At 40.8% G+C, this 288,358-nt stretch overlaps 2 protein-coding genes and 1 pseudogene across 3 annotated transcripts; 1 reads left to right on the forward strand and 2 right to left on the reverse strand.

Annotated features, from left to right (window-relative positions):
* Positions 1-20,715: 20,715 nt before the first annotated feature.
* On the forward strand, positions 20,716-169,485 carry LOC148028414 (magnesium transporter, putative (DUF803)). Its single transcript, XM_087690219.1, has 9 exons — positions 20,716-21,146; positions 21,322-21,420; positions 39,859-39,988; positions 40,416-40,504; positions 63,274-63,357; positions 63,439-63,497; positions 63,692-63,812; positions 165,535-165,683; positions 168,796-169,485. The coding sequence occupies exons 1-9, from the start codon at positions 21,036-21,038 to the stop codon at positions 169,007-169,009; spliced, it is 1,056 nt and encodes a 351-aa protein (XP_087546345.1). The 5' UTR covers positions 20,716-21,035; the 3' UTR covers positions 169,010-169,485.
* Positions 169,486-245,012: 75,527 nt separating this feature from the next.
* LOC148028415 (pyrophosphate-energized vacuolar membrane proton pump 1 pseudogene) lies at positions 245,013-248,289 on the reverse strand (annotated as a pseudogene). The gene is made up of 3 exons (XR_015692725.1): positions 246,065-248,289; positions 245,870-245,962; positions 245,013-245,452 (listed from the first exon to the last, which is right to left on the reverse strand). The product of XR_015692725.1 is annotated as a pyrophosphate-energized vacuolar membrane proton pump 1 pseudogene (transcript).
* Positions 248,290-254,476: 6,187 nt separating this feature from the next.
* Positions 254,477-255,691, reverse strand: LOC148028416 (uncharacterized). The gene is made up of 3 exons (XM_087689956.1): positions 255,403-255,691; positions 254,935-255,209; positions 254,477-254,687 (listed from the first exon to the last, which is right to left on the reverse strand). The coding sequence occupies exons 1-3, from the start codon at positions 255,565-255,567 to the stop codon at positions 254,477-254,479; spliced, it is 651 nt and encodes a 216-aa protein (XP_087546082.1). The 5' UTR covers positions 255,568-255,691.
* Between the last annotated feature and the right edge of the window lie 32,667 nt (positions 255,692-288,358).

Raw genomic sequence — 288,358 nt, forward strand, 5'->3', positions numbered from 1 at the left:
ATGTTCTGTGATAATCTCCAAACTCTAACTCCATCCTATCCAAGGAAACACCAATCTTGACCGAGACTATGAAGTTCGCACACTCAAAAATCCAAAATAGTGCGACAAAAAAAATCCTAATCTAAACTAACACAAAAAATCCAACTCCAAAACAACAAAGCAAACAATCACATAAACAACTAGACTAACAAAAATCCTACCAAACTGATGTTTTTCTAGGGGTTTTTAGTTTATGGAAAAATGCTTGACACCGGTTAATATCAATGCATCATGCTCAGTTATGCACCATTACAAGACCACTCTCCAAGGTCTCAGTAAACTAGGAGTAGATTGATGAATGCCATCAAGCTTATGAAGCATCAAGAAGGGCTAATTAGCATACCTATTTTATGAGCCCCTACCTAAAAAGTTATATTTCATGAAGCATTAAAAAAGACTCTAATTAGCATACCTATTTTACAAATCCATATCTAGAAAGATATATTTCTTGTGCATATGGATGCATCTGAGATCGCAATTGGAGTAGTGCTTTACCAAGTAGGGGAATATAATATGGATTTTCTTATGAGCTTTACAAGTCAAAACCTTACAAAAATAGGGAGGAACTACTCAACTATAGAATGTAGGAGACTTGGTATGGTGTATGCTATTGAGGCATAGCCATCTAGAAAAACCGAGGAATAATGTTGGGTAGTTACCCATCGCTTAGCCTAAGCATCATTGCTCCCATCGAATACATGGGCTTAGATAGTTAGGCTACTATTGAGTCTATCTCACAAGGAAAGCACCCAACTTAATCCAAGAGGATTGATCTAGGCTCCTATTAACTCAACTTTGGTCTCATATATAGTATTTTAGTATCAAGATAAGAAAATCACTTTTGTAAATCAATCAAAACTTGAAGAAAACTAACACCACACTTGGATGAATGAGAATGAGGGATGAGGGGGAGTAGAACTTCAACATCTTTGCCTGTAAGACATAATCTCACCTTGGCCCCCTAAAATGATGGTAAGCTAGATTCTATGATATAAACCCTAAATAAGTCACGCTTCAACTCTAATATTAATCCTATCTTTCAAAAGCATTTAATTGATTGAGTCCACTAAGCTATAGGACAACTCCCATAAGGGAAGTCATCCATTCACTTTCCACTTGTTAACACACTTAAGGCATTCTTTACTTTTCTAATTATCCTAACACATTTAGTGTAGATATATATGACTAGCTTCCTTCATTATCCTAAGAAGCACTAGTTTTTATTGAGTTCCCATTTGTGTCTCTCTTGCTCTTGCTCTCTACCATAGCTCACTTCCAAGCAAGCTTTGATCCTTCTCACCTTTCAACTAGTATCAGAGCGTGGTTGCTTAAGCATTTGAGCTTGGTCCGTGACTCCTTCAGCTTCCTATCGATTACCTACACTCATTGGGTCTCCTTCCCGGTAGCCATACCCGACTCTCTCGAGTTCCTATCACTCCTCGACTTCCCCAGCACCTACCAGGCCCATTTGGGCACCCTCAAGGCAGTCCTTCAGAGCTATTGAAGCATTCTTTTGAGTGTTTATTTTTGTTTTTAGGGTGCAACAGGAAGGGTGCAGCAGGAATGGACTGCAAAAAAATTTCTTTTTTACTTTAGCCCTCCCTTGGCACTCATTGGCAACCTCATTTCGGCACTATATACTTGGTTTATGCTTGGCATTTGATCCCGAGCCTTGGCATTGAGCATTGATGTGATTTACTTCAAGTTTGGGACTATTATACACAGTTTATAGGTAGCCCACAGTAGTGCTACATTAGCATTTTACATCTGGATCACTTTGGCATTGACATTTGATGCACGATTGGGTCCCGAATGCTCCCCGAATGCTAGGGGAATGTATGCCTATGATGTGAGATGCTTTTGGGGCTGAAATTGCTCAGTCATTGACTATTTAACACAATCCACAAGCAGCCCCAAAACAGGATAGCTCCATGTCATTACACTTTATACTTATGCTACATGGTCATTTGATGTTCGATTATGCCCGGTTGGTCCCGAGTGGTCCCCGAATGTTTGGGGAATGTATGCCTATTGATTTGCCATCATTTTGGACTGATTTTCTTGCTGAAAATACTCAATTTTAATAGTAAATCTTTGATGTAATAGAATGGGTTGAAGCTATCTTACATGCCTTTGGTTATGCCTCTTGGTTTCGGGCTATGTCTTTGGGATAAGCAATGAAGTATTGACCTTCGGGGTACGACATTGAGCTTGTCTTTGGTTCCAGATCTTTGTTTGAGCTTGAGCTTAGCTTTGGAATGCATTTGATGCACCGTCTTGGATATACATATGGCATATATGTTACCTATGTCTGATTGGTCTTGACATGCTTGGCCTATGCCACTACCACATGCTAGTTACATTGTTTGGAGCCGATTGCTACTAGAGCCTTATCTTGGCTTGCGTTTGGATTCCCAAAACTTAATTGGGATATTTCTTGGCTTGCCAGAGTTGTATCTGGGATACAGTTGATGTCTATGGATGCTATAATTGGAGGCTACAGAGCCTATATGCTCATGATGTCTTATTGATGCTTGATCTTGGATCTTTCATCACTAGTGCTATCATATGCCATTGAAAAACTCTTGGCTTGATCCATATGGCTTTTATGCCAGTGGGAGCATCATTGGATGCTTGACAGACATTGAGCAGGTGGTTTATGCTATTGAGCTTTGTGTCTTTTGAGACTGGGATCTTTTTCACCTGGATGTTGCATGGTTGATATGTTCTGGTTCGCATACATGTACTTGGGCTAATTTGGGCTTTGCACTCCCTAAGCATACACCTCCTTGTGTTAGGTCTCGCCAGTGTTGTGTACACTTTGCCCTATTGCTACACAAGGGGTATGCTGACTTACTAACGGATTTGTTTGACATGCTTGGGTGTTTACTCGATGTCCATATGACTGTCACATGCTGATTTATGCCCGCTTGATGCTGATTATGCTTTGACAATCAGTGGTTGCCTTGGTGCATTTATTTTGCCTACAATTTGCTCTCATTATACTTGGCTGTAATTTATTACAGCAAGCAGTTATGCATGGACTGACATGAAATTTTCATGCTGAATCATCCTAATTTTATGTACTTTTGATGGTACTTGGTGGGCAGCGTCATTAGCTATCAGTTTGTGGTCATTTTGCCTTAGTTTTGGTGGTATTTTGGCCATTTACAAAATAACAAGTAGTTTTGAGCTATCTGCACCATTTTGGACTGCAATATGGCATCTTCTTCCACTGACAATGCTATCTTCAACATCATTAAGCTTGATGGTACGAATTATGCCTATTGGAAGAGCCAAGTTTGGCAGGTATTGGTGCAAAAATCACAGATAAATCCACTAAGGATGCATGGCGAGCAACCTGAAACTATGACTAATTACGAATGGGATGAGCTTGATGAGTTATGCAAGTCCACCCTCATCTTGTCTCTCACTGAACAAGTGCATTACAATGTGGTTGAGGAAGCACAGAGTGCTTGGCAGCTTTGGGATAAAATTAAGAACCTCTATGACAAGAAAAGTCCAGCAAGTCAGATGTATTGGCTGAAACAACTTATTGACCTGCGCATGAAGGAGAATATGGCAATGTCTACTCATTTGAGCCAGTTCCATGCTATTCTCAAGAACTTGACTTCACAGGGTATTACCTTTAATGATGAGATTACTCCATTATTTTTGCTTGGACTCTAAGTGAGTCATGGGATGTATTCCACACTGCCTTATGTGCTCCTGCTACTATTTTGAACTTGCCTCATGTAGAGAGTGCTCTTCTGCAGAAAGAGATCAACCGTAAGAACTTGGATGCCTCTCGTGTGTTGCATGCTTTGACTATTAGAGGTAGAGATGGTAATGGTAAGAATGACCGTGGGAATGGCCGTGGCAGAGACTCACAGAAGTCTAGGTCTAAGTCATGTGGTAAGTCACCCAGCAAGTCTCTGGGAGAAATGCTAATGTGACATGTCATCATTGTGGCAAGAAGGAACATATATGCCCACAGTGTCATGAGTTGCATAATGAGAAGCACAAAGAAAAGGGGAAAGACAAAATACAAGAAAATTCCTCTGATCGCAGCATTATGCCTGCGAAATCCAATGTGAAAGCCGAGGAGATAAATGCCATGCAGACTGATGACTCCGATGGGGAGTACAAACTTGCAACTAGTTCTTATGATGCTACATCGTTGACCGATGTTCACTCTATGTATGCACAGTGCCGGCTTTTGGATTCTGGTGCTTCATTTCATGTTATACCATGCTGTGAGTGGTTCCACTCCTACCGCACCTGTCTCTGGTTCAGTTCACTTGGGTGATGACATGTCACTTGCTATTGTTGGCATTGGGGATGTACGACTGCAGTTCTCTACTGGCAATACTTTTCTGTTATAGGATGTACGTCATATACATGTGCTTACACACAGTCTTATATCTGTAGGCAATAGCTTGATGATGCTGGGTTTCATGTTTCATGTTTCATTTGGGGATTCTGCCTAGAAGATCACCCGTGGCAGACTTGTGCTTGCTAGAGGTGCCAAAGCTAGTAGCCTCTATCCTCTTGTAGAGCTGATGGGTCCTTTGTTGGCCATGTTTTGTCAGTGGGTTCCATCCCACATGTATCTCTTTGGCAATGCCCGTTTGGGCCATATATCCTTGAAGGGAATGAAATTGCTTTCTGGTTTGCAATACTTACCGCCCCTTGACTACACCTGTTTTGATTCATGTGAGCATTGTCTTTATGGTAGACAGACTAGGAATACGCATAAGAAGTTTGATAGGACATGCATGAGTGAGCCCTTGGCATTGGTACATTCGGATATCTGTGGGCCCATGCCCTGTCAGTCTATGGGTGGTGCAAAGTATTTTGTGACATTCATTGATGATTTTTCACGTAAAGTCTGGGCTTACCCCATTAAGCTTAAGTTGGAGCCTTAAGTCAGATATCTTGGCTGTATTTCAGAGATGGCTTACATTGGTTGAGAACCAAATTGGGCATAGGCTGAAATGCCTTAAGACTGACAATGGGGGAGAATATGTGTCACGTGCTTTTGAGTAGCTATGTGACAAGAGGGATATTAAGCATCAGTTGACTGCCCCCTATACCCTACCCTAGAATGGTTTGGTTGAGCGGATGAATAGAACCATCCAAGAACATGTACGCAGTATGCTTAGCCGTGCAGGCTTACCACATAGCTTTTGGGCTAAGGCAGTCAATACAACTGTGCATGTCATAAATAGATCACCTTCTAGTGGTTTGGATTTCCAGGTTGCACAGGAAATACGGAGGACTGGGAAACCTCCATCTTATGCGCATCTATGTGTCTTTGGATGTGAGGCATTTTTTCATGTGCCCAAAGACAAGAGTACTAAGCTGGATCCTAAGAGTGTCAAATGCATTTTCCTTGGCTATGGAGATGCAGGCGAGATGGGTTATCGCCTCTGGGATCCGCAAGCGTGGAAAGTCATCCGCAGCCACGATGCAGTCTTCCATGAAGACAATATGCATAGGCAGCCTGAGAAGGTGGTAGAAATACGCAAGGTTATATTCCAGGAGGAGCCACACAATTGGTACACATGGTAAGGGTATTGGACAGACAGTAGAGCCGGCAGTGAGACGGTCTACTAAAGATAGATGTTTGCCTGATAGATTTGAGTCCTCGATGCATTATTTCTTGGTTACAGATGCAGGAGAGCCTCTCACCTATGATAAGGGTATGCACATGGGTGATAACCACTCTTGGGAGAGGGCTATGCAGTCTGAGATGGACTCCTTGCATAAGAATATGACTTAGGATTTGGTTGCATTGCCTCAGGGCAAGAAGGTTTTGCCATGCAAATGGTTGTACAAGCTGAAAAGTACCCCTAGAAAACCCAAGCCAACTTATAAGGCAAGACTTATCACTAAGGGTTTAAAACAGGAGCATGGAGTTGAGTTTGATGAAGTCTTTTCTACTGTGGTCAAGTTGACCACCCTACGCTTGGTTTTGGCCTTAGTCGTGCAGCTTGACTTGGACATGTATCAGATGGATGTCAAGACTGCATTCTTGCATGGGATTTGCATGATGAGATATACATGGAGTAGCCTAAGGGCTTTGTAGAACCTTGCAGGGAGCACCTAGTGTGTAAGTTGAAGAAAAGTCTTTATGGCTTGAAGCAAGCACCTAGGGAGTGGTATCATAAGTTTGATGCCTTTATGTAGTCACAGGGCTACATCAGGAGTCCTATGGATGCATGTCTTTACATGAAGAAAGCTCATGATGGCTCATTGCTTGTTTTAGTACTTTATGTGGATGATATGCTGATAACAGGGTAAGCTCATGATGAGCTGGATGCTCTTAAATCTTCGTTGAATAAGAGCTTTGAGATGAAGGATTTGGGACAGGCCTCTCACATTCTTGGTATGTGCATTAAGCACGATAGGCATCAGGCACTACTCTACCTCTCATAGAGGGAGTACATCCATAAAGTCCTTGAGAGTTTTCGCATGCAGGACGTGAAGCCTATTAGCTGTCCATTACCTTCTTATGTGAAGGTTTCAAAGGCTGATTGTATGTAGACAGATGATAGCCATGATAGCCACTCGCCCAGATATTACATTTGCATCAATTGTGGGTAGTTTGATGTATGCCATGATATCCACTCATCCAGATATTGTCTTATGCATCAGTTGTGGGCATTTTGATGTATGCCATGATAGCCACTCGTCCAAATATTGCCTTTGTAGTTGGTGTTGTGGCATGTTATATGGCTACACCTCGCAAGAAGCATTGGGATGCCATGAAGGGTATCATGAGATACCTGAAGGGCACAACAAATATGTGTATTTGCTATGGCAACCACCAAGATACAGGAGTTGTGGGCTACACTGACTCTAATTATGCAGGACGTGCAGATAGTAGGAAGTCCACTTCTGGCTATGCCTTCACCTATGCTAGAGGTGCTTTTTCTTGGATGTTCAAGGTTCAGAAGTGTACGGCTCTCTCTACCACTAAGACCGAGTATGTTGCGGCCATTAAGGCTTGCAAGGAGGCCATATGGTTGGGCCATTTGGTTCATGACCTTGGGATTGATGCTACACCTACGCTGCATTTAGATTCTATGAGTGCTATTTAGCTAGCCAAGAATCCAGTGAAGACAAAACACATTGAGGTGAGGTATCACTTCATACATGGGGTCGTGGAGGACAAGTCTATTGACCTTGTCAAGATCTCCACTAACAAAAATCCTACAGATCTGCTCACGAAAAGCCTCACTATTGAGCGCTTTGCCTTCCTCAGGAGATTGATGGGCATTGGATGAGATGACGTTTTTCCTCATCCTATTGTACATGTGTACATTGTATTGTCTTTTCTTTTTTCTTTTCACTCCTCACTGGGCAGATTCGCCTTTAAGTGGGAGGTTGTTGGGGGTAAAGGAGCCTTTGCCTAGCCGCCCGTGTATTACTACACTGATAGTACCCGCCACTGCACACTGCAGGTGGTGGGCGCCTGTCCTATCACTTTATTCTTTATTCTTTTAGTGACAGTTTGAATAAAGGAAGGCCCAGTCACACATTGTGATTGTTGGAGTTCCCATTTGTGTCTCTCTCTCTTCTTGCTCTTGCTCTCCGCCATAGCTCACTTCCAAGCAAGCTTTGATCCTTCTCACCTTTCACCAAGACCACCCATCCATAGGATGAATCTATCAAGGGTTTCCCCCTCCTACTTTCCTCTTTGGATCAGCTTTAGTTATCTAATTACCTACCACACTTATGTTTTAACATCTAGTGGAAGCTTTCTTAATTAACATTTTATGGCACGAGGTTCCTTTATGAAAATTAATCCATAATACAAATACAATATTGAAAATTCTTTTGAAAATACTTGCAAAACAATAATATTTATCCATACCTTCTCCAAGGTACAATGCCAACTCAGCATCACATCCCTTAATCTAGGACCGATGTCCAAATCTCATGGCACACAATCCACCAATCGGCCCTTATCTAGTAAAAGGGCCTTCGAGGAAATCCATCCTAGGCTCATAGTAGGAATTAGGCCGCAATCCTAGACAAACCCAAGGGATTTATGGCTAAATCCCCCTTAGCACCCTTGTCGCCTCTTAGCCTAATGTCCCCTACAAAGAGATCTCTCGCATTTGGAGCCAATCATGGCCTCAAGTGTGGTCAAACCAGCCCCTTGGTGAATACTACTAACCTCAAGGGAGATTTAGTGTGCAATCATAAATCCACCCATAAGGACATAAGAAATTCTATACAAATACACAACCAAGGCAATCAACCTTTCCTCAACAATTAGACAAAACATTCTTTTTTCAAATTATCAACCAATAATCACATTGAATATTCTACCAACTTATCCTTGACTAAGAAAACCATTTATTTCCCAAAGCAATAAGCCCTATCTTAAGCCCAATTCAACACATCCAAAACAACGTCATTTGAATACTTCATAAAGAAGATACAATCTACAACAAGTTATTATTCTTTAGAGTGAAATCATATAAAGTGGCACATGCCACTCTCCTTAGGTCAACACTCAAAGCAATACATCACTAGCCTTTCTTTTACATCACAAGCTTTTCCCGAATTGACTCAATGCTTTATCGTGCACAATCTATGCATAATTTTCTTATGGCATGGCATGGTATCTAGCCTTATATCTAATTTAATCTTACTGAGCAATCCAACTATGCTTCTCTTCACAAGCGTGCAACATTTTCATGCGGCTTCATACCTAGGGCCTTTAAGGTCTTATCCTTGCAAGCATACTTATGAGTGATGGTTCTAAATATCAATTCATGCTTTACACAAGTTAATCCTAACAGTAAAAGAAACCCTTTTTTTCCTTTACATACCTAAACCTAAGAAACAACCTACACCATCATTGATCAACCCTCCCTATCATTCCTTTTGTCTTAATTAATAATGAGTTTAAACTAAGTTTTATAACTCACCTTAATGGACCCAAACCCATTGTGACCGATCAAAAGAATTAATGATCAATAGTAGGAAAAAGAATTAGCGAAGCACTTGAGGATCCTTTGCAACTCATGGGTTGGATGTGTTTCCCTTAAGGAAGTAGCAAGATTGAAGTATTATCAAGGAGACACCCTTGAATTTGGATTCTCTCTAATGCTTCCTTATGCTTTCAAGCTCCCAAGTATTTAACTCCTTAGTAGAATTTGAGATTTATGGATACCCCATGGTCTTTTGACTCATAAGTATCCTGGAGGAGTTAGATGAATAGATTAATGAAGGCCTCATACTCGTGTAGCTTTCCTTTCTCTTTTACTTAATCTCTATCTCTTCTCAATCCCTTTCTATTTTCTACTTGTCTCTCTCTCTACCTATTGAAAGGACAAGCCTCAAGTGGAAGAACAAGCAAGCAGAAGCAAGAGAGATGTGAGTGGAGGATGGAGCAAGAGAGGAAGAAAGGGAGACACAAGATGTGGGAACTCCAACAATTATAATGTGTGTGGCCTTCTTTTATTCAATAGTCACTAAAAGAATAAAGAATAAAGGAATAGTGATGGGCATCCACCACCTACAGTGTACAGGTGTATAGTCATGGTGTGTGGAGTAAATACACGATGGCATAGACACAGGGGCCTTTACCCCCAACAACCTTCCACGTAAAGGTGAATGTGCCTCTAATGAGGAGAGGACAAGAAAAAAGTAACAAAGTACAAATGCATACAAAGTACAATAGGATGAGGAAAGATGTCATCTCATTATATTCTCATTATCTTTCTAAGGAAGGCAAAATGTTTCATTGAGAGACTTTTAGTGAGCTGAGATATAGGATTCTCATCAGTAAAATAGACTTGTCCTCTAGCACTTCCTAATGAAGTGATAGTGCTCCTCAATGTGCTTTGTCTTCACATGGAAGACCTAATTCTTGGCCAACTGAATAGCACTCATAAAATCCAAATTTAGTGTTCGGACCACATCATGAGTAGTACCAAGGTCTACCACCAGATGGCCTAAATAGAGAGCCTCCTTGCAAGCCTCTATGGCTATAACATACTCTACCTCTGTAATAGATAAAGTCGTGCATTTTTGCACCTTGGACATCTAAGAAATAGTGCTTCCAACAAAGGTGAAGACATAGCTAGAGGTGGACTTACTACTATCTGCATGTCTATATAATTAGAGTTAGTGTACCCTGCAACTCTTGTATCCTAGCCACCATAATATATGCACATATATGTAATTTCCTTAAGGTAACTCATGATACCCTTCATAGTAGCCCAATGTCACTTGCCATGTGTAGCCATATAACGTACCACAACTCCCATTGCAAATGCTTTGTTAGAACGAGTGGCTATCATCATGGCATACATCAAACTACTCACTACGGATGCATAAGGGATCTTGGCCATCTTAGCCTTTTGCTCATCTGGTTGACTGTGGACAATCAGCCTGACTAACCTTCACATGAGAAGGCAAAGCACAACTAACAGGCTTAACATCCTGAATATGAAACTCTCAAGGACCCTCTAGATGTACTGCTTTTATGGCAAGTAAAGGAGCCCCTTAGAGCAATCACATGTGATGCAGAGCCCAAGAATATGCGAGGTAGCCCATGTCTTGCATCTCAAAGATCTTCTTGAGCTGAATTTTCAAGGCATCCAACTCATCATGAGCTCTCTTCACAATGAACATATCATCCACATAGAGTACCAAAACCATAAAGTTACCATCCACAAGCCTTCTTCATGTATATAAATACGGATATATATCACTATGGGTATATCCCTATGAATGCATGAAAGTATCAAACTAGTGCTTGCTTAAGGCCATAGAGACTCTTTCTCAACTTGCATACTAGGTGTTCTCCTACCTTTTTCCTCAAAGCCCTTAGGTTACCATATATAAATCTCATTATACAAGTCCTCATGCAAGAAAGCCATCTTGACATCCATTTGATAAAGATCCAGATCTAGCTAAGGGAATCGAAGCCAATACCAAGGGTAGGATAGTTATCTTGACTACAAGAGAGAGGATTTCATAAATCAAAGTCAACACCATGCTCCTACTTAAAATCCTTAACAACAAGTTTTGCCTTATATGCTAGCTTGGGTTATCTAGGGGTACTCTTCAACTTGTATATTGACTAGCATGGCAATACACACTTTGCACTAGGGAAAAGAACCAAATCTCACATATGGTTTTTCTGTAATGAGTCATACTATGACTGCATGGCCCTTGCATAAGAGTGACTATCACCTCTGTGCATGACCTAATTCTCATCATAGGTAGGAGTCTCACCAAAATCTCTCACCATAACATAGTCCATGGAGGGCGCAAATCGATTAGCCTAACATCTATCTCTAGTAAACCATTGCAAAGCAAGCTCTAGAGCATGTACATCCTATCTAACATCATGGTCATGGGCCACTGGAGCATCAACGATGATAGGTTGCCTAGCTGGCAATACAGTATAGGAGGCTCCTCTTGAAAGATCACCCTGCAAATCTCAAGTATGTGCTCTAGCTACTTATGCATCTTCTCCTCATGAGAATCAACATCATGGTGGATACAAATGACCTTCTGAGCCTGCGGATCCTATAGGTGATAACCATCTCATATGCATCAATATAACTAAGAAATATGCATTTCATGGACTTAGGATCTAGTTTATTGTGTTTGTCCTTGGGAACATGGCAAAAAGCCTCATATCCAAAGACACACAAATGAGCATATAATGAAGGTTTTCTAGACCGTACCTCCTCTACAACTCGACAACCAGTAGCAGTGCATGGAAATCTATTTATCAAGTGTACAGTAGTAATAACCGCCTCAGCTAAAAAATGCTATGATAAGCATACCTGGCTAAGCATACTATGGACTCTCTCCTGAATCCTCCTATTTATGTGCTTAACACCATTTTGAGGTGGGGTGTAGGCAGTGGTCAACTGATGCTTAATACCCCTCTCATTGCAAAGCTGCCCAAATGCTTTAGAGACATATTCACCCCCATTGTTAAACCTTAGGCATTTTAGTATATACCCAAACTAGTCCTCCTCAACAAGAGCACGTCAATGTTAAAAGGTAGATAAAACTTTCAACTTTTGCCAACTTTTGCTTAATTAGATATGCATAGGACCTTATGCATATAATCATAAATGAAAGTCATAAAATACTTTGCACCACCTAGTGATTGATAGGGCATGGGACCACATACATCAGAATGAACAAGAGCCAAAGGTTCATCCATGCACGAAATGCCAAAATTCTTGTGAGAATTACATGTCTACCTACCATAAAGATAATGGTCACAAGAATTAAAACATGTGTAATTAAGAGGTGAAAGATACAAAAAATGAGTAAGAATTTGTATTCCCTTTAAGGACGTATGCCCAAGGTGATGATGCCATAAATATATATGTGGTATATTAGCCAAAGCCAAAACATAATATATATATCCATATACAAACAAGGGATAGAGACTACCATCATTGGTACCTCGAGCAAATATAAAATTTACACAACACAATCTTCTAGGAAGAATCACCAAAAGATACATGATAGCTTGTATCATCTAACTATCTAGTAGAGAGTAGAATTTTGGTCAAAGTTGGTGGTGAACATCATGCAAAACAAAAGTGTTTCCTGAAGCAAATTATAGTTGTACATCCCCAATACCAATAATATCTAATGCCAAGTTATTTCCTAGTCTAACAAACTTGTCATGCTACGATAAGAAAGACATCCAATTTGTATGTGAGGTAAAATAAAAAGAAGCCCCCTAATCAAGTAGCCAACACTAAGAAAAAGTGACCGAGGCATCAACTAACTGACTAGCATCAAGAGAAGAGGCTACCAAGATGTACTCATCATTGGACTCGAGCTACACTATATTTATCTCCTCAATCTTTACATTGGACTTACTAGGGATAATATTGCTATCGTCATACTTTTCTTGCACTTTGCCCTTACCTTTCTCTTTGCACTTATCATCACTCATCTTGTGGCAATGTGGTCGAATATGACCATGCTTCCCACAATAGTGACATGTAAGGAGGCCTTACAACCATGGGACTTATTGTGAGATTGCCTACAAGACTGAGATCCTTATGAGTCTCTACCATGGTAGTTATTACCACTCTTACCATCATGTTTGCCCCTAATAACAATCAATACATGAGAAGTACAGGTTGCATCCATATTCTTTCTATTTATCTCTTCCGCAAGTAAGGCACCCTCAACATCTTGGAGTTTCAAACCATCTCTAGGCATATTAGCATGCATGGTAGTATAGAAAGTGTCCCACGACTCATGAAGTATCACATGCAGTAACAAGGAAGGGAGATTATTCTTAAGGCCAATGCTCTATGAAGTCAACAGGTTGAAAATTGAACGAAACTTATTCAAATGTATAAGACAATAGTCCCTTCGTTCATGCGAAGGTCCATGAGTTATTTTAGCCAATACATCTATAAAGCAAGAGTTTGCTTATCATAAAGATTGCATATCTTCTCCCATAACTACCAAGCATTGTCCTCAAGTGCCACAACATTGAAAGAAACATGCTTTAATAATGGCAAATAAGAGTGGATTTACATAGCTCATCCAACTCATCCCAAGTATCCTAATCAACACCTTTGGGATTTACACTCTTGGTTTTCAAGGGCCAAACCTACTTCTTTTGAACTAGTACCTACCATATCTACATCTTCCAATAGATGAAATTAATGCCATCATCAAGGTTTTCAATATTGAAAATAGCACTATTTTTCAAAGAACTAGTCATAATGACAAGATACCAATGCACAAATCAAGAGTATAGGCTATTATAAACGACTATAGAACAACCCCAAAACTCAACCAAACCAAGGGTAAAACAAAAGGAATAAGCAAAGTAGAGAGTTGTCCATTAGCTGCAAGTAACAAGTTGTCAAATCCAAGTATCTACTTGAGATCTACTCTCATGAAGAATGCTAAAAACAATAATTACAACATTGTTGTAGTAAATACAATAGTATGGTAAGAACCGTCTATGGGCAATCGATTAAGGAAGGCCAAGCTTCTCTTGCCAAGATTATCCAGGAACAACTAGGATATGTAAAAGCAACTAGCAAAGTACATAGGTATACAACAGTACCAAGATCTGTCACAACCTCAATGTGTCAATAAACCATACATCTAATAGGCCTAGACATTATGCATGTAGTAGGTCTCAAAAGTAAATTCAAGATACATCAAGCGCATAGCTAAGAGCATAAACCACAAGAAGTCTGCAAACCCATAATGTCAATGACTAAAGTAACTAAATCTTAAAGTCTAGGTGCCAAAGCATCCAATGTAGCTCAAAGTGGAGCCTCAAAGTCACTATAGATATATCTAAGCCCATCCTCAATTCCAAGCATTCATATAAGCATGTGTCATACCCAAGAAGCATGTAAGCTTTCACTACATAAGTCTTTTCAAGTTAAATGTTTGATATCCACGGTGTATACTACAAAGAACCCTACTTAAAATTGAGCTAAGCAAGCTCAAACCAATCCAATAAGCACCTCAAGACATGTATCAAGCATTCAAGCATCAATATAGAGATGTGTAAGCATAAATGGAGCTCAAACAATGAAGTACCTTAAGACATGTATCAAGCATCCAAGCATCAATACTACAAAGATGTGTAAGCATCAATGGAGCTTAAACAATGTAGTAATGATTGTCCTTTTGTATATTACAACAAAATTTATTGATTATTGATATGCCTCTCTCTCTCTCTCTCTCTCTCTCTCTCTCTCTCTCTCTCTCTCTCTCTCTCTCTCTCTCTCTCTCTCTCTCTCTCTCTCTCTCCATGAAATAGGTGTGTGCCAAGGGGGCAATATGCTTTAGTTTTGGTAGTGATGAAAACAATGATCATGAGGTGGCCTGTGACGAACTGACGAGGAGCTCAAGAGAATGGTGGCAATGATGGAACAACAGAGATAAGTCTTTTTTTTTAAATTAAAAGGCTTATGATATTTAAAGTAGCTCCCCTCCCAAAAGCCCAAATTCACACACAGTGGGGGGGGGGGGGGGAGATAATATAAGATGTTATATCCTCCTTCCCTTTGAGAAATCAATGTGTCCTCATTTGGAACTTAGGGAGTGAGTTGGATTGTAAGACTTGTGGGTTAGGACCCACCACACTTTTTCTACACTACTCTAATTGTGCACAAACATTTAACTTCAAGATAACTTAATAAAACCAAGGATAATTTTATTGCACATATTATAACTCAAGCATTATTGCAATAGTAGGGAATCATTACAAGTATGAAGTTTAATCATCTCATGAAGTTCTTTCTAATACTTCTAATCATCTTCAAAGATTTTAGGTCCTCATCATTATTCATTTCTTGAAGGAAGCCAATTGCTAAGCTTGTGCAACTTCACTTTATTTTGTCGATTTCTCCTCTTCTTGATTTGATTCAGGGTAGTTAGCTTGGATGTGCCCTATCTCACCACTCATGTCACCTCTTTCCTTGGTCCTTTGAGTTATCATACTCTTCTTTGATGTCCACTAGGAAATCTTCAAGAATATTATCTCCATTAGGCCCAACCAAAGCTTTGGCTTGTGTAAGAGCCTCTTATAGGCTAGTTAGCTTTAGGAATTCTAGATGAGTATCTAGAAGTTATTTCAATCCATGGTAGAATTTGGCCACATGTTGGGTAAGATCCATAAGTAGTACATATTTTTGTAATGTCAGAAACTAGCAATAATAGTCTCTAAGGTTTGATCCTAGCTAGTGTAAGGAAAAAAACTCATTCATGTTGATGGTACAATAGGAAGGCGACAAGTGTCTATGGCTTATTGCCTTCTTGCTATCTTCCTAGCTTCTTACAAAGGTTTCAATGGCATCATTGTCTTGGCACCATTGCTTCCACCATAAGTGTGCCTCACCTATCAGCTTCAACTTGGCAATCATAGCCTTACTAGATGCACTTATTCCTACCGCATCAAAACAATCTTCAAGGGTTTCGAGCCAAACTTCATCATCAATCTCAATATTGGATCCTTTTCTTGTGAATTCCAGCAACCTAGTTTGCTTCATTAGGATTTCTTCTCACGAAGATGAGCATCCATACTTGAAGAAGGTGCCTAGCAATCAAGATTATATATTTCAAGTTGTTGCCTTAGGATAGCTTCAACTATTTTTCTCTTGAACTTTTAGGTCAAAATGTTGAGGAAACACAAGCATAAGATATTGCTAACTTATTCATTTTATTTTGCTATGATACTACATGTAACATGCCCAACTAAGAAGCCCTCAGTGACATGATTTAATGGTCCATTAAGAGATATTCCTAAGTGATCCCACCCAATACTCCTTAGAATAATATGGGGTTTTTCACCTAGGTTCACTTGAGTCCACTTCACAATTGAATGTTCTAGCCATGATCCATAAGGATCGACCTGAATCCAAATTCCTAATTTGATACTAAGGTCACCTAACAACTCATCTAATGGCATTGATGGTGCTATTTTTTTAGATGTTTGGTGGTAATGGTGCTTTTCAATATGTTCAGATTTGTTTTGTGAGAGGTTAATTACAATTTGTATGTGTGAGGAAATGACTATGACATGAGGAAAATGTTCAAAGGGAAGGAGAAGAGAATCAAAGCATTGCTGAAATATCAACTGCATGGAGGCGAGTCAAGAGCTTTGACTACTCGATTAACATGAGCAAAAAATTAAATTAATATGGCGGTAAGGATGCATCTTAGCTTGGAAATTAAAGGTGGAGACAAGGACATGAGAAGCATGTCATCCTTGCCATTCAAAGAGTAGAAGTGTATTATCATTATAACAAAAGGTCACCCTACGTAGAAATAGTCAAATGGATCTCCAATTGAAGATTAAATAATAAAGAGTAGAGCATTTGTTTACTAGAAAACCATTTGTGGATGCATATAAAGGAGGTGAAAGGCAACAAGATTGGGCAATTGACATGTAGCTCTTGAGTGCGTATAGTTGTAACCCTCTAACTCAAAAGTGAATCAATTGTAGTGAGGAAGGAGAATAAGAAAAGAGTGCTAATATTTGTGTTCATACATGTCAATTGATAAAAAATAATGTTGATATTTGTGTAGAATGTCAGCAAGGATGGTGCTCGAGTGCTACATCATCTTCATCACTAACCATCCAGTTTTCATGGTTGCATGTTGATCTAGTGGGAGGAGGTGGGAGAGGAGAGGAGCAAGCTAGTGAGTGAGGTTTTTGTAGTTATGGTAGGTTGGTGAGATTTAATGGTGATATCAATGGAGTAGGGGGTTCAACACAGATTATTTTATATTAGAGTTTGATTTCATTGCATCCACATGAAATTTTATTAAGTTTTTTGAGCCTTGTGTGTTAAACACAGATGAACATCTAAGCAAAACATTTGACAATCCTAATTCTAATTGGGAATAATGTTATTCTCAAACAACCTTGATTACAATGATAGTGTTGTATATTTTTTCAAACTATAAGTAATTAAAAAGGCAGGTTTGTATTGTCTCCAAATTAATTATGAAAAGGTAGGTTTGCCTCATCTCCCACCCTTTATCGCATTGATGGAGAAGGTAGAAAGTAGCAAAGCATGGATATAATTAGGATACCAAAGGGCTTCAACACAATAACACTCAAGCGTCACTCTTATCTAAGATGTTGCCTTTCATGTACACATGTACCCCCAACAAAGACGCCACATCATGATGCTCAATGTGTGCGATGATTTCCATCTCGACATAAACTTGTTGTCATCTTAACCTCTAGTGAGGTTGTTGTAGGAAAGGGATAACACAGTCATCTAGGTCATGATGCTAAGCTCCTCTAGGATGGGACTACATGTCATTGGCAAGATCACAACATGTGAGACTTCCTAAACCAGATTGACAACTACAGAAATCTTGTGGCACAACTATCAAGATACAAATGATATTTAAAAGGAAAAGCAAATAAAGAACAAATAAGTTGGGGGGGGGGGGGGGGGGGACTTAGTGAATCTTTTTATAACCTCTAGTCGTCCTCTTGCCATGGCTAGCATTATCCTTGAACCATATTGTGTACATATCATTTAAAAAAAATGAAATTTTGGTGTTATTTAGTGTCCCAGCTTTTCTATCAATTAGCTAGCTTTGACAAAGTGCTATCCTTTAGGTAATTGCTACTAGCATCTAAGATGAGAATCTTGTAATCGCCTAATCCGGGCAAGGGATAAGGGCCCAAATGCAAGTAATTGATTCTAGGCATGAGACCATAAAGGAATGCTACCTATGAAGAGGTTTCTTGTGAGAAGAGCAAGCCACTCTAAGTTGTAGTTTACCAAGATGCCCATAATTGTGTTATTGAATAAGTGAGAATCATCAACCACACTTAGCTTGATGTTGAACAAATGCTAGGTCATTCCCCCTCAATGAGATTGGTCCACTCTTATAGGTAAGGCAAAAGGGGCAATGACCTTTGTGCTCACAAAATTCCAACATGTAACATGACAAGGTTAAATCCAAGGGCCCCAGACAACTCATTGTCTACAAAGCAATGACTTTGTAAGAGAAGGACCATAGAGGGAGTATGCAATACCTCCTATGATATGGGATAAAGAGCAATGTTCATTCGGTCCAAAAAAGGCATCTCTTAATTCCAAAATAATGTGATAAGACATCAATGAGCTAGCTCCTTGCACTCCAAAGTAACATGATAAGACATCGATGAACAAGCTCCCTTTAGTCCAAAGTAACATGATTTATCAATAAAGTAACTCCCTTTAGCCCAAAGAAAAGGAGCTTCCGTCAATCCAAAGTAACATGATAATACATTAGTGAAGGAGCTCCTTTTAGTCCAAGGAAAAGTTGCTTTCTTCAATTTAATGAGAGCTTCCCTTGGTGTAAAGAAGACTGAGTAGCCCCTTTCAATCCAAGGTAAGGCTAGGTAGTTTCCTTCCATCAAAATAACTGAGCTCCCTTTAATCCAAAAACACTTATTAATAAAGTTTCAAATTTGGCTCTTCTAACAATGGTTAAACCTCCATTTGATTTCCGATGTCCACTCCACTGCTATAGATTATTGAAATAGTTGCCTTTAGTCTACACCAAATGAACCCTTCACTCCAACGATTGGCATAGACATACCTTAATACAACAAATAAGTACAACCCTTGTTTATTGATCAAGTCATTTGCAAATGTTATTATGGTGGACTATATAAAATAGGAAGTGGATTGATACCAGAGATCAAAAGGTGTGAGTAACCTATGTAGAATAAGTAGGCTATAGTAGTGAATTGATGAAGGTGCTATGAAAAACCTATGCATGCAAAGGCAATCATGGAATCAAGCCACTACCTTAATCAAATGGTTTGTTGGGTTACCGCATAGTGAGGTATTGATTTAACAACCAAATAGCCATACATGCTAATTGGTAAAGGAACACTTGTAAGGATTACTTGACTTGCAAGCCTATTTCTTGTCTTTAGAATAGGGACTTTTCCTTTACCTTGTGACAAGTTGGTGAACATTTCAAACCATTATCGGTCAACTTTGAATTTGTGGCTTTCTTTTGTAGAGAAATAAAAAAATGGCTAACACATTTGCTTATTCAAGAAAGGTTACAAATCAAATATGTGAAGAAAGGGTAGATAAAGCACAATAGAATTCTGACTCAAGAAGGTGAGTGAGCAAAGGCCATCCTAGGTACAATCCATTTATAGCATGATGGAGCATTGCAATGGTTCACTAAAGGAAACACTAACACAATGATGACTGTGAATATTGGCCAATAAGAAAGAGCACTTAGCATTCCGTGCCTATGATTGGGTGTAAAGCATTTATAGGTTGTGGCCTAGTACTTGAAGTGGCCTTTTTGAAGATTGAGTTAAAAAAGATGGCAAGGTTTGTTTACTAAACAACAATTGTGGATGAAATAAAGGATGCATTTCTAAAGGCTGAATAAAAAAAGATGGTAGTGTTTGTTTATCACATGACAACAATGGAGGAAACAAAGGAGGCGAAAGGCAACAAGATTGGGCAACTAACGGGTAGCTATGGTTTGGGAATAAGAGTCAACCATTTGGTTTAGCAATGAATTAGTTGTGGTGAGAAGAAGAAGAAGAATACTTGAGTGCTGACATGTGTTTATGTTTGTCAACATATTAGTGGTAATGTTGGTTGCCATGTGGAGCATGATGGATTCATTACTCTATAGAACATCAATTGTGGTGCTGCTCAAGTGTTATAGCATCTTTATTGTTGCCCTTCTAGTTGTCATTGCTATATGTTGCAACATCTATGGGGAAGAGGCAAGGTAGAAGAGGAGCTAGCTATTGAGTGTGTCGCCTATAGTTGCAATTGATTGGTGAGATTTACTAGTAAGATTGATGGCATAGAGTAATTGATCTACCCTAGTGATGTTACTACTAGGATTGCCAATGCAAAGTTTTTGCTTCCATCTTGACTTGATAGTGGATGGTAGTGGGTGGGTGATACCCCAATCTTGACATCCATGGATGAAAATGAAGACCCTTGATACCTCAATTGAGAGAGAGAGAGAGAGAGAGAGAGAGAGAGAGAGAGAGAGAGAGAGAGATGCATCTTTCGTGTAAAACTATCATTAAATTGGAGTAGGGTGCATATTGCTTTTGGGGACGTCACCTTAGACCCTTGCTAAAAGCCAACCATGAAAGGCTAGTTGAAAAGCTGAAAGGCTTGTGAAAGTCGTTTCCTGTTTTTCAGGGAATGCATTTACACTTGGCATCAAAGAATAGACAGACGCACACATTTTCTTTGGAAAGCGATCTTATGATTGATCTTCGGTGGCCTATTCAGAAACGCAAGATTTTGATCGCCCACTTAGGATTTTTCCATCGATCGATCGATCGATCCGGTCGTGGCGAAAGGCAACTTCTGCTGCTGAAAAGGAGAAAGAAAGGCCAAAAACAACACTGGAAGTGCAGATCTCACTTCAGAGGTTAGATGAGCTAAAGAAGAAGAAGAAGAAGAAGAAGCAGAAGCAGCAGCAGCAACACCATGTGGGTCGCCGTTTTCTTCACTGTCCTCGCCTCTGCTGGCAATAGCATTGGCAAAATCATGCAGAAACAGGGCACCAAAGGCCTCCCTCAGCTTGCCCTGAACATCACCGTATGGGCTCTATTCTGTAATTTGTTGTCTTTGACATTTGTCTCTGATACTGTTGAAAGACAGGCTTATGGGGCAGATTTAGCATGATTATAGCCATTAAGGAACCACAGAATTTAGCCAAATTATGATCACTAAGGAACTGCAAAATTTAGCTGTGTGTTTCTTGTGCAAGCAGGTGATGCGTGCGTACCTCACAACCCCTACTTGGACTTTGGGATTTGGCCTCGATGTCTTTGGAGCATTGGCAATGCTCAAGGCGGTTTCAGAAGCTCCGGTACGTGTATCCAACCACCTTGCCCAATGTCTCTTGCTGTTCTTTAAGCTTATGTATCAGTGAGAGATCCTTCACTAGGCATCCATACGCAATTTACATAAGACCAAACTCTAAGTTGCTGCTTTAAAAAAAAAAAAAAGTCCGTCTAAAGTTCAAGCTATAGAGTACATACCAGGGTGTTGATGAGCAGCAATGCACACTCCTTTCTAGCTTACACCTACTCTTCTTACAAGTTTTATCTTCCTTGACCACACAGTTTAGCTCCCTTTCTGCCGATCATGTGCCATTTGCATAACTTGATCTGATTTCTCTATCATCCCTCACCCATCACAAACATTTTTAGAATTGGCTGTATTTAAATTCGGAAGAAATTTATTGCTTCATCTCTTTCTTTCTCATTGCATCTCTATCTTAACATCTTAATAGCTTATTGCTGTTATTCTGATGGGGTCATATCTGAAATCAAAAACATACAAGAAATACCAAACTCTTGGGAATAGCTAGGAGGAAAATTGGGTAAACTTTTTTATGAACATGAAGTGTAAATGTGAAAGAACTATTTCTTTGCCCAAATAATCCACAATGCAATGGTGTATATGCCAAACTAAAAGGGAGATATTTACACCAGATCTTGTAGGGAAGTTGAGGGTGTTGGATCAATTGTGGACTTGAAACTAATGTTACAGTGGTGTTTAGGCCAAACTAAGAGGGAGATATTTACATCGGATGTTGTAGGGAAGTTGAGGGTGTTGGCTCAATTGTGAACTTGAAACTAATGGTGCAATGGCATATATGCCAAACTAAGAGAAGGAAAATATTTACGCCAGATGTTATAGGGAAGATGAGGGTGTTGGCTCAATTGTGGACTTGAAACTAATGGTACAATGGTGTTTATGCCAAACTAAGAGGGAGATATTTACATCGGATGTTGTAGGGAAGTTGAGGGTGTTGGCTCAATTGTGAACTTAAAACTAATGGTGCAATGGCGTATATGCCAAACTAAGAGGGAGATATTTACATAAGATGTTATAGGAAAGTTGAGAGTGTCAGCTCAATTATAAGGTTGAGATTAATGGTGCGGTTGGTTATCAAGTTTGTGTAGATCTAAATGGCCATTGATGATCTTCCGTATTCTCAACAAAAAGAGCTTTTTGTAAACTATCTCAAAGGAGCTTTACAAGTGGATGCTTGAATAAAGCTCCACTAATAACATGATTTGTGCACTTTGTCTTTTTGTCTATATTTTGGAAAATAAGAATAGAGTCAACTTGACTCTATATTTTATTACTCAATGAAACAAATTGATTCTTTTAAGATATATGTCACCCACAACATATATCTTGTATGGTTTGGCACTTGAAAATAGGATCCATTGAATACACACCATTTTGTTTTGGAGTCCTAGAAGTTCCACTATGACATTCATAGCAAAGTTTTTTAATGTTTGAACGTGAGTGCACGGAGATTGTGGAAGTGCTCTATGTTGTTTGTTTGACAATTGTACATTTAGACAAATAACAAGTTTTCTTACTAGTTTTTCCATGTCCTTCATTTTCAAAGTAGAGGAGAATTTCTAATTATTTAATTAGTGGCAATAAGGCATTGAGTCTTTGGTTGTTTCTGAACTAATAGAATAAACTTGTGGCTTTCTTGACAAGGTATCACAAACACCCTCATAGATTTCAAAGTTGCTTCAATTAGTTGATGATACATTGTTCAATATCATTGCAGGATCTTTTGGGTCAAATCAATTGTCCACTCTCTTGAGTTTTTTTTTTGGGTGGGTTTTTTGTTTTTAGTCCTCTTGAATGTGTTCTTCTTCATAGTAAGAGCAAAGAGTGAAGGGGCAAATTGTAATTTTGGCAAACATATTGACATGTCTTCTTTATTATGAATTGGCCCAAAGAAACGTCTAACAAAGTGTATAGATTTGAGGATAGGCCATATAAATGATAATTGGTTGAAAGAAATTCAATGGTTCGATTGATGAATCTTTCTAAAGAGATTAGACTTGTGTTCCGATAGATGTATAATTTTTGTAATCTTTATCTTCAAGTCTTGATGTGCCCTTCATCCTTGTGTGTTCTAACATATTGTCAAAAAGTGTGTCAAAATGACCAAGTGACCAGAGAGACAGTAAGGTTTGCAGGGAAAACACGGAGTGTCTACGGCAAACAACGAGAGAGAAAAGAAACAAAGAAGATGATGAAAGATGAATCATGCTGATGAAGTGAATCTGATACAAGGATGCCGTAGCATAAAGGAAGCCGTGGAGTGCAGGAAGATTGCTGAAGAAGCCTTTGAGTCTGTAAACGTAGGATGAGGAGTTGTCGCCTAGAGCAGGGAGATTGCCGTCGAAGGGTGAGGAGCCTTTGAATTTGCAAACGCAGGGATGAAGAGTGATACCTACGAGTAGGGAGACAACCGATGAAGCCTCCGTCTGCAAATGCAAGCATGATGAGGTGATGCTAGGTATTGGGATGACGCCAGGTGGTGAGGATGAGCTAGATGCTGAAAACACAGATGAAGACAGCCTCTGGGAGTGAAATGTTGGGGTAAAAGGCCCTTGGGCCTGCTCGTGTACAGTGACTGCCCATATTCTTTATTCATATATATGAGATAATGCAATAAGACTGTCATATCATTTTTGACAGCACTTACATTGTGTGTGCTCTTCTTTCTTGCATCTTTCTCTTCTCCTTCTCCATTGCCATTGCATCTCCTTCAACTAGTATCAGAGCTTTGGATCAGAGCTTGATTGTGGAGCTTGGCCCGGCATTACTTCAGCCCGGATTGAAGATCTAGAGCTTGGAGCTTCAATGCTAGCCATGGCTTCTTCCCCTCGAGGTAAGATTTCATCTCCCGCCTCTCCCCGGCCCTCATAGGCTCTTTGCAGGTGTTCCTTAGCTTCATCAGGCACCTTATATGCCCCCATTTTTCCCCTTACCCTCAAGATAACTAGCAAGTCCCACAGTAGCAGCTCACGTTTTTTTGCACCTGTTTTAAAATCTAGCTCAAAAATCCAAATTTTTCTCATATCTCAGGCATTCGAAATCCGATTTAGGGAAGTTAAGAGTCTAATTGGAGTTTTGGCACGCTCCGGACGCAAGATCTGCCAAATTCTGATCACAAAATTTTCTGCAATAGATCTGAGTTGATTTACAGCAAGAAAATGTCATGCTCTTAGCTTATGTGATGCTCTCGAGGCATGGTATTTGATACCCAGATGCTTTGGAGATGTTGGCCCAATGTTTTGAGATGCTTTGCGACTTGGTTTGAGCTTCCATAGCTCGATTTATGCAGGGATTTATTGCTGTACATTGTTTGGGCAGCAAGATTTTATCAGGGGCGGCTTATGCATAATGCTCTTTGTTGACATTTGGGTGTCCTGTTGGATGTATTGATGCTTGGTTATCATGGTTTATGCCTAGATATACTATTTGAGAGCTATCGAGCCTTGATTTGGATGCGGACACTTTGTTGTTGGTTGGGATTTATGCTACCTTGGTTGACAGGTTATTTTACCTCCAGTTTGGTTATGCCTATGGTCTACGGGTGCTCCCGACTACTCGGGATGATATGCTGATGTATTTGAATGATGCCACTTTGATGTTTATGCTCTTAGATGCTTCTTGAGCAAAGAGTAGAGCTCAATTTTTGGTTCATTGTCATTTTCTTTACAGCTGGTATTTCACTTGACAAGGTTTATGTCTCGTGCTACCCACTATGGGACTGATGTCTGATGTGGATGCTTCTGGGTTCGGCTGCAATATGGCAGATGTTTGGGCTTGAATTGACTTGCATTTGAGAATTTTGTGGAGCAGTTTGCATTTGGTCGGCTTATCACTTATGCAGCTTGGATGCTATTTGGCCCTTAATGCCCCGATTATGGATCTTGGATATACTTGGATACAGATACATGTTTGAGGAGTGCTTGCTCCATTGTCTTGGGAGCTGGTTATTGAGCTTTCATTGCTCATTGATGCTTGGTTCTTTGCGGGTTACTCCTTGATCAGTGGACTTCTTGATAGTGCTTGGGTTTAGCAGTTATGGCTTTGCTGCTTCTGTGTTGCCTAGCTTCTATGCTAGTTGGGTTGCTTTTGCTTATACAGGTTAGAGAACAGTTGCTCTTGATGCTTATTGATTATGCACTTTGTCTACTGTCATGTACTTTACAGAGCCACTTATTTGGATGTTGTTGTACAGATACTTGGGCTTCTCCTGGAGCTTGACCATTGCAGGATCTTATGCCACTTATCGGTCTTGCATTGACTTGGATGCTACTATGTGGTCCGATGTACTGCAAAGTCATGTTTGCCATTATGGTTATGGGCTGATTTCATGGCTGAATACCGTATGCTCTTTTGATGGATGTATTGGCTTTTATACTATTGTGGTTGGTTATGTCATGTACTTAGCTATGAGTCTTTTTCAAGTGGAAGCTTCTATATCCCTGGTTGATGCTTCTATGCTTCCCTCTCTAGTGAGGATGGAAGAGTACTTGCAGCAGCATGCTTTTACCACTTGTGCTTCTACTGATAGTTGTCTTGATGAGCAGGTTCCCTATGTTGGGAGAGTCCTAGACTCTGAGTTCCTTGGATGTGGATAGCCCTATTCATGATGACTTGGATTCCTTGTCGTCTTCTACAGGTTCTTCTACTTCAGATGTTGTTTGCTTCCATTGTGGGAAGCTTGGGCATGTTCAATGAAAATACTTTAGATGGATTAGAGAGCAACAGAGACAAAGATGGACTCGACAAGAGCAGAGAGTCAGAGATATAGGAGATGTAACAAGTGTTACTACTGTTACTAGTGGTGAGGTACATGTTACCCATGATGATGCTGTTGAGCATGTACTCTTGTCATCTGGTTTTCCTACATCTTTCTTGCTCAGTGATATGGCCTATGCCTCAGATTGGCTATTGGATTCTATGGCATCTTGTCATGTTACTCTACATTGAGTATGGTTCTCTACTTACAGGGAGTTTGATGGATGCATTTCTTTGGGCCTTGAGCAGCCTTATGCTATTCTTGGTATAGAGGATATACACCTAGCTTTGCCTGATGGGACTTCTCTTATGCTTCATGATTTCTTACATGTTTCTATGCTCAGTAAGAGCTTAATGTCTATCCGTTAGTTGCATGATTTAGTGTCTCTCTTGCAAATCGATCTTGGAAGATCAGTCGTGGTTGCTTGGTTTTGGCCAGAGGTTCTAGAGTTGGTTTTCATTACCCAGTGCATATCTCTCATGTGGGAGATTCTATGGTTGCAGTTATTCGGATACCACATGCCTTGTTATGGCATTATCGCCTAGGCCATATGCACCACATAGAGATGGAGATCTTGTCTCGTTCAGACTCTATGCTGCCTCCTATGTCACATACAGATCTTGATGCTTGCCCCGATTGTTCTTATGATCCTTGTAGAGCCCCTTTGGCTCATGGTAATCGTGAGAGGCATGATCCTGTAGATCTTGTCCATTGTGCAGTCTATGGACCTATGTCTACCCAGTCACTTGGTGGAGCTTCACATTTTGTGACCTTCGTGGATCATGCTACCCATCGTGTTTGGGCTTTTCCCTTGGTATGGATTGAGGATACCGCAGTTATGCTTGACAGATTTATGGATTCTGTTGGTTGTAGGCCTAGTGCTTGCAAATGGATTATGAGAGTCATGCTATCTCTCCTAGCTTTTAGTCCTATTGTCAACAGTCTGGCATTGATTTTCTATGCCCATGGTATTACGGGATTGCTCATGGCATGTGCCTGACTCTACATGCAAAGGTTGCTTCTATGCTTACCACAGTTGGGTTATCTTATGGCTTTTGGGCTGAGGCCCTTATGATGGCAGTCTACTTGCTTAATAGGACGCTGTGTCTGACTTTGGATGGTATTACACCACATGAGGCATGGAGTGGCATGAGACCCTCCTATGATTACTTGAGGATGTTTGGTTGCCAGACATTTGTATGTATGCCAGATATGCCTATGTCACGTAGATGTATCCTCCTTGGTTATGGAGATGGTGACTTTTAGGCTTACAGGTTATGGGATTTGGATGCCTAGCAGGTTATATGGAGCCGTCATGCTGTCTTTTATGTGACGCAGACATCTCTCAAGCCTCTTGATGGACGTTCAGTGCGCTTTATGGTTGATGCTACAGCCGTATGTCAATCTTCCGCTTCTCTGCACACTCTCTTAAGACCCCATCTGACATGTGTCCGAGATACTGGCCCTTCTTCTATGATTGACTTTGGAGAGTCTATGTGCTCTTAGCTGTCTCCTATGCGCCACACTGATGCTATGCGCTACTCTGATGCTTATGCATTACAACCTTGCACTCATGAGTTGTGCTTGCTTCATGAGAAGCATTCTTGGATTGCTCCGCTATATATGGAGCTGCGGGATCGCTTGTCTCTTGGATGTCATGGACTCAGGGATGCTTGACTCTTCTTTCGCAAAGGTTCCTGCTTATTACATAGCTCGCTTTCCAATTGGGCGTTAGGTGAGATGTCATAATTCCTCACCTTGTCTCTTTTTCTTTTTCTTTGTTTTTTCACCTAGTGGCCCATTGGTCTTTTAGTGGGAGGTTGTTGGGGTAAAAGGCCCTTGGGCCTGCCCATGTACAGTGACTGTCCATATTCTTTATTCATATATATGAGATAGTGCAATAATGCTGTCATATCATTCTTGACAACACCTACATTGTGTGTGCTCTTCTCTCCCGCATCTTCCTCTTCTCCTCCACTGCCATTGCATCCCCTTCATGAAATGCCAGTTGCAGAGTGACGTCAGAAGGGTGGGAAGTAGCTAGGAATCAAACGCAAGGTGCAACTGCCTTTGATGAAGGTGATGCCTACTGGAGAGAGACGCCAAATGGTGAGGAACCTTCTTGGCAGCCAAACACAAGAAGGTGGAGCTGCTAAAAGGATGGAGGATGACGCCAAATAGGATGGATGCTGATGCCAAGAGAGTGTGGACTCCAAATGCAAGGTGTAGGAGCACAGAAGATGTTGTTGCCAACGATGGAGGATGGACACTAGCTGAAGAGGAGCACACCGCCGCCATAAACGCAGCCAACTGGATATGAAGGCTAGTGCTAGGAGAGTGTGGAGATGGTGGTAGGAGAGGAGAGAGAGATGATGGACGAGAGAGTGTCAAAAGACTGACGAAGAGAGAGTGGGAGTGACGGATGGAAGGATCAGCCGTAAGGAATGAATGAGAGGGTGGCCTATAAATAGGCACGGTCAGTCTAGGGTGGCGCCCGTTTTTGGGGCCACATACCCTAAACGCAAAATGTAGAAACGCAAAAACACAAATTGCGGGTGAACCATAATGAAATCATGCAATGCATATGAGGAATGTCGGACTTTGTGTGGTGCCGAGAACCATAAGGATATGCCCGTACTCAATCTCGGGAGGTGACCCCATGCTGACCAAGGGACAAAGAAGATCCACCTTGTAATCTGAGAATACCACCTGAAAGAAGACTTTTAAAGATAGTCAAGAGATTGGATGAGTTGTAGAACCTGAAACGCAACCTTGGGAGAGAAGCCACTAGCTCCGTGACTTGATGCTGAAAGTAATACGAAGGCCTAGCCACCAAGTCGTTGCTGAAGAATCAAGGGCTCCGATCTAATTAGATCATCTAGATCTTGGTTATGAGTGAAGAAATGACTGCTCAAAGGAGAGCCACTCCTCGAAAGTGAAATGTGGTGGTGTGTGAAGAACTTCATGGCACATAGGGTCCCTGTCTGAATCGGAAGGAGTAGAAGTAGGAGCCCCCTCTGAAGCAGAAGAAGAACTGGAAGCCCCCTTTGAGGGTGAAGTAAGAAAATCCCCCTTTGAATCCCAATCCAAGAGAGAAAGGGAATCCAACCACTCATGGTTCACGGACTGCGAAGCATCTGATGACGAAGGAAGTGCAATTGGTTATGCCGAAGAAGGAATCTGGGGCTCGAAAGAAGAAGCCGGAAAGCACCCAAAAGTGGCCTCTCGAACTTGAGTGGAAGAGAAACAATCACGGGCTCTTAGGAGAGTGGGTTGTGGAGGAGATGTAGGCTGTGGAAGCCACTGTACTTGGAAGTGGGTGGGGGAAACCTTTGCGCAGTGGGGTGGTCTCTAGGAGGGCTTATCACCTCGTAAGGTCTTAGAGCCTTCGTGTGCTCGAAAAGACTTAGTGTGTCAGTTGCGGCTTATTGCCTTGAGCATAATACTATGATAGCCAATGCAAAACGATCTTTGTGGCCCAGAAAGGAGAGGTGGCACAAGGAGTGCCTGGTGGAAAACGCATATACTCCGGGAGGTGGGGAGCAAAGGTCGAAGTTGACAATCTTCGGTGGGATGACCGTTCATGCTGCAGTAGTAGCACCCAGTAGAAGGGCAATCTGTCGGTGGAGACGCCATGGTACCAGGGTGGCAAACTGGAGAAGGGAGGGTGGGAGGGAGAAAAAGGATATCTCCCAATGCGTAGCGAAAATGATAGAGAAATCAAATGTTGATGATGAACTCGCTACCGGTCTTTGTCTTCTCTTATGAGGAGGATCTTTGTGGCTCTTTGAGTACCTCTGGCTCCTATACCATGTCAAAATGACTAAGTGACCAGAGAGACAACAGGGCTTGCGGGGGAAAACACGGAGTGTGTACGGCAAACACTGAGAGAGAAAAGAAACACAGAAGATGATGAAAGATGAATCATGTTGATGAATTGAATTTGATACAAGGGTGCCGTAACACAAAGGAAGCCGTGGAGTGTAGGGAGATTGCTAAAGAAGCCTCTGAGTTTGCAAACATAGGATGAGGAGTTGTCGCCTAGAGCAGGGAGACTGCCACCGAAGGGTGAGGAGCCTTTGAATTTGCAAACGCAGGGATGAAAAGTGGTACCTACGAGCAGAGAGACAGCCGATGAAGCCTCCGTCAACAAACGCAAGCCTGATGAGGTGACGCCAGCCGGGAGTGAGGCCAAATGGTGAGGATGAGCCAGATGCTGGAAACGCATATGAAGACGGCCTTTGGGAGTGAAACGCCAGCTGTGGAGTGACACTAGAAGGGTGGGAAGCAGCTAGGAACCAAACGCAAGGTGCAACTGCCTCTGATGAAGGTGACGCCTGCTGGAGAGAGATGCTAGATGGTGAGGAACCTTCTTGGTAGCCAAATGCAAGAAGGTGGAGCCGCCAGAAGGGTGGAGGATGATGCGAGATAGGGTGGATGTTGATGCCAAGAGAGTGTGGACTTGAAACGCAAGGTGTAGGAGCACAGAAGATGTTGTCGCCAACAATGGAGGATGGTCGCCGGAGCTGAGGAGGAGCACACTGCCACCATAAATGCAGCCAACTGGAGATAAAGGCTAGCGCTATGAGAGTGTGGAGATGGTGGTAGGAGAGGAGAGAGAGAGATGATGGAGGAGAGTGTTAGAAGATTGATGAAGAGAGAGTGGGAGTGACAGACTGAAGGATCAAGCATAAGGAATGAATGAAAGAGTGACCTATAAATAGAGAGAGTCTGTCTAGGTGGCGCCCCTTTTTGGGGCTGCAAACCCTAGACACAAACCCTAAATGCAAAACGCAGAAACGCAAAAACGCAAACTGTGGGTGAAGGGTTTCTCAACAAAGTGTACCATTGACATTTAGGTAGAGCTCTATTTAGTAATCTATTGAAGCTATTGAAGCATTTGTCACTTCAAAAGGCACGACTGGCCATCAAATTGTAAACTTCCCATTGTTGATCATACTAGTATGATCTCTCTCTCTCTCTCTCTCATCAACGTAAAATACAAGATTCACAAGCAAACTATATGTACTGCCAAGAATTTGAAGAGACCGTAGCATGCCAAGAAACCAAATTATGCATATTGTATAATGCTAAACTACCAATCAAGAAGATCTCTCAATTGGCCAATATGACTAGGCACTCTGGAAAGAGAATAAAAAGTGAATGCATTGTGGATAGTCTAATTATGTGAGTAGCCCAAGGAACACAAAAAGGGAAAAATAGTTATCACATGTGGTTGCATAGTGTCAGTTAGCTTGGGTTTTCCAAAAACCCAATTTTGATGGATGCGTGGTTGCTCTGACTACGTGATACCAAACCTTAGACAGAAGAGACCATATCTTTCTTGTGACCGTGCAAGAGAGAAACTGATGATGATAGGTCTCCTCATTTGTAGTACAAAAGAAGTAAGAACCATTGGAAATATTGTGTCTTGAGAGAGCACAAGCAAGAAGGAGATCAGCCACTAGTATACTCCAAATAAATACTTTGGATTTGAAGGGGATCTTATTAAGCAAGCCGACCATCATCGTGGATTTCCACCAAGCTCCATCTTTGTGGAGGGCCCAAAGGGAATTGCCCTTATATGTTGACCAATCTTGATTCTCAATAAGCAAATGACATATCTGATTGATTGATCCATGCTCCAAGAAGAACCAACCTTTAATTCTCCAATCTTACCAGGGGTTATTTGGGCCTAAGCTGGAAAAGGGTTGCTAAACATGCAAGGATGCTGAAATGTTTTCTCGTAAGTTATGGTATCCCTCTTGGGATATGAAAAGCCCTTTGTATTGACCAAAATGACATAAGGGTTTTTTGTGTCGTTAAAAGTGCATGAGCAATAGAAATCAATCTGAACCTTGCCATTTTGTTTAAATGGGCCGAGTTGGCTATTTTCCTTCCCATGAAACAATCATAGAAGTAGCCAACAATTTAGCATATAGAGAATTGGCTTGCAATGATCAATGCTTGGAAGTAGGAAGACTTTTGAAGCACCAAGATCAAGAAATGCATAAATGATAAAATGATTAGTCACCTATAAAATAGGTCAAAGTAACTGGTGTTCACTGATCCACTCTAGAAAAAAAACACATAGCCTATTAAAACACAACTAGTCTCACACATGGATTGACTAGTTTGCCAACATCTTCTCTTAGATCATGGGTAATCTAATACAAAACAAGATACAATGAAAATGTCTCATCGTAGTACATACAACAATGACCATTAGAATGAGCATCAGTTGATCAAGCCACCACCAAGGTGCCTTCGAGGGAACTTGATGTCAATGCTGATCATACTAGTTCCAACAATTAGAGAAGAATCGTGGTAGTTCTCTATGTTTATCAAACAATGCATCTCTAGTAGCATATGTGACTATCCTATCAATGATGCATTTGAGCACATGTGACCATGGATTCCTCGCCTTATGCTAGAGCGTCAAAGTGTCCCCTTATATGAGTTTGGACTAGGAGCCAATCACACTCTTTGTCCAAAAACAACCCATCATGAACTTGGATATTAATCCAAGCCCAAGGATTTTAAAACTTGCTAGACTTAGGTCAATGTGTTAGGGAATACCCTCATTGGATCTTGTGCACCTAGATACTTGTGGTGGTCCTGTAAAGATGAGACTCACCTACCTCATCTCACCACCTTGACACTCCCTCTTTGGCACTAGAGAGTCGTGAGGGATAATTGCATCACCATTGACCAACATTAAAAAGTAGTAGGAGAGGCAATCGTGTCCTTCCCCTTTCGGTAGAAGATGACCCCTTTCGGGCCTTGGGCGGAGAATTTGAATTGAAGTCATAGTTTGAGGAGGATGGCAACTCATTGGACAGTCCATATCATGTTTCTTTTGCTTCTCCTTCTTCTTCATGATATTGTGCACTTCTTGCAATCCTTGCATATGTGTCCCTTCTTTCCACAGTGATAGCACTAGGCCTTTGCCTTCTTCTTCCTACCACCCCTCTCTGAAGTTGCAAATGCCTCATCATGGCCACCATGTCAAGATGGAAACCTCCCTTGTAACCTCAAGGACAATTGTAGCCAAGGCGTTTATCCTTGGGAAAATGTACCTAAACAATAATCACCTCATCCTCATGTGTTTGGAACTTGCAACTATATCAGGTGAGACTCAATCCTCTTGCTTTCTCTTTCTCTCTCTCGTCACCTTGTTGACTTGTGCTCTTTCAAAGTAGCACATTTGTGGTTCTCAAAGAGTTCTTATCTTGTCTCCCTCTTTTTGGGCTCCTAACAAAAACTTTGGGCATTTTTGGCATGATGACATTTCAAAGGGTTGCCAAATTTCCTATTCAAGCTTTAATAACATTTGCATTGTTCGATTGATCAGCCTTGGATGAATCAGTATGAAATGAGAGGTGAATTGATACGAACTAGTATGAAATGTTTTTGTTACACATCAAAAGTGCTCGTAAAAAATACCACTCAATGATAATCCACTAAGGTGAAAACTAAGTGAAATACATGAATTAAATACAATTGCATTTTAATACATTTGGGCCCGTAAACCCGCATTTAGTGTTTGGGGACACCTGCTCCTATACTCCATTGTATAATGCAAGTTCAATTTGGTGTGTCTTTGTGCTTTTATTTTTCATATATTAGGACTTGAGGGGGAATAAATGGGCATCAAGTAGGTTTAAACTGCAATGGGCTATAGCAGGTACCCTCTCAATAAAAGCTTGACCCCACTCAATCACATCCATGCATTGGAAGGGAAACAAGATGGAGCAGTGGGTTGATGATGAAGCAGTGGAGGCCACAAGAAGCAAAGCACTAGGCTAGATTTTGAGTGACAGGGCTTCATCAGAAATGGATAAAGGGACACTGGGCTTGATCAAAAGCAATAGGGATTCACCAAGGACGGCTTCAAAGGAGGGCATTGAGCCTCTCTCTTGAGTGTTGATGTTTTGGTCTTTAGTGTAGAGTGTTTGGTGTCACGAGATTGTCATGCATGGTGGCACTAGAGTTATTGAGAGCCTAGTGCTGTATGCTACAGTGCTGGTGTTGCCTATCAAAGAGCCATACTACTTGGGACGAGTTGCCTACTGTAAGGATGTGTTGATGGGGTATGCTTCCTTTCCGTTTGTGCATGAGCATGTTGTGCGTTGCATACTCTCTCTTTGTGCACCCCCAATGTTAAATTAACACAACTTGCAACACATATACTTCCTTTCCATTTGTACATGAGTATGATGTGTGTCCATAAACCACTATGGTGACATCAAAGTAGAGCTGTCCACAAAAAACTCTAGAGAATGAGGATCATGCTCCAAGCAACATTGTGAACCATGTGTGGAGCTTATTGAACAATTTGTGCATGGAAATCTTGCAAGTTTCATTTTAAATTCAAAGTTAATCTAAAATGTGGTTTGGGGCTGTATAGGAGCCATATAAATTAGTCAAAAACATGAAATTGAAGTAAGGGCTAATTTACAGTTGTGTAACATGTTTTGGAGCCTTGGATACTTTCATTTGGATTAGATTAAGCCTTGCCCACGCATCATGATCAATTGTTATGTGAAATACTTTCCCAAAAGCATGTTATTTGCCATTTGGGACTTTAATTTGGTGGATTGTGTTGTTGAAAAGGGTAATCCATTGGAAGACTTCTTCCTATGGCATTTGTATTACCTTGTATTGGGAATGTATCTTTTGGGCAAGAATTAAAGAAAAACCTATCAGAGCCTTATCTTTCTTGCAGATGCATGATTGGAAATAAGCATGTTTTTTGGTTGGATACCAGGTAGGCCAAGTGAGGTGGCTATTTGAAGAGATTACAAAACATATATTGGTATGCTCTACTCGAGAAAGCCTTGGCAATTGGGCTTATTTTTGTTTACATCAGGGATTAGGTTTAGCTGGAATGTGGTTGATCTCAGGATATGCTGGTCCTTTCATTCCTCTTGGTGTGCAAAAGGTATGGTACATATTGCAGCCATAATCCTTCTTTTGGCTAGCCAACCATAGCTTATTCTCAACTTCTTCAAGGCTTATATGGAAAAGCCTTCAGAGCTTTAAAGAAGTCAAATGAAATCTGCTTGCGTAACTCATGCAACGAACACTAACAAAATCTCCTAGTTGAGTAAATTTATGCACAATCCTTCTGTTCATCATTAAGGAGCAATAAAAGTGTGTCTTTAGATACCTTAGAGGCACCCAAGATTTAGGCCCTTTCTACAAGGTTGATTCTTTACTTACTGTGCATGGATTCACAAATATTGATTGGACAAGCTGCTCAAACACTCATGTCTATTTCAACAAGAAGCAAGCCCGCCCTAGTTGCTACTTCTAGTTGTGAAGCTGAGTACAAAGTGATGCTTAAAAGAAAGGAAGTTATATCAACGTCCAGGAAAAGCCGAATCGGCTTATGAGACAACACCACGATGAGAGGGGAACTGGCCCCTCCCCTTTGTAGGATTTTATTGAAACAGACCATGGGCATAAAGTGTGTGAACCATATACAATGGGGTTGATTTGCTGCAAATCTGAAAATTAGGGTTTCAGGGTTTTGAAACCCTAATTTTTGCATATGTCTGAGCAGCAAGCTGATTTTCTTCTTTCAGGCTTTGATTTGACGAAGTTGTGTAGAGTGCTTTTTGAATGACTAATAGATAGTGTGTACATAGCATGTGGCTAAAATTTCAGTGCTAGAGCTTGTGGAATTGAAGAAAGAGACCTTTAATATTTAGTGTGAATCTTGGGTGCTCAAAAGTGTAAAGAGGAGGCTGCAAAGGCAAATGTCTATTGAAAATGACAAGTCTTGAGCAAAATGACACGTTAGGGGCACTTCTCGCTTTCAAAATGACACATGACGTATTCTAGATGCCACATGTAAATTTTCTAGAGAAAGAAGTTTCTAAACATTCAACTCTAAAAATTTCTCAACTACTTGAGAATTTGATATAGTTATTGCTCCTTGTAAAATTTTGGAGCTTTTAATGTGAGTAGAATTTTCGTTGGAGTAACCTCCAAAAATGGTAACCTCCTAAAATTTAGGAGTCGACAAATTTGGATTTAGGAGAGTTCCATTGTAAAAGTTCACCGATTCATGGTTTGATTCTTTGATAATGAGTATCCGGTTTCAACTCTTGAAACCACTCATTATGTGGGCTTCTAGTCAATTTGACCACTTGAGTGGAAAAATCGTAGTCATTTGGACTTTCTGGTCAATTTGATCATTGGATTGAACTTTAGTTCCTCTTGGGCATGTCATTTGTGAGATGAACCAATCGTAATTATAGGGCGTTCTTGTTGGAAATCAGAGTTTGTAGCATGACAAGAAATGTGCATAAGAGAGAGAAGAGAGCTCAAGAGGTACAAGAAGAAAATCTTGCTTATTCAATTACTTATGGAGTGCAACTACTGGTACACTCTCTCACATCACTGAGAGTGACCTCTTGGTTGTTTAAATGGTCTCTGGATTGCTAGAGTTAGGGTTTTCCCCTGTCCTCTAGTCCATTCACACCCATCTATCCTTATTCACCCTTGCATACATAGGGTTTATATGCCTATCTCTCAACAGCCCTCCTTAATGCCAAAGTGGCATTGGAATACGAGACATGTTAATGTTTTCCTCCTCAAACAAATGGGATGTCTTTATAAATTAGGCTACAAGAGTGCTTATAAGTAGAGGATTTATACATTTAGAAAAGTCGGTCATAAGGTGTTTTTGTTTAGCCTCCAATTCTTTTGGTACTTTAGGGATGGTAGGACATTTAATGGTAATATGCCATGTCTTCTTACATTTGTTGCACTTCATTTTTTCAGGATATTTTTTTCAACAATTGCTTACAAGATGTCCCTTCTTATTGCAAAAGGAGCATTTGGTGGAGACAATATGAATTAAGAGTTACTCACGGGTTGTCAAAGTAGATGCTTGATTGGTGCTGCTTTCTTTCTGATTTCTTTTCTCCTTATCTAAACAAGATTGGATGGTGCTTTCCAAGGTTGGATTAGGGATATCTAAAAGAGTAGTTAGAAGGGTTGGGATTACCTTCTTTACAGCTTTCAAGAGAATTGCAATAGCATCTTCATCATGAATTGGAGCTTGAATAGAGGATAGCTGTGCTATGAGTCCCTTTATGTGTGAGATGAACTTACTTAGGTCCTCTCCTTGCTTATACTCCAAGCTAAAAAGTTCAATCTTCCTTTAGCCCCATAAAGCTTTTCAAGCTCATCCCGTTTCTCCTTGGCAGTGGAGAGTTGGTTAATGTGATGAATAAAAGATTCATCTAGATGAAGCATGATTAAAGCCTGGGCTCTTTCATAATCTTCTACATCAAGTGGGTTTGATGGATCAATAACCTTGGTCCCTTTGATAAAGGGCTAGTACTTCTATTCCATCATTTTATACTTCACTAATACCTGACATGGATGAAAGTCTTTTCCATTGAACTAATGGATTTGAGGTCTAACATCGACATAGGCCATGGCCATGATAGGAAGGTCTTACCGATTGCTCTAGGAAATGGTAGTGTCTGGTCCTTTATACAACGACCAATAAGTGTGGAAGTAAATGAAATGATTAATAAGTGGCAAACTCAAATGTAATGTCTTACAAGATGAGATGAGGGATAGGACAATGGTTAATGTGTTTATACCAAATTTAACAAATATCGAGCAAGCAAGTGATTAGAAGATTAATCAATAGTGTTTAGAAACACTAATGTCAAGCTTAGTGAGATCCTTGAGTGAAGACCGGTTGAAAGTTGGCTTCCTGGTAAGCTCACTGACGTCCCATGAGATTTGGAGCCGTTCCCAGATTTGGAACAAGCTTCAAAGAATATGCTTTAGTGATTCTATCACAGTTAATGATTCCTAGAGTGAAAAAAATGAAAATAGGAGAGCTTGAATCTTCTTGGCTATGGCTGCCAGGAATCACAGCTAGGGTTTGATAGAGATCTCTTTTTGTGGTCAGAGATTTGAGGAGCCCTCTTGTGGGAGGATAGCCCACTAGGGGGGCTATCAAAGCCCTATGGTGGCTCAAGGGATTGGGCCTTGTGCTGCCTATGCTGTAGCTCAAAAGTTCACGCTGTCTGAAAGTGCGCCAATTTTGCGTTTTCTGCAATGCCGTGTTGTTGCTCCAACAATGTCAAGGTCTTTTGTGCCAGGATGCTGCGGCACGAGTTGAGGAAGAGATCTTTAGAAGGAGGCAAGGCAAGATATGCCCTCCTTTGCTCACACGAGCTCCTCCAATGGAGGTAGGTGCTGGCTGGCTATGGGGATTGAAAGTTCAAGATGGGAAAATGAAGCTTTTCTTGTGTACTTAGGTTGAGTTGAGGTTTAGGGAAGTTGAAGGGATCAGAGATGGCTCTGATACCATGTTGGGAATCAGAGTTTGCAACATGACAAGAAATGTGCACAAGAGGGAGAAGAGAGCTTAAGAAGTACAAGAAGAAAATCTTGCTTATTCAATTGCTTATGGAGTACAATTGGTACACTCTCACACATCACTGAGAGTGACCTCTTGGCTGTTTAAATAGCCTCTAGATGGCTAGGGTCAGGGTTTTCCCCTACCCTCTAGTCCATTCACACCCATCTACCCTTATCCACCCTTGCATACATAGGGTTTATATGCCTCTCTCTCAACATTTCTGGCCATTGGCCACCCTTGAATGAAAAGATGAGCATTTCAATGTATTTTTAAATACCCAAGGAGTATACTATTCACATATCAAGGTGTGTGAGCATTAAGTTAATGTGAATCATTGAACCAATACATCTTGAGATTGTCGATGTATAAAAGGTTGGTTACACAACATGCCCCAATTGTTTGCTATATTGAGAGACTGATCCTTAGAGTATTTGGTCTCTTGACCTACTTGGTTATTCAAGGCAAAATTTTCAGCAGAAGTTTTCCAAACGTTTTTGCATGGGTATACTTTCCCTTGTGCTGCCTGATTTTGCCCAGTATATGTAGTGATGTAAAATATCTAAAGATTGTGTGTATCATTTGACATACAGTCTTTAAAATTTTTACCTTCTTTCAACATTTGTAGAACTCATCTAGTGATTGGTTTTAGCTGTTGGTCTTACCTGTAGAACATTGGTCGTCAACAATGCATGTCTCTTCCCATCGTTTCCAATAATCTTTATTATCATCTGATGAGTATTACACTAGTTTTATACAGGAGTGGTTAAAGCATAAAAAGGATTGTGCACACCTTTCTCTTTCAGTTCTTATGCTTTCATCTATTGCGTGTTCTTTTATTCTTGAAACTCTTTCAATGAGATCATCTGATGAGGATCACACTGGTTTTATGCAGGTGTGGTTAAAGCATAAAAAGGATTGTGCACACCTTTCTCTTTCAGTTCTTATGCTTTCATCTATTGCATGTTCTTTTATTCTGGAAACTTTGCCATTGCAAGAGTTTGTGCATGCGTTGTCTTTTGCTTGATGCTGTGTGGACTTCCAACAATAAATTGTAGTCTAGATGTTACTGTTGAAGCTAGAAGGTATGCATGGTACATGAATTTCATGCAAAATAATATATTGCTTTGGCTGTTCAAGAGAGGGTCTGAGGATAGGGTTAGCAGTATTGTTGTGGCAATGTGTTTGTCACATGATTCTTTTCCCCATGAAATTCATTTGAGAAACACGGGTTCCTTTCAGTGACATGTTTTGCTTTAAAAAATGGGCAGGTTTCAGTTGTACAGCCAGTATCAGGATGTGGTTTGGCGATACTGGCAATATTTTCCCATTTCTATCTGCACGAGACAATGAACTCCCTTGACTGGCTGGGTGTAGCTTTAGCTGGTGTTGGAACAATTGGTAAGTAAAATTATTGACTAACTATGATTTGAGAATATGAATATGTTTTGGTAGAGTTATCTTGTTTGAACAGAAATATTGTTGTACTTCTACTGACACTTTCAGCTGCTGATTATTCAGCCTCTTGGGAGCTTTCATAGATGGTTGCCAAAATAAGTGTTATAGCCAGTAGAGCTGCAGCTCAATTATTATTGTGACAATGGATTCTATGTTGCATAATATTCTACAAATGTCACACAGTCCCCCCGTATCTTTTTTGTAACTTGTTTTTGGGCCTGCCTGCAGAGGAGGCATAATCATGCTTGTAGTGGTTTCTCGCGTCATACAATTTCAAGAAAGTTGTTTCTGCAAAAGTTTATTACCATGGGTGCAGCTTATTTTGGTAAACTTTATCATCTCTGTGGCACAATTGATTTTGGTGTTACAGGTGTTGGTATGGCTGGGGAGGAGCAAGCGACTTCAGATCTGCATATTTTCCGATTAATGTGGTTCATCCTTTGGGCAGTTCTTCTTTTTGTAGGTACCAATTTAGGAATCTTTTGCTGAAGACTCAATATTGAATGTTGTATTAAGGAGTTGACTCTATGTTTATAGAATCTCTGAAGTTGTCATTGACTTGTTTCAGCATTGCCTTCATCTTTATCTGTTTGGTACAAGAACAAAAAGTTTCATATGCATTTGTCTGGCATTTGGCTGACTGAAAGGTCTCTTTAGGGACGTAGTAATAATGTTTTACGTGACCCACCATAATGCCAACCACATAGCTTATAACTGATGGCAACTTGGGGTTGTTAAATGCCTTCCTTAAATCCAGATAACAGGAAATCTGTTGCTACTTGTCTGCCCTGCCTCGTTGATTTATGACTGTAACACAGTAAATGTTGTCCAGTGTGGAATGTCCTTCACAAACCCTGCTTGTCCAACAATTTTCATTCCCACATTACTGCAGATCACAGCATCATGTATATTGAGCATCATGTCTCTCAGAGTCGTTATTTGGGCCTGTGGGGTCTGTGTCAAAATATGACACTTTTTTCCAGCTCCGTGAATGCATTTTGGATTGCTTCCCTTGCCATGTTATGGCTAGATATCAACAGACTCAGAGTTTGCCATGCTGTCACACCAGGCTTAGATTTGCAGACACTCCCACATGACCTAGGTATCAATGTCAACACCAATTGCGTAACTTGCCTCACTAATGTTAACATTGTCAGTTGTCAACCTTCAGTTGCCATCATCTTCAGTGCAGTGTTAATATCTTGATTAATTGTGCCAGCCATTGTCGATTGAATCTTTGATGACACTAGTACCAATTACTTGTCTGCTGCTCTGCATCATCTACTCAAAACTTTGAGCTCTCCTAAATGATGTCAAATTGTTTCACTACTATTGGACAGCCTACCCAGAGCTGAGCACTGCAGCTTTGTGAACACATTTTAAATTATGCCTTTTTCTTAGTAGTTGCTATTGTTGTATACATTATGAATAAGATACCCATTGTTGATCTTATACATGGTGTGATATCTGAAGAGAAGTTTATGGGTAAAAAGCCAAATATGCCCCATCTAAAAGTATTTTGATATATTGCTTATGTGCATATTATTGATGAATTGCACAGTAAATTAGATTTTAAAGTAGAAAAATGTGTATTTGTTGGATATTCTCTTCAGCAGAGGGAATATAGATATTATAACCCTATTATACATGAGCTAGGAGTTAGTAGAGATATTGTTTTTTATGAAATACTGTGCAGAATACAGTTGGGTTTTATGAGCATGAGAGTGTGGCTTTGTATATAAAACAAGTCAACAGTCACAAACACTAAGTGAACCACAAGATTTTAGTCATGAGGTCCCCCCACTGTACCCGCCCTGCCCGCCCTGCCCGCCCCCCCCCCCCCCCCCCCCCCCCCCCCAACCAAACCACCACCAACAAAAAAGAAAAAGTCAACTGTAGTGCAGCCTGGACTGTAGGTCCATGTGCACATAGCACATGCCTGGCTGTATAAGACATACACAGCTGCCCCCTAGTGCTTGACTATGAAGATGGGGACCAAATAATGAAAAAATTTAAATGTACAGCAGAAGAAACTCTCTTTTTTTCTTAATGAGGGTTTGAATTAGAGAATATTTAATGTGCAAGTGGCCTTTGGCAGAATGCAAAAGGCACACTGCTACTATCAGAAAAAGGTAGCTTGCTTTAGGCTGAGAAGTTCTGTGAATAAACCTTAAGCTATGAAGCAACCACATCATGTATAACAACACTGTTTGATAGCATAGAAGCCACTTGCCACAATAATAATCCTATAATGCAACCAATATGACCATGAACTCAAAAAGTCCAATTAAAAAAAATGCATTTTTTAGTATGCTAGTTACATTGTATTCCAAGATAGGAGGGATGTTGTGAAAGGTGGCAATTTGTTTGTTGTTAGGGTCTCACTTGCCTTTGCTCTGAAGGAGGGTTGGTTGGATATTTTGTAGCTCTAGTATGTGAACACACGATAGGGTGTGTACAGGTGTGAATACCACCTTACACCTACCTACATTTAATAAGGGTGGTCAAGGGAGTGGGGTGTGTACTTTGGCTTATATAAGGTCCGAACTTGTACTCTCAATATCAATGAGAGTGTTATTATCTTTTGCCACTATCTTTTGAAATCTCTCTCTCTCTCTCTCTCTCTCTCTCTCTCTGTGACATGTCTGACCAAGCGATACAAGCTCATCACGCATATCCTCGATGTTATTGATGTGATCCTTCATGGAAGGGGAATCATGAATAGAGATCATTTGGAGTTTCTTCTCTGGGGTGATGTGGTGGGCAAAGGTCTCTAGATGGTAGAGAGAAGAGAGCTTTGTCCACACCTCCGCAGTGGTCCGAAGTTTGTGCACATGTGTCATGTACAAGAACAGAATCTTGCAAACTCTTGAAAGGAGAGAATCGAGCTAAGAGTTGAGTTGAATCCCGCAAGGTAGCATGGTCCATTGTACCACCAGTGTTAGGATCCTCCACTTGATGAGGAATAGGGGTGGTAACAAATTCCAAGAATGCTCTCCACTTTGCAAGACGAGAGGGAGTAGTTTGACCCATCAAGTCTATTTTCTTTTGGCAATGATGGAAGGACCAACACTTGTACCGAGGGTGCCATAATGGCTATGTGAGGGTCAGAAGTATAGGACCTGTGAGAAGCACGTAAAGCAGCAGATGGGGGAGAAGGCTGCCCTGACCTTTGTGACGTGTCAAAGTGGTGTTCCTTTTTGGAATGTGGCCCGGATCTTCTTTCTTTGTGTCACTCTTTGTGATGTTGGACTGGTGAGAACTCTTGTCTTTGAAGACTAGATGGACTGCTCGTCTGAATCATCCAATGCATTGAACTGGTGGTACTCCATAACTCTTGTAGACCTGCAAGCACATTAAAACATTTGCATTTGGTGCCATGCTATGTGAATGGAGGATAAATCAGGTACATCCTACAAGGAGTTGTAGATGGTCTACAACTTCGTAAAAGGCCTGAAGAAAGTAACAACTTTGCATTGTTAGTGACAAATCTGCTCCAATCAGCTAACAGAGCGTGGTCTCCTCTTCTTAGAGTCTCCAAGTCCTCTTGTTTGGCTATGATATCATCTGAGAGTGTGCGACTGAACATGAATGAGGAGAGAGAAGGGAAGAGAAAGACTGCAATGAAAGAAGATAATGGAGTGATGAATTTGCACCGAATCTAAATGAAATTTGAATACAAAGAGTGGACTGATCAGGCCTGCATGCAGTCCAAAGTGTCAATGAGGACACCAGATCAGGCTGAAGACAAATATTAGCACTAGAGGACGGAGGCGTCTTGAATGTTGGAGTGTGCTTGAAACCTGTAGAAGATAATCCTGTGATGATGTTAGCAGCCAATCATCTTGCTATACATATTAGAAAGCGCCAAAGACTGGCCACTCTGGTCAAATAGGAGGTGAAAATGCTGGCCAACTTGAATAAAATAATGCTGGTGGCTAATAAATGCTGATTGCAGCCTGCTAACCTGATCACCACCTGACAGGTGTGAACAGGTCCTCCAGCCACTGAAGAAGAAATGCTGCTGCGTTTTGTTTCTGCAGGGCTTCTATGACCCGTTTCTTATTGTCCTGCATTTATTACAGTCTGCATTTTATGTTCAGCACGTGTGTTTTCTGCATTCGTTGTGTTTGCAGGCTGGGCTACAGTTATTCTAGGCCTTTGGCAGTATTTTTGGCTGTAAACTTCCCTTTTGACCCTCTGTGGCTGTGTTTGATCAGATTTTCCTTGTTTTTGTGATCAGCTCTCATTCGAACCTGTGTGTGAAACCCTTGATCAGGGCAATTTGTGTTGTGTTTTGGATGTATTCTCTTTGTACCTATCTTCTTTCCTTCACTTCTTATCCTCTCCAATGGCACCTCCTTCCTGTTATACTAATGATAATTTTTGATCTCGATTAGTTAACTTTGAGTGCCGTATGAAAGCATGGTTTGTGATTAAGTGCCTATGGCCTATGGTACATGGTTTCAGGAGCTATTGTGCATCTCTGGATTCCAACTCCTTTGCCAAATGATTGGGACCGCGACAAATACGAGGAAGCGATCTTTATGTGGGATATGGCTTATACCTGTGCTTACTCTACTCTTCTCAAGTGCATTTCTAAAGAGGTCCTTCTAGCGGTTACCTCCTGTAGGACAGTGAAACCAGCCTTCCTTCTGTGGATGGGTGGTAAATCACTGATTACAACTTAATTACAGCAGCAAACAATAAATGCAAATCTGAAAATACAAATTTACCTACTGATCTTGGACAATGCATACCCGATTGGCCCCAAAATTGGCGCTCCTTTTGGTATTTCTTCAGCTTTATTGAAGAAAAAGTTGACTTACAATGGGATTCTCCCAATCCCTTTCAGTATTTCAACTCCCCTTGTTGTCCAAAGTGACCAGCAAGTCTTCAATCTATTTTGCCCCTTGATTGGGGCACTCAATTGGCCTTCACCTACTTTATAGACGATGAAAATGCCCCAAATTCAATGGCTGGCTAGTCCTCCTCTTGAATTCAGTTGAAATTTACCTTCAGCCTTGTTGAATCCAAGTCTTGGAGCTTCCAAATTCTGGCACGCTTCCCAAAGCTGCTGCTAAACTCTAATTTCTGCTGTAAATTAGAGTTTACAGTAGAGAAATTTGCGATTTCTCAGCCTTCAAGGGTCCAAATGGCTAGGAGATGAGAGGGAAAGTTATAGAGAGAAAAATTCAGAGTTTTGTCGCGAAGAATGACTGAAAATTAGTCAAGTGCAGTGGCTGCCCTGCCACAACAGCATGTAGATGCAAAGAACTGAAGAAAATCAGTCATTTACTGCTGCTGCCTTGCCTCAACAGCCTGTAGATGTTGTCTCCTGCTGTTGATTGGTCTTCTTTTGCCCCTGGCTGCCTCAGAAGGTTCTCCAATGGCTGCAAATCAGATCAGCAGCCTCCCCTCCCTCTCTCTTGCAAGCTGAATTTATAGAAATGCCTCTCTCCAGCCTCTAAAGACGTTTTTCAGTCTTGGATGGGCATTTTTCACAAGTGGCAGCCTTTCCAAATGGTTTTTCCAGCATTTTTCACAATTAAATATTAATTTTCAGCCTTAAAATATTAAAAATTAATCTAATGATTAATTTGGTGCCTTGAAAAATAATATGACTGGCCAATAATTAAATTGGCTAGGCAACTTCCATTCCCGAGTGTCTTTGCACCATGTTTGACCATCAGATTGGCGTTAGGTACCATTAAATGCCACTTCTCTAGTGTCACTAACTGACACTTATGGCCAAACGGATGATCTAGGCCAACAACTGACATCAGATACCACCAAGTACCTGTGTGATATAACTTATAGCAACTTTTGCCTTTGACATTCCGTGATTTCTTTAGGTCCAGAGCTCGTAAATTTACTTTAACCCTAGTTGCACCTCACATGTGCAACATTAACTTAATCATGTGATTAAGAATTAATGCATATGTTAAGTGAGGTTTCAAAAATACATGTTCTCATGACAGACAACTTCAGAGGTGGGGGAGAAATTACAGATGTTGGATGAGGCTCAATTGACCATGTGAAGTGTGACCCTCTATGGTTTGCTCTAGCAGATGAAGTTTGAGCTAAAGAACACCATTGAGTCATTTCTACTTCGTGTTACACAGGTGCAAGATCGACTTTGGCACATGCAATTCACTCTTCTAGAAGCTCATCTAGTGGGGGTTGTATTCTATAAGCTCCCTTTGGAGTTTGATGGAGTTGTCAATGCTCTACGAGCCTATACATCATTAACACCAGTGAGCTTAACAGATGTTCTCCATGCTGCTTAAGTATGAAGTATCCTTGAGGTTAGAGGGGAGGCTTCCATCTTGGTATGGTGCCTACGAGAGTGTGTAGCAGAAAGGAAACATGAACGCAGAGACAAAGGAAGAGAGAGAGACTGCAAGAAAAGAAGAAAGAAATGTACATTGAACAAGAAATAAATGCTGAATATAGAAAGAGGATCGATCAGTCCATGCACATGGCCCACAACATTAGTGAGGGCACTAGATGAGGCTGTTGATAACGGCAACACCGGAGATGGAGGAAGATGATGGAATTGGAGTGTACACCTACAAAACTTGCAAGGAAATAATGGGAGATGATTTACCGATTGAGTGGGGAAGGCTATAAATAGCCAAATAACCCCAAAATTTATTGACTAGCAACGTGGGCCAAAAAAGTGGCCGACTAGCATTAACATTGGTAGAAATACTAGATGTGTTTAAAAAAATCTCAGAAATAGTGGACAATGTCCGCTAGGTGAGACAGACTGATGTATGGAGAAATTACTTGGAAAATGCACACAAAATCCTGACCGGAGGAGAAAATGCATTGAAAGGCAATAAATTGATTGCTCTAGAATGAGCTACCTCCTCCATCAAAACAAGTGATAGACATGCCAAAGCTCCTAAAGTCCTTGCTTGACTCACTTTGAGACTCACAAGCAGGAGATGACAAGGCATGACAATCATGATTGCTAACACTCCCTTTTAAATGTTGGATGTGCAAGGCCAAGGGAAAAACAGATCCTGGGGTGGCAAGAGGAATGCCAATGTCAATGAAGTTCGTTGATGAAGGCTGCCGATGAAGAAGCTCCTCACGATCTTGGGAAAACCCCTTTGAAATACTAGGGGCTAGGGAATTCACAGCCACATCACTAAGATCGTTCCCCTTTGAAAGGGATAGGGAGCATGAGGGAACCACCGGAGGAGAGGGTGGGAAGTGGAAAGCCCAAATCCGGAACATAAAGGGCTTGTAAAAGGGAACTCGATATGCGGTCGTGAAATAAAGGCAAAATGCCAACACTATGAATAAGCATCGATACAATGTCACCAACGGTGATGGAACCCTCAGAAGGATATAGATCTTCCAACAAATCACATCGTGGTGTCGTATGACTAGAAGCTCCACTACCAAGCAGCCAAGGCCTTTTTGGCCCATGGGTAACCGCTGGAGTAGACGTAGAAGGCTCGGATGTTTTAGCTCCATCGTGCACTCTCGGATGAAGGTGAGGGAACTTCTTCCAACATTTCTCCTCAGGATGTATCCCCTTTCCACAATATGGGCATTTAGGCTTCTCGGAGTCGGAGTCAGTACTTGAAGAACTCTCTTGTCGTTTAGCCTTCGACTTCCCTTTCTTTTGCTTTCCCCCTCTTAAACCTGCAACAAAGGCCATTCCCTTTGAGGTGAGGCAGTGGCGGCTATTGTTCCCATTTGCAACCGTTCTCCTACCTCCGCTTTGTAGGACATGACTCCATATGAGGCTTTCTTTGGATGAAAGCCTTCTCTGTCTCACTTTTGCATCTTTGGATGCAATGCATTTATCCATGTGGACGAGAAGAAGAGGAAGGCGAAGCTCGACCCTAAGTCGAGAAAGCTCATCTTTGTGGGGTATAACACTACCATGAAGGGCTATCCGCTCTATGATCCTACGACACGGAAGATTGGGGTGAGTAGGGATGTGATCTTCGACGAGGGTGCGGCCTTGGAGGATCCGATCGATGGTTCTAGTGCAAGTGATTCTTCGTCGTCGATTGCCCCTCCCCTGCCCTCTATACCTCTCCTCCCCCCTAGGTTACCTCTCCACACCCCTCCATTATTCTTCTCTCCCTCCATCACCACCTCCTTCTCCTTCTCCTCCTACTCCAGCTTCCCTACCACCACCGACGGGTTCCTCTACTCCTTTAGAGAGTCCCTTCCCCTTTTGCATCCCCCCAGCCTTTTGGGAATGCACAACTGTTAGCTGGGGATCTTCCTTTGGACGAGGATGTACCTTCACTTAGTGAGGGGGAGTCCCTTTCCGAGACAAGTGCTTTGCAGGTACCGAAGGCTCTACAGCCTCTCTCGCCACATGATGAGCCTCTCAACATTCCTCAGTGGTATCGGTGGCCGCGGATCATGGAGGATGTAGGTGTTACCCATTTTCTTGCTACTCCTACTACAGGTCCATGTAGATCAGCTCGTTTACAGGCCCAGTGGGATATTTCACTTTGTGTGAACTATGCTCTTATGACCTCGATTCTTCATGACAGTGAGCCCACTTCAGTCGATGAGGCTCTTTCACAGGATGTTTGGAGACATGCTATGTAGGATGAGCTTGATCTATCGAGCGAAATTAGACTTGGGAGTTGGTTCCACGTCCTCGGCAGCGGAAGGTGATTGGTGTCAAGTGGGTCTATAAGACCAAGTATCTTGCAGATGGCTCCTCGGGACAAGCATAAGGCTTGGCATGTTGCCAAGGGTTTTGCCCAGAGAGCAGGATTGGATTATTTTGAGACCTTCACACCTATGGCTTGTATGTCTACCATTCGAGCTATTTTGGCTCTTGCAGCCCATCACATTGGCTTGTCTATCAGATGGACGTCAAGTTTGCGTTCTTGAATGGCATCCTTGAAGAGGAGATTTATGTCTCTTAGCCTCTAGGTTTTCTTGTGCAGGGAAAGGAGGACTATGTTTATCAATTGCAAAAGGTTCTCTATGGCCTGAAGCAAGCGTCAAGAGCTTGGTACAAGAGGATTGATCGCTTCTTTTATGACAGTGGCTTCTAGAGATTAGTTCATGACCTCAACCTTTACTATCAGGACATGCGTGTTTTGATTATCTTATGTGTGAATGATCTTATCATCACAGTGAGTACTTCTATGTAGGTTGATTGAACTCGAGATATTCTGAGACAGGAATTTGAGATGATGGATCTTGGGATCCTATACTTCTTCCTTGGTTTTGTTGGGTAGGTTCGACTCACACCTGCGCTCACACAGGAGTGATGGTGATCTTCAGTAGGACACTTGGGCGCTTTTTACTTTCCATACGAGAGGTTTTTCCCCCCCAGGCAGCTTGCTGTCTACTACAGACCTTGCTCTAGTAAAATTGAGATATCTTTTGATAGGCACATTTAAATCAAGTGTGCTACGAGTCAAAAGAAAGCTCATTGGATATACTTTCAGCCTACATAGGTATTGCTCGTGTGTAATCAAATCAGAATTGAAACTGAGCCAAAACAGTAAGCTGTCCATAAACTGTCTGCAGTAGAATAAGAGATAAAATGACTAGTTTTCAGCCAAATAAACCTCTGAAAGATAAAGATTTGGACCCCATTATGGATGTTGGCCTAATGAAGGTGCAAAATCCTACCCATAGCCTCCTGGATTAAAATGTATACTATCATAATAATGATCAAGAGGAGAAAAATTGTTATCAAACTTATAATCTTGACCACCCGGGTCAAATGCGTAGGAAGAAAGATCCCCATAATCATCACCATAAGCATATCCATCATCCATCATATTATAGCCATCATGAATCTGATGTACATCCTCATTATTAGCTTACCATTCATCAAAATCATTATTCAAGTTTTCATAACCATGATCATATGCATCCAACTCCTCTTCTAGTTGATGTAGTTTCTGATTGAGTGTGAGCTGATGCATATCCTCAACTAATCCATCATAAACATGATCAAGAACTTCAGAGTTTGCATTTTCAGCATGCTCATAATCTTCCTCAAATGGTCCATAAGACTGCAAATGATCTTCATATACATTGTCTTTTATTAGAGGATCATCTTGCTGATTAGCTTGGTCTTCTTTATATGGTTGGTCTTCATGATCGTCATTTGGGTCATTAGCCTCTTCATGCTCTTCCTCTTGCCCATCATAGAACCCATTGTCCACTTCAGCATCGTCATTACCTTGAAGAAACAAAGAATTCAGCATTGCATTTGGTTGATTCCCATTTTATAGCCATCTCTACGTAATGGCGAATATCCTCATGGTAGATACAAAGACGAATCAAGATGAAGGTAACATATTCCTCTATCTTGGTGGAATATTTCCCAAGAAGTTTGACCATCGAGGATTTCCCATGCTAGTTGTTCTTCTAATGAAGTCCATGATCGCCTACTAACCAATGGAGGTGTATGAAACATTGTAGCCCACTGATTAGCATCAATCTCAAAAGAGAGTGGAAAGCAATACCAATGCATATTCTAACTGTGGGTAAGATGACTGCTTAAGCAATGATACCAACCAATGTAATACATTCCCGCCTTGAAAAGACTGTAAAAGAGTAGTATCACTGCTGCAAAAATACTTCATTGATGCCCACAAATCAGATTGAAGCCCCACTTTTTCCATAGTTAGTAATCCCAACAACATGCGTTTAGCTTCAACATTACATATACATCCTTGTAAGATACTGTTATCATAGAGATTGATAAGAGCCTGCATTACACCTTGCTGAACCAACTGAGAGGTATGTGGTTGCAACTGATGGATAAGTACTTGCTCAACCAAACTCACATCTATTACTTCCAATGCCATTTGAGAGTCATCATAAGCCATAAAAGCACATGCCAAAGTACCCATAATGTCTACCAAAGGAATATCCAACCTATTAGAACCACCATCTCCAATTAGACCCATAATACTCTGTTTCCTTGCTTGTGGAAAGTGCAGTCCTATAGTATCTTCAATCTTCAATGTATGAGCTTCAATGTTGGCCATGAAGAAGCAAACCTTGTAGAATCCTTGTAATCGGAAGACTTCAGCTCTGTTTATACTTCAAAAACAAAGAATGTTAAGCTTGAAGAAAAATCCCCAAATTTATCCTCCATGGCAGCTTGAAGAGTTGAAGAAAGCTTCAATGTCTCTAATCTTGTTCAAATCTTGAGAGAATCTTGCTGTAGGTGAACTCCAGAGATGAAGTGAAGCAAAAGCCCTTCGAAATTGAAAAGCTTTGTTCAAGCTTTAATGGCTGCCCATGGACTGCACACTTTGGGTTTGGAGAAGAAGAAGAAGTCCATATTTGAAGCAATAGGAAGCTCCAAAGCTTGTTAAGGATGCTGATCTTGATTTGGATGAAGAGTTGAAGTGATCTAATCCACCTTTGAAGGAGAGTTTGCTGCCACGTTTGTTGCTGTCCAGGACAGCAAATCAACACAAATTTCGGGCTGTTCTTCTGCCGACATGGCACCACCAAGACAGGGTAAAATGGTATGCAGCTTGTTGTACTTGATGTACTTGATGCCTAGAGGCCTTCTACAAAGTCCATTGTTGGAGAGAGGCAAGATTCATGGAGAAAGATGAAGTTGAAGGCTGATGGTTCCATGGAAGTCACATATGTAAAGAAAGAGAAGCTCTTTTCCAAAAGGTAACCACAGTTTATTCTTCTCTTAAGTCGGTTAACCCCTATTTTACCAAGTTATCTTCAAAGTAGCATGTAATGGATGCATGACCTGCCATTTTAGCCACCGTTTGGCCAAATCTCTTCAAGATCTTTGTCAAAGCCCCAAGTTTAGTCTCTGCTCCAAGAACACCTCTAAGTATCTGCCATGTGGCTCCTGTACCTGCTGTCCAAGATTAAATGGCGAAAAATTGGAGAAAATATGATTGAAATGAGAAAATCAAATGGACCAAAAGCCTAAGCTTTGATACCACTTGTCATGAAGAGAATCTAAGAACGAAGAGAAAGAGGAGAGAGAAGATTGTAGGAACGAGAGAAGAGTGCAGAGGAGAGAGAGAGAGAGTATAATTAAGGAGAGAGATTAGAAATGGAGAGAGAAAGACTAGAAATGGAGAGAGAAAGTCAAGAAAATAGGAAAGAGATGGCTGACAGCCATGAAAGGACAGAAAGAGAAAGATGAAACAAGAGAAGACACTTGTACTAATGTCAAAACTAGATACAAAATTGGTTACAAAATGATTGGTACCTTTACCTTTTATACGTGCCCCTATGTACCCTACTTTCCATCTCTTACAGGCTGTCCATTGATTGCAAAAGAATGACGGTTAAGTCAAAGTATTTGTCCTCATAAACGATGAATAAACTTGCAATTACAGCAAGTTGAAAATAATGAGAGCAATAAATTCAAAGCCAAGTGTGAGCAACTGATTGATAGAATCCAATTATGTGACTTCTAGGTATATCTTGCAAGAAGTGGGTTATGTACAAACCACTAGCAGTCACCGAGTATGCAACTGGTACTAAGAACTGTCAAACTCAATGTGTTAGAGTGGGATACATCCAATAGGCATAATTGTCATGTATATAGGTCTCAAAGATAACGGAGGAGAATGCCAGATACACAATTGGCCCATCAAGTGTAGAGAGGCTCAATGCATAGTCAAGCAGGATGATATACCACTGATGACAACTTGACAAAGATAGACGCCAGCTCAAAGCATGAATCAAATTAGCCCACTTCGCAACAACTGCATACAAATAGCATCTAGAGAGCATAGACATAGCTCAACGGAGTCCCATGGTCTCACTAAAGTAACCTCAACTGCATAAACCCAAAGCTTTGCTCAAATGCAAAATATCCAAGTAGCTCAAGTGACTCCCATTGGAACAAAATTGAATGCCCAATGAGCAATGTAAGCTCAAAACATCAAGTACATGGCCATTTGAAATCCCAGATACATCAAGCATAGAGCCGAGAGCATAAAACCCAAAAGAATCTTGAGGTTTATAATGTCAATGATCACTGTAGCAACTTGACCAGAGCTCCAATACATGTAAGTGAGCTCAAATGTGAAGCTCAAGACATGTCATAAGCATATCTGGGTGCATAACATCAATGGCATACATCAATACATCCACGGTAGTAACCGAATAGCATCAAATGGTAAGAGGCATAATCTTCCCTTTGTAAATGCTTGCTGCCCTGTTATTATAGCACTCAAATGACAATGAGAATTGAGCTATTTCAAGTTCAAATCAATCCCAAAAGCATTTCAAGGCATCAACATAATATCCCCCAATGATCCTGCATCAATATGTGGACATACAATCATTAGTAGAGCATATGGGAGCCACAATCTTTGAGAACACACTCTTTCAGGTCTGTTATAGCAGGTTAATTACAGCAATTATAGGGGTTGGGAGCTCCAAATGGTTTCCAAGATTCACAATGCCAATATTGGGGTGCTGGAAGAAGGGTTTCAAAGTGGCATGGAGCTCATAGGAGCTGTAGGAGGGAGCAAATCTGACCAGAGAGTGGGCAGTAGCAGGAGGCTCAATTCATGCTGCTGCTTCTGGTCTTGTTGCTGAGTGCTTGGTTCAATCTGGAGTCTCCTCATTGCTGGGCAGGGTCGAATGTAGTGGTGGAATAAGTCTCAAGTGGAGAGAACAAGCTGGGAAGCGGGATAGATTGAAGCTAGGGTTGCCATGAATGAAGAGTTGAAGCTTTTGAAATCTGAGCTAAGGTAAATTGAAGGGAAGCTCCCTGAACCAATGCTTTGATACCCATTGAAGGGAGAAGCTCGAGTGAGAGCACTAGCAATCGAAAGCAATGAAGAAGTGAGCTGTAGTGGATGGAGCAAGAGAGAGAGACTCAAGATGTGGGAACTCCAATAGTTACAATGTGTGACCGACCTTCCTTTATTGAAATCTCACTAAAAGAATAAAAAATGAAGTGATAGTGATGGGCCCCCGCCACTTAAAGTGTATAGGTTTGCGGGATCAGTGTAGTAATACAGGGGCGGCCTAGGCACATGTGCCTATATCCCCTCCAAGTTTCGGGACCTTGTATTGCACACCATTTTAAAACTCTCTTGAACTGTGTACTATTTTAGGTTTTTCGTTAATTAAGCATTTTTGGGGTTGTTTAAGTGGCTAATTTAGTATGTAATGCTAGTGTTAACTCAACACCCCCTGTCAGGCGGCCCAAAAATTGAGCTAGAAAGGAAGGCTAACCCAAAGTTTTGAGTGTTTTGGTTTTTATGTGTTTTTACACCAAGGCATTCCACTTTGAAGCAGTCAAGGCATTGGACAAAGGGTACAAAGTGGCTACCCATTGACCTACCAAGACTACGGAGGCAATGGTTATCTTACCAAGGGAGTCCAAGTGGTCACCCTAGAGAGGCTAGGGCATTTGACAAAGGGTGCATGTTAGCCACCCGTTGGTCTATTGAGTCTTGTAAAGGCGGATGGAACCATAATAAACTTTTTTTTTTCTTTTGGTATTCATAATGATTGTCTCAAAAAGTAGAGGTGGCGGTTGATGGACATGACACTAGTAGCCAGACCCAAAGGCTTTCACAAAATAAGTAAGCTATGCGTACCACTACTGGGTGTCGATGACAAAGGGATAAGCTAAGGATGAGTGAAGCATATATGGTGAGTATGTGGAGAGGCTAAAAGGACGTGCGGAAAGCAAGCTAGTGAGGCTAAGAAAGCAAAGGAGATTGCTATGTGCAATGCTACAAATATGCCTTTTACAATCATGTTATCTCGATGATGTGGATGAAGATACAAAGTACAATATACAAAATGTCTGAAAAGAAACTATAAACAACATCTTGTCACCACTAAGAGAAAAAAGCTATCCCCTCTTAAACTTGAAGGGAAAGTGAGAGAGAGTCACCCTCTCCCCATCAATATGAAGAAGTAGAGAAGAGTATCCAAGCCGATCATGGGTAGAATATACTGCGATGCTGTCCGATTGACCACCTTGGTTAATATGTCTGCAAAATTGTTAGAGGAAGGCACAAACTCTAGGCGTATTATGCCTAGCTCAATCCGCTCTTTGGTGAAGTGGAAGTGGTCCCCCTCATTTGTTGCGTTTGTGGTGTAATGATTGGATTGTCCACAAGGGCAATGGCACTTTGGTTATTGTAGTAGATTATTGTAGGAGAGTCGCATGACTAAAGTGCCGTTAGTAAGCTTCTCAAGTAGATGGCCTCTGTGGTATCATCAAAAAGAGCTCGATACTCCGCCTCGGCCATGGAAGCCACCACCATCTCATGCTTACAGTTTGCCCAAGAGATGGATGCTATACCCAAGGTAAAGAGGTAGCCACTATGGAAATACCGCATGCCAGGATCTCCTGCCGAGTTAGAGTCAGTGTACCCTTGCAGACATAAACTAGAACCGTAAGTTGAGCCATAAGAATAGGTATATGGAAAATATCTCAAAACATGAAGATATGCTATCCAATGTGACATCCTAGGTGCATTGAAATACTGACTAAGCAAACTAACTGAGTAAGCTAAATCTGGTCTAGTGTGAATTAACCAAAGAAGCTTCCCTACCATAGATCTATAGGTGTACTCGTTGCCTTGGAAAAATGGACAGTGAGATCAAGAGGTGTGGTCATAAGTCGTGTCTAATCCGTGCAATATTAATCCACTAATTGAAGAGCGTATTTCTGTTGTGGCACAAAAATACTACCCCGAGATTAAAGTGCCTTCATCCCCAAAAAGTAAGATAGCAAACCAAGGTCTGTCAACTCAAAAGTAGAACAAAGTTGGCCCTTAATTTCTGCTATGGTAGCAAAATCTAAGCTAGTGGTAAGTAAATCATCTACGTATAGTAGGATATAGCTGACCCCCTTTGAAGTAGTACGGACATATAAGTTCGGGCATTAGGGGTAGAATAGTATCTGTGACTTTTAAGAAACTCCTCCATCCTCTGTAACCAAGACTGTGGTGCTTGCTTCAGCCCATAAAGAGCTTTCCACACAAGTGAAAGATCTTATCTTTCCTTTTAGCAAAAGACACTTCGAGAGGCTACTTACATAGATTTCCTACTCTAGAATCTAGATAATGGTAAGAAAGGCACTTTTGACGTCGATCTAATAGATTGGCCAACCGTAGTGAGCGGTTGGCGCAACCAATAAACAAAAGGATGTTAACAATGCAATAGACACAAAAGTCTCTTCATAATGAATACCTTGTTTCTGTTGAAACCCTTGCACCACAAGGCGAGTCTTGTATTTGTTGAAAGTCCAATTAGCCTTTAGCTTAGTCCTAAAAATCCATTTTGTCCTAATGACTTTCTTGTGGCTCGGATGATTCACCAAGGTCCAAGTCTCATTTCAGTCAATACACTTTGGCTCATTTTCCATGGTCTCTCACCATTCGGGGTATTGAAGAACTTCTAGGGCCCTATGGAGTGGAATTCGGTGGCAGGACCCCAAATCTTGAATGGTTTGCTGGTACCAGTGAGATAATGACTCTCGTGGAGGGCCTGGTATAGAAGATTGTACAAAGTGTTTCTCATCAAATACTACATCTCTCCTAACAATCACCTTGTTTGTACGAGGATTGAATAGACGACAAGCTTTTGCTTTGGAGGGGTATCTAACAAAAATCAGGAGATCATCTCGGGGAGTGAGCTTACCTATCTTATCATCAAGGGTGTGCATGTAGGTATGATTCCCAAAGATTCTAAAGTGGGAAACTACAGGCCAAGAGCCAAAGAATGACTAGTACAGAGTCTTGTGAGGGACCGCCACAATCGGGTACTGGTTGAGGATGTATATTGAAGTGTTAACAGCCTTGACCCAAAGGTGCTCTAAGAGCTCTGTTGTGAACAACATAGAGCATACCATGATTATGATGGTCCGGTTCCTACTCTCTTTGACTCCATTCTATGAAGGGGAGTTGGTAGAGGTAAGCATGGTGTGAAATACCATGCTTTTATAGAAACCTTGAAAAATCATGGGAGGTGAAGTTGCTCTCACTGTTACTCCTCAGATGATCAGTTGGTTCTGGACCAACAACATCTAAGCAGAAAAATATATGAAGGCATCGGACTTATACTTGAGAAAGTACATCCACATGTAATGAGAATGATCATTGACAATCAAAAAGAAGTACAGTTTGCCGTTTAAGGCGGCGGCAGATGTTGGCTCACAAAGACCAATGTGAATCAATCTAAAAAGCGTCTCAGCTCAATGTGTAGATTGTTGAGGGAATGGGGTATGATTATGCTGCCCGAGTTGACAACCTTTACAGATATCGTGCGATAGCTTCAACTGTGGAAGGTCATGAACTATTTGTTGATGCGATAACTCATAAGGAGAGTTGTATCCGAGATGTCCTAAGTGAAAATGCCAAAGATAAGGCGCGCTTGTAGGCTCTTGTACAGTGGCTAAAGTCTAGAAGCAATGGAACTCAGAATCCTTGGTCATTTGCTAGCTCTGAAAGAAACTGTCTCATGTGGTACAAGTCACTAGGTGGTGCCTCATCACGAGTAATCACTAAACCAATCTAAGAGTTAAGGACCTTGACTGTGTTTGCTCTGAAGAAGATTGCTCAACCCAATTAGCAAAGTTGCTGAACAGAAAACAAATTTATCCCAAGCTAGGAGACATAGTATATAGCATCCAACGTAGCGTGGTCCAGGCCTTGGTTAGTGGCAAAATTGACGCGATCATGAACCTGAATTGTGACTGAGAAGTTGTTCCCAACTCGGATGTGCTTAGCTGCAGGGGACTTGGAAAATGAAAATGTTCTCGATGGGGATCATATGATGGGTAGCACCATTGTCCACAATTTAAGGAGTAGCTGAAGTACTCGGATGTGATGAGTGGGCCTTTGCAGTCACCTTGTCAAGAGGTAACTTGTAGATGTGGACGAGACTCGTACTCTCAAATGTCTCTACGGTGACGATATGGGCCTCTGCTTACAGTCAAACAAGCCCTTTAGCATTGAAAACATTGTCGATTGTGATCGCTGACCGGTGTCAGTGTGTGTATGGTCTCCCCACTACCCTTGGTCCCTTGCTGAGGGTTGCCATTACCTTGCCTCCCTTGTTGGGGATTGCCCTACTCAGGGGCCGGGACTTGAGTCTTAGCTTTTGGGGCTATGCCTCTTGCCTTTGATTGACATTCATTGTCAAAGTGGCGAGTCTTTTGACAATATTGATTTCTCTTTGGTACATTTTGCTACTTCTAATAGGAAATAGGGATAATTTTTTTAAATTAATAAGGATAAAAAATTTTCCCCTCTCCTCCAACCGACTGTTGAGCTGGAGGAAGAGGGGAATAGAATGTAGAGCAAGCTCCTTGCTGGAGCTTGCTTACAATCTAAGCATGCAGGTCAACGCGTGGGGGAGGGAGAATCTTATCCCCTCCCTTATAGATTTGAGGGGGCGCAGGCTCAAAGGGACGGCTAGAGATCGGGAAGAAGACGGAGTATTGCCGCCTATCATAAGAGAGGGAGAGAGAGGATTTGTGCCGTCTAGGTTTTAGAGATGACTAGGAGTTTCCTTGGGTCTTACTAGATTGATTTTGATTTTGAGTTTGTTTTTGATTTTGATTGGAATTTTGAGTTTGTTTACCCTCTCCTTATTGCCCCTTCAGAGAAGCAGCAATGAGAGCCCCCTTTGTAGAGGTCAAACTATGAAACTGATTGATTACTGAGCTAAACGCAGTAGTTGACACTCAAACTCATACAAGGTGGGTATAGTGAGATGCGAGATCCCTTGCTATACAAAAATAAAGTATTTTCGCGACAACTAGTTTAGAAACAATGTGACGTGATCGTCTGAGGATTTAGGAGCCCCTATGGTAGAGAACTTGGCGAGAAGACGCCGATACTCAGTCAACTTGACTTTCAAGTCATCTTGGTCAGCGATTTTAAAGTTTTGGAGCCACATAGTTGTCAGTCAAGTGTGTCCAATGGTCGGATGCATCAGTTGAAGTTGTGAATAAAATTTAGGTAATAGTCTATAGACCTTGCATTAGCTCGACAATAGCGGGGCATTCGTAGCCTTCCATGAGCAGACAACCTTATATATGGAGCAAGTGTAGGATCAGGTTGGGGTTCCAACCTCTAGAGAAGATCCCTTAAGTTTTGTGAGTCAAGGACATGTCTCATTAGGTTTGGCCAAGTAGTGAAGTTTCAACCCGTTATAACAAGTCTTATCACTAAAGATGTTTGGCTGATGAGGAGGAAGAACCATGAGGTGTCAGATAAGTGGAATAAGGTGGAGGTGGTGGAGGGGGATAAGTAGGAGGGGGAGGTGGGTAGGTAGAAAAAGATTGATAATGTCCAATGGGTGTTGATTGATGCGTAGTATTGGAACATGAATGTTTCCATAAAGTGTCAGTGGAGATGGAGGCAACATGATACGTAAGCCTTGTCCAATGGTCGTTGGAGGCACCATGACATGTAAGCCTTGTCCAATGGTTAGTTGAGGCACAATAAAATGACTAGAAGGTCCAAAGTGCGGGGATGGGAGGATAAACCTCCATCATGGAGAGACCACTCGGTAGAAGGACCCCCCCACACACCACATCCTTGCCATGTGTGAAGATATTTAAGGTGTGCTTGATGGAGGCTAAAAGGATGGTATTGCGGAACTAGTGGATGGGATGGGTGGGGGATTAAATGGATTTATCATTTGTATAGTTGTGGGAAAGGTGTTAGGTTTCTTTTGTCCATTAAATGCAAATGATGAAAAAGATAAATCACCAAAATCAAATCAACCATGAGATGTAAAAGCTGAAGGAAAAGATGAAGAAGGAGCACTCACCATAGATTCTTGCAATTTTGGTTTACCTTTTCATGAGTGTGATTGGAAAAACCTATCCTCTTTGGGGCTCATGAACTAATATTTAGTTTGAAGAGTTCCTTCATCATGGGTGCGTATCTGACATAGGAGTGAATGAAGGTGGAGAAGTGTATAGAAAAGACAAAAGAGGTAAGGAAGTAGATGATGGTGGTAGAGAGGAACATATTTGTACTCCATGCTAGTTTTCATGTTAGGATGGCCAATCCATTGTGGAGCTTTCGTCCTTTTTGCAAAATCATTACACTTGGTGCACCAAATCTAAAGTGAAAAATTTAAATTTATCTTCCATTTGCTGTTGAGCTCCTCTACATGAGGATGAGATCATATTTGACTTATGAGATCTCTTATGGTCTGTGGACTCCATAGTAGTCTGAAGACTATCTGGCCATGTCGGATGGAGCAAGCTATGAAGCCCACTGTGTCGTGTGGCTCAAGAGCATGATGATGATGTGGTGAGGTGTGTTCGAAGTTATCTTGCCCTCTTGTTGCTCTTGCTTCTTGCAGAGGGATTTGATCTCAAAGCCTAAGGTTTCATGGAAGAGAATCTTGCTATGATACCATGTGAAGAAACACCCTAATGCAGAAACACAAATGAAAGTGTATGATAAAGCATAAACTCAAAAGAACACAATCAGGGCTAGGGTAGCTCTCAGAGACAATGAATACAATGGAGATCTGAATAATTGATGTTTGAATACTAAATACAATGCTTATGCAGCAAACAAACCGTGTAGGAATGAAAAATGTACCCTGAACCCTCGTGTCTCGAGGACTGAGGCAGAGGTATTGAGTGGAGAGTATGTCATACTCCTGATGGATCTCAAAACGTAGCAAGACAACCTCTGAGTGTTAGACATCAGTAAATGCAACATAGGAAGTCCGATTCGATGGTAGACATGCAGTGAAGAGAGAGAAACTGCAAATGCAGCCTCTAGGAGCAAGGTGATAGGTAGGAGAACACCAAGGAGTGATAAATGCAAAGATCAATGACAAACGCATCCTATTGGAGCAAAACATAGCCTTTAGGGAAGTTACTTGTAGCTGGCAATGGAGTTGGAGCAGCAAACACAAAGTATGATGCCGCCATGCTGAAAACATAGACTTCTGGGAGGTGTGTGATAGCCGGCGATAGCTTTTGGGGTTGAACAGCGCGAAGACAAGTCTGGAAATAGACGCATGATGGATGTAGACAGCAATTGGCAGCTTCAACTTAGATGTCCTCCACGAATGAGGTGTGGGCAACGAAGCTAGAGGGCTTGAAACCTACAAAAATGAGTTTGGGATGAATGGAGGGCAGCCTAGCTATTTATAGAAAGTTTCGAGACCTCATACCACATATTGTTTTAAAACTCTCTCAAACCGTGCACCATTTTAGGGTTTTCATTAATTAAGCGTTTTGCAGCTGTTTAAGTGGTTGATTCAGCATGTAATGTTGATGTTAGCTCAACATCGGCAGCATTCTCTGGCCTCTTTGATAGTAGGTGATAGCTTTTGGGCTGATTTGAATATGGAAGCAGCCATTACTAAGGGTTTCTTGCAAAGAAACTGTGAAATTTCTCTCTCTATAGCATTCTCTCATCTTCTCCAACCTATGCTTTGACATTCTCAGCAAAACTCAGCCATTTGGAATAGATCTCAGCTAGATTTGGTTGGCAACAAAGGAATATTTGTTGTAAACCCTAATTCACAACAGAAATTAGGGTTTAGTAGCCACTTTGGGACATGTGCCAACAATTAGAGGCATTGAAGATTGAAATCAGCAGCTGGAAATCGAGCATTTGCTAGAGATTTTAGATGCCAGCCCCTCCCAATTGATTTGGGGCAGCATTTGGCCAGCCAAGGGTCAATTTTGGACAAGTCCTGGGTGAAGATCAAGGGGAAAATTGATCAAAAGTTTTGCTAATCATTTATGACAGCCAGGGGCATTTGGATCAACGCAGGAGATTGAAGAATCTTGGTTGTACTCCATCCAATTGCAATATAAGATAAAGAAATACGGCAAAGGGCGCTAGTTTTGGGGCTTAATCAGGTTTTTACCACCCTTTTCAATAAGGAAGGCTGGTTTCATGCTTCCATTGCTGGGGTACCATCAAATTCCTTGGCTTGGTGGACCCAAGGCACTTGATTGCGAACTTGAAGCTTTGTGCTAGTGTTGAATTTGTTCTCAGTTGAGTGATTACAGCAAGATGCCTTCATGCAATGACATGTAATCAAGTAGTGATGATTTCTCACAGCTAGAACATTCACATGGGGAAGAAGGAAATGCAATGCCCAATCTTGGACAAGGCTCGGAGCATGGACATCAAACTGAAAATTTGTTGTTGGTCAGGATGCAGGGCCTTCAAGGCAAAGTGATGCTGATGAAATGCAAGGGGAATAGGAATTCGATGACCAATTTAAAATTGAATGAAGATAGCAGGAAATCTCTTTGTTGAATTGGTAAAGGATCCTCAATTCACTTGATTTTTGAATTCTCCAATGAAGGACAATAAGGGTAAGAAGAAGAAATCATCTATTAACCTTCCGGACAACAAGATGCACCGAAGAGAATGCCAAAGCCTTCTCATGAAGCTACCAATGATGCTAATAAAGAAAAGTAGTTGGTGCCAATAGGGTGTCCAATGTCTAAGATTGTACGGTAAAGTGTGCATTTCAATTTTGTGAATTTGTTAATTGCTGTAATTAAGTGCTTAATCAGGTTTTTAACACTGTTTCCAAGAAGGAAGGCTCGTTCATGGTCCCATTGTTGAGATATATGATTAGCAACCTCTTATCTCTCTCTCTCCCTCAGCTTGAATGCATTGAATCTATCTCCACCAGCCCCCAAACAGCCTTCTCCCCCATTGCATGGGAATTTTCGCCAAGTAGCAGCATTCTTATTCCAATTTCTAGCAATTTTTAGCCATTTAATAAAATTTTAAAATTTATTCAGCCCTTTTTTACCTTGCCCAAATTTAGATGTGTCCTACAAATGAATTGGCTAGGCCATTTGCAACCCCAAGTGGTCCCAAGCCATTTGCACTCTCTTTGATTGTCACCTGGCTCTCTTTGTCAAGAAGCTCCAACGTCCATCCCATTTTCTGGGTGTGGGTGACATTTCCACAAGCAACATATTCTTTATTATCTGTTTACATAGCAACATGGAATAGCCAGTTTTGAGTCCCCCGTCCCCATTCCCCGTCCCTATTCCCCGTTTCATACCTATTCCATGTACTATATAGCCACATGGAATGGCAAATCATGGCGTTCCCCCTTACATTTCCTATTCCATCTTGCTTTGTCTGTTTAGAACCTTCTCATGGTCAAACAGTTCATGTTTTATAATCTATATATTTTTATGCATGCTTCAGACACCAATTTTAATTTGGGGGGATCAAGAGAGGGGTGGATTAACAAACATGATCAACAATTTTCTCCAGGGAGCTCTTGATTGGTGGACACAGGTGCAAAAAGCTCATCATCGGCGGTCTCATGAGCATGCTGGTCAAGTAATGAGCCCTCCTGTAAGTATCTGTTTTTCCCTCAAGGCAGAAAAGCTGAATAGCCATCACAATGCTGCTTATAAAATGAGCCTTTGCTGGCAGGGTAGAGGAAGTGTCCTGGAGGAAGTGGTTGCTGGTATGGAAGCAGGCACATGCTTTGGGTATGCAACTTTTACTCTCCAATTTTCCATCTGTTTCTTCTTCACGAAGTACTGTCCACATTGCCACCTATTTCTGTCTTTCCTCCATTACAGTTTGTGAGGTGATGCTAAAGCTTTGGTGATAACTCCTATCCTTTCTGAAAAATGATGACGGATTATATCTTGACATGTAATTGTTGTTTTTTTCTCTATAGAATGGCTGCAGTTGTGGCCAGATTGGGGTTTATGCTTGCAGACAAGCTCCACTCAAGCATGTACGTGCCTGTTGGAATTGTAGTTGGTGTATGCTGTAGTGCTGGTGGATTCTTCTGTCAGGTGAAAGTTCCTACATCTTATTAATGTCTCGCAGAATGTATTGCTGATGTACATAGTAAGTTTTATATAGCTGTCACTTCTATCTCTCAAATAGAGGATAGAGTTAATGACCATTCAAAGACAATTAGAACTGATACGTAAGCTTACATACAATTGAGCTAGAGGAATGCTTAGGCTTAGGAATGAAGTGAGCTCGCTCTGGTCTCTAATTGAGCTAGACCTTAGTATGCCACTGGTTTGGAAGACAGGCCAGGCTTAATTCAACTACAGTCCTTGAGTCAACTGAGCCAGCTCATTATTGTATTGGACTGGGTGGAATTTTAGATACAAGATTACTTAGGTAGATCCATTTTATGTATTAAATTGAATTGGAGTGCAATCCCAGGTTCACCACAGTGTGATAAGAACAAACTCTTTGTAGAGTGATGTAGTAGGGCTGGATGATATAAGATGCTGAGAGGGTTGATAACTGACAACATAAAGATCCATAAATGTTGTTTGATTTGTTTTCAGTATTTTTTTAAAAGATTTGAATGTGACAAACTTGGATCATAGTCAAAAGATTTTCTAGGTTTTGTGGATGGATGATGTTAGTAATGTGGTTTATCCACGGGCAAAAAACTACTTTTTCGTTTTTAAGCACCTAGGAAGGCAAAATACGAGTTGAAAAACAAAAGAATCACGGATGTTCAAAGAACTTGCAATTGAACATTTGAGGTTGGCTTGCCAATTATGTGGGAATTTCAGCTTCCTAGCAGAACTTTTTCAATCATAATTCCCTCCTTCCTAAGGAAGAGATTCTACCAGCCCCTTCTCTACAGAAAATATTTGATCTATGCATTTAGAATCATTGTAATGGAGTTGATACTCAAGCTGAAATGTACATTTTGGTACTGAAATTAAAACTTATGCTCGAGCACAAATGAGCTAGAAAATGTTTCTACCCAAGCAAAACTTGAGCTAGAGCAATGCTTAGGAACATGGATGAAGTATAATAGAGAAAAGTGGTTAAATAGAATCTATCTATAAGAGAACAAGCTCCATGTTACACTCATCGTGTTCCTCCTAAGCTTTGGTGTGAACATTCCCTTATCCATGGGCATTTTTTACCTTCTAGCTTGAGAAGAGTTTTTTCCCTGTGTGAACATCCGTTAGTGGGTGTGGTACTTTCATATCGTTCTCACATAGTGGATGTTACATTCGAGAACTCTTTTCTCTTGCTATTCACTTGTTCATTGTGAGTGAGTGAGCGTGTACGTGCGTGCGTGCTGATGAATCCTAACCTAAAAGTGGTATTAGAGCATACCTTTCAGTTGTCGCCGTCATTGCTTGAGCCATCATTGAGCCTCGCACTTGGTTGCTTTTCTCCTTCCCGAAAGTCCTTTGAAATTGCATGCATTGATCATCTTGTCCTCACATTTGTTGCGCCAACTGTCTCAGACTCTCGTCCTTCATGACAACAACTTGCATAAGCTGTGCTAGGTACGACTTGCTTGCACTGCCTCACAGTCGAAACATGCCTTTAACAATGTTCCGCGATGACTGGTGTTTTTTGTTGTAGCTTGCTCATTATCATCGGGCAAGGCAATGGGCTGTGCGTTGACAAAGTCACCATCATTGCGTGAGCTATCACCATCACTGCTTGAGCGGCCGTTAAGCCTTGCACTTGGCTGCTCTTCTCCTTGTTGAAAGTATTTGAAATTGCATGCGTTGATCAGCATGTCCTCACATTTGCTGCGCCAATTGTCTTGGACTCTTGTCCTTCACGCCGACAACTTGCAGAAGTTGTGCGAGGTCCGACTTGCTTGCACTGCCTCATAGTCTAAATATGCCTTTAACAGTGTTCTGTGATGGCTGGCGTTTTTTGTCACAGCTTACGTGTTATCATCGCCATCTCTCCTCCTTGACACCATTGCTCATTTGCCTTGTTCAAGCTGGACAGCCTCACGCTTTGTTAGTGCATAGCTTGTTGCCTTTGCCCCATAGTCACACACCCCATTTTGCGTGCCAATAGCCACCGTGTCTCATGTGGCATCGCTCGATAGCATGTGCAAGACGCCCAATACCACTTAACAATAAAATATTATGCCCCTCAAGTGTTGAGAAATACAGATCTTGAGCAAGGTTAGCTATGGAGGTCGGAAGTCAAAGACAAGAAGCATGTTGATATGGACTAGACACACGGACTATTACTCAAGTGAATTAGGTTCCAAGATTAATTGACTTGGACTCATAAACACAATCTTGAGTACGCATGACAAGAACTGAATGTACAAAGTACAATGACATTCATTCAAATGATTATCAAGTACACTCTTTTATAGTTGCAGGATGGTTCCACTTTTCCTCATTGTGCCTATGGGATACATAGCATCTATAAGCTGCATGTTCCTTGCCTTGTTCCATATAAAGAGGCACATATGGGTGTGATTGCATATTTCTCAACACCCCTTCTCAATCGCAACCGTGAAAGCACTGAGTATATAGAGGCTGTTGTGAGTAGAACCTTGCTAAGTGTGGGCATACCACAAACACAGTGAAACATCCACAGGGGCTGTTGTAGGGAAACAAAACATGTTGCTAAGTGTGATTACATCAAAGACATGGTAAACATCCAAGGACTGTTACAAGGCCTCACTAAGTGTGTAGAGGCTGTGGTGCATAGGTTACATGAGGAATACAAGGCTTATTGAAAGATGGCTTCGGAAAAGACAGAAAAATGATGAAGCCTGTCTGAGCACGAGTCCGTTTCTCCTCCCAACCTTGCCTAGATAAGTACTGGCTCCTCTCTCCCCGTTTCCTCTGCCAGCCGTCCACTTTTGGTGAGTCCTACTATTCTTGGACTCTCTTACTCTCTAGGCTCCCCTTAAACCCGTTCGGGCGCCCAAGAGCCCGGACGGTCATTCTCGTGTATGTTCCCTTAGATTTACCTTAATGTCACATTAAATGTCAATTTAATGTCACATTCAATATTTGTGACCTTAACGTTACATTAAATGTCACTTTTAATGTCACATTTCCTTCCCCTTAAGAATCGGTTTCGTCCTCGAAAACGATACTTGGAAATTCTAACTGTAAATCGGGAAACCTTTTCTTTAAAGTACTTACTCGCTCCCATGTTGAGCTTTCTTCTGAACAATCTTTCCACTTAACCAAACATTCTTGATAAATAGTATTCCTTGTTCGTCTATTACGAACATTTAATATTTTTTCTGGTTCATGTGGATTAGATTGGTCATTGAATAGCTCCTCAATATCATCATTTAAGATTAGATTATCCAAATCACCCAGCTTCTTCCTTAATTTACTTACATGAAAAACTGGATATATTTTACTACCAGCAGGTAGTTGGAGCTTGTAAGCCAATTCTCGCACCTTTTTAAGTATTATGAAAGGACCACAATACCTTGGTGAAAGCTTTGGACATTGTTCCTTTTTCATAATTTTAGTTTGTTCAGGCACCTTAAGATAGACCAATTCTCCTTCTTCAAAGGAGATGTCTCTTCGGTGAGGATCTGCATATGCTCTAGCTCGATTTTGAGCCTTTTTAATATTTTCTTGAGCAAATTTTAACATACTATTCATATCCTCCAAAAAGTCTTTAGCTGCCTGAACCTTTTCCTTATGCAGTCCTATTGCAAAAGGAGCTCTGGGCTGAAACCCATACATTAACATAAATGGACTATATCCAGTGGAAGAGTGCTTGGCACTGTTATATGCAAACTCTGCTATCGGTAAATACTCTTCCCAATTAGTTTGCCTTTTACTTACATATGCCCTAAGCATATCTTCAAGAATTTGGTTAACCCTTTCAGTTTGCCCATCTGTTTGCGGATGATCCGCCGTACTCATGCTAAGTTTAATATCCAATTTCCTAAATACCGCACGCCAAAAATGGCTATCAAATTTTCTATCCCGATCAGAAACTATATTTGCCAGAAGGCCATATAATCGGTATATGTTCTCTACGAACAATCTAGCCAATTCTGGTGTTTTAACATCAGTTGAAGTTGGAATGAACCTAGCCATTTTGGTTGACCTATCGACAATCACCCACACAGAGTCGTGCCCCCTTTGTGTTCTGGGTAAAGCAACAATAAAGTCCATGGAGATACTCTCCCATTTTCCCGAAGGAATTTCTAGTGGATGGAGAAGTCCTCCCATTTTCAGTCTTTCAGCTTTATTAACCTGGCATTTATTACATTTGACCACATAGTCAAGGACGTCCTTATTCATTCCAGGCCAATAGAATTGCCTTTTAATAAGACTATAAGTCTTATTAACTCCTGGATGTCCCGCGCTAGGGGTATCATGACACTCAAAGAGTATCTGGCGCCTTATTTCTATATCTTTCGGGACACATACCCTACCCTTGTAGAGTAAATAACCATTATCAATGGTAAAATTCTTCCACTTGAATCCAGTTTGAGCAACCCCTGATGCTCCATTTCCTTGTTGAACATCGTCAGATATTCCTTCCTCAGTAGAAGCACTTTCATTTGGATCCCCATTTTTTATTGCTTCCCATATGTTGGAATATGCCAGATCAACCTTGCATTTCCCTTTTAAAGATTCAAGCAAGTTGGAAGTGAACTGAGTAAAACTCAATTCATTAATGATGGGCATTCTGCTGAGTGCATCAGCTACTATATTATACTTTCCTTTTCTATATCTTATCTCATAGTCGAACTCTTGGAGGAGTTCGGCCCATCCGGCTTTACGCCCGTATAAATCTGGTTGATCATTAAGCCACTTAATGCTTTCATGATCCGATAAAATCAAAAGTTTGGCACCATACAAATAGTGCCTCCATTTCTTCATTGCATGTACTATTGCATACAGCTCCCTCTCATAAACAGAATAATTCTGTTTTGCACGGTCTAATTTCTTGCTTTCAAAAGCAATTGGTTGACCTTCTTGTAATAAGACCACGCCTATTGCCTTATCACTGGCATCAGCTTCAACCACAAATGGTTTATTGGGATCCATTATTAATAGTACTAGAGCTGTAGCAATAGCTACCTTAAGTTTTTGAAAACTTTCATTTTGGTCTGTTCCCCAATAAAAACTTTTTCCTTTCCCTTTAAGTTGGTCTGTCATTGGAATAGCTATTTTGACATAATCTCGAATGAATCTACGATAAAATCCAGATAAACCTAGGAAGATCTGCAGCTCTTCCAGGTTTCTTGGAGGTGGCCATTCAATAATTGCCCTTACTTTTTCTGGATCCATGTTGATTCCCTCTTTCGAGATAATATGCCCCAAATATTTGACCTCTTGTGCAAAGAATTCACATTTAGTTTTCTTCGCATAAAGGGAATGTGTTCTTAACAGTTGGAATACTAATTGTAAGTGTTCCAAATGTTCTTCTCTTGATTTACTAAAGATCAAGATATCATCCAAGAAGACTACTACAAAATGTCCTAGATAGGGCCGTAAAACACTATTCATCAGCTTCATAAAGGTAGCTGGTGCATTGGTGAGGCCAAAAGGCATCACCAAAAAATCATAATGTCCGTATCTAGTACGAAATGCTGTCTTGGAAACATCTTGTGCTTTAATTCTTACTTGGTGATAACCTGATCTTAAATCTATCTTTGTGAGGAATTTTGCCCCTTGTAATTGATCAAAAAGATCTTCCATTCTGGGCATAGGAAATTTATTCTTCACCGTTATTTTATTAAGTGCTCTATAGTCAACACAAAGTCGCATAGAACCATCTTTTTTCTTTACCAATAAAATTGGTGAAGCCCAAGGTGAATTACTGGGTTGAATAAACCCTTTATCCAGGTAATCCTTAATTTGTCTTTCAACTTCTTGATGCTGTGTTTCGCTTAACCTATACGGTGGTTTAGAAATAGGGTGTATATCCTTATTTATATCAATTGGGTGATTTATATCACCCCTATCTGGTGGAAGGCCACTTGGTAAATCAGAAGGAAACACATCTTTAAAATTATCTAACAAACTACTTAATTCATTATTAACATTCAACTCACAAACATAAGAAAATTGTTGCTTTATATTACAGAAAGTAAAAGTGTTCTGTACAGGAAGAGACCATAACATATATACCTCACAAACTTCCTTCTTTATCAGCTTCTGAACTTCAGTAGAACACAGCAAAGGATTATCAGATACTTCATGTTCACATTGAATGACAAAAGTCTTACCATCCCTTTCAAATTCCAGTGTATTATGGTGATAACTACGTTTTAAGGATGGTTCCAATCCCCATAGCCACTCCCTCCCTAGAGCAATATCAGCTCTTTCCATGTTCATTATTTGGAAATCAAGTTTATCTTTATATTCTTGAATCTCAATTTCCAAATTGGATACCATTGTATCCCATATTTTATTGTCTTGGCCTTGTATCATACGAACAACATATTGATGCCCACTCTTTTGTTGGGGAAGTTTCAATTTTTTGACAAGTGCATAATTTATAAAATTATGTGTGGCAGAGTCATCAATCATGACTCTAACCCTCTTTCCAGCTATCAATCCATGTACTCTAAGTAAATCATGTGGCCCAAAAGTAGGCTGCCACATAGAAGTTGACATACAACACTTATGTTGTACATCCATGTGCAAGACCTCTAAAGATTTGTACTTTTCATGCCTCTTTAATTCTAAGGTCTGCACTACATGGATTTGTTTTTCTTTTCCCTTGCCCTTGTCCTTATCCTTTCCTTTGTCTTCCTCCTTTTTCTTTTGAGGGCAATTCCAAGCAGCATGGTTAGGGGATAGGCAATTGAAACACAACTTTTCTTTTTTGGCCTTATCAAAGTCATCAGGACTTAACTTTGGCCTCACATATGGTTTCTTTTCAAAAGGTTGTTTTTTACCCTTAAAAAATGGCATTTTCCTTTTAAATTTGCCCACAAATTTTGAGGTTTCCAATTCCTTAGACTTGGGCTCCGTATCGGTGAGACTAGTGAGTGTACCTGGACGCATACTATCTTTATGAATTAATGCAAATTTAATTGCCTCTTCCAGCGTCTTAGGTAAACTCCGTTTTACTTCCTTTTTACAGGCTTTATCTAGTCCCCTAATGAATCCTCTTGTTTTTTGGAATTCATCTATTCCTTCCAATTTGAGGATTATCTCACGATATTCCTCCAGATATGTCAGTAGGGGTCGTCCCTTTTGTCTGACATAATCCCAATCTTCCCAATTTCTTTCCATTTCATTTTCAGGAAGGAATTCTTTCAAAAAGACGGATTCAAGTTGAGCCCAAGTTTCAGGTATTTTATTCGCCTCCTTTAAAGTTCGCCACCACTTATATGCTTTGGGCTCCAAAGTTAAACTAGCCTCCAGTGCTTGGAGATGTGGTGGGGTATTTTTTAGTTTATGTAAATCTTTCCATTTTTGGAGGAAATTAAAGATTGTGTCTTTATTCCTATCTTTTTTCTCCCCGTAAAATTGAGGTGGTTTCATATCCTTTAGAACTGGATTATCCCTCAATTTATGGTAAGGTTGGGGTTCCTTAGGATCTCGCATAGTCACATCTAAATCTTTCGATGAAGATGGGACATCCGAGGTTTCTATCTTATTTTTATCTCTTTCCAACAATAAAGTTAATTGAGATTTTATTTTAGTGAGTGTTTGGGTTAAAAATTCCATTTGAACCCCCTGAGCTTGCACACGAGCAGTAAGATCATCGAATTGCTCTCGTGTAGCAAAAAATTCTTCCCATTGTTCTTCTTGTATTTCTGTTTCCTGGGGATCTACCATAGGGTGGTCCCCAAAACTAGAACCTTCCATTACTTTCTCTTTCCCTTTTTCTGCCATTAATATACTGGAATTGGAAAGCAAAGATAAGAAATTTGCATACAAAGTAAAGTACTTCCCTGATTTTAATGGCAGGCGTGGTTGCTGGTTTGGAAAGAAACCCGAAGAGTAAGGAACAAATTTTATCTTCCCGGACTAGAGTAGTGAAGCAGTCATGCTGGAAATTCAATTTCCTGACTTCAGTCGTGTATGACATTTTTCGGTCCGTTCCATGACGTTTTTCTGTCTGTCTCACAGCAGTCGCCTCACGCACAGCAGTGGTGACAACAGTCGTGTCACGTTTCACGTTTTGCCTCCGTTGATCACAATCGGATCACGTTTCGCCTCACGACCACACGCCTGGTCGTTTCGCCTCAACCTGTCTTCTACCCATAACGTGTCACATTTACGTGACGTGGCACGTCTCACCTTTTTCTTTCCTTCACGGCCCGTCACGCTTTCACGGCGTCTCTTTTCGGCCAGTACTCATCTATGACGGGTGACGCGCGACCTTGCGAATAACTGACGACTTGGCAGATGACTGACGACCTGGCGGATGACGGATCATGTCCGTTGAACCATAGGCTCTGATACCAATGAAAGATGGCTTCGGAAAAGACAGAAAAACGATGAAGCCTGTCTGAGCACGAGTCCGTTTCTCCTCCCAACCTTGCCTAGATAAGTGCTGGCTCCTCTCTCCCCGTTTCCTCTGCCAGTCGTCCACTTTTGGTGAGTCCTACTATTCTTGGACTCTCTTACTCTCTAGGCTCCCCTTAACCCCGTTCGGGCGCCCAAGAGCCCGGATGGTCATTCTCGTGCATGTTCCCCTAGATTTACCTTAATGTCACATTAAATGTCAATTTAATGTCACATTCAATATTTGTGACCTTAACGTTACATTAAATGTCACTTTTAATGTCACACTTATGATTGGAGTATTAGTGCAAGTGCATACAAGGCTTAAAAAAGGTCTAGTAAAATTTGGAGACAAGGATTGATAGGCCCTTGTGTTCTTCATCTTCAAATATGACATTGTAAGCTTCTTGTGGTTTTCTTTCAGCATAGCAAATCTTCTTTTCCTTGTCCTTCTTCACTTTGATACTCTCCACTTTGCTTGCTTCTTCTTTGTCTTTTATCTTTTGGTCGCCCTTAGGCAAAGAGGTCATAAGATTCGGATTTTGCATGATGGCCACGGTGGCTAAAACATCTTCAAAATCTTTAGATAAAATCATCGATTGTGCTTGGATGTAGGCAACTCCATTTCTTTCTGCAAGTAGAGCATAAAAAGCTTCTATATAGTACAAATGAGCAAGAGGAGTTGTGTCACTCTTCATGGAAGGCATCCATGTGAAAATCTTCATGTTGATCATTCCCGTGACTTAGAATCAGCACCAAGCAATCAAGATGAAACCAACAAATAAGTTGTACTTGAGTGTGTTAAGAAATTAGTGTCAAATGAGTTCAATGGATACTATGCTTTTAAGAACTTGATGTTGAGCTTTGAAGATTGATGTTGAATCTTCCCTTCCTTGCTGATTTGTTGTGACAATCTTGTTGAAGCCTCAATGTAGTATCATATCAGAGTGGCAGTGACTTGTTTGAGTTGAGAGGAATGAGTAAAGAAGTGAAAAATGAGCTTGAAGTTGAGTGGCTATGGCTGCCATAGTTTGGGTTTTTGAACCTGACTGATCTTTCAGTCTTTGTGGCTAGAGGAAGCGATTATTTCACAAAAGATTTCGTGAGGAAGAAGCTTAGAGGGTAGACTTCAAAAGCCCTAAGGTGCAGCTCAGCATTGCGTAGCGTGCAAATGACGGGAGCCATACGACCAGACAGGGGCGCACTTTGTATAGCTACAACGAAAACTCGTAATACTAGAGAGAAGGGACACCAATGATAGAGATTGAGGTACCAGGGAGAAGCTCCAGGAGCAAAGTGACATGTCTCTAGAAAAAAGATGCTAAGGATATTGCGTGGATGAAGAGACCTAGCTGCTCCAAGTGAGTAGGGTGCTGTTGGCTATGGAGGTCAAGAAGAGTAGAGTGAAGATGGAGTGAAGAGATGAAGACTTCTACTGAAACTCAACTGAGCTGAGGTTAGGGAGAGTTGAAAGAGCATTGTGTTGAGCTAAACCAAGCTCACCATGGCTTTGATATTATGTTGAGAAACATAGATCTTGAGCAAGGTTAGCTATGGAGGTTGGAAGTCAAAGACAAGAAGCATGTTGATATGGACTAGACACATTGACTATTACTCAAGTGAATTAGGTTGGAAGTCAAAGATAAGAAGCATGTTGAGAAATACGGATCTTGGGCAAGATTAGCTGTGGAGGTTGGAAGTCAAAGACAGTGAAGCATGTTGATATGTAAGACACACTGACTATTACTCAAGTGAATTAGGTTTCAAGATGAATTGACTTAGACTCATAATGTAACCAGCCTTCCTTTCGTGGATGGGTGGTAAATCCCGGATTACAACTTAATTACAACAGCAAACAATAAATGCAAATCTGAAAATACAAAATTTACCTACTGATCTTGGAGAATGCACACCCGATTGGCTCTAAAATTGGCACCTCTTTCGATATTTCTTTAGCTTTATCGAAGAAGAAGTTGATTTACAATGTGATTCTCCCGATCCCTTTCACAATCCAAACTCCCCTTGTTGTCCAAAGTGATCGGCAAGCCTTCAATCTATTTTGCCCCTTGATTCGAGTACTTGATTGGTCGTCACCTACTTCATAGACAATGGAAATGCCCCAAATTCAATGGTTGGCTAGTCCTCCACTTGAATTTAGCTGAAATTCACCTTTAGCCCTGAAAAATCCAAGTCTTGGAGCTTCCAATTTCTGGCACACTTCTTGAGGTTAAACCCCGATTTTTGCTGTAAATTAGGGTTTACAACAAAGAAATTTGCAATTTCTCAGCCTCCAAGGGTCCAAATGCTGATGCAAAGAATTGAAGAAAATCAGTCATTTACTGCTGCTGCCCTATCTTAACAGCTTGTAGATGCTGTCACTTACTGTTGATTGGTCTTCTCCTGCCCCTAGCTGCCTCAGAAGGTCCTCCAATGGCTGCAAATCAAGCCAACATCATCTTCTTTCTCTCTCTCTCTTGTAGGCTGAATACACTAAAAATGCCTCTCTCCAACCTCTAAAGACATTTTTCAGTCTTGCATGGGCATTTTTGACAAGTGGCAGCCTTCCCAAATGGTTTTTCGAGCCTTATCCATAATAAATATTAATTTTCAATCTTTAAATACTGAACATTAATCTAACAATTATTTCGACGCCGTGAAATAATATGACTTGCCAATAATTAAATTGGCTAGGCAACTTCCATTCCCGAGTGTCTTTGCGCCATCTTTGATAATTAGATTGGCATTAGGTACCATTAAACGCCACTTCTCTAATGTCACCAACTAACACTTATGGCCAAATGAATGACCTAGGCGAACAATTGACACCAGATACCTCCAAGTACTTGTGCAACATAACTTATAGCAACTTTTCCTTTGACATCCCGTGATTTTCTCGGGTCCCGAGCTCGTAAATTTACTTAAATCTGAGTTGCATCTCACATGTGCAACATTTACTTAATCAGGTGATTAAAAATTAATCCACATATTAAGTGAGGTTTCAAAAATACATGTCCTCATGACACATAAATACAATCTTGAGTAGACATGACAGGAACTAAATGTACAAAGTACAATCACATTCATTCAAATGATTATCAAGTACACTCTTTTATAGTTGCAAGATGATTCGAGTTTTCCTCATTGTGCATGTGGGATATAGAGCATCTATAAGCTGCATGTTCCTTTCCTTGTTGTTCCATACAAAGAGGCACATATGAGTGTGATTGCATATTTCTCAATATTAAGCCATAATCAACATTAGACACATAAAAAAAAATCTTGTTCACATGCAGTCCTCTTAATAGGCACAAATTTTGGGGACTTTGTAACAAGCATCAATTTTTGCTAAATATCTTAAGAAAATTTGGGCTTTTGCCTAGAAGCCCTAAAATTTACCAAAATTTTGGGGATTTTGTATTGGGTTTCCAAACATTGTCAAATTATGTGCCAAACATTTGGGCCTTTTCACATTTGAGCTCAAATTTCACAAAATTTTAGCTACTAAATTTGAGGATTTTGTGAATTTCCCCCAAATTCATTGACATTGAGGCCAATTAGACTTTCTACATTGATATTCACGGACATTGGAGCCTTTTCAGCTACAAATTCTTCACTATCATCATCATTTTGATGAAAAATTGTAAGTTTTTGGGTCTATTTTTAATGTTATTTTTATGCTGCCACTGCATTTGCACTTTGGACAGCAGCTGGTCACAGATACCAAGAATTTGTAGGAAGCAATGGGGCAGAGAAAAATTGTTAGCTCCATATGTTTGGGGACTTTGATATAATTATCTCATGTGGGAATACATGATGAAGCATGTCCTAGTTGCCAAGGAGCTTTGAGGTCATGTATGTGATTTAGAGGTTAGGCCTTCAGGCCCAGCTACACAAATTGCTATAGGTTCATCTAGGCCCTCCAATGTCACCGTATAGCCCTTGCTGCACCTCCCACCGCAGATCTGTTGAAATGGGATGGGCTCGATGTCCATGCTCATGCTTTGATTGCATTGTCATGCAAGAGATAGGTTATCCCACATATTTGGTTGTGTACAACAGCCGAGGATGCTTGGGATAAGCTTTGCTTCGTTATATTAAGTGCGCAATGAGGCTCGTGTAGCCTATTTGTGCAAACAACTTGAGATGGAGCACATGACAGAAGGTAATTTGGTGGATGCATACATTACACGTGTCAAGGACATCACGAGCAGCTTGCAAATATTAATGAAATAATTCTTGATGCCTCTCTTGTATCTATAGTCTTGGCTGGCCTACATGATACTTATCAAAGTCTTGCCACTATACTTTGCTTACTTGCAAAAGGAAATGCCAAGGTCGAAGACACATACATTTGATGCGTTGGTGTCATTGTTATTGCAAGAAGAGCAATCAAGGGTGAATCACTCTAACATAAGTATGGGCAATCAAGCATTTGCAGCCAGCCATACAAAGGGAAGTCATTGCAGCTCTCTAACTCAAAGGTTAAAGGCAAAACAAATTATTTCATGGAATCTGTGAGTACCAAGGATGATGGTGCTAAGATAAAGAGATGCAATTGTTGTAGAAAAAAGGATCATGCTATTGAAGAATGTAGAAAGATGATGGCAAGTGAAAAGAGGAAACAAGCGGCCATGAGTGTTAAGTGCAAAGGATGCAACCACACATTTAGCAAGCATGGACGTTAGTTAGTATTATACTTTTGTTATGCGTTGTTCATATGATCCTTCTTTGCATGAACATGGTCTATCAGTGGTTGAAAATTGCAGCACATGGCATTTTGACAACAGAGCTTTCAAGCACATAAGGTTCTTTTGTGACTTGTTTGTATCATATACAAATGTACAAAAGGGGGGATTTGTTGTATATGCAAATAATGCTTCGTATGCAATCCAAGGCATTGGATAGATTCCCATTATTACAACAGATGGGAAAACTATCATGCTTCAAAAGGTCTTATATATGCCAAGCATAAATAAAAATTTACTTTTAGTTTCAGCTATTGCATGTGTTGGTTTTGTGGTTAAATTCCACACGGATCGATGTAGTATCTATGATTGTATATGCCAAGCATAAATAAAAATTTACTTTCAGTTTCAGCTATTGCATGTGTTGGTTTTGTGGTTAAATTCCACATGGATTGATGTAGTGTCAATGACTGTAGTGATGGGTGAGAGAAGGAGAGGATCGAGACTCAGTTGAGAGTGTAGTAGATAGTGTGAAGAGTGAAGCACAACACCCAATGCAATAGACTAAAAGTACAAAGTACAATCCTTAAACCTTAGGGTTATAAGGGGTGTTCACACTCGAACATGATAAGTGCTCGTAAATGTGTAACATAGGCACACATGAAAAAAAAGAATAAGTATGGGGGAAAAAACCTCTCGTACCAAGAGTAAAAAGTGCCCCAATGTCCTACTGATCATCGACCCTTGTCTGTGAGCGTAGACGTGAGTGAAACCCAAAAAACCCCCTTGGAGTGAAGAGTAATCGAAAGTATAAGGATTTCGGCATCAAAGGAGATCAAATTTAAAGCATTGCAAAATGCTTCAAATTTGTCACAAGAAAGAGCTTTGGTGAAGATGTCTGCCACATTATTGGTGGTAGGACAATAGACAAGGCTGATATCGCTTGCATCTAGCCTCTCTGTGACAAAGTGATAATGTATCTCAATATATTTCGTGCGTGCATGAAACACTGGGTTCGGTGCCATTGCACTTTGACTGTTAGTGAACAAAGGAGTAGGCTTCGTAACAGATACATCCAGATCAACTAGCAAGCGTCTAATCCATACACATTCAACTGTGATAGTGAAAACTTTGTATTCAACTTCACATGACAATGTGGCAACAGTGGATTGTTTCTTGCTAAGCCAAGATATGCAAGATGAGCCAAGAAAGAAACAATTGCCACTAGTGGAGTGATGTGAATCATAATCACCAGCCTAATCAGAATCGCTGTAAGCATGTAAATGCAGTGGTCCCCCCTTGGCATAAAGCAATCCAAGAGATCTAGTACCCTGCAAGTAACAAAAGACATGCTTAACAGCTTGCCAATGTGACATGCGTGGCTGATGTATATATCCATTCAGGGCTGAAACTGCAAATTGTATGTCCGGTTTTTTTTTTTGGCAAGTAAAATGTGGCTAAATATATTACTGAGAAGGGTGATTATAACGCAGTGCTCATGCTCAACAGACTAGCTGGAGCTGATGCAAATCGCAAATACATCATGTATACAAGCCTCTCAAGGTGGTCTAGGGGGGATGGGGGCAAGAAGCCATGGAGAGGGGGTGTATCGCCATCTAGGGCTGCTTGCCTGCATCATGAAGAACAGGTCCTGGCCGGCCCAAGTGCACAGAAAGTGAAAACGGAGCTCTTGACGAGCTCGAGATTCGCCTTGCACGTGGTTCCACGAGTCGCGGAGGGAGTGGATGATGGAGGTCCAAAGCTCTGCTAAAGTCGCGTGTACTAAAGGCACTTCCCGCCAAAAACCTCTTGACAATGTGCCTTGCAGATGTGCCATCGTGTAAGACTCCCTACGATCTCCCATACCTCTAAGCGGTTTGCTGTGGGCTCCAGTACTTGGTGGCTGGATAAAGCCTCTAAGCCGACACTGCGCAAGATCCAACCTCAATGATGAAAATCGTGTCCTGCATCCCGGCCTCATACAAAAGGTGACAGCTTTAGTCCAGGTAAATAAGGCATCCAATTGCTAGAGCATATGTGTGTATATCAAACAAATCATTGTCATCATGTAATGACAGCTTTAGTCCAGGTTCCATTGATGTACAGATTGGCTTGCAATCCTGTAAGCCAAACCTCTTAAGGAGTTTACCAATGTATCTTGATTGTGATAACCAAATACCTCTAGCATCATGTATGAACTGAATGCCCAAGTAATAATGCAAAGATCTGAAGTCTGACATCTCAAAAGTTTGCTGCAAATTTTGTTTAAATGCTGAAATCTGATCAGCATGTGTTCTTGTAAGCAAAGGGTCATCAACATATAGACAGATGATCAGCATGGATCCCCCCTTTTTACATATGTAAAGGGTAGATTTAGATGAGCTGTTTATAAACCCTTGGTTGAGTAAAAAGGCATCAATTTTTGCATACCAAGCTCTAGGAGCTTGTTTCAAGCCATATAAAGCCTTTTTTAGCTTGCAAACCAAGTGTTCGGATCCCTCAACTGCAAAACCAATGGGCTGCTGTATATATACTTCTTTATGAAGTTCCCCATGTAAAAATGCAGTTTTAATATCTAACTGATGGAGAGTCCATCCATAATAGGCAGCCAAAGCAACCATAGACCTGATGGTAGTCATGCGGGAGGTCTCCTCATAGTCAATGCCTTTCTTCTGTGTATAGCCCTTAGCTACAAGCATTGCCTTATATTTGTCAATGGATCCATCTGCTTTCCTTTTCAGCTTGTAGACCCACTTTGTTCCAATGGCTTTCTTCCCAATAGGCAAAGACACTAAATCCCATGTTTGATTCTTAATGATAGAATTAAATTCAGCTTGCATTGCTACCATTCAATGCACTCTATGTTGTGCATCCTCAAAACATTCAGGCTCCTCATCATCAACTGTACTTGCTGCCATAACAAACTCCATGGTATGTGCAATATCATGCATACGAGCTTGCCTTCTAGTACGACCAGCCATAGGAGCATCCAAATAACTATCTTTCATAGTCTGTAAATACCATCTAGGCATTTGTCTTGCCTCTTGACTATGCACAAGCTCTTGTTGAATATCTATGATAGAGATTGGGAAGTTTTGTATTCACACATGTAGCCTTCTCTAATTTTAACTCTCCTATTTCTTTATAATCAATCCTCTCTTTTTCAATCAGGAGTTTTAGTCTTTAATTGAAGGGCAAAAGGCCCTTAAGCTAGCCCCTTGCTCTCCAAAGGGAAAAAAAGAGACTATATAGATCTATATTAAATGCACTTTTGTTTGCAGTCATATTCCTTTTAGCGCCCTATTCTCTCTCAATTCTGATTATATTCTCTTGTGCTCTTTCAATCTTTTTGTTTTCTCTTGACTTATACATTCTCTCTTATCATCATGGCTTTCTACGGTGTATCTCCTTTTGAAGCAACCGTTTCTATCGAACCTCAATACATGGAGGACGTCCGTTTGTCTTATCTTGCCAAACCCGAACACACGCATGGGCAGCATTGTGAAGCATATTCTTTCTTCAAATCTAATGGAGATTCGTCGTTTGTGGTGATTCTCCAAGCTCAAGAAAAGGATATGTAGCAACAATTGTCTGAGTTGTACCCTCCTCATTTTCCATTTGTGCATGTAACCATGAGGAGGTTTCCTCTTCAATTTCAACATAATCTCTTTAAAGGGGAGAATGAATGTGATGAGACAAACATCAATTCATGGCTAGCCAAATGGACACTATATTTCAATTTGTATTAGTTTGATGATGCTCAGTGTATTGGACAGATGCAAATCATGTTACAAGGAAAGGCGTCTGCTTGGTTGGTGGGGCTGCGTCCCAAGCTAGAGACATGGACTAATTTTCAATTCATTTTTCGGAAATATTTCATGATTGATAATCATATTAGAATTTTTTGAAAATAATTTGAGATAAATATGGGAAATAAGAGCTTGGATGGATATTCACAAGAGTTTAAAGATTTGTTGCACAAAGCAAATGCCTTGGATGATCCTCAAGTGTTATTCTACATGCGATACCTTTTCAGATTGCCATTGGACTACCAAAACGAGGTGCTCCGCAATCCGCTATGCTCGCTCGAGGATGTCTATAGGTATGCAAAGATTTTTGATAATAGGTTGGCTGCGAGTAGCGATAGCTAGTGAATGGGGGATTTCCTGGACATGGTAACTGCGAAATGCATTTTGCTGGCATTGAAACGCGAAATGGCTGAAATGGTTGAAATGTTTCATTGAAACATGAAATGCCTTAAGTTTAAAGATATGTTGCACAAAACAAATGCCTCGGATGATCCTCAAGTGTCGTTTTACATGGGATATCTTTTTAGATTGCTGTTGGACTACCAAAACGAGGTGCTCCACAATCCGCTATGTGCACTCAAGGATGTCTATAGGTATGCAAATATTTTTGATAATAGGTTGGTTGTAAGTAGCGGTAGGTAGTGAATGGGGGGTTTCTTGGATATGATAACCACGAAACACATTTCTCTTTGAAATGCGAAATGGCTGAAATGTTTCATTGAAACACGAAATTTTTTAAGTGAAACGATTGATTAAAAAATAATTTTTAAATTGGAAAACAAAATCAAAATTTCTTGTTTTTAAAAAGGTTTTTGGAGACTCTACATTTAGGATATATATCATTTGTTGATATAAAAGGATTCGCATGGTATAATATGTAACTTATAACTTCTTGTTTGTAAAGAAAACCATCTTATATGTATTATTTAACCTTTTTACTTGGCAAACGTTTCACGGTTGCCTTGGGTTTCCATCGAGCTTTTCTATCTTTAAGTCAAATAAGTCATTTACTTAGTAACAACTTGTTAGCTGTCTTTAGAGTTGTATTAAAAAAAGAATGATAAACACAAGGTCACTCGTAGCGAGGATTGCTTGAGGGCCATTGCTTCATTTGCCATAAGGTAGGTCACTTTTGCAGTGATTGTAAGTGTTCCTAGAATAAGAATGCGAAGTCTACTTCTAAGACTTAGATAAATACTCTTGAAGCTCGAGATATATCTTTTAAAGTTTTATTAGAAGATTATTTTGTTAATGTCAATACTTGCAATAGTAGCTTCATTAATAAAATTATATTTGGCTTGCATGACCTTTTAAAGGTCACTTGGTGTATAAATGGCCAAGAAGTTATAGTTTGATTTTATAATGGCTCTACTCATAATTTTATTTCTCCTCGGTTGATTTGATAATCGTATTCGATATAGGAAGGGCTCTACTATAGATTGGTGGAATCAGATGGTATTGCGTTTGGATCTTTCGATCTAGCACTATCATTAGCTCCGACTCATAAGCTTGGACCGCGTTGATGTCATTTTGGATATACCATGGTTTTTTGATAAATATTTCTCTTTGTATATTGACTAGAAAAATCATGTTCTTTCTTTTGAGTTTGATGGTTATTTTTATGTGATGAAGAGCTATTTACTCTTTGAAATCACAGTATATATGTGATTTCAGTATTGGAATATAGTAAATGTTTTTTCAATCCAAGTGTTACTACTTGTATTTGTTTTATTGAAAAATTACAATTATCTGATACGCTATATAATTCAATTTTTTGTAACAATAATCTTAATATCAATTTATATATAAGTAAGTATTTGGATCCAATATTGTACGAGTATGTTGACGTTTTTTCGTTCTAACTACCCAAAAGTCTTTTGTTGTCTCGTGGAATCTTAGACTATATGATTAAGACGTTGCGCAATAGCCACCTTGTCTCTCGGCAACCTTATAGGTTTAGCCCGAAAAGGAGGATGAGATGGTTAGACAAGCTCAAGACTACTGAGCTAAGGGTTTTATTGAGCCAAGTAAATTTCTATTGGACGTGTCTGCTATTTTTACTAAAAAGAAGAATGATATGATTTACTTTTGTATTGATTACAAAGGTCTCAATAAGATGACCGTCAGGAATAAGTATATGTTATTTAGAATGGATGATCTTATAGGTTGACTTTGTGGTGCACCATATTTCACCAAAATTTATCTTATTTCTGGTTATCATTAGATACAGATGGCTTCAGAGGATGATCTGAAAATTGCGTTTCAAATGCAATATGGTCATTATCAATTTTTGGTCCTACCTTTTGGATTGACGAGTACTCTTGTAACTTTTCAGTTGAAGATGAATGACTTATTTCGTCTGTATCTTCTGCTTGTAAATGATTGGTATCCTCAGTAATATCCTTAGGAATGAAGTGAGGAAAATGACGCGTTTGACTTCTAAGTATCCTTCGTATGTGGGCAATTTTTCCACCTAACTAAATGGTCGGAATAAACATGCCGACAATATTGTTTAGTCCTAAGTGTTAGAATTAGTCATTTATAGGTAGTGTCCAATGTAATTTGTGTGGTGTGGACACTTACTAAATTATCAAAGTATAGTGTGTCTAGGACTTTAAAAGTAGTGACATTAGACTCTAGAGTTAAATAAACTTTAGCTAAGTTAGGGATAGGTGTTACTTAAGGTCTATTATACATTCATTCTATCATTTAAGTACTTGTATCTTTTGAGTGTGAAACGGTTGCCCACTCTTGCTCACTGTCTTGTGCTCACACACACACACACACACACACACATTTCCTCCATTTCCAACACTAAGGTCAAGAACTAATTCGGGTTTGAGTAGAACATAACAAGCAGCATTCTAAAGCCACACAACTTGCTCAATCAAAACAATGAGTTCACCTTGTTCTAATTATTCTTTCAAACGGCACATGTGGAGTATAGAGTGAACTCAGATTTTTAAAGGTAAATCTAGCTCATAATGTCACTTATCTTCTTGGTAATTTGAAAAGGACCACGATACCTTGAAGACAGTTGATAGTACTTGTTAGTAGTCATTGAATCGGAGTCCTTTGGGACTTGGGTAAACCCACATGGCCTTTTAAAGCTCTCGAAGAGTATGGTGTTTGTTAGCATAAAAAATGGCACGATCTTAGCAGTTGTCAACATCTCCTATATGTCGTGCATAAAGTCAACTATGGATTATATTTTCATCCCCTTGAGCTTTATGGCAATTGGTGGTTTCGGCTCATAATCGTACATAAATATGAACAAGCTATAACCAATAGTTGAATGGTTGGCATTGTTTTTAAGCAAACTCAATTTGAGGAATAGAACGCTCCCAATCAGATTGCCTATAGGAAACATGCATATGCAACATATCCTCCATGGTTTGCTTTATTCTTTCAGTTCCGTGTCAGCATGCTCTGAGGATGACATGCATAATTGAGTTTTCAGTTTTTGAAAAAAAAGATGTTCAACAAAGAGACCAACTAATTTGTGGCTTTTGACGATTGTCTTTGTGTGAATGAATTAAGCCATTTTATCAATCGGTCAATGACAACCCAGATTGCATTATGACCTTGATTTCTATGGGCCATTCCTACTACAAAATCCATAGAAATGCTACTTTACCTTTATCAGGAATTTGTAAAAGATACAACATTTCTGCTTGTCTGTGCCATTCAGCTTTATTAAGTTAACATTGTGGACACTTACACATATAAGACTCAACGATAGTCTTAATATGCGGCAAATAAAAGTAGCGAGTAACCAAGGCCAAAGGCCGGTGTATGCCAGGGTGTCCAACACTTGGCATATCGTGTTACTCATATAATGTTTTATTGTGGATATCTAGATCATTGAGTACATACACTTTGCCTTGTTTAAAAAGTAATCCATTACGGATTGAATACTTTTTTATAATCTTTTTCTTAGTAGCCAACTTTTGGGTGTTCAAAGTGCCAAAGCTTCTTGAGCTACTAGATCTCTCTTGAACTTGTTGCTAGATCTTACCAAAGTGAAGATAATTTTAGTGACACCCTTTGAGAGAGATACAAATTAGTTGAGATTTTAGAGAACTTAGAAGGATTACGCATTAACTTTAAGAATTCAACTAAGAGCATCAACAGTCATATTAGTCATACTCTTTCTATAGGGAATCTCGAAGTCAAACTCTTGCATAAACTCCACCCATCTTGCCTTGTAGTCATGAAGATCGAGTTGATCATAAATGTACTTTAATGAATGGTGGATTGTCCAAATAATAAAGTAGGTGTTATACAAATAATGACTCCGTACTTTAAGTTCATAGATGATTCCAATAATTTCTTCTCTTAGGTGGTATAACATGTTTGGGCGTCAGTCAGCTGATGACTCTTAAATGCGATAGGTCGGCCACTTTGATAAAGAAAAATACTTAAAGCATAATTACTTGCATCCATATGAACCTCCAAAGGTTTATTCGGATTGATAATCTGCAACATTGGCGCAGTTGTAATTAGCGGTTTCAATGTTGAAAAACATAGATTGACCTAAGTAGTCTAAGCAATGGGAAAACTAACGTGATTTTTCTTGCTTCGGGTACCCTTAAGCAAACATGTAGAGGGTTTATTAATATGAGTATAGTTGTTTATGAACTTTTGAAAAAATTAACTAAAATATAAAAAGTATTTTACTTGCCTTATGGTCTTGGGAAAATGCCAATTAAGCACTACTCAAATCTTTTCGGGATTAATTTGAATGCCATCAATTCAAATGATATGATCAATATATAACAACTCTGTGTGAAAAAATTTACACTTGGATAGTTGTACAAACAATTGCTTTGATCTTAAAAGATGTAAGACGATGCATGCATGCTTTGCATGTTTCTTCAACAACTTACTATAAATAAGTATATTGTCGAGAAAAATGACTATTCACTTTCTGAGATAGATACAAAATAGGTCATTTATCATTTGATAGAAAGTTGTAGGAGGAGTGATCAATCCAAAAGATAGGACAAAAAATTAATCATGTCCATATTGTGCTCGAAGCATAGTTTTTGGGGCATCCTCCGAAGCTATCTATACTTGATGGTAACCGAACCTAAGATCAATTTTAGTAAAATATCAAGTACCACAAAGTTTGTATACAAGGTCATCCATTCTAGGTAATGAATACTTATTCTTGATGATAATCTTATTGATATCTTTGTAATTGATATAGAAGCGCATCGTGCTATCCTTCTTTTTAGTGAGAAGAATAAGCGTGTTCCATGGGTATCTACTTAGCTTAATAAAACCCTTAGTTGGATAGTCTTGATATTGCTTAGCTATCTCGTTCTCCTCTTTTAGGCTAAATCTATAAGGTTATGAAGACAAGGATAGTTACTGGGCAATGTCTCAATCTTATAGTCTAAGATTTTGTGAGACAATAAACGTTTGTTAGGTAGTTTGGATGTTAGCATACTCGTATAATATTAGATTTAAAAACTCACTTATGCATGAATTCGTATTAATATTATTGTTAAAAGAAATTGGATTACATTGCAAATGAGATAATTAAAAATTTTCAATAAAAAAATGTAAGTATGCAGTAATGCTTGGATTAGAGAAATTTGTACTAAATTGCAATGATGAAATCATATGTACATTATTTGTTGTGATTCTAGAGATAAATAACTCTTAATCACATGGAAATGACTATCAAGCTTAAAAGAAAGTACATGATTTTTGTATTCAATGTACAAAGAGAAGTATTTATCAAAGAACCATGGTATACCAAGAATGACATTGATATGGTCAAGGCTTATAAGTTAGAAGTTCATAAGGTGGTGATATTGTTGGATTGAAAGATTTGAATATGGTACCACTTGGTCCTAGCAATCCATAGTAGGGTTCTCTACGTATCGAACATGATAAATTTAGTCAATGGTGGATACCGTGTGGAGTTGTAGTTTCTGTACCAACCGAGAAAAAATAAAATTATGAGTAGAGCCGTTATTGAGCAAAAGTGTAACTTTTTGGCAATTTATATGTCCATTGACATTTAAAAGGTCATGGGAACAAAATGTAATTTTATTAATTGAACTACTATTGCAAGTATTAGCATTAACAAAATAATCTTCCAATTGAACTTTAGAAGATATACTTCAAGATTCAAGAAGTATTAATTAAAGTCTTAGAAGTAGACTTCACCTTCTTATTTTAGGGACACTCTTGATTGCCGCAAAAGTGACCTGTCTGATGGTAAGTGGAGCAACGGTCCTAGAACGATCCTCGCTACGAGTGACCTTGTTTTTACCATTCTTCATTTTGTGCAACTACGAAGATGGTTGATGAGTTATTGCTGGGATAGATGACTTCTTTGACTTAAAGATATAGGCATCTCGATGGGAAAACCCCCCGCCGCTCCCCCCCCCGCGGGTCGATTGACTGCCCCTACTTGTAGCCAAAGTCTTATCAAAATTCTTTGTATATCTATAGATATTCCCAAGCGAGTGTTACTGATTGCGGAGTATCTCGTTTTAGTAGTCTAGTGGTAATTCAAAAAGATATCGCATGTAGAGCAATACTTGAGAATCGTCCAAGGCCTTTGTTTTTTACAATAGATCTTTAAACTCCTGTGAATATGCATCCAAGCTTTTCTTTCCCATTTCTAGCTCGAATTTTTTTCAGAAAATTTCAATTAGATCATCGATCACGAAATGTTTCTGAAAAATGTATTGAAAATCAGTCCATGTCTTTGGCTCTGGGCGTAGTCCCACCCACCAAGATTGGCTTTCCCCTAAAACATGATTCGTATCTGCCTGATACACCGTTCATTTGGCCAGCCATGAATTGATGTTCACTTTTTTCCCTTTAAAGCGATCATATTGGAATTACAAAGGCATTGTTCCCATGACTGGAGGCACAAATAGAAAATGGGAAGTGCACAGCTTAGACCATTGCTGTCCTTGAATTGAGCTTGGAGAATCGTCACAAGGGATAAATCTCCATCAGATTTGAGAAAGAAGATGCTTTGGGATGCTATCCATGCTTATGTTTGGGCTTTGGGAAAAGCTGAACGGGCATTCTCCATGTGTTGAGGTTGGATAGAAACAGGTGTATCGAAAGGAGATACATGGTGGGAGCCATGATGGTAAGAAAGAATGTATAAAGCCAAGAGAAAATAAAAAGATTAAAAGAGTATATGAGAATGTGTGTTGATTAGAATTGAGAGAGAAATAGGGCACTGAGAGAAAGAAGACTGTAAACAGAGCACATTTAAATCAGATTTGTATGATCTTTTAAAAAATTTGGTGGGCTTTTTGAGAGTAGGGGGGTAGCTTAAGGGGCTTGCTTTTCCCTTTGAATTAAAGACTAAAATTGTTGGTCAAAAACGAGATGAGTGATTATAAAGAAATATGAGAGTTAAAATTAGACAAGCCTATGTGTGTGAACACGTAATTCCCTAGTCTAGATAATCACATGGATTATAATTATTATTTCGCTCTTTCACATTTTAACACATGGAAAACAAAAATTTGGAGAGATCGCGGCCCTCTAGTTGATCCACATGGCTTGACTCACAACTGCTAGAGTTGTCATGAGGATGTGAGACTTTGCTTGCTTTACTTATAATTTGGATTAATTGTTAATCAAATGTTTAAGTATGTGTTGCACATGTAAAACCAGTCTTCCTTCTCGAAAAGGGCGGTAATTCCATAATTAAGCACTTAACTACAACAATCAGCAAATGAAATAACTTGAAATGTATAAATTACCTTAATAATCTCGGACATTGGATACCTTGTTGGCCCCAAAATTGGCTCTTCTTTCAGTATTTCTTTAAGTTGATTGCTAATGGAATGAGTATAAGTGGAGATTTCAAAATTTTCTTTGCTGTTTCAAAAAAATTATTTGTTACAACAACAATTAGCAATCAATTCGGGCCAATTGCCCCTTGATTTTTCACCCAAGACTTACACAAATGGAACCACCAATTGGCTAAATGCTGCATCTATCGCACATTCGTTGGGACACTCTGATCACTCATAAGCATATGGTCTTTTAGAATAACAACTTAAGAGAATTTTATCATAGGTTATAACTATCATTCCTTGCTAAAGTATCTCTGATCACTTGTAAGTTTTAAACTCAGAATTGATGCAACTCATATTACTCAGGTTAACTGTAGTTACAAGAGTAAGGCTTATTCCAATACAGGTTGTATTACATGTCGATAAAATTTCTAGGATTTCTAGTCATCCTGGAGAGGTGTAGTAGGCTCTAGGTCTTCTTCTTCATCTGATTCCTCTATATATCCATAGACTGCGCCTATGTAGATTTATTTCCTTGGAGGCTCAATGTCTTCCGGACTTAAGTTTGCAGGGCAGTTTGCTTGGATGTGTTCTAGCTCATTGGAGTGGAAGCATTGACGGTAGGGACATCTCCTATGGATGTGCCCTATCTCTCTGCACGTGTGGCATCTCTTGTCCTGATCTCGGGAATCATCTTTGTCACAATTGTCTGATCCAAGTTCTTGGACGATTGGCTTTGCTCGAAGTAATGCATCTTGCAAGTCTGTTGGATTCATTGCTTCAAGACGGTGGTTCAGAGGAGTGTTTAGGCCATAGAAAAACTTGGATACTTGCTGTGCAATGTCCATAGGTGGTGGGTATTTTAGTAGGGTTACAAACTTTGAGTAGTAGGCTTCCAAGGTTAATTCCAGCTACTCAAGCTTGAATAATTCATTCATTCCCAAAGTTTGGTGATAGGTTGGCGGAAGGTATCGTCCGCGTACAACATCTTTCGGCTGAGCCCAAGTGACAGTAGTGGCTTCAGAAACACCTCGGCCTTTGCACCATTGCTTTCACCATATCTGAACCTGGCCAATTAACTTGAGTTTGGCTATCTTTGCTTGATTGGTAGAAGCAGTTCCCGCAGCAGAAAAATAATCATTCATCGACTCAATCTATGTTTTCACCTCCGTTGTGACATCTATCCCTTCTCTACCAAACTCAGGTGTCTTAATTTGCTTGAGAAGAAATTTCTTCTCTTACATATCAGTTTTCGTGGGTGCAGAAGGTGCTTGATAATCAAGCCATACCACTTAGGTTATTTTGTTTAGGATATGTCTACGAACCAATTAATCAATCACACCTCATTACGAAGTTTCGCTCTGATACCAACTGTAACGTGTCCGCCTATCGGGTGTCCAGTCACGTTTTTAGTGGTCCATCAAGAGAAGGATCTAAGCGATGCCGCTCGTCACTCCCATGGAATGTTTCGGGGTTTGTCGCGTAAGGTTTCTCAAGTCCGTCTGGCAACAGAACGTTTGCGGCTGAACCCACTAGGATTGACCTAAAATCCGGGTTCCTAGTGGTGAAGGTCTCCTGACAACATTCTAGTGTCGGGTCTTGGACATCCTACTTTACGCAGAGATACCCAGGCCAAAGCAGATCCATGCCGCACTTGGTTCAAAGAGAATGGGGAACGAGAGGGATAGGTCGCTCAACCTCTCTACTTGTAGGGTATAGTCCCATTCCGGTCCCCTAAAACGGTATGAATTGGGATTCTAACTTAACAATCCCCAAGGATCGGATGTCGGTAAAACTTGGTGAGAAGCCTCCCAGTTCTCTGGGACCACCCTACCATAGGATGGACCCGTCGGGGGTTCCGCCCACCCGCTTTCCTAAGTAGGTGTTCTTTAGTTATCTAATTAGGTCCTATCACATTTATGTGTGACATTTAAAAGCAGCTTTCTTAATTAAGCCTTTTAGGGAAGAGGGTTCATTCGCATAACTTATAGCACTGATACGAAAACAGAGCAAGCAGTCCTTTTGACAAAACAAGTTTCTTAACTTATTTTCAAGTTAATCTTTGCCTCCTGCCCATACAGGAGAAATTATATATCCCTTCTGCCCTACAGAAGTAATTGGTCCAAATCACATGGCACCATAATTTTTATCCTTTATCTAGAATAGGATCTTTCAATATCATAGACGTTGGGGCCATGGCAGTCTCCAACTCCGTTCCGGAAGGGCAAGAGGCGTCGAGAGCTCCATATGAACCACAAGCGGCCTAGGTGTGAAACACAATTTCCGTGGTTGGCTTTTTCACCACTCGACCTTCCGTGCGTGAATTGAGCAGTGCTCTTCTCGGGTTGAAGCGCAGTGTGACCTTGGAGATGATCCACCTGCGCAAAATATCCTTTCCTTAATTAATCTAGTTAAGAATCAAGCACAATCAAGGCAATCAGTCTAATATCATCTTCCAAGAAAACATTCCTTTATCCCCATGGCAACTTGTTATCACAGACCCCTGCCATGCATTTACCATCAATCACAAGTACTTGGACTAATCATCCAAACCACAATCCAACAATCAGTTGAATGTAAAAGCATTAAGGGTGTTGTTCGATCAACCAACGAAAACAATGATATTCTTTCCCAAACATTGCAAGAATAGTCGCGATAACCTTTCTAATGCATATTTGCTCTCCCCCTTTGGGATCAAAGAGAGATACTAGGCAGAATTTTAACTTGACTTTATCTTCCTTTCTCCTAAGGCAAAGAATGCGAGACAAATTTGCAATGATGGAAGACTATATTCCAATGTAAAATAATCCCTGAATTATTGTGGGAGTTGTAATCAACTCATGGTTTGGCAGCACAAGGTAAGCTCCTTGACCATTATTTTATGCGAAACCTTCATAGGATGGATGAAGACTTTAATGCAAGATCGATTCGTGTACCATTAATGTATATTTCGAATAATCTTTTCCATGTATGTACCTTCTATGTGCATAACCCTCAAGGTAACCTGATATGCTTTTCATACTATGTATGACTTTGTCGCGTAGCCCTGGATGCAATGATTGTATTTGGGTACAAGGGTATGTGCAAAGCTCAATGCGCCATATGCATAAATCTATGCAAGGTCATCTATGGTTGCGGAATTATCCTATAATCCCCTATGAGTTCATTAACTATAGCGGGAATGGCAATTAGTACCTGGATATTCGGATATGAACTATCCATACACGACGTTGTACTCGTATTAGCAGTAACGCCCTTGCTAGTGGCGTCATTGTTGGGTGCAGGATTACCGTTGGTGGTCTCCCTCCGTTTGGGGGCCACACTTTCGGCTTATAAATCTCTCTCTCTCTCTCACATAGGAGAGATAGCATGTGTCACTAGGTGGTGATACTTTTTGCAGTTGCTTTTCTTATTTACTTATATAAATATTTTGTTTTTCTTTTCTTTAGTTAATGTTGCTTTTTATCCCCAAAGTTCTCTTGGATAAAACTGGGATCTTTGCATGGCCAAAAGAGGCAGCCATTTGGACAAATTGGACTAATTGTTTGTCTAAGCCTTAGGACCGGTTCCATATTGAATGGGCACTGAAGAATACAATGCTAGTGGTTTGGGACTATGTGCTTAGCCACTGGAGATGGTGCAGGACAATGAGCCTGGCCAAGATAGAAGATGCACATGTGAGAATGCTCACGGAATAAAAGTCACCGTAACCGAGCCACGTTACACTTTTTGATGTGGTTGCAATGATAAAGGTTGCTCAGAACAACTTGAGGAATGCAAGTGTCACCATCCCTAAAATTTAGGGAGTTACTATTTTTGGATCCTAGAATCTGTTCCCGTCATTATCTTCATTTTTAGACGGGGATTAATTTTGTGGTCTGTGCCGAGGTCAAGTTTTGCAGCGATCATGGAGAATTTTAGACCGGAAGGTTTAAACGGGAAAATTGTTACATGTATGCCATGTGGCACAAATTCCCAAAATAGAGAGAGAGCATTACAAAAAAAAAACGTAATAGGCATGAGGGGCAGATTTGAGAATGAAGTTTTAAGAAGCTGAGGGCAGATTGATGCAAGTTCATCAGCTATGGAGAGTACTTCTTCGTCTCTGACTCATGCACGGAGGTAGAGCTTGCTCCCTTTGGTAAACTGTCTCTCTATTCTCAGAGGAAATGCTCTGCATGGTGGGTTGATTCCATCGAAGGTACAGTTTTGTGTTTTCTTTGCACTTATGTTGAGGCAAGAGCCTCACTGCCCGGGTTCAGGAACAGTTGTTGGCTTCTCCAATGCACGAACTAAAGAAAGTGATGATCATGCCACACAGGAATAGGGATTTCAGCTCTGATTTAGTGCTGTTTGTGGGACTGTTTTACTACTGGAATGATGCCAAGGAAAATTGGATGGTGTTTTGGATATGCTGGATAGTAAGAACAGTAAATACAGAGTTCTGCAGACTGCAATTATGCACATGAATCATTGAGTTATGGTCACAGTAAGAATAGTAAATACAGAGTTCTGTAGAGTGCGATTCTGCACATGAATCATTAAGTTATGGTCACAGAAAATGCTTTCTTAAAAGGGATGTTGTTCTGGATATGCTAGACAGTAAGAAAAGTAAATACAAAGTTTTGCAAACTGCGATTCTGCACATGAATTATTGAGTTATGGACATAGAAAATGCTTTCCTAAAAGGGATGTTGTTTTGGTCATGCTATACTGTCCTTATGCAGCTGGGATTTACTCAGATAAGATGAAAACCAATTGTTCACAGGTTATGTATTTTGGAACATTTCATTTTTGTAACTTTCCATCCTTTAATTGATAAAGAAATACTGAGAGGGGCACCGGTCTTGAGGGCCAATCTGGTGTTGAGCAAGGGAGTGAGGTCTTTGTGTGTGTGTGTGTGTGTGTTAAAAGACCAGGTGTTAATTGAAGGAACTACCGCTTTATGTGAGTCATACACTGGTGTCAGCGTGCTGGGGTGACTCTTCTCTATTGCGAAGGGGGGGGTTAAACTTGTGGGAAAAGGGGAGAAGATCAAGTGTGTGTGGTCACCCTCTAAGGAGGGGAAGAGAAGATGAATCTTCTTGGAAGGTTCTCTCCCTCTCTCTCTGTCACTGTCACTCTCTCTCTCTCATCCTCTCTCTCCCTCTTTCTCTTTGTCACTCTCACTCACTCACTCACTCACTCACTCTCTCTCTCTCTCTCTCCCCCTCTTTCTCTTTGTCACTCTCACTCACTCACTCACTCACTCACTCACTCACACACACACACACTCTCTCTCTCTCTCTCTCAGCGTGCCGCTCAACGTCCAGGCCTCTTTTGATTCCAAGGGGGGGGGGGGGGGGAGTGGAGTGGTGGTGGCGTTTCCACCACCTATTTGTTCTGCATGGCGGCGAGGAAGTTTATAGGCATGTGGCCTCCCTCCTTGACTACACATTCATCATCGACCTCTCCTTTATCATCATCGCGATCTTCGTCACCGGCCATTTCTTTTTTTTCCTCGTCAACGTTGTCATCTTCCTTCCCCCCCGCCACCTGTTCGGTGACGACCGGGGGGGGGGGGGGGGGGGAAGAGAGTAATAAAAAAAAATTCAATTAAATCTATTAAAGTGGGGGGGGGGGGGTTTGTTCCCATGTAGAAGCGGGGTGAAATATTACAGAAACCCATTGGATGCATCCATAACTCATGTTTCTCAATTGTTCCGGCTAAACAACCATAGAAAAGCATAAAGTCGGCATAAATGACGTATGGAACTGTCAATTGCATTCAATAACATGTTGCTCTCCATGGAACCAGCTATAAATCCTTGAAATTTGAGCATAAACTGATCTTATGCTGATCTGAAAACTGATCACAAACTACTACAAATGTTACCCCAAACAGACTGCAAAAACTAATTAGAAACTCATCATAAACTGTTTTCAAATTGATCAAGAGCCGAGCTGAAACTGATGAGAAATCGATCCTCAAGCTGATGCAAAAGTACAGTTTCTGAGACGTGGTAACAACCATACTCATCTGCATACATCTCATAGTGGTTAGCACACTAAATAGTGACCTCATGGTATACATACTGTCAACACAACACCTTGGATGCATGCTAAATACATCCGAGATCCATTATATACGAGACTTGTCCAAAACTAGAGGAGTGGAAGTGCTACCTTCCCCTTGAGCATCAAGCACTACTCTGGACCTCTGCTTTGCTAAAATTGACTAAGCCCGATATAAGTTGGCGGCTTTAACTGAAAGGCATCTAGGTAAAACTTCAATAACCGAGAATGGTCTACCAAGTCATCCTCTTCCATCCATTTTGCATCTGTTGATGAATAGTTTTGAAACTTTCTCGAATATCTCCTAGAAACTTTACCTCTGATTTTTCTTTCCTATGTGCCAAAATTTGCTCGGGTACCAAGATTTCATCCAACTCCTCAACCTTAGGCTGAATCTCAGCAGATACATCCTTTGGCACATCACCGAGAAGGCCTCAACAAACTGACATGAAAGACAATGTGTATCCGCCAATGTGGAGGTAATTTCAGCCGATATGCCACATTGCTGATCTTCTCTAACACTTGGAATGGCTCATAGTATTTCATACTTAACTTCGGATACAACCTCTCTTCCTTTCATCTTTTTCAGCCTTGCCTTTTCAAAATGTAGCAATACATAATCACCCTTTGTAAACTACAAAACACGTCTATGGCGATTGGCAGCCTTCTTTTGCTTTTCCTATGATCTTTGAAGTGCATATATTATCTTTGCATAGATTGTATCCAAATTTTCCAGCGATCAACCTCAAAGATCTTATCTTTAGTTTGCAAAATAGGTGATATCTTCTTGCCATCCTCAACCACCTCAAATGGAGCTTTGCTAGTGGAACTATGCACCGTGCTATTGTAAGCAAACTCAACCAATGGCAAATACTGCTCCCACCGCGTCTTATGGTTTGAAACATAACACCTGAAAAGATCCAACATTGTGGAATTAGCCTATATAGGCTGACTATCTGTTTGTGGATGGAAGGATGATGAGAATTTCAGTGTGGTGCCCATTTTCTCAAACAACCCCTGTTGAGCTAAAATACGCTTTTCAGTTGATTATCATTCTTAAAACAACCCCAAAACACACTTAATTAATGAAAAACCCTAAAAAGGGGAGCGGTCCGAGAGAGTTTCAGTGGTCCCCCAAAAAACCTAATTCATTGGGCCACCCTTCAACATCTATAAATAGACATACTGCCCCCATTCAGCCTTATTCCGTCTGTGCATGTTTCACACCCTTGAGTGCAGATTTCAGCCATCAGTCCACACTCACATGGCTGTCCCTAGAGACTGTTGCCACACCTTCTGCTGTTGCGTTTGCTCCTCTAGTGTATAGGTGATCGCTGGCAACCCATCTCCATCATCAGGCGACAGCTTTCTCTATTAGGCAACAACTTCTCCACACTAGGTGACAGCTGCCAGCCCTCTTCGTCATCTATCCAGCTTGCGTTTGGTGCTCCATGTCCTCCTGAGACCTGCATTTGCTGCATCCTCTCCATCCTACACTGCGACTGGTGGTCACAGACTTGGGATCTTTCAAGTTTAAGGCTTCTACACTCTACATGGAAGACCAAGGCATACTTACAGTAGGAGATACTCTAGCAAAAGATCAACATGTGAATTTACTTTCTTTAGTTTTGCCAAAATCCAGAAAAGACTAAAAAAAGGACTATCCATATTTGTAGTTAGGCTATATAGCAATTGGGATTATTTCACTCTTTTGTAGAGGATTAAATGAACTTGTATGGCTGCTATTTTAGACTCTAGGCATATAGAACTAATGGATATGATAGTTGGAGCTGCCGTCTCTCCATTATCTAATGGACCCATTTTCTTGAAACTTAGACCTGACTATGTTATAGCTATGGATGGTCCATATCTACTTGAACTCCTCATGCTTCATATTAGAACAATAGGATTTCAAATGAAGGCCTCCTTTGCTCATTAAGCAATCCAATATAGATTGATTTTTAGATGCATGTCATTAGCAATTCCTAGAGTTGTAGAGGGTGTAAAATTCTCCACTGATAGAGGACAGACCATTTTCATTAAGTCTGACGAGAGCACTCAGCATTTCTCGCTAGAATGTGTTAATTGGTCTGATATAGAATTACCCCATGAATGACACTTGGACACTGCCTCACTACAAAAGAAAGAATTATTGCCTCCAAAGATTATCTCTGTCAAAAATATCAAGAACAAAACAATCGAATTGCCTTAGAGATCCTTAAAAGAAAAGTCTTCTGAATTTATCAAGCTAGCTGCACAATCACAACTCAGTTGAAGATTTCTTCATCGCAAATAATTATTGCCTCCAAAGAAAACAATCGAGTTTCCTCAGAGATCCTTAAAAGAAAAGTCTTTTGAATTTATCAAGCTAGTCGCACAATCACAACTATAGTTGAGTATTTCTTTTTTGCAAAGAGCTAGTATGTTGAAATTTCAAGCATAACCATGTCCTTATCCTACTATAATTCAACATATCTGCCAATAGCGTAAAAGGTTGATCGAACAAGCTTCTTTTTCTTCTTTCCCTATTGTCAATGTAATATAGTAGTTTGAGCATGAAGCTCATACTTACAAAGCCGCTCCGTCTCTTAGACCCTAAGATTCTTCTTCTTTGACTACTGAATTACAAGCTACAAATTGGACATATTTAGATTTGAGTGGACTCATTGACAAAGTAGATCATCTAGTTTCTGTATGCGATTCTGTATTACAACTATGTCAAGTCTTGTACAAGTGAAACACCCACCATCTCATGTTTCCACTACTAGTTCTACAACTCTTGTTATTATCACCTCTTCTTCCTCTCACATAATAGCCTCTACTCTTGATTGGAATGTCTTTTCTACAAAGCGTCTACAGAAGGGTTGGGGATCTTATTTTCCTTCACCTTCTCCTGGTTTTTTGAATGTGCATACTCTTGGTGATCCACAAGACAAAGGAAAAGAGATGCTTGAAGAGGAGGATGAAAATGAAGACTCTTATGATCCTGATTTCATTTTCTATCAAATCCAACGGATATATTGTCCTTTATCCTTTGTTAAGAAGACACCTTCTAGTGATGCTAGCCCAAGTAATAAGAATATGTGGCATCCTCCATCACTATACCAAGCTCCTCTTCAACTAGCACAATTGGCTCCTGATCTTGCAGAATATTTAGATCTTTTTTTTTTGGATTGGTCAGACAAATACTATCAAGTTGCTTTTGATCAGGTAGATGAGTATGTTTTTGATAAAATCCGAAGACAAAGGGAAGCTAATAAGGTTTTGGATCAAATGCCATTGTGTATTGATGCTAATGAAAGGCATAATGATGATAAATTGACTAGACATATTCATAATTGTGTCAACTCCAGAGCTATGGGAGAAACCATTGAACAAGCTTTGCCCAATAAACCTGCTGACTCTTTGCCTGCATGGTATTATATGGACCAAACAGCTTTTCAGCATTAGGTTGCTTATACTCTCTCTTCTTCAGATAAGGATGGTGACAATATAGTAGATGGCAATTTTGTACCTATAAATCCACACCGCTCTTCATCATCAATAGATATTCCACATGAAAATCTCAATGCGCATACCATCTCCTATTGAGACTACTCTCAATGTTGTTTCAAATCCAGAATTGAATGTCATGAATGCTACTTCTGCATCTAGGACAGCTTATTCTCATTGCACTTTCTATAAGAAAATTGGAGTTCCAAAGAAAGTTGGCACTTTTCTTATCTAGTACATTGATGGGAAATCACCAAAAGAAATCATGCTACTTATTTACATGATGTATGCATATGGTGGCTAGAAGATTCTGAACAAACCTCAAACTAGCAGAATTGATATTTTAAATGTCATGACACATGGGTTTGTTGGAGGACTCAAGCAATGGTGGATATCTATACATCCACAGGTGAAACTTGCTATTGTACAACATCAAGATCTTGTACAGCTTTTCTTTGAACTTCTTCTTGGAGAATTAGTTGGGAACAAGTTGGATGATGTATTAGAAGCTAGGGAAGCTTTCTTCAAATCCAAAATTTGTGATCCACGTAAATATAAGAAATATTTGATATATATGAGAGATTTTCTCTACTAAGATTTAGGTACACATGACAATAGCATGAAGGAACATTTGATTGTTCTTTTCCTGAACCAATCCCTTTATATTGTAAGCAAAAAATGAAATAGGAAAATAGGGACTTTGATAATAGTATTGGGCAAATTGTACATACAATTGAACAGACTATTAAAGAAGTTTGCCAGCAATAAAAGACGATAAATCTACATAAATTTTTTCCACAGGTAGTTTGCAAAATTGCTTCTTCCAAATTCAATGCTGATTTTGGTTGTACTCAGTGTTCTTGTTATCCATATAACACTTCCAAGTTATACTCCAAATATGCTAAAAGATTTGCCTCTAGACATTCACATTCATATTCTAGACACCACAATGGTTCTAATGATAGCAAGTGTTTTCATCGCCATAAACACCACCGAAGACACTCTCACAAAAATAGGTGATCAGAGAACTTATCAAAGCAAAACAATCTCAAATGTTACATTTGTGGAAGCTCCTCTCACTTGGCCAATAAATGTCCTTGAATTATAGTAGGATAAGGACATGGTTGTGCTTGAAATTTCAATATACTAGCTCTTTGTGATGAAGAAATCTTCGACTGTAGTTGTGATTGTGCGGCTAGCTTGATAAACTGAGAAGACTTTTCTTTTAAGGATCTCCGAGGCAATTTGATTGTTTTGTTCTTGATATTTCTGACAGAGATAATCTTTGGAGACAATAATCATGGGAGAAAGTATAGAGCAGAATCCACCCAATCTGCCTTCCTCAAAACTACCTGCATGGTACTACCATGATCAAGCATATTTCCGGGATCAAACAACATTCACCTTATTTTCATCTGACGAGGATGGAGACAGTGTGATTGAGAAAACTTTTGTCCCAATCAATCCATACTAGCAACAGTCGTCTCCCACTTCAGTTTTTTGTGCTCAAATGAATGCGCATTCCTCTCTTGTAATAAGTAAGCACTGTCTGTAAATGCTACAGTCTCTATTTCTACATCAAAATCATCCTATAACAACTCCTGCAAAAAAATAGGAGTTCCAAAGAAGGTTGGATCCTTTCCTATTTGGTCTATTGATGGAAAATCATCCGAAGAAATTAAACTTCTCATCTACATGATGTATGCTTATGTCGGCCAAAAGATGGTTGACAAGCCACAGACTAATAGGATAGAAATTCTTAATGCAATGACACATGGGTTTGTCGGTGGCTTAAAACAATGGTGGGTATCCATACACCCACAAGTCAAATTGGCCATAGTATAACATGCAGACCCAATACAGATATTTTTTGAACTACTACTAGGGGAGCTAGTGGGTAACAAGTTAGATGATGTTTTGGAAGCTAGACAAGCATTCTTCAAATCAAAACTATGTGACCCTAGATTATATAAAGAATATTTAGTATATATAAGAGACCTAATGTATGAAGGTCTTGGTGCCCATGATAATTCAATGAAGGAACATTTGGTTTGTTCTTTTCCAGAGCCTATACCCTTTTACTGCAAACAAAATGAAAACTGTGATTTCACTGACAGTGTTGGTCAAATCATCCAGCCAATTGAACAGACCATAAAGGAGGTGTGTCATCATCAGAAAATGACAAAGCTGAATCATAAATTTTCACAGTTTGTTTGTAAGCGTGCCTCTAAATTTGATGTAGACTTTGAATGTGAAAAGTGCAGTTGTGAAAATTCTTATACTAGCAGATATAATAACCATCGGAGACACCATCGACCACATTTTTACCACAGGGGTTACTTCAACAATTAGCAAGATTATCATCATAGATCTTCTCGACATTCCAGAAGATATAAAAGAGATAAGTCTCATCATAAATCTTATCCTAGAAATGAGAAAAATAAAGAATATGAAAAAGGTTCTAAAAAGAAAGGCTTAACATGCTTTATTTGTGGAAGCTCTTCACATTTGGCCAACAAATGTCCCAAAAAAGGCAAAGACCAATTAAACTCTGCCAAGGTCAACATGCATTATCAACATCACTATGACTATGATAGTTGTTATTCTTATGATAGCTATTGAGAAGATTCTTATTCCTATGATAGTGAGTATGATAGTGACAACAATTGTCATGATACAAAAGACACTGGCATTGAATCTGACACATCTTCTATCTTTGAAGTATCTTCTACCAGCCAAACTGCTTGGCATACAGTAGAACACTTAACGGATGTAACAGATGAAATACCTTCAAATGTGACAGAAGAATCAAATGATGATGTCATCCATCCTAGCAACTTTCAAGCAATTAATGCTCATGAAGCTCACTTCCCATCAAAAAGAGATAAGTTCATGAGTAATGCTTTTCCTTCTACTTCTCATTCCTCACGGAAAGCAAAAGGAAAACGGATAAAGGACAGCTCATCATAATCTTGAGAATTTGATAGCTCAAATATATCCTATTCCAAACACAAAACATAAAAACAAAATTAGATAGGAGTTTTTCTCCAATCCTTATGACTTGCCTAAACCAGGTACTCTTAGTCTAGAGACAAAAGGACAAGCAAATATGTTCATTCCACACAAATTGGAAAACCTCCATCCGCCAAGAACAGCAGCCGAGCTTCTTCAAACAGTTTCTTCAGGAACTCAGCAAGGTGGCCATGAAATGACTACTGCATTTTTACAAATGCAGCAGGAACTTCACTCTTTGTGAAAATGTATAAAATCATCTTAATCAGCTAGAAAGAAATAGCCCAAGGCACTTCATCCATACTACATGAATTGCAATTTTCAGCAGTAGCAAATGACTAAGTAACAACAGTAAACCAGGTACAGTTAGCAGAACCTAGAGTACATAAGATTAATGCCCTAGACACATGTAGCTCTCTCTGTGTGAATGTATGTTATAAACGAGACATTGAGGGGTATTTATAGAGTTTAGTTGTGTTGAAGGGCTTTGCTGCGTAAAGAGATAAGAAACCATCTCTAAGTGCGGTATGGGATAAAGAGGCGAGAATAAATTTTATAAAGGAAGAAAAGAATATTGTACATGGTCTTTTTCTTTTGAGAAGTCACGGTGGCTTTTGGGATAGGAGATCTGCTATAGTATTCTGGATGCCAGCCACATGTTCAAAAGTCACCTCAAGCGCATCAAAGAATAGTTACCATCCAAGTAATCTTTTCTTTCTGATCTCATTGGGCGCCTTTTTGGTGAGGTAACCCGGCACATGCTTGAGGTTAGTACGGATGGTAAAGGGAATAAATTCTATGAAAAATCCAAAAGCTTTTATGGCCTTCATCATGGCCAAGATTTCCCTTTGGTATGATGGGTAATTTCTGTGTAGTGGAGAATATGCCTGAGGCATATTGGCATGGATGTAGTGGGAAGATTCTTTTTCGCATAGGCATGCACCCTATCCGTTGTTAGAAGCATCTGTGTACAAAATGAGTGGAAGGCTGGTTGGCAAGCGTAAAGGAGGAAGATTTTTATTTACATGTTTGATATTCTAGGTTGCTAATGTGTGAAGAGATTGCCATCTAAAATTATCTTTACGGAGTAAGGGGTAAAGATCTTTTGCATAATGGGCTATATTTGATGTGGAGGAATTAACCCAATTTAAACAGGTGAGAAATTGTTGTAGTTGTTTAATAGACGTCATTGTGTCCAGCATCTCAAGAATTTTGATCAGCACATGGTCTTGGAGTTTGATGCGTCCTTGGTTGATTTCAATGCCGAGAAACTCCATTTGTCTGGAATAGTAGTGATTTAGTTGGTGACAATACTATGCCTGCATCTTCTATGGCTTGGGCAAATTTGGAGAGATGCTCCAAGTGTTCATGTACACTCTCTCAGAATACAAGGATGTCGTCTATCTAATTTGCCGAAGATAAGAGTCTGTCCATTCTTGGAATTTAGTAGGGGCAATTTTAATTCTAAAGGATAGAACAATTCATTGATAGTGTTCTTTTGGGACACAAAAGGTTGTCTTATATCTATCTTCTTGTTTGATGAGGAGTTATCAGAATCCCGATTTTAGATCAAACTTGGTAAATATATTAGCATTTTTCAATCTTTTCAAGAGAAGATTCTTTAGTGGAATTGGGTGGCCATGCCCAATTAAATATTTATCCAAGGGTTTATAATTGATGACCATCCTCTTTTTACCTCTTTTCTGTTTTGAATGTTTGTTTACATAAAAAGCTTGGCATGCTCATGGTGAGTTTGTGGGCTCTATCAATCCTTTCTCAAGGAGAGATTGGATCTCTTCTTGACAGAGTGTCAAGTTTTTGTCCTTCATTCCTGGGTGAACGGCTTTTGTTGGGATTACATTTGGTTGAATGGGTAGGGAGATGGCAAATCTTTCCCTTTTCTCTTTGAACATCATTGGGTCTTCATTCATGAATGTCTTTATCTGATCTTAAATTTGCTGAATTGCTCTTTCATGTTTCTTCATTTCTGTTTTTATCCAATGATTCTTGGATACATCCTTTGCTTGTGTATCAGTTTCAGAGATAGAGTAGATAGTTCTACCTATCTTAGAGAGTTGTGACAGATCTGCTTGTTTGCCCTTATAAGAAAATGTGAGATGTTTGGACCATAAAGTGTAGGGTACCAAATGTTGTAAGATATCTGTTCCCAGTACCAAATTATACCTCATTTGTTTCATGAGTTGGATTTCTATAGGCACCTTGATTCATCCAAGATGCAAGTATGCTTGTCTCATGTGGATGAATGTGATTTTTTAATTATTTGACAATTTTACAATGATGGGAGTAGTAACCTTTATACATTTTTTAGGAAAAAGCTCATATGGAGCTATGGTTAAACTAGAGCCAGTATCTATTAATGCATCTACATAGAGTGAAAATTGTGGCATATTCTTAAGTTGTACACAAACCATTGGAATAGGTCCACTTGTGTCTAGGGCATTAATCTTATGTACTTTAGGTTGCGCTAACCGTTTGGTTATGTGCCCATGATAATTCAATGAAGGAACATTTGCTTTGTTCTTTTCCAGAGCCTATACCCTTTTACTGCAAACAATAAATGAAGAATGAAAACCGTGATTTCATTGACAGTGTCGGTCAAATCATCCAGACAATTAAACAGACCATAAAGGAGGTGTGCCATCATCAGAAAATGACACAGTTGAATCACGAATTTCCACAGTTTGTTTGTAAGTGTACCTCTAAATTTGATGCAGACTTTGAATTTGAAAAGTGCAGCTGTGAAAATTCTTATAGCAGTAGATATAATAACCATTGGAGATACCATTGACCACATTTTTACCACAGGGGTTACTTTAACAATGAGCAAGATTATCGTCATAGATCTTCTCGACATTCCAGAAGATTTAAAAGAGATAAGTCTCATCATAAATCTTATCCTAGAAATGAGAAAAATAAAGAATATGAAAAAGGTTCTAAAAAGAAAGGCTTAACATGCTTTATTTGTGGAAGCTCTTCACATTTGGCCAACAAATGTCCCAAAAAAGGCAAAGACCAATTAAACTCTGCCAAGGTCAACATGCATTATCAACATCACTATGACTATGATAGCTCTTATTCTTATGATAGCTATTCAAAAGATTCTTATTCCTATAACAATGAGTATGATAATGACAACAATGATAGTGACAATAATGGTCATGATACAAAAGACATTGGCACTAAATCAGATACATCTTCTATCTCTGAATCTTCTACCAGCCAAACTTCTTGGCATACAGTAGAACATTTCACGGATGCAATAGATGAAACACCTTCAGATGTGATAGAAGAATCAGATGATGATGTCATCCATCCTAGCAACTTTCAAGCAATTAACGCTCATGAAGCTCACTTCCCATAAAAAAGAGATAAGTTTATGAGTAATGCTTTTCCCTCTACTTCTCATTCCTCACAAAACGCAAAAGGAAAATAGATAAAGGACAGCTCATCAAAATCTTCTGGATGTAGAATTGTCAAATAATAAAAAAATCACATTCATCTACGTGAGACAAGCATACTTGCATCTTGGATGAATCAAGGTGCCCATAGAAATCCAACTCATGAAACAAATGAGGTATGATTTGCTATTGGGAATAGATATCTTACAACATTTGTGTTATATTTATAAGGTAAATTAAGGGAAACATGCACGAGGCATGACCGTCCGGGGTCTTGGGCGCCTGAACGGGATTTAGGGGAGCCTAGAATTAAAGAGTGTCCAAGAATAGTAGGACTCACCAAGGTTTGACGGCTGGCAATCGGATCACGATGAGGGTGGCCAGCAATTAACTAAGCAAGGCTGGGAGGTGAAACGCATCTCGTGCTCATTTTGTATCGGACTGCTTTCCTATTGTTATCTTCATCTTCTGAGCCGCCTGACATTGGTATCAGAGCCACCATCGCATCTTGTTGGAGCTGTTGGATTCTCATCTTGCTAGTTATTTGTGAAGTTTTTCTTTCTGGCGATTACAGGCGCAAGGGCTACACGATTCGATTGACATGACACATCATCTGTCAGTCGTTTAAGGTTGTCGCCCGTCGTCCGTCAATCGTTGAAGATCACCACACGAAGTTGTAACTCGTGGTTGTGCCACGTCACGTAAGTGTGACACGTAGCAGGCAGATCAAAGGCGTGAGGCGAAGCATGAGACGACTGCTGTAGCCGTGACGAAAAGCGTCAGAGGCGTGAGGCGAAGCATGAAATGACTGGTGTAGTCGTGAGGAAAGGTGCCAGATAGTATTCAGGTCATATACGTCACAACTGTCTTCAAGGAGTAGTTTTGTAGTAGCATCGTCTCCTTCCGACTGAAGCCAGCACTTAAATCGCCACCAGTTGACTGAAATATTCGTGGTTCATGTGATAGTCCCGTTTTCTGCCAAAGAACTTCATTTCCAGCGTGACTGGTCTAGTCCGGGAAGACAAAAATTGTTCCTTACTCTTCGGACTTATTAATAAAACCAGCAACAGTAGCCCTGCCATTAAAACTAGGGAAGTACTTTACTTTGTATGCAAATTTCTTATCTTTACTTTCCAATTTCAGTGTATTAATGGCAGGAAAAGGGAAAGAGGGAGTAATGGAAGGTTCTAGTTCTGGGGACCACCCTATGGTAGATCCCCATGAATCGGAGATGCAAGAAGAACAGTGGGAAGAATTCTTTGCTACACGAGAACAATTTGATGATCTTACTGCTCGTGTGCAGGCTCAGGGGGTTCAAATGGAATTTTTAACTCCAACACTCACTGAAATAAAATCTCAATTAACTTTATTGTTAGAAAGAGATAAAAATAAGATAGAAACCTCGGATGTCCCATCTTCATCGAAAGATTTAGATGTGACTATGCGAGATCCTAAGGAACCCCACCACAAGTTGAGGGATAATCCAGTTCTAAAAGATATGAAACCCCCTCAGTTTCACGGGGAGGAAAAAGATAGAAATAAAGATACAATCTTTAATTTTCTCCAAAAATGGGAAGATTTACATAAACTTAAAAATACTCCACCACATCTCCAAGCACTGGAGGCTAGTTTAACTTTGGGGCCCAAAGCGTATAAATGGTGGCGAACTTTAAAGGAGACAAATAAAATACCTGAAACTTGGGCTCAATTTAAATCCGTCTTTTTGAAAGAATTCCTTCCTGAAAATGAAATGGAAAGAAATTGGGAAGATTGGGATTATGTCAGACAAAAGGGAAGACCCTCTGCTGACATATCTGGAGGAATATCGTGAGATAATCCTCAAATTGGAAGGAATAGATGAATTTCAAAAGACAAGAGGATTCATTAGGAGACTAGATAAAGCCTGTAAAAAGGAAGTAAAAAGGAGTTCACCTAAGATGCTGGAAGAGGCAATTAAATTTGCATTAATCAATGAAGATAGTATGCGTCCAGGTACACTCACTAGTCTCACTGATACGGAGCCCAAGTCTAAGGAATTGGAAACCTCAAAATTTGTGGGCAAATTTAAAAGGAGAATGCCATTTTTTAAGGGTAAAAAACAACCTTTTGAAAAGAAACCATATGTGAGGCCAAAGTTAAGTCCTGATGACTTTGATAAGGCCAAAAAAGAAAAGCTGTGTTTCAATTGCCTATCCCCTAACCATACTACTTGGAATTGCCCTCAAAAGAAAGAAAAAGGGGGAAGACAAAGGAAAGGATAAGGATAAGGGCAAGGGAAAAGAAAAACAAATCCATGTAGTGCAGACCTTAGAATTAAAGGGGCATGCAAAGTACAAATCTTTAGAGGTCTTGCACATGGATGTACAACATAAGTGTTGTATGTCAACTTCTATGTGGCAGCCTACTTTTGGGCCACATGATTTACTTAGAGTACATGGATTGATAGCTGGAAAGAGGGTTAGAGTCATGATTGATGACTCTGCCACACATAATTTTATAAATTATGCACTTGTCAAAAAATTGAAACTTTCCCAACAAAAGAGTGGGCATCAATATGTTGTTCGTATGATGCAAGGCCAAGACAATAAAATATGGGATACAATGGTATCCAATTTGGAAATTGAGATTCAAGAATATAAAGATAAACTTGATTTCCAAATAATGAACATGGAAAGAGCTGATATTGCTCTAGGGAGGGAGTGGCTATGGGGATTGGAACCATCCTTAAAACGTAGTTATCACCATAATACACTGGAATTTGAAAGGGATGGTAAGACTTTTGTCATTCAATGTGAACATGAAGTATCTGATAATCCTTTGCTGTGTTCTACTGAAGTTCAGAAGCTGATAAAGAAGGAAGTTTGTGAGGTATATATGTTATGGTCTCTTCCTGTACAGAACACTTTTACTTTCTGTAATATAAAGCAACAATTTTCTTATGTTTGTGAGTTGAATGTTAATAATGAATTAAGTAGTTTGTTAGATAATTTTAAAGATGTGTTTCCTTCTGATTTACCAAGTGACCTTCCACCAGATAGGGGTGATATAAATCACCCAATTGATATAAATAAGGATATACACCCTATTTCTAAACCACCGTATAGGTTAAGCGAAACACAGCATCAAGAAGTTGAAAGACAAATTAAGGATTACCTGGATAAAGGGTTTATTCAACCCAGTAATTCACCTTGGGCTTCACCAATTTTATTGGTAAAGAAAAAAGATGGTTCTATGCGACTTTGTGTTGACTATAGAGCACTTAATAAAATAACGGTGAAGAATAAATTTCCTATGCCCAGAATGGAAGATCTTTTTGATGAATTACAAGAGGCAAAATTCTTCACAAAGATAGATTTAAGATCAGGTTATCACCAAGTAAGAATTAAAGCACAAGATGTTTCCAAGACAGCATTTCGTACTAGATACGGACATTATGATTTTTTGGTGATGCCTTTTGGCCTAACCAATGCACCAGCTACCTTTCTGAAGCTGATGAATAGTGTTTTACGGCCCTATCTAGGACATTTTGTAGTAGTCTTCTTGGATGATATCTTGATCTTTAGTAAATCAAGAGAAGAACATTTGGAACACTTACAATTAGTATTCCAACTGTTAAGAACACATTCCCTTTATGCGAAGAAAACTAAATGTGAATTCTTTGCACAAGAGGTCAAATATTTGGGGCATATTATCTCGAAAGAGGGAATCAACATGGATCCAGAAAAAGTAAGGGCAATTATTGAATGGCCACCTCCAAGAAACCTGGAAGAGCTGCAGATCTTTCTAGGTTTATCTGGATTTTATCGTAGATTCATTCGAGATTATGCCAAAATAGCTGTTCCAATGACAGACCAACTTAAAGGGAAAGAAAAGAGCTTTAATTGGGGCACAGACCAAAATGAAAGTTTTCAAAAAATTAAAGTAGCTATTGCTAGAGCTTCAGTATTATTAATAGTGGATCCCAATAAACCATTTGTGGTTGAAACTGATGCCAGTGGTAAGGCGATAGGCGCGGTCTTATTACAAGAAGGTCTACCAATTGCTTTTGAAAGCAAGAAATTAGACCGTGCAAAACAGAATTATTCTGTTTATGAGAGGGAGTTGTATGCAATAGTACATGCAATGAAGAAATGGAGGCATTATTTGTACGGTTCCAAACTTTTGATTTTATTGGATCATGAAAGCATTAAGTGGCTTAATGATCAATCGGATCTACACGGGCGTAAAGCCAGATGGGCCGAACTCCTCCAAGAGTTCGACTATGAGATAAGATATAGAAAATGAAAGTATAATATAGTAGCTGATGCACTCAGCAGAATGCCCATCATTAATGAATTGAGTTTTACTCAGTTCACTTCCAACTTGCTTGAATCTTTAAAAGGGAAATGCCAGGTTGATCCGGCATATTTCAACATATGGGAAGCAATAAAAAATGGGGATCCAAATGAAAGTGCTTTTTCTGAGGAAGGAATATCTGAGGATGTTCAACAAGGAAATGGAACATTAGGGGTTGCTCAAACTAGATTCAAGTGGAAGAATTTTACCATTGATAATGGTTATTTACTCTACAAGGGTAGGGTATGTGTCCCGAAAGATACAAAAATAAGGCGCCAGATACTCTTTGAGTGTCATGATACCCCTAGCGCGGGACATCCAGGAGTTAATAAGACTTATAGTCTTATTAAAAGGCAATTCTATTGGCCTGGAATGAACAAGGACGTCCTTGACTATGTGGTCAAATGTAATAAATGCCAGGTTAATAAAGCTGAAAGATTGAAAATGGGAGGGTCTCCATCCACTAGAGATTCCTTCGGGAAAATGGGAAAGTATCTCCATGGATTTTATTGTTGCTTTACCCAAAACACAGAGGGGGCACGACTCTGTGTGGGTGATTGTGGATAGGTTAACCAAAATGGCTAGATTCATTCCAACTTCAACTGATGTTAAAACACCAGAATTTGCTAGATTGTTCGTAGAAAACATATACCGATTCTATGGCCTTCCGGCAAATATAGCTTCTGATCGGGATAGAAAATTTGATAGTCAATTTTGGTGTGCGGTATTTAGAAAGTTGGATACTAATCTTAGCATGAGTACGGCGGATCACCCGCAAACTGATGGGCAAACTGAAAGGGTTAACCAAATCCTTGAAGATATGCTTAGGACATATGTAAGTAAAAGGCAAACTAATTGGAAAGAGTATCTACCGATAGTGTTGAGCTTACCTCTCTTGGATGGAAGATCTCTTCTAAGAATATGGCTATGATCCTTTTGACTCAGCTGACATGTCCTCAGTTTGATGTCTTCTACAACAGCCTTATCACCTCAAGGACCCGCGAGAAACTCTTATGGGAGGAGCTTTCACTGCTTGTCTTAGAGCATGACAAGCAACTCAAAGAGGTGGGGGCCAATGGCTTTAGCTCCACCAAGGCATTTACTACAGGTACAGGTGGAGGGAAGAAGAAGTAGTAGAAGGAGAAGGTGAAAGACAAGAAGGATTCTAAGGAGAAGAAGCCCAAGTGCCCACATTGTGGGAAGCGCACTTACCTTGAGGAGAATTGTTGGCAGAAGTACCCCTATTTGAAGCCAAAGGAGAAGGATTCAAAGGATTCGAAGGTGTCCCCAACTACAATAAAGTTTGTCTTTGTGCATGTCTTTGCCGAGGAGGATACAACTCTTACTTCTTCCGCATATAGGAGAAGCCTTGGCTCGTGGATAGTGGGGCTTCTTCTCACCTGACCTATAGACATGATTGGCTTTAGGACATTTGTTCCAAATGGGGCACCGTCACTGTTAGCGACAACTCTATTGTTCTCATTCACGGAGTAGGGACTATTCCTTTATTTCTTGACCGACAACCTTCTTCTGCAGTTTGCATATAATAGTGCCAAGCACTCTTCCACTGAATATAGTCCATTTATGGTAATGTATGGGTTTCAGCCCAGAGCTCCTTTTGCAGTAGGACTGCATAAGGAAAAGGTTCAGGCAGCTAAGGATTTTTTGGAGGATATGAATAGTATATTAAAATTGGCTCAAGAAAATATTAAAAAAGCTCAAAATCGAGCTAGAGCATATGTAGATCCTCACCGAAGAGACATCTCCTTTAAAGAAGGAGAATTGGTTTATCATAAGGTGCCTGAACAAACTAAAACCATGATAACGGAACAATGTCCAAAGCTTTCACCCAGGTATTGTGGTCCTTTCACAATACTTAAAAAGGTGGGAGAACTGGCTTACAAGCTCCAACTACTTGCTGGTAGTAAAGTACATCCAGTTTTTCATTCATGTAACTTAAGGAAGAAGCTGGGTGATTTGGATAATTTAGTTTTAAATGATAATATTGAGGAGCTATTAAATGACCAATCTAATCCACATGAACCGGAAAGAATATTAAATGTTCGTAATAGATGAACAAGGAATACTATTTATCAAGAATGTTTGGTTAAGTGGAAAGATTGTTCAGAAGAAAGCTCAACATGGGAGCAAGTAAGTACTTTAAAGAAAAGGTTTCCCAATTTACAGTTAGACCTTCCAAGTATCGTTTTCGAGGACGAAACCGATTCCTAAGGGGAAGGAAATGTTATATTTATAAGGTAAATTAAGGGAAAAATGCACGAGGCATGACCGTCCGGGGTCTTGGGTCCCCGAACGGGGTTTAGGGGAGCCTAGAATTAAAGAGAGTCGAAGAATAGTAGGACTCACCAAGGTTTGACGGCTGGCAATCGGATCACGATGAGGGTGGCTAGCAATTAACTAGGCAAGGCTGGGAGGTGAAACGCATCTCGTGCTCATTTTGTATCGGATTGCTTTCCTCTTGTTATCTTCATCTTCTGAGCCGCCTGACAATTTGGTACCCTACACTTTTTGATCCAAACATCTCACATTTTCTTATAAGGGCAAACAAGCAGATCTATCACTACTTCCTAAGATAGGTAGAACTATCTACTCTATCTCCGAAGCTGATATACAAGCAAAGGATGTATCTAGGAATCATTGGATAAAAATAGAAATGAAGAAACATGAAAGAGCAATTCAGCAAATTAGGATCAGATAAAGACATTCATGAATGAAGACCCAATGATATTTAAAGAGAAAAGGGAAAGATTTGCCATCTCCCTGCCCATTCAAGCAAATGCAATTCCAACAAAAGCCATTCACCCAAGAATGAAGGACGAAGACTTGACACTCTGTCAAGAAGAGATCTAATCTCTCCTTGAGAAAGGATTGATAGAGCCCACAAACTCACCATGGCCATGCCAGACTTTCTATGTGAACAAACATTCAGAACAGAAAAGAGGTAAAAAGAGAATGGTCATCAATTATAAACCCTTGGATAAATATTTAATTGGGTATGGCCACCCAATTCCACTAAAGGATCTTCTTTGAAAAAGGCTAATATATTTAGAAGTTTAATCTGAAATCGGGATTCTGGCAACGTTCCATCAAACAAGAAGATAGATATAAGACAACCTTTTGTGTCCCGAAAGGACACTATCAGTGGATTGTTCTATCCTTTGGAATTAAAATTGCCCCTACTAAATTCCAAGAATGGACAGACTCTTATCTTCGGAAAATTCCATTGCTGTCTTACTTACATAGACGACATCCTTGTATTCTGAGAGAGTGTACAGGAACACTTGGAGCATCTCTCCAAATTTTCGCAAGCCATAGAAGATGTAGGTATAGTATTGTCACCAACTAAATCACTACTATTCTAGTCATCAATGGAGTTTCTCGGCATTGAAATCAACCAAGGACACATCAAACTCCAAGACCATGTGATGACTAAAATTCTTGACATGCCGGACACAATGACGTCTGTTAAACAACTACAACAATTTCTCGGCTGTTTAAATTGAGTTAATTCCTCCACATCAAATATAGCCCATTATGCAAAAGATCTTTACCCCTTACTCCGTAAAGATAATTTTAGATGGCAATCTCTTCACACATTAGCAATCTAGAATATCAAATATGTAAATAAAAATCTTCCTCCTTTACGCCTGCCAACCAGCCTTCCACTCATTTTGTACACAGATGTTTCTGACAACGGATGGGGTGCATGCCTATGCGAAGAAGAATCTTCCCAACTACATCCATGCCGATATGCCTCAGGCATATTCTCCACTACAGACAAATTACCCATCATACCAAAGGGAAATCTTGGCCATGATGAAGGCCATAAAATCCTAAAATATATCCAACATAATTGCTATTTTGTATAATCTTGTAAATAATGACAAAATAAGAAGTAATGCACTTAGAGAGCCTTACCTTCCAATAAGAAGTGCTAATAAAATGCACACATTTTTGTACCAAGGGAAATTCACATATTGTTGCCTTCTTTCAATTCCTTATGCTTGTCAACTTTTATAAATTGCCATCTGACTCTTACATGCCTTTGAATGTCATCAGTATACACTACATCAGCAAAAGAAATAAGTGTCCAATAACATGATAATTTCAATAAAAATGTATGGATTGATTGATATGAGAGTTCTCATTTTGTGGTTTATACCCTTCATTTAGGGACATTAATCTTTCTAGTCACTTTACATTTTGTGCAAGAAGTGTCATTTAAAAAAAAAAACTAATTGTGGACTGTTGTGTGGTGACATGAACCCAAATGGCAAGTCAACAGAATAAAGCCAATAGGTTCCCCTTCTCGGAGGAGGAGGAGGAACACAGAAGATATGGCTTAGCCATGGAGATACACACATTCAACCAATTAAAATACCGCAACATCCACAATTTAGAGGGATTGCTGACATTTGAAGAGACCATTAGGCAGACGATAGAATGATGCAATCTTGCAAAGTACTTGGAGAAGGTGGGATAGGACATGAACCACAACAAATATAGAGAGTTTGTGAGGACCTTTGATGCCTAGAGGAACAATGGCATAGTAACTATCAGGCAAGGAGAGACCTCCAGAAGGGTGGATGTTGCACTTAGTCTGGAAATTGTGGAGAAGGCCTTGGGACTAGTGGACAAGTTGGAAAAGAGGCCAAAGAGGGACGTCTACGGGATGCTAGGGATGGACAAAAAGAAAGTCTACACAAATTTTCATAGAATTTGTTCCCTTTACCATCCGTACTAACCTCAAGCATGTGCCGGGTTACCTCACCAAAAAGATGCCCAATGAGATCGGAAAGAAAAGATTACTCAGATGGTAACTATTCTTTGATGCGCTTGAGGTGACTTTTGAACATGTGGTTGGTATCGAGAATACTATAGCAGATCTTCTATCCCGAAAGCCACTGTGACTTCTCAAAAGAAAAAGACCATGTACAATATTCTTTTCTTCCTTTGTAAAAGTTATTCCCACCTAAAAGTATCAAAGCATTTGCCTCTTTATCCCATACCGCACTCAGAGATGCTTTCTTATCTCTTTACGCGGCAAAGCTTGGGCTTTCACTCATGATACACGTCCTGACGAACTGCTCTACATGATGCCTTAAAGTTGGCCAAGAAAAGAAATGCTTTATTGCCTTGACTGTGGCATCCATAGCTTTATGTCCTGCTTATGAAGGAGCATGACTTTTAGTGATTACTGTAGGTTTCAACTATTGTGTGTCACACAATTGTCTATGCATTATGAGAAATTGCTCTTTTAGCACAAAGTGCTTATGTCTCTAGCCATTGCATAGTTGATCATAAACATTAGCAAAATCCGAATTAGTAGGATACTACTCTTTCATGGCATTCAATTCAATGTGATAAACCATGCTGACAGCTGAAATTTGTGGCTTACATGACAATGTAACAGCCACAACATTCTTTTTACTATCAATATGTACAATATGAAAATGAAACATGGCTAGAAAATTTGCCTATATCATATGCTTCTTCAAGAACTTTCCTTGCGTCAAAAAGTGCCTCAAAGTTTGATGGTTTGTGTGTACTGTAAAATCGGCCCCTAGTAAGTAATGTTTCCACTTAGATAGTGCATGAATTACAACCAAGAACTCTTTCTCATTGACCTGCAAATTTCTCTTTGCATTGTGGAGAAGTGGGCTCTTATAAGCCACAACTTGGCCATTCTGCATGAAAATAGCCCTAGTGCTATTTCTACATAGATCACACTGTATTACAAATAACTTCGTTAGATTGGGCAATACAAGTGGAGGATTTGAAGTCATCTTTTTCTTTAACTTGACAAATGCTGAAATTTCTAGATTTGTCCATCTAAATGGCACATTTATTTTGCAAAGCATGCAATGGAGGTGCAATTTCAGCAAACTTGTGTTGGTGAATCAGTTAAGCCTTGATACATCTTTGTATACTTTATGCAGTAAGAACATAAAGCCAGGAAGTTGCAGATCTCATGTTCATTTCTTAATGATTGTATTGCTTAAACCTTTGCAAGGTCCATACGAATACCATCAGCTGATAGAATATTCCCAAGAAAGTGGATTTTATGCAAAAGTAATTCACTTTTCTTGTCATTAATGACCAGCCTATGCTTACATAGTTCATTAAACATAATATCCAAGTGCTTTCTATGCATTGCCTCATTGTTTAAATCAACAATCATGTCATCAAAGAAAGTGCCCACAAATTCTCTATGTGGCCCGAAGACGTTTTTGCAAATAAAAAGTGGCTAATTATATAACTTTAGAAAAACCTTGAATACAAGGAAGTGCTCATGCTCAATAGACTAGCTGGAATTGATGTAGAGTAAAAAATATATCAGATGTACAAGCCTCTCAGGGCGGTCTAGGGGGGATGGGGGCAAGAAGCCATGGAGGGGGGGGGGGGGGGGGGAGGGGGTGTAACGCCATTTGGGGCTGCTTGCCTGCATCTCAAAAAACAGGTCATGGCTGCCCCAGGTGTGCATGAAATGACAACAGAGCTCCTGATGAGCCCTAGACTCACCATGTACCTGATCCCATCGGCCGTGGAGGGAGTGGATGATGGAGGTCCAGAGCTCTCCTAAGGTCGCCTATATTAAAAGTCTCTCTCCGCCAAAAACCTCCTGACACGGCGCCTTCCAGATATGCTATCCAGTAAGACTCCCTATGATCTCCCATACTTCAGAGCGGTCTGTTGTGGGCTCCAATACCTGGCGGATGGATAGCGCCTCCAAACCGACCATTGTGCACGACCCTACCTCGATAATAAATATTGTGTTCTGCATCCCGGACTCATAGAGAAGGTGATGGCCCTGGCTGATTGCCTGCTAGCAGAAAGCTCCCCAAGAGATACATCCAAGGCTGGGAGCTATATGACAAAGGATGCAGCATGCTCCTCTCCACACTAGCTGTGCCGCCTTGTACGACCAAAGGTAGTGCTTGGGGTTTTCCGGAGGTTGCTGTGTGCAATGCTTACAACCTCCCTCTTTTTGCATTTGGGTGAGCCAATTTCCCACCGCCAAGCTTCCATGTGCCACTAGCCATAAGAAATACGATACACTCCTCGGTCTCTAGCTATCCCATAGGCAGCGCCAGAAGGTCCATCAGAAAGGCTCCGTGATGCTTGCTGTGCTCCGCCTAGTGCCTGCTACGCGACGACACCCAATCCATATCCTCCTACATCAGTACGTGTCTGCCAATCGCGACAGTGTACTCCAGGAGCCTCTGTGGCTTCTTGGCAACCGTAGTGGCCGGCCATAGCTACTCCCTTGGATCCCACTCCAGCTCATCAAGTGGCCTGCCCTCCCAGATCCAAAGGCGCCACTCCGTGAACTCCTCCCAGAAGACAAAAGGGTCCAATTGCCATGTCTTCCCTTGAAGGCCGATCACTCGGATCCTTCTCCATGATAGGACATCAATCCCCTCATCTTGTTGCCCTCTGTCAAGAGCTACACCTCCCCCCTCCCCCTGCTCAGGATAGAAGGTCCCAGGTGAAGTGCCGCCCATTCTACCTGCCACCTGGAGGGGGATGCCTGCTGGTGAAAACCTAGCGGCCTATAACTCCCCGGGCTCTATTAGCTCTCATATTGGGGAAGCAAGCCACTCTTGAGATATTCCTGCATCTATCTTTCTTCTCCGAAGCTCCACTCCTCTGTGGCAGCAGTCTGATACTTGCTACAACACCTTGTCCACCATCCTATACACCTCCTGCCATGTCCTGATGGTACGAGTTAGGCTGGCCTCTCAACCAGCCCACTAGATATGGGGCGCTTGCTAATTTGTGCCCCATCCCGATCTTTGACTTGGGGGTTCCAGATCACCAGCTGACAGTCTATATCCTCCTAGCAGCCTGGGGGGCTCTGGATTAGGGCCTTACGGAGGCCCTGCCACACATGGAGCAAGTTGCGTAGGAAAGGTGATATGGGGGGGAGGGGGTGATCTAGGCTGATGTGAAGATCCATCTTAGGGACGGCCTCCACTCACCGTCAAGTCTCGGTCTACACTTCTAAAGACCCTCCTGCACTTCTAAAGACCCTCCTGCAATAGAACCTTCCAGGTTTGCCCTCCTAAAGTGAGGCCGCGGACAACTAGCTTGCCCAAGAGGGCCATACTTTGATACTCCGGGTCTCTGATCCTGAGCCCTCCCTCTGATAGATGCCATATGATGGTCGCCCATGTCACCATGGCCCTGGAATCCCTGGAGCTGTTTGACCCGAATCAAAGGAAGTTCTGCACTAGGAGGCGAAGTTGCACTGCACAGGATGAGAAGCACCAACATGAGGTGATGTACTAGGCCGTCACTAGGAGGACCTGGTTAACCACCAAGGCTTGGCCTGCTAGTGGGAGGCGATCCATGCTTCAGTAGGTCAGCTTTCTTTGAATAGAATCAAGTACAGGAAGAAATTGTTGGGCAGGAGTGATATTGAGTTCTACTTGGAACCCTAGGTAACGGACAGTCTGTCCTCTGCTCATGGCCTTTGCTCATCCATCTAAATCCTAGGTGGATGTCCCACTCCGTGCTAGAGTTCGGGTCTGTGAGGAAACCAACCAACTTTCGCCAGTTGATTTTCGCTCCCGTTGCAGAACAGAACACCTCAAGAGCTAGCCTCCCTCTCTCCAGCATCAACTCATCGTCCTCTATGTAGATCATGTATCATCTACATACTTATGAGTCTAACAACTCGGTCTCCTCTCTCACGGGAAGTCGGAGGCCGTGTGATCCGCTCACTCGTGACGTGAGGAAATGAGACATCCCCTCTGCAAAGAGTAGAAACAAGTACGAGGCCAGGGGGTAGCCTTGCCGGATCGATCTCTCTAGCCGAAACTCCTCCCCTCGCCTACCACCTATGAGAACCCTATTGGTGGCCGATCTGTAAAGTGCAGAGACCTCGTGAATCCAAGCGTGGGAGAAACCCAACCTCACAATGGTGCCCTCTAGGAAATCCCAGTCCACCCTGTCATAAGGTTTCTTGAAATCCAAGAGTAGTACGACCAGGCTTTGCCCACTATGCCGAGCCCACTCTGTCGCCTCAAAGAAGGTGAATACATTGTCTAGGATTCTCCTATCCTGGACAAAGCCTGTCTGTGTGTCATGGATAATGTTTGGAAGCACGGGGTGTAGTCGCCTACCAATCGTCTTTGCTAGTGCCTTATAGGTCATTGACAATAAGGTGATCGGTCTCCACTGGGAAAGCTCCAACCGATCTCCCCCTTTGGGGAGAAGACTGATAAGGCCTGCTAAGAGGCACTCCCTAGCATTTGTCCTAAAGTGAAAATCTCGTGGAATACCATTAGTATGGGGTCCTTCACCAATCCTAGTAGGTAGTGACGAACGCCTTAGAGAGGCCATCCTCTCCCAGGCATTTCTGCCCGTCCTATATATGGAAAGTCTCCTCTAGTTCCTTCTTTGTGAAGGGAGTTAGAAGGGAGCATCTCATCTCCTTTGTGACGAGGGACGGGATGTGAACCCAGACTTGCTGTCTACATCGCTGTCCTCTAGCTAAGGCTGTCTCCTGTTGGAAAAGGCGTTTGTAGTAGTTGGTGGCAATCTCCATCACCTCGTTTGGGCTATAGAACGAATCATCCCATATTGATCTCGAAGGCTGCATATTTGCTGTCCTGAGATGTGAGGCTGGTGCACTTGGAAAAACTCCTTGCACATCGTGTCTCCCTTCCGCACCTAGAAAGCTGCTAAGGTGCGGAAAGAGAACTCCGAGCGCCTGTCCTCTAGGCCAGCAATGGCTGCCCACACGTGCACCTCTTGTGCGTGGAGGGTGGGATCCGTGGTGCCTCCCGTAATAATCTTTGCATAGCTGCAAGGTCTCGCCGGAGTGCTCTCTCCTCCTCCCAGCTTTGCTGCGTGGCCTGTGTGGTTGCCTCTTGGCAAATACTGCTTGACTCGGCTAGGACCTTTGCAACCTCCTCTGCGATCCGGTCCCTCTTGCCCCACTCCCTAGTCCAAATTTGTTCAATCTGTCTCGTCACCTCCCCCCTCCTATAGATCGAGTCTAGGATTTGATAGGATTGTGGGTTTAGGGTAGAAGCTAGGGGATCAAGTGTCAGGAGAACCGAGCAATGATCAGACAACGTGGTGCCCACCAACTGCCCAATCTCCGCAACTCTCAAATACGACCACAACCCACTGCGAAAAAACTCCTGTGGTAGCAGCTGCGCTTGTCTCGGGTAAGTGTGGCGGGTGGCATGGATGGATGAACTAGTGGCTGTGTGAGGGAGGGAGGGGGACTAGACAGCCAATGGGTGGAGGATGCCGACGTCTGGGACTCCTCACCTCCTGTGGGAGGGGTGGGGATGGGCGGGGGAGGGGTCACCTGTGCTGGGTGGGGATCGGGGGGGCGGCGCCGCGGGGGTGATGGTTGGGGGGGGGGTTTTGTAGGCCCTCGGTTGAAGCGGCCTGTGACGCCTCTGTGGAGGGTGGATGTGTAGACTTGTGGACCTGTCAGGCAGGGCGAGGAGGAGGGGTCACGTGGTGTTCTGCCGGGGGGGGGGGGGGGATGCTCGGTCTCCAGCTCCCTGCTATGGCTGTGTATGGGCTCCTTGCGGCCCCCCTGCCGTCTCCCTCTCTGTTGTCGTTTGTACTTGTATGAAGTCCTCCGCATCCACTTGAGGGCCTGCCAGCGGAGCCGCCCACACTCTGCTGCTCGGTGCCCAAAGTCATGGCAGCGCAAGCACTACCTTGGCTACCTAGTCACAATGACCTGCTGCCTAAAGAAGTGTTTGCCTGCCTCAATCTCTAGGAATTGTGGGACATTCTTGACCTCTTTCACTGCCACCCGTACCTTTGGGACTCTTGCGATTGCCATTGCATTTGCACAAGACACGGAAAGAACAGTGTCGAAGAGCCGTCCAAAGTCTTCCACCAATTGGCGATACTCTATCGCCAGACCGGGAAAGAGAAGGGTGACTGAGTGCTGAAGAAACCTGTTGTGGAGTGCAAATGCCTCCATTGTGAAGCCACTATACCAAGGGACTATGTATATGATTCCCTTCGTGGACGCATAGGGTGAATTGGCTAGTAACTCACGGGCTGCGTTTGCTGCGAGCTGAGCCGAACCATGAAGATCCCTTGGCCCATTAGAATCGCCTCCACGATCTGCGTTGTGCCAATGCGCAGCGTGGAGTGAAGCCAGTCCCAAAGCTGGGCCTTGGATGGGGAATGCCCTACTACCTGACCATAGATCACTGTTTCCTTTAGCTCCAGCTCTGTAGCCTGGACGGCTAAGAGCTGCTCCTCAGAGAGAACGATGTGCAAGGTGTTTGACTGGGGGGCACTTGCTACATGTGCCGGCGTCTGGCTGGAGGTTTCCATTGCGTGTCCCTTCTGAAAAACTACCAATCACGTTGCAGTGCTACTTGAGGGAGGAAAGTTGCTGTAGATGGAGGGGGCAACTGAAGGGCCGGGTGGGGAGGGACCGATAGCGAGGAGGGGGGACTGCTGTTTTTGGTGGTGGGGGAGGTGTTGGACGCCACAGATGGTCGGCTTACGACGGGCACCGTGTGGGGAATGGTAGGTCTGCCGGATGGGGCTGGGACCACGGAGGCGGAGACATCGCAGGGGGGGAGGGAACATCAGGGCGTGGGGTAGGTATGGCGGGGGGCAGCGCGGGGGAGGGAGATGGCGGGGGCAGCTTGCCACAAGACTACGGGCAGGGGAGGGGTGCGATGGTGGCGGGCAGGTGAGGCAGGGCGGGCTCGAGGCAGAGGTAGGGGGATTGGCGCGCTGGAGCAGTTGAGGGCCCGGGGGGGGGGGGGGGGAGCTCGCTACAGGATGACGGCTGGGGGAGGGGCGCGATGGCGATGGCCAGTGGAATGGGGGCGGGCGTGAGGGAGAGGTGGGGGGGGGGCTGGCGCGATGGAGCTGTCGGGGGCGAGGGGCAGCAACACGACATGACGGGCAGAACTGGGGTGTCTCGTGGCCCGAAGATGTGATCCATCATCCGAATGAAAGTGGTGGTAGTATTCGTAAGTCCAAAAGGCATGACAAGAAACTCATACAACTTGAAAGATGTCCAGAAAGTTGTCTTAGGCACATCCTCCTGTCTAATGCGAATTTGATGATATCCACTTTTCAAATCTATACGGCCGAATATGGCTGTCCCGTCCAATCTTTTCATAACATCATTGATTTGAGGGATGGGAAACCAATTCTTTATCGTGATTTTGTTAGCTTGTCACTTTTAGTATTGCCAGTTTGCCATCTCTCGATTGTGAGCTCTTGTGAGAGTTTGATAGGGACATGGGAGCTCTGACATTTTAGTGTGATTTTTTTGAGTTCTGTGAGCATTTGCAGGATTTCCCAACTTGGGCCATTCTGTCAGACATTGTCTTGTCCCCTTGATTTTATTGCCACATACTTTTTTCTGCATTTTTTATGTTGTCGATTTTAGGTGACCAATTGGCAGTTGGTTGGCCAGTATCAAGTCAGCTAGTTTTGGCCCATTTTTGCTATATATAGCAGGCTGGTTGGCTAAGGTAGTTCACTTCTTCTGCAGGTTGCTCCTCCGATTGCAGGCACACTCCTCTTTGTCTTCGATGCTGTTGCTCTATCGTCATCATTTCAGGCCACATCTGGTGCCCTCATTGACGCCTTGGGCTGCATGTAGGGATTGATTAGTCCATTTATTTTAGTCAATGTGGATTTCTTTCTAATACATCACAACCCTCAAGTGGAGCAATAAAGAACTCCTCGCTATTCACATATCCTTGTATGTGCAAATGAAGCTTTTTGGTGAGCGATGTGACAAGCTCTGCATGGCCCTTACATGCCATTCCAACCTCCCCCATGGTTCCCATTTCATCCTCTCTGATGCCTAGACGGGCTGCCATGTCTATAGAGATGAAGTTGGTTCATGCACTATTATTAAAGAATATCAATGCATGCTGATCCTTGATTTTTCCCCATGCTTTGCACAACCGGTGGCATCATGATTGGGATGATCATTAACAATATTGGGTATCAATCCCATTGATGTTTTGGGCTCCTTTCCCTTAGGATCTCCCTAATTTTCTAATTTTCCACCTTATTGTCTATAGGGACAATCCTTTCCAATGCGACCCTCCTATTAACAAATGAATCATTTATTTGCAGCCATATATTCCCTACGTTGTGCCAATGATTTCCAACCGTTTCTTTGTTGTTTTGGCCTCTTTTCATACTAATTTTCAGATCTGCCCCTTTTACTAGCCTTAAACAACTTTTTATTTGGCTTCTCCCCACTCTTGGAAGCTCGAATACTTTCTAGGCAGCAAAGCATTGGATGTTGTAGTAGTCTCTATAAGCTGAGATATGCTTGGCACTGTGGACTTAGTGTGAAAATCCATGATTCCTTTGGGTAGCCCACAAACATATTTTTCCACTTGCTCATGAAGGGGTATTGTTTCATAAGGTACCAGATGATAAGAAGTGATGGGCAGCAATGCATATGAAAACTTCTTTGGTATCTAGCTTATTTCAAGTTGTCATGATGTCCACCTCGAAGGTTTAGGGTTTAGGGTTTAGGGTGCCCATGTTGATAGTGCTCCACCTAGCATCAAGAGTGTGGACTACTGTTGCAATGCATTTCCCTTCAAGAAAGTGGTTGCCTTTTGAATCTTAGAGGATTTAGTGAAGTTTCCCCGTGAATAGGCTACATCAAACTACTGAATGAAAGTCAAAAGTTTTTAGCCTATCTTTTGTACTACTGAAGGACTCAAACTATCATGGGGACATGAGATTTTGAGATGCTTTAATCTTGCTGATAACATTTGATAAAATTATTAATAAAATGTGCAAGGTTGTTTAATATATGTGATGCACATGATAGTTATTTCATGATAAGAGGTCGAGAATCTCGAGGATGGAGTGAATGTCAAAGACAGAGGTTATAATAAGTTATGCCTGACAAGTACTAGGTGGTATCCAATGTTAGATTTTGGCCTAGGCCAATTTATGAGCCACTAATGTTAGTGGTGACATTAGAGATTAGGCATTAATTAATTAATTAATACTGGTCTAAGGGCTAATAAGTGCTCAAGGATACTTAGAAGACATATTGTCCTAGCCAATTTAATTATTGGATTTGGTGAAATTAAATTTTTGAGTACTAGAATAATTATTAAATTAATATTTTAAAAATTAATTTAATAAGCTGGATAATGTTGGAAAATGGGATTAGAAGGTTGCCACTTGGTAAAACTTGTCCGTGCAAGTGGAAAAAACGTTGTTAGGGGCCACTGGAAGTCTATTCTAGTCATTGTAAGAGAGGAGGTTGTTAGAGAGCAAGGGGAGGCTGTTGACGTGATTAGCAGCCACTAGGTATCAGTCGTGCAATATGTGATAGCAGTTTAGAGCCCTCTAGTAGAAGGTGACAATAGCTCAAAGTCCTGGTGCAGATGACAACGTGTAGGATGGGGCAACAGTCTTTCTGGCGGTCCTAATAAGCTGTAGGTGATAGCTTCCATGGCTGTTTGAGCATGACAGTAGCAGTTTTTTAGTATTTCTCGCAATGAAACTCTGAAATTTCTCTCTCTACAGCACTTTCTCTCATTACCCTTTCATCTTTGAAGTTATCTCAGCATTTTCCGACAGTTTGAGCCATCAAAGGAAGATATTTTAGTCAATCTCTGCTGTAAACTCTAATTTATAGAGTAGAAATTAGGGTTTGATAGCCACCTTGGGATGCGTGCTTAGAATTGAGGTGTTAGGACTTGAATTCCATCAACCCAAATTGAGGAATCTCAAAGGAGATTTAAGAGGCCAGCTAGCCAATATCAGATTGGGATTGAATTTGTCTTTCAAGGAGAAGGGTGAACGCGAATTCCCAAGAAAACCAAGGGGCAAATTGGTTTGGAGGCTTGTTGGTCAGTTTTGACAATAAGAGGCACTTGGATTACCAGAGGAGATTAGAGGATTTCCAGTGTATTGCTTCCAATTTGCAATATAAGATAAATAAATTCCTCAAGGGACGCCAATTTTGGGGCCAGTAGGGTGTCCAATATCCAAGATTAAAGTGGTAAAGTGTGCATTTTTAGTTTACGTGAATTTTGTGCTTGTTGTAGTAAGTGCTTAATCAAGTTATTTACCACCTTATCCGAGGAGGAAGGCTGGTTTTACAACTTTATTGCTTTTCCACCTTGTATTTACATCATGATAAAACCCAAACGAAGCATTTGCATGAATGACACTCATTCCTTGAGCCCCATAAGCATTCGGGGGTGCATATGCATTAGCCAACATACCACTTCGTGCCTGAAGACATCAAACCAATGCTGCCATATATTAGATTATTCACATTACTAGCCATACTCAAATACATTGGGCCTTGTACACCATGCATTGGTTGCTGCATACCATAGGGAGTTGTGCCATACATTCCAGTATGGGGTCCTTGTCCAACCATTGCATGGAAAATCATTCTACGACCAAAGTATTTTGGCTGCCCCATCTTTGTATGCATGCTCGGTTGTCCAAAATCCATTGGATTGGCACTTCCATGATGGCCTTGCATTTGCACATCTTGCCTCGTAGTTATCAACTATTTTGCTTCTTTGGTCTCTTTGGGAGCTTCAAGTAAAGGCCTTGGCACTACCTTTGGTGCACCTTGTTATTCCAAAGGTATAAAAGATGATTTCTTCTTCTTGCCCTTGCTGTACTTTTTCAGAGCATTTAAGAATCGAACAAAATGAGGATCCTTTGCCAATTCAACAAAGAGATTTGCTGCTGTCCTCATTTGATTCTTGAACTAGCCATCAAATTCCTCTTCTTATTACTGGTCATCGGCCTTCTTTGGCCTTGAAGGCCATGCATCTTGCCCAGCAACACCACTTTCAGCTTCCTGTCCATCACACGAGCCTTGTCCAAGATCAGACATTGCATGTCCTTCTTTCCCATGTAAATGTCCATATTGAGAGGCATCATCATTGCTTGATTCCATTTCACTATATGAAGACATTTTGCTATAATTTCTTAGTTGAGCACAAAAATCAACACTAGCACAAAGCGTGGGTTGGAAACAGGTACCTTGGGCTCACCAAATCAAGGAATTGATTGGTATCCCAGCAATGGAACCATGAAACCAGCCTTGCTTCTTAGATAGGGTGGCAATATCTGATTTAAGCACTTAATTACAGCAATCAATACATAAGCATAAACTGAAATACACACTTTACCATAATAATCTTGGATGGTAGACACCCTATTGACCCCAAAATTGGTGCCCTTTTCAATATTTCTTCAACTTTATTTGCTAATTGATTGAGTACAATCTGAGATTCAACAATCTCCTTGGCTGATCCAAAAGCCCCATGCTGTACCAACAATTAGCAAGCAAATTGGGCAAATTGCCCCTTGATTACCACCCAAGACTTGCTGTAATGGAACTCCAACTGCCAAATGTTGCCCCATATTCACAATGGATGGGTTGGTAGCTAAAACCCTTAACAATAACAATAATTGTAGGTGCTGATTTTAGTGTACAATACCTTCTACTGATGGCACAAGTTTCGAGGTGGCTGCTAGACCCTAATTATTGTTGTAAATCAGGGTTTACAACAGAATTCCACTTGCTGTCCACCAAATTTGGCTGAGATCTGGTCCTAATGGTTGGGAAATGCTGAGATCTTTTAATAATTGACTGGAGAAGGTGAGCGAATGTTAGAGGAGAGAGAAGTTCCCGATTTTCATGCAGGAAATGGCTGAATTCTGCCTGCTGCCTATACCAGACTGCATAAAATGCAGTAGCTAGTTGCTTGAAGGCCCATAAATGCTGTCACCAGCGTGCTGATACTGTCGCGAGCTCGAGATGGTGATCCTCCTGTCGTCGATGCTTGCTGAGGCCCTCAAATGGCTGTTGCTTGTAGCAATTTTGTACTCTGTGCTTAGAAAATGAACCAACAACTCCTCCTCTGTCTCCCTTAAGTTGAAAATTGGCTAAATGGATGAAACCAAGCTCAAAAAACTTTTTTCTCAATTGCATGGGTATTTGTGCCAATCGGCAGCCTTCTAAATTCATTTACTTGGCCCAAAATTAAATGTGCCCATCCATAATTAAATTGGCTTGGCCATTTGCAACCTTGAGTGGTCCCAACCTCTATTGACCCTTATATTAGCATTAATTACTTAATTAATGCCTAGTCCCTAGTGTCACCACTAATACTTAATGACCAAAAAGGACTAGTGTCACCAATGATACTTAATGACAAAAAAACTATCTTAGGGTTAAGACTAAAACCAACTGATAACCAAAGCCCAGCTGACATAACTTGTTACAACTTTTGCCTTTGATACCCACACTGCATCCTCCAAGTCCTTGGCTTGTTATCATGAAATAACTGCCATCTACAACATGTGCTAAATAGCCTTGCGCATTTGATTAGTAATTTAATCAAATGTTACTAGCAAGATTAAAGCATCTCAAAATTTCATGTTCTTGTGACAGCCAAACAAACATCATATTCGGCGTGTTTCATTAACGGAGACAACTTTAAGTGATGCCTAGATAGGGCAACAAGTGATTTCTTCTATTATCTCGCGATGGAAGTTTGAATTTTCTCTCTATTCAGCATTCTCTCACACTTTCCAGCCATTTTTCAGCCTTGCTCCAAAGGTCTTAACATTCTAATCCTTGGTGTTTGAGAAATAGCATTTTTCTCTGTTGTAAACCCTAATTTATAGTAGAAATTAGGATTTGACAATAACCTCGGGAAGCGTGCTAGGAGATTGAAACCTTAAGAATTGAATTTCTAGGTTTGAGAATTAATTCTTAGCAAGATTTAAGTGAGGGACCAGCCAACATTTGAATTTGGGGCATGTTTCATTGCCCAAGGAGTTGATGAAGGCCAATTGCCTGAGCAAATGAAGGAGCAAATCAATTTGAGGACTTACTAGTTATTATTGGCAGCAAGGGGCTTTTGGATTGTGAAGGGGATTGAAGAAATTATATTGTATTCAAATTCACTTGCAATTAAAGATAAAGAAATACTAAAAGTAGTGCCAGTTTTGGGGCCAATAGGGTGTCCATTATCCAAGATTGATTGGTAAATGTTCGTGTTCTAGCATTTCATTAATGATTGCTTTCTGTAATTAAGTAATAATTAAGTTATTACAACCCCTCCATATAAGGAGGGTTGGTTTCAAGCCAACCCCATAGGAATAGACTTGTTTGCTCTGACAACTACGTCTCTCTCCTCCGTCTCTATCTACTTAAGCCACCTTAGTGTGCTCGCCAAGACACATCACACACACACACACACACACACTCTCTCTCTCTCTCTCTCTCTCTCTCCATCGAGTTTGCCTGCCAAGACACATCTCTCTCTCTCTCTCTCTCTCTCTCTCTCTCTCTCTCTCTCTCTCTCCTCCCCTCCCTCCCCCCCTTCTCCCCTTCAATTGTGAAGTGTAATTTTTTTTAATTTTGCACCTCTAGACGGAAGAGTTTTCTCTCCATGATCTCTGTCACTCATTTTAAACACACACACACACACACACACACGCACACACACACACACACACACACACGTTTGCCCAGACAATTGCACCATCATACACATGATTGTAACTCATGGTCTCATTGGTCATTTTGGCCTTTTGTAGACGTTAATATATCATTTCATTTCATTTCATTTCTCTACTCTACTCTCTCTCTCTCTCAACACTTAAGCCAAACATTGACAAAAACGTTGGTGTTAACATTAATCATAATGTCAACATTGAAAATTAATGGTAGCATTAATGTGAACATTAAATGTTAAAAGCACAATAATATTTAGTATTATATTAATATTGAAATGAATGATAACATTAATATTCAATATTATTCAATATTAAATCGACAAAAGTTATAGTCAATCAAAATTCTGATGATTATCCAAGTTACAAAATTTTAGCTTTCAATGATGGTTTGCCATGGCCTTAGAGTGGCAGTTCCTTGGACTCCACTCGTCAAAACCATTGGAAATCTTGATGCACAAGTATGGCCCCAACATAAAACTCGAGCACAAGTACCGGACAAGAAATATACCTTGTCATTATGTCTGCCACTTCTATGAGCAAAAGTATTTTTGTGCATGCCATCTGATCTTGTGTCCAATTGCAGGTTGACACTTTGATACCAATGAGACATCCCCCAAGGATCCAATCTGCACATGAGACATGACACAAGCCATATCCACAAATAAAAGGGATTGGAAATCAAACTCATCTCCTAGCCATAGAGCCAAATGGACTCACTCTTGAGCTTGGGAGATAGTTGCACTTTGGGCCACGACCACATCCCAAGGGTTCGCTTCCCGTACCACCAACCCACACCATCCTGGTATACGAATGTGTTGGCCAATGGGCCAAGAGTCCAAGAGTAGTAATCACACAATGAATTTGTAGAATAGGGCCTTGAGTCCTATAAATAGAACTCGACTGCCCTAATCTTGAAGTGCCCTTAGTGCATTCGTACTAAGGCACTCCATGACCATTGTGAACATTGCTACTAGCGTCCATCAGGATGTCCAAGGACGTAACACATGTCCCCTTATGAATTATTGCTGTCCTTATAATTCAAGGTCCTATTATGCGAATTTTGGTTACCACTCTTGGACCCTTGACCTATTGGCCGAGGCATTTGTACATTAGGATGGTGTGGGAGCTTTTGTGGGTATTTGTTGATGAGGGCGGGGGTGATGGAAGGATGGTCATGTGAGTCGATGATGGGGCTTTTGTGGGGATTGGACATGTGAGAGAAGCATGTCAAAGTGGTTGAGGTTGTGGAGACCGAGTGTATATTGAGTGGATGACGTGGGCCTCCGAAGTTAGTGGTTAGGTGCAGGTTGTCGGATCCACCTGAAAAAGAAAAGAGAGTGTACTACCTAGGGGGTGTGCTTACCTCATCGTGCAGTGCATTGTGTCCGTGTTAGTGGAATTGGGAGCTGGGTCGACAAGCTGCTCGGGGTGTTGTTCCACACTTGAGGACCCAGTTTGTGCATAGGGAAAGTGCGGTGGGTGTAGCTTAGGGAGTCATGTCTAACCATAGACGAGTGTGACCTCCCTAGGTGTGCCTTGCCCTTGATGTACCCTAAGGGTGAAGTGGGGAGCAAAAGGGGGTAGGGGATCAGGGAGGGAGCTGGCCGATGGAGGCCACCGGACGTGCCTAACTTGAGGATCCGTAGGTGCAGTGAGGTGTGCTTTCTTGCTTTCTACTTGATTATCTTTTCTTTCCTTGCTCGTCTTTAAAAAAAAAAAACTATTTTCTTTTTCTTTTTCTTTTTCTTGCTTCCTTTTTTTTTTTCTTTTTCACTTTTTGTTTTTGTTTTTTTGAATATACATGAGGAGCTAGTCCTCGTGTTCTTGGTTGTGAGAGAAAGAGGCTGGGGGCTTAAAGGACTTACTAAGGAAGTTCCTACTCTGTATGTAGTCCTTTAGATTCATATGTACATTCAAAGGGGTTGTTGATAGAAATGGATGACTACACCTGGTAAATCAGCTGTTCATGTCCTCTAGTAGGGCCATGCAAAAGGATGGGAGGAGGATGGCCCTCATCATGGGCCTGGCCATTGTGCAGTTATCTATGCCGGCTTTCAAGCCAGAAAACAGGGGTAGTAGGTGGTATTCATGAGAGGTAGGTTCTTGCTTAAGTAAAACTCTAAGTAGCCTAAGGTAATTACAGGTTGTAATGAAAGAAAGACCAAGGCAAGAAAAGAATTCACTAAGGAAATAGGAGATGGAGGGCTTTAGGTTGTTTTCGGAGAATGTAAGGGCTTTCTCTGGCTTAGTAGCATTTACATTGTAGATTTTAGGGAAATAGTAACGACCATGGATGCTAGAGTTAAAGTCCACCCCTACCCTTCCTGGATACGACATGTATTTTGGGTTGTTTCTCTCGTAGGGTAGGGTACTACAAAATGACATCCATGCATCCATGTTCCCGTCCCAAATTCTCCGCCTCCACTTTGGGTGTGACTCCTATCCCTTCACAGTCTTAGGCACCTCCATAACTTTGTCTTCCCAATAGTCTTGTGCCTCCGTTCCTCATAGTATCTTTCCAAACATAATCCATTTGATGCTACCTTCTTTGATGCCTATCATAGACGATCTCTTTTAGGACCTTCTGTTCCTATCCTCCTTTGTTACCAACAAATGGCTCACCGCTATGCTATATATTTTTCCCTTTGTCAGTCTAATTCCACAATTATTTTACCACTTCTTTTCCAACCTTCAAATTTCCCTCAAATTCCTATTTTCACTTACTGTTCCTTTATTGAGGATAGGGTATTTTCCCCTTCTCCACCCTGTTCTTCACCCCTCATTAATGTACCTTTGTGCTAAGGCCACCATCCTCGGTTCTAGCTCTTTCCACCTTTGGATTGCTTATTCTTTCTCCTTTTCCAAGTGCTCAATTTCCCTTTTTAACCTTTCTTGATCTTCCAGCTCCATTAGCAGCCTATGCTCCATTAATCTCTCCTTGGTTTCTTGCCATTGCTTTTGAGGAGTCGTCTTCTTTGGTCTCCTAGATCCTCCTTTGCCAGGTGGTATCTCCGGTTCTCTACCCTCACTCACTGTCCTTTCACTCGATTGCTCTTGCTCTTGGGGTGGTGATCTTTCATGTGTCTCCCCCACTTTCTCTTCACCTTCCGCCTCTCCCACAACCTCTTGGATTATGGCGGTTAGCACTGTGCCAAACCCTATAATTGATACTTTTGATGACAATTTCTTCCTTGCCGTCCCCATTGTGGAAGTTGGGGATTCCCCGCCCATTGGTCTTGTCCCTGTGGTAGCTAGTACCTTTACCGAAGCTTCAATGGTTTTTCGCACATAGCCATTCCAATTCACTTCATCCTGGGACTTGGCTTGCAAGGCTCTCTAGCAAGGGCACTCTAATTCTGGTCATTAGGGCATTGCATCTTTGACTAGAGAGCAGTGCGTGGATTGTCTTTGCTTGTAACCTGACTTCAGGATCTAGAATATTAGCTAGGCTGATGCCGTCATTGGTGTGGGCCAGGGCTTTGTCTATCGAGCATGCCATAGATGTCCCTCTTAGGTCGCCTCTCAACCTTGTTGACAAGGCCCAACACTCTTTCCACCATTTTTGGGCTCAATTCCACCTCAACCCTGCGGGGTTCTTCTCCTTGTCGCATTGTTACAATGTCGTGGTTCCTATTAGCGTTGAAGGTCCATAGGAACTCCGCACACTTGCTGTAGTCAATAGCTCGTCTGACCTTCTCCACATACTTTCATAGGTTGCATTGGTCGACAAGAGGCTTCACGGCTAGTTCTTCCATGACAACGTAGTCCAAGTTCATGATGTTCTTGAACTTGAACCGGTTGAAGGCCCTTATCTCAACTGTTAGGCCGTATTTCGCCTGTTCTTCTGATACGGAAGCTTGCCTTTGTCCTAGCCTGCCATCGTAGGTTTCTGTCACAATACCACAACTTACCATTATTTTTCTTGAGATAACTCTTGCAAGACGACAAGCAAATAATGAATGTAAGCTATGGAAAGGCGAAGTGCTTAAAATAAAGACTTTTGCTTCAAGTAGTCCACACAATCCAAAAAATTTATAACAATTTTCCTCAACTATAAGTTGATTTTTATCCGTTCTTTAGACATTGGTTGAGGTTTGAGACATGACTTCTTTCCCATCTTATCCCCCCCTTCCCCTCGCCCTCGGGGAATGGTATGAATCCTTCCTAGGATTGGAGAATAAAGGGCTAAGGGCATTAAGCGCAAGCTTGCACGATGCTTTACTTTTGCATTAGCCAAGCGTAGAAGTGTGGGTTATACTCCAAGTGAGCATAATGGTCCATGTCGTGAGGTCTAATATCTACATGCGTAATGTAGGTCAGAACATTAGTTAGGAAGTCACCGGAGTTGATCTTGTTGGCAATGTGTAACTCTTCCTCATCAGTAAGGACTTGATCTAAATAGGGGTGGGCCATGTTATGGTCTTCTAAGGGTTGATCGCGAGTGATGGTCAACACTTGAAGGAGGTAGAAGCTACATAAGTAGGGTCATAATCAGAGGTTTTGATGGCATGTCTTTGCTTGGCAATGGTCACGATGGGGCAGTGTGACATTAATGTGAAATTAAAAGTGATATTTAATGTCACATTAGGGTCATAAATATGGAATGTGACATTAAAAGTGACATTTAATGTCACATTAAGGTAAATCTAGGGGAACATGCACGAGTATCCTTCTCCTCCCAACCACGCCTAGATAAGTATTGGCCCTCCACCCGAATTCCTTTGCCAGTCGTCAACTTCCTGAAGTCCTACTATTCCTGGACTCCCTTACTCTCTAGGCTCCCCTTAACCCCGTTCGGGCGCCCAAGAGCCCAAATGCCAGGTTGATCCGGCATATTCCAACATATGGGAAGCAATAAAAAATGGGGATCCACCTGAAAGTGCTTCTACTGAGGGAGGAATATCTGAGGATGTTCAACAAGGAAATGGAGCATCAGGGGTTGCTCAAACTGGATTCAAGTGGAAGAATTTTACCATTGATAATGGTTATTTACTCTACAAGGGTAGGGTAGTGTCCCGAAAGATATAGAAATAAGGCGCCAGATACTCTTTGAGTGTCATGATACCCCTAGTGTGGGACATCCAGGAGTTAATAAGACTTATAGTCTTATTAAAAGGCAGTTCTATTGGCCTGGAATGAATAAGGACGTCCTTGACTATGTGGTCAAATGTAATAAATGCCAGGTTAATAAAGCTGAAAAATTAAAAATGGGAGGACTTCTCCATCCATTAGAAATTCCTTCGGGAAAATGGGAGAGTATCTCCATAGACTTTATTGTTGCTCTACCTAGAACACAGAGGGGGCACGACTCTGTGTGGGTGATTGTGGATAGGTTAACCAAAATGGCTAGGTTTATTCCAACTTCAACTGATGTTAAAACACCAGAATTGGCTAGATTGTTCGTAGAGAACATATACTGATTGTATGGCCTTCCGGCAAATATAGTTTCTGATCGGGATAGAAAATTTGATAGCCATTTTTGGCGTGCGGTATTTAGGAAATTAGATACTAAACTTAGCATGAGTATGGCGGATCACCCGCAAACAGATGGGCAAACTGAAAGGGTTAACCAAATTCTTGAAGATATGCTTAGGGCATATGTAAGTAAAAGGCAAACTAATTGGGAAGAGTATTTACCGTTAGCAGAGTTTGCATATAACAGTGCCAAGCACTCTTCCACTACATATAGTCCATTTATGTTAATGTATGGGTTTCAGCCCAGAGCTCCTTTTGCAGTAGGACTGCATAAGGAAAAGGTTCAGGCAGCTAAAGACTTTTTGGAGGATATGAATAGTATGTTAAAATTTGCTCAAGAAAATATTAAAAAAGCTCAAAATCGAGCTAGAGCATATGCAGATCCTCACCGAAGAGACATCTCCTTTAAAGAAGGAGAATTGGTCTATCTTAAGGTGCCTGAACAAACTAAAACTATGAAAAAGGGACATTGTCCAAAGCTTTCACCAAGGTATTGTGGTCCTTTCATAATACTTAAAAGGGTGGGAGAATTGGCTTACAAGCTCCAACTACCTGCTGGTAGTAAAATACATCCAGTTTTTCATGTAAGCAAATTAAGGAAGAAGCTGGGTGATTTGGATAATCTAATCTTAAATGATGATATTGAGGAGTTATTCTATGACCAATCTAATCCACATGAACCAGAAAAAATATTAAATGTTCGTAATAGGCGAACGAGGAATACTATTTCTCAAGAATGTTTGGTTAAGTGGAAAGATTGTTCAGAAGAAAGCTCAACATGGGAGCGAGTAAGTACTTTAAAGAAAAGGTTTCCCGATTTACAGTTAGACCTTCCAAATATCGTTTTCGAGGACGAAACCGATTCTTAAGGGGAAGGAAATGTGACATTAATGTGACATTAAAAGTGATATTTAATATCACATTAAGGTCATAAATATGGAATGTGACATTAAAAGTGACATTTAATGTCACATTAAGGTAAATCTAGGGGAACATGCACGAGAATGACCGTCCGGGCTCTTGGGCGCCCGAACGGGGTTAAGGGGAGCCTAGAGAGTAAGGGAGTCCAGGAATAGTAGGACTTCAGGAAGTTGACGGCTGGCAAAGGAATCCGGGTGGAGGGCCAGCACTTATCTAGGCGTGGTTGGGAGGAGAAGGATACTCGTGCTTTTCATCGTTTTTGTGGATCTGTCTCTCGACCATCTATCAGGCAGCCCTCTCGTTCCCATTGAAGATGGAGAGTGTACTATCTAGGTAGAAAGGAGGAGTTAGTGACGGCCAGTATTTTAAGTTCTTCTAGCTCTTGTTGGTGGCATAGACTTTGCTCTTGCTATAGGAGGTGATTAGCCTTCGTTTGGCGAGCTTGCTCATGAGATATTTTGTGGTGATCAATTCCTCAGCTACCATGGGGACTTTGATGAACATGAACTCGGATTCTTCCCAAGTGCATGGCATTGTGCGTACATCAGTTGGCTACGGACTTGTTTAGGAGACCTAGGTTCAATTGTTCATAGCTTTTAGCTAGCATTGTGAAGGTAGCATCCAAGCGTCTAATGCATGTGACCAAGTTGTCCCCCATGTTCTCAGTCAGATCAGAGGTCCACGTAAGAATATATCTCCGCTCATAAGAGGGTTTAAGGCCTGCAAGAGGTTGGAGTTTGACCGGTTGGATAGCTCAACGAGTGATATCTGCCGCTTCGGCTGATCCTTAGGATGTGGGCTAGCAACTTGTGTGAGAGGCGTGGTTTGGGGCTCAGATCTTGTACTACTGCTGGTCATGAAGCGGTTGGAGCACTAGTAGCGTTAGGTTGGGTCAGTTTAGGGGCAACCGGTTGTTTGCAGTTTTGGTTGGTAGACTTGTTGAGGTTCGACGGGTTTGGTTTGTGACTCAAGCGGTTTAGCAGTTTTAGGTGGCTCACCAGTCTTTGGAGATGGGCTAGTAGCCGATGGTTGAAGGGCATGTGTGCTACTCTTGGTCTTAGGCACCCAAATCCAGTTGTTGCCCTCATAGTAGCCTTGTGCACGCAATAGGACTGTAGGTACCCATCATGGCTTGATTGTTTGTCGGGTTTTAGAACACCGACTGTGTCTCCTATGCTTAGGGCGTGATGGTTGGGAGTTATGGGTCCATGCGATTTGGCTCTTAGGTGGCGGTTGTTGGCGTTAAGATACCCATTTCAACTGTCATTCAATGGTCTTGGTTGTGTTTCCCTTGGGTTGGGATTGGTTGGACTTGGTAGGGTAGGACAAGTCACGACCCCCCTCTTCAGACTTTGTGTTTGGTACTACTATCGGTGGTGTTGCGGGCTTGGGTGGAGCCATGTTGCCCTTGCTGAAAGCTGTTTACTATCCTCACAGTGCCAATAGCAAGGTGAATGGGTTGCGAGTTGTAGTCGACATTGCAATGTGCCTGGTTCTTGACAGCGCGTCCTAGCAGTGATTCCTTACCTATGGCCTTGGTGTTAGGTAGCACATAGAAAATCATGGGTAGGCTTTCAGTCTCGATAGAGACCGCTACTTTGTATTTCCCTAGTAGAGGGTAGGATTGTTCCCCAAATGGGTTGAGCTTAACATTCGTGGGTTGCAGTTGGGGCTGACCAATGAGAGTCCAATGGTCATGAGTAAGGATATTGAAGTTAGCTCCCTCATCAATGAGTGCATCAAAAGTATCTGTCTCCTGAACAGTGGCTGTGATTCATAGATAAGCAAGTTCTACTGCCTCCTCGTCCGTTTCCTCGATTTCCATGATGGTGGCTACTCTCACGTTGATAGGCGCCTGTAGCATAGGCAACTCGTGTAATGGATGGGTTGGGGGGTAGTACTTCTTGAGGTGACTACCGCTAAAGAAGCCTATCTCCTCTCCCTAAGGTTTCAACTTTCACATTGCCTGTTCGACTAATATTGCACTTGCAGCATGGACGACTCATGCAATGGATGGGATGGGGGGTAGTACTTCTTGAGGTGACTACCGTTAAAGAAGCCTATACCCTCTCCCTCTAAGATTTCAAGTTCCACATTGCTTGTTCGACTAATATTGCAGACTTTGAAAGGCCCTAATTCTCTAAATTTCATCTTCTGCTTATGGCCCTTCATTGAGTATAGCAATACTAGGTTGCCTTGCTTGAAGTCATGCCATTTGACGTGCTTGCCAAACCAACTCTTGCGTCTTGCCTTCTCACAGATTAGCGCATGAGTAGCTAGGAGTCATGTCTCAAAGAGACGTTTCCATCCCATCGCTCGTGCTCTGCTGCTCAAGATAGGGGCGAAGAACTCTACTGGCAGAATCGCTTTTGTTTCATAGGTTAGCTTGAAGGGTGTTTGCCCAATTGCCGCCCAATGAAGTCAATGCCTCATTTTTGAATGGCTGGCGTGCTATGATTGGGGTTAACTCAATCCTGTCCTTACGAATAGGAACTTTAGTCCTTTGACATTGGTCACAATGCTTTACGAATTTAGCAGCATCGCAGAATAGGGTGTGCCACCACAATTGAGATTGTAGCGCTTTGCGAGCCATAGTATCTCTTCTGAAGTGTCCTCCAGCAATTCCACCATGTGCTTCAGTCAGCATGTCATGCATTTCATGCTCACATACACATTTCCACAATAGGTCATCTTGCCCTAATCTATAGAGTTGGTTGGCAATCAATTGATAGGGTTGAACCTTAAGGATAAGGCACCTTAGCCTAGCCTTCTCAATGGGTCTCTCTGGTGGTCCGTGCTCTAGGATCTGGACTATGTCATCAACCCAATAAGGTGTCAAGTCGGCTTTGAATAAATCCTTTTCACTAGACATGCTAAAAAGGTGTGCATCGGGTAGGTCATCTATGATGCCCTGTCCAGTGGCCTCCCTGTGGGTATGCGGAACATGTGATCTGCCATGTAATGTTGCTTCTGCCATGTAATGTTGCTTGCCTTTGTGTACAACCACAGAAAAGTCAAACTCTAACAACAAAAGTAACCATCGAGCTATGTGTCTAGTAGCGCAAGGTTTGTTGACAAGATTAAGCAAGGCTTAACGGTCAACAAAGAAGGTACGGGCATAGCCAAAAGACAATGCTGAAATTTCTTTACAACAAATACCATGGCCAAACCTTTCCTCTCCGTTGTGGAGTAGTTGATCTCTATATCCGTGAGTTGTCTGCTAGTAGAGCTCATTGGATAATCAAGGTTATGTTCGCCCGGCTGGCACAAAATGGCTCCAATGGCAAACTTTGATGCATCAATATGCACATGGAATGTTATGTTCCAATCTGGGGCTCCTAAAATTGGTGCGGTAGTGAGAGCCTTTTTCAACTTCTCATAAGCGTGTTGACACTCCTCGGTCCCACTTGAATACAATTAACACCTTGTAGAGTGGTCTAGCAATCAATGCCTAGTTTAGAACGAAGCACTGATAGTACCTTGTGTGTTCTAGGAAGCATTGAACTCCCTTATAATTGGTTGGTGGTGGTAAGCCGACAATAACCTTGATCTTAGAGAAGTCAGTGGAGATGCCATTCTTGGACACCACGTGTCCTAAGATACATCCGTGTTTCACCCAGAATTGACACTTTAGAGGGTTCAAAGAGAGAGTATAGAGCCTACATCATTCAAGGAGTGTGCGAAGCTCATCCAAGTGTTCCTTCTAGTTAGAGTGCATGCATAGATCGTCAACAAATACTTCTAGCTCTTGCCTGAGTATGTCCTTGAAGATAGCGCACAACAAATGTTGAAAAGTGGCAGGCACATTCGTTAGCCGAAATGGCATGACTATATACGTGAATATATCTTACTCCATGGCGAACGTTGTGCCTGCCACTTTTCATTTAAGGACCAGGCGAACACATCTATGTACTCTTGCAAGAGAGCAATAAGATCGGCCTCTTTCTGCTCAGTCAGGTCGTCAGCTATAGACACGGGCAAACACATATATGTACTCTTGTAAGAGAGCAATAAGATCTGCCTCTTTTTGCTCAGTTAGGTCGTCACCTATAGACACGGGTCGAGGCCTCTTCTCTTCCCTTGCTAAGTCGACTTCCTTGACTTTGGTAGGTCCTTCTTTCGGTTTACTTGTCTGTCCTTGTCTCTTTGCACCTAACAAGATCACTACCCTATCCCCTTTCTTTAATTTAGTGAAGCGCTTTGGTAGGTCTTGGGTTTTCTTTTGTTGTTCGATTTCCAACCTTTTTGGTTATCCTCTCTTTTTCTCATTCAACTGTATGTGCCTTAGGTGGATTGGCATGTCCCCTTTGGTGCATGTTGATGGTCGGGGTATCTCTAGATTGCTCTTAGAGCTTACTTCCGATTCCGAGTTGAACTCACAACCCTCGCTAGAGGATGAAGTTTTCCTTGGTGGTTGCACCTGTAAGGTTGACTCCATCCTAAGAAGAGGCGCTACACTTGGCTGGACTAGCCCTGCTTAATCATAGTCCATCACATCTAAGTGATCTAGCCAAGTGCGATCACATTTGGTTTTGAAGATTTCTCTTTCAATTCTGAATGCGTTGGCTCTCCGTGGCTTGGAGTCTAGTCTTATTTGTTTGATCACTTGGCCGTCAGTGTTATACTTTATTGTTTTATTGCTTTTGTTTGAGGAATACCAGTCCTTGTACTCGTCGTCTGAGTTGCTACCATTTGATTGATTGCCTTTATCTAGGTCTCTATTCTCGATTCTCTTTCCATCCATGAACAATGTCCAATTGTACATAAGGTTTAGGTCGTGCACTTTGGTCCATCGCTATCTCGGTTCATCCATGAGATCTTGGAACGGCTTGAAGTTAGCAGCTGGGTGACCAGCTAGCTCCCTTGTTAGATATTGAAGAATCCCCTGGAGTTCAAGTCTGTTAAAGGGGACATGAAAAGGAGTGGGCATTTGTTGCCTGCTAGGGTTTTTGGCCATCATACAAAGTGACACGGATGGTAGGGTCTTACCCCTTGGAATCTGAGGTGCATTGGCTTTATGGGAGTCACTGGTTGTCCTTGCAGCCTGCTTGGGTGTCTCCTTTTAAGATAGAGATGGCATCTAAGTTGATCGGTGTGGTCTTTTAAGTGTCCATCTCAACTCTTACTACCTCGGATTTATTATCTAGGAATATGAGGTCGTTACCCCAATCTTCGATTACCTGTGCGTTCCTCATCCGTGGTTTGCCTAACAAGATATCATAATCTACTCCGTTCATAAGGATGAAGTTCACCGAGAACTGGACACCTACTATCTTCAAGGGCCAATTCTTCAATACTCTGAATGGTTTAACTTTTATGCCATTAGCCAGCATGACATTAAACCTTGCGGTTTCCATCGGCAGGTTACCCCAAACTTGTAGAACTACATGGCTAAGTACATTGACTCCCGCTCCCGTGTCTACAATCCTCTTCCTCGTGACATCTTCTAGTACTGCCATTGGTAGAACCGCATGCATCTTTGTGCCTTCCGAGAAAGCATTCACATGTAAGGACTTACGCACTGAGTTCAATGTGAGGTTGGGTATTTGTGCGTGGCTGTGTCATTCTCATGCAAGTTGGCTACTCCTGGCTACCCATTGCTTTAATTCTCGCCATAATGAAGGGCTTTGCCTAAGCAGATTCCCCATTGGCAATGTTACAGGAGCCGATAGCAATGTCGTAAGTAGGCCATTAGCCACTTGCCTTTCGTCTTGCCCTATATTCTTTTGCCACTAGTCTTGAGCAGCTTGTCTACCGATGGCGTCTAAGCCTTGTCTTTGTGGTTCTGCGTGAGGTGCGGATGTATCTCTTGAGTTTATGTGTGTTAGTGAGACCGGCGTGCTTACATTGGAGAACTCGTTGATCTTTTCTTCTAGGATGAGCTCGGCATCCTTTATATGTTCTTGGGCTTCTCTCACCCACTCCTTGATCTTGTCAACTATTTCCAATTGGCGCTTTGGATCAGGATATTCCCCAACCTTGGGACTCCCCTTCTTCGCGGTTTTAGGTGTTGAAGTCTCAGCCTTTGCATCCGCCACTTGCATCCCTCTCATTGTTGTGGTCGCATTGTTTGTTTTTAGTGTCACTTTGGTGTCCGTCCACTTTTTCCTCCTTCAACAAGTCTTCTTTCCTATTGAGGCCACATCTAGGTTGCTAGGTCTTGGCAATGAAATACTGGCTTGCTTCGTTTGTGTCCTAGTCATGACGTTCAACGAGATGGGAGTGGCCTCACCATCAAGTGTTTGGACTCCAAATAGCCTCAAGGGCATAGAGGGTACGATGGCTAAGCGAGAAGACGGTTTTCGCTTGGGACATTCGGCGTATAAGTGAGTGATTCCACACTTGGGGCATCTATAATCGGCCTTGTCTCGCTTAACTTGTTCTCCTTTGGGGCAACGAGATAAGATATGCCTTGGGTGGCCCCAAGCATGAGATTGGGTCTTGGCTTTGCTCTCCTAGGCCTCTACCCCTTCTCGAGCCTAACGCCATCAGCAGTACTGGTCTAAAGTCCATTAAGATGGGATTGCCCCCATTGTGGTATGAGACGTAAGGGTTTACGTATGTCTCGTCCTCATTTGGCTCCTCTATATAATGTATTGGAGTGTAACTCGGTGGATGGGCCACGAAGGGTCCAGGTGGTCTAGGGATGCTTGCAGGGTTGATGTCCATTTTGGGGATAGCGGGCTTGGCATCATTAGGTGCTGGGAGAGCTAATGGAGCTCCCCTTCTGAATTGCTATGGTCTGTTCCCTAAGTAGTAAGGTTGGTTGTAAAGTTGCGGATATGGTAATCGCCTCGGCAGTCGGCAAGGCACAGTATCGTGACTGAATCTACTGCAATTGGCACAAGGTTTGGATCTAGGATCCATTCACTTAGCTGGGAGGTGGTTCCCTTCACAATGGACACATTGCACGTGAGGTCGCGTAGGTCTTCTAGTCATGTCCTAGAGCTTGGCCAGCTCTAGCTTTACGTCCGCCGGCTCGGGTCAACACTCTTCCCTTTCTCTTGGTTGCTCTGACAAGATCTCTCCCTAGTTGCGGTAACTCTCTCTGAGGCTCTAGAGACTGCATTATCTCGGCTTGTGGCTCTGGCGCTTTTCTCCTTGAGCAGGTCGTCTACACGTATGGCTTCTTCAAAGACCCTAGCTAGCACGTCCCTTTGCAGGTTCGAGTTGCCTATTAAGGGTTTATAGGGCTCTTCACTTTTGATTCCGCTTATGAATACGGTGGAGACCGCTTATGAATACGGTGGAGACCGCTTACTCACTAGGTCGCTCTGCAGCGGCTGGGATTCTCTTAAAGAGGCTCTGCACATAGATGATGTAATCTGTAATGTCCTCCTTATCCTTCTGACTGACATTCATTAGTTGAACCATGAGGTTATCCAAGTACCCCGCCTCAGAGAACCTCTTGATGAAGAGGCTCTTGAGAGTATTGAAGGTGTTGCGTTCGATGTTCTCTAGACTGGTGTACCATGTCCGTCCTTTATCTCCAAGACAAAGACTGAAAGCTTGTGGATGTTGAGGAAGGTCTGTTAGGTTGTTCGCCTCGCACACCTGCTCGAATTGCTCTACTAAGCTATATGGGTCGTTGTTGGGGGACTGATACTTGTCGAGTTGCTTGGCAACTATGTTGAGCAAGGTCTATTAGGCCGTTCGCCTCGCACACCTGCTCAAACTGCTCTACAAGGCTATATGGATCGTTGTCTGGTTGGTACTTGTTGAGTTGCTTGGCAACTATGGGTATCTTCGGTTGGCCCCTTGAACTTGAAGTGATTCCTAGTTCTGCTAGTAATGAAGTTGCTAGGGTCACTCTACTGTGCTCTGTAGCCGTGTTGTCTATAAGTCTCTTTGTGAGAAGCTCACTCAATGTGAGATTGGCTTCTAGCGCTCGTTCCCTCTCCGCATTGGGTCTTGTCCTATTCCGATTGGCAAGTGCTAATACTTGCTAGACCTCTCGCATTTCTATTTTCTGTCTCAGTCTTTGAGCTGGTTGTTTCTGGTTGTAGGCAGCTATGCCTTGGGTAGTTGTCTAGCCAATACATTATATAGACAAAATGGAAAACTAATATACCATGCATATTACTACTATAAGTTTGGTAGCATATATGATTGCATCAATCAGGGATAAATAAAGCTTTGTATGAAAATAGTGTGGGAGCTTTTGCTCAACCGCCAAGACCCACGGACCGCTTATTGTTTCAAGCGTTCCAAGCCGAGTACTAATGGCTATCTCTCACATAGCCGATGCGCCATCCATATCTATGGGTGTAGTGAGCTTATCTCCATGCCGATCGAGTTACCTCCTCTCCCGCACACTCCGGTAGCTCCACGATCCAAGTGCAAGCTTCAAGCAAGCTCCATCCTCAAGCTCCACACTCCAAGCTCCATAGCTGCGAGCAAGAGAAGAGAAGAGAAGAGAAGAGAAGAGAAGAAGAGAGGAGAAGATGGAGAGTTTCTCCTCTCCGGTCCCTTACCCTCACACACTCACTCCCTCACACTCTCACACTCCCTCTCTCAAGCACAAGCTCAAGCAAGCAAGAAGAAGAAGAAGAGGAGAGCCACTTTTGGCCACACACAAGAATGAGCTTCTCATTCACTTTTCAACTTTATATACAAAACCCTAAATCCCTTTTGGGCAGTCATCCCCTTATCCCTTTTTTTATATAGCCGGCCGTGGCCTAGGCCCTTTTTCCCATTGTTCTTCTATCTTCCTAGCTTCCTTTCCACCGCCCGTCTACATTTACAAATTGCACGGGTGAGAGCCCGGCGCTCCTTGAATTCGACCATGATGCGCTTGCGCTCTTTTACAAAAGTATTGACTTGCGCTTTTCCTTGTGCGCCTTTCTCCCTTATTTAGGACTTTTCTCCTTGTGCGTCTTGGTCTTCCGTTTCACTTTGCCTTGGCCTTTGTCTTCTGCTTAGCTTTTCCGGATTTTCCATCTTTGTTCGTTTGAGGGTTAACATTACCTCCCTCCTAGACGAGTGTCAGTCCCATGGCACACCGTCGTAGGTAGCAGGCTTTGGCTTGCACAGAAGACGTGGATGGAAGGGACATCGGTGGTTGCTGTGGCGGAGTGTTGGTGGTGAGGTGGAGGAAGGTCGTTGGGGGCACGTTGGTGGCCTAGGTGGCTGGTGGTAGGGTTGTTCCTGATGGCCAGCACAAGTGTTGGTTTGCTGGGGATTCTGCACATGACGAGTCCTGGCGGGCTTGTAGGATAATAAAAGATAAGAATTCAGAGTTGGGTGTCGATGAAGAGCGAATGACACTTTCGTTGGAGTCTTCAATACCTGCAATTGAAAACCTCTCATAGGTGGTCTCTCCCTAGGGGTAGTGCTAGTCTTCTCTATCGTGCACAAGACATAGATTAATTAGTTTGGGAGACAGGTGGAACTCTAAGCAAGCTGAGAGTATTGCCCTGTACTTGAGGACCCAAACTGTGTATATATTTTGATGCAGATATTATGTGAGTGCTTATGCATACTTAGATATTACGTAGTTAGAAGACCGCGGGTTGGTTTCTCATAACGATGTGTGAATGAAGTAAAGTTGTCCACGTTGAGAAGAAGTACACATGAAGGTGTATGCGACATCCTTTGCATTGTGACGGCACGGCATATCATAATTGAACACAGGGACACTGCACTATTGGTATAGCTGGTAGCTATTGGACCTGCGTGATGAGGACAGTGTATTTTCATGGCCATTCGTGCGGTGCTTACCACAATTGATTGCAATGGTATTAAGGTAGAGTGCAAGAGGGAATTGTGTGAATGGGTCAGGCTGACAGGTCTAACCATAGGCGAGACAAGCTCCCTAGGTATGTTCTGCCCTTGATGTGCCCTGAACAATTGTGGGTGATGTTAAGGGGCTAGGGGATTAGGGGCGGAGTCAACCGACCAAGGTCATTGGATGCACCTAATTTGAGGATCCCTAGGTGCTGTGCTGTGATCGTGGGTGCTTCTTATCTTTTCGTTATTTTCTTTTCTTTTTTCCTTTTTTTTTTGCCTGAGTACAACCAATTGCAATATGTTGAGGCTATCAGCCTTTCAATGGGTTGGGAAATGTCAAGCTTTGAAGGCTCAGGAAATGGATATTACAGTGATGATTGTGCCCTAGCCTCGTTGTTAGAGAAGCAGTTGTTGAGATCGGGAGACATACTTGAGATATTGCAAAGCTCTTTGCGACACGCGATGTCGGTACAATTGAGGTAACACTGTCATGAGCCAACTGTAGAGCTTGACCCAGAAAGAGAGCGTAGTCCATGACTATGCTTTGGGTCATGCAATGTGGACACTCGCAAGGGTGATTTTTCGCGTCCGGCAGCGTGGCTTTGCCGCAGTTCTTTGTGAGGTTGGTGGTCTTGCGATGACTTGGGTATTGAATACGTTCGCACGAAGACCTGTGTCATCCTGCATCCACTGGTCACTTCATGAGAGTATATGCAAGTCACATGCGTCAAGTACAACGAACAAATGTAATCATGTCAAGATATTACTTTTTCAAAATTCTACGATGCTGATTGTGATGCCTATTTCGGTGCTTGTTAAAGACGTGGCATATATTAGCGATAGGTAAGGGAAGTGTGTACAAGTGGGGAGCTTGCCCCTTTAACCATTTAAAAACAAAAAGTTATGGTAGGATGGCCTTTGTTAAGTTGCTTATATATCATAGGGGCTACTCGATTTGCACGAGGCGGGGTGAGTCCGGGTGGTCAGGCGATTGAGGCTCTGCTAGTGAGGGGCTCCTGTGAGGTTGGGCAGGGAAGATGTCGGCCGGGACCTGAATGGTGTAGTCTCTGGCCGCAACCGTTTCCAAAATGCTTTTGAACAATGCATCGAATTCTTCTTTGTCTCGAGCTGCCCTCTCCGCTTTCGAGCACCTGGTGCCCGAGCGTCTGTTGGGGGCCCGCACATCTGGTGTTGCCACACCTTGTGTGCTCCCTTGAGCTTCTATTCCCCTGGCCCGGGGATTTTTCGGCCTATGTCCGGGGCAGTGTCGCTTGGGACCTTGTTTCTTTGCATACCTTTTGAGACTAGGCACGTAGCGCACCGGCGGAGGAGCTTGTGCTGCATGTTCCCTTCGACGGCAGAGAGCGTCTTTGCAAGCCAGTTGCCCTGGGTGCTCCATGTCTTCCATGTAGGGGGATCTGCAAAATGCGAACCAAGGATTAGGCCTTGATACAGGATAAAACCATTCGCATGGAAGGGATTATAGTGTGGGTTATCAAGCACATATGACGAGGAGGGAAGAGGTAAGGCATGCAGTGGTTGTAGTAGAGGGATGGCCCCTGTGATGATGTTCGTTTGGCCTCCAGGCATTAGCAGATCTTGGCTTATGCTAAGTTGCGTGGACTGGTTGTCACGGAGCGGGGCAAGGCTCATCCTCGGAAGGATAGACCATAAAGGGGAAAGGTGTATGGGAAGGGACAATACCATGTCCACACCCTCAGAGATGTTGGTCAGAACTTCTTATGGTGGTGATGAGGGTTACATGCCCTCCACCTGGAGGCGTTAATGATCACACAACTTCTAATGTTTGGTGAGAGGAGGACCTGAGGAGCTTAGCCTGTTGAACCCAACCCTTCTCTCTACGCTTGACTATCATTGCTTGTGTGTGTTGACATTGTCTATACAGGGTCACATGCGTTCATACAGGAGCCTGTTATAGTGCTCGGCAAGATGTTCTTGCTCTTCCCAGGATAAGGGAAATGGTAAGTATTCTTCAAGCTGCTCTTTAGGGAATGTGCCCATGTCTGCCAAGACATAGATACTTGCAAACACTTTGAGCTTAGCATCCAACTCGGTTAAGTATTCTGTGACACTTCTATGTTTAACGAGGGCTTGCTCTGTTGCTATCTCATGCAAGGTTCTAGGAGTTTACTTGGGCTTTAGCATAGCTGGGTGCTCAGGCCTAGACGAGTAGGTTTGGCCAACACTAGGATTTCTTATGCTCTCGGGATTTCCATGTTTGTCCTGAGGCTTCGTTATTGCGTCATGGTTCTCCTCGGACGTGACTGGTATAGATTTGTCACCCTGTTGTGACAGCGTTATATCCACTCTTGATTGGTCAATGCGAGTTCTGTTGTCGGTGGATTGAGTGTTGTAAGCAACCGTTGATGGTAACGACTGCTTTGATTTTTCAGAGCACACGGATGTGTCTGAGGTTTCACCGCTATTAGGAGAGGCATCAATGGGGTCATTGGTGGATGGACTCGATGCTTTATTTCTCAGCTCTCTAGCGCTCTTGGTGTCAATGTTCTTGGGTTCCACCACCACCTGTAACTGCTGTTGTTTTCGCTGTTTTCTCCTCTTTTTCTTGGTCCGCGAAGGTACATCTCTTAGCGACTCAGGACCCTGGACTAGGTCAACCGTTGTGTGCTTGGTTGGGCCTCAGCATTCTCTTTCTCTAGTGCGTCCTCATGGGACATAGCCGCGGCCTGCTGAATAGCCTTGCTAGGTTGTGAGGGTATAACTGCCTCTCTTTTTGGAGAGTCTAGCTCTTCAGTCAATTCCCTTTTGTTTAACTCCTCTAGCCTAGGCTTTAAGCACTTTGGAAGTGTTGGAGTTGTCAAGGATGCTGGTTGCAGCACCTCCTCCACAGGTGAACTGCTAAGGACACGTTCTGCAAGGGGCATCGTCACAGCCAAGGGTTGTGACTGCTGTGATCCCTGATTGGAAGTAATAGCAGCTATTTTAATGGGCTGGCTATTACTAGTAGATTGCAGTGTCAAGTCCCTAGGGCGATCGGAAGTGGTCGTGTCTTTTGTTGCCCTTTGAGCATTCACTTGTGTAGATTGAGCGTGTGTTGATCTAGTCACATTAGGTTGCACAAATATATCCTTCGGCCGAGAGCTACGGCTAGTGTCATGTCCCACCTCTTGGACATTTGGAAGCTTAGATGGAGATAGTGATTGGGAGTGAGCAGCCGCCCTTGACGACCACTGTTGTGCTTCCTGTGTCCGTTTGGAGAAAGAGGGTGTAGGAGACTTGGGACTCCTAAGTGGCTTTGACACTGGTTGGGAGATTTGCTCGTGGCTGTTAGATGATTTTGCTATTTGCTTTGTTGAGCATTTAACCTTGCCATGAGCAATGTTGTGTTTATGATGCCTGCTATCCTCTTGGGGAATCAAAGGCTCCTTCGGCACTAGCGGCTTTTGCATATATCTTCAACGATTACGTCTGATATCTGCTTGTCAAGCACGCTAGGCTGAGGATTTATTCTTTGACTAGTCCTGTTTGGTCTCTTGATTTCGACCATGAGGGGCTCGGTCACTCCTCTGTTGTTGACTCGAGACTTGGTTTTTCGTTTAGATCTCCTCCTACGCTTCTTTGCTCTTAACACGATCTGGCCTTCAGTCGACGAGGGAGGGTTAGCAAGGGGTTTTGGCACCCAAATCCATCGGTTACCTGCGTAATAACCTTGAGCACGTAGCAGTGCTTTGGATATCCATCGTGGCGTTGTGCTGACCCTCCATCGATGCCTTCGTCTATAAGGCTTGGGCTTCTTTTGGGGTCTTCTACGATATTTGTAAGTCCAAAGCCCGTCCTTGGCATTGTCTCTTGACCTTCTTGTTTCAGGCATGGCCTCACTTACTGGTTCTCGTTGTTCGACCTGTACTTGTATCAACTCTTTCAACAAGTCCTTGCTCTCGTTAGCAGGCTTGACTGTTGTGTCAGCACCCTCCTTGCCCTTTCCCTCGAGGTTCGATGAGGTCACCCTTGCTAAAGGTTGTGACTATCCTCACACCCGGTAGTGTTAAGTGTATCCTCTGTGCTACATAGTCGGCCTCACACTTGGTCACCCTTTTGAAGGGTCTTCCTAGGAGGGTTTCCTTTCCGCAGCTAGCACTATTTGGAGGAACATGAAATAGGATAGGCAAGCTTTCAGTTTCAATTGTCACAAGGATTCTGCACTTCCCTATGAGTGCTTGTGGGTGTCCCTCGTAAGGGCTAAAAGTTGCATTAGTCGGTGTGAGCTCTGGTTGGCCTAGTAGAGTCCATGATTCATAGGTCAAGATATTAAAATCTGCTCCTTCATCAATCAAAGCATTGATAGTGTGCTCTCTTTTCGCGGTGAGTTTGACCCTAAGATAAACAGGTGGTACTATGTCTTGGTCTTCCGGGTCTTGGCTTGTAAATTTAAGCCTTTTGACAAATGCCCTTGAGTCCCCAACTGCACGACCAGATGTGGATTCTCCACTGATGTCTTGGATCGTCAGTGCAGTGCTATGGTCAGGATTGTCATATCTAGTCATTATCGTTGTTGTAGCTTGATGTTGTTACTTTCCGCTTTGACTAGATGCAGTCCGAATGCAACACGTATGTGTTTTTGCAGTGTGGCCTTTTTGCCCTTGTTGGCTAGATTGGCCCATTGATGTTCTAGGGTCTTTGTTTCTCTCTGTTCGGGTATGGGCTTTTGGTTACTCTTTTGCAAGTGAGAATCCATGCTCGTGTAGAGCCATTACTACACTAGGGTCCAATTTGGAGGACCTGTCACGACGTGCATTTTCTCTCCAACCTACTTGGGGGAGGTGCGGAGGGGGCAGAGCCTCCTCTGCGGGGGTCCGGGGGGGGGGGGGGGGGGTGGGGCAGTCCCCCCCGGCCCGCAAGGCCGTTACGGAAAACTCCATGCATAATTTGAAGGACCGTTTATAGCCAAATTTTGAACTACTTGCTCTAAGTTTCAGCCCGGTGATGGATCTGTGATGTGCCTTTAGCTCTACGTAGCCTTTGGGGTCAATTTCGGGGCTTAGATGCATCAAAATTTGTGTTCTAGATACCTGTTCGATTTTGACAGTTTTCTGTCCGATTCTCAGATGTCCGATTTTCAGGAGTGCGATTATCAGAATCGGATGTCCAATTTTGGGTTGGTCCGATCAGCCCAGTGGTCCGATTTTGGTCACGTCCGATTTCTGGAATCGGACGTCTGATTTTGACAGGCGTCCGATTTTGAGTGGTCCAATTCCTTGTGTCCGATTTCCAAGGTCCAAGTGTTCGATTTTCAAAATCGGACGGGCGAGTGTCCGATCAGTCAGACAAGGGTGATCCGATTCTGGGCTGGTCCGATTCCGGGAATCGGATCGGAAAAGTGGTCCGATTTTCGGAGTTGGACGGTTTTCGGAGAGGTCCGATTTTCGGAGTCGGATGGTCCGACTCCAGAGATAGGGCGATTCTATTCTGGGACTCGGACGAACTGGTCCGATTGCGCGGCCGACGGCCCGCGAGTTGCACGCGATACCTCTAGGCTGACATCTACTTCACCGAATTGTGCCGTGCCGTCTAATTAGATGCAAAGCAACAGAGGGAAATGCCTGGCGTACTTGGAAACGGTATGGTGCTCGAATCGATCAGCACATCAACGATCTCCCCGCAGCTCTCTCTCTCTCGCTCTCTCCCTGGCTCTCAAGCTCACTCTCTTCTAAGAAGGCAGGGTGTCAAATGTGGTATTTCCTGATTTCCTGGGTCTCTTATTGCCCCATCCTAGCCTGCTGTGACCTCAGAAGTTAGTCCCTTATACTCTTCCAGCTAGAAATCTAAATCTGTGCCCCTATTCCCCTGTTTCAGCCTGCTATACAGCAACAGAAAACCCTACTGTTTGCTCCAATTTTTTGCTCCTATCTTTCCTAAATGCAAGAAAAAATTATAAGAAAAATACCTACACTACTCCATCATGCTTTCCCAAGTCCAAAACAACAAAAACCTACTTGCTAAGGAGATCAAATACCTCTTCAAACTTCCTCGCTTCCTACCTATCTACCTCAAGCACCGGTTCGGGAAAAACCCTACTTCAATGCTCGATTCGAAGTGTGCAAGCGCTCAAGGCTTGAATCCGTTGGTCCCGGCAACGGAACCAAAATGTGGGAGCTTTCGCTCAACCGCCAAGACCCACAGACCGCTTATTGTTTCAAGCGTTCCAAGCCGAGCACGAATGGCTACCTCTCACATAGCCGACGTGCCATCCATATCTACAGGTGTAGTGAGCTTATCTCCATGCCGATTGAGTTACCTCCTCTCCCGCGCATTCCGGTAGCTCCATGATCTAAGTGCAAGCTTCAAGCAAGCTCCATCCTCAAGCTCCACGCTTCAAGCTCCATAGCCGCGAGCAAGAGAAGAGAAGAGAAGAGAAGAGAAAAAGAGAGGAGAAGATGGACAGCTTCTCCTCCCCTGTCCCTCACCCTCACACACTTACTCCCTTACACTCTCACTCTCCCTCTCTCAAGCACAAGCTCAAGCAAGCAAGCAAGAAGAAGAAGAAGAAGAAGAAGAAGAAGAAGAAGAGGAGAGCCACTTTTGGCCACACACAAGAATGAGCTTCTCATTCACTTTTCAACTTTATATACAAAACCCTAAATCCCTTTTGGGCGGTCATCCCCTTATCCCCTTTTTTACATAGCCGGCCGCGGCCTAGGCCCTTTTTCCCATTGTCCTTCTATCTTCCTAGCTTCCTTTTCACCGCCTGTCTATATTTACAAATTGCACGGGTGAGAGCCCGGCGCTCCTTGAATTCGACCATGATGTGCTTGCGCTCTTTTACAAAAGTATTGACTTGCGCTTTTCCTTGTGCGCCTTTCTCCCTTATTTAGGACTTTTCTCCCTCTGCGTCTTTGTCTTCCGTTTCACTTTGCCTTGGCCTTTGTCTTCTGCTTAGCTTTTCCGGATTTTCCACCTTTGTTCGTTTGAGGGTTAACAAATAGTGCCCAAGAAGCCTCAAACATCTAAAAATCAACAGTGCTAGTCATTAGTACTTTCTATTTTCTTGAATTTTTCACTTCTTGATTTTCTAAAACTTATAATTCCCAACTCTTAGCTGCCTTTTGATTATCCAGTACTTTTCTCACTCCATCAACATCATGAGAAAATTGAGTTGTACGTATATCCACTCCTTTATTTATCACTTCTCAACCAACGACCATTTGTCACATAATCATTAGCCACTCTTTTTTTCTTCTTAGCCAAACACAATTGAATTGTGAAAGCTGCCTTTTGCAGTGCTTTCTTGCCCAATCTCTACTCTTTCTGAAGGTCAGCTATAATGTCCTCAACTGACCTACCATGATGCTCCATCTTGGTTTGTAAATCATATCGATTGATCATCAGTTGGATATCAACTCGAAACTCTTTTAAGTCGAGCTGGTCATTTTCATGATCAGATCTTGGTCTTGACATCTGATTGTCCTTGGTCCACTAGGTTATCGATCAAACTAATCAATTGAAGGTTGAGTCCCTAATCGTGTCGGTCTCCTTGCCCTCCAAGAGGCTTGTTTTTGATACTCGGTAGCCTTGGCTATTCATTTGAAATTTGAGGGTCTTTTCTTATTAGTGGGTTCATTCAGGTCGCTTATCTTGTATGTGAGTTCCTTGTTAGTTCAGCGAGTCCTCAAATTTAAGTGCGCTCAAGGGTTTGTGGGGTATTTCTTTTCGTGCGTAGTGCAAAATTAGACTTTCTGCTTTCTTAGTGCACTTTAAGTGATTGTTCAGGCAGTGTGTGTCCGTGATGAAAACAATGTGATGCAACATACTTTTCTAGTCTACTCCCTCAGGTGGTGGTCACTCTAACAGGTTCGGTTGGAGTCTCTAAGACGTTTCAGATGGGTGGTTTGAGAGGCTTGTTCGAGGTTGCTTCCTAGGTGGTGGAGTCGCGATCTTAAAGTTTAGAGGCTCTATGAGCGGTCCGATGTGTCTCGATGCCTAGAGGGGCCTTGCCTTGCTCCGAGTTGAGCTCTACCAGGCTTGGTTTGTGCTGGATTGGTGAGTTTTCAAGTTCTGGTTAGTGTGTCCAATTACCGATCTCTGGCGACCTTTGATCTCTGGTGATGGCCAGAGATCAAAGGTGGAGGGTTATAGATGTGGAGAAAAGGGTCATATCTCACCTTGAACTGTCCAAAACCTAGAAGGTCCATGGACTATAAGCCCATATGCAGTCGATGCAAAGGAGAAGGCCACAGTGCAAAAGATTGGTCCAAGTCCAGCTCCTATGAAAGCTATCCCTGATATCCAATAGAATCGGACTCTTCGATTTTGAGCCTGTCCGAGTGAGGAAATCAGACGTCCGACGAGTCCAAGTTTGGTGTTCGAGTCAATTGTTCGAATCGGACAGTCCGAGTCCAACCGTCTGAGCCTGGCTGTCCGAGCCAAGTTTGTCTGACTGAGACTGGCTAACAACGTTGGATCAGACGGTGAACTATAGGCATTTGAGTGGCCAAATCGGACGGTCGGAGTCCGAGTGGTCCGATTTTGGGAATCGGACTCCATGACGTGCGTCCGATTCCGGCGGTGCAAACACACAGTGAGGCAAAATTTCAATTTGTTCGATCTTTGTAGGTAACGCTAAGCCTTAGGTACTTTCAGAATCACTGATTAAGTGCTAAGGAAGGTTTATGTGTATCTGGAGTGGTTGAAAATCTCCGAATTGGTGCGCTCTTGCCCTGGAGTCCTAACTCTCTCTCTCTCTCTCTCTCTCTCTCTCTATTTCAAAGCCCTAAAATTGAAAATGAGCTCTCTTTCCCTTTTCTCGGGGTTTTAGATCCCCTCTCCAATAATCCTTGGATGCCTTTCCCTCTTCTTTGCCGGATTTCAACCCTGTTTTCCTTCAATTTAGGCTTATTGTTGCACAAAACTCTACTATGGTTTTCTTTCTCTTCCCCTATTTTTTCCTATCTAAATGCCTACAAATGCCTACAACTCACAAGCAAACACTAATGCTAATCCAACTAACTAATCTAAACTTTAAAAATCCAAAATACTTGCAACGAAGATCATACGCCCTTTCTTCCTACCTATTCACCTCAAGCACCGGCTTGGGGAAAACCCTCCAATGTTTGATTTGGAGTGTGTAAGCACTTAAGGATTGAATCTGTTAGTCCCAGCAATCGAACCAAAATGTGGGAGCTTTTGCTCAACCGCCAAGACCCATGGACTTTTTATTGCCCAAGTGTTTCAAGTTGAATGCTAATGGCTACCTCTCACATAGCCGTATGCGCTCTCAAGTCTACAAGTATAGTGAGCTTACTTCAATGCCCGATCGAGTATCCTCCTCTTTCAAGCACACCGGTAGCTCCACTATTCGAGATGCAAGCTCAAGAAAACTCAATCCTCCACCTTCAAGCTCCATGCTCCATAGTTGCGCACGCGAGATAAGAGTAGAGAATAAGAGAGGAGATGGAGAGCTTCTCCACCACGGTCTCTCACCCTCACACACTCATTCTCTCGCACTCACTCCCTCTCTCAAGCACAAGTACAAGTAAGCAAGAAGAAGTTGAAGAAGAAAAGAAAGAATGCAAGATAGTGCGTGTCAGACTCATAAGTTCTTTCGAGCTCTCCATGCCTCTCCTGCTCGAGAGAATATGACCAGACTCGAGGATGCAGAAGGCCACCTGGTTCTTGATCCGTAGACTATTGTGCATATGTGTAGGAATTATTTCCGTGACCTTCTTGGTTCCACTTCTCCACCTTCAGCCCAAACTACTCAGGCTCGTTCGGTTTTTTATGGCCTGGTCCGCAATCAGGTTCCGCAGGACATGCAAACTACTATGGAGTCAGATATTTGTGAGGCAGAGGTTATGGACGTTTTGTTACACTTGCCCAAGGATAAAAGTCCGGGTTGGGATGGTCTCACCAATGAGTTCTTTGAGGCTTTTGCTTTCCAACTGGCGAAACCATTGAAGGCTTTGTTTCAGTAGGTGTGGGAAACGGGGATCATGCCCGCCTCATGGAAATGACTTATTAAACTGCTTCCTAAGGTTCCTTCGCCGTCCACGTTGAATCATTGGCGCCCAATTTCTTTGATGGGTTTTATGTATAAAATCTTTTCCAAAGTAATGGCGAATCGGGTCCATAAGCATCTCCCTGCCATTGTGCACCCTCTCCAATATGGTTTCATTAAGGGCGGAAACATTCTGCACAATGTATTAAATGCGCAACTGGCGATTGATTATGCAAGGCATCCTAATCAGGAGGTTGTACTGATTCAATTGGACCTGGAAAAGGCTTTTGACTATCTGGACTGGTCTTTCGTTGCTGAACTTATGTCTGCTATGGGCTTTGGTGCTCGGATGTCTCGTCTAATCTACACCATCAGTGTTGCGGCGTCTTCGCGAGTTATGCTGAATGGAGGCATTACTGAGCCATTTGTCCTTGCCCGCTCTGTCAGATAGGGGTGCCCTTTGAGCCCTCTCTTCTTTGCCCTTGCGACTCATCCAGTTCTTTCGATGTTATCTCATATGGCAGCTTCTACTCAGTTGGTTGGATTGTCGCTCCCTTCTGGTCAGCACTTCATTAGTCAATCCTTGGTGGATGACAGTTTTATGATTTTGCGTGTGGACAAGGATAACCTTCAAAAAGCATTGGATGTTTGGGCTCTCTTTGGTCAGGCGTCCGGCCTTCGCATCAATGCGCTCAAATCAGCCATTCTCAGCTGCACCGAGTCGGATTTGCAGTCCTTGGACTGGCAGGGTATGGTTGTTCCTCGTGGCTCCATTGTCAGGCATCGTGGGTACCCTTTGGGTGTTAATGTTCCCCCAAAGCAGCTTCTGCAGTGGATTTCTCAGAAAATGGCGGCTAAGTTTCTGTATTGGAAGTCTCAGGCCTGGCCCTTCCATGTTCGCCTCAAAGTAGCCCAGACAATTATGTTGCCAATGCTCACATATTTCTTGCCATTGCTGCCCTGGACTACTACGACTCTGAATGCTCTTACTCAGTCTATTCGTTTCATGCTATGGAAGAAGCATTCCTTGCATGCAAGTATTTCCTGGATTTCTTGGTCGCACGCATGCACCCCCAAACGCATGGATGGAGGGGCTATTTTAGATGCCCAAACTCATATGCTGGCACTCCGTTGGTCTCTTTTCCGCGCCATGTGCTCGGATCATCATCCGTGGGTCATTATAGCCCGTTATTTCCTTGAGGACCATGGGCTTCTGCATGGCAATACCCAAATCCAGGGTTCTTGGTGGCATGTTCTTAATACTGATTCGCGGTTTTCCAGTTCTTCTTTATCCCTGCTTACTCATTTGGTATGTTCATGAAAACTGGTCCTCCAGAAGGCTCAGTGGCATCCAGCGGAGGATAGCTTAGCTACTAATTCTTTTCAATTGGAATTGCCGGCAGTCTCGTGGTTACTTTTATGGGAAGGTAAACAAGAGCTTAGACCACAATTCAACTGGATGGCACGTTTGGGCTTATCTTCAGTCGCAGATGCCACCCTTGCCAGTCACAATGTGCTAATATCGTTTCGTATAGCTAGGAGGCTTTTCCGGATCCCTCGTGGATATAGGCATTTATGGGAACAGCTTTTGATGGTGCTCCAGAGCAGACAACCCTTTCCTGCCCTTGCTTCGGATCATCCCTGGCAGGATTGGGACTTCAAAGGCCGGCTGAATTTAAGCAAAGCTTCTGCTAACCAGGTGTATCATCTTCTGATTAAAGATCATCAATGGCTGGTTACTAAAGCCAATACTCTATGGGGATTACGTAAATCCCGGTCATGGTGGAGGGCAACTGTGATGGAGGGCTGGTTGAACAAGACACCCTTCAAATATAAGGTCTTTCTTTGGAAAGTGATGATTGGTGGTCTTCCGCTTGCTTCAGCTCTTTCCAAGCGACGAATCTCCAACGGCAATTGTTTCTTTTGCACCACTACAGTGGAATCCGCCCAGCACCGATTTATTTCTTGCCCCATCGCTAAGAAAGTTTGGTTATTCTTGTCAGCCGTTTGGCGAGCGGTGGTTGGTTTCTCACTATGCCCCTTTGATTGGGTTTTTGGGCAGCCCAAATACCCCACTCCGGCACAGCCACATATGAAGCTCGTGTATCACTTTTTTCGATATTGGGGCTGTTGGCATAACTGGACCATTCGGAATGCTTTTCTTTTTGATTCCGCCTATAATGTTCAGCGGCATATTGCTAGGCTTAAGGGCCTCTTGTATTGGCAGCTAGATCTTCTCCAGCATTCTGACATGCTCTCTAGGGAGGACTTACGTCCCTGGCATATGGCAATTTCCTCCGCGTCTTTGCCATGACTTTGTATCTAGTAATACTGGAACCTCTTCACATGATGGCTTAGTGTCATCATGTATCTTGTAATCAAGTAATCTTGTATTTTTTTCGTAATTAATACAATTACCTTTTACGAAAAAAGAAGAAGAAGAAGAGAGCCACTTTTGCCACACACCAAGAATTAGCTTCTCTATTCACTTTTTTTGCTTTTATACATGCTCTTATCCCTTTGGGCACCCATCCCCTTATTTTTTATCATGATCGGCCATCTTGCCAAGGTCCTCTTTTCCTATTCCCTTCTATTTATATTATGCCTTCACCTGTGCTCGTCTACTCTTTACAACTTGCACATGAGAGAGCCTGGTGCTCTTTTACAAAAGTTTGGGGGCGCCTCCTTTGCCTCGACTTTTAGGGTTGCTGTTGCTCTTTTGTCTCGTATGTGGGTTGGATTCTTGGATATGTCTCATTTGATATTCACCTTGCATAGTGTGTTTTCTGCATTGAGCATTGTATTTATTCATTCATTTTGAACGTTTATTGTCTTTGAGTTGCCCTAATCCTATTCAATTCTTTTATTAGTATGTGCTTTGTTGTACGATTGTGTTTGGATTTTGTGTTCGAGTATTTCCTTATACATAATTTAAGCAATCTATAGTGTATCCATGGTGGATGCAAGGTAAGGATAAAAAACGCACTAATGGTGGTGTCCTATTTGGGCAATGGAAGTAGATTGTGATCAAGCAGAACACACATAACATGTATAGCTCCCAATAATGGTGGTCAATAGACAAGAGTCTCAATCACTCATGGTAAATGGTGTACATGTGCCACTCTTCAGATGCCTCAAGACACTCAGGTTCCATATAGTCATCTCGTGATTTGTGTTTTGGGTGTTGTGGATTCAATCAGCCATGGTAAAAAAGGACAGCGTCGAGCACTCATGGTGATTGGTCTATGTGTATGCCAAGGAGTAATGATGGTGTCAACTCTAGCTATTCATGGTCGTTGAGGTGGGATATGTATGGATGAACAAAGAAAGCAACCAATTATGGTGATCTCTCACTAGTCATGGTGATGAAAACAAGCAAATCTAGACCATTGAAATAGTTGTGTTAGTAGAGAGCAAGAAGAAGCATAGATAATCACAATTTCACAATCCTAGCACACTCGCAATCAATAGATGCATAATATATATAATTTTCATTCACAAATCAGCAAATTGTGATCTTAAATTTAAAAAGCAAGATGTGTGAGTTTGTGTACTTAGAACAGATGAGTATAGCTATGAAGGTATTGATGCTACAGTTGCAGAGATAGATGTCCCAATGACTCCTAGCTTTGGATTCGGTGTAGACTATCACGAGGATGTAAACTTTTAACTTAATGCTCTTTGGACACTCAAGTCATACATATGTGAGATGTGCATGTGAAATTAAGTAAGATGGGTGCCATGGTGATATACAATCCTAGCTTTGGGAATGGGGGACATTGGTAGAATTTGTGATGGACATATGCTAGTGGGGTGCCTAAGTTAGATTTTGGTCAAAGACATTGAATTTCCCATTTGAAATGACTTTTGGTGTCATGGGGTTTAGAGATTTAAATGATTTACTATCCTAGACTAAGGTTTGTGGAAAGTTTCAACACTTTCGAGTTCAAAGAGGTTAGAAATTTAAAATTGAGGTCGGGGAACCTTCAATGTTATTTTAACGAGGGCTGGGCCATAGGGCTAGGTGTTGGGATAAATGCCCGGTTTAACCTTTGTGTAAAGTACATGCACATTATTTAGCTATACATGTGAATGCACCCTTACGTGCCCTAAGTATAAATACATTTTATTCTGTGTACCAACACATTGTTGGTAAACTCATATCTAATCGTACTTTCACTCTGCTCTCTCTCTATCCAGCTGTCACACTCTCACGCTCACTGCTCCTTGAACTTCTGTCACTCTCAGCTGAGCTCCACAACAACTGGTATCATAACTGTAGGTTCTACACGTTTCCCGAGACCAAGGGTAGCTGACATTGCAGGCAGCTCGCGAATAGGTTGTCGTGGTCTATGCAGCACAGGTCGTGCTGAAAACAACTAGCGGGGAGTGGGCGCCACTGACAGGTGACCAGGCGGTAGGCCACTAGGTAGTGGGCGTGGACCAAGACCAGGCGGCAAGTGCTATGTGCGTGGCGAACCGTGCAACTGGGACCAGGTGACGACTGCGCGTGGGACAGCGACTAGCGTGATGGGTCACGGGCAGGGAACGCCAGCTGGCAGGCGATGCGACGAGGTCAACGGACCCCCCCTCCATCAATTTTTTTTCAAAAAGGAATCAAAATTTCTTTAATTTTTCAATTATCCCCTTGCCTTAACGGGGGTTCACATGTGGTGGTAGAGATTATAGATCTGTGCAAATCTGGCCCAAAAATTTGGGGCTTTTCCGAGATTTGACATCGTTTATGCTTATCAGTGATTTTCGAGTCAGAAATTGCAGATATTGCGTGTGGTGACCTCAATTAATTTGGGGATTTTGCCAAATAATCAGAATTTTGCTCTTTGAGTAAAATTTCTTGACAATTGGATTCCTGAATAGTGGGGCTTTTCATGTATTGATAAAATTCTGCTCAGCCGGGTCAGATTGATTGACATTTATGCAATTTTGGACTTGAAATTTTGGGGGTTTGTGCAGAATTTGATAAATTTCCTCAGTATTTCCTCGTGTGGTGGCTGGTTTATGTATAAACAACAGAGACTTATTACCGTTTGAGAAAGAACAGTAGTGTATTTTGCTGGTTCAGCTTGTGCTTCTGCAATTAGTGCATTTACTCTTGTGTTCGTGATAAAATGGCTGCAACTTCTTCTAGTTCAGACATCAAGAGTTGGATGGAAATCAAATGGTTTGATGGTCATGGCTTTGATCTTTGGAAAGACCGTATGCAAGGCATTTTGTTCTTAAAGGATTGTGACGGTAATTTGCAAGAAGATAAACCTGCACTAATGTCTGATGCAGATTGGGCTAGAGTAAATAAAAAGGCTGTGGCTTACATAATGATGGGTGTCACTGATGACATCTTGACAAACATTAAGGGTTTAGATATAGGTTATGCAAAAGGGAGAAGTTGAAAACTACCTATGACATCACCACACCTATTAATCAAGTGCATTTAGTACGCAAGTTGGTGAATATGCGACTGGATGAGTCAAAGCTTGCAGCTGAGCACTTGAGTGCATTTAAAGGGATTTTAAGTCGACTAAAAGATGCAAATTTGAACTTTGATGATAAGTTGAGGGTGATCTTTTTTATCATGACACTACCTGACTCTTAGGAGACCTTGGTGGTTTCACTCAGCAATAATCCCAATCTCTCATATGATGGGGTGAGGGGTTCTATCTTGAATGAAGAAAGTAGACGTATGTCTAGTGGGGAAGACAACAACTCAACTTATAATGTAAGAGGCAGGGCTGAAAAGAAAAATGTAAATGTAGGACAGAGAAACAGGAGCAAGAGCAAAGGAAAAGAAAAGAGTGACATTACTTGCTATCACTGTGGTTGGAAGGGCTACAAGAAACTTGATTGTAGGTATTACAAGAAGGAACAAGAGAGAAGGAAGAATGCAGGAGATAAGAAAAAGGAGGAGGATAAGACAGATGCATTTGAGGCAATCAAAGGCAAAGAAAAGGCCAATGTGGCCTCTAGTGTGGTCATAGAGGAGCTTTCAGATACAGAGGTTGATGTATTACGTGCAGTTGATTATGATGCCCTTGTATGTCACACGCAGGATATGCAGATTACCAAGGCTGATGTGATTGATGCACTTTTGTTAGTTGATGATGGTGTCACTCAGACTTGGATTGTAGGCTCTGGTGCCTCTTTTCATGTAAGTTCTTGCTTGGAGTGTTTTGCTATGTTCAGTTATGGAAAGGTGTATCTTGGAAATAACCATGCTTGCAGCATTGATGGGATTGGCACTGTGCACTTGTCTTTAGACAATGGGCAAGAGATTGTGTTGAAAGATGTCAGATATGTGCCTAGCATTAAAAAGAGTTTACTATATGTTGATTAGCATGACTTGCATGGTTACACTACACTGTTTGGTGGTGGTTTGTGGAAAGTGAAAAAGGGTTCCATGCTGATTGCAAAAGGAACCAAGAATGGCACTTTGTATTGTTTGCACTGTAAAGCCTTGAATGACAAGTTTCTTGCAGTTGCTGAAATTTGCAGCCACTTGGAGTTATGGCGTAAGAGATTAGGCCATATGAGCCAAAAAGGACTTGATGTCCTTACCTCTTTGAAGAGGGTTGATGGAAAGGGCTCTAAACTTGACTTTTGTAATGAGTATCAATTTGAAAAGCAAATAAGAAATTCCTTTTACTCTGGTGTCTCTCGTAAGTCCAATGTCTTGGACTTAGTGCATTCTGATGTATGTAGTATGCCCCTGAAATTGTTGGGTGGTGCTGCATATTTTGTCTCCTTTATTGATGATTGTTCCAAGAAGATTGGGGTATACCTGTTGAAAAAGAAAAGTGAAGTGTTTGCTGTTTTTAAAACTTTTCATGCATTTGTGACTACTCAGCATAGTTATTAGGTACGAAAAGTACGGTACAATGAAATATGGTACTAAATGGTACCTTAAGTTTTTATAAGGTACGGTACGATATTAGTACGAAAAAAAAACAACTTCATTATTTTGAACTATAGATGTTTAAAGTCTAAATAGCAATGCTATTGGAGTATATAAGATGAATACTTGAGGGTAACACGCCAAAACCTCTATGGTATATGCCGCATGCGCAACATGCGCTACAACTTACAAGTACATACATAGGAGTGGATACATCATACATGAATGATCATACAAATAAGAGCCATGTATGCTTGAGAGAGAGAAGGTTGAGAGAGAGAGAGAGAGAGAGAGAGAGAGAGAGATGAAATAACATGAGATGCTTTATTAACGTCTACAAGAGGCCAAAATGACCTGTGAGACCAACAGTTACCAAACAAACCACCAAAGATTTTGGTAAAAGATTTATGAATTTTGATATGGTTTTGTTTGGCATTGCTAAGGCTAAAGTAGCTACGGATGGTACATTCACTAATTCGTGTACTCTCAGAAGGTACATTAGGCCAAGCTATTCTCTGGTCTAGTTTTATTAGCAATGTGTACTAATGCTTTGGGTTGGGTGGTGCAAAATGAGCTGTGAACAAAGGTAAAATCAATAGGATTAAGCTACTTGATGATTCTCAAATGGTGCTGAATTTATTAATTGATGACACTAACATATTGTGAAAAATGATGGGACATTAATTAGAAACGTTTGAAATTGCTTGAATACCTTATGTATGGCCTTTGGCTCTAGGATAAATCATAATAAAACATGCATGAGGAGTCTAATCAAGCTTCCACCCCCTTTCTTGGTTGATCAATTAAGGCTACAAAATCAGCACCACCACCACAACAACAACAGTCAACAACCCAAACCACCACCACCAACAACAACCACACTTAAAAAAAAGGAAAAAAAGAAAAGAAAAGAAAAAAAGTGCTTGTTTTTTGGTACGAATTCGTACGGTACGGTATGGTACAAACCGTATAGTACGAACCAGTTCGTACTACGTATGAGTGCAACTATGCCAGACAGGTAGAAAGCTGAAATGCTTGAGAACTGATAATGGGGGTGAGTTCACATCAACTGAATTCAAGTCCTTTTGAGACTTGCATGGAATTAAGAGGGAGCTTACAACTCCTTACAGCCCTTCTTCAAATGGGGTGGCTGAAAGATATAATGGGACTTTATGTGAAAGAGTGTGGTGCATGTTGTCCACTGCTAATCTCCCTTATGAATTTTGGGGAGAGGCACTCAAAACCGCGGTTTACATTTGCAACTGCTCTCCAAACATGTCCTTAAATAATGGCATCCTTGAGGAGGTTTGGTTATATGACCATTTACGCATATTTGGCTGTGATGCTTTTGTGCATTTTCGAGATGAGCTGAGAAACAACTTGACCCAAAATCCACCAAAGGCATCTTCATGGGCTATGGTGATGAGGGTGAATTTGGTTACATACCTCAGTCCAAGAAAATTATTCGCAGCCGTAATGTTGTGTTTAATGAGGCAAAATTGCTGAAAGGTACTTTAGCCTCTAATGAAGATATGAAAAAGGTCAAATTTCAGAGTTTGCAGCCACCTATTACTTCAGAAAATGAGCCTCATGGTGTTGTACCATAGGCTGAAAATGATGATCAGCCGGTTATTTTTGAGCCAGATAATGATGGACAGCAAATAAGAGCAGAAGGAGGTCATGGAAAACAAGTTAGACTTGCTGATTATGAAAATGCAGGTGTTGGTAATGAAAATGAAGGTGCTGTACAGCTTGAACAGCATGCTGAAAATGGCTGCTGAGCAGCCAGTAAATGTTGAAAATAATATACCTCCAGATGTAGATCCAATTCCTGAAAATGTTGATCATTGAGTACGTAGGTCTACACGTGTAAGAAAAAAACCACATAGGTTTTGACCCCTCCTTGCATAATGTGATGCTTACAGATGAGGGTGAGTCTCTTACATACAAAGAGGCGAAGTCATGTGAGTTCAGCAGTAAGTGGAAGCAAGCTATGCAGAAAGAGATAAATCTCTATATGCAAATGATATTTGGGATCTTGTGTCATTGCCCAAGGAAAGGAAGCCACTTCCAAACAAATGGGTGTACAAAGTAAAGATAGTTGATGGGAAACCCAAGTACAAGGCAAGACTTGTTACCAAAGGATATGCACAAAAGGAAGGGATTGACTTCCAAGAGGTCTCCTCACCTGTTGTGAAGATGACCACTCTACGTATGCTTTTTGCTCTCACTACTGTATTGGACTTAGAGCTATATCAAATGGATATAAAAATAGCTTTCTTGCATGGTGACATTGATGACGAAATCTACATGAAATAGCCCAAGGGCTTTGTAGTTCCTGGAAAAAAGCAGACGGTGTGTAAACTAAAATGCAGCTTGTATGGGTTGAAGCAAGCACCACGGCAGTGGTACAAAAAGTTTGACACATTTATGCTATCTCATGAATTTACACGCAGCCATGCAGATAATTGCTTGTACATGAAAAAGGATACAGATGGCAGCCCCATCATACTTGTTTTATATGTGGATGATATGTTGCTAGCTGGGAAAAGAAAGACTAGCTTGGATGCTCTCAAAAATTAGCTGTAATCAGCCTTCTCCATGAAAGATTTGGGGAATGTAGAGCATAATTTGGGCATGAGGATTCGTAGAGATAGAATGTAGAAATTGCTGTTTTTATCTCAAGAAAAGTACATTGAAAAAGTACTGGACAAATTTAGCATGATTGAAGCTAAGCCTTTTGGGTACCCTTACCACCTTATCTTAAGCTTAGCAAAGCCAACAGCCCAAAAGATGACGTGGAAGCAAATGCTATGAAGGGAGTCCCTTACGCATCAACTTGTGGCTCTCTTTTGTATGCTATGGTTGCTACTCGTCCAGACATTGCTCATGCAGTGGGAGTTGTTAGCAGGTTTATGTTAAATCCTGGCAAAATATATTGGGAGGCTGTCAATTGTATTCTTTGATACCTCAAGGGTACACAAAGAAAGTGCGTTTGCTATGGGAAGGGTATACTTAGTTTGTAGGGTTATTGTGATGCAGACATGGCAGGTGACTTGGACACTCGTAGGTTTACCAGCGGGTATGCCTTTACAGTTGCTGGTGGGGTTGTTTCTTGGTGTTCCAGGTTGTAGAACATCGTTGCACTGAGTACCGGTGAAGCTGAATACATATCAGCTTACTGAAGCTTCTAAGGAAGCTATATGGTTGAGCAGACTTGTAGAGGATCTCGGTATGCCTATGGGTACAGTAGTTTTGGGATGTGATAGCCAGAGTGTTGTGTATCTGGCTAAGAATGCTATGTATCATTCACGCACAAAGCATATAGATATGCGATATCACTTCATCAGACAGATTTTGGAAGATGGTCAAGTCATATTGACCAAGATCAAAACACATGAAAACCCTGCAGATGTTCTCACTAAAAGTCTAAGCAAAGCTCAGCATGAGCATTTGCGTCCGACTAGTGGGAGTTGGTTAGAGGTTCACTTCAGACCTTTAAGTGGAAGGTTGTTGGGATAAAGGCCCGATTTAGCCTCCATGTATAGTACACGCACATTATTTAGCTGTACATGTGAATGCACCCTTATGTGCCCTAAGTATAAATACATTTTATTCTTTGTGTACCAACACATTGTTGGTACACTCATATCGAATCGTACTTTCACTCTGCTCTCTCTCTATCCAACCGTCACACTCTCACACTCACTCCTCGAACTTTTGTCACTCTCAGCTGAGCTCCACAACACTAGGCAGCTCGTTTTGGCTCGTACTTGTACAAGGGGTGTCTGCCCAGCCTTTGACCATTGGCTCACACCCCAACAAATGGTGATGTCATTGCCATGGAACCGTAGAACCAGCCTTCAATTGTATTAAAGGGTAGTGGCAACATTAACTAGCAAGCACAACAAACTGAAATATAAATAAACAAACAAATACCTTGAATGGAGCTAGAATGCTCCCACACTGAAAAGATGATAGATGTTGGTCCCCAAACCCTGTGCATCTGGCGGGATTTCCTTTAATTACTGAAGAGCTTAATTTGCAGTACAAAGCTGATGCTCAGCTTGCATTGTGTTCAAAAGGTTGTATTTACTGATGCCCATGTGCTGGAACAAGCATTTCTAATCAATGCATCTGACCAGTTACCAATCACCCTGTAAACCCTAATACACAGCAGTAAATCAGTTCCTGTTTTGTCTCTTCTATGTCTCCAAATCATCAATGCATGCTCTTTCAAATCACTCCAGTTTTGTCCCATTGGCTTTGCCAACTGTTTGTCTCACAAATGAAGCCAATAAAACCGATCTGGTGGCTCTCTATTAAGCATCAACATGCTTCACCATATAGTACACAGCCTTGTCAGTGCTTGCATGGCCTGAAAACATTGTATGCATGTCCAAATTCCAACTCTGAAGGAAATACACAGTAGCAAACTGCTCTATTATCTTCCCAAAACTAATATCTAGGATCATTTATGGCAGCATGCAGATCAGCAAACCGTTGCTAGAAGAGGATAAAGAAGATGGTACGAAGCACTGATCTGATAAAAAAACAACAAATTGATCCTAGAGAAGGAGAGAGAATGTTTAGATGCAGTTAAAATTCAAATGCTGATCAGAATCAACACAAAGCTGTCCTAGGCACCATGATGCTATCAAGCTGATGACGAGATGTTTGCTTTGATGCTTAAGATGACGATTTGGAGGGCGCAACGCTGTCCATGAGATCTGCATATGGAGGAATCACATTCCTTACTCCGAACTGGTCTCTCCCAACTTGCATGTGGGAAGTAACGATTGAAAAATGGTAATTTTTACTTCAGATAGCATGTGAAAATTCCGTGCTGGTTTTCTGATATTTTAATGATCAGCCAACATTAAATAATCTAATTGGTCTGCCCAACCTTTTGATGACCTGCCCAAATATTAAGTATTAGTAGGGTTGCCCAAACGTTCGAATGGCTTTTGCCCAAACTTTAAAATGTAAAATCCCGCCCAAAATTTCAATTGAATTTTCTAAGCACTGTTTTTGCCATTAAAGTGAAAATTTCTATTTTAAACTTCAGCAATTAGTAATTCCAAGGTCCTGCCCATGTCCTGCAGAGCTAGGAAGTGTGTCTTTGTAATGGTGTGTACAAGTGCACAATGTGTATACATTTACTAAATACATTTCGTCGAACGTCTGCAGACCAAAGGTTTAAAGGAGGGGAGAGCCGTTGTGGTATCGACATGTGCAGCAGTTGCGTCAATCATCACAGGAGTGCTGGTGGGAATGCTAACACTTGGTGAGACACTACCGGTCTCGACAATACGCCGATCTTTTCTTCTCATAGGATGGTAAAATATTACATTTCCATGCTCAAATTGATAGCCAGTTTTCTTCTGTGGTCTCTCTTTCTCCCAGACATGCACGTGCACACTTTTGTTAAAAGTGAAGGTTGAAACCAAGTTTTTGATTCATTTGCAAGGGGGGTGCTGCTACCAGAGAGGTCAGCACCACAAACAAATGTAAGCATGCAGTGCATGGAACCATCAACATAGCAACTGATGCACAATCATATGGTACCCATGATTGGCATGGTTGTGTGCTGTCCATATCGTGCACAGGGCTCAAAATCAGGTCCATGCAGATAAGAAGTCCTTGATGCAAGGATTATCTAGAAAACGTTAGAAACAGTGGTAAAACACGTGTGTGAGAAAAATATGCGCATCGCCAATGTGGGGGACTATTAAATAAAAATAAGTGGTGTCTAAAAAATACTAAGGCAAAAAAAGAATGGCCTTCAAGGAATGCACGATTCCTTTGTTTCCATATTTGCAAAATTGCTCAATATCTAATCCAAATGAAGAACTTGGGGTAACCCAATAATAGGGAAGAAGAAACAAATGTCCAAACAGGTAAATGAGTGGTCCCTGGTTCATACAAGTCAATCAGGAAGAGTTTGGGCCACCAACTTGGCCTGTCAAAGATATCAGCAGTATGTTTGAGTGAAAGACAGTTGCCTAGTCTCACACTGTTGAGTCTTTAGATAAGATTTAAAGGATGATAGACTATCAGGGTGCCCAAAGATCCATGCTAGCAGAGGGCATGACTAGGACCAATATTTATCATGAAAACCTACATCAGAGGCCACAGCATCTAGAGTTCATGCAGCACGGGGAAGCATTGCCTGCTTTCTGGCATGTTATCCAGAACCAACTTCATAGTCAAAAGATGGGACATTTTCAGGAATCAAGTATTGGCCATGTCAGATAGAATAAAGATGCAGGATTGCTGCACAGCAAGCCCCTCTTTCCCGCATATGTTATCCAACACAAACAAGAAGCCCTGCACAACAGTTCATATATCTCTTTTCTCTTTCTCACAAGCATTGCTAAGTTTGTCATTCGGTCATTAAGCCCCTGATGCACCTTTCAGGCTCGGAGTTACATCATGTATCTATGCATTGGGTTAACGGCAACTCCCTAGGTTGGCATCAGAGGCATCGTCTCTGACACAGCTATAGTGGCAGTAAATTTGATTATCATGTCAAGTTTACATGTTTAGGTCTTGAAATTTCCTGGGCCAAGTTGCTGATCCTACAAGTCATAAAGCTAAGCAGGAGGGGGAAATGCCATCTATTGGCATGAATAGTAGAGGCATGCAGCCCCAGTCAAGGACAATACATCTTCAGTTTCAGGATCCTCTGCAGTTATTGCAGGGCTGTTAGCTCTTAGTTTTCAATGTAAGTGCCCATAAAGTCGGTTTCTGACCTCTTTCCATGTTAACTGTGGTGCTGGCAAGATGTCAGTAACAGTTTATGGGTTGACTGCTTTGATATGATCAAGGACAATCAACTTTCAATTGTTTTGCTCCCTGCTAATGTCTTTTAATTTTAAGGGAGATAATTTCTTCATTGGGGCTATCTCCACTTGTCAATGTTTTTATAGTGATGTTTCAGTTCTTGTCTCATTTCTCATGGAATAGGTACGATTTTCAGCTGCTCACAGAGACAAGTTTCCCTGCTTGAGAAGGTTCCTGCCCTTCTGCTCGAGGAGCAGAGGACAAAGTATGGTGGTACCATTAGTAGTAGTGGTCAAGAGCAGGGCTTGGTGGCTACCTCAAATAGAGGCCGGACCACACGGTGTTGGGATGTGAGCAGTAAAAGGAGAAGGCACTCAAATCCAAGCAAGAAGACTCCAGTTCTTTATGTGATGATAATTCCTGCCGTTTTGAGTCACTGGCTGTAGGTGAGGTGGCAGTGGGTATTTCACTATTCAACATCTAAACCACCTGTCTTGATTTTAATATTTAAATATCCAACATCCACTAAACTCATCTTTCCTGACTCTGAGTGGGGATAAGGGATGAAGAGGGGTTTGTCACACATCTATGGATGGGATCTTTATTGGTGAGTTTGATTTTAGAGTAGAGCTCAAGGCTTGTAAACCCAAACAAGCAGCACCTGGTTTTTGATGTGAGGATGATTTCTGACATTGGAGTCAGTGGCTGTAGCTAAGGAATGAGCAGGTATCTCTCCTGCCCTTATTTCCATTGGGGTCCTAGGGGTGGTGTACCTCTTTGAATGAGGTCTCCATTGGCAAGTCAGATTATAGAAATGGAGCTTAAGAGGTCTAGCATTATGTACCTTGATTGATGGTGGATAGGACTGCATACTTGCTAGGTGTATTGCAGAGGCAAATACTTCTTGAGCAAGTGGATTGATTTTTGATGTTCTTTTGTGGACATTTAGAGTTTTAGAGTTCGTAGTGCATCTCCACTAGTGACCCCACTCAGATTGCCTGCACTGCTATACACTCTTTAAAGTTACAGTTCAGGTAGGGAAAACTTTCTTACTGCTTACTTTCTGTAAGGGTTTTGAGTATGCCAGTTCCTGACCAATTAAGTTCTTGTGCCTTCTATCCCTATGTAGGTTCTTAAAACAGTACATGTTTTGATGGATGGCTGGCTGGTGCTTGTGCTTCATCAAATAACAAAGAATACCCTCATGTAGGCAGACTAATGTACTCAAAATCAATCCCTACTAGGATGCATTGTTTGCAGTGTGCACAATCCTAGCCAATTATTGGAAAAACTCAAAATCAGAAACCTAAAGGCCAAGCAAACCAAGAACCTGAGCCCTGCTTGAAGGGTACCCAGTTATTACATCTTTACTAATCAGACTTCAACAAACTGTAATTTAAGGACGTGTAAAAGCAGTTCCATTCAAGAGTCTGGTTGTAATGGATTTCAAGGAGGCTGGGGGTTTTCAGGCGATAGATTCACATACATGTAACAAAGACCACTATGGATTTCGGAGACCCTTAAAATAAATTATTGGGATTAAATGTAGACCCTCAATAATATTCAAATTTGGCATTCAAATTCAAATTTATGCTGTCAGTGTAGAACTTCTCGGAAGTTCTGTTATGTATCTAACTCCTTGCATGGATTTTGTCCTATGGACAGGCTTTTCATTATTCTTGGGGTGGTTCTCCTAATGGGCTCAAGTAGAATAGGCCCTATGCTCCCCAGGTCACTACGACCCATTTTGCGGCCAAGGACACAATCACACAAAAGTAACCCTCGCTTGGTACAGTTCTCTCGTCGAGAACCTAGTGCCAGTACTGTTGTACAACTTTTTACACCACCTAAATCTTCACCAGCAAAAGTTAGTCCATAGACCATGAATTATGATGAGCTCTTTTTCGTTACAAAAGTTCAATTTCTTTGTATAATAGTTGTACATATGCATTGAAAAGCTTTGCAAAACTTAAATTTGAATGCGTTTGGAAATTGCCCCATGTGGTGGTGGTACATGCACCAACAGCATGATTTTTTTGTCATCTCTTTCTTTCGCCCATGTGGAATTGCATCAAGTATAATAGGCAATAGGTGGCAACAATCTGATAATATTGTAAGAACTGAAGCAAGATGTGAAGTATGTTCCACTCCAAATAGCACCTCAAATAGCAATATGCTTATGTTGTAAGAATAGTTCACAATAATGTGTAAGCGATCTGATTATGTTGTAAGAAACTGAAGCAAGATATGCAGTCAAGTACGTTCCACTCCAAATAGCAGGTGGAATATTTGTAAGGACTGAGTATTGCTCGTTTGATCAAAATTAGTCATTGGAGAAAAAATCTTTGGATGTAAGATGTTGTGCATTAGCTATTACTGGTAATTGCAATAATATGGTCTGCCTTCGATCTGTACATGAGTGCATGTGTGTGCAGGTGCGGGTGGGTTGTGTATGTGTGTATGTGCATGTGGCATGAAGCAATGTGATAATCTCTTTGAAGTTCATGTGGTGCTGAAAATGTTTAAAAAGACATCAACTAGCTTGGACAATGCAATGTGATGATGAAATGTGTCATTTAGGAGAGAGGTTCAGCTGAGATGATCTAGTTTCCCATTTTGCTTTCTTTGACGTGTGTTGGATAATTGCCTTTATCAATGAAACGGTGAAAGGTCATTTATTGGGATGGAGGTTGAGGTCAAGGTCAAATGATCTATTTAATGTAATTTGTAATTGTGTATCAAGGTTGCTTTAGCTTTAGTGTCCTTGAGCTTGTCATAGGACATATTCGTAATTATTGATTTTTAAGAAAGGATTCTATTATATTTCGATTTTGCGGATGTTTCTAGTTGGTGAGGTTTTGGGCAAAGTATTATTTGAGGTGCCAACTTGGAGTTCTTTGTAGGGGAGGATGTATTTGGAAATTTGATATTTTCAAGGGGTGCTTTGTGATAGCACGAAAGGGCCAGGGATGTGACACCAACCCATGTAAGCACTTGATAGCCCTTGTGCATGCACGATGAGGTGCCATGGTAGCCTCTCCAATGAGGTATTATTGTGCTCACCCTAATTTGTAGCGATGATCATTTTAAGGGCCCTTTCATGTAATTTAAGGGAGATGGTTTTTTTCGCTAAACTTCAAAGTGAAATCCATGTAATGTAAAAGAATGGGGATTGTATATGACCGTTTGCAATATCTAAGAGTGAGGATTGTTTGCATGATCTCTAAGTAGTAGTGCTTGCAATATTGTTGAGTTTGTGCTTGTTCTACAGTAACCTTGATTTGTGTATATTTCCTTTCATCATTAGTACTTTTGGAGAGGTGGTCACACTGATGATTCCACTTGCTCATTACTAATTCTATTATTTGACACGTATATTTCTCTCTTTTAAAAAGCTATTTGGAGTTTGATTGTTTCTTATTCCTTTGACTTGCGTCTTCACTTTAGAACTAGTTCTAATGTGTATAGCCTCTTGTGAGGACCTATTTTCATAACTGTTGCGGTAGTTAATCTTATCTTGGTGATAAGAGGTTAAAAACATGCTAGTCTCGCTAGCCTTAGAAATTGAACTTTGGGCCATGCTAAATATATGCCACACCATTAATATGGAACACATGACCCAATTGTTTAGCACTTGATTTTTAGCACAATTAGGGAAGGATGGCTACAATTGTCTTGCAATTGTGACATGCAATGTTGACATTGACACATACCAAATTTGTATACACATGCATCCACACCCACATGTGCAGAGAGATCGCAAAGTTGATGTTTTGATAAGATAATTTGCGTGGGCTTGGTAAATTATTACCATATAAAATGTGATGGTGTCACAAGATGTATTAAAAACATTTGGAAGATGAAAGTATGGAGCTATTACATCATGGATCAAGGCCATTCTTAATAGTAGTTATATAGAACTATATATGTGAGGAGGGGAGGGGATGAAGAGTGTTCAAAACTAGCATGGTTGCTTCTTGTACAATTTGTCCAAAGGGCTTGAAATTTGATCAATGCCAAAAAGTAATAGAGCTTAGAGTGATACGGGAATTGCCACGATTAGGGAATTCTTTTGGTGATCATGGATTGTGATGCTTCAGAGGAGGTTCACATGATGTTGCACCTCTACTAGAAGCTATTGTCAACACCTTCGTCACTGACAAGGCTCCCATCAAACATCCCTATAGAAGGAACATTTTTTTCCAATTAAGAATACGAGAAAACTGGGTATTCGATAACAAAATGGTGACAAAGGCCTATCCACTTGTAGCACTTGGTCTAATTAGTCTAAAACCATCGTTTTCAAAGAGTTACATTGCCTACAACAAGTGATTAATGCATTAAATAAATGGTGAACTAAGGATTCAACACTTCACCACTTTGGGCCAGATTGTCCTCTAGAAAATGGAGATGATATCAAAGTCCGGAAGAAGAGGTTAAAAGTCTGATGCTTTGAGATATAAGGCCAATCAGGGCCAGAATTTCAAGGGCCATTGACATCTTCAAATTGAAGGGCTTTACTAAAACCTACACCTCTGTGTAGACAGATGGAAAGGGTACACATTACTCTGCTTATCTTACCAAAATTGATAATAACAAAACCCTCATAACATTCTTATGATTATGAAGGATAAATGTTGCTTCCAAGGAATACCCCAACCTTTAATTGTGTCCCTAATTTGAAAGGAAAGCTCTTACTACCAACTGGTCCCGACCTTGTGTGAAAATCCCACTATCTGTGAGCTCAGATCAGAGGTAGCCTAGGAGAGCGGGAAGAGAGGCGAGCTTCAGAGATTGATTCCATGGAGTGGTGCAATTTCGCAGGTGGGTGTGGTTGCTGCTGCTACCTGTTGGCGTTACATGGTGTTACTCTTGCAAGGACCACTCTTCCGCCATGCCTAAGCAACTGCAAGAAAGAAGCTTCAAATCCCAACCAGGCGGGCAAGGCGTCGTCCCTCGATCAGCAAGGGAGCTCTCAGCACTTGTATTCCCAGTGGACCACAACCAGGATGGAGTGAGTTCGTGGTGGGAGAGAGGTCGAGGGAGATGGAATTCGCCCCCGCTTCGGTCGAGCCCCTTGGATGTTTGTACCCCCTTCTCAGATCTGTATTCTCCTGGGAGCTCCCGTGCTGACCGAGGGACGACGCCTTGCACGCCTGGATGGGACCAGGCATGATTAGGGTTTCGAACTCTGAAGCTTCTAAATTGCAGTCGCCTGGGGATGGCGATGGCGAAAGAGTGGCCCTTCCAAGTGATACGCTGGATAGCCACTGAGGATTGTAGCTTCCTTACCATTGTAAGACGGCATATCCGCAGGGATTGAAGGCTTGCTGCAGACCTCGACATGTCCGCACGGGCTTCAAACCTATGTACAATTGTGTGAGCTCACGAATCCTTTTGTATTTCCCCCTTTAGTCTGTCATGCAAACAAGTGTATCTCCCTTAGTGTGCGCATGTCTCACAAATTAACAAGACTCATTGGAGACTTGGCTCGGACTCTATGAAACCTACAAGGCACAAGAGAACATGTTTAAAGGAGTCTTGCAAAGTTCAGCAAGTTTTCTATGGTGTCGCCTCCCCACTATCGGTCACAAATGTGGACTTCAACGGAACCTCTTTCCAAAATAGTTTCTTCACCTGGAGGACCATAATACTATACTATGTTAAAGAAGATAAGACTTGCAGTCATCTTTGTTGTCATGGTTGCATTGGAAACCCTTGGGAGCCAATATACACCAAAAAAGAAAAAATGTGCATTTTTCGGTATCAAAAGTTTACAACACCAGGGTTTGGTTTGCAATTGGGATTGGGATGGGAATTGGTTACTAAGCTCTTAGGTTTTCGTGGCCTTTGGGTTCTCAACCAGCTTCAAACTCACAAATACAATGGGCTATGGTTGAGAGTATGTGTGTCACATGAATCTCATGTGTGTGTTACATGAAATCTCTATGACACCAATCTTAATAGGAAGTTAACATGAGTAAATATGAAAAGAAAGAGTTAATGTTGTAGCATGTAGCTCTTTGATACATGTCTTTACAACAAAAACTTACTGTGAATACCATGTATAGAAATATTAAATGAATTAGTGTAGGAAAGTATGTTATTACATCTAATTATTTTTGTTATTAATCTATTTTTCTTTAATGATTTTCGGTGACATGGTCAAAATCAACATGTGTGTCTCTTTGTGCTTCCTCTCGTACATATTGAGACGATGAAACAACAGTTTCAAACAAGGTAATAAAATCACAAGGGCTCACCTTGAAAGCTATGAAGAGATGAAACAAACTTATTTGATTTGAATAAGTTAATAATCTATGTATTCTATGAAGATGCCAAATGAAGTGATTCTAGAAAAATGCTCGACACAATAATAAGTCTTAAAGAGGTCTCAAGAAGCCACCAAAAAAGAAAAAGTGATAGTTGCCATAATGAAAGAAGCTATTTTTGCAAGCATCAACCATTTAAAAATGGTACAAAGATATGAGGTGAAAGTAAGGGATGTGCCACACTCATGACTTGCCATATTTAGTCTACTAGATCTTGGTTGTAGTACAACCCTAAACTAACATCTAAACTAACATTTAGGGGTCAATCCACAAATGTGTGTAATATGTATACATACATATGTATATGTACATATATACATATATATTTATGTGTGTGTGTGTGTAGTAAATTTATCATTGAATTATACCACTTGAGAGAGAGAGAGAGAGAGAGAGAGAGAGAGAGAGAGAGAGAGAGAGAGAGAGAGAGAGAGAGAGAGAGAGGGAGGGAGGGAGGGAGGGAGGGAGAGAGAGAGAGGATATTAAATGAATATGTATTTACAACAAAAACTTACGGTGAATAGTATGTATAGAAATATTAAATGAATTAGTGCAAGAAAGTATATTAATACATTTGATTATTTTTGTTATTAATCTATTTTTCCTTGAAAGTAACATAGTCAAAATCAGGTACGTGTGTGTCTTTTATGCCTTTTGCCGTACATAATTTGATAATGAAGCAATGGCTTCAAACATGGTGATAAAATCACAAGCACTCACCTTGAAAGTGCACCCTTGTTCATCACTTTAGAAACTGGGCAAGGGAAACTTCCCAGTCAAAACAGGGTATGGAGTTCACCTATTTAGTTGGTGAACAATAGGTCATCTCCTCTCCAATTTGTAAAGAACTATGAACGCCCAACCCCTAAATAAAAACATTGATTGTGTAACACTTATAAACTAGGCGTTCGCCATTTGGTGTACACCAACCTTAGTCTACTAGCTTCTTGCGTGTCACACAACCCTAAACTAACATTTAAGAGTCAATCCACAAATGTATATATATAGTGAACTTTTCATTGTATTGCACCACTTGAGAGAGAGAGAGAGAGAGAGAGAGAGAGAGAGAGAGAGAGAGAGAGAGAGAGAGAGAGAGAGAGAGAGAGAGAGAGAGAGAGAGAGAGAGAGAGAGAGAGAGAGAGAGAGAGAGAGAGAGAGAGAGAGAGAGAGAGAGAGAGAGAGAGAGAGAGAACATTGAAAAAAGATAATATACAATCAAAGTGATCCAATCCACTGTAAGTTTGTCCACAATTTGAGTGTGTCTCCTCTTAATTCATTCCCCCTCACTTCATTGATTCATATATGACCACCATTCCAACTCCAAGAGGAGTGGAAAGAGAAGTTGTTAACCCCTGTTTTTTCGAAACCATCACATGGGATGAAGTTCATCATGCAACACAGAGAAATTGCCATATTCACCCAAGTTGCCCAAGGTAATCTGTCTCCTCAATTGCCCAAGAGATAGCCATAGCTTGCATTAGTGATGTATTGGGAGATGATGTCTAGGCTCCTAAATTATTCGTGGCATCATCCTCAACATGGAGCAAGTCAAAAGCCTAGTGCCTATCCTATGTGATGACATCTATGCAGAATGTGAGAAATAAATTTCCCAATGGAAAGACATGGTGATGAATTAAACATGGTTATTGAAAGTTTTTGTGTACTAGAGAACCAAGTCATGGATTTCCAGTCCCAACTTCATCTTATTCAATAGGATTGGGATGCCTACGTTAATAAGCATAAAGCCCTCAACTAAGATTGATGCTATAATAGAAGCCTCATATAGTATAATTGCAATATCTTCTTTTGACTCAGGATATTTGCACACACCTTGGGTCTTTACAAATCTTTGTTGGGGGTAAAGAAGCTTGTGCACCTATGCCACCATGTATTTACTCCACACACCGTGATCACACACATGTACACTATAGGTGGCGGGCGCCCATCATTGTTACTTTATCATTTATTCTTTTAGTGACTATTGAGTAAGGGAAGGCTAGTAACACATTGTGACTATTGGAGTTCCCACATATGATGTCTCTCTCCCTTACTCTCTTGATCCATCTGCCATAGCTCTTGCTTCTGCTTGTGTACTTCAACTCGGGCTCTACCTTTCAATTGGTATTAGAGCTAATCATTCGAGGAGTTTCTTCATCCATTGCTTTAGCTTGAATTCAAAGCTTCATCTCAAGGTTTCATGGTAGCCATCATTTCTTCCTCCTGAGGTATCAATTGAGTCTTCCATTCTCCTGGCTTGTTCGAACTTGCTTTTGGCTTGTCAAGGAGATTTTTAGGGCTTAGTTGAGTCTTATTGAGTGCTTATTAAGATAAGGGGCAATCATTCTATCCATTTTGAGTGGATATAGAGCATGTTGCAAAAGTCGTAAACAACTATGGTAGCTTAACAACACTTTCATATTTTGGCCATAACTTTTGTGACATCAGATTTAGGTGCTCTATAGATAGAAACAAAGAGTGGAATAAAGAGCTACAGATTTGAGCACTTAGAGAGTTTATTCTATGTAGTTTTCAATTATTTGTTTTACACACTGCAGAACAATTTTGGTTTGAACAACAAATAGTAAATTCCATAAAGCATGTTTGATCCTTTGGGATACTATATTGGTGCCCATATGGTATGGCTATGCTTTGGGATGCTATTTGGATTTTTTAGAGCTTAATTAGCTTAGTTTTGAAGATGTTTATTGTTTTCATAATAGTTTGGGTAACAAGCATACAATAGTAAACTTTGTGCTTTCAATGTCCATTGTACCTATATGATATTTTGGGTATGCTACATGTCTATGGTGATGCCTAGCATTAATATATGAGCTTGGATATGGTTATGAAATGCTTTGGCACTTGGATTTGAGCTACATTTGATGTGCTTGAGATTTAGTCAATTTCTTTGAGCTTTTATGCTTACTCACTTATGGATATTGAAGCTTCATTAGACACATGCTACTGGATGTATTTGTGATGCGCTTGGGATTCTCGGATGCTTTGATATATATATATCTTGAGCTTTGGTTTTTCACTTTGCATGCTGGATTCACTTCGAGTGAGAGATGCTTGTACTTGGCAGAGCTTGGTTCTTTGGGATAGTGGGACTCTTGGTTCATGTATATGCTCTCTTGTATGCTTTTGGATGTAGTTATCTCTACTTGTGCATTGATTTGATTCTATATGCTTTAGGCACCAACACTTACCTCTATCACTAGTTTGTCAGTGATGTATATGCTTATGGGATGTATGGCTTATTGACAACTTGAGTTTGTGCTAGACTTTGGTATTGGTGGTCTATGCTTCGTCATTGCTAGTTGCATTCTTTGTATCTCGGCTGCTACTCAGATATCCTTGGTAGTGGGAGCTTGCTTTCTTGGCTATTTTTCCACAATTGGATTGATGTATATTTTTATCTTTATTTTAGCATTGCTGTAGTTATATTTTTCATCATTGGTCTTGGAGAGCAGATGTTGTACTTTGGTAGTCTATTGCTTGTAGTTGCTAGATAGCTTTATACTTTGGTATTCCCTCATGTTTTACCCTTGTTTTGGCTAAGTTTTGGGGGATGATTTGGAATCATTTACAGAATCCTATTCTCTTGGATTTTGCATTGGTATATTGTCATTATGGCTAGTTTTTTGAATGATAGTGGTATTTTCAATATTGAAAAGGCACAAATTTCACCTATTGAAAGATGTAGATATCAGGATATTTGGGATGAGTTGGATAAGCTATGTAAATCCACTTTTATATTATCATTATCTAAACATGTTTATTTCAATGTTATGGCACTTGAGGATAATACTTGGCAGTTATGGAGAAAGACATGCAATCCTTATGACAAGCAAAGTCTTGCTTTACAAATGTGTCGATTAAAATAACTCATGTATCTTCATATGAAGGGACTAATGTGTTTGAATGAGTTTCACTCTATTTTCAGCCAATTGACTTCACAAGGCATTGAGTTTAAGATAATCTTTCTCCCTTGTTCTTGCTTGTAACACTTCTTGAGTCATGGGACACTTTTACTACTACGTATGCTAATATGCCTAATAGGATGTTGAGGGTGCCTTACTCATAGAGGAGATAAATAGCAAGAATGTGGATGCAACCCATACTTCTCATGCATTGACTATTAGGGGCAGACATGATGGTAAGAGTGCTAATGACTGCCTTGGTAAATACTCACGGAGATCTCAATCTTGCGGGTAGTCTGGCAGTAAGCCTCGTGGTCATAAGCCTCTCTTACATGTCATTATTGTAAGAAGTTGTTCATATTCGGTCGCAGTGCCATAAAATGTGTGATGATAATCGCAAAGAGAAAGGCAAATGGTAGCATGCTTCCTAGTAAGTCCAACATGTAAATTGAGGATATAAGTATCTGGGATCTTGAATATGATGATGATTACTTCTTGATGCTTCTTCTATTGATGCTAGTCAATTGGCCAATGCCTTGTTGTCCACTTTTTCTCAGCGTTAACTACTTGATTCAATGGATTTTTTTCATGATATCCCATATTATATGGATTGGGTTCATTTCTATCACAATAGGATAGGTTTTGTGAGACTCAAAAATGACTTTGGCATTAGACATTATTAGCATTGGTGATATTAGATTGTAGTTTGCTTGAGGCAATACTTTTGTTTTGTATGATATAGATTATGCTTCAATTTTGACCAAAATCCTACTCTCTATGGGACAATTGGATGATGCATGATATCATGTATCTTTTAGTGATTTTGCATGGAAGATAACTTGTAGGAATCATGTCCTTGCTCAAGGTGCCAAGGTTGTTAATCTCTATTCCTTGCTTATATTTGGGTTTATTGACCATATTTTAGTTGTGGATGATATACCACATGTATCTTTATGGTATCATTGCCTTGGGCATATGTTCTTAAAATGAATGAAAATGCTTTCTTATTTGCAATATCTTATGTCCCTTGACTTGAGTCTCTAGCTCTTGTTCATTTTGATGTATGTGATTCCATGCCCTGTCAATCACTAGGTGGTGCAAAGCACTTTGTGAGTTTCATTGATGATTATTTGCATTAGACGTGGGCATATCCCACGAAGTAAAAATCAGATGTATTGACTACCTTTTAGTGTGTTGGGTTGTTGTTATTGAGAACTAGCTTGCATATAGGCTGAAATACCTAAGGTCAAATAATGGGAGTGAGTATGTCTTTAAAGAATTTGAGCAGTTTTGCCATGAGTGGGGTATTCAGCGCCAGTTGACTACTGCCCCTTACACCCCACCCGAGAATGGTATTGTAGAGCGCACAAATAGGATAATTCAGGAGAGAGTTAGCCAAACATGCCTATTGTAGCATTTTTGAAATGAGGCAATTACTATTGCTATACACTTGATAAATAGATCCCCATGCACTACTATTGGTTGCTAGGTTACAACTGAGATATGGTCTAGAAAACCTCCATCATATGCTCATTTGTATATCTTTGGATGTGAGGCTTTTTCCTATGTTCCCAAGAACAAATGTAATAAGGTGGATCCTAAATTAGTGAAATTCATCTTTCTTGGTTATGGGGATGTAGGTGAGATGGGATATCGCCTATGGGATCCATAGGCTGGGAAGGCTATTTGTAGCCATGATGTTATTATTTTCCATGAGGAGAAGACACATAAGCAACCCACGCATGTAGTTGAGGTATGCAATGTGATATTTAAGGAGAAACCTCCTATTACCATACAACTAGCTAGACAACCTACAACTAATGTTCTAGTGGCATATGATCATGATGTTGAATATGATGTATAGGCTCCATAGCCGGTCTATTACAGATAGACATAAGCTTGATTAGTTTGAACCACGTAGCCTTATTATCTTGGTACATTATGTGGATGATATGTTAATTACTAGGAGAGATCATGATGAGTTGGATGCTTTGAAACTCACTTAAGAAGAGCTTTGAGATAAAGGACATGGGACATGCTTCATATATTCTTGGGATGTGCATCATGTGCGATCACTCTAAGGGCTCCTTTAGTTGTCACAGAAGGAGTACATACAGAAGGTCCTTGAGCGCCTCTATATGTAGGATATTAAGCCTATTGGTATCCTTTATCTTTTTGTGTGGAGGTCAGTCAAGCAAATTGTCCCCAATCAAATGAGTAGAAGGTTGAGATAGTATTTATTCCTTATGCATCCGCAGTGGGCAGTTTGATGGATGCTATGATAGCCACTCTCCTTGATATAGCATTTGCAGTGGGAGTTGTGGCACGCTATGTGGCTACACTTGGCCAGTGACATTGGAACACTGTGAAGGGTATCATGATATACCTAAAAGGCACTAGAGACATGAGCATTTGATATGGTGGTCAAGACACTAGAGTCACGGGTTACACTGACTTTGACTATGTAGGACATGTAGATAATAGAAAGTCCACCTATGGGTATATATTCACTTTTACTAGATGTGCTATTTCTTGAATATCTAATGTTGAGAAATATACGTCTTTATCTACTACTGAGGTAGAGTATATTGGAACCACCAAGTCTTGCAAGGAGGCCCTATGGTCACATCGAAAGTTTGCTATTACTATTACTTCTACACTATATTTGGATTCTGTGAGTGCTATTTAGTTGACAAAGAATCCATCTTTCATGTGAAGACAAAACACATTGAAGTGCACTATCACTTCATTAAGAAGGTGGCAGAGGACAAGTTTATTGAGCTTTTCAAGATCTCAACTGACGAGAATCCTATAAATCTTCTCACTAAGAGTCTCTTAGCCAAAATTTTTGCTTTCATGAGTAAGATGATGGGCATAGGATGAGATGACATCTATTTCTCAACCTATTGTACGTATATACATTTGTACTTTGTCCCTTTTTTCTTGTTCTCTCCTCTCTAGAGGCACATTCACCTTTAAGTGGAAGGTTGTTGGGGGTAAAGGCGCATGTGCCTATGTTGCCCTATATTTACTTTACACATTGTGACCACATACTTGTACATTGCAGGTGGTTGGTGTATATCACTTTCACTTTATTCTTTATTCTTTTAGTGACCATTGAATAAGGAAAGCCAGTCACACATTGTGACTATGGGAGTTCCCACATACGATGTCTCTCTCCCTTAATCTCTTGCTCTATCCACCATAGCTCTTGTTTTGCTCTTGCTTCTGCTTATGTGCTTCCACTCAAGCTCTACCTTTCACTCTCATCATCCACCCTAGTGGAAAGAAGCCTACCTCCACTCCCACTAACAAGTTTGACATACATAGCTCCTTGAGTTTTTAAGTTTTATCCCCCCTAAAATCCCTTGGTCATTGACAAAAATGCTTTGCACCCACTCCAATGGCTCCAAAACCTCAAAGATGAAAAAAACCTAACGATCCCCTTGCTTGTTGTAACATGGGCCCTCTACTTAGCACACACGTTGAGTTGTCCAGTAGATGGAAATGCATGGTTTACCTATTCCAACTAAAGCAAGACTATCCAACTCAACCATTTTGATCACCCCATTGACACCCTCCCTTTCCTCCAACAACTCTAGCCTCACTTCTTCTATTATTGCTTGAGTACCCTTCATTTCACATTCAACACATTTTTACCCATTTTGATCACCCCATTGACATCCTCCCTTTCCTTCAACAACTCTAACCTCACTTCTTCTATTATTGCTTAAGCAACCTTCATTTCACATTCAACACATATTTACCCAAACCCTCATTTTCATCAAACCCCACTATCAAAATTGCCTATTTCTCTACCTCCTACTTCTATTCCACCCCAACCCCACACTATATTTCTTCACCCAATCTAAAATCTCCCCCATATATGCTGCCCTACCCTCATGCTTTGAGTTCATCAACTCTAGCTTCACTTTATCCTTTGCCTTCTTTAGAGACTCCTCTTGCCCCACTATCCTTAGGTGAAAAATGTATTGCACCATCACCAACCATGCACCTTGAGAATAAACTAAAGTGAAAGAAGTGCAAATCAGTCCAAGATTGTTAATCAAGAGGAGTTGCACTCCTAAGGGAAACAACATCTATTGAGGCAAGCAATGTCTTAATAGATGCAAATAGTTCATCTACCATTATCACAATCAACATCTTTGTGGATTTAGGTCCTTAGTGTGTGACAAGTGTTACATCGCTAGTGGGACCATTGACCAATCATAAACACCCTTCAAAGATAAAGCATGTGTCAAGAAAAATACCATATGTGGATAAGTACTCATGGTGTGCCTAATGACCAAGGACATCAAACAACCCCTTGGAAGTGACTTTGAGTATCATGGAGGCTAGGGAATCGAATGATTTAATGTCTCTAACTAAGGTTTGAGAAAAGTTTCAACACCTTCAAGCTCAAAGAAATTAGGAATTGAAAATTGAGGTTAGGAAGCATTTAATGTTAGTTCAAATGTAATAGCCAAGTGACTAGGGAGGGGATAGAAGGAGAGAAGAAATTGCAAAGAAGATAGGAATACATGTGTAAAAATGTACCTCGAAGCAAAAGAGTCAAATGCTCTCTCTTAACACCTCATAGCATTGAATTAGAGACCCACCAATGATAAGAAGCTTTGGAAAGTCGATATTTTTGTTAAAGGCTTTATAGAATTGAATGATAAAAGGAAAAATAATGACCTTCAACCTAGTACTTTTGGAGAATGGAATTAAATTGAGTGCCTTTGAATTCCCACTTGCTAATCGAATTTTATGCTTTGAAGTCCTAGCCACTCAATTATGAGGCTGATTAAATGCCTTGAAATCAAGGCTAAAGCTTGAGTTGGAACTCAATGACAATCTTGGCATTCGATTGCAAGGCCAAGTTAGATCTCATATATGTTAGTTTTATGCAATTGAATCTTGCACTTGGAACCTTGTGTGAACCTGAACGGAAGTCTTGGATTCAACCCAAAAGCTCGAATCAAAAGTATCTACTTGGGATTGGATGCTTATCTAAGAGTTGAAATTGAAATCTTTAAGATTTGTTGGAAATAAACAACATCACATACATCAACATCATCGCTTTCTGATCAAGCACCATTAAAATTGAATACTCATGCCTTAGGAATAGTCTATGCCTTGGAGACTTGCAATTAAATTCTTAGCTAGCATTGGGGAATCAACTTGAGCCAAATGTTGTGGAAGAAATCAAATTGGATGCCTATTGCAAAGTCGATGGACCAATAGGGTTGAATTCTATGTCATGGTCATCAAATCGAATGAAATTCAATGTTGACAACGAATGCTTCAGAGATACAACCAACCACCAAAAAGTAAGGATGCATTGCCAAACAAGACCAAATTACAGAAAGAAGATGCTTCCAAGCCTCATTGCTATATTGGGAGGCAATCAAACTAAATTAGATGATACATAATGGAATTGAATCGCCTATGCCTAGAATTGCCTATGCTTGAAGGCACCATCATCCAAGTGGAATTGAACGAAAGAATTGAAGACACTATCATCCAAGTGGAATCGAATGAAAGAATTGAAGGCACTATAATCCAAGCAAAATCACATCAAGGGCTCATCAATTTGGCTAAATTGAAGAAATGGTAATAGAATCAAATGACTTATTGAGAATTGATTGACTTATTTAATACATACTTATTGAAATAAACATACACTTGCTATCAGACACCTTGGCACTATATCACATGCATTGTGCTTTGATTTAACACTTTAGTAATGAATCAAATGCCTTCTACTTTGATCGAATGATTTGTGCTTTACATCGATTGCTTTATGCTTAAATAAAAATTCCTTAGACCTTGGTATATAATGAGGAATTAGACAACAAGAAGGATCAAACTGACAACTGTTTCTCAACCATCATGTTAAAGGTGGCATCAATTATCATGAATAAGCTGGCCAAATCACTGTATTGAAAGAGGCATAAATCCTGATTATCACAATAAAAGTTCACATTGGGACAAATTTAATGAGAATACCCAACCTTCCAAGCATGAATGCGACAAAGTTCCTATAATTGAATCGAATTCTTGAGTAGGAAAGTGACAACACTACTAGAACATTAGAAGAAAATGCTTTTTGTTGAAGTGTCATGATTAAGCAATCAAATCCAAAGTAGGAAAATCGAATACACACCTTGGAGTGATGACTCCTAGATGTATGTTAGGTTAACAATGATACACCTTAGGCTTGATTTAAGATCATTTGGTTGGTGGGGAATCATGGTATTATCCACTTGGTTGGCTACCATCTTAGGTAAGTGCTTGGCTCTCATCTTATTGAGTGTAGGATGGAATACTTATTTTTTTGTAATTTTTTTCTTTTCATGGTGCTTTCACTCCTTGTTTATGTATGGCAGAAATTATCCATGGATTCAATGGGCTAGGTCATCGTATCCAATGGTTCCCAATGAGAGTAAATTTTAGAGGCATCATTCAAAAATTTTTATGGGTTTTTCAATGACTTTTGAAGGATATGCAACATGCTTGGTAAGAGAGAGTGAGATATCAAATCCAAAATAACTCATTCGGTGACTAAATGTAGCAAATAAATAATGTGATCCTCAACTCTTGATATCTATGAATGTGAATAGAAAGAGATAGGAACATACCCAACACATTGCAAACTAATTATGCTTTCATCTTAAGGTGTTGTTCTCACTATATAGTTTTTCATCATCTTTAACAAATAAATATACGAATAGAACTAGGGAGCCCAAAACTTTTATGTAAATGATTGGATTACTATGTTGTTGTCATTCAAGGGCTACAATAAGGTAAAAAAAAGGCAAATAATATTTGCTACTTTCAAAGTTACACATCAATGATAGTTTACTAGAGTTCAACATGTTTACATGACTAGGGATATGTACTTGTCACCAATTGAACTACAAATGCACTATAAGTTTAGAGTCGAATAATGTATCTAAATATATTTTCTATGCATTAATGCAAGTAAAAACAATGGATTATTGCCTACATATGGCTTTTCATTAATAAATTGATGCCCAAAAGAGGGTGCAAACCCTAATTCATAGTGTGCAACCCCTAAAATGCAAATGAAGTGCTAGCCTAGAGAAGTGACCTAACCCTAACCTTGGTGTCTATATAAGGGTGGGAGGTCTCAATTGTATTTACCCTTTTGGCACATCCGTGTTGTAGAAGCTCTATTGATGGAGACCCTCTTGGTGCATCCATGCTGCGGAAACTTTGTCAGTGTAACTATTGAAGCTTTTTATTCTCTTTTTCTATTCTATCATCTCACCTCCATTGTTGAGAGTGATTGAGAGAGGGAGTGAGCAGGAGGTGTGTTGAGAAAGGGATTGAGGGAAGGTGAAGCTCTTCATCTTCTTCTCTACTAGCTTCTCGGCTCGTTGGTGTGCTTGGTGATGGACGCAAAGGAGTGATGGCATCGGATTATGTTGTTTGGGTCATGCAACCATCTTGAGGCTTCAAGCTTTCAAACAATAATATGGGAAGTTAAGATAGGTGAGTTCACTACAACTCGAAGCTAGTCTTGTGTTCTTGCTTTCCTGGTTCAGAGAGAAGGGTGCATGGTTAGTTAGAGTTGATTATCAAGAGACAAGGTGAGAATTGTCACCGAAGTGAGTTGTAACTTTTGAAAGAATGGAAGTCCATCCAATGGCCCGATTCTTATGCGTTTGGCCCAACATTTTTGTTCCATTTTCAAGACTAAGGACAATGCAACCATTGAGGTTCTCACACTCCTACCATGTGGTAGAATAGGAGGTTTATCCATTTGAGTCGATGGTATTGATGGGGTATCGATCATCCACACTTGCGGCTTATATACTTTGAAACAAATGTAGCTAGTTTAGGAAGACCGAATGAGGAGGAACAAGTTTATTGGATTGAGATTGGAAAGATTGAAATTGTTAGACCAAATGAAAATACAAAACTCAAACTCTAAAACATAAGAAACTCAAAAATGCAAAAACTCAAATCTCAAACTCTTTTTGCTTAAACAAATTGTGTGACATTGTTGTGGATTGAAAATTAATGATCCTTGTCATGCTTGTTTGGTTGTTCATGTATTGAAGTGGAAACAATACACAAACACAAAGTGGAAAATGCAAAATTCAAAACTTAAAACTCAAAAATAAAAAATTCTTGCTTAAACAATCCATGTGTGAATATTGTACATGCATCTTTTTCATATGGGTGATTAATTATGGATGCATTAAAGGAAAAAAGTTGAAAAATTTTAAAAACAGAACACAAAACTCACAATGCAAGTATAAAATACATGGCCTTTCATTTCATTATTTGGATGGTGTTTCTTGTTGGCAAATATTGTATTGGTCGATTGCTTTTGGCCGTTGTAATTTGGTTTGATCACAAACTCCTCTTGTCACACTATACCCTTATTCCTACACTAGAAGATTACTTCCACCATGCAATTCACTTCCAACAAGATCACTTCCACCAAGGAATTTACTTTCACCATGAGATCACTTTTATACTAAACGTAAGATCCCTTCCTATTAGGACCCTAGAAGTTCACTTCCATCATGATCCCTTTTTGGTTCTAATTTTGGGCATGAGAGGGGGTGTTGAGCTAAATTACCTTTATTATTCATTAAACATATCCAAAACTACACTTAATTAATAAATTTTAACAATTCTTTTGAATTGGGAGTAGTTCCAAGGAATTCATTTCCACCACAAGTTCACTTCCACCAAGTTCATTCATGCCCAACAAGATCACATCCACTAAGGAATTCACTTCCACCATGAGATCATTTTCACCACGATCACTTCCATCACAAGTTCACTTCCACCAAGTTCAATCATGCCTAACAAGATCATTTCCTTGAGATCACTTCCACAAGATCATTTTCACCACAAGTTTACTTCCACTAAGGAAAATGAATTCACTTTCACACTTGCACTTCACCTCCATAGTACTCACTCTCCACATATTTGTCTCCCACACCAACACTTAACCCATATACATTCACAAACACACCCACCTCTACACACACATCCATTATAATCAATTGCTACAAGAAGCATTAAAGTGGCTTGATAATTCACTAAGAAGATTACACAAACCAAGGTCAAGAGGCCTAGTAAATACTTTGTCACATCATAAGGACTTGCAACACATAGCACCTAGGAGAAATGCATTAGGCCAAAATCACCTAGGGACATTTAGGGTCCTAATGCACAACCACAACAATCATTTTCATATCTAGTCAAAGGACACACTACAAGTCAAGGGGGGAAAATCATACAACTAAGATGCCATCAAGTGCTCACTTCTTACTGTTGTATGACCCTAACACACGTAAGAGGCCATTGACCAAGCTTCCATCAAGTGCTCACTTCCAACTATTGTATGTGCCTGACAAGTAAGAGGCTATTGACCAAGCTACTAAGAGTCCTGAGACATATTCAAATCAGTTCAAGCCTTAGAGTGCACCAAGACTAAAGTGGTTGAGAGAAGACCATTGAGCCCACACTTTCAACACTTGCACTTAATGCATTATCATAAGAAAGATTTATCAAAATTAGAAAAATTTCAAGGATAGGAACTCAAAGAAACAAAGTTGAGAAATCCTCCAGAAATTTGAGAAGAGTTGATAATTTTAGAGACTCAAATAGTAGAAACACACACAACGTCACACAAGACCTTGACTTAGCAAGAACAGTCAAAGAGTTTGTGTTTTGGCTATTAAGAGCCTTACACTTAGTTGATGTGCTTAATAACTGACTAAACCATGGAGTGTATGAGTCATGAACCCTTAGGAGACAACTATAAGCATACAATTCCCATCCAACTATGCGTTGATAAGATGATTGAGCTAGAACTCAAGAACCTAGGCCACAACTAGCAAAATGGATGGGGATAGACACATTTCCAAGGGCTAAACTAAGATGCATTGAGTGTGGCATCACTCATATGTATCATAATTGTTTGATGCACAAAGGCATTTATTAGCATTCTAAACACTAAACCCAAAGATGAAGAGCTAATATCTCCAACATATCTTAGGATTAAGCTATCTACCAAGTAAGAGCTAATCATTGATGCCCTCATTGACAAAGGTTCAAATCACAATATTTTGACTTACAATATATGGATTAAGATTAGACAATTTGAACTCAACCAATGCAAGGTTAATGGTAGTCACTTAATGGCTACTATTGAGCAATAAAAGGCACTTTTGACTTTCCTGCATGATCTGACATATGGAGCCCCTACATCTTTGAGAGTTCTTATGACCATTTGTAGTATCAACATTTTTAAACTTGCTGAAAAAGATCCCTTATGTGACAAACTTCTTTCAAGGGAAAGCTATACATTGTAAGTTGATTGAAACAAAGCAACATGATAATTGATGTCATTAGATATATTTTTCTACTTTACACATAATCCACAACTTCTAGATGGTCATGCTCCATTGCAATATAATCTTGATTTCTATGAATGATTCATTCCATAGCTAAGTGGCACAGAACCTCATCTATCCTCTTCTTCTACGACCATCTAGAATGCATCTTCATTACTTGATATGCAACAAAGTGATGTACATAAACCTTCTACTAACTCTAACATAGTGGCAAAAATACTGATGTACCTATTAAGTCAACTCAACAGTTAGTCCAAGTTAAGCCAGTTGGGCCTAGAGATACCCCAAACGAGGCTCCTCAGACTCACCTCCAAATCAGTCCTACTAAACCCGACTCTCCTTTTGGCCTTTAGCCTTTGCTCGTATGTCTGCCAACAAGTAGCATGCCTAGTCATCTGGCAAGGTCATTTGGCAAACAAACTCAATTCCTCTAAAATAGAATTCCTACTTTAATTTAATGCCATATTATTCGAAACAATGATTGATTTAGGCATTGTTGAAGATGTGGTGATACAAGCTACTTCCAAAAGGCATCCCACAGGAAGAGAGTGAACACCTCTACTACAAAAGCCTCTTGGTTTAAGATGAATATGGTAAGACCCTTCCTTAAAAGAAATTGTAGTCATACAAACTTATTATGAGGCCACTTCACTATGGTCTATCATCCTATCTTGGAATCTCAACTTACCATGAGAGTTGACATATCACCCATTGATTGACAAAATTTTGATTGAAGAGGAATTACATATAGCTAGTCACTTTGTAGGACCTTCCTTACTTGAAGGTTAGATTACTTACTCTTGTGGATTGGTTATCAAACCAACACACTTCGATGCTTTTGCAAAATACTAACACTTGTATACTACTAACCCTAGTTACTTTGTATAAGTTATTTCTTTCGCTTAATCTATTGCACTGACAAGAACCAAAGACCTTTGACCTTTGGAACAATGCTACATCTTATACAAGGGCAAGATTTAAGGTGTGTGTGCTAACCCTTATGATGAGGAAGGTAATTTAGTGTTCATGGAGTACCAATACTGGCCATGATGTTAGGAAAAGGTAGAGGGTGAGGCATGATGCAGCCTCCTCAAGAGACTCTTGTATGTTGGACTTATGGCCAAACAAGTCACATCTCCAATTGGTGCCCTCAGAAACAAGAATGATAAAAGGAGAATGAATTTAACCAAAGGTGTCTTGAATGTGGAATCACCCACGTATACCCAAATTTCCCAACAGGGTGTGGACCCTAATTCACAATTGTGGAAACTCTAAAATATGGGGTACCATCCTAAAATGCAAATGGGGTACCATCCCTAAAATGCAAATGGGGTACCATCCTAGAGAATTGAAAGACTCTAGCCCTAATCTTAATCTATATAAGGATGGGAGGTCTCAATTCTATTTATAGTATAGTGGCATAGAGCAGCAAAGTTATTGTTAAATTTTTCTATCTTTTGCCAAATTTGCACACACTGCATGGTTCTCTCAAAGTTTCACCAAGTGAATGTATGCAAATAATAAGTGACATATCAACATCACGAAAACAATATCATTTTAGAGGCTTTAACAAAAGACAAAGACATTATAGAGCCATTGATATCAAGATCCCAATTTTTTTGTATATCACAACCTTCACTACGAACATCAACTAGTCATCTACTTGTACAGGAGGAGTTGCAAATCGCTTCATCAATGGGCTCTCAAATATTAAAAAAAAATTAAAAAAATTCTTCTTTAATACAATAGCTTCATCAACAACATGGCATTGTGCTTCCAATGTCCATCTCAATCTCTCATCTTCATTGTATACACCTTGGTGTACTAGCCCTCTTGTGAGCCAAGTTTACTCTTCTCAATCAACCTTTTGATTTCTTCTCCTTCCATTTCTACTCTAAAAGGTTACTTGCCAAGTTGTAAAAGACTAATACTATGCCAGAAAAGAAGAAAGAAAAAAGAGATAGAAAAATAAACGCCATATTAGAGAATTTGAGAGTTTTCCAAGTCCCATTTTCAAATAAGTGATAAATATTTGACCACGTGGCTAAATCTTGATCCATATTTGAAAGTGAGATTTGGAAAGGTAGCTTATATAGTATTTAGGATAGACTCCACCTTTAAGTAAGACAACAAGATTTGACCATGTGGTCAAATAATAATAGTATTGGGGGTTCCCAAAGTGCATGGAAATTTTCAAATTTCCTAATATAGTGTTGATATAGAAACCAAAGAAAAATGAGTAAGAAAATAAGTGAGAAAAAAAGGAAGAGAAAAGATTAAAAAAAGAGATATGTACACACATGCACTACATCGCATCGAGGGGTCAAGTTGGAGGCGTTCGGTGACCATGGTCGGCTAGCTCCATCTCTAAACCCTTAGTCCTTTTCCTATTTTTCCCCCACATTTACCCATGATACATCAAGGTTAGGAGATACCTAGGGAGTCTTGGCTCGCCTTGTGGATCTCTCTCCTTGAGCCACTTGCACTTTTTTCCTTCCACTTCATTCATCCCAATGCTAGCACACAATCTTAAAGCGAGTTGGAAAAGATATGTCAATCAAAGGATGGCAATTCCATCAACTACCACACCTCTTTGATCTTATGGAGAACCATGTGCTTTAAGAGTTTATTGGATTGGACTCCACCATCTCCTCAGTGTCATCTCTCCCACATCTTCATCAACAATCTCATTTTCCCTCAACCATGCTACTTTTTTCCATCTTCACTAAGTTCAAGATTCCTTGCATCATTGGCCATCCTCAATAGAAAAACCCATGGAGGAGTCTTTTAATTATGTATTAGCCTATATATGCACATGCACTCACATAGTATTTGACCCATAGGCTATTCATGGTTTTGGGTCCTCAAGTGTGGGACAACACTTTGGGCTTGCCTATACCCGTCTCCAAAACCAACAATATTTTATGTCCTCTACATGAATAGAAGACTAGAACTCTCCTCTAGAAAGTGATTGCATGTGAGGTTTTACTTTGTGGGTACAAATATTCATGTGTAGCATCTTGAGCTATCATCTCTAGCTTCAATATTGACTCTTCCAAATTTTGCAACCTCCAATTCATTTCCATGGCCATTCAAGCTTTATCCTTTAGGATGTATCACCAGTTTAATGTATTCTCAAGCAACAACACCAACTTTGCCATTTAACACTATCCTCTATACTCTCCACCAAAACACGTCTTCATCATTTAGTACTAGTTCTTCATCCACATAATTCATTTCTTTGCATCAAGACCGTTACTTTTTCAATACTATTTCTTCATCAAGATTGTTATTGCATTTGTGTCTACCTTTGATGTGAGTATTGTAGGACTAGCACTCATCTCAGAGGGGGATAATGTTAACAATATTTTGTGAAGAGGCTAAAGTCAAAGAAGATCAAAGCAAAGTGAGAGCCAAAGTTTCACATTGATTTGATGGTGGATTATATTTTGGAGTGCTTCAATGTATAAAATTGGGTATTTGTGCACTATTATTATGCTTCATGGACATTGGATTAACATGGCTAAATTATTTTTGTGATAGATAGGATTACTCTTGTGCATATTGTATTTATCTCCTGCATTGTGTTGGTTTATCATGGTTGTATTATTTTGTGATAGATAGGTTTCATCTCGTGCATATTGTATTTATCTCCCACATTGTATTTCTCATACTCATAACTATTGGCTGGTTATGCACATGGATTTGTGACCAAAATAGTATAGGCTAGACTATTTAAGTTAATGATGAAACATGCTTGAAGGAATGACTAGCCTAGATCCCACAAAGTAGGTAGGATGCCCAAAAGAGGGTACACCTAATTCATAGTTGTAGAACTTGTAAAATGCAAAGTGGGGTGCAAACCCTAAAGTGAAAATGGGACACAACCCTAGAGAAGTGACCTAACCCTAACCGTAATTTGTGTCTATATAAGGATGGAACCTCTCAGTTGTATTTATCCTTTTGGTACATCCATGCTATAGAAGCTATGCTAAAAGGGAGACCCATTTGGTACATCCATGTTGTGGAAGCTCTATTAGTGCAACCATTGAAGCTTTCTATTCTCTTCTTCTATTCTATCATCTTGCCTCCATTGTTAAGAGGGAGTGAGAGAGAGATGTATTGAGGGAGGGACCAAGGAAAGGTAAAGCTCTTCATTGTCTTCTACTTTTCTTCTTCTTCCCTACTAGGTTCTTGACTTGTTGGTGAGCTTGATTGCTAGTGGATGCGAAGCAGTGGTGAAATTGGATCATGTTATTTAGATCATGGAACCATCTTCTAGCCTTCAATCTCTCGGACTACAACATGGAAAGGTAAGATAGGTGGGCTCAATACAACATGAAGCTAGTATTGTGTTATTGTTTTCTTGGTTTGGAAAATGCATGGTTAGTTATAGAGTAGAGTCTTGAGAGACAAGGTGAGTTCACTACAACTCAAGATGAGTTCACTACAACTTGAAGCTAATCTTGTGTTCTTGCTTCCTTAGGTTAAAGAGAAGGATGTGACGTTAGTAAGAGGCGTTTCGAGAGACAAGGTGAGAGATTACCGCCGTTAAAGTGAGTTACATCTTTCTAAAAGAATAGAAGTCCATCCAATGTCCCAATTATTATGTGTTTAGCCCAACACTCTTCTTCTTTCTCATGTTTACAGTGAGTAGTATCTCTTATTCATAGGTAAATTGTGAACAAGTAGATTTCATGTTTGCATTGATGAGTGGTATATTTTATTCATAGGTAATTTGTGGACAAGAAGATTTGAATATGTGTACCAAACAATAGAATATTATTACTATCTCCACTTTCTTTTATTCATAGGTTATTTGTGGAAAACAAGATTCAGATATAATTGCATTATGTGGTATATTTTCTTTGATTTGTGCAAAGGGTATGGAGTTTGATTGAAGTGAAGAGGCTACGGTCGCTTTCATTATGTGGTTATGTATTTATTTCATGTATCAGTGTTATGTTTTAAGTACACTTTACCTTTATTTACACGAGCATTGTACACATTACTGAAACTATTTTGTATGGCCCAATTAAAGCACATAGTGCTATAGCCACAATTTTTTTTTTCCATGTTATCATCGCTGTTCGCGTCGCAAATTTACTACACACGTTGCTATTAGCGTCGCAAAGGGTTGTTATCAACGTCGTTATTTGTGTCGTTATCAGCGTTGCAAATATGGGTAAATTTCTTTATGAACAATTTTGTCGCTTTTAACATCGGTATAAGGCCTATATCTTATAGTGTTTCTTATTGAAAATGATATTTACAAGCTTATTTCAAGTAAAGAAAGGAGCCAAAGCTGAGTAATCTTGCGAGATCGCAAAATAAAAGTGTTGGAAGAATGGAATGTAAAAGACAAAATGGTAATGTATTGGCTATTTGCAATCATTGATAATACTATGTTGAAACATATTAGAAATGTAGAAACTTCACATATAGCTTCAATAAAGTTTTAGAACATATTATAAATATGAATACATAAAAAATTCAACTCAAGCAAGCATTGAATATCTCAAAGAAAGGAAAGATGTCTATAATAAGTATGTTTTGAAGGTGAGAAGTATTATAGATTCATTAGCAACTATTGATACAGTGCCTGATGATGATGATGATTTGATTTTATCTATGTTGGATAGCCTTAATAATAAGAAGACCTGAAAATCATTTCACTTTTTTATATGTATGAAAGTTATTTACAGTTTTTGATGAGTTGATTTCATGATCAGTGAAGAGATCAATGCGACCATCCATGCAAAGCGCATCACAATCACAGATAAAGACATGAACTTTATCATTCAGCTTGGACACGGTAAGGGGACTCCTTCATAGGTTATGAGATTAATGATGCAAGGTTTTGTAATGAGTGTTATAGCACCATAGCATCTTGGAAGGCTAAATTTTTTTGTATACTTTGCCACATTGGAACCAACAACAGACATAATTAAAGTAATGGGGCAAAACAAACATCATGGCTATCAAAAATGGGGATTTCTTGAACTTCCCATGACTTACGCTTCTTGATAATCCATTCCCCCAATCCATATTATTATTCTATCCCTGTAGGGTAGCTGAATCTAATAGGGAATTATTAACCTGGCATTGATGTATCTCTTGAAAAGAAAATCATCCCAGCCAATCTCTATCTATTCCCAAATAATTGTACTCAAGGCCTACGCTTCTTTATCGATAAATAAGAATTTTATGTTTATTTGATTTTTCACATAGTATTGATGGAAAAATAATCTGCGCATTGAAATAAGTTCCATATGAACTAAAATATATCGCATATCTCAAGTTATTAAAAAATTTATGCATGCCTATGCTTGCATATTCAATCTTATTAAGTTTCACTTTAAAATTTATAAAAATGGCAAGGGATGAGTCTAGCATTTCCATGATGGAGAGAAGATCATTAGTGAAGCTATTTGTCAATGGCTTTACAATTCAAATGAGAATTAGCTTTGCACTATGTTTTATAGTGATGAAAATGACCTGTACGAGCAGTGAACTCTTGACTTGGCATGCTATGTGCATGGGTGTCTTCAAAATAGTTTTTTGGACAAGAAATTTGATATAGCTTTTTGTAGAACTAGGAATATAGAATTTGAATGGCTTTCCACACATCAAGGGTGTTGCTATTGGAGATTAGATGCATTATGGGTTAGATAAAAGTGGTGGAGAAAACACTACCCCAAGCCTTGTCATAGAAACCACACTATGAAACTTAAATCCATTTTGGAGGCTATCTTTGTGAAATAAGAAGAAGGCTTGTCGTCATTGAGGGCTAGTTTCAACTACTAAGCAAGGGGGCTCTTTAAATATTTTGCTTAAGGGGGTAGCTTAAGGGGCCATATTTTAGGCAAGTTGAGGACCTACTTACCAAAGAAGCTAGGGGATAACTTGTCCCACAAGCTCAAAGCCTTGTATCTATCATAGACAGAGAAGGATTCTAGTTGCCTTCCTAAATGATTAGAGCTCTACTGTATAAGGACATGTTCTCTAGTATTGAACTCATTGTCATGCATTTTTGTGTAAACTAAAAGACCCCCAGTAAAGCATCTCATAGGTAGGATTTTTTGTGTTTTATTGTTTGGGTGATTGTTTGAGTTGTTACTGTCTAGATTTTTTTTTTTTTGGTTTACCTAGGTTAGATTTTTTTTAAATCATCATTTTGGATTTGTTATGCTTGAGAAATTTCTTGTCTTGGTCAAGATTGGCATTTTCTTGGACAAATTGGAGCTAGATTTTGATTGTAGCTATTGGACATTCTAAATCATGTATATTTTCTTATTGATATCTTGATATGTCACATGAAATAAGGGTCCATAAGCACTTCATCTTGCACTTATTGATGAATACACTACAATTGAGAGTAATCTTTTGATTTTTTCAATTACTTCCATGTCATGGGCTGGGTAAATGCACTTATTGCACCATTGTTGAGCACTAGTATGGCATGGTACCTACTATAGCTATATGTAGTAAATCTTAGATGCATGGGTACTTGAGAGAGCACCTTTTATTATGTACACACTGTACCTTGTGCGCAAAAGAATCAAGATATTCATCATCAAATTAGGAACCTCAAGTTGAGAGGAAAAAGTAGTTGGGTGAGTTTGAGGATTGTGTAGGATTCCTTTAGCTATGAGATGATGGGTTATCTACTTGGTCAATATCACGAGGACCATTGTTTTTCTAAGAGTTGTGAGATTTGGATGGGTGGAGAGGAGTACAATTATTTTTCTTCATTGAGTGATGAGGGGTGGGGCTAGGGATTTTAAATTAATAAAGTAACTATGTTTACATTATGCATGACACACCAAGATAGGCATAAATCTTTTCAGTGCATCCATTCCTTTGTGTACTACATTGCTTATGTAATTGCATGTCATTAATTTTGGCTTTGTACTTCTTCAAGATCATGTGTTACTAAGCACTAGGTACATCTTCAAAGCACGTTTTCTGGATAGAACACTTTGTGTTATATTAAAAGCAAGTATGTATGAAAAATCAACACTCTTAGAAAGAGAGGAGGGATGCTTGAGCTTTTTATGGAGAAGGTTTATTGTGTTTTGAGTTCTAGGATTTATGCTTGGATTTTATTCAAGTGTCATTAAACTTCTTTAAGCTTAGGTTTCCTTGACACATAGCCTCTATTTTATTTGGAGTTGCCTTGCCCTTGAGGATTGAAGGGAATGAAATGGCAATGGAGATAAGGAAGATGCGGGAGAGAAGAGCACACACAATGTAGGTGCTGTTAAGAATGATATGAAAACCTTATTGAACTATCTCATATATATATGGATAAAGAATATGGGCAGTCACTATACAGAGGTAGGCCCAAGGGCCTTTTACCCCAACAACCTCCCACTAAAAGGCCAATGGGCTAGCGAGTGAAAAAACAAAGAAAAAGGAAAAGATACAAGGTGAGGAATCATGACATCTCAGCCAATGCCCAATCGGAAAGCGAGCTATGCAATAAGCATCAGGAACCTCTTTAGAAGAGTGAAGTATCCCCTAGTCCATGACATCCAGGAGACAAGTGATCCCACATCTCCATATAGCAGAGTAGTCCAAGAATGCTTCTCATGAAGCAAGCACAACTCATGAGTGCAAGGTCGTAATGCATAAGCATCAGAGTAGCACATAGCATCAGCGTGGCGCATAGGAGGCAACTGAGAGCACATAGACTCTCCAAAGTCAATCATAGAAGAAGGGCCAACATCCCAAACACATGTCAGACGGGGTCTCAAGATAGTATGCGACCTCAACGAAGTGGAAGACTGACGTACGGTTGTAGCATCAACCATAAAGCACACTAAACGTGCATCAAGAGGCTTGAGAGATGTTTGCATCTCATAAAAGGCATCATGCCAGCTGTGTATAACCTGTTAAGGATCCAAATCATATAACATGTAAACTTAAAAGTCACCATCTCCATAACCAAGGAGGATACATTTGCGTGACATAGGCATATCTAGCATAAATACAAATGTGTGGCAGCCATACATCCTCAAGTAATCATAGGAGGATCTCATGCCACTCTATGCCTTGTGTGGTGTAATACCATCCAAAGTCAGACACGACATCCTATTAAGCAAGTAGGCTACTGTCATAAGGGCCTTAGCCCAAAAGCCATAAGCTAACCCAACTGTGGTAAGCATAGAAGCAACCTTTTCCTATAGAGTTAGGCACATGACATGAGCAATACCATAATACCGTGGGCAATAGGAAATCAATGCAAGACTGCTGACAATAGGATTGAAAGTTGGGAGTGATAGCATGACTCTCATAATCCATCTGCAAGCACCTAGGCATGCAACCAACAGAATCCATAAACCTGTCAAGCATAACTACAACATCCTCAATTTGTACCAAGGGAAAATCCCAAACACGGTGGGTAGCATGATCCATAAAGGTCATAAAGTACAACGCTCCACCAAGTGACTGGGATGGCATAGGTCCATATACTGCATAATGGAATGATTTAGAGGATCATGCCTCTCACGATTTCCATGAGCCAAAGGGGCTCTGTAAGGACCATAAGAACAATTAGGGCAAGCATCAAGATCTGCATGTAACTTAGGAGGCAACAATGTTTCTAAATAAGACAAGATCTCCATCTCTCTGTGGTGCATAGGGCCTGGGCGATAATGCCATAACAATGCATGTGGTATTTGGATAATTGCAACCATAGAATCTCCCACATGAGAGATATGCACTGGGTAATGTGAATCAAATCTAGAACCTCTAGCCAAAACCAAGCAACCATGAAAGATCTTCCATGACCTATCCTAAAGAGAAATAGAGTAATCTGCATTATGCAACTGACTGATAGAAATCAAGCTTTTACTGAGCATGGGAACATGTAAAACATCCCTGAGCATAAGAGAAGTCCCATCATGCAAAGCTAGGTGTATATCCCCTGTACCAACAATAGCATAATACTGCTCAAGGCCCAAATCAATACATCCTTCGACCTCCCTGTAAGAAGAGAACCATGCTCTATGAGGGGTAACATGACAAGAGGCTGAAGAATCCAACATCCAATCAAAGGCATAGGCCTGATCACACTGAGCAAGTAAGCTCTAGGGAAATAAGATGACAAGAGTACATGCTCTACTACATCATCATGGGTAACCACATGTACCTCACCACTAGTAAGAGTAGTAACACCTGCTACATCTGTTGTATCTATGACTCTCTGCTCATGTCGAGTCCATCTTTGTCTCTGTTGCTCTCTAATCTGTCTAAAGAGTTTTCTTTTAACATGCCCAAGCTTTCCACAATGGAAGAATATAACATCTGTGATAACTGAAGAACCTATAGAAGATGACAAGGAATCTAAGTCATCATGAATAGGGCTATCCATAGCATCCACGGAGCTCAAGGAGTCAAGGATTGTCCCAACAAAGGGAACATGTTCATAAATACAATCATATGTAAGTATATAAGTGGTAGAAGCATGTTGCAAAGGCTCATGAAACCTCAATGGATGCGAGGACATAAATGTTAGATATGATCAATGCCCCACCCTCATTAGGTACTACCAATGATCCATGGTGCTCAAAGTTGTAAGGCCCCCATTATGAGGAGAAGCCAAGTGTGAGCCCGGACATTGGTGGAGTCCTGACTTGTATATCAGATGAGGTCTATGTGACCGGATGGCAAAAAGGTGACCATTGTGGGTCTAATCTTTGGGTTAGACGGAGTGGTTAAGCTGGTAGCAACTCGAGGCACATTGCATTGAGTTGCGTGGTAAGGGAGTTAAAAGGGGCCCCTATTGTGGGGTCCGGGGGCCGCGGAAGCGGCCCCTGGCTGGGGGGTCCCAGGGGGGCCAGCGGCCCCCCTGGCGGGGGTCCGGGGGCAGCGCCCCCGGCCCGATGGTAAAGGGAATATTCCCTGGAATATTCCCTGGCCGACTAGTGGAGGCTCATATGGTAGGTCGGTCAGCAGGCCGACCTAACGACCTTCGCGAGCTATAAAAGCTAAACCCCTTCGCAGCCATCTTACACTCATCTTTCACCCAGTCAGAGTTGTTGTTCCAGCTAGCCTTAAGCTCTTCACCTATCTTCTGTCTAGATCGCCATCTAAGCTTCACACAGTGGAAGCGCACGGGTGGACAGAGCCATCTTTGTATCAGTTGTTTGGAGTTAAAGAATTTTACTGATTCTCCTCTTATCTGTTGTGTACTCTCTATCTCTTTCTCAGATTCTGTTCGCTGCGCCGTGTAATATTTTACATGGTATCAGAGCCCAGGGGGCTCTAGAGATCGGAGAGAGTGCAAGAGGCAAAGGCTTCAATAGCAAAGAGAAACGATGTCGACTCCGGGAAGCAGTTCTGGCGCATCAGGAAGCGGTGCAGGAGGTGGTGCTGCTGTACCGGCTATTCAAACACTGAGGATTCGTCCACCAACCTTCAGCGAAGGCAAGTTAGATGGTACAAACTACACCTTGTGGAAGTTCAAAATTACTACTATCCTTGATTCTTATGAGCTTCTGGAGACTGTGCTGGGGACTGACGCAGAACCACAGCCTACCCCTGACCCATCAAATCCTAGTGTGATGATTCCTCCGAATGCAGATCTTCTACGAGCTTGGAAACGAAGGAATGCAGATGCATTGTGTGCCTTAGTTACAAGCTGTTCTGACAGTGTTTTGACTCTGATTCAGCATACAACCAAAGCGTCAGAGGCTTGGAATGTACTAAGGAGTCAGTATGAAACACGAAACCAAACAAGGATTCAAAACTTGGAGAATCAACTAGCAGCGGAGAAGTTTGCTGAAGGAGAGACGGTTGAAGCATTCATCACTCGGATTAAGAATCTGCGCGACCAGATGGCTGGCGCTGGGATACAAAAGACTAGCGAAGAGCTAGCTCGGAGGTGTCTTCGGATTTGTCCACAAAAGTTTGATGGACTAGTAACTGCCCTTAATACTCAGGTGAGACCTCAAGCTTTGACTTTTGAGGAGTTTTGTGCATTATTAATGGAGGAGGAGTTGAGGCTGAAAGCCCGAGAAGGAAGCAACAATGGAGATGCTGCATTCTCTGCCAATGCAAAAGGCAAAGGTGTTTCCTCCACCAAAAATGATGGTGACAAAAAGAAAAAGGGCGGCAAGAAGAAGTTTCAAGGAGAGTGCTTCTACTGTAAGAAGAAAGGACATGCAATTGCAGATTGTCGTGTCAAGAAGGCAGATGAAAAGAATGGTACCCTTAAAACTAAAGGGAAAGAGACAGCCAATACGGCTGAAGCAGAGTTGGAATTATTCATGGCGACCATTGAGGAAGTGTGCTCCTCGGCGCAAGAAGAGTCTACCACTGACTCTTGGGTGTTGGATAGTGGGGCCTCCCGTCACATGACCAACAAGAAAGGTCTATACAGTTCTATGCAGCCTCTACAAGAATCCATCACTGTGACGGTTGGAAATGATGCTAAATGCCCTGCTGCGGGCACAGGTACTATTTCTTTTGTTGCTGCAAATGGTGAAGTCAAAAAGCTTTCAAATGTGTTGTATGTTCCCGAAATCAGAAGAAATCTCTTATCAGTTGCTGCCATAACTGATCTTGGTCATGAAGTAAGGTTCAAGAAGACAGGTGCAGAAATTATTGATAGTGCTGGCACAATTGTTGGCAAAGGAGAAAGGAGGAACAACCTGTATGAGCTAAGTGCTCTTACAGCCACCGCTGGAGTGGGCACAAGTAAGCTTTGGCATGAAAGGTTTGGACACATCGGATTTGCAGTATTGAAGGAGATGCAAAAGAAAGGTATGGTTGCTCACCTACCTACAATAACTGAATTGAAGGAACCATGTGAAGCTTGTATGATGGGCAAGCAACAGAGAAAGGCATTTCCACAAGAAAGCAAGAATAGAGCACATGCTCCTCTAGAGTTGGTGCATGCTGACTTGTGTGGTAAGATGCCTACACAGGCCTTGGGGGGATCTTCTTATTTTATGTTGATTGTCGACGACTACAGTAGGAAGATGTGGGTGTACTTCCTTCGTGATAAGGCTCAAGCTTTTGGTAAGTTTAAAGAATGGCTAATACTTGTTGAGAATGAAACAGGGAAAAGTGTGAAGAAATTTAGAACAGATGGTGGTGGTGAGTTCAACTCAAAGGAGTTTGAAGGCTTTTGCAAGAGCAAAGGGATCAAGCGTCAATTGACGACGCCTCACACACCTCAGCAGAATGGTGTTGTGGAACGCAGGAATCGTACCATTGTGGAGATGGCAAGATGCATGCTAAAGGGCAAGGGATTGCCTAACCATTTTTGGGCTGAAGCTGTTAATACTGCAGTCTACATTCTAAATCGGAGCTACACAAAGGCTCTCAAGGGAAAAACACCTCATGAGGCTTACACTGGTAAGAAACCATCTGTTTCACATTTCAGAATTTTTGGATGTGAATGTTATGCACATGTTCCAGATGAGAAGAGAAACAAGTTACAACCAAAAAGCAGAAAATGTATCTTCTTGGGTTATAGTGATGAGCAGAAGGCTTACAAGTTATATGACCAAGAGGCAAAGAAGATCATCGCGAGCCGTGATGTGGTGTTCAAGGAGGAGCCGCATACAGTGGAGGAGGAGAAGGCAAGGTCTTCCACTTTATCATCAAGCGAAGAAGTAGTCCACTATGAACCTGTCCCGAGAGCTATCCCTATCCTTAAGGAGGAGGAAGCATCATCTTCAGATGATGAGGAAAAAGTTCACCAACCTGACATCACCCCACCGGAAAAGCCATTGCCGCGCTGGGTGAAGCAGCTCTATGACCACAATAATCCTATGCCTGCATCTATTGAGGAGAAGGCAGACGGACCAAGGAGGTCTCAGAGAATAGAGGAGCAAAGGAGGGCTTCTGCTCACATAGTCAACATGGCCTTGATGGTTGAGATTATGAGAGAAGTAAAGGAGCCAACTGACTTAGAAGAAGCACTTGCAGATCCATCATGGAAGGCTGCTATGCAGGCGGAGTATGACAGCATAATGAAGAATGACACTTGGGAGCTAGTGGATCGGCCAGCAAAGCGGAAGATTATTGGCACCAAGTGGATCTGGAAGGTAAAGTACAAGGCTGATGGTACCTTAGAAAAGTACAAAGCTAGACTGGTTGCCCAAGGATTTTCACAAGTTGAAGGGTTTGATTTTCAAGAGTCATTTGCCCCAACTGCCAGAATGACCACTATTCGCACGGTACTTGCAGTGGCTGCCCCCAAGAAGTGGCCAGTGTACCAAATGGATGTTAAGTCAGCGTTCTTAAATGGTGACCTCAAGGAGGAGGTGTACGTGGCTCAACCACCAGGGTTTGAGGCCCCCCATTCTGAGAACAAAGTGTGTAAACTGAAGAAGGCATTGTATGGGCTGAAACAAGCCCCCAGAGCATGGTACCAGCGGATAGATAGGTTCTTTTTAAACCTAAACTTCAAAAGATGTGCCTCAGATGCTAACTTGTATGTTTACAGGGATGGTAAAAAGTCTGTAGTGATTGTCCTATATGTGGACGACCTTCTTATTACAGGTGACTATGAAGATATGATCAACCAAACTCGAAAGGCTTTGAGTTTTGAGTTTGAAATGACAGACTTGGGCTTGCTGCACTATTGTTTGGGGATTGAAGTCTGGCAAGAGCCAGGAAAGATCTTCATCTCTCAGAAGAAGTATGCATGGGAGATCTTGAAGGCATTTGGTATGACCGAGTGCAAGGAGATAGCTACACCTATGGAGGTGAATGTAAAGTTATCCGTTGAGGATACATCAGCACTAGCAGACATTGGGAGGTATAGGAGGTTGGTCGGCAGTCTAATCTACTTGTGTAACACCAGACCAGATATCAGTTTTGCTGTTGGTGTTTTGAGCAGGTTCTCAAACAAACCTCATGAGAGTCATTGGAAGGCTGGGATGCGGGTGCTCAGATACTTGAAGAAAACTCTTGACTATGGTATCACATACAGTTTCGGAACTTCTCTTGTGGGGAACTGTGACTCAGATTGGGCAGGAGACATTGATTCCAGGAAGTCAGTTTCTGGTTATTGTTTCTCTTTGGGTTCAGGAATTTTCTCTTGGATTAGTAAGAAGCAACCAACAGTGGCATTGTCTTCTACCGAAGCAGAGTACAAGGCAGCTTGTTTTGCTGCATGTGAGGCCGTATGGTTGAGAAGGATTCTATGGCATATGGGAGTGCAGGATGAAGAACCAACTGTGCTGAGATGTGACAATCAGAGTTGCATCGCCATTGCCAAAAATCCAGTGTTTCATGCACGCACCAAACATATAGAGATCCAGTATCACTATGTGCGTGATTTGATGGAGGATGGGATAGTGGAATTGGTCTACTGTCCAACAGAGGAGAATGGAGCAGATATCTTCACCAAAGCACTTACGAAGGATCTGCTTCAAGTTCATCTTCAGAGACTCGGCATTGGGCCAAGGAGATAGTTCACCTATGGGTGGACATTGAGGGGGGGTGTTAGATATGATCAATGCCCCACCCTCATTAGGTACTACCAATGATCCATGGTGCTCAAAGTTGTAAGGCCCCCATTATGAGGAGAAGCCAAGTGTGAGCCCGGACATTGGTGGAGTCCTGACTTGTATATCAGATGAGGTCTATGTGACCGGATGGCAAAAAGGTGACCATTGTGGGTCTAATCTTTGGGTTAGACGGAGTGGTTAAGCTGGTAGCAACTCGAGGCACATTGCATTGAGTTGCGTGGTAAGGGAGTTAAAAGGGGCCCCTATTGTGGGGTCCGGGGGCCGCGGAAGCGGCCCCTGGCTGGGGGGTCCCAGGGGGGCCAGCGGCCCCCCTGGCGGGGGTCCGGGGGCAGCGCCCCCGGCCCGATGGTAAAGGGAATATTCCCTGGAATATTCCCTGGCCGACTAGTGGAGGCTCATATGGTAGGTCGGTCAGCAGGCCGACCTAACGACCTTCGCGAGCTATAAAAGCTAAACCCCTTCGCAGCCATCTTACACTCATCTTTCACCCAGTCAGAGTTGTTGTTCCAGCTAGCCTTAAGCTCTTCACCTATCTTCTATCTAGATCGCCATCTAAGCTTCACACAGTGGAAGCGCACGGGTGGACAGAGCCATCTTTGTATCAGTTGTTTGGAGTTAAAGAATTTTACTGATTCTCCTCTTATCTGTTGTGTACTCTCTATCTCTTTCTCAGATTCTGTTCGCTGCGCCGTGTAATATTTTACAATAAAGGTATCAACCAAAGATGCAAAAGCTCCCACATGAAGAAGAGTCGAGCCAACTACATGACATAACCAACCAAAACATGACTCTACAATACATTAGACCACATAGTAGCATCTAAATCAATACAAGATCAGTAAGTGGCATAAGATCCTGCAATGGTCAAGCTCTAGGAGAAGCCCAAATACTTGTATAACATCATCCATACAAGTGGCTCTGTAAGGTATACAACAATAGACCATGTGCATAAATGAGTAAGTATACATAACATCTGCTCTCTAACGTGGATGGCCAATAACTAGCATAGAGGCTAGACAACAGAGGAGCAAAAAAGCCATAATTCTAGCCCAAGCACTGTAAAGTCCACTAATCAACCAAGTATCCCACAACAAATCCAAACACCAACAAGCAATCAAAGATCAATATCCAACTGCCAAAGAAGAATGGAGCAATCACTACTCAACATGTATCTGCATCCACCAAACATCCAAGATCCAAGAAAATCATCAAAGCATCGAAATGCCAAATAACATCCAAGCTGCATAAGGGATAAACCAACAAAATGTCAAACTACTCAAAGGAATACTGCAATGAAAGTCAAGACGAAGTCCAAACATCTGCCATCCTACAGCCAAGACCAAAAGCATCCACCTCAAACATCAATCCCCAAGAGGGTCGTACAAGGATCACCCAACTAATAATGTAACATGAAGAACTGTCTCAAGTAGCATGCCAGCTGTAAATAAAAAATAACATGAAACCATAAATTAAACTCTAATCTTGGTTCAAATTGATTACAGGAGTGTAAACATCAATGTGGCATCATCCAAATACATCAAGACATCATCTCGAGTAGCCGCGAGTACCTCGTAGACCATAGGCATAACCAAACTCATATTAATACAAATTTGGTCTCATAAATAGTATTCTAGTATCAAGTCAAGAAAGCGACTTGTGTGCATCAATCAAAACTTGAAGCAAATAGAACCATAGTTGGTTCAATGACATTGAGAGATGAGGGGGAGTACACCCATTTTCCCTTAAGGCATAATCTTGCCTAGGCTTTCAAAAATGACCCTAAGTTGGATTTTATGATACAAATCTTAGATAGGTCACACTTTAATACTAATTGTTAACCCCAAGTCAAGAAGGCAGAAAAATGAATGAAAAAGCGGAAAAAGGATGGAAAAAGAGCAAAGATATGCAGGCGGCCTCTAAAGCTAAGCTGGGGCCAAAAGCATAATTTTAAATGAAAGGCGCCTCAAAAATTCCAAAAACTTGTGTAAAAGAGCGCCAAGCTCCCTCCTGTGTCAAGCTCCCTTGAGTGTAAAATATTAGACGGGTGTAGACTAGAGGCATAAGGCTAGAAGAGGAAATAGAGAAAGGACATTGCCACAACGGCCGGTCATGTAAAAAAAGGGATGGGTGCCCATAGGATTTCAGGGCTTGTATATAAAGTTCAAAAAGTGAATGGAAGCTCATTCTTTGGTGTGTGGCTAACAAGAGTCCTCTTCTTCTTCCCTTCTTCTCTTCTCCTTGCTTCTGTGTGTGCTCTTGAGAGAGGGAGTGTGAGAGTGTGAGAGAGTGAGTGTGTGGGAGTGAGGGATCAAGAGGCTGAAGTTCTTCACCATCTCCTCTTCTCTTCTTCTCTTCTCTTCTCTTCTCTTCTCTTCTCTTCTCTTCTCTTGCGCACACGGCTATGGTGGATGGAGCTTGGAGATGGAGGAGGCTTGAGGATTCTTGAGCTAGCATCTAGGATTGTGGAGCTACCGGTGCGTGCGAGAGAGGAGGCAACTCATATCGGCATCAAGGTAAGCTCACTACACTTGTAGGATCGACGACGCATCGACTAGGTGAGAGATAGCCATTAGAGCTCGCTTGGAACGCTTGAAACAATAAGCAGTCAGTGGGTCTTGGCGGTTGTGCGAAAGCTCCCACATTTTGGTTCCGTTGCTGGGACCAATAGATTCAAGCTTGAGCACTTGCGTGCCTCATATCGAGCATTGAAGTAAGAGATTCATCCCCGAAATAGAGCTTGAGATAGGTAGGAAGTTTGGGTGTTTTGATCTTCGAAACAAGTAAGTATTTTGGGTTAGTTTGTTTGTTCGATGATTAGAAAACATGGAGAAATCATTTCAGTTTGTTGCTTTCAATTCTTGTTGCATTTACCATAGGATAGGATTAGTAAATCGAATCGGGAAAGGGTAGGGTTTACCGTTGCAAAACAGGGCATAAATCATGCAAAAAATGGCAAAAAGCTTGCTTGGGATGCTTAATGTCGGCAAGTGAGTGATTGGGAGCATCAAAACCTTACCCGGGAAGGGGTTTAGGAGCCAAGAGGCCATGGGAGAGCTCATTTGCAATCAGGTATACCAATCACTTTGCTTGGCACCCTAGTTAGGATCTGGAAGTTTGTGCTTGGAGTGATTGTCTAAATCATGAGATTTGATCAAAATCGTCGTCGCACGGCATTCATCATGCCGCGTTTAGCCCGTCCGAGCGATCGTTTCTAGGCCGAGCCCCAGATTCGGCCCTCGGCCCTTACCATTTGGCCGATTCGGCCCGAAAACCCTAATCGGCCCTCGGCCCAAAGTCCACTCGGCCCCATTGACTAGTTTGGCCCTCGGCCGAAGACCAGACTCAGCCCTTGGCCCAAGACGAGCCAAAGACCCGACTCGGCCCTTGGCCCGTCCGAGTGATAGCACTCGACCCTCGGCCCAAGAAAAGTTCGGCCCTCGGACCAGTGTGATTTGGCTCGTCTGAGTCACCCACTCAGCCCCTGCAATTTGGACCAGTTGAGTCGAGTGTGAATTTGTCTCAAATTTTCAGAAATTTGACCTGACTCGGCTAGAGCTCAGTAGGCAAACTGTCACAAGTCCTCTTGACACTCAGAACTTGATTTTGGCACAAGGAATAGACAAAATTCGTGAGGCACAGCTGCTTAGCAGCTTTTGAGTAGGCGGCCGCGAGACCTAGAGACCTTGAGGCAGCCTGCTGAGCCATAAAACCTTGATTGGACCAAAAAAACGAGCAAGGCAATGTAACAGAAAAACCTAAACCCCGTCAAGACGGCCAGAGAGTTGATCGACAAAGCCTATCAGGCCCAAAAGGAAGCGAGAGTGTGTAAGACGCTTAGAGATTGTTTGGCGCACTCACCTTGAATTTTCACACTTGAAGTACACTTAAGGAAAACTGAAAGCCTGATTGAGTACAAGTGCATGGAAAAGAACATACACATTGAGTGGAGATAAATTGAGGATTGTATTTAATAAGTCAAGGAACTCACCCAGATAAACCACTCAAGGAACCCAATAGGAGAGAGCCCAAAGGTGTAGACAAACCATCAACACGCGAAGTAGGACCAAGCAAGCGGTGCCAATGAAGTGGATTCGACAAACCTACTCAACTTGATCGATAGCTTGGTGGAGCACGAGAACTCGACTACAATAGAAGAAAGGTTAGACCGCAGGTCTAACGAGGAACTCGACTTAGGCATCTTCCCAGAGGGTATCCAACAGCTGGTCAATAGCTACAATGCGCACGCCCGGTATGAGCACCGCAGCAGGACAACAGATGCTATCATCACATACTTAGAAGAAGAGAGAAGGCTAGCCCACAAGGCATTGCAAAGCATAGTTGAATACAATAGAGACCAGCAGGCTAGGAGCCAAAGGAAAAGCATACAGTTGCATGAGGTGCAGCCCAGGTGTTGAACTTAGCCGGTAGAAACCGAATGGATCACGAGAGAGCCCTAGAAGGAGACTTAACGCCGAGCGAGCTTCTCATGAAGCAACTGCTAGACAACATCGCAGTAGAGCAAAGTGCCGCATCATTGGCGATATCACTGCTGGCAGGATTAGGAGCAACCCAAGGCTCTAAGAGCTAGTCTAAAATCCCAATAGTCACAAAGCAGCTCGACAAGTACCAACCCCACAATGATCCATACAACTTTGTAAAGCAGTTCGAGCAAGTCTGCGAAGCCAACGGCCACAAGGACATGACTCAACGCTCTCAAGCATTTGGGCTCTGCTTAGGTGACAAGGGTAGGACTTGGTATACAAGCTTAGATACTGCAGAGTGAGCCAATTTCAATGGCCTCAAGAATCTCTTCCTCAAGAGATTTGTTGAGCCTGGATACTTCGACAATCTACGAGTACGACTGATGAATGTCGAGTAGAAAGAGAAGGAGGACATTCACGATTATGTAACCCACGTGAGGAGTCTCTTCAAGAGAATCCCTACGAGGGGCAAATGACCGACTGAAAGAGCAGTTTCAACTGTATTCATCAGCAGAATTCAAAAGGAGGAACTGTATAAGGCTTTGGCAGGCAACTCGAGCTTGCAGCGAGATGCGTTAACTAGGGTTTTTGAGGAAGCCATTAGAGTTGACAATCAGCTGAAAGAGTGGGGCTCTAGGAGTTCAAACTCAGAAGGAACCAACTCGCGAAGTTTAGAGAGAGCATCAACCTCTGGTGAATGATCAGTCCCATCATCCCAAGATAAGGGGAAAGCCACCAAGACAAACCAAGACTTGGCTGATGTCAAGATGGAGATAGCCAAGCTGCAAGACATGTTGAGACGACCAACGCGCTCACACATCCAATGCGTGTATTGTGGCAAAAACCACTTGCTAGCCGAGTGCCAAGACCCTAGGTCGAGACCTTCTGCTAATTGCGACATGTTCGATCACGACGTTGCGCATTGTAGATTGCCGTGAAGACTTCCGTACTCGCAACCATATGGCCAGCCTTACCTAGCGAACATGCCACAGCCACTCTTTGGAAGGGGAGTCCCATTGGCCCTTCCTGTGCCTAACGACAGCTGTTCCTAGGATGGACATAAACCCTATAGGCATACCTAGACCGCCTGGTCCCTACATGACCCATCTACTGAATGACGCTCCAGTCACTACGTGGAAGAGCCAAATGAGGAAGAGACTTACTTATACCCTTATGTCTCTCACGATGACAAGGGCAATGCAGTCCTTATGGACTATCGACCAGTACCAGTGATGGCATTAGGGAGAGGACGAGGTAGAGGCCTAGGAGGGTAGACGCAGGATCTAATCATCTATTGGACTTGTGGTCACCCAGGTCATGTCTCATCACGTTGCCTTGAGAGGGAGCAGCAGAACAGAGACAAAGCTGACCTAAGCTGCGTTGAGTGTGGAATCACCCATCTCTTCGTCGATTGCCCAAAGCAAAAACCTTCCTCAAGTTCAACCAACATCCCATCTATCCCATTGGGGCTGTTTAGTGTCAATAACCTCAAGGGGGAGGCCACACCTATCCTATTGCGGGTCATGACCCGTGCCCAAACGAAGCAGGCCAGCATATCACTGCCAGGACCTAGCAACCTTGATGTAGCCTCGATAGGAAAGAAGAGCCACAGGTGGAGAAAGAAGAGGTCGAAAGATAAGATTGCACTGAAAACTGAGAGTGCTACAACTCTGCCTATTGGAAAGAAGGTCACGGACGCAGAGGCAGAAACTTCAGCCCCTAAGATGGCCGAAAAGGGAAGTGCCAAGGTAGGGGAATACCCACATCCAAAGCGCCAGCTAGAGGCCATAGAGAAAGTGAAGGACTGGGTGAAAGAGGCCCGAGAGCACTTAAGGGACGCTAAGCCCATCCTAGAGGATGAGATCGATGATCTCCCCAGCATAAGCATGCCAGTCTCACCCCCTCAACCAAAGTTAGGAGATGTGACTGCACCACAAGTAGCACCATTTAGGCCAAGCCTTGATGCTGCAGGCCCGCAAATCACTCACGACCATTGGCTAGGACAATCCGGTTTAGGAGAGAGACGAGCAACCAACGATCTCCTTACCACGTTAGTGACCATCCCTGTGACGTTAAGCCTGGGAGACCTGCTTAAGCAGGATCCCACCCTATGGCAAGTCCTTGGGTTGAGGGGTCACGAGAACAAGCTACGGATCTGCATGACCATGATGTAGAAACACAAATACCGAGCCTAATGATGCACTCTGTGCCAGAATCCTTGCACGTTAATGCTTTTTGGGAAGGCACCGAGATGGATACAGTATTATTAGTCCTAGCCCTGGGTGACATGATGAGAAAGGGGATTGTGGACATGGGAGCTGGGGTTAGTGTGCTGAGCCACGCAATACATCAGATTTGGGAAAACCCACTTGTTGAGATTGCTCGGTTTAATGTCACATTAGCAAATGGCATGAGAATGAAGCCATTCGGGGTACTTAAAAAATGGCCAGTGAAAATCGCAGGTGTCCAATTCTCTGTCGACTTTATAGTCATGAAGGGAATGGACTACGATATCCTATTAGGCCGACCTTGGATGCGCAATGCCAGAGTTATCGAAGATTGGGGTAATGGCTTGATCTTCCTAGGCAACAGAATGGAATCTATGAGGGTAGAGATGGACACTTGGAAGACCTGACCAGTCGACTTGGATGCCATCTCCGCGATGCTCAAAGATAAAGCTCAAGTCAAGAAGTCTTATGGGCCCTTGACCAAGTATATCCCATGCCCAGAGGATAAGTGAGATTGGATGCATGTCCTTGCTATAGTCGACCTGGCGTTCTCAGATTAGGAGGCATATGAGCAAGCCATCAAGATGATGGGCAAGTCGAATGACACGCCCTCTGAACCAATTTTCATGATGGCAGAAACCCTTTGTAGGAGATCTAAGCCCGTCACCGTCCAAGTGCCAGACAACAAAAGAGAACTCCAGGAGATTTTAGAATACTTAACGGACAAGCTAGCTGACGATCCAAGAGCAAAATTCAAACCACTCCAGGATCTCTTAGATGAATCCAAGTGGCAATGGACCAGGGTGCATGACTTAGACCTCATGTACAACTGGGCCCTAGTCCCCCTAATCAATGACAAGAGATATACCAAGCCCTAGGAGACGATGAGCAGTCTGACATAGAGGACTCTAATGACGAGTACAAAGACTGCCAATCCTTCAGTGACGAAAGTGAGGGTAAGATAGATACCATAGAATACGACACTGAGGGACATGAAATAGAACAAATACGGGCAGACTCCAAGCCACAGAAAAAGAGTGTCTTCAAGATAGAGTGAGGGGTCATACGCATGGATTGTGATCGCGCTTGGTTAGAATACGTAGGAGCCATAGACTTTGAGCAAGCAGGCCTAGCCCAACCGGGAACGACACCAGTGCTTAGGATAGAATCACCATCTAAACTGCGACCACCAGGCGAGACCACCTCTTCTAGCGAAGAAGGGGAGTTTGACTCTAAGTCAGAGGTAAGTTCGGATAGCAACCCAGAAATACCTAGGCCGCCCAAGACTCGGCGCACCAAGGGGGACCTACCCATCCACCTGAGGCGCAGATGATTGAAGTAGGAAAGGGTGAAACAATCCAGGGACACATGAACAGACGAACAACAAAAACCATGGGACCTCCCTAAAAGATTTACAAAATTCAAGAAAGGAGATAGGGTAGTGATCCTGTTGGGTGCCAAATGGCAAGGGCAAACGAGCGAACCAATCGGGGGACTAGCCAGGGTCAAGGAGGTGAACCTAGCCCAGGAAGGGGAGACACCCCGACCGGCCTTCATTGCTGATGACTTGACTGAGGAAGAAGAAGCAAGTCTTGTCACTCTCTTGCGAGAGTACGTAGGTGTATTCGCTTGGTCCTTGGAAGAGCTCAAAGGGGTAGATTCAAGTGTAGTGACTCATAATATACCCATGACACCAGACACAATGTCGGTGAAGCAGCGACCGTACCCTACGAATCCAAAACACGCTCATGTTGCCAAGGAAGAGATTGATAAGCTGATGAGAGCGGGATTCATTTACGAAATTGAGCACACGGACTGGGTATCACCCATAGTCATCATGATGAAGAAAAATGAAAAAATTAGAGTGTGCGTCAATCACAAGAAGGTGAACGTTGCTACTAAGAGGGACAATTACCCATTGCCGTACACCGAGCACATGCTTGAAAGAGTGGCAGGCAAGGAGGCCTATAGTTTTCTGGATGGCTTCTCAGGATACAATCAGGTGTAAGTGCATCTTGCCGACAGGCGTAAGACTGCCTTCGCCACTGAGTGGGATGTCTTTGCTTACATAGTCATGCCTTTCGGGTTGACTAATGCCTGTGCCACTTTTCAACGCCTCATGTGCACCATATTTAAAGGCATGCCTCGCAAGGAGTTGGAAGTCTTTGTCGATGACCTCTGCGTTCACTCGACCTGGATGGAACACTTAGACAAACTCCAAGCAGTCTTTGAGCGGTGTCGCCTATATCATCTCTCCTTGAACCCCTTAAATTGCTAGTTTTGGGTGAAGTATGGATGCATCCTAGGCCACGTGGTGTCGGAGAATGGCATTGCCACTCCCTACTCAATTATTGTTGACCTTCCATTCCCAAGCAACTGTAAGGGAGTCCAATCCTTCTTAGGCCATACGGGATACTATCAACGGTTTGTGCTGAATTACGCGTTGATGGCCAGACCTTTATACAAGCTGCTGCTGATTGTCTTTGAATGGACTAAAGCATGCCAACGAGCATATGAAGAGTTGAAGAAGGCTCTAACCACATCACCAATTCTACAAGCCCCAGATTGGACCATTACCTTCCACGTTCATATCGATGCTTCTAAATTTGCTATGGGGGCAGTATTGTGCCAACTTGGCGAGTACAACCTAGACTATCCAGTGAGCTTTGCTAGTAGACAACTCACTGAGACGGAAATGAACTACTCGACGACAGAAAGATAGGGCTTGGTCATGGTGTTTTCTATGAAGAAGTTCCGGCATTATCTATTGGCTACACCCTTTACCTTTTTTGTGGAACATCAAGCCTTGCTATATCTAGTGAATAAACCTTGCGCTACAGGATGCATAGCTCGGTGGCTCCTTCTGTTTTTAGAGTTTGACTTCTCCATGGTTGTATGGAAGGGAAAACAACACTACATGGTGACTGACCATATGTCATGCATCCCCACAGGAGAAGCCGCTGGAGAAGGCATTACTGATGAATTGCCAGACGCCCATGTCTTTAACCTTTCCAACAAGAGAGATTTATTCAAGGCCGATCTAATGCCATATTGGGCAGATGACATAGTCCAAGTGCTTGAGCACGGACTACCTGAGTGACCGATAGAGAAGGCAAGACTTAGGCGACTCATTCTCAAGATCCAACCCTACCAGTTGATAGCAGGCTAGCTGTATCGCCTAGGGCAAGATGGATTGCTGCGTAGATGCGTGTGCGAGCATGAGATGCATGACGTGCTCTCACAGGCACACATTGGAATTGCTGGCGGACACTTTCTTCATCCAACTGCATCATAATTAAGTCCAGCTTTTGCTCCATTGTAGGTTCAGGTAGGTCACCTTCAGCCATTAAATCATCCATATGTGGTTCCGTCATCCTGCAAAACTCAAAAGACCACTCACTCTCAAAATCAAGTTAGCGGAATGAGCGTAGCTCAAGATCGGGTGTACAAGGCTTATATATATATATATATATATATATATATATATATATATATATAGGGTTTGTCTTTCACAATCTTCGTCTTTAACTATTGCGAAATTTGTAATCTTTGAAAAATCTGTGTTTTATCCTTCTGCATATGCTGAAAATACTTCAACAAACTGTGTTTTAGCTATGGAGTCTTATCTCTGTTTGAAGACGACTTGATGAAGAGGATGTAGGAGTGGTCCTCCGTTGCTGCAGGCCGGTCCTTCACAATCTGATGATGGAAACAGAGGTTCTTGATCGATAGGAATCCACCCGTATCAACCGTTCGCGATGAGATTGACCGTAGAGCTCGATTGTTCCAGGAGCTCCGCCTTCGCACAAGATGGGTAGCGATTGGAAGCTCTTGATCTCAGCTTCGCTCTGATACCACTGGTGCGTAGATCGGATGCTGTACACTCGCGTAGTGAATGCCGGAAGGTCCCCAAGAATAATAGAACTCTACTTTTTGCACAAAACTCAAGGTAAAAAGCATGAACGACATGAACAAGAGACCAATTGGGTGTAATCTCCCCCCATGCCTTGTGTGAGCGCTCCACAAAGCATGTATTTTATGTATTAATCATCTTCAAGCTCAAATAATAGCCCAAATTACAAAATAGCAAGCTTTTAGCTTTTGAGTTTGCTTTAGCACAAAATAGGAATAAAGCTAACGAGCGGTGCCCAAAGAGTCTGGCATATCCAATACAATGTCCAAGTACAAATAACATAATCGTGCGCCCATGCGCATACAAAATAATAAATAAATATCCAACACCTCAATAAATAGGCGCGACAAAATATAGGCGCCATGCCTAAGGTATGCGCCCATCAAAATATAAATGATAAATCGAATACTCGCTATCCTTCAATGCTTTCCTCCGCCACTGCTGCTATCTCTACACATCAACTGAAGCATTCACAATCGTTAATAAAATAATACAATTAAACCGACAAAAGTGAATACCTAGCAGTCTTCAGCTACATAAATAAATCAACTGGTTAGAAATCAATCCTAACCTTAATTTATTACGAGTGCGCACTCTAAACTCATAAACGTTTATTAATTTAATATGCATTTTGCGGAATCACCCGCTATGGAATCACCCATGTACACACTAAATTAATGAAACACCCGAAAAGGACAGGCATCCCCATCAACTTCTCGCACAAAGAATCCACTTTGTGTATGAGCCCCGATCATCAAAGTTTACGGAATCCACCGTAAAACCTCACGGAATCCATCGTGGCATGGAATCCACCGTGAAATATGCCTCCTGGCATCAATAGAAGTGACAATAACAAATGTAGCTCCTAAGGTATTGTAAGTGTAGATGCTCACTGGTTGTCATATAGACATATATATGTATGTATGCATGTTTGTGTATTCTCTCTATGTGTGTGTATCACCATATTTTTTTATTTTATAAGATTATATATATGTGTGTACACACACACTCACATGCACATGCACACGCACACACAGTAAGGGAATACCAAAAATATGTACGTCATGTTTTGTGTGTTTCACATGATTTGGGATGACAAGTACCTCAATTGTCTCTAGAGGTGCTTAAAATTTCTTGAAATAAGTTAGAGTCCTTAGCAAATGACAATAGAACCTTGAGCACTTATGTAAAGATCATATTTAATATGTGGTATTGAGAACTCCAAAAAGAGGCAAAGGCACCGTCAGCTACTAATACAGCTTTTCACATATAATCTTTGTGGATATGTAGAAGGTCCTTTGGGAAGAGTACCCTCCTCGAGGCCCTACCATTTGTAGGAGTGGTTGCACACCTCATTTCACTCTAGTAAGAGAGGATTTGGATGCCTAGCATGAGGAGATGACATTTTTGAAAATATCTACTTGGAAATTTAAGGGGTTTGTAGTCTCTAATGAGCCACAGAATATCTTGATTGTTTTGCAACTTGGCTGCATGTAGTAGAATAGTCAAGCATGCAATCCATATGTGCATGGATGGGTTTGAAGAAAAGAAAATATTTTAAAATCATTCTTTGAACATGTAATATTAAAATAAGTGGTTGTACTTTGAGGAGGAGCTATGTTCACCTAATAAGTCTTTTGGAATCTTTTATGGGGTACTGGAGAAGTTTCCAATGGGAAGAAGTGAATCTAGTGGTCCACATAGCTTGCGATGCACAAGATAAATCCCATGAGTTCTACAATAATGTAGAGAATGTGACTCGATGAGAGACAATCGTGAGGTTGCCTCTTCAATGCTACAATACATGTTATGCTCCATCCATTGAATCGAGATCTTACAAAGGGAAGTTCGAGAATTTGAGCTATTCTTGGGGTAGTTCACAAGCTTGCTAGCATCCATGAATAGAAATTTTCAAATGTTAGCTTCATTAGAAAGCACTTTCTCTTGAGTGTTTCATATTTCATTACTATGATGTATGTCTACCATTGTTGGTGTTTGTGAGTTTTTCTTTTTTAAAATTCATTCATCCCATGCCACTTTCGAGTGGTAGCATGCTGCTAAGTTATCCATATTTGATCCAAATGATTTCCCTTCTTTCTTCACAAGGTAAAGTAGAGGGCTATAGCAATTCCAAGAGTATGAGACCATATTGATCATGATGACTTGTGCCACTTTTAGCTAGATATGAAAATGTTGGCCTTTATATTATCAATACATAAACCTATCATCAAGTCGAGATGATATTTAATCAAACAAATCTTGAGGAGACATATCCATGCCAATGAGAAAACCCACACACTAAGTAATTTCATCTTTAGAAACAATCACTCTCTACTATCCCAAATCTTGTAAATCTACCTCTACACAAGAAATTAATGTGGATTTCTAAGCATTGATATGGTGCCTTGAAGCCAAACCAAATAGACTATGCAAGCTTGCACTTTTGGTAAAATTTATTGTTAAAATTGTAAAGTTAGTCTACCATCCTTGCAAGAACTACCTCAATTTTGTAAGGTCTATGAGATGGTCATCATAGGTATATTTGTGAATTTAAAAATAACATTTGAGGGTATAACAATGCCCTTTCATTTTTTTAAGTTGTAGGTTCTACTAAAAATGGTATACTTTTCATGTGCATGGTTCAATATATCATCACACTAGTCCAATGTTTCCTATTTGTGTTTTACAATCAACGATATCTAAAGGTGAGGATGTTGTTGTATTAGGATTTTCATACTTAGGTATGGAATGCAAGGAAAAATGTTTAGTCAAAAATGACAAAAGGTAACACCATTGGTTGTATGTTTTTTGTTTCTCCCACATGCAATGATAAAAACTATTTATGGATGACCTTAACAATTTATAGAGGAAGCATCTCTTTTGAGGACTTGCCAATAGTTTCATCTATGTTGTACTCCACATTCAAGGAGACCTAAACAACCACCATGGGCATGTTGGAGAGTGATGAACAATGGTTTCAATGTTTGGAGGAGGCTTCACACATGCAATTTGGAGTGCAATTGTGAAATTATTTTTGAACATATTGGGTTTCTAGTGAACCATCTTCTTTGGGTCAAATGTTGGAGAGATTCGAATGTCCTCTTATGGAGGATATCATTCACAAGTCGAGAGTGGATGGTTTTGGTAATGATTGAATGCATTCCGAGGGCTAGAAACACAATTTTAAATCACTTGTAGTCCCTCATGAGACAACATGAAATAAATTTGCTTGATTTTTAAGGGTTGCTAGAAAGTTGGTTGCAAAGCAAGGAATTGCAAAATGAACCCTTTGATTCTTGGGGAGCTTGCTTATGACTAGTGTGAGGAGGCATAGAATTCTAAGTTGATGAAAGCACAAACCAATGAAGGAGGGTAGAATATTGCATTTCATGCTATTCTTGATGGAATTTGTATTGGTGAAGGTGAGTTGCTTTTTTTAAAATGTTTCTCAAGGGCTCAATGAGACATTTATTTATAAGTTACTTTTAGAAACTCTATGTACACAAGATCATTCAGCTTTGATAACTATGTCATTTGGTATTACTACATTACTATTGCCAAATGGTTGAATGTCCCACATGAGATTTAAAATGCCATTGCAATCAGTGGGAAACTATACATGCAACATACTTTTGCAAACCAATCTTGTAGGATCATTAAGGGAGACTTATCTTATTTTGTGGGATGAAGCCCTAATGATGTGCCATGATACTTTTAAAGCCTTGGGTAGGATTTTGGGAGATATCATGTAATATTAGCCTTATCTACTACTCTAAGGCAGAGAATGTTGAAGCCACTTAGGCTTGCAAAGAGGCCTTATGGTTAGACTATCTACTGTGGCAGATCTTGGTATTACTGTTACTCCTACACTGCACTCAAATTCTATGAGTGCTATTCAATTAGACAAGAATCCAATCTTTATGTAAAGTTAAAGCATATTGAGGTACATTATTATTTCATTAGAGAAATTGTAGAGGACAAGTTTCTTGAGCTTGTCAAGATCTTAACTGATGAGAATCTTGTAGATTTGCTCACTAAAAGTCTCTCAGAGGAATATTTTGTCTTCCTTAAGAAGATGATGGGCATAAGATGAGATGATGTCAATTATTCATCCTATTATACTTTATATGTATTTTTAGATTACCATTTTTTAATGTTCTTTTCTCACTAGAGGTATATTTATCTTTAATTGGAAGGTTGTTGGAGGTAAAGGCACCTGTGTCTATGATGCTTTGTTTTGACTATAGACATTGTGATTACACACCTATACACTATAGATGACAAGTGCCCATCACTATCACTTTATCCTTTATTCCTTCAATGACTATTAAATAAGGAAAGGCAAATCACATATGATAACTATTGAAGTTTCCACATACTCTCTCTCTCTCTCTCTCTCTTTCCATCCTCCATAGCTAATCTCTCAGTTTCTTTGCTTATGTGTGCTTTCACTTGGGCTCTACCTTTTACTTTTTTTAAATTGGCTTTATATATTTATAATTTGAAAAGAAATTTTAATATTTTTCTTCTTCTCATGAACATGCATTATGTTGTTGTGGAGAATAATAAGAGAGAGTTGTATATTGTTTGAATATTGTAAGAAATAAGCTTATATTTGGGGTATACTTAATGGAAAGATATTTAGAAAGAGGAGGGAGGATGTGCACAAATATATACACACACATACACATACACGCACATAAATGCATGTACACCATCACTTTACACATGTCCTAATGACTTGCACTTGCGTAGGTTCTAGCGTAAAGTGTTAGTAATTATAGTTTTAATACATAAGGATAACAATATTATATTCACATTTATATTATGCATGATGCACAATGAGGTGATTGCAATGAGTTTGTGCTCAAATGTATATAGTTCCTATGGACTAAATACTCACATGATACTGATCTTATGAACTGGTGCTCTAGGTCATAGATTGCATATATACCATCTTCCATCTTTAGCCTCTTTCTCTCTCTCTCATCATAGCTTCTTCTTAATTTGAACTCTTAGTATTTTTTAAAAAAAATATTCACTCCAACTAGACTTTATATACTAGGATTTTGCAGCATTTCCATATTTTCCAAATATGTCATGAATCACATGGTAGGTAGGCTTGGTTAAGTTATTATGCTAAATACACACCACACATATAAGAGGAAGCTCACTCAAGAACACAAGAAGAGAGATGGAGGGAATTTTTTTTTTGCTAGTTTTTTCTTCTTCTTTTATATACAATAAAATGTACACAAAGTATAGATAAGATACAACATAAAGGAAAGTGGCCTACCAAGTCAAACAATACATAACTGACTATACTAATTGGCTAGCACTATAAAGATTCTAACTATAGGTAGGTGCAATAGACCAAATATAATAAGTGACAAGTTAGTGGGTATGTGAGGATCATAATGGCCACTGAAGTGCTAAGTGTAGATGTGCGGACCCATCTAACTAGATAGTCCAATCAATATCTCTACATGCTGAGCTTGTTATCTCAACACTCCCCCTCAAGCTCAATTGTACCTTTGCAAAGTAAGCTTCGAAATTCTGAAGCTTTTTTTTACCCAATATATTTGTGAAAATATCGACCATTTGATCTTGTGTATTGACATATATCGAGTCAATCTCACCTACAAGTACCTTGTCTCTCACAAAGTGGTAATGCACCTCAATATATTTTGTCCTAGCATAGAATACTAGGTTCTTGGCTAACTGTATGCTATTCATGTTGTCATAGTGAATATTAACTGGACCATTTTCCTACACATCCAAATCACCCAATAAAACTGTTGTTTTTTGCTACTTTATGTAGTTGTTGCACTACTAAGGAAAAACATAAATCCACTTGTAGATCTTCTATCAGACATGCTACCAGCCCAATTTGCAGTTGTATATCTAAGTATTTGTATATCCCTACCTACCTCTAAAGAATTTCATAATGCAAACTGGACTCCACATACCTCAATATATGTCTAACTGCATCCAAATGAAGCTTTCTAGGCATATGTGTAAAGTGACTGACAAGATCAAGATAACTCAATTCTGGCCTTGTCATAGTCATGTAAATCAGACTCCCTACTATCCTCCTAAACATAGTAGAGTCTTCTATCTCATCTCAACATCAGCACTCAACTTCACATTTTACTCTAACATCACTAAAAGAGACTTACACGTTACCATACCATACTTGGACAACATATCTAAGGCATAATATGTTTGGGATAGCCATATATCATCATCACATTTACTCACCTCAATACCAAAAAATTAGCTTAGCTTACCCAAATCCTTCATATCAAACCTCTTTTTCAAAAGATCCTTCACTCCAACAATCCCACTCATTGGTACCTTTAATAATCAAGTCATCCACATATTTGACTATGATAACCAAATTTATATCTTCCTTTCTCACATACAGTAAGCAATCCCCATCAAAAATATAAAATCCAATGTTGGCAAGATACTCTCCAATTTTGTTAGACCATGCTCTAGGTACTTGCTTTAGCCCATAGAGTGCCTTCTTTAATCCGCACACATATATGGGATGCTCTAAATCCCCATAACCTACTGGCTGCTCCATATAGACCTCTTATTATAATTTACCATGCAAAATACATTATTTACATCCATTTATACAAACTTCAACCTTTGGCTACTACCAAAGCAATCATATATCTAATAGTTGCTATCCTAGAAACTGGACTAAATCTCTCTTTATAATCTATGGCATATGTTTAAGCATAGCATTTTACAACTAGCCTACACTACAAGATATAGACCTTATACTGACGTTTAAAGCGACGAAAATACAAACAATAAAATTTGCCCCCGTCGTCGCAAAAAGTGTCGTTATTGACGACGCCATAGAAACGTCGCTATTGGCATCGCTATATGCGTCACTATTAGCATCACAAATGCAACGCAAATAGCGACGCATATAGCAACGCCAATAGCGATGCAACCAATAAATTTGCGATGCGCATAGTGACGGCAATAGCGACGCCAGCAGTAAATTTGCGATGCCAATAGCGACGGTAACAGGGATAAATTTTTTTTTGTGGCAGGGCAGTAAGCTGCCCTGCCACATATAGCACTGTGTGCTATATGAGAGCCATACAAAATAGTTTCTGTACTACTGTATACAAAGTGCTTTCAAACAAAAAGAATGTATACTGAAATCATAAAACTGATACATGAAATAAATACATGATCGCATAAAAAGCGATTGGTACAATCATGACAGGATATCACTAATACATAGAAAATGTCTACGTAGATCAGGCGACTAAAAAATAAAGGTGTGTGAGCTCCAAGGATCCAAGGGTGAGCTAGAAATCCTCGTCCCTCGAAAGCTCGTCCCGCTGCAAAGGAGCATTGAACGAATTCTACAGAAAAAGAAACAACACATCAATCCACCATACAATAATGCATTCAAATATCACATGGTAACTACGGACAAGAAAGACGAGTGACTTACAGGGTTGCCGCGTCTATACAATCGGTCGATCAATGCATTGAGACCGTGCCTCTCTGCATATCGAGTCTCAAGGCCTTGCGGATCGCGATTTGTAATGGAGTGCTGTAAAGAAAACAAAATGCTAACTGTTAGAAACATGATTGTCAGTACAAAGAATATTTCAAAAAAACAAAGCAAAACAAAAGAGAAACTTACAAAGTCCTCCAAATATGTCCTGTGGCCGCCATTCCCCAGAGGATGGACCACTCTGGCCTCGAGTCGTGCCCTCTCCGCCTCGCGCTGCTGACTCCAACATCCTGGAGAATCTGTAGCCTCCTCCCTCAGTTGGCGCCAGTCGTCTGCATCTAACCACTCGGGCTTTGCAGCCCCACTCTTGATTGCCTTGCGTGTGTCGGATCGTCTATGTGACATGTATGCATGCATGCAATCCATCATCCAGCCCGTAGAGAATCTATCTACTACGGCTGGCACCGGAAACTCCTCGTGCAAGGATGCTACTATGTAGTCCTTGATCCCCTCCGGTATGTTGGTCCAATGATCCAGGACGTTGTGCTGAAAAACTTGTTAGCACAACTCTCTCATGTGAGCCATCACCCTCCTCCCCTCATCATTCATGATGATGGCTCCTGACCTACTATCGATGAGATATCCATAACCCCTAGGAGTCTGCCTAAGATGGGTCCTCTCCCATCTCTGTCCACGCTCCTGCGTATATCGAGGAGACCACTCTACATCTGATGTACCGATGAGGGTAACCTCTCTTGGAGTGGCACCCAAAGGGGTGGCACCAAAAGGGGTGCCACCTGCTGACGGCTGCATAAAAGCCGAAGTAACTGGAGTAGACGTCCCCACAGGTGTGACAAATCCTGGAGATGATGCAGCTTCAGCTGAACGACGAGACGGAGACACCACATCCGTGTCTCCACAGCAGCATCCCCCTGATCCCGATGCAGTCCCTCCCTGTAGCCCAAGTCGTGAGCGTCGAGATCGTCTGCTCGAAGCTGAAGCATTCGATCGCACTGAAGCAGATCTAGCAGAGTGCCCTGACGAAGAACGAGACATCTCCTGGTCTGCCATCTCTCTGAATCTCGCGAGCTGGTCTGGAGATATACGTGCGAAGATGTCCTGCAACTCCTCATCGCTCATCCCTCGACTCATCCTGAAAATGTCACCTGCACAGATAAAAAATGGTGTTAGAATAATCAATTAAAATTATACAAAGCACAGTAATATAAATCATTTTTAAAAAATCCCTCTTAAAATGCATATCTTATGTACCTTTATAAGAGATCTAAACAACGAATTGAGTAAGTGGATGCTCCAAGTATGAAGTATCCTATGGTCCCATGTTAATCTCCTGACACAACTCCGCATACACTGGAAGGTCGATAGACATGTCACCACAAAAGAATGAGTCCACCTCGTTCTCAAAAAATTCTTGGACTCCTATATTTCCATCATTGTTAGCCGATGCGGGCTCCAAGCTTTCGACGGCCTCCACCCCTTGTAATATCGACCCCTCTATTTGCATATTATCTTCATCTATGCTCGGAACATCGCTTTGATCATATACTCTCGCACTTCGGGGAGTTGAAGGTATAACATACCACCATCGAGGTTGTCGGGGGTTTGGATAGAAGATTGCCTGTTCACAAACACATACAAAGCGAGTTCAAACCATTGTGACATAAACCATGTCGTATTACAATTAGCAAGCAAATGACTCCATGCACCTGTTCACAATGGGCCGGCAACACAAAGGTGTCGCACAAATCCGTCCATTTTTTTTCGAAATCTATTTCGAGAAATCCCGATGGACCTCGTCAAACTGTTGCTCCAGCTCCTCCAAGTACCACTTTGAACCATTGCACATCGAATAGTATCATGGAGAAGCTACGGTTATCCACCGTAATAATACTTTGCAAGTTCCCAAAATACTCCATCTCATCCACAACCGTGTTCGGATCCGTTGCTCGTCGTCGGCTCTCTTACTCGAACCTTGCCATGACACCACAGTCCATTGTGGAGCGCATTTTGTCAATACGCTCCATGCAAGAATGCTGTCCGCGTGACCACGCTGCACTATATATTTTGTATTGTATATTGAAACACTCAAATTAGATGTCGGATATAAAATTTAGATACGACAGATTCTAAACTCCTCATCATCTTTGGAGTACATCCCCTCGAGAATTCCCACTCCTCCATTGAGACCTCTGTCCCTTCGCTGGATGCTACGGTCAAGGCTCCATGCAACCATCGTGTTGACATAAACCACGGCATCTCCTCCATGCCTTTGGGATATCGAATCAGTCGATGACATGTACTACGTCGGAATTCAGCTCGCACTTCCTCTCGATCTTGCCTTACAATCTGGTACTTCGCGAGCCACGTCTCCATGGAGGCATGGTGCAACATACAAAAGTGATTCACCTTCTCTTCCATTGAGGCATCCATTCTTTTTTCTACCCCATTTCCAACCACCACATCTCCAGTCAGTCTATCATCGTCCTTCAGCGTGCATGGCATTTCATTGTCTGGTTTCACCGTTGGTAGCCATTGTGAGATATGCACTAACGCCTCTGACACCAACCAACCTTCGGCCATGCTACCTTCTGGCCGAGCTCGTTGTCGCACAAAGCCTTTCAGGGTTTTCATGAAGCACTCCAAGAAGAACATCCATCGCATATGGACAGGTCCAACAATCTCCACTTCGTCCACAAGATGCATAAGAAGGTGGACTTGTATTGTGAGCATGCTAGTGGGCAGGTATTTCTCAAAGAGACAGACCGTCTCCACTGCTCCCCACCTCGCAGATTCAATAGAGGATGTCTTAATCTCTTTCTGTGAGATCCATTGCACCAAAGTCGACAACTTGTAAATGGCCCCGCAAATTTCTGGAGTAAGGCATCCTACGATCACGATCGATAGGACAAACTGCCACAAATGAGAAAGCATTATGAATAATGGCCACTTTTCAAATTGCAAAATTCCCACGCTAATTACAATCCATTCGTAGCACAAACCTGACATATCTTATGCCAATCATGGGATTTTAGCCCCGAAAATTGGTCATCTCATGCAAAGCCTGGGAAGGTAGAGTCGATGTGGCTCCACGCGCGCGAATCCACTGATATTCGTTGAACTCCATCCGTGGACCTATTCTGCACATGCCACGTTGTCAAGCTAGCCTTGCCAGACATACGAAACATGTGGTTTATGCGGGGGATGAGCGGAAAGTGTCCGAGAACTTTTTGAGGGATGGTTTTCTCTTGCAAGTCCTGTCGATACCTGTGAGCACCACACTTTGGACATGTCTCCATAGTCTCGTATTCATCTTGAAACAGTATGCAATCGTTGATACATGCATGGATGTTATTGTAGTCCATGCCAAGCTTCCATAAAACATGTCGTGCATCATCATGAGACTCAGGCATGGTATTTGCAGGTGGTAATATATGATATTTCAATAACCTGAAAAAAATCATAAAACACCTTGAAAAAGCACAAATGTTTGTAATAATAGTGTCAAAAAAAAAATCAATGAAGCCTATGTGCAAGGTACCTGAATAACTCGGTTACACTCATATCGCTCCACTCGTATTTTGCTTGCACACTTAAGAGTACAAGCAATGTCTTCAACCGAGATACTCGGCACCCATCATATAATGGTATGGATGCTTCCTCTCTAAGCGGATCAGATGTCTCGACATCCATGGGAATCAATGTATCGATCATTGCCTCCATCTCAGGCTCCAAGATTGTAGGTAGGTTTGGAAGGTTGTCTGTCTCCTCTGGCATTGACGGCATAGATTGGCCTTGCGAGTGGTAGATTGGCTCTTGCACTCCATCCATCGCACATCCACGAACTCTTCTAATTGGCCGCAAAGGGTGCACTCCCCCTTGGGACGAGACATCACCCCCTGGATAGAAAATTTGCCAACAAGACCCAATCTTATTGTGTATGGTTTTCAATTAGCTTGCGAGTACAATGCATGATTAATATTAACTTCAAATTACCGTTTGCTGAAAATCCGCAATCGCCTGATCAATGATCTCAGATTGAAACTCACCAAATCGTCGTATGTGTTCTATAGACAATCAGCGTTTTCGTCTAATTGCCAACTTGCATTGAGAGCAAGGACATGGGACACGCTGATTAAGATATGCCTCGCGATCTTGAACAATAAGACCTTCTTCGTTTTCCATCTTATCTACATTACAACAAACGAGGCTCAAATGGATAGCTTTATGGAGATGTATGTCAAGTTGCAAGTTGACCATAAGCTCTTGCTTGAGAGGTTTTAGCCTCTGCAAGAGCTTGAGAAGCAAATTTTGTAAAACATTGAGATTGATATTGATGCATCCATGGTGTTGAAATCTAAAATTCAAGATATAAGAAATGCTTTACTGATTAATGTAAAGAATGCATTATACATAGTAGTTGAGAGATTTATTGATGTTATATCTCGGCCATATACCATGCTCAAGGATTTGTTTGTCCCGGTAGATAATTATTCTTTATTGTAAAAAAAAAAGAGCATTGGTTCATAAGGTTCATGAGTCGAATACTAAATGTTTGGACTTGACTAAAAGATTGGATAATGGCTTAGATGCTAAAAGGAAAAGTGATGAATATGTTACTTCGTCATTGCAACAAAAAGATTGGTGACAAGGATGCTATGATTAATAAAGTTTTTCACGAGGTGAATATAGAGTTGAAGGGGATGGAACACGATTCTTCTTTGGGATTTAATGGTGATAAGTCAATTATTGAGGTGTCTTCTTGTACAACCATTATACCTTATATACCTAGCTACGGTCTCTAGGTTATGTACTTTGAGTATCTTAGAGGGGCTCTACTAGGATTACTTATATAACTGCACTAGAGGGCTTTGAGTATAAGTAATCCATTTATGAGCATCATTGAGGATCTCTTAGTCTAATAATAAATCAGTCTCAACAAAAAGCATATTAGAAATGTGGTTTTTTTGTCCTAGGATCGCGTATTAAAATTAATGCCATCTATGAAATTTATCAACTATAGTAATAAAATTTGTTTCAATCAATTCTACTCATAGTCATAACATTTGAAGAAAATATCCTATGCTCAATTTAAGGGATTCTTCTTCTATAACAATACTTTTGGGTTCATTTTGATGAAGTACCATAATGACCATTAGCTAGGGTATCATTTTCTTTTAGTCCTTCGGTTGACTAGTTGGCATGATTTCTAATTTGTTATGCCTATAAAGTTAATACAAAAACAATGAGTTATGCATATCACAATTAGATCCCCTACTTGGACATTATGAAGGATATGACCAATTTTAAGCCATCTTAAAGAGTCACCAATGTACATTGCCCATGGCAAAGCACATTGCATACCATTATCGATAAGTCTATCATTGTGCATCTTAAATCTCCTAATTAAACTTTATAAAGTGTATGACTAATTTTTAGCCCTCTTAAGGAGTCGATGTAATGGTACCCATAAAAAAAGCAAAGTGGATACCATTACCATAATCATGGATATGCTATCGTTCCAATATATGTTATCTTTCTCTTTCTATCCCTCTCTCTCCCTCTCCCTCTCTTTCTCTCACATTTCCTCTCCCTCTCACAATATATCTTAACACTCTCCAAAAGCAAAAGGGAGAGGGAGAGAGAGAATGCACTCTCCCTCCCTCTCACTCTCCCTCTCTTTCTCTTTCTCTCCCTCTCTCATTTCCTCCCTCTCCCTCTCCCTCTCTTTCTCTCTTTCTCTCTCTTTCTCTCTCCTAAACAAGCAAAAAAGAAAGTGATTTAAACCTTTAATAAGCAAAAGGGAGAGGGAGAGAGAGAATGCACTCTCCCTCCCTCTCCCTCTCCCTCTCCCTCTCTTTCTCTTTCTCTCCCTCTCTCATTTCCTCCCCCTCTCTCTCCCTCTCCCTCTCTTTCTCTCTCATTTCCTCTCCTAAACAAGCGAAAAAGAAAGTGATTTAAACATTAAACAAGCAAAAGGGAGAGGGAGAGAGAGAATACACTCTCCCTCCCTCTCCCTCTCCCTCTCCCTCTCCCTATCTTTCTCTTTATCTCCCTCTCCCTCTCTTTCTCTCTTTCTCTCTCATTTCCTCTTCTAAACAAGCAAAAAAGAAAGTGATTTAAACCTTAAACAAGCAAAAGGGAGAGGGAGAGAGAGAATGCACTCTCCCTCCCTCTCCCTCTCCCTCTCTCTCTCCCTTTCTTTCTCTTTCTCTCCCTCTCTCTCCCTCTCCCTCTCTTTCTCTCTTATTTCCTCTCCTAAACAAGCAAAAGAGAAAGTGATTTAAACCTTAAACAAGCAAAAGAAAGAGAGAGGGAGACTCACCGATGAGATATGGCGAGTGTGGGGCGGCTCCTCTTTGCGATGAAGGTTCCTCTCCTTCGCGAACAACGGCGGCGGCGGCGGCAAGTCTTCTTCCTCTCCATCTCTCATGACGGTCGCTCTCTCCCTCGCTCTCGCTCTCAAAACACAAAACGTGCAAACACGAAATAAATCATTATTTTTCTAGTTATCACCAGTAAAAGAGGATCTACCACAATGTCTCCTTCCTAAACTTGAGTAAAATGATTGGATGCATTCATCACTTCTGTCAGACGATTCACCCTACATGTTGATCTCTTCACTGATCATGAAATCAACTCATTAAAAACTATAAATAACTTTCATACATATACAAAAGTGAAATGATTTTCAAGTCTTCTTATTATTAAGGCTACCCAACATAGATAAAATCAAATCATCATCATCATCAGGCACTGTATCAATAGCTATTAATGCATCTATAATACTTCTCACCTTCAAAACATACTTATTATAGACATCTTTCCTTTCTTTGAGATATTCAATGCTTGCTTGAGTTGAATTTTTTATGTCTTTATATTTATAATATGTTCTAAAAAATTATTGAAGCTATATGTGAAGTTTCTACATTTCTAATATGTTTCAACATAGTATTATCAATGATTGCAAATAGCCAATACATTACCATTTTGTCTTTTGCACTCCATTCTTTCAACACTTTTATTTTGCGATCTCGCAAGATTACTAATCTATGGCTCCTTTATTTACTTGAAATAAGCTCGTAAATATCATTTTCAATAAGAAACACTACAAGATATAGGCCTTATATCGACGTTAAAAGCAACAAAAATATTCATAAAGAAATTTGCTCCTATCGTCGTCGCAAAAAGCGTCGTTATTGGCGACGCCATAGAACTGTCGGTATCAACGTCATTATCAACATTGCTATTTGCATTGGTATCAGTATCGCAAATACAACGCTGATACCGACGTAAATAATGACAATTTGTGATGCTAATAGCGACACGTGCAGTAAATTTGTGACGCTAATAGTGATGGTAAAAGGGAAAAAAACTTTTGTGGTAGGGTAGCTAGCATTATGTGCTTTATTTGGGCCATACAAAATAGTTTCAGAAATGTGTACAATGCTTGTGTAAATAAAGACAAAGTGTACTTAAATCATAACACTGATACATGAAATAAATACATGATCGTGTATAATGAAAGCGACTGGTACAATCATGGCAAGATACTACTACTACATAGAAAATATCTACATAGATCATGTGACAAAAAAAGGTATGTGAGCTCCAGGGATCCAAGGGTGAGCTATAGATCCTCGCCATCCGAAACCTCATCCTACCACAAAGGAGCATCGAACGGACTCTGCAAAAAAAGAAACAACTACACATTAGTCCACCATACAATAATGCATTCTAATTAAACACAGTAACTATGGACAAGAAAGATGAGTGACTTACAGGGCCGCCGCGTCCATCAATCGGTCGATCAATGCAGTGAGACCATGCCTCTCTGCATATCGAGTCTCAAGGCTGGTGGGATCACGATTTGTAATGGAGTGCTACAAAGAAAACAAAATACAACTGCTAGAAACACAATTGTCAATACAAAGGATATTGCAAAAAAATAAACAAGCAAAACAAAAGAAAAACTTACAAAGTCCTCCAGATATGTCATGTGGCCACCACTCCCAAGATGATGAACCGCTCTGGCCTCTAGTCATGCCCTCGCCGCCTCGCGCTGTTGTCTCCAACGTCTTGGAGAATCTATAGCCTCTTCCTTGAGTCGGCCCCAATTGTGCGTGTCTAGCCACTTGGGCTTTGAAGCCCCACTCTTGAGTGCCTTGCATGCGTCCAATCGTTTGTGTGACATGTATGTACACATGCACTCCATAATCCAACCCATAGAAAACCTATCTGCTACGGCTGGTACCAGAAACTCCTCATGCAAGGATGCTACTATATAGTCCTTGCTCCCCTCCGGTATGTTCTTCCAATGATCCAAGACGTTGTGCTGAAAAACTTATTGGCATAACTCTCTCATGCGAGCCATCACTCTCCTCCCCTCATGATTCATGATGATAGCTCCTAACCTATCATCTACAAGGTAGGCATATCCCTCTGGGGTATGCCAAAATGGGTCCTCTCCCACCTGCGACCATACTCTTAGACATATCTAGGAGACCCCTATACATTTGGTGTATCTACCAGGGTAGTATCTATCGGAGTAGCACCCATAGGGGTGCCACCTGCGAATAGCTGAGCAAAATCTGGAGTGATTGAAGTAGAAGTCTTCACAGGTATGACAAATCCTGGAGGTGATGCAACTCCAGAAAAATGATGAGACGGAGACACTGCGTCCGTACCTCCACAGCAACCACCTAAGCCACGCTCTCTCCAACTGCCACGAGAGCAAGGAGTAGCACCCATATCCCGAGCAGATCACGGGCTCACTGCATCCGGATCTCTGCAGCATCCCCATAAACCACTCCCTCCGTTTGGCCCAAGTCCTGAGCGTTGATCTCGTCTCGCCATCTGATTTGGAGACATATACGTGAAAATCTCCTGTAGCTCCTTATTGCTCATCCCTCGACTCATCCTGATGATCTAAATATCCAGAAAGGTCACCTGCACAACCAAAAAATGATGTTAGCATAATCAATATAAATCATACAAAGCACGGTAATATAATTCTTTAAAAAATGATATTACTTAAATTTTATATCTTATATACCCTTATAAGAGATTCGTTAATGAATTGAGTAGGTGGATGCTCCAAGTATGAAGTACCCTGTGGTCCCATGTCAATCTCCTGACATAACTCCGCATACATTGGAAGGTCGATAGATATGTCATCACAAAAGGATGAGTCCACCTTGTTCTCAAAGAATTATTGGACTCATGTATTTCCATCATTGCTACCCGATGCTAGCTCCTCTACATGCTCCAAGCTTTCGTGGCCTCCATCCCTTGCAATATCGATCCCTCTATTTGAATATTATCCTCATCTATGCTTGGAACATCGCTTTGATCATATACTCTCTCACTTCAGGGAGCTGAAGGTATAACATACAACCATCAAGGTTGTCATGGATTTGGATAGAAAATTACATGTTCACAATCACGTATGAGAGATTTAACTACTATGACATGTATCATGTCATAATACAATTAAAAAACACATGAGTTCATGCACATGTTCACAATGGACCAGCAACACAAATATGTTACGCAAATCTGTTCATTTTTTTTCGGAATCTATTTTGAGAAATCCAAATGGACCATGTCGAACTGTTGCTCCATCTTCTTCAAGTATCACTTTGAGCCACTGCACATCGTATAGGATCATGGAGAAGCTACGATAATCCACTATGGCAATACTTTGCAAGTTTCCAAAATACTCCATCTCAACTATAACCGTGTTTGGCTCCGTTGCTCTTATCGGCTCTCTTGCTTGAACTTTGCCATGATACCACAATCTGTTGTGGATCGCATTTTGTTAATACGCTCCACACGGAAATGCCATCCGCGTGACCACGCTGCACTATATATTTTGTACTATACATTGAAATACTCAATTAGTTGTCGCATATAAAATATAGATACGACAAACCCTAAACACGTGATCACCTTTGGACTACATCCTCTCGAGAATTCCCACTTCTCGATTGAGACCTCCGCCCCTTCGCGAGATGCTACGGTCAAAGCTCCATGCAACCATCACGTTGACATAGACAGCAGCATCTCCTCCATGCCCTCGGGATATCCAATCAGTTGATGGCGCATACTACGTCAAAATTCAGATCGTGCTTCCTCTCGATCTTTCCTAGCTTGCTGGTACCTAGCAAGCCACATCTCCATAGAAGCATGATGTAACATACAAAAGTGATTCACTTTCTCCTCCATTGTAGTAACCATTCTTTTTTCTAACCCATTTCCAACCACCACATCTCCGGTCGGTCTATCATCGTCTTTCGGCAACCATAGCATAGTGTTGTTTGAATCCATAGCTAGTAGCCATTGTGAAATATGCACTAGCGCCTCAGACACCAACCAATCTTCAACCATGCTACCTTCTGGCCGAGCTTGTTATTGCACAAAGCCTTTCAGAGTTTTCATGAAGCACTCCAAGAAGAACATCCATCGCGTATGGACAGGTCTAGCAATCTCCACTTCATCTATAAGATGTACAAGAAGGATTTGTATGGTGAGCATGTTGGTAGGCAAGTATTTCCCAAAGAGACAGACCATCTCCACTGCTCCGTGCCTCGCGGATTCAGTAGAGGACGTCTTAATCTCCTTCTGTGAGATCCATTGCACTAAATTCGACAACCTGTAAATGGCCCCGCATATTTCTGAAGTAAGGCATCCTGCGATCGTGATCGGTAGTAAAAACTGCCACAAACGAGAAAGCATTATAAACAACAACTACACTCCAAATAGCAAAATACGCAGGCCACTTACAATCCATTCGTAGTACAAACCTGACATATCTTATGCCAATCATGGGATTTTAGCCCTGATAATTTGTTGTCTTTAGAAAACGCAGATCTGAGAGAACGCATCATACCCGTCGGAGTGCGAATAGACTTGACTATTTGCTTCACAATGCGCTTTTCTTTAGTAGACAAAACCCAAGGAGCGTGAGGTAGCTACACGCGACCATCAACACTCGACTGTGGCCAAAGCGCCTCCATCTTGTCTACCTCCTTTAAATCCATTCGTGCCCCTACAGTGTCTCTCTTTCCTGTGATGTGGTCTCATAGCAAGCTGTCCACGTTCTTGAAAATATGCATGGGATCCAACAAGTGGTTGATCTGTAAGTGGATCCAATATGGCAACTCGTAGAAAACTGAGAACCGTCATATTCCATTTGGATGTGACTGCGTATGGACCATTTTTAGCTCGTACCAGCTTTGGGCATTCATACATACTGGAGGTCGTCCAAGAAAACCTTCCCTGAGTTCATGACCCTCTGACAAGAAAGCGGCGTGTCCTTGATATACTATCTTCTTCATGGTTCGTGACCTTCAGGAGTCTAACTGTGGCCCACACAATGGACATGCATGATAACCTGAGGTAACTAGACTTGTCCCAACACCTCTATCTAGTAAATACAAACTTGAACGAGCTATGATAGATATTACCAATGAGAATAGAAGCCTACTTACCTGAGCACTCTCTGAATCCTGAAAAGTCATGCATAGTCCACATAAGAATGACTCAAATATTGGCGGACCGTCAACCATCGCGCTTTCTCATATCTTACACGGTGACCCCCTTCTCCCAAAAAATCTTAAGGTCATCGACTAATGGACGAAGATACATGTCCATATTTTTGACTTTGTAGTGGTCAAGAACGACTAAGCTCAGAATGAGATGTCCTTTCTTTGTAGAAAGCTATGGAGGGATATTGTAGTTGACAAGGACTATAGGCTACACACTGTAAGAAGTTGAGCGTAGACAGAATGGGTTCATGCCATCCATAGCAAGCCTGGGAAGGTAGAGTCAATTCGGTGCCATGTGCGTGAATCCACTGATATTCGTTGAACTCCATCTATGGACCTATTCTGCGTATACCACATTGTCAAGCTCGCCATGCCAGATGTACAAAACATGTGGTTTATGCGGGGGATAAGCGGAAAGTGTCTAAGAACTTTTTGAGAGATGACCCTTGCAAGTCTTGTCGATACTTGTGAGCACCACACTTTGGAGATGTCTCCATAGTCTCGCATTCTCCTAAAAACAGTATGCAATCGTTTGAATACATCAATTTGTTGAAACGATTGTGATTGGGCGTCACCTCATCTCCCCGCCTCCATTTACTGCAAACTGAACCGCTCAATGGCAGGATTTATCACAAGAAACTCTAGACCACTTACTATATAGGAAAAAAAAAGAGAATTTGCTAGTTAGATTTCCACATAACTAGAAAGAGTCTAATATAGGAAAAATCAAACTTTACTAGATTGCCAATCTAGAAAGATAGTTTTTGATATAGAAAATTTTTTCTAGTTAACTTACTATATAGAAAGATTTTTTCGGTTAGCTTACTATATAGGAAGTTTATTTTCATGACTATCTCTATAGTAACTTCATCGAAAAAATTACCATATAAAAAAGTATAACATATAACATCTATGTAGTAGCTTTATCATACAACTTAGCATATAGGAGGCATATAATAACATAATAAAATCTAATAGAATGATATTTTTATATCTCTGATATAAATAATAATTGAAAAATACTTGATTTAAAAAGTGATTTTAATAAAGTAAAAGTGAATAATAGAATTTTTGCCAATGTCCACAATACAAACACAAGGGCCTTTTAATCATTTCCTACACAGGAAAAAAAGGGAATTCCCTATCAATTCCCTAGATAAAAATACACATAAGTAGGGAAAGTATATAATAGGGAAAATGGAACATTTCTCTAACTAGGAAATGTTCTATTTTCTCTATTATTTACTTTCCTTACTTATGTCTAAATTTCCCTTTGTGATTCCTTAGTTTTTCTAACTAGGAAATGTTCCATTTTCCCTATTATTTACTTCCCCTACTTATGTGTATTTTTATCTAGGGAATTGATAGGGAATTCCCTTTTTTTTCTTTTCTATGTAAGAAAATTTTCATATGGGGGATAGATTTCCTACATAGGGAAATTTTTCTATGTTTCCCTATAAAGGAAAAATTCCCTACATATGATAGTTTTCCTATATAGGAAATTTCATATGTGATTCTAATTTTCTCTAACTTGGAATAAGCATGAGTTTGACTTTTTGTATCCGTGTGAAATAGTGAAAGTAATGGTATATCATATCTCCAACATCACTACAAGTATCCTCTACTACTACAAGCACACTATTTAACAATATATGAAAATCCTACATTTAAAAATATCTGTCCACATCCAACTCAAAAGCTTATCATAAAATTCTTGTGCATCTTCAAAAAGGCAACCTTTGGCATACATATATCGATACATGGCAACAACTTTATAGCATCCCCACTTTCTAAATTGCAATGTCTATTAGTTGTCACTTGTTTGTAGCTCTAATGCTACCACAGGCTTTTAAGACATAAGCAAAGGCAAATGTATCTAGAGAAAGAAAGGACCTCATCTTGCATTTGGTCAAAAGAAGTCAAAGCTCCCACTTTGGCCATGTTGGATATACACTGAGATAAGTATGTTCAACACAACTAGGTAATGTGTAGAAATCTTATCAAACACTTCTTATTTCTTGTCCCTTAATTGCAGATTCTAAGCTACCACAAACTTTCAATATATTTATTCAAAATACCCCAGTTTCTCTCCATAACCATCATGTATAGATTATGCTATTAGCACATTTCACAAAACTAGATTTGAAACTAGTGGCTTATCAAGCACCTGTGCTTTTGCAAGGAAGCCAAGTTAGCACACATATCTACTAATACAATGCCAACTACTATATCATGTGTATTTCTTGGCCCTTAGATGCAACCAAAGACCGAGTCAACATAAAACACTTTCAGGTTCATCTATTCAATAAGTTTCAATGCTTGCTCACCATACCCATTGTGTACATATTCTATAATTGGTACATTCCATGAGACTAGACTCCAAACTATGCTTCTCAAACACCTCTTACACTTTTGCAAGCAACCTACTTTTTGCATACATGTCTAACAATGCATTGCCAGCTAGAATATCTTATTTTAGAAACCACTATTTAGCAATCTCAAAATGTATTTCTTGTCCCTCAACTATAGCTTTGACACAACCATAGGCTATCAGTATTTGGAAAGATGCCCTCATATCATGTTCTTTCATAACAGTTTAGTACTTTCTTATCATGCCCATGTGGCGCATATCCTGCTATTAGGGAGCTCCATAAAACCACCTCTTTGACTAAAAGTTGGTAAAAAATGTACTGTACTACTACAAGTAAAGCACATTTCACATACCTATCAACTAATGAAATGCCATCAATAGTATCCTTTTCTTAGCACCACAGGCTTTCAAGGCACAAGCAAAGGTGAAGAGACCCTCAAGTTGCATCTATTCATAATATGTCAAGGCCTGTTGTTCACACCCATATTGTATATATCCTACAATTCAAGCATTTCATGATGCCATACTCCAAATCTCTTTTTTGTTTGCAAGTGAAATATATTTAGCACACATATTCTTAAGTTGTTTCCTATGTAAATGTTTCTTTCCTAGCAAAACCAATATGAGAATGTCAACAAGAAATTTGCTACCCCTGTGAAGATCTATTTTCTTAGCATAAGACTTTAGTATGGCCATGTACTTATATGCCCTTCTCAATTGTTGATATGCTACCAAAAGCTCCAAAATAGTTGGGAAAGGCCCTACCAACATGTAGCCAACAAACCATACTCTACACAACATAAAAGTTTTCTCAACCACTTCATAAACTATATCAAGTTTACCACCTAGTATTGAGAGAGGAAAGATATGCTCTAAATTTTCAAACACAATTCAATATATGATTGGAGCAAACATACTCACTAAAATTTTTGAGTAGACCACCCTTAAGCAAGAAAGTACCTCGCAATCCCAACGTGGTTACAATTTGTCTTTATTTGCAACTGCAAGCTGAATGTCTTCTCTTCCTTTAAGTAGTTGTTGTGGTTTGCCTTCATAAATGGAGACAATGATCTCTTTCTTTACCTCTTTGAAGTAAACCAGCAAAACCACCACTTTTGATGCATGTAGACATTTGACTACAAAACTTGTGCTTAAACATTACTTCTAATCCAACAGTTTATCAAAGGATTAGAAGGCAACTATAGACACAAGAAGATAATGGGAACCAACCATCAGTAAAAACCAAAGCTATCAAGGGAAGAGCAAGTATGTGTCTAGCCTAATTAAGAAACACATACACATTTCTACCTTCCCCATAGCCTATTTCTGGTCAAGCAAGAACTAATTGTAAATATTTGGGCTTCTTATCTTGCTCTCATGTGGCTTTCAAATACTAGTACCTTAAGAGCAAAAGAAATTTCTGCAAAGTGCATCAACAGAAATTTCATTGCCCCAAGCCCATGATCTTAAATACAATTGAATAAGGTAGCTACTCATAATGGCATACATGGTATCTCAACAATATACTATCCGTATTTTAGTCTAAGTAAGAGAAGGAGCATACCTGAACCTGCAAATCAACTCCATTGTGCTTGTACTCCACATACAAGTTTCTAGAGAATTTCTCAATGCACCTACATAATCAGACATTAGATGATAACCGGAGACAACACATCTTATGGGCATCCCCTTTCCCATACCTACTTGCTCATTACCAACACATGTAGATGGATTTCAAATGCAGGAGACTTGCTCTTGATGCACATAGAGATAGAACCAATGTACCCTTTGGTGCAAGTATATATATATTGCATAGAGAGGATGTGACGCCAGTATTTACGCAATTCCAGACCCGATGTTCAGAATGGCACCACACTTGTGATTGAGCATGCCTAGAAGCACAGTCAGCACGTATGAGGTCCGCAGTTAGCTTTGCATCGATCGCGACCTCATGAAAGAAGTGGGCGCATGGATAACATTGTCCTGCATTATTGCAGATCAAGATCCCCACATCAAGGCCCTTCACCCTAGAGAGCCTTGTGTCGAGGCTAGGATCCAAAAAATCCAGTACCACAAACTACACATCACTGATCTGTACTTCGTCTTCAGGTGTGAGACGCTAGGGTTTGAGGTTCTCCTGTGAGTGACCAGTGAGGAAAAGGTTGAGGCGGCGGCGAGTCGGAAGCAGAAGCCACAGTCAATGCGATCCATGGAGTCTCGCGATAATGACGGCCCAGGAGCCATAGCGGGAGAGATGAAGCGACACCACAACTAGGCTTTTGCAAGGGCAAGGGAGGGGGAGGGATATTTAGAGGGACTAAATGTCTCTTATTTTGTCAAAAAGGCTCAACTTCAAAATCATACACACAGCTGTTCACTTCCTTTGTCTTTGAAAATTTAAGGATCGTAACTCTTGTTCACAGAACATACTTGACTCTTTATTTTCCTCTCTTTATATGTAACATGGCTATAGCTAATGATTAGCTAGTGTTTGGGCTTTAAGATGGGCAAAGATTACATGAATCCTTCTTGTTCCACATTGAGAAGGAATTTGGAAATGAAGGTGCGGGGCCAATATAATGATATTAAGGGATGCATTGTTTGAAGATTCTAACAAAACCAATACTAAGCAAAATATAAATGGCACTTAGACAAAGCATGTATTCAATGTCTATGAATTTGTATTATAAAGCTAATGATTATGCATCTTTTGTACAAAATTGCCATTAGGTTGTGCCTGCTTTTGGGGTATTAATATATGACTTTGCTTGAAATACATTTTACAATGTAGCTCGTGTTACTAATATTCACGCATACCTTATAGATAATCTAATCATGGAATCATTAGCATTTATTTCTTATAATATATCCTATAAAATAAGAGGTATATCACCAAAGAATAACATGAACTCTAAGCATGTACTTCCTCCTACAAATCTAACAATGAAAATTTGTAGGCTGCATTAGAACTTAGAGGAATTACTGGCAAGAGACCTCAAAGTATAGTACATTAACAAAAGCCATTTACACAACAATAAATATATAAAAAATTCATACATAACATATTAAAAGGAAAATGTAAGGTTGTTGTAAGCTACTTGCTTTAGCTGCAAAAGGGTTGAGTCGATTCTATATAAGTTGATGCCTTACCCATACAAGTTGATGGCTAAGCCAATGGGTTTAAGAATCCAGTATATCTCACCCAAGGTACTCAGCAAGGATTAGTGTGGCCTTATTTATTCTAGTAAAATCCATGATGGTATCCTCAATATTGTTATTGGGATAGAACAATGTAGATTAGTAGGGGCTATTGTGTAATAAACATGAATGTAGATAAAGGGTATGACAGGATCACTTGGGAGTTCATCTTGATTGTATTACAATGGTGTGGTTTCAAGTAGATTTTTTGCAAAATGATACATACCCTTTTTTCTAATGCTACATCTATAATCAACATAAATGGTTATTTAACTATTCCATTTGAACTGAAAATATCCATATGACAAGGGTATCTCACCTCATTAAAAATATCCATATGACAATGGTGTCTCACCTCACTTTTTTTTACTCTAGTCACACATCCACATTTGGAGCAAATCAATTATAAGATTCATGTTGGTTTGATTACATGTCTCCCCTTACTACTAAATGGCCATATATTTGCATCATTGATAATAATTCCAATGTTGTAGCAAGTGAAAGCTCAAATCTTTAGACAGTTGGGTGCTCCCATTGGGTTAGGATTCAACATATCTCAAAAAGATTTGAGTGGCCCAATACATAAGACATGTAAAGATTAGGAAGAGGACCAGTCTCAAGCTTGGTCTTACTAGTCAAATCTTTAGACAGTTGGGTGCTCCCATTGGGTTGAGAGTCAACATATTGTCTCAAAAAGATTTGACTAGTGGCTAATACATAAGACATGTAAAGATTAGGAAGAGGATCGGAGCTTGGTCTTACTAGTCAAATCATAGACTCGAAGATGCTTCTTAGCCCCTAATGATATTCAGTGCTACTATCTTCCCCTTTCTATATGGACATGTTGGAAGAAGTTAGAGTCTCTTTTCAACTCTTACTGTTGGAGCTTTGATGGTGGAAGGGAGTGATTTGCAACATCATAGGATATTCTTATTACTCCTAGGAATGGTAGTGGTGTGTGTCTTGAACCCCTATGTTAAAAATTTCTGAAACTCTTCTTTAGCCTACTCTAAAGATTGAATGAAAACCAAGGCTGCTCAAGAGACATGTAATCTTCAATTTCCAATTCCATATAATCCAATTTGAAAGTTTGTCTCCATTCTATCCATTTCAATGCTTATATTCTTAATATTCTTAGCATTGAACTCCATTGAAGTATGATATCAAGCTCCCAACTAGTTACACTCACATTTTTAAGAGCTCCACACTAGTTTAAGGCAACCCATTTGCACTAGGCAATACATGTGCACCTCATATAGCTCCATTTTACTAGTTATACATGGTTTTAGGTACACTTTAGGTCACATGATGGCTTATTAGTTGACGTCTCACACACACAGAAAATAGTGCACTATAGGAATATTCTTGCCACCGGATTGGAACCTTGCAATTATGAAAATCTAGTGACAATTGACAAAGATAGGGACAACTAACAAAACTTGCAGTGTAAAGCTAGCTTCTTGTCACCACTAGGAGTTAACCTTACAAGTAAGAGAAGAGAGTGATAATTGACAATGGGTTCATTGCACCTAGGTCAGCCCATTGGTGCATTGAGACCATAGAAATTAGGGTTTCCACCATTGGCTAGCAAGCATTTCTACACAAGGAAACAAGTGCCCAAAGAACCCTAGACTCAAACTCAGTATCAAGACTACTAGAGTGGGAAAGAGGTGACTCTTTGCCAACTTTGAAATTGAGGCAAGCACCATAAGACAAAAAGGAGTTACAAGAAAAATACAAGGACATACATTGATGGACTCATATTAAGGTTGGTCAACTCGAGACCTTGAAGGGTCTCTAGTTGCACTTGCAGCCTTAAAAACCTTGTGTGTCATTTCAACTCAAGGCTAGGTCACCAAAAGTATTAAGTACACATGAACTAGGTATAGATTACACCAAGTAAGTAGTGCACGCACACACACCCCCCCTCACCAAGAGCACTTTATAGCTATAATCACTATCGTTTAGAAAGTAAAGAAGCCTAGGACATCATCGTAACACCATTGAACATGAAAGTCCCATATTGAGACATTTTGTCCCTTATTAAGGAACTAGGTGTAGCACAATAGATCCATGTTCTCATAAGTTCTACATCCCGATGACATTTGCTTTAAGTCCCATGTGGGATTGAGACAAGCTCTTATTTCACCTAAGGAGTCTTAGGACTTGCCTACCTAGAGGATAGAAATCACAATCAGTTTGTGGATTCTTGTGAGTTGTCTCATGTAATAAACCTAGAGAAGTCCTGTAGTATTCAACAAAAATTTATGTCCATGCACATCACTGCCCAATTTTCCCTCAAGAAACCTCAAACTTAGTTGAGCATGAGAATCTCGATTCTACTTCATAGGCAAGTCACCCCTAATAGCAACATAATGCTTGCCTAAGAAATATTACTTTGTAATCAATCATAGGTGAAACTAGAGAAAATATTGCACTTGGTTCAAAGAGAGTGAGAAGTGGAAGAGAATAAAATGTTGATCCCCTTGTCGATAAGGCATCATCTCACATTAGCCCCCCAAAAATGAAGTTGAGCCTCATATATATCCTACTAAATTTGGAGGATCATGTATTAATAGCTTCATCTAATGTTTAGAAAAGCTACCCAAATTATTAGGTCCATCTAGCTATAGATGATTGGTCATCGGGATTGAGGTATTCTCACATTCCTTGATGGGATTTATGTTACTTATCTAATTACCAAAGGTACCATACTATTACAACATAAAAAAGTAGCTTCCTTTTATTATCATGTTACATAGGGTCCATTAACACAACATTTAGCACATGACAAACACTTTGGAAAACAACATTTTATTGCATAAAAGGTAATATATAAAAACACCATTCCATGAAGTAGTATAAAATCCATCTCTCTACAGAGAAAACAATTGTCTAGCCTAGGATATGAGCTTCCAACCCCATAAGATTGGGTTGTATGTGATTACACTACTTCTGTTAACAACACACAGTATTAACTTAGAGCCATGATAAGCTTCCCTCAGCATTAAAGGCATCCTATATAATAGGGTCACTTGGCCCTTTTCCTTCTCAAGCACTCATGTAATCAAAAACACCTATCTCCTAAAAGATCATGGGATCCCAACCCACTAGTGAGTATTTTGGCATCTTATAGGATGCTAAGGCATATTAGGATGGAGATGCCAATGGCTTGAACTCCAATGATAAAAATTTTGTCAGATTGTTCCATGAAAAACAATAATTTTAGAGAATAATTTTAAAATATTTTTTATAATTAGAAAAAATGATAATTTCATAGAGTAATTTTAAAATATTCGTAATAATGTTTTTTGGGGCCATAAATATAGTCTTTGGGATATGATCTTCACAAGTATATATGAACGGTCTTGCTAAAAATTCATGTGTCTATTATTTCTAAGGGTAGAGCAGGGATACAATAGTTCTCATGAATTTTCTTGAGTTGTTGCAAGATTTTTGGGAGCTTTGAATTACCTCTAAGGCTTGACTTATAGGAATAAGGGCTAGAACAAGTTAGGAGGGATTAGAGGGTAGCATAAATTGACTTGTCATGGATGTTACACTTGATGTTTGTTATGACCACGAGATGATACTAGCCAAATAGGTGCCTATAGGAGAAGTTGCTACACAAGATTGCACACATCATAATTTTTGAATTGTCAAATGCATAGCATGATTGAAATCCTCACGGAGAGTACATTAAGATCCTCTAGGGGTTCAGCCTCTCTTGTAGAGATTCAAACCTATGGTTTTTTACCCAACATGGAAGGTTTAAGATGTCTAGGAGAGAATAGCTCAACATGCTTTCCTCCCCTCCTTGCTTTTTATAGTACTCTATTTTAATATTGGCCTTGTTGAGCATGTTGTTAGCCCAAAAAGCATGCCTTTCTTTTAGCTCTCTTATTTTTTCTCAAAAGATAAATTCAAAATTTTTCCAATATTAATTTGTTCTTCTTTTCCTCTTGTGTTTTCCTTTTATTATGATACACTTTCAACGTTCCATTGAGAATTTGCAAGAGTTTCTACATTGTTTGAATTATTTCACCTAACTTTGAGATTGGTGAGAATTTGATATGCTCCCATTGATACTTTTCTATGGAATTGCTCAACTTCAAACCCTAATAAAATGAGAATATCCAATAAGGATTTCTTCATTTTGGAGCACTAGTTCTTTGTAAAGGTAATATACTTCCACCCTTGTAAGGCTATTTTAGGTGTAGTCTTCTTGTTATTCAAGTCACCTCATAGTGAACCTTGAAGTAGCTTCCCATCTATCATATTGCAAGCTTCCACATAGAGCTAGCTACAATAGTTGGCAATCACTAGAATCCTTGGTACTTATATTTTTGTGTTAAGACATGAAGTTTATAAGCTTAGTGCTAGTTTGAAAGGTGATATTATTTCATCATACAACTAGCAATGTAGTTTGCTTTATTTTCTATAGCCACATGTTTTGGGCAATGAAATTTAGCTTTTTCTCAATATGGCTATGCGCTTTGCCTCGGTGGTTCTTTTTGTCCATGTGCACTATGGTCATGCACTTGGTAATGTGCTTTTCCTGGCTATCTAATTTTCATGATGGGGTATATATGACTGTGTGGTTTGCTTGCCATGCACTTTGAATGTTTGCTCTTGTTGCTCATTTGGATAGTAGGGAATATGATGTTAGTGTGTGGAGTTTCTATTTAATCCATTGGTGCAATATGCTTTTTTTTCACTAATATAATCATGAGCTTTGCAATAAGATGGATGTCATCACCATGATATATTCTTGGCCAATGTGGCCATGTACTTTGGTCAACATTGTAAGTGTTATTGTTGCTAAATGCAATGACTCTGTTGTTGGGGCCACACAGTTTGTGTTATTCATGTGTACTAAACATCTTTCTTTTAATTTTCTTTTTTGTTATTGTGATAACCTTTCAACAACTGTGGGCTTGCTTTTGTGTCAAACAAGTGTGAAAAGCTTAGTTGCGAGTAAGTATTATACAAATGTAAATTTCTAATCAATGAATATTTATTTACTAGTTATACCTAGAAAAATCATGAGTTCCAAGTTAACTTGATAGAGGATAGTACTTGCTAGTTATGACTAGTAAAAACTAAAATTTTCTAGTTAGGTTGATATTATTACTAGCTATACAATAACTTCCTAGATAATGTTACTAGATAGGGCTTTAATTTTCTAGATACTATCTAGGAAAAGGATGTTACTAGTTAGAAGAGACTAGATAATGTTACTAGATAGGGCTTTAATTTTCTAGATACTATCTAGGAAAAGGATGTTACTAGTTAGAAGAGACTAGTGATGGCAAAATTATCCAGTTATAACTAGAAAAATCTACATTCTTCCTAGTTCTGTTAGTAATCTTCCTAGTTATAATGTGAACTTTCTATATAGTAAGTGGTTTAGAGTCTTGTTAGACAAATTGAGGTGCTGCTCGTTGGCGACTTTTAACTCCAAATTGGAGAATATGTTTTGCCAATTTTTGGAGGCAACACGTCTTTCAAATACAGAATGCAAAGTTACTTCCATCACTGATTTATTACGGCGGGGGTTACGCCTCTGTCGAGAGAGAGAGAGAGAGAGAGAGAGAGGCTACATGAATTACATTACAGGAACTGGTACATACAGCAGGTTACAATTCCACCAGTATTTGGAGGACAAGAGTCTTTGCGGCGAACTCAAAAAATGTACATTAGCCGATATAATAGGGACGGTGGGAACGCGATGGATACATATACGCCCACTCACTCTCTTACTGAACGGTCTGCTGAATGTTCTTAGCAGCGTCTTGCGCGGCAGACTGGGCGTTTTTACCCTTCTGGGCGATGCTCTCCTTGAGTCCCTGCATGAGATGAGGGGAGGGCGAAGTCAAAAACCTCTCTCTCTCTCTCTCTCTCTCTCTCTCTCTCATACACAGAGACAGACAATGGTAGCTGCAGCTGATATATACTACCTGAAGGCCCTCCTGAAGAGACCCCAACGCACCGCCACAAGGAACTTTCAATCGATCCCCATATAGGAAAAAAAGAGAATTCCCCATGGAATTCCCTAATTGAAAATACATATAAGTGGGGAAAGTAAAAACTAGGAAAAATGGGACATTTCCTAGTGAGAACAAGTAGGGAATCACATAAGACTTTTCCTATGTAGGAAATATTTCCTACATAGGAAAATACAAAATTTTCTATGTAGGGAATAATTCCTATATAGGAAATATTTCATATATAGGAAAATTTTTCTAGAGGTGATTCTCTAGGTACTCTCACTAGGTAATCTCTCATTTTTCCTATTTTTTACATTCCCTACTTATATGTACTTTCAACTAGGGAATTCCGTGGAAATTCTCTTTTTTTCTTATCACTTTATCTACTTTGCTCTTCCTCTTAGACATGCTAAAATCAAACAAGAAATTACACAATAAATTTTTAACTAGAAAATTATATAGAGAATGTCATCATTTCTAAGTAAGGATCAATAACATACATCGAATGATCAAAATAGATTAAACAAATTAAAACATCATCTACTTCTAGCAACCAAAAGAAAAATGAAAATAATTTTAAAAGAGCATAAAACTAAAAACTAATTAAGCAACATGTGTGTCTTGATTGTTTTATCCCTTAAATCTCCAATATGTTGCAAAGTAATAAATGTTTGTCTACCCTCTTCTCTAAATTTCAACATGGGTGGCCGATAGATATCATCATATGATGGTATGTGTATCACTCCTATTGATACTCAAGTGATCAAATATCATTAGTTAGTATAACCATTTCAAAAAATGACTCATTATCAACATAAGAAAGCTGGTAATACTTGATTCTTGGCTTGAAGAAGTGTTAAGGCAAGCAATCTCAATGTCTTCCTTTCTTGCATTGTCTCGTGTCATCTTTAGTAACTTGTTTACCTATATATATATAGAGTTAACCAAAGTTCACGATAATACAAGATTATGAAAAAATTCAATAATACAAAAGAAAGTAATTAGATATTTTGTATCAATTTGGGTCACCAAATTTGTACAAGTTTTTGATCCTTAAAGTTGGTATTTGCATCTTGACTTGAAGAAACATTATTGCAAGTAACCTCTTGATCTCCCTTTCTTACATTACCTCTTTTCCCACCTTTCGTTGTTCTTTAATCTATATTTATATATATACACACAATTACTCAAAGTTTAAAAATATAAATAACTATGAACATTTTAAATTAGACAAAGAGATTAATTAAAGCTAGTTAATCTCAAAATGAATCACCTAATAAAGCAAGATGTAAAATATGTAAAAATTTTAATTTTCAAAGTTTAGTAGAAATAAAGAAATACCTGTATCGTGATTTGAAGAGACATTAGGGCCAATGACCTCCTTAGCTTTCATTGTTCCATTATCTCTTGTACCATCATTTGTAATTTTGTTACCTTTATGTACACATAATAAACCAAAGTTTAGAAACATAAGAGATATTTGTAAAACATCAAAACACGCATTTGTAAAACATCAAAACATCAAAACACGCATACCTTTTTTGCCCTGTTCTTTACACCATCTGATAGTAAATTGAGCAGGTGAAAACAAGGAATTCATTGTTCATACTTTTATGGGCTCACCAACTTCTCCTTCTGGTTTGAAGCATCTTACAAACTTCATATTGAACAGCACGCGAGGGAGACGAGGAACGGAGGAAGAGAGAAGAGAAGAGAGACACGAGACACCGGAAGTGGAATCCCAGAAGTGCATCAAGTGAGCACACATTAGCTGCAACATCAACTCCTTAGCTAGAATAGATAAAACATCAAGTAGAATAAACATAAGCTTGAACAGATGAATCAACTAAAAATAGACAAACAACAACTGAAAACAATGAAACATCAGCTAGAACAACTCAACAGCTGGAATAATAATGAAACATCAGCTGAAACATATCAACAGCTGGAATAAGAATGAAATGAAATATCATCCCATCAGCTCGAAACATTTCTTATAAACAAAGCGTGGAATAATTTCAACGCATTAGCTGTAATATAGATGAAATGATATGAAACGTAGCATGAAGAGCCAAAAATCAGCTGGAAGAAAGAAACATTTAGAATAATCAAATGATGAATAAAATACCGACAATCATCAACAAGAGCTCATCAGTTTTCTTACTGCTGCTCAGAGCCCAAGCAAACATCTCAACAATCTGCTTCTGGGACTCTAGAAACATCTTTGTACACCTGGCCTCCAGATCATCACGAAATCGCTCAGACTCTCTGCATCTGCAGTTTCATCTCTTCTAATCTGAGAAAGCGCTCTCCCAAAGTGCTGTCAACTGGGGGCTGTTGATGCCGCAAGCTGGACTTTGAAGAAGTCCTATGGTTGAGGAATCTATCCATCTTGAAAGCCTTCGCGGCCTCATAGTCTATACTGCGGCTGCGCTTCTTGTGGAGAGATGTGTAAGAAGTATCATGGTCATCCAGAGACCAGTTGCGATACCAGCATTATCACTTATGGAGCCATATGCATCTATGGCTAGACAGGTGGCAATGGTAGAAAGAATTCCAAGAGCTGCAACTGTGATCCCGTACATGGCTGCTAGGATATGGCTGACATAGATGGCAACAACAATAGCAAATATTGGAACAATTACAGACTTGTAGCCAAGTGCCAAACCAAATATGACATTGGTAGTAGCAGCTCCTATCCTGCAAGAATCAGCAACATCCTGGACTGGTCTGTATGTATTGCTGGTGAAATACTCTGTAACGTAGCCAATTACCAAGCCTACCCAAAGCCCTACTCCGACGCAAAAAAATAGTTTCCAGTTTTGAACCATCTTTGCACCACTGTTAGGATCATATATGTAAAACGTGGATGGTAGTGCCAACAAACAAACAAAAGCTGCACCGAATGTCATTAAGATGGTGGATATCAGCAACTGTCTCTTCAGTGTAGATTCAATATCCCTTAGATTTGAGATCTCGAACACATCAGTTGCGAACAAGGTTGTGATGAGGCATGCCACAATGCCCATAGAGCTAATGAGTAGAGGGAAGCACATAGCAGTGAAGTCATGATTTGTGCCAAATGATGACATGGAAGCCACAACAAGAGCTGCGCAAGAAGCTTCAGCAAAGGAGCCAAACAAATCTGAACCCATTCCAACAATATCTCCCACATTATCACCCACATTGTCAGCAATGATCGCTGGATTTCGCGGATCGTCCTTTGGGATATTCCTTTCTACTTTTCCAACAAGATCTGCTCCAACATCCATAGTTTTGGTATAGATTCCACCTCCAACCCTTTCAAATAGAGCCACGAATGAGCATCCAAGCCCATAGCCAGTGATGGCCTCAAAAAGGCCCTCCCAATCATCCTTGCAATAAAGTTGGAACAGTTTTATAGTGATGTATAAAACTATGAGGCCATTAGCAGCAAGTAAGAAACCCATCACCGAACTTGATTGGAAGGCAATTTTGAATACTTTGCCTATCCCTTTTCTGGCTTCCAAAGTTGTGCGAGCATTCGCATATGTTGCGATCATCATGCCCAAAAATCCTGACATTATGGACGTCAAAGCTCCCAATATAAATGCAACTGTAGTGAAATTTGCTGTAAAGAGAGCTAGGGCACATTCCTGCTTTGGATCGTATTTGCAAGGCTGGGGCTTAGTACTGAACCTTCGCACGAGAATATAGACCCTCATTAGCTGGAAAGAATATAACCGAAACAATGTATCATTAGCTGGAATATAGACGCTCATCAATGGAATAACGAACGAGGACGATCATAATAATGAACAAGGACGATCGTCATGAAGCATGGCAATATCAGCTTTCTGGAACCATGTTCAACATGAAATTTAAAACCTCAACATTCTCGTGCGAAGGTTGTCATCTACCATGACAAACCCAGATGTAAACAGCCCTGCTGCAGATTCTCTGGACTAGCATTCCCAGATCTTGCAGACAATCTTGGGAGATGTTCACTTTCACCCAGGTTGTCATTTACCATGACAAACCCAGATGTAATCAGCCCTGCTGCAGATTCTCTGGACTAGCATTCCCAGATCTGCAAATTGTCATCTACCATGACAAACCCAGATGTAATCAGCCCTGCTGCAGATTCTCTGGACTAGCATTCCCAGATCTTGCAGACAATCTTGGGAGATGTTCACTTTCACCCAGGTTGTCATCTACCATGACAAAACCAGATGTAATCAGCCCTGCTGCAGATTCTTTGGACTAGCATTCCCAGATCTTGCAGACAATCTTGGGAGATGTTCACTTTCACCCAAATATACCGCCACCACTATTGAATCAGAAGATGAGATGGCATCAACCCAACGTTGAGCAAGAAAATTTGCAATATCAGCAAATAAGTAACATCTTGACATTGGACCTCAACCCCCTTCACCACACAAATCAGTACCATCGAAGTTGTCCCTGTGTGACAGAGTATCAACTTCCACAAATCTTGACGTTGGGCCTCCTACTCAGGAAGTCTCTAGGATCATGTCACAACCCCCTTCACCACACAAATCAGTACCATTGAAGTTGTCCCTGTGTGACAGAGTATCAACTTCCACAAATCTACTTGCAAGTTGCTGCTGAAAGGGACCATCACCTCCGACAAGATTTGACCTGGTTTCCTCACCAGATCCAGTGAAGCCAATAGAAGAAGTATCCTGACCTGATGAATGTTGGAAAAAGAGCCTATTCATAGACAGGATTTGACCTGGTTAAGAACACCGCTATCCAGAACAGCCTTTACACCAGCTTGAATTCCACATGCAAAAACTCCCAATAGCAGTAGCAGACTGTACCAACAATGGTGTCTTTGTGTCGTTGGCCAGTATCTCCACCACTCGAGGTACAACCCCTGGCTTGATGTACGAAAGTTTCTTAGTCTTGTTGCCAATAATCTGGTTCTTGACATCCCGAAGAGCCTTGAGTCTGGCAGTCGTGTCAAGCGAGCTAAGATTCTCCACGAGGTCCTCCACTTTGCTCCATCCTGTGGAAGCCGCCATCTCCACTCACGAAGGAAAGGCCCTGTAGAGCTGGCTATCACAGGCGGAAGAGAACAGAGGCCTTTTCTCAGCTCTGTACATAAGAAGAAGGGTGATCGTCGAATGCGGGAGCCAGGGTGATCGTCGAATGCGGGAGCCAGTCATTGTGCCGACGCACAGCTCTGGCCAGGTTTATCGACGCCCCGTATCTCGCTGTGAGGAGGAGAGTGACGGTGTTGACGGATGAAGAAGGAGAGTGACGGTGTTGACGGATGATGAAAATATCTTTTAACAAAAAGCCAAAGCTCCGTGGCTATGGCGGAAGGACGGAACCCTTAGTGAAGACTCTTCAACCCCGATCCTTGCAGTACCATCACTTTTCTCAGATCTATCACGCTCTGCCGCATAGGACTTCTCGGGGTAGTGTCTATCGAAATGCTCGTGGATCGACACCTTTCTCAAGGCATTGCGGCTTCTGTCCGCTCTGTCAGAGCTGTCCTCGTACTCGTCCCCGCCTTCCTTCTCAGTGCCATGCCCTTTCCTTCTGAATTCGCCCCCCTCCTCGCCCCTGTCCTTGCCATCGCGGTCGACGAAGGACCGAGAGGCAGGCAAGCTGACCAGCATCTCCTCCGACGAGGCCCTGTCACTGCTGCCTCACTCGTGCAAGGCTCCTCCATTCTCGCGGTCACGGGAAGGGGTGGAGCGCTTGAGGTCGTCGTGGCGGCGGGCAGGGCCAGCAGAACGGGGCCGATCACGGTCACGACTGAGGCCTTTGAGGAGGCCATGGGAGGGGCTACTGCAGGAGGAGTCCATGGGGGAGGGGCGAGGGGAGGAGGGCAGCAGAATCATCATATGCTACATCGCCTTCTGATTCTCCCACCTGCTACCGTGTTATAAGGTCTATATGTACGGTCTATCTATAGACTAATTTTTTTGGTTGAAGTGTGCTCATGCACAGCTCCCACTGCAATGCTAAAAATTTTCTATTGACTCTTCTACATACTCATAAGTTGCTGCTAATATCTATCTACAGACTTGCAAGTTCCAGGTTGCTGCTCTATTGCTCACCACATGAATATCCCCAAGACCATGTCCAGATGTAGGACATATTGATTACCAGCCTTATTTTGTAAGCCCCATATCCAAGTGTATCACTGTTTAAAAATTTACTCGGAATTGCTACCTTGAATAGTGCATTCAACAATATGTATCACTATTTGAAAAATTTGTGCACAAAGAAAAAAGATCTTAAGTCCACTTACATGTTGGAAATCAGTCAAAGGTGCCTGTGAATGGAAACACGAGTTGTTTTGCTTGAAGATGACTTATGGTCCTCTTCTATCCTTCTACTAGAATAATCTCCTGCCTACCTACCAAACATAAGAAATTTTCCCCTTTTACTACCATGGAACCTGTCATTTGCAACTTGAAAGAAGCAAGGATGGTGTTGATACACCATACATCATTTGATCCAAAAGAAACATCTAAGATCGTGTTCCTCCAGATGTGAGCCCCGAATGTATGGCCATTGGTTAATGCAAAAAGCAATGCAGTAGCAGCAACCTTCTAGATCCTCAAGCCATGTCAATATGTTGCACAGTAATGCCAAGGTCAATCGATGTTTACAGCAACAACAAATAAATAAAGTTGTGCTGGAACTCACCATACAGATCCATGGGAAGAAATTTCTCTCTTTGTGCACATCAGGGTGCACCAATATCCATCAACCATTTGTCCACCAGATATTTGCGAAATCATTTCTCCAATATGCTCATCATTCATTCCAATCTATACCTAGTAGAAATAGAGTGAAATTTTAATTTTCCACTTTTGGCTTATCCCTTCACTTGTGTTTTATATGCTATATTGAGAGGTGGAGCCTATATGCTCTACTTTATATGCAAACAAGTGATAAGCTAAAGTTTGATTATTTTAATTCGTTTGGCTCAAGGTATAGCCTATATGGGAACTTTCACATACAAAAACTTTAAACTTTCTTTAGACTTTAGGTTTAAACTTAGCCTTCAATACCAAGTTTTTTAACAAATGTCTTTGTGGATTAGATATAAGGACTGCACATGCTAGCAAGGGAAATATGGAACGAATACCATTGGGTTAGATTTCAAGTGGCTATCACCAAACATGACATGGAGCAAGGTAGAATAGATCATCTTTATCCTTACACTATGTTTGCTCTCTACTTGTGGATGATGGTTTGCATGTATTTTTAAAGAGATTCCCTTATGGTAGAAATAAATACTTGCATGTGAGGTTGTACAATGCAAGAGAAGCCCAACCAGGTTCAGCCTACTGCAACACTCTATTTATCTTGATTTCACAAGACATTATCCATCCTTCTGCTAATGATTTGCTGCAATTACTAGTTTTGTTTGTATCAACCTCTTTTCATAGTTTGGTCACCTTCTTCACCATGGTCTTCTTCTCAATGCAAGTCCAGAATATCATTTGCCTCCCTTGAAAGATAGTAGTAGCCCCTAATCAAGGTTTTCATGGACCCACCACAATATGTTCCTTTCTATCTTATCCAAGAATAGGCCCCCTTGTTTTTCTTTTTCAATTGCCTCTAGCCTGATGATGCATAGTGGAATTATCATACAACTAGTAAGAGGTTGAAAATTTGTTGAAGGTTCAAATAAAAAATATATACCTCAACTATCTACATATATGAGATAGACTTGGAGTGGTGCTTTGTTGGTTAGACATATTAGGCTACGCATGTAAAGAGCCAAAGTTGACTCATGAACTTGATCACCTTGAGAAACATTGTTGGCTTAGGAAGGTTTCATAGATGTCCAAATGAACAAACACATTAGAATGCATAAATAAAAATAAATGAAAGGCAGATCAAACATGATTTGGGTGCTCCTGCTTTCAAATTTGTTTGGATGCTTGCATGCATTTGATTGGTGGCAATGGCTAGCCACTTCTTTTTGTGTACTATAGAAAACTATCCACTCACCTCTTGCGTGTCAAATTTAGCAACACTAAGATAGTTCTATCCCCCATTGGATAATTGCAACCTCAATTAATGGCTTTGTTGCACACATTTGTCCCTGAATGAATATGAAATGGCCCTTAGTCATTCTGGAGCATTGATCCAAATGGCAAACACTTTTATCTTAGTTTATATGCTTAGGTTCCTTGCGAATTACATGGATATAGCTCAAAAATGGATTTTTGCTAGCATCGTCACTCTAGAATGAATTGTGATAAAGAAGAAAATGTGGAGTTCTTATTTATGGCTATGGCCCTACCCAAGCTTATAGTGCCATCCTTACATTCATTTAGAGAATTGCTCTATCACAATGACTACAAACCAAGCCATCACAATGGATTGTTGAACTATGTTGCTTTGTATTTTGTATTTTTCCTTTTTATGGTTGCAATAGTCATACAGTGTAACTCCTCCTTTCTAGGGACCTCTAAAAGTTAGTCCATAAGGGGCGTTACTAGGAGATCCCATGGTTTTTTAGTAATCTAGAGTATACAACATATGTGTCTTGCTATTTTAAGAACTACTAAAGGAAGATTATGGCGCATTGGACACTTGTTTTCACTATGGCAGTCAAAGGCAAGAACCATCTTTCTCATTTAAAGAAGCTATACAAATATCAACATTCTTTTCTAACAAGAGTAATAGGATATCTAAAAAAAATTGGACCATTTAAACCATCTAGGTCATTAGTCCAAACACTATAACCATTCAAAATCTTGATGGTTTCTCATCCAAGGGTCATAGAGTGCTAGACCAAGATTATGTTTACATTGACATGTCCAAGCTTGCAAGGATGAGTATTTTACTATTGTTCTTATAACTATGATTTGTAGAAAAATTTATTTAAGGCATGCATGAAGATCTATTAGGTTTTTAATCCAAACATTGCCATGTATGCCATAATACAATATTCTATGTCTACATGAAATATCAAAACATAGGCATTAAATGGTTATATCACCGAAAAAAGTTAGAGAAAAGAGAGTAATGTTGCACAAAATAGGTATGTAACTACTTGGTTTGAGGCCTCATTTTTCTACAACATGGTGGTCATTTCAAACATTTAGTGCTAGGATAAACCTCGAGGAAGTTACTATATGTATATCCTCTACATCACATGCATTCATGGCCTATTTATAAATATCCTAATCTATGAATTTTTCTTGAACAAAACATAACCCTTTTCTATTCAATTTGTAAATAACCCCTTTATATTACAGCCTTTTATATATAAAAAATGTATAAAAACGTTATTTTAAAAATACCTTATTTTGAACCCATGTGATTCACACATATATTCACGAGTAACTTACTCGAGGGATAAATAAGCCCATGACTATATTTAGATATGGCCTTGTGACTAAAACTAAAGAGGCTTGCATGTGTGTGTGTCTATCATATGCACATGTAAGCATGTACACTTGTGTTTCTGTGTGTATGTGTGCACATGTAAATGTAGGCACGTGTGTATGCAACATGTTCATATGTGTCTAGGGGGGTTAGAAAATCTAGGATCACCTTCATATGGCTACTTCCAATTTCATTAATTTTGATTTGTGTTTACGAGCTAGATCAAAGCTTGAATTTCTTATAATCTCCCATATAGAGATTTTTGAGAGAAGGTAGGAAATTCTCTATGTACTTATAGTTTCCTACTATTACAATTAGAAAATGTCACTCTTTCAAAATTCCGTTATATAGGGAATTTAGAGATAACATAGGAAATCTTCATAGTGACCTATGATTCCCTACAAGGAGAAGTAGGGAATAACATTCATGTGTACTCTTACATAGGGAATTTTAAAAGAATGTAGGAAATAGTCTATATTGACCTTTAATTCCCTACTATTAGATGTGGGAAATGTGATTTCCTAGTTGTACATAGGGAATAAATGCATACACACATAGGAAATATTGCAACATTTCCTACATTTCACAAGATTTCCTATATAGGGATTGATTAAAAGTCCCTTGTGCGCTCTCGGAAGCTTTAGACTGAGCTTGGCCAACGGTGTCCTTGGCAGCGTCCTGAATTTGGGAGGTCCTACCTTGAGCCTTAGCGGCCAAGTCCCTAGCTCCCTGCTGCAGTACATTGGCTGCGCCCTCCTGCAGGCTGGGTGCCGCACCGCTGCCGGCTCTGCTTAAGACGCATCAAATTACCAGATTACCAACGATGTTGAACGAGAGCAAGCTAACCGATAATATTCATGCATGCAAAGTGAGGTTGAATGCAAACATTGCACAAAAGTAGGCAAGGTTATCGTAATTTGGAAGCACGGTTAATCGCCCGTATTAGGTTAATAACGCAACTTAGACGATAGATGGTGGACAGCCGCCTCGCTTGATATTAGACTGTGTTGGACGGGCTTAATGCATGGCCTTACTTCTGAGAAATGGTGGCGGGGTCTCGGGCCGCTCCTGGCCTGCCGGGCCCGTATCGCTTGGGTGAGTCCTGGATGTTGAGCTTGTCCGCCGCCTTGAGCAGCTGGTCGGCCTTCTGGGCCGTCCTCTCGGCTCCGCTGTTGCCCGGCCCCAGAGCCAATGCCACATCTGCGCCATCTCCTCTGGGCATCATCCCAAGCAGTGCCACTCCCATCAGCCCTCCTGCAACAGCCCTCGCCAATGCCTCCCGCCTCCCACCACCATTAACGCCATCATTCTACAGCCCAATCAATACGTCAGTCAGTATAATGTAACATCCACTCAGCTGCAAACATTAGCCTTCACTCTCCAGCTCATATAACAGTACTCACCACGCCTACAGGACTGTTGCAATCAGTAGAGATGACACACATTCTCCAGCAAAATCACGCTCAGATGCTGTCGTGTTGACGTATAATAAGCAAGTATACCTGCAGACTGCACTTCGCAGACACCGCCCCAGCTTCCAAGCGCTTCCTCTGGGCAGGTGCACCTAGGCGGACTCCGGAGGCATTCACAAAGGAAGAAGATGCCGCTGACAATACCTCCCAGCTCGAGCTGGATGCCACAGCACCTGCTCCTGCTGTGCACGCCATTACCTTTTTTGTGGTGCAGAGATATGGGGCGAATGCAAGAGCTGTACGGCGGTGGGAAAAGGAGCTAATATGGTACGTTCGTGCAAGACTTGTGATGGAGTAGGATGGTGAGTGAGTCAGTGTCTCTGTGCTGGTGCGCGCAGTTCTGCTGCTTCTCTGTCGGCCGAGACCTTGCTATGTAGGGGCAGCTATTCGTGCCATGTGTCTCGCATTGCACTGACAGCTCGATGTGTTGTCCATGCAAGCTTCGAACCTCAAAAGTGAACGAGGAAAGAATACAAAACACAATCGGTGGAACAAGCTGGCGACGCGTTTATCACATTTGCCATTTTTAGGTAGAAATTGGCATTCGAGTTGTCGGCTCTCCGATCACCGGAACAACACAATTCACCATCAGCCTGCGTGACCAGATCAGTCAAACTCCTAAGCTAAGAAGAGAAAGCACAAGGACATGAAAAAACTTGTTCCCCTCAAGGGTTGTCCGACACCTTAATTGACAAGTTCCCATGGGCTTGTGGTTCACCTTTCATTGTGTTAAAGAGGCATGCTCTAACTAGAATGAATCTAACAATTTACTCTTATAACTAGAATGAATCTAACAATTTGCTCTAACTACAATGTTAAACTCATGCTCATGCCATGGATAATCCTACTATCAATTCCACATCATAAGGAAGCCATGGCTATTACAAGAAAATACAAGGAAGATCTAGCTAATGCTAACCTAAGCTGAGAATTGAGTATTTGTGAAATGAGCCAAAAGTTCTTTACAATGGCACCTTGTGCCCTTTCACGCTCTACCCTAAAGTCCCAACTAATGTCCGCTAATGGTTCTTCCTGCAAAGGCTCATTCGAACAATTTACATAGGCAATCTATCCTTCATTATAAGCCATCCCTACCTCAAGCAGACTTGTCCTCCTCAAAGAGAACAACAAAGATACAAAGGAATAAAGCTCATAAAGAACTTGATCATGGAGGAAGTTTGTTGAATACTCCATATTGTTGCAGTGAAGTGTGTCCCATAAGAAGAAGACATCACAACTATACTCTAAAAGTTAGAGTGCTGTCCAAAACAGGGCAACCTGCGAATAACAAAAATGAGGTATACAAATGTATAGAACGTGCAAAAGTACCTACTCATAATATAAAATTCCAAATTCGATGTAGTTAGGCCAATTAATTTTAATGCAAAAATTTAATCTAGATTATTGTATTTCTTGTTCTATAGGTCAAGAATCTTCTTGAAGAAGCCATGGAAAGACCAATGACCTTTTTGGGCTCATAAATGATCAACCTATCCTCATCAATGGGTGGTAGCTCCTCAAGCACTTGGATTTATTTCATTGAATATTGAGCCTTACTAGCAAGAAATTTTGCTAATTTAGTTAGTTGATCAACAATAATAAAGATTCCATTCCAACCATACTTGGCAGTTGGAAGACCCATGATAAAATCCATGGAAATGTCTGTCCATTTACCTCAGGGAGGAATAGGCAATGGCTACAATAATCCATTGGGTAGAAAAGAAAAATATTTATTTTGTTGGCACTATAAATATTGGGACACAAAATCCTTCCCATCGTTCCATAGTTATTTCCAATATAAGCTCTTGTGAACCTTGTCAAATATCTTGAAAAGACCCAAATATCCCGCCATCAGAGAAGAACACATCTCTTGTAATATTTTCTATTTGAAATTGGATAAAGGTGTCAAGGAGGCTCAACCTTTGAACCACACGAGACCATTATGCCACTTGAATTTTGGAGCTTCACCATCATCACCGTGGATATGTAATTCTTGCATAATTATGGTAGTATGCTAGTCCAATAAATACTCTTCTTGGATGTCATTAATCCAAACCTTATAGATAGTAGAGATGGACGATACCAAACATGCCCACATACATAAAAGTACTTTAGCCACAACATTTATCTTTTCCCACCATATATGAAATTTCAAAGTTGTAACTTTGTAATATGGCCTCAATATGGCTAACCATCTTCATTACTTTAGGGAAAGGGTGGGGTATGCGAGAAAGTATTTCAAAACTAGGTGGTCACTCTTCACTTTGCAATAGCTACCATAAAGACAATGGTGCCATTTCTTAATGGCATGGAGGATTGCAAGTATTTCTTGTTCATAAATATAAAGGCTCCTTTCTTTCTCATTAATTTTCCTACTTTCATATGCAGTTACTCTATGATCTTGCACAAAAATAGCCCCAATCCCACGACCACTTGTATCCGTGCAAATTGTGAACTCTTAAGTGGAATCCAAAAAATCGATATAAGTGCTAAAATAAGAAGTGTTTTCAGCTCATTAAAGTTCTTCTTTGCTATATCATCCCAAAAGAATGCCTCTTTTTTTAACTTGTCAATAATAGGTGCCACTAGATGTGCATGGTTCTTGATAAATTGGCATTAGAAAGATGATGAACCCCCTCAAAGAAGTTGTGTTTTTTAGAGTGTGCTAATCCTTCACACATTGAATTTCCTTTAAATTTGTCGTAATTCCTTTCTTACTGACTATATGGCCTATATACTCCACCTCTTTTCCCATTAAAGTACACTTGGACTCCTTTGCAAACAACTTCTACCTGAAGAGTTCAAATACTTCCTTTACATGCTAGAAATGTTCTTTGCTCTTACTATAGGTCAAAATATCATCAAAAAACACAATGCCTATTTTGTAGAGAAAAGGCTAAAGTATTTTTTTCATAAAGCTTGGAAAGTAGCGAGTGTACTGGATAGCCCAAATGGCATTAGTAAAAAATAATAGAGACCTCTCTCCGTGAAAAATTTTGGATTGTATTCATTCCCTTCCTTCATTTATATTTTTTGATAGTCCAAACGAAGATGAATCTTGGTAAACACCTTCGCATCTTTAAGCTTATCTAAAATGTCATCTATATGGGGAATGGGATGCTAATTCTTGATTGTACTCTTATTGAGATCTCTATAATCAATACACATATGGAAGGATCCATTTTTGATCCATTCTTCTTCTTAACTAGAAGCACCACACACAAAAATGGACCAACTTGTTGAATAAAACCCATTGTCAAGAGTAACTCTTTTACATGTTTTCCTATATCTTCCTCTTCACACTTTCACGATCTATAGGGTGGCTTGTTGATGGGTTTAGTATCGAGCCTTCATGCCATAGTATTAATTTCCTTCTGAATCTTCTTTGGACTGATCAACCCTAGTCTTTTCTTTTCAATCCTATGTAGTACTGCTTTCTTTCCTTCCCATTGAAATTACATTTGCTTCTTCTCTAAATCCATAGAAAATTTCCCAATGTGTTTAAGCCAAGCACAACATCAATAGGTCCCACTTCCGAAGTAATAAGGTTTACTATAGTGGTACATGATGATGATAAAGCAATTGGTGTCCGTGGACGTACTTGTTTGTTGATTTCATGAGTCCTTTATTTCTTGTGGAAACAACCTCATCCCATTAAGAGATTTAGAATTTACAAAGCTATGATTGTTCCCCCTATCTCTTTTCCATATATCGCCACTAAGTATGAGTATCCTTCCAATTGAAGAGTCACATAACAAATCTTGGCCTCTTCCATCAATGGATGGGGCATGGATAGAAAGTAAAATACATTTCCAATTTGACAAACCACTCTTCTAATTCGGTAGGGGATGGATTGTCACCCTTGAAATTAGGGATTATTATATTTTCCTTGTACTCCTTATCATAATGGTGTTGCTATCCATTCATGATTGGTCATCTATTATTATGCATCCCAAAATATGGTGGTTTATACATATCATGTTTGGGGGGGATTAGTAAAAAATATGTAAATATATCACATGCATTCAAAAGGAGGGATTTTTTTAATATTAATTATATATAGTTTTTACATACAAAAGGATGAAATATAAAGAGACCCTTCACAGATTGAATAAAAAGGAATAAGCTTTAAATGCACGTGATATAGAGGGTTTACATATAGTGAAACCCCGAGACATCATAATTTCAAGATCTTTGACTAATGGGATGTAATTTCCCAAAAGAGTCATTCCTACTACCATGCACTTGAGCTTTTCAAAATGATTCGAAAGCATTGGTGGCTATCCAAAATGGTTATGTGGATTTCTTTGAACTTGGGGTTGATTAAAAGAATGATTATTGACATAGGTTTACTACTGTCCATATGAATTAGGACCTCCATTTGCATGATTGTTACCAAAGGAATGTTGTTTCCCAAATGAATGATGAGCACTACTTGATTGGCCATATGAAAATCTTCTTTTCTCAAATCTTTCTTAATGTGGGGCTAACAATTAATCCCTACTCTCTTAGGCACATTTGGAGGTGGTCCATAAAAGGATCACATCCATGGTAGTCTTCTTATTAATTGATCATGTGCCTTGGAATTGAGTGGTTCTTTTTCTTTGTACTTATCATGAAAATGCTAATTATATTCCCTTTCTTTTGAAGACTTCCCAATCTCAAAATTCACACTATTTTGTTGATTGATAGTCCTAGGAATGGGACTTTCAACAATATGAGAACTTTGCAAGTTAGGGGCTACTGTGAGAATCATATTCTCACCAAGTAAGGTTATAAGCTTGTCAAGTTTAGTGTCTAGACTCATGCTTGATTGTTGTTTTCTATCCTTCATACATTTTGATGTCATTGGACAATTGTTGATAGAGCTATTAGAATTGAGAGATGCATAGGATGTGTTGGTCTCTTCAACCCAACTAGTATCATGAGCATTGTGGCCATTGAATGCACTCATCTCTACTTCATCATGTTCTTGATTTCAAGCTTCTTGAGAGAAAGCTCATGCTCATTGTGGCATGCCCTTAACTCCTCTTGAATGGTATCCAATATTGGATCTTTCTTTTTATTCTTGGCCATATTGAATTGTGATGTCGTACTGATTTGTTGTCAAGAAACTACTAAAATAATAAGTTTTGATTCCAATACCCAAATGAGGAGATTTTTGGCTCAAAATGACAATGATGATACCTCTATCAGAATTAATCTTAGATTTCCATTAGAACAATTGTAGCCTATTCTAGGTCCAATTTTTCAATCTTATCCAAAATAGGACATATCTTTGTTTTGACATTTTTCAACTTGCAAACCCCTTGTAACCTATAAATAACCTATACTAACTTGAGATACTTGTGTAGGAGGACTATGGGAACCTATGGGGAAGGTTTAATCATCTATAAGTACCAAATGACTATTGTAATATCCTTGTAAGGCTTGTGTAATACATTAATTGGCATAAACCTATACTAACATCCTCTTGATGCTTGTAATCCCTGTGGATGAATGAATTACTATTGGAATGATGACTAAATTAGTTCCAATTTTCAATCAAATGATATCCTTTCATTTGCAATTATGTTTGTGGGATTTGGATCATTGAGGGTATGCAAAACGCCTCTCGATTCAAGATTGTGCACCCCTTTAATATCATAATTAATAAGGGAAGGTCACCTCCCTTTTGTCTTACTGACTCACTGACATCCTCTTTTCCCTCACATGTATTGAACATAGTGAGGATCATACTAGGCTAATGAAGCAATTATGAGATGCATGTACTAGAAATAGCATGTTCAATTTTTCATCAAATGAAATAGGGTTGAAATTGAATAGATTAATGCTTGGGGGTAAGAGGGATTTACTGGGATAATCAATGCTCAATTATTTATATCTTCCCTTTTTTATAGTGGATAATATCTCTCCAATTTTTCAAGCAATCCAATGAAGCCTAGAAGTAAATAAATGGATGAGTGATGATAATTTTTCATATCAGCAAAAGCACTCAATTAGAAGCTAAGAAAAGCCCTTTTGGCCATTGTTTTGCATGAACCAAGCATTCAAATGATAGAGTTTCCTTTAAAGCATGAAAAATATTAAATTCTTAAATCTCTAAGTAATGGGATTATAGCTCAAAAATTGGATAGAAAACAGGAATCAAAAATTTCAAGGTCACATCTACCAATATTTGTTGATGTCTTGAAGCATTGATTGAGTGGTCTACACTAATTTAGACTTCCTTTTGAGTAGTCCTCAATACTCTAAGATGCTTAGATTCAAGAGATCAAGCTCTAAATATAAAAATATCCAAATCAAGATAGCATTTGAAGAAGAAACTTCACCCCATAATTATGTGAGCCTCAATCATACTTGATGCTTGTGATTGATTGTTGTAAAAAACTTCTCATGACAAGATTGTATCCATTTCTTCAAATTTTCTCCAAGATTCAAGAAATTTTTGAGTTTTTGGAAGCTTTTTCCAAGAATCAATAATTTCCCTATTAAAAAGCTTGGGAAAGATAAATATCATGCTTGTGGGGAAGGTAATGCCATCAGGTATCCTTGAATGTTGAGCATGGAAGCCTCATATGATTATTTCCAAGGTATTAATCCTAAAATAAAAGAGAAAAGTGAGAAAATATATGAATAACGGGTGGTGTCTAGTTTGGTTTAGGTTAAAGCTTGAAGCTTATGGCTCAAAGATGATGTAATAGTCTTCAATGGTTGCTATGGAAGCCTCAAATGTCCAAAAGCACTTGATAGAATGACTGTCAAGAAAAAAACCTTGATTATATCTAAGTTGAATTGTTGTTTTCTTGCTATTTTAGCTTTGAAGAATGAAACCTATTGCGCAAAGGGAAGAATATATCATGCAATGGGGTCAAGAGAAACTTGCTATGGGCAATAGAAAACCTTAAGAACCCTATTAAGTTGAAATGTGCTACTTAAAGTCATGATTTGATACTATTCAGACCTATTTGACAGTGCAAATTGTGTTGGGTCACTTGCAAACAACATGGCTTATATGCCCCACACTATGGTGCTCAATGGGATCCAAATGACTAGTAGAGAGAAGATCCACTAGTTTTTTATGCTATGAATACTCAAGTTGAGAGAGATCAGCCAGATCCATCCATGGAAGTTAAAGGAGAGCTTGAGAAGGTAAAGGAAAAACCCTACCACTCAAAAGTAGAGACACTTTTAGCTATCTTCTTCTCTTTGTGGCCTTCTTTTTGCCCAAGAACCTCTCCAGAATGCCTTGAGAAATGGTCACAATTGCTAAAATAGTAGAGACTCTACCATTTTATCTAGGTCTTGTTCATGTCCTTCAAGAATAGCCACAATTTGTTGTGGAAGACCCTGTTTAGTCATGGTTGGGGTGTAACCAAGTCTTATGACCAAGTATCTAACTACAATACCCTATCTTGATGATTGTAATTGTGACATTAAAATAGCTAAATTAACGAGATCTAAATCAAGCTCTGATACCAATGTACAAGAGGCCTGTTCTAAGTAGAACTATTCTAATAGTTTGCTCCTAGAAAATAGGAAATTGCACAAAATAATGCTAAATTATGGCTATGCCATTGATAATCCTTCCATTATTTTCACAACACAAGGAAGCCATTGCTATTGTAAGAAAGTACAAGGAAGATCCACATCAAATGATAAGGTAAGGTGAGAATCGAGTATTTCTAAAATGAGCCAAAAGTTATTTATAATGGTACCTTGTGCCCTTTTATACACAACCCTAAAGTCCCAACTAATGTCCACTAATGATTCTTCCCCTAAAGGCTCATTGGAACAATTTACATAGGCACTTTTTCCTTCATTACAGGTTTTGAACCTGAAACCTTTTGAGCCATGGGTAGGGGCTTGGCCAAGGTGGTTGTAGCAACCACACATCAACGTGTAATTATACCTCTCAAAAGTGAATTTTTCTTTCTCCCCCCCCCCCCCCCCCCCCCTCTGTCTCAATCCCCCCAACCCCATACCAAGTATAGTGCTCTCATCTTCCATAGTCATTTTTCTTTAGGCTTGCTATGTTCATTGGTATGCTCTTCTTCCTTCTTCCTTATTACATTCACTATTGTCTTCCCTTGTCATAGCATAAATCTAGTCCTCTTCCTTCTTTCGGCTGCATATATCTTCTTGTTTTAGGCAAGTGCTTTTATCTTCATTACAAGTGCAAGTGAGTCTTCTTTATTCTCCTTCCTACCTCTTTCTTTTTTGCTTGCATATCCACATATAGAAGCATGCAATGTGTACTTCTACTTTTCCCTTCTTATAATGAAACATTTAGGAAGCATTTAGATAAATATTTTGATATATTTTAGAAATATTTTGGTACCACAATGTCCCAAGTATAAAAGATGTAACATACACGTTTTTCATTTTTACCACATTAATACATAGAGTGGTCTTTTCGTATTTCACTTTCTTCTTCAATCTTTCATGCCTTCCTTCCTCTTTCTCTATTCTGTCTCCAAATCTATCCTTTTTCTCTTATTTCTCTTTCTATACTCATATTCTCTCTCCGAAGGGATGAGCCCGGAGTGAAAGCACATGAGCAAAAGCAAGAGCTATGATGGAAGATGAAAGAGAGAGACAAAAAGAGAGAGAGAGAGAGAGAGAGAGAGAGAGAAGATGTGGAAACTCCAACCCATCACAATGTGTGATCGCGAAGAAAGTCAAAAGTCTAATTACTATTTCCTTCCATTCGGATGGACTTAATGATTCATTGCCTTAATTAATTGGTTTAGCTAAGACAACTAAAGGCTTGTGACTTCATGATTTGATCAACCAACATGTTTACCAATTGATTTTCTAATGAATCGGATCTGATTCCATGGTTCTCTTTTTGTTGGCTCTACAACACTCCAATGTAACTACTAAGCCTAGGGGTTGTCTTGCATAATAATAGCGAGTTTGTAAACTGATAGGTGCAAATAGGGTTGTGTTTATACAAGTTTGATAAAAAAATGAAAAGCAACGAATCCTATGAAATTCAACACCATGATATAACATTAAACCCATTCATTGAGGTGGCCAATTCAGAGCTACTAGAACAAGAATGTTGTAAAAAATTACGAGTTTTCTAGCTAGAAAAAAGCTAATAAGAGGACTAAACATACTAGAAAAAGCTAATAAAAGGGTCTTTCCTTTATTCAAATGCCACTAAAAGAATAAAGAATGAAGTGACAGTGATGGGCACCAATCATTTGCCGTGTATAGGTGTGCACGCACTATCATGAGTAATAAACAAGTGACTAGGCATCGGCATCTTTACCCCCAACAACCTTTTGCTTAAAGGAAAATTTGTCCCTAGTAAGGAGAGAAGGAGAAAAAAGTGCTAAAGTACAATTGTACATAGGTACAATAGGATGTTCAGGTACCTCATAATACCCATCCCAATGTTTTCTAGTAGTAGGTGTAGCTATATAGTGTACCACAACTCCCATTACAAATGCTATATCAAGATGAGTGGTGATCATGGCATACATCAAACTGCCAATGGTGGATGCATAAGGGATCTTGGCCATCTTGGCCTTTTCCTCATTAGACTATGGACAATCAGCCTGACTATCTTTACATGAGAAGGTAGAGGACAACCAATAGGCTTATTATCATGCATATGAAACCGTTCTGTGAGGTGCCTGCCCATCAGCTTTCCAGGCACTCTTTTAGTAGTCTATCGAGAAATGAATCTAAGTGCCGTTGCCCAGCACTCCCATGGAATGTTTCAATTTTTGTCACCTAGGGTTTCCCGAATCCGCCTCACAATGAAACGTTCATGGCCAAGCCCACTAGGATCGACTTGAAAGTTGGGCTCCTAGTGGCCAAGGTCTCCTAACAGCATTCTAGTGTTGGATCCTGGACATCCTACTTTACGGAGAGATACCCAAACCGAAGCAGACCCATACCACAATTGGCTCAACCTCTCTGCCCGTAGGGCATAGTCCCATTCCGATCCCCTAAAATGGCATGAATCAGGGTTCTAATCTAACAATTTCTAAGGGTCGTCAGACGTCGGTAAGACCTTGTGAGAAGCCTCCCAGTTCTCTGGGACCACCCTGCCATAGGACACAGACCCGTCGGGGGTCTGCCCACCCAGTTCCCTTGATAGCTTTAGTTTTCTAATTAGGTCCTACCACATTTATGTGAGACATTTAAAATTAGTTTCATTAATTAAGCCTTTTAAGAACAGGGTTTATTCATGTAACTTACAACACATACACGAAAACAGAGCAAGCAATCCTTTGGCAAACAAGTTCAGACAAGTTTCTTAACTTATCTTCAAGTTAATCTTTGTCTCCCACCCATACAGGAGAAACTATATATCCCTTCTGTCCAACAGAAGTTACTAGTCCAAATCACATGGCACCACAAATTCCATACATTTTCGACCCAACGGAAGATACACAGAATTCCACGAGGTATTCTGCCCACCAAGATTCCACCCTTGTAACTAGTATTTAGGGTTCCAGGATCCCATCCTGGGTCACGAAGGGGCTCGTCAAGAAGAATGCAAGATTCACAGCCAGAGCCCCCTCTAGCACCCACATTTTCTACTGCCCGAGACTATCCCTACTGATAGACCTTTCGTCTACGAAGCCGGTCCAAGCCTCTCGTAGAGATAATCATGACCCCCTTGGAGTGGGGTCTCGTCGCTAGCTTGGGGATAGCCTAGCGCGATCCTTCCTTAATTAAATCCTTTAAGAATCAAGCACAAACAATGTATTCAGCCCTAATATCCTTTTCCAAGAAAACATTCCCTTATTCCCATGGCAACTTGTCATCACAGACCCTTGCCATGCTTTTACCATAAATCACAAGCACTTGTAATAATCATCCAAATAACAACTAACAACCAGTTGAATGTAAAAGCATTTAGGATGTTGTTTGATCAACCAACAAAACCAATTGTATTCTTTCCAAACAATGCAAGAATAGACGATATAACATTTCCATCGTATATTTGCTCTCCCCCTTGGGATCTAAGAGCAATACTATGCAAAAATGTTTCTTAACACTTCCTTCCTTTGGCTAGGGCATATGTTAAGGGTTCAAACACTATTCATTCTATAGGTCACTTACCTTGATTGATAGCCCAACCCTGAATTTGGATTGGCAAAAGTCATCGTTATTCGACAGACCTCAAGACATCTTAGTTTTAACCCTTATGATTAATTTCGTGTACTAGCTCTTAGTCAAGTCATAAGGCAAATAGGAAATTATCCTCATATATCAAAATATATTATAGGCATAACGTGTAAATACTTGATAAGATAAGTGTGAGATTATCTCAAGTAATTAGACTGCAACAGGCCTTGCCTTGAGCTAGAATCTAGTTCTTCTTAATATTTGGACTCCTAGGCTAAGTACTTTTGAAGTATCTAAACTAATACTTTCTTTTCATGATTCTTAATGTCATATTCTTTTTAGTAATTATGCTATTTATAACCCTTGACTATGCTTTAACCTAGCATTTGTATGCATAATCTTTTAATGTCATTCTTTTAATGACTATATCCTTCATAACCCTTGATTAATTCTTCCTTGTAATTGATCTATCAATTAATCAGCCATATGCAACTAGGTGCAATTAACTTTCCTTGATATATACACTTCGCAAGCTCCATCTTATGAATATATGAGATGAAATGATCTATACTCGTGCATCATAGTATGGGCCTAATGTATCTCATACGAGAATCAAAACAAGCATCTATCAATTTGGAAATACATTACTTATGACTGGTACCGCAGTTGGATTGACAATGATGCATTTGCCTGAAGCTTCGTTGTTGGTTATGAGATTGCCATCCGTATGTGACATTCTTCACTTGGGGGCCATCATCTGCAAGTAGACTCAAGAGATTAAGAAGGCGGAATAGATTTGAGATAGGAGAGTATAAGAGAAGATAGGTAAGTCAAGGATTGAAATAGGGGGAATTGAGCTAACTCTCTTTCTTGCAGCCTCTCGGGGTGACTCCTCTCTCTCTCTCTCTCTCTCTCTCTCTCTCTCTCTCTCACACACACACACACACAAAATCTCTTGGAGAGGTACCATTCTCTCTTCCTCTCTCTCGCAGCCTCTCGGGGTCTCCTTATGCTTCCTTGTGCCTCCCCATGCCTCATATTTATAGTGAATTAGAGAAGAGGGCTTGTGGCTGAGAAGTGGAGCTCTTTCTAGAGGGGGATCTTGGAAAGATCAATGATCTGATGCTCAGATCATAAATCTAATGGTTCCATTGCTTCGAAAGGGGGATAAAACTCCAAGACACCTGGTTAGAAAGCTCTTAGTTCACTCCTTCTTTTCTCTGTTCGAAGTGTTCTCTACTGCCTGTAGACTGTGATCGCGGCACGCGTGATTTCGCTAGTCACTTTTCTTTATTTTTCTTTTTATAAAATCTCCAAAACTAACTAAAACATCATTTATCTTTTCTTTTAAATGACATCCAGTTCTAGAAATCTCAATATCTTGTTTTTTGGATAAGATCTAAAATAAACTAGTTTTGTCCAAAATCTAATATTTTTGGACCATCCAAACTTTACACATTAATACTAGCGATTATTATAGCTCATAAGTCTCAAAAATATCAAATTTATAACTCTCAATTTTTCTAAATAAAATATTTTAATTAAATAAAAATCCTTAATTATTAATGTTAGTTAGTTTTTGCCTTAGTTATTCTTTAGTTAGTAACCTTACTAACTTATTAATTGACTAACTTTAAAACTAACCAACTAACTTTTATTGTGTGGAAATATTACACGTTCAAGGACTTTATGGATATATTGCTTATGTTCAGATAAAGGAGCCCCTTAGAGTGATCACACATGATGTGCGCATCCCAAGAATATGTGAGGTATATCCCATGTCCTTCATCTCAAAGCTCTTCTTGAACTAAGTTTTCAAGGCATCCAACTCATCATGAGCTCTCCAAGCGATAAGTTTATAATCCACATAGAGTATCAAAATCATAAGATTACCATTAGGGGAGTTTTGAGGTCTCAAAAATGCCTTTTAATAGGAGATAGAGAGAGATTGCTCTAGACCAATAGGAGCAAAGCCTCTGTATAATGAAAGTTTTATTTTTAAAAATAGAAAAAATAATTTTACAAAAAGATATACATATAATAATATTACAAATTTGTATTATCAATATCTATTTTTAGCCTCTTATATTCGTGATTATGACAATCTTTGCATTAATGATATACAATCCCGACCACTTTTATTTAATGATATGTCTGGATTAATGTTATTGACATGTTTAATCTAAATTCAAATTAATAAAGAGCTTGGCACTTATTTTTTTCTCTCCTTTCTTTTATCCCTCTCGTGTTTTTTCCGCCTTTGTGGTAGCTTAGTCCTCTCTCTCTCTCTCTCTCTCTCTCTCTCTCTCTCTCTCTCTCTCTCTCTCTCTCTCTCTACCATGGATACAGAAATTTCACCTTCAACAAGGCATCCAAGGTCCCAAATCACATCCATATCAATGTTTAACTCATTCCAAAAAGATGGAAGATGGATTCCTACAATCATTAAAAAAGGCAGTTGGATCACCATGCAACTGGCAAAACATGGGAAAAGGTGAATGTGGGAGCTTTCACTCAACCGCCAAGACCCACGGACTGCTTATTGTTTCAAGCGTTCCAAGCCGAGCACTAATGGTTACCTCTCACATAACCGACACGCATCCATATCTACGGGTGTAGTGAGCTTACCTCCATGCCGTTCGAGTTACCTCCTCTCCCGTGCACTCCGGTAGCTCCACGATCCAAGTGCAAGCTTCAAGCAAGCTCCATCCTCAAGCTCCACGCTCCAGGCTCCATTGCCACAAGCAAGACAAGAGAAGAGAAGAGAAGAGAAGAAGAGAGGAGAAGATGGAGAGCTTCTCCTCCTCGGTCCCTCACCCTCACACACTCACTCCCTCACACTCTCACATTCCCTCTCTCAAGCACAAGCTCAAGCAAGCAAGAAGAAGAAGAAGAAGAAGAAGAAGAAGAAGAAGAAGAAGAAGAAGAAGAGGAGAGCCACTTTTGGCCACACACAAGAATGAGCTTCTCATTCACTTTTCGACTTTATATACAAAACCCTAAATCCCTTTTGGGCGGTCATCCCCTTTTTCCCTTTTCTACATGGCCGGCCGTAGCCTAGGCCCCTTTTCCCATTGTCCTTCTATCTTCCTAGCTTCCTTTTCACTGCCCGTCTACATTTACAAATTGCACGGGTGAGAGCGCGGCGCTCCTTGAATTAACCCATGATGCGCTTGCGCTCTTTTACAAAAGTTTTGACTTGCGCTTTTCCTTGTGCGCCTTTCTCCCTTATTTAGGACTTTTCTCCTTGTGTGTCTTTGTCTTCCGTTTCTCTTTGCCTTGGCCTTTGTCTTTGTCTTCTACTTTAGCTTTTCCGGATTTTCCACCTTCGTTCGTTTGAGGGTTAACATTACCCCCCTCCTAGACAAGTGCCAGTCCCATGGCACTCACCGTCGTAGGTAGCAGGCTGTAGCATGCACCGAAGACGTGGGTGACAAGGACGCCTATGGTTATCGTGGAGGCGTGTTGGTGGTGGTGTGGAAGAAGGTCCTGGGGCCTGTTGGTGGCCAAGGTGGCTGGTGGAAGGTTGTTGGAGTTGGTGGTAGGGCTATTCTGTGTGGGGATTGCATTGATGGCCAGCACAAGTGTTGGTTTATTGGGGATTCTGCACATGACGATTCTTTGTGGGCTTGTCAGATGGTAAGGGATAAGCATTCAGAGTTGGGTGTTGATGAAGAGCGAACGACACTTTCATTGGAGTCTTCAACACTTGCAATTGAAAACCTCTCATGTACTAGTCTTCTCTAATGTGCACAAGACCTAGTGCAATTAGTTTGGGAGACAGGTCAAACTCTAAGCAAGCTAAGAGTATTGTCCTGCACTTGAGGACCCAAACTGTGTATATACTTCGGTGAAGGTATTATGTGAGTGCTTGTACATACTTAGATATTACTTAGTTAGAAGACTATCGGCCTGGTTCCTTGTATAGCAATGGGTCAGTGAAGCAAGGGGCTAAGTTGATGGAAAATTTTGTCGATGAAGACGGGGAGTACACTTGAAGATTGCTTGAGACATCATTATGGTTTTGTCAAGGCCATGTAGCATAATTGAGCTCCTTGATGTCTAGCTCTTGGTAGCTAGTGACTACTTGTAGTGCTTGAAAAGTATAGTGCACTTTTCCAGTGTCTTTCCTACCTTGCTTACCACTGTTGATTGTAATGGCATTGAGATGGAGTGCAAAAGAAATGGCAAGTGGTTCAGGGTGACAGGTCTAACCATAGGCGAGGTGAGCTCCCTAGGTATGTCCGGCCCTTGATGTGCCCTGAACAATTGTGGGGGATATACAAAGGGCTAGGGAATTAGGGACGTAGCCAGCCAACCAAGGTCACTAGACGTACCTAATTTGAGGAGCCCTAGGTGTGGTGCTGTGATCGTGTGCGTTTTTTTTTTCTGGTTCTTTTTCTTTTTCTTTCTTTCTTTCTTTCTTTCTTTCTTTTTTTCTTTCTTTCTTTTTTTGGTGGGAAAAGTGAATACAATCAATGCCATACATTGAGGCTATTAGCCTTTCATTTGGATTGAGAAATGTTGGGATTCAAAGGCTATGAAGAATTGATATTACAAAGATGATTGTGTCACCAGCCTTGATGCTAGAGGAACTGTTGTTGAGATGAAGAGATATATCTGAGATTTTGCAATCTCTTTGAGACATCGAACAATTGAGGTAGCACTTGGAGTGAGTTGTGCATGGACAAGGGCAGAGCATCATGCGAATTGAATTTTGGATGATGAAGAGATGTTCGTCCTTGTTGAGAGCGTGGCTCCTGCCTAAACATAGAGTTTGGCCAAGAAGGAGGAGGCAATCTTTAGCCATGCTCAGTTGGAGATATGTGCTTTTTCTGTAGAGGTGTTCTTGGATTCTCATCCAGTGGCGCTTCCGTCATGGCTTTTGTTTCTTGGTATTCCTGTCACCTCCTCCATAATGGTTCTTTGTGGGGTCGGTGGTCTTGTGGTGACTTGGATATAAAACGCTTCTAGACATTGACATGTGTCATTCTGCATCAACTTGTCACTTCGTGAGAGTACATGCTCGCTTGCGTTAAGTACATCGAACCAATGCAATCATGTTAAGACATAATTTTTCAGAATGCTATGATGCCTATCCCATTACTTGTTAAGGTCGCATACATTAATGGTAGGTGAAGGAAGTGTATACAAGTCGGGATCTTTCCCCTTTACTCATCAAAAATAAAAAGTTATGGCATGATGACTTGTCGAGCTACTTGTACATCATAGGGGCTTAGTCGATAGGTACTAGGCAGGGTGAGTCCGGTTGGCTAGGGAACTAAGGCTGTGCTGGTGAGGGGCTCATGTGAGGCTGGGTAGGGAACATGTCTTCCAGGACATGAATGGTGTAGTCCCGGGCCGCTACCATTCCCAGAATGTCTTTAAACAATTCATTAAATTCTGCCCTATCCCGGGCCGCCTTTTCTGCCCTTGAGCATCTAGTGCCCGAGCGTACGTTAGGGGTTTGTGCCACTGGTGTTGCCACTTGCTGCGCGTTTCTTTGAGTCTCGACTTTCTTGACTTGAGGATTCTTTGGCCTTCGTCCGGGACGGTGTCGCTTAGGGCCTCGCTTCTTGGCATACCTCTTGAGGGTGGGCACATAATGCTCCGGTGGAAAGGCGCATGCCACATGCTCCCGTCATCTGTGAAGAGCGTCCTTGCATGCCAGATGTCCATGGTTCTCCATGTGTTCTGTCTGGAAGCCTGCAAGATGCAAATCAAGGGTTAGACCTTGATACAGGATACAACTGTTCGCATGGAAGGGATCTTAGTGTGGTTGATCAAGCGCATATGACAAGAAGGGGAGAGGTGAGGCATGCAGTGTTCGTCGTAGAGGGATGGCCCCCATGATTATGTTCATTTTGCCTCTAGCCATTAGCAGATATTGGCTTATGCTAAGTTGTGTGGACTGGTTGTCATGGAGTGGGACAGGGCACATCCTCGGAAGGATAGACCAAAAAGGGAAGAAGGTGTATAGAAAGGGACTGCACCCTATCTACACCATCAGTGTTGTTGGTCAAGGCTTCCTATGGCCGTAATGTGGGTTGCATGCCCTTCACTTGGAGGTGGGGATGGTCACACAGCTTTTAAATGTGTGATGAGAGGAGGACTTGAGGAGCTTAGCCTGTCAGACCCAACTCTTCTCCCTGCGCTTGACTATCATTACTTGTGTGTGTTGATATTGTTTATACAAGGTGACACAAAAATCAGTGTTTATTTATATACATAATGTCACTTCACAAGGATAAGAACTAATTGTAGAACTCGGGGTTGTACTAGAGCGTGGCACACGCATCCAGCACTCGTGCCAGATTACTTAGTACCAATAGATATTTTGCCACATCGAGTAGCATGGAACCTTGTTCGAGTCTACTGGCAACGTGTAACTCCTCCTCAGTGAGAACCTTATTAATCAAAGGGCTCTCTAGGCTAGTTCCAGCTAAGTCCGTACCCCGAACGGCAATCAACACTCGAAGGGAAGTTGGTGCCACATATGTTGGGTCCCTTTGGGAGCACCACTTGGCCAATCGCTCCTTAGAGACTGTCATGATCTGAGCCCCTAGTTTGGCCATTGCAATGCGGCGTTCACACCAACGCTGTTCAAATTGACTTCAGTCCTCTGTTAGTCGCTTTAGTTGCTCTATGTCTATGAGATTCGGTCGGTAGAGCACTTCATTGAACGTGATGGGTTAAGCATAGTTTGTCAGCCTCCTTGTCAGAGATGAGTTGCATACGTTCATGTAAGAGCTTGTTACAGTGCTCGTCAAGATGTTCTTGCTCTTCCCAAGATAAGGGGAATGGCAAGTATTCTTCGAGCTACTCCTTAGAGAATGCGCCCGAGTCTGCCATGACATAGACACGTGCGAACACTTTGAGCTTAGCATCCAACTCAGTTAAGCATTCTGTGACACTTCTATGTTCAACGAGGGCTTGCTCGGTTGCTATCTCATGCAAGGTTCTAGAAATTTGCCTGGGCTTTAGCGTAGTTGGAGGCTCAGGCCTAGACGAGCAAGTTTGGCCAACGCGAGGATTTCTTACTCTCTCGGAGTTTCCCTATTTCTCCTGAGGCTTTGTCATTGCATCATGGTTCTCCTTGGACATGACTCGTGCAAATTTGTCACCCTGTTGTGACAGTGTTGTATCCACTCTTAATTGGTCAATGTGAGTTCTATCGTCGATGGATTGAGTGTTGGAAGCAACCATTGATGGTAACGGCTGCTTTGATTTTTCAGAGCACATGGATGTGTCTAAGGTTTCACCGCTACTAGGAGAGGCATTAGTGGACTCATTGGTGGGTGGACTCGATGCTTTATTCATCAGCTCTCCAGCACTCTTCGTCCCAATGTCCTTGGGGTCCACACACCTGTGATTGTTGTTGTCTTCGTTGTTTTCTCCTCTTTTTGCTGGTCAGTGAAGGTGCATCTCTCAACGACTCAGGACCCTTGGCTAGGTCACCCGTTGATGTGCTAGGTTGGGCCTCAGCATTCTCTTTCTCTAGTGTGTCCTTATGGGACATGGCCGTGGCCTATTGAATAGCCTCGCTAGGTTGTGAGAGCACAACTACCTCCCTTTTCGGAGAGTCTAGCTCTTCAACCAACTCCCTTGTGTTTAACTCCTCCAGCCTAGGCTTTAGGCACTTTGAAAGTGCTGGAGTTGTCGAGGGATTTGGTTGCGACACCTCCCCCACATGTAAACTACTAAGGACACGTTCCACAAGGGGCATTGTCACAGCTAAGGGCTGCGACTTCTGTGATCCCTGATTGAAAGTAGTAGCAGCTAGTTTAGTGGGCTGGCTTCCCTTGGTGGATTGCGGTGCCAAGTCCCTAGGGCAATTGGAAGTGGCTGTGTTTTTTATTGCCCTTTGAGCACTCATCTGTGTAGATTGAGCATGAGTTGATCTGGTCACATTGGGTTGCACAGGCATATCCTTGGGCCGAGGGCTGTGACTAGTGTCATGTCCCCCCTCTTGGATATTTGGAAGCCTCGATGGAGATAGAGATTGGAATTGAGCAGTTTCCCTTGACAACCGTTGTTGTGCTTCTTGTGTCCGTTTGGAAAAAGAGGATGTAGGAGATCTGGGACTCTTAGGTGGACTTGGCACTGGCTGAATGATTTGCTCTAGGCTATTAGACGATTGTGCCATTTGCTTTGTTGAGCGATCAACCTTGCCTTGAGCAATGTTGTGCCTATGATGCTTGTTCTCCCCTTGGGAAATCAAAGGCTCTTTGGGCACTAACGATTTTGGTGCATGCTCGATGGCTACATATGAAATCTGTCTATTTAGCATGCTAGGCTGAGGCTCTTTCCTTCGAATAATCATGTCTGGTTTCTTGCCTCGAGACCTAGAGTTTCTCTTAGATTTCCTCTTGTGCTTCATTGCTTTTTATGCACTCTGGCCTTCAGCTGATAGAGGCGGTTTAGCAAGGGATTTTGGTACCCAAATCCATCAGTTGCTTGCATAATACCCTTGAGTACGAAGCAACGCCTTGGATATCCATCGTGGCGTTGTGCTACCTCTCCATCGATGCCTTCGCCTATAAGGCTTGGGCTTCTTTCGTGGTCTTCTATGATATTTGTGAGTCCAAACCCTATCCTTAGCCTGGTCTCCTAACCTTTTTGTCTCAAGTATGGCCTCACTCACTGGTTCTCTCTGTTCGCTTGGTATGTCAGAATGCTCCTTTCCCTTCCCTCGAGGTTTGGTGAGGTCACCCTTGCTAAAAGTTGTGATTATCCTCACACCTGGTAGTGTTAGGTGTATCCTCTGTGCTATATAGTCGGCTTCACACTTCGTTGCCTTTTTGAAGGGCCTTCCTAGGAGGATTTCCTTTCCACAATTCTCGCTATTTGGAGGAACATAGAACAGGACTGGCAAGCTTTCTGTTTCAATAGTTACAAGGATTCTGCACTTCCCTAGAAGTGCTTGTGGGTGTTCCCCGTAAGGGTTAAGAGTTGCATCAGTCGGTTTGAGCTCTGGTTGACCTAGTAGAGTCCATGCTTTGTAAGTCAAGATATTGAAATCTGCTCCTTCATCAATGAGAGCATCAACACTATGCTCTCTTTCTGCGGTGAGTTTGACCCTAAGATAAGCAGGTGGTACTATGTCTTCATCTTTCAGGTCTTGGCTTGTGAATTTAAGCCTTCTGACAAATTCCCTTGAGTCCCCGATTGCACGACCAGATGTGGATTCTCCACTGGTGCCTTGGATCATCAGTGTAGTGTTGCTCAAGGTACATCTCTCGACAAGAGTGTCATGTCTAGTCATCTTGGCATTTGTAGCTTGCTGATGTTGCATTTTGCTCTGACTAGACATGGTATGAACACAATGTCTTTGTGTTCTCATGGTGTGGCCTTTTTCCCCTTGATGGCTAGATTGGCCCATTGATGTTCTAGGGTCTCTGTTTCTCTCTGTTCGGGTATGGGCTTTTGGCTGCTCTTTTGCAAGTGAGAATCCATGCTCGTGTAGAGCCATTACTTCACTAGGGTCCAATTTGCAGGGCCTGTCACGGCACGCGTTTTCCCTCCAACCTACTTGGGGGAGGTGCGGAGGGGGCAAAGCCCCCTCTACGGGGGTCCGGGGGGGGCAGTCCCCCCCGACCCGCAGGGCCGTTACAGTAAACACCATGTGCAATTTGGAGGATCTTTTATAGCCAAATTTTGAACTACTTGCTCTAAGTTTCAGCCCAGTGATGGATCTGTGATGTGCCTTTAGCTCTACGTGGTCTTTGGGGTCCGATTCTAAGATGTCCGATTTTCAGGAGTCCGATTATCAAAATCGGACGTCCGATTCTGGGTGGTCTGATAGGCCCAGTGGTCCGATTCTGGGAATCGGATAAAAAAAGTGGTCTAATTTTCAAAGTGGTCCGATTCTGGGACTCAGATGGTCTGGTCCGATTCTGGGTGGTCCGATTCTGGTTGGTCCGAGTGCCACGTGGCACATCTGATCGGACTGTCCGATTCTGGGAATCGGACAAGGCTGGTCCGACTCTAGTAGTCGGACAGTCCGATTCTGGGACTCGTCCGATTCTGGGGCTCGGACAGCCTGGTCTGACGATGCAGCCGACAGCCCGCAAGTTGCACGCGATGCCTCTAGACTGACATCTACTACACCGAATCGGCCAACGCCTTCCAGATAGGTACAAAACACTACCAGGAAGTGCCAAACATGTCTGGAATCACTATGGAGCTCGAATCGAGCGGCACTCCAAGGATCTGTGCCCCTATTTCCCTGTTTTAGCCTGTTATACAGCAACAGAAAACCCTACTGTTTGTTTCTTTTTCTTTGTTTTTTCATGTCCTAAATGCGTACAGATCACAAAGTAAATACCTACACTACTCCATCTCATAACATAAATCTCAAAAAATCAAAAAACCTACTTGCCAAGGAGATCGAATACCATCTTCAACTTCCTACCTATCTCAAGCACCGGTTCGGGGAGAACCCTACTCCAATGCTTGATTCGAAGCGCGCAAGCGCTCAAGACTTGAATCTCTTGGTCCCGACAAGGAACCAAAATGTGGCAGCTTTCACTCAACTGCCAAGACCCACGGACCGCTTACTGTTTCAAGCTTTCCAAGCCGAGTACTAATGGTTACCTCTCACATAACCGATGCGCCATCCATATCTACGGGTGTAGTGAGCTTACCTTCGTGCCGTTCGAGTTACCTCCTCTCCCGCACACTCCAGTAGCTCCACGATCCAAGTGCAAGCTTCAAGGAAGCTCCATCCTCAAGCTCCACGCTCCAGGCTCCATTGCCGCAAGCAAGACAAGAGAAGAGAAGAGAATAGAAGAAGAGAGGAGAAGATGGAGAGCTTCTCCTCCTCGGTCCCTCACCCTCACACACTCACTCCCTCACACTCTCACACTCCCTCTCTCAAGCACAAGCTCAAGCAAGCAACAAGAAGAAGAAGAAGAAGAAGAAGAGGAGAGCCACTTTTGGCCACACACAAGAATGAGCTTCTCATTCACTTTTCAACTTTATATACAAAACCCTAAATCCCTTTTGGGCAGTCATCCCCTTTTGCCCTTTTTTACATGGCCGGCCGTAGCCCATGCCCTTTTTCCCATTGTCCTTCTATCTTCCTAGCTTCCTTTCCACCGCCCGTCTACATTTACAAATTGCACGAGTGAGAGCGCGGCGCTCCTTGAATTAACCCATGATGTGCTTGCGCTCTTTTACAAAAGTTTTGACTTGCGCTTTTCCTTGTGCGCCTTTCTCCCTTATTTAGGACTCTTCTCCTTGTGCGTCTTTGTCTTCTGTTTCTCTTTGCCTTGGCCTTTGTCTTTGTCTTCTGCTTTAGCTTTTCCGGATTTTCCACCGTTCGTTTGAGGGTTAACAGTGAAGATATGAGAGCTCGTTCATCTCTACTTGGAAGGATAGAATTCAAGATTTCAAGCTTCGAGTAAATAAGAATAGCATAAAAGAGGTACTGGTGTGCAACATGTGTTTATGCATATAGAGCTATATATGGAACCTGGAACTTCAAATCTTCCAATGAATAAACCAAATTGTAAGGATTTGATTCTTAAAGTCTTTCTTTTCTTGAACTTGGTTTAAGATTTTTCATTATAGCATTTGTTCATTTGTCTTGTAGATGTCTATCCCTCTAATCTTGAGGAATGACAACCAGTCGCGTTGATGTTATGATGCATGGCTTGATTGAAGAAGAGATGTACAAAGGTAGAAAGAAGACAAAGTAGCTTGTAGAGAATGGAATATTCTTCTATGACCATTCTTATACAGTCCCCATACAGTGTAGCCAATGGGGATCAATATCCCCCCTTCCTTTTCCCAATTGTTTAAGCTTTGAGTGGCCTTTGCCAAGTCTAGGTACTAGTGAGGGCTATAGATGTAAAATATTTTCCAAGATACAGAGAGCATTAAAACCTAGTATCTCAAATAGGCTAAGCAAAGTTACTTTGTTCATGCCTATTAATATATTTGTTGACTTCTTTTCTAATGCTGAGATAAGAAGATCAAAGGCCATGCTTTCAGTTAAGAGACTAACATATGATCATGTTATACAATTTGTTGATGAGAGATAAGAAGATCAGAGACCATGCTTTTAGTGAAGAGACTAACATATGATCATGTTATACAATTTGTTAATGAGGGATAGGACACTAGGACAGAAGGAAAATTTATATGTAAGACAGATCAAGACTCTATAGCTTGTAAATATATGATTGCTACTCAAAATTTCATCCTTGGCTTTTATTATAGTAGATGGCATTATGTTGGTGGTAGTCTGGTTGCTTTAGACCAAAATCTTGATAATTTTAGCAAAGATCCTATAGTGGATCTTGATCTTTGGTACAATGAGGACATTATTGCAATCTTAAAGGTTAGATCATCATGTGCACTACATCAAGTGAGGATGGATTTACAAAATGAAGATATTGAACTACCGCACTCATTGTGTTCCAACTTAATAATAAACGAGTAAGTTTTAAAATCATATTATATCGCTTAGGTGTATATCTGATTTCACTTCGTGATTAATAAACTTTTGTAACATTTTTGTTAAATAGATATCAATGAGGAAAGAGAAGAATATACAATGCAAGGATATTGAAGAAAATATATTTTTACTATCAATATAAAATATATATAGAAATTTTTGTTAGCCATCTCCATGACTTATACACAAGGGTTTACCAACAATGAGGCAAAGCTACTTCTTTTTTTGAGAACTTTTCTTAAGAGAAGGGACATCCTTTCTAGGAGTCCTTTTGCCTATCTTTGATGCTTTGGTTGCCTTGGGTGTTGAAGGCATAGCTTCACCTGCTATAGCTACATGCACCTCCTCTCCTTCAATGTCCAAGCCCCCACTATTGTCCATTCTTATCGATTGTATACAATTGACCATTATGTACTTCATGACCTTTGCTCTTATATACCAAACATGCTCACTTATATAGCAATCCCTTATAAACTGTCATACATTTGTAAGAAAAGATTTTTAGTTCATTGTTATTTTTTACAATGGACTATATTATTATCATCAATGGACTATTTTGCAATAAACCTCTATCTTAAAGTTTAGTATCTTTCATATTACCTTTATAAGTTTATCATCATTGAGATAAATAAACTTAACCAATCTTCTAGCATTTACAATTACTCTCTAGCCACAAGAGTGACTATCATCTTGATGGACACTACAATTAACAATATAAAGTAAAACTATGAAACTTGTTTATGGTAGTTTATAGAATAAATTTTCTTATTATGTTCCAACCATATTAATCAAGTCCTTACTGCAACTTGCCTATATTACATTTTTGCAAGTAAGTCAGAAGGCATGGGAGGCTTTTTCTCTAGCACCTCAATCAATCTTTTTATAGCTTTGTACCAACAAAAAGGCAATAAAATTTAGAGTACTTACAAAAAAATATCAAAATATTTAGAGTACCTATAAAAAAAGATCAAAATATCAAGGAGACCCTAGATTATATAACTTAGAACTTGGCATTTTCAAGGCTTCATTTCATAGAATTGATGAGAAAACATTGCCTCTCCATTGTTGAGAAACACATGGATCTAGAGCATAGCTGTAGCTATGAAGTTGGAATGTAGTAACTAGAACTATGACAACATAGGCAAATGATGCTAACTGTTACTCAGTTGAATTAGGTTCCAAGATAGAATGCTTGGACTCATAAACACAATCCCGAGTAGGACATGATAGGGACTCACAGTGAAGTACAAAGTACAATAGCATATATTGAAAAGTGAACTAAGTACATGCCTTTATAGCTTTCCAAATTCTCCACTCTCCTCACTTTGCTTATGGGATACAACTCTCCTCATCCTACAACATACATCATTTGACCTATTTTCCAACACCCCCCCTCAAATGATGAATTCCTACACCTACTGGCTTTTGCCCCCCTATATGATGACATGGCTCGGGAGACTAGCTCATGAGCAGTCTAGTCATGTCAAGCTTGAAATTTTACATTTTTGGCAACTTGGATTTTTTTCAATAAAAATCTACTAAGTGAAAGAAAACATCCACTATGGGAAAAACATGATCCATTATGGGAAAGATACAATGAAAATTTATTTAGAACAATCTGTCAATGTTGTTGATGGTGGCGGAAGCATCTTCTTCTTCATGCATAAACTGGCTTTGGTGGTGATCTCCTTACAGCTGTTGTGCTCTCTTCTTGTGGAAACATGCACTAGCTACATGGCCACTCTTGCTACAATAATGACAAATAATTCGGTTCTTTTTGCTATTGGTGGTGAATCCTCTACCACGTCCTTTTGTTGCATAAGTAGCCTTGGTGTATAAGAGGTTATCCCTTGAGCTAGTTTCTTTTACATCCTTGCTTTTAAATTTTCTTTCTCTATCAAGCAGTGAGTGCTCAATGTCTTTGAGTGAGAGATTGGGAACATTACTTAGTGTGGACACAAGATTTTCATATGGCTAATGATTAACACTAGCAAGTAGCACTGCTATTGCCTCATCCTCATCAATGTTCTTTTTAAGAGTTGTAGGATGGGTTTTAAGGCTCTTGAACTTATTGATGTGCACAGTCATAGACGAATTGTCTTTAACATCCAACTTATAAAGCTGCATGAGTAATTTTATCTTTGGGTTCTTTGCTTGTGTACCAAAGATATTGTCAAGCTCTTTCCATGCCTTCTTTGCATCCTTGATGCCAAAGATGTGGTGTAATACATCATCGATAGACCCTAGGAAGTAATACCTAGAGCTTTGTTGTTCATCTTCTTCCATGCCTTTGTTTTAGGCTGGTCTTCTGCAGCATCTTCATCTTTAGCATCTTCTTTCTTGTCATCTGCATCATCTTCCTCAAAGAGATCCCTGAGGTCTTTCCTCATGAGATGGTACATGGTTTTCTCCTTCCAGGCGTGAAAGCCTTCATCATTAAACTTTGCTATTTGCTCTAGTTCAATCATCTTAGGAGGTCTTACCACGAGAACACTCGGGCAGTGTTTATCCTTTTACAAAGAAATTGAGACTTACAAATGGATTTGATCAATAGGGCTTTAAAGCATTACAAGTGCTGAGAATGAGCTTTTGAGCAGCTAAGGAAAAATCAGTGAATAGCTTGTTCATGAGTGAGCTAAATACACAAGTGCCAAGAGACACTGATTGAGTATCGATAGATACTATGTCTTGAAGAACTTGATATTGGGCTTGATGTTTCAGGGTAAATTTTGAGCTTCCTTGGGCACTTCCAGATCTGCAATAGACTTCAGAGGTAATGTCAAAGTGATCAAAATCACTATTGATGATGGCAGTGAGAAAAGAACAAGGATGCCAAGCTTTCAAGTTTCTGGCTATGGCTTCCTGCTTCTAGGGTTTGACAGGCGACTGAGTATTTAGTTGGTGCAACTCATACAAGAGGTATTTCTAGGAGACCTTTTGTGAGAAGTAAGCCTAATTTATGGGCTTTCTTTGCCCTATACACAGAAGATCAATGGCCGTATGTAGGCGTAGATCTAAGCTACAATAGAGGATGGGCACAGACAGGATAGCAAGGTCGAATTTTTACAATGCCAGGCTGTACACAGGCTAATCGAGCTATGAGATTATAGGATGCTCCATCTTGATGTGAGGAAGAAGTTTCCAGGAGGGAGCAAGGTAAGATATGCTTTCCTTTGGCTACACCAATTGCTCCAAGATGAATAGGTCATTTTTGGCTAAGGCTACCAAGTAGGGGAAGAAGAAAATAAAGTTGAAGATGAAGTCATGCACTTATCTTGAGTTGATCTGAGACTGTGAGGATCTGGAGGAGTAGAGAGGAGAGCTGAGCTATGCTCAACTCGCTCTGATACCATGTTGAGAAACACGTGGATCTAGAGCATGGCTGTAGCTATGAAGGTTGGAATGTAGTAACTAGAACCATGACAACATAGGCAAATGACACTAACCGTTACCCAACTGAATTAGGTTCCAAGATAGAATGCTTGGACCTGTAAACACAATCCCGAGTAGGACATGGCAGGGACTCATAGTGAATTACAAAGTACAATAACATATATTGCAAAGTGAACCAAGTACATGCCTTTATAGCTTTCCAACTTCTCCACTCTCCTCACTTTGCTTATGGGATACAACTCTCTTCATCCTGTAGCATACATCATTTAACCTATTTTTTAACATCCATGCAATCTATTCCAATTAGGATCCAATGAGAATTGAAAACAATCATATTTCAATAATCTAGCAAAATAAGATCTCGTAAAATCTAACAAAATATCAAATTACTTACTTTTCATTGTATGGAATTAGAAGAGCCTCCAAAGTTTCAAAGTCAATTGAATTGAACTAATGATCAAATGCACTTACATCAAGCTCACTCCTCATATAGTACGAGATAGATGGATCAAGAACCTCAATTTTTTGTTGTATATCAAAGGGAAGCTCATGCATTACACACCTAGCAAAGGAATGAAGATAGTAAGCATCAACATGAAAATTTATTTGCTAGATAAATATAGTGAGTAAAAATAAATTTTGGTATACTATACCTCATCCCAGTAAGAAGAATAAAGTCATTTACTTTTCTCATTTTATTCTTGAGAATTTGAACACAGTTAAAGTCAAAAAATACCATATCAGAACTTTTGCTAATATCACCAGGTAAAAAGCAACAAAAATTGAAGCCCTTAGGGTCAGCCCTTTCAAGAAGGGTAGATAGCTCCTCTTCAAAAGATGGGAGTTGCTCAGCTTCCTTTTCTTTTTCCTTCTTTCTTTTATACTCCCTCCATTTATATGCCTGCTCTTCTATGGCATTTTCCTCTTTCTCATGTAGTCTTGTGTCCTTTTCATGGCTTCAACCTTAAGACCTGGATCACGTTTCTTTTTTCTATATGGAGGCACATTTAAAATATTGAAATCCTTCACATCAGAAAAGGAGACTGGCTCAAGGACCTTTGAAAACCTGTATCTCAACCTCTTGAGAATTATCATGTCTTTATCCATAAGTGTAAGCATATGTGCATGAGCAGCACAGATATAAGAATCTTGGAAAAACTCAATCAAAAAATCTTATGTAGCCTCGTGAACACAGTTGAGAGCTGCCTTAGTCCATCTAAAACTATCAAGGCTATGCTTATCACAAATTTCTCTGACAACAAGCCTTTGGAAAGACGATTTTGGAATTACATTATCCAGAGCCTTCATTGCACTTCTAATCTCCTTTAGGCATCTAACATACTATGAAAACCTTCTCCTTGGCTTTGGTTTCCTTGTAAGTTTGCAAGGCTTGGAGGACTTATGAATCTTTGAAGCAAGACCTCTAGGATCAACTTTATGCTTCCTTGCAGTGTCCTTAGTTCTAGCCATCTAAAATATCCAAGAAAACAAATAATACCTCAAAATTAGGACAAATCTTCAAATCTCTAATATAATGTTATCTACAGTCACTTAGTAGTAAACAAATCTTAATCGCATAGTCTACCTCAAATTTCAATAAACAATGCAAGCCCAACTGGCCTTCTGGACAGGAGAAACCTACACCCTCTCACGTTTCACACAACACTTCTTTTTTGGATACATATTTCATCAAAGAAAATTAATGTCATGAAGTTTTACAAGTCTCACGATAGAATTGTGGTCATCTAGCAAATAACATCTTATTCTCAATGAGTTCAATCCTTGAAAGAAGATCTATTTGAATGTTCACATCAATAATATTTAAAGATTATCCACCTAATTATTATCAATATTAGTGGAAGAAAAATTATCATTCTGTGTAATCTATCTTTGTTGATCCATGATTCTATTTGAGGAAACTTACATTCCTCACAACGTACAAAACACGAGATAACTCTTGTCCATGGGAAGAGCCATGACTAATCACATTTCATATGTTAGGATTTTTTTGGGATTATTAGTAAGATTCGTTACACTGATACAGAGCTACCGCAGTTTTGTCAAAAAACTTACATTTTTGAGGTGTTTGGCACATATTCTAGGTGATGAAATATTCTTAAGTCACCTTGGCTACATAATAATTTTGCATTATAACCGGTAAAAAGATAATTTTTAGCATCTTATTTTTCATTTTAAGTGCAACTCTTATGAATTAGTGGTCAATACTTCTTGAACAAACGTGCAGTGACAGTTGGTATATATATATGACAACTCAAGGTCGGGTTTATGTTAATATTTCTTCCATGCATTTTATTTTGTCTTCCACGAGCTATTTATCTCGTGTGCATCGCAAGGCCAAACCAGGTGTGTTCCTACAAAAATCCATTTATTCTCAGCAGCAAGGACTACAAATCTCAGGTATCAAACTTTTTCTTGTTGTTTTTTTCTTTGTAATCCTGAATTTCAGGCATTGAAGATGATCAAATTTGTAACCTTTCCTGCGAAACGATTCACTAACGTATGAAATGCAACGAGTTTTGAAAAAATTTTGTCATGTTTCATGAGTCCTAAATCTAAAATAAAGAAACGTGAAATTGCATGCTTGCCTTCTCTACTACTCAAGTAGTCAACTCACTTTTTATAAGGCATTGTATTTTGATCAATTTACTATGTGTGATATCTTAGGGATTTCGATATGCAAGATGAATGAAATAATATGTCATTGTTGAACACTTATCTGTGTTTGTTGGTTTAAGAAAAGAAAGATACATCCGAAACTTAGAAATCCTATAAAGGGTTTTACTTAGTTTTTCTATCAATGTTGGTTTAATCTTGTACACATGTTAAACGATGTGGTTTTGATGTTCTAGATGCATTATCTTAGACAAATTTTTTGGATGTATAAAATGCCATTTTGTCAAGTTTTTAGGATTTAGTGACGTGTGAAATGTGATTTTATGAACTGAAGCGGTTTGGATCATTGTTGTCGTGTTTTATGAGTTGTGAATGTAAAACAAAATTTGATCAATGAGACGTGAAATTTCATGCTCTACCACTCAAAGGGTGAATTCCCTTTTTACAAGGCACTGCTATTGTATTTTGACCAATTTAACATGTGTGTTATGTTAGAGATTTAGACATGCAAGATGAATGAAGTGAATTATCATTGTTACACAATTTAATGTGTTTGTTGGTTTTAGAGAAGAAAGATAACATTGTTTTGTATTTGTTGGTTTAAGAGGAGGAAGAAAATACACTTTTCTCAGAATTTTTTAGTGAGCATGTCATATATAAGCCATCTAAACTTTAGAGCCAATAGTGAGTTCTTGACAGAATATCAAGTAGTCAGAAATTCTATAAAGGGTTGGACTAAATTTTTCTAGCAATCTTACTTTAGTCTTCTGGATGTGAGCAAATGTGGATTGGTATATTATGCCTCTAAATTTATTTTGTTGTTTTCAAGATTTGGCTTTGTGAGTAAGCAAGATAAGTAAAAGGAAGTTTTCTTTAGAGGGAATGGAGAAAGAGGATCAGGAGGATACTTGTGATGTGAAAAGCTCTTTGATTTTCTTCATGCAACTGGAAATTCATCTAGATTTGTTTACATCAAATATATGCTCAATGTTCCCTTTGATTTGTAAGAACTCTTGAAGGATCTTAAAGATAAACTAAAGGATTTTAGGGAGTTTTCAAGAAGTGGAAAGTAGATTTCCCTTTTCATTAGGACTCAGCATCAATGTCTTCTTGTACAGAAGGATGTTCGATTTCTTGTATATCTTCAATATATGGATAGTTGTTCTTTAGATACAATACAAGAGAAGAAGATAGAGGATATTACAAGCAAAGATAAAGACACTGAAGATACTATAAGGATACGCAGGCATAGCGATGGTGCTTTTCGACGCAAAATAGCGGAGTCGCTATTTGCATCACAAATGCGATGCAAATAGCGACGGTGCTTAGACGAAAAAATGCAGGCTGAAACCTGAGCACATTATTTTGCACAAACGAATGAAAGAGAGAGGGAAAGAGAGAGCGAAAGGGATAGCAAACTCCATCTTGCATTTGAGAGGGAGAGGGAGAGAAAGAGAGAAAGAGGGAGAAGGAAAGCTTCTCACCGCCGCCATCGCCATTTGCAAAAAAGATGAGAAAGTGTACGGAGGGCGAAGAGGAACCGTTGTTGCAAAGAGAAGCTGCTGAATCCATCCTTGGGCCTTTCCGGTGAGTGCATTGTTCCTTCTTGCTTTGTTTTTGTTTTTTCTCCTTTTCTTTTACTTGTTTTTGTTAAAAATCATGTGTATTGAGAGAGGGAGAGGAAATGAGAGAGGGAGAGGAAGAGAGAAAAGGAAAGAAGGAACGAGAGAGAGAGAGAGGGAGAAAACATTAAACATAATAGAAAAAGAGAGAATAAGAGGGAGAGGGATGGAGGAAGGGAGGAAGAGAGAGAGGGAGGAAGGGAGAGGTTGTTATTATTGTTGTTGTTGTTTTATTTATTTTTTTCTTGTTTGTTGTTGTTGTGGTAGCGGTAGCGGTAGCGGTAGCGGTAGCGGTAGCGGTAGCGGTAGCGGTAGCGGTAGTTGTTGTTTAATTTCTTATTTTCTTGTTTGTTGTTGTTATGGTAGTTGTAGTAGTACTAGTGCTAGTGGTAGTGGTAGTGATAGTAGTAGTTGTTGTTGTTGTTTAATTTTTTTTCTCTTCTTGTTTTTTGTTGTTGTAGTAGTCATAGTCATGGTCGTAGTCGTAGTCATCGTAGTCGTGATTGTAGTAGTAGTACTAGTAGTAGTGATAGTAGTTTTCTTGTTTGTTGTTGTTGTAGTAGTAGTAGTTTATTTTCTTTTCATGTTTATTTTTGTTTAGTTGTTTGTTTGTTGTTGTTGTTGTTTTTGTTTTTTCTTATTTTCTTATTTATTGTTATTGTAGTAGTAGTAGTTGTTGTTGTTGTTGTTTCTTCTTTTCTTGTTTATTGTAGTGGTAGTGGTAGTGGTAGTGGTTTGTAGTTGTTGTAGTCGTAGTCGTAGTCGTGATTGTAGTAGTAGTAGTAGTAGTAGTAGTAGTAGTAGTAGTAGTAGTAGTAGTAGTAGTAGTATTCTTATTTATTATTGTTGTTGTTTTTGTTGTTGTTATTGTTGTAGTAGTTTTCTCTTTTCTTTTCTTGTTTATTGTTGTTTAGTTTTCTTGTTTGTTGTTGTTGTTGTTGTAGTAGTTTTTTCTTCTTTTCTTGTTTATTGTTATTGTTGTTGTTGTTGTTGTTTTTCTTTTTCTTTTTCTTCTTCTTCTTCTTCTTCTTCTTCTTCTTCTTTTCTTGTTTATTGTAGTGGTAGTGGTAGTGGTAGTGGTAGTGGTAGTGGTAGTGGTAGTAGAGAGAGAGAGATATATGTTTTATTAAAGGAAATGAGAGAGGGAGAGGGAGAGGAAGATGAAGAGAAAAAGGAAGAAGAAATGAGAGAGAGGGAATAAACATACAACATAATAAAGAAAGAGAAAAAGAGAGAGAGATGGAAGGAGAGAAGAGAATGAATGGATAAAAAACAAAGAGAGTGGTGGCGAGGTCCGGTGCAATACCACAAGACGGAAAACACTCCGACATACGTTAATTTATTGGTGGGTGGAGACTTTACATACGTTAATTTTGCTAAGTTACAAGAGAAGAAATCCCTTCTCAAACAATTTAAGAAAGAAAAAAAGAATGATAACAAAAACAAATTGTTTGTCGTAACGTAGACCAAATGAAAAACGATGGAGGTCGTGATGTTCAAGATGGTGAGACATATCTTAATCAACGTGTCCCATGTGCCTTGCTCTCAATGTAAGTTGGCAATTAGACAAAAACTTTGATTGTCTATAGAACATGTACGACGCTTCGGTGAGTTTCAATCTGAGATCATTGATTAGGCGATCTCAAATTTTGAGCAAACGGTAAGAAAAGTGTATATCAATCATGCATTGTATTCACAAGCTAATTGAATACCATATACAAAAGCATTGGGTGTAGCTGGCAAATTTTCTATCCAGGGAGGTGACGTCTCGTCCTAAGGA

This window comes from Lygodium microphyllum, chromosome 12, assembly GCF_053477565.2.
Source record: "Lygodium microphyllum isolate KBCC chromosome 12, Lygodium_microphyllum_v1.1.10, whole genome shotgun sequence".
NCBI lineage: Eukaryota > Viridiplantae > Streptophyta > Polypodiopsida > Schizaeales > Lygodiaceae > Lygodium > Lygodium microphyllum.

Excerpts from the sequence above, each read along its gene's own strand:
- LOC148028414 (XM_087690219.1), top strand. The coding sequence starts at position 21,036 with ATGTGGGTCGCCGTTTTCTTCACTGTCCTCGCCTCTGCTGGCAATAGC. Across the intron at positions 21,147-21,321 it reads AGCTTGCCCTGAACATCACC|GTGATGCGTGCGTACCTCAC; the intron begins GTATGGGCTCTA and ends TTGTGCAAGCAG. Across the intron at positions 63,813-165,534 it reads CTGGTGGATTCTTCTGTCAG|ACCAAAGGTTTAAAGGAGGG; the intron begins GTGAAAGTTCCT and ends GAACGTCTGCAG.
- LOC148028416 (XM_087689956.1), bottom strand. The coding sequence starts at position 255,567 with ATGGCGTGCACAGCAGGAGCAGGTGCTGTGGCATCCAGCTCGAGCTGG. Across the intron at positions 255,210-255,402 it reads CTGCGAAGTGCAGTCTGCAG|AATGATGGCGTTAATGGTGG; the intron begins GTATACTTGCTT and ends ATTGGGCTGTAG. Across the intron at positions 254,688-254,934 it reads CCCGCCACCATTTCTCAGAA|AGCCGGCAGCGGTGCGGCAC; the intron begins GTAAGGCCATGC and ends CGTCTTAAGCAG.